Source organism: Triturus cristatus, chromosome 11 (genome assembly GCF_964204655.1).
Source record: "Triturus cristatus chromosome 11, aTriCri1.1, whole genome shotgun sequence".
Classification (NCBI taxonomy): domain Eukaryota; kingdom Metazoa; phylum Chordata; class Amphibia; order Caudata; family Salamandridae; genus Triturus; species Triturus cristatus.
Genome location: NC_140594.1, coordinates 1,118,445,950 through 1,118,734,307, shown reverse-complemented (window position 1 = coordinate 1,118,734,307; position 288,358 = coordinate 1,118,445,950). Strand labels below are relative to the sequence as shown.

Sequence of the window (288,358 nt, the reverse complement as noted above, 5' to 3'; positions counted from 1 at the left end):
GGCTATTTAAGGCCCGCTACCGCGTTGAAAGGCCCGAGCCGAAGGCGAGGGACTTTAACAAGGGAGCGGGACTTTAATAGCCGGTATAGCCCTGCTACGAAGGACTATAGGACTATTAGAACATTCTGCCACTAGAGGGCAGAATGATTTAAATCCCCTCGAGCTCCGAGAGGCCTTTGTAAAACATTGGAATTTTGCTCTGCAGGCCTTTACCAGCCCATTGAAGCAGGGAGCACTCCATTGTCTTCAATGGAGCACCCAACATTCAAATGTTCTAATATTCAATAATATTATATGATAAATAAAAAATAATGAACTAATCGATAACAGCAGAAGTACAAAATCATGCATACATAAAATTATAATTCTATCACAAGTGGCCCTGTGTTGAATGACGCTAACTATTTCCCTTTCGACCTTTGTCCTTCAAAATAGTGGCTTCTAATTCATAGCTGTGGAACTCATAGGCCGACCATTTATCCATAGTAGGGGCAGACAAGTTTATCTACCCTCTAGCTATAAACAATCTGGCAAAAACTATTGTTGTGAACACAACTGATACACTACAGAAATGTATATTCAAATGAGTACCCAGCATAATAAAACGTGTTTTCAATTCTACATTGATGTTGACCCTAGAAGACATGACATGCAAAAGGTGTCTAAAATTCACGTAGATGGAGGCAATTTGAAAACATATGCACATTGTCTGCATTCTCAGATCCATGTCAATTTAAACCAGTGGTTCTTAACTTGCGCCCAGGGGTCCACAAATTCTACTTAGTGGGTCCGTGACTACTTAAAAAATTAAATAATGTTAACAGGCTAATAAAGTGTATTTAAATAAAGAAGCAAAATCTGATAACGAAAATTTTGAAATGTTCTGTGAATGTGAAAGATTTTGAAATTGGTTAAATTAATTTAGTCTCCTAAGGGAGCAGTGCAAGTGCATCAAACAGAATATAGTGTGGAAGACGAGTGCCCTCAATGAATTTTAGAAAATCTCTAACTTTTTTTTCCCCTGCATTTTATATAGCACAAACTTGACCTGACGGTATCAGGTATCAGAGTACTTTACATGAGCACCAGTTGCGTTATATAAGGACGCATTCAGTTTTGTTAGGCACAGGGAGATTAAGTGAGTTTCCCAGAATCACAGGATGTTAAGCATCCTTGCTGAGACTCGAACCCGGTTCACCAGATTTGAGGTCAACTGCCCTAGCAGTTAGGCCACATCCTCTCTCCAAAACCCTCCTTTAAAATGAAAAGTTTTTTTTGTATTTGTTTGCATTTCATCATTTGTGTATTTATTTGATGAATGTTGTTTCTGTATTTTTAGTGTATTGTTTTGTGGTTTAAATTATCGAAAATGCTTAGGCCGGCATCCGTGGTTTCTAGTAAAGACTCATTGGGGCCCCAGATAATATTATAATTATTCAGTGGGCATCCTCGGGTTCAAGTAATAATTAAGTGGGGGTCCACAGAAGTCACAAGATCACGATCCGCGGATTTAAACACTGTATCCAGCGTATATTTGTCAGGCGCGGCGGGCTTAGGCGCCTACCACATCGAGAAGGAAGGACAAAAGACTACATATCCCATGATGCCTGGACGTTGCTCATGGGTATTTATGTCAGAGAACGCACATAGCCGGCGTGCATAATTCACTTCTGGTTCTGGATTTCCACACCCGCATCGGCTGATACGGGTGCACTGTGCTTCGCTCTGGGCTTTCCCGGAGAGTCTGACATCTTCTCCGCGTATTCGGCAGAGCGATATCTCTTGGCGTGTCAGCAGGATCCAGTTATGAGGTATTTGTTAGGCGGGTAATTTACTTTGCAGCAGGCTGCCTTCCTGTGGAGTTCTGTGTTGAACTTCTCTTGACTAACAACTTGAAATTAGGGGAAGAATTTAATTCACATCATTTTCTAAAGGTAACGTAACCTTGGGTTGGAAATTCATGTTTTGGTGTTTGTTTGGCCATTGTTACTTTCTATTTCCCTGCATCTTCCTCTGAGTCATTTGGATTAGCGTTCATTGTGAACGTGAAGAGTTCTTGGGACTACTGGTTAATGAACTGGCCTATGGTCTGGTTGTTAGGGACCTTGCAATAATTCATTATTGGACTCACCAAAGGGGATTGTTAATTCATGTTGTTTCATTTCCTGCATGTGGTAAGGGTGATTACCTTTTCTGCATTACAGTTGATATTTTCGTATGCACGTATGAGGCAGGATTATAGTGTTGATTCCTTGTGTTCTTACTTTAGCAGAAACATACAGGAAGAAACAAATGGATGGGTATAGTCCAGAAGGACAGTCACATAGGAGATGGTGATAATACATTTTAAGGTATATAGCTTTCCATGTTCTTAGCGAGAGTAGACTGTGTTATATACTCTATTCACTTCTGTGTTCTTTCCTTCACAGCTTCCAATCCCCTGCCATTCCCTTCCCTATTCCTATCCCTCGCTTGACCACTTCACTAATCTATGTATTTGTTTATGACCATAGAGTTGGAGATGTCAGGAGGTGGACCAATCTGAGCAGCATTCCGGTTCCGAGGTGTTTTCATATTTTCTGGACGCTGGCTATATTATGACATACTGACAGTATTAAATTGCCTTAGCTTCAGTTTAATGAAATCCAGATTCTCTTCTCATGTTATTAGGAGAATCGCAATTGGCGTGGTTGTCTTCTGCAGAATCAGTAAATACTTAATATAATTCTTGCGCTGAAATTTCATTCTTATCTGTGTACATCGGTTCTAGCAGGTCTGTGTTTTCCAATAAAAACTAAAATGTGACAAATACAAATTGGAAAAATTTTAATTTTGACTACATTGCAATATCACACGGCATATTAGTAAGGGATGCCAATGACACATTTGGGAGAACCACTGTCTTGAAAGAGTTTCATAGTTTAAGCTGACTATTTGTCCAACATAGCTGGACACTTTAATACCTAAAACAGCTGCAACTTCAACAATCCAATAGCCTGATTTCTCTAATTTGTAATTAAGTATAAAATTACATTTTTTCATGTTAAATTTATACCCTGAAACCTTTTCAAAGGCTCCATAGAAGCAATATGTGGGCAACATTAGTGGAAGAAACTGCTGCCTCATCTGCATGTGCACTGATGTTGACTATTGATCTCAATAGGCATTGTATGTTTATTTCTGTATTATTTAATGCAAATAAGGATGTAAATTCATCAAAAATAATATTGAAGAGATGGGCACCCTTGACGAACACAAACAATTTATCTGGACTGCATCAGAGGTATGACCTGTGACTTTGGGTCTAGCTGTAGGACTAGTATACTACATCTGTACCCGACAGAGTAATGTTTTAACAAAGCATCATCCTCATAAGTGCCCATTGAAAGCGCCATGAAGCCCTGTCAAATATCTTCTGAGCATCAAGTAAGATCACACCAGCCTGCTTGTGCATAGTGTTAGCAACATCAAATGGTGGAATGGCAGTATTAATATGTATGATTGTATCTCACCTGGCATGAGACCATGCTGATGCTGACATTCTAGTGATTTTTTAGCCAAAGATAAGTGTATTGCAAGAATCTTCAACTATATTTTGCCATCGGCTATTGCTTAGACAAATGGGCTGCTAAGACCCTCACTCATCTGCACGTTTCTCATTTTTTTAAAGTATCAATTTTTATTGAATTCGAAGTAGGTAGTATATTGAAACCTATGTAAAGTCCTCTAGTTTGTGGTGAGAATAAGTCAATAGAAGTTTTATAAAACTAAAAAGAAATAGCATTGTACGTAGTCTGCCACTTTGTCAGGGGTGAACGTCTCTGTTGCTTGTATCCGCTAATTTAATTCTAGCAAGATTTCATGGTGTAGAGAATTAATCTGCGCAACATTTAGTTTCTGGATTTTTCCCTTTTCTTAGATATGTCTCTACCAGAAGCAGTTAAAGTGTTCCTTACATAGCTGCTGATAAAAAGTCCAGCACTGCCTCAGGATGATAAACACTGTAACCTTTCGTGCTTTTATTAGTGGTTTTTTTCATTTAGTTTCGTAAGCCAGACTCCTACCAATGGACTCTACAGATTCATAAACTTCTGCTAAGGCGTTGGAGCATCTCCCCACTGCTCTCAGAGCAGGAAAAAGGAAAAATTGAATGATAATAACTTTGTTATTATTATTTTATTTTTCAGAGTTACGGGGCTGGGTTAGGGTGGGACTGCTGCCACAGGGGTAGGAGTGGGGTTGTGCACTTTAGTGCTTATGACGGTTTAGCTGGGCGTTTTGGGCCGATCAAACAGCCATGCGCACTTAGCATGTTCTCCACTGGGCTGTAATACAAACCCTAGGTGGAGAACATGCACAGGCTCCCAGTGCCCGCCTGAACTCCAAACCACTGTGCTGCAGCGTTGTGATTGGCTTAGGGGAGCCTGTGCGCTTTCTGCCTCAACTGCACTTCCTAACGAGAAGGTAAGTGTTTTTTCATTTACATTTTGTTCCTTTCCCCTGCCCCGCCACCCCCTTTCCCTGCCACTGACTTGGCGACTAAGTTTAGCTCTCCATTCAATCGTTTGTTGGAAACTTTTACTTTAGCAGGGATCCAAAGAGCAGATAAAATTAACATGCCTAATTCCCGATAAGCAACTACTTTATTCTCTTTAATTTGTTAAAACCTATTCCTATTTTCCACAAATTTCACGTTATTATCCCTAATATTTTTTTTCAACATATCACAAACTATATTAATGGATGCTGTTCCTATATTTAAAGATAGAAACTCCTGTATAAAAAATGTTCATTTAGTATTCAATATCAAGAAGAAAATATTGATCAGTCTTTATTCCCCAATTTACTGACTTATTCTTAGTCAGTAAATTGAGGTCATGACATAGGGTTATTTTTGGGCAGACTTCAATATTTATAATAGATTTTTTTTAAAGTATGATGAGTAAAGATCATATCTATAAGGGAAATATGCCTCTGTGGAAAATAGGTTTAGCCCGGTGGCCCCTGTTCAATTTTTACCACTCATCAAGAAATCTATATACTGTCATTAAATTACTTATCGCATTTCTAGCTTTCCACATACATGGAGAATCTTGAAAATGCGCAGTCAATTCCTTTTTTAAAAATTTTTAAAAAAATGTTTTCAGAGAAGATATTGATTACATATGCCAAATTCATATTCATACATTATATTTTTGATAAAGTTTAGAGCTAATGTTAAAAAAACAGATAAAAAACAAACAGACAGTAATAATTATATACGACAGATATCATTAAATTGTAAAACAGAGAGAAATAAGGTGCATATTAATGGAGTTACATGGGGTAAGATGAGTCTTACTCATATAATATCCCTTAGCCAGCTCCCTCCCCTGTTATCCATTTCGATAGGGGATTCCAGAGTTTCATACCCCATTTCCTAGCCTGATGTCCTTTGCAGTCATATAAAGATATTTCAAGTTTATATATAGCTATGAATCTGGCTAGATATTCATGGAAACATGGGGGCAATGAGTCCTTCCATCTAGTCGCGATGAGTAACCTCATTGTTGTTATCGAGATGAATAAGATGCTAGATTGAGCCTGATCCAGTCCGACATTACTATCATATCCCAACATCATAAGTGTAGGAGTCATTACTACCCTTTTATCCAGCATCTTCTCCCAGTGCTTGACTACCTCCGCTTTAAAAAGATCGAGTCGCGGGCAGCCAAAAAACATATGGATCTCCTCTGCAGGTCCCCTTCCACATCTTGGGCAGTTGTCATCCTCCCTTTTTCCCCATTTAAATAAGTTATAAGGAGTGAACTACATACTATAGATTGTTTTGTAGTGTTGAGCCTTAAGGTTAGCTGAGAGGAGCGTTTTTCTTGCCAGCAGTAATGACATATCTATATCTACATCAGTATTTTCTAATTTATCAGCCCATTTTGCCTCTACTTTTTCGACATCATCCAGTGCGGCCCCTGTAAATATACTATATAAAAACTTAAGTTTACACACTGGTTTCTTAAGAACCTCAAATAATGTAATTTTATTATTAGATATTACTTGTTGTTTTTTTTTTAAAAAAAAACCTTATTTGAAGGTATTTAAGATAGTGCCCACCCGGTATTCCATATATTTTCTGTAGCTCAGAGAAGGAACAGAGCACCACATTGACCTGAATATCCCCTACTATCTTCACACCGAGATGCTCCCATTGTTTCCAAATCACATCGTAAAGCCCGGGGGAGCATATCGAAGACCTCCAGATGGGCGTGTATCTAGTATATTTCTCAATCTTCATGAATTTCTGTATTTTGCTCCATATTTTCCAAGCATTCAGGATGATCTTGAATCGTACTTTTTTAAAGTAGCTAGGCTCTACCTGTCGAAGCAATAGAGTTCTTGCTTTGTCCCCTAGTGCCAGTTCATAAATTGTAGGGATTGAAGGGATATCAGAGATTTGCCCTCTCCCAGACCCCATATTATCAAAAAATATTATATTCATTTGTCGCAATAGGGCTGCCCAGTAATAAAAAGTGAGGTTGGGAGCTGCCAATCCACCCCGTGCCTGTGATAGAGGCAATAGTTTTAGTGATCTCCTAACCTTATCATATTGCCAAATAAATTTGCTAAATATGGAATCTAAAGCTGTAAATATAAATCCTTCAATCTTGATAGGCAATGTGCGGAATAAGTATAATATTTTAGGGAGCATCACCATTTTCAAAACATTCATTCTCCCTATGATAGTCAGATGTAGTGAGTTCATGCGTTTAAGGTCTAAATCTATTTTGTTAATCAAGGGGTTAAAATTGATTTAGATTTTCTGATCCATATCCGGGGTGATCTTTACCCCGAGATAAGTAGCCGTAGATATCCTGATTCTTCACCAAACAGAGTAGCCAAATTTTCTATTTCCCTCATGGTTTCCTCCGGATTCAGGGTTAATACAGCGATATCGTCGGCGTACGCCAGTACCCTAGTATTAAACCCCTGGGTTGACACGGATGTAATGACCTTGTTCTCCATAATCATCTGTATGAATGGATCAATATATAGGGCAAACAGGATTGTGGAGCAGGGACATCGCTGCCTTGTTCCCCTACTAACTCTTATCCTTTCTGACTCAATACCCATCATCTGTAATTTTGCATATGGTGAATTACACATAGCCTTAATTGCAATATGAATTAATGGGCCGAACCCCTTAGCTGCTAGAATCTTCCACAAAAATACCCACGCCACCCTATCAAAGGCTTATTCTGCGTCCAGTAGGATCATAGCCAGCCTAGAATTGTTTTCCCGAGCAATATCAAATAGTGCCACCGTTCTTCTAACATGATCTATGGTGTCTCTACCCGGAACAAACCCATGTTGCCAAGGTGAAACCAGACTGGCTATGACCCCCTGGATATGATTTGCCAAGATCTTAGAGTAAATCTTGGCCTCTGCATTTATTAAAGAAATCGGTCGGTATGAAGTGGGGTTCTCTGGTGGTTTATCCTTTTTGGGAAAAATAACTATATTCGTGCCTTTCCATGGCTCAGGAGGTTTTCCTGAATATTGCACCCCCAGGAACAGATCCCATAGGAGGGGAGTAAGTTCCTCCTGGAATAGTTTATAAAATTCTATAGGGATCTTATCCGGGCCCGTAGCCTTACCAGAGCTAATTTGATGTATTGCTGTGTGCACCTCCTCTAGTGTAAATTCAGATTCCAGTCTATCCCGTGCTTCCCCCTCTAACCTACTATACCGTGCACTAGCCCTGACAAATAGATCTCCCTTCGAGCCTGATTTTTCATCTTTATACAGTTCTTGAAAGAATTCATAAAATACACCCATAATCGCCCTAGAATCTGTATACGAGACTCCCCCAGATTTTATGAGAGATATCTGACTCTGCTCTGTTTTCTGTCTAATTTTTAGAGCTAGCAGTCTACCGACTGAGTCACCATATTCATAACTTGCTGCCCTATGTGCCTGATATCCTGCTGTAGCTTGCTGAGAATAATGTGAGTTAATTTCAGCTTTAGTCAGGGTAATATCTAGTTGAGTTGTAGCAGCATCCTTCCCCTGGGTTATCTGGCTTATATGTTCTTTTTCCAAGTCCTGGAGTTTAACATATAATAATTTGATCTTCTTTTGCTGCTTTTGTCTTTTAGTGGCACTGAAGCTAACCATTTCACCCCTTAAAGCTGCCTTAAACGCATCCCAAACCATATTGCGGGATGCACTAAATCTGTTTACATCAAAAAAGTTAGATATCCACTTTTTAAAGTATGTTATATATTCCTGATCTACCCAAAATTTGCGATCAAACGTCCACTGTGGGTATTGTCTAACTATTTGCTGTGCCCTGATCTCCAGCCATAAAGGGTTATGGTCCGAGATAATCTTTGGAAGTATCTCAATTGCCACATCCCCCATAATCTGTTTTGAAATAAAAAAATGATCTAATCTAACAAACTTCTGATGGGGGCATGAATAGTATGTAAACCCGGGGTCAAGAAAGCGTTCAGAATCCCAAACATCTACCAACCCGTGACTATTCACAAGTGAATCCAGGGCTCTAAATGTTTTTGGTTTCCTACCTTGGTATCTAGTATTAAATTGCCTTAGCTTCAGTTTAATGAAATCCAGATTCTCTTCTCATGTTATTAGGAGAATCGCAATTGGCGCGGTTGTCTTCTGCAGAATCAGTAAATACTTCATATAATTCTTGCACTGAAATTTCATTCATATCCGTGTACATCGGTTCTAGCAGATCTGTGTTTTCCAATAAAAACCAAATGTGACAAATACAAATTGGAAAAATATTCATTTTGACTACATTGCAATATCACACGCATATTAGTAAGGGATGCCAATGACACATTTGGGAGAACCACTGTCTTGAAAGAGTTTCATAGTTTAAGCTGACTATTTGTACAACATAGCTGGACACTTTAATACCTAAAACAGCTGCAACTTCAACAATCCAATAGCCTGATTTCTCTAATTTGTAATTAAGTATAAAATTACATTTTTTCATGTTAAATTTATACCCTGAAACCTTTTCAAAGGTTCCATAGAAGCAATATGTGGGCAACATTAATGGAAGAAACTGCTGCCTCATCTGCATGTGCACTGATGTTGACTATTGATCTCAATAGGCATTGTATGTTTATGTCTGTATTATTTAATGCAAATAAGGATGTAAATTCATTAAAAATAATATTGAAGAGATGGGCACCCTTGACGAACACCACAATTTTTCTGGAATGCATCAGAGGTCTGTCCTGTGACTTTGGGTCTAGATGTAGGACTAGTATACAACATCTGTACCCGACAGAGTAATGTTTTAACAAAGCATCATCCTCATAAGTGCCCATTGAAAGCACCATGAAGCTCTGTCAAATATCTTCTGAGCATCAAGGAAGATCACACCAGCCTGCTTGTGCATAGTGTTAGCAACATCAAATAGTGGAATGGCAGTATTAATATGTATGGTTGTATCTCACCTGACATGAGACCATGCTATGTAAAGTCCTCTAGTTTGTGGTGAGAATAAGTCAATAAAAGTTTTATAAAACTAAAAAGAAATAGCATTGTACGTAGTCTGCCGCTTTGTCAGGGGTGAACGTCTCTGTTGCTTGTATCCGCTCATTTAATTCTAGCAAGATTTCATGGTGTAGAGAATTAATCTGCGCAACATTTAGTTTCTGGATTTTTCCCTTTTCTTAGATATGTCTCTACCAGAAAGCAGTTAAAGTGTTCCTTACATAGCTGCTGATAAAAAGTCCAGCACTGCCTCAGGATGATAAACACTGTAAGCTTTCGTGCTTTTATTAGTGTTTTTTTTCATTTAGTTTCGTAAGCCAGACTCCTACCAATGGACTCTCCAGATTCATAATCTTCTGCTAAGGCGTTGGAGCATCTCTCTACCAATTTCAGCATTGTGCTTTTCAAGTTAGACCAAGCGTTCAGACAGACCACAAATATTGCAATAATTTCCAGCAAAATTAGGCCTGATTTAAATCTTGGCAGGTGGTATACTCGATACAAACATGACAATTGCATTAAATATATGTTACTTGTAATACGGTGGACAGGATATCCGTCACGTTTGGGATGGAATATTCCATTCCCAAAAGACCTAAATCAGACCCATAGATTGCTGTGTTTTTAAATTATCATCCTTTACCCTGTGTACTGAGCCTATGTCTCAGTTCTTTGTGTTTTTATCAAATAGAAAGAAGCCCCAAGTGAGGATTCAGTAGCCTCTCCATCTGCATTATGCATCCCGTGCTCAGCATCCACTGATGGATTATGCCTCTGCAAAATGGCCCTTTTCATCAATTCAGCCACCTTTTCTAACTACAGGGGATTTAGTTTGAGAGTTCTTAATTACTAAAAAATCTGCTTTATAAATTTCTGACAGTCTGGGGCTGGTATTCTTCCCCAATGCTGCTTGATTGTTATTGTCGATAGTTTCTACTGACCATATTCCACTGGTATTATATTTAGGGCAAGCTCCAAGTGTTTCTCAGCTTTCGCATTGATATGTCTTTAATCTGAAGCAAATGTCAGTGCTCCCCCATAGGATCTCATCATCAGGATCTCAGCCTGACTACAAACAAACAAAATACTAGAAGACCTTGCTCAGGTTGCTTTACATATAAAGTGACCTCTGCACAGCCAGCACCAAAGTTATTAATGACCTCATCAACATCATCACACATTCTTTCTCCATCAACAGTAGCCTCCCTTTGAGCACCAGATGAATCTAGCATATATACATCATATTGTGACCTAATCCACTCAGGCCAGAAGTTAATGTCTTAGATTGATTGCTCATCCCATTTCCTGGCCCCACAATAACAAATCTGGTACCGTCATTCATTACAGACTTCCCAAAGTCTGCCTGAATCAAGGTTACAGGTTTGGTTTCAGTTTCACTTACTGTGGCTGCACAGTGGGTCCTAGTCATTATCATGTTGCTTCTCTCACTGCTGCTGCTGTCTCCAATCCCAGTCTAGCTTCTGCATCTAGCTTAGACTGGAACAGGAAACAGAGTTAGGAGCTTCCATATTTCCCTTGCTATTTAAATCCTGAAAATTCCTGCTGTATGCGGGTCAGCCTGAACAGTGAGCATGGAATGGAGGCAACCGGTGATTCCTTCAGCTTGATTGTCACATCAGAAGAATCCCACCAGGACCCCAGAGGAGGTAATCAAATACAGAGGAACCATTTCTTACCTGCAGGCTCTTCCTTATTGAATTAACAATATTTTGTCCAGCTAAAGGATCCCTGTACCTCTCACTACGTGGAGACCTGCACCCTTGTAGACTAGGCTAGAGTGGACTAGAAAGATTAAATCGTATCAGCTAATATCAATTTATTTACATTGGAGTAGGGCTGCTGGATTACAAGCCTGTGTTATCAGAATGTATTAGGTAGCAGGGTGGAAAAGAGGGCACTGACATGGTCAGAGACGCTTAGCTGACTGCCAACTTTTTCCCCGGTCCAGAAATGCTTTTGCTAGGGAATTGAAAATACAATGTCTTGTCAATGCTTTGTCCTTCTTTGTCAAAAGTATTTAAACATTGATGTTATCGCACAAGAAAGTGATGATGAAAGATGTTTTCCATTTGTTGAATTTAAGATTGATAGTCATTTATTGATATGTATGGCCCTGCCACCACATATTCTGTCTTACCTTTACCTTTTTGGAATGCTATTGGGTTCAGATTGCTTAGTCAGCACATCTCATGAGTACTTGGATTATTAGGACCTGCTCCAACGAAGTTGTGGGTCTTTTTTTGGTAGAAATTCTCAATTTGAGAAAATTCTCTGACCAAAATGAAAAGGTAATTGGGAAGGGTAATTGTACATGGTTTTATCTGATCCTTATATATTCTGCATTCTAAATATTGAACAGTATTTATTGATTCACTTGTGCAAGCTTCCTAGTCTAAAGGTGATTACATTTGGTCAAGAGATTTTCATCCCAGCTAAAGCATGTCTTTCACAGCAGGTTAAATAAATAAATGGTTAAAGAAAGGAAAACATACCTTCCAAAAGTATGGAAGTACGTGGGTCCCAAAAGAGCCGTTTAGTGTTTTTGGGTCTGATTGCAAGTCAGGTGGAGCGGTAACCCCAGGTGGGATGCTGGCAGTGTTCATGCACCCACTTTTCTAAGGTGCAGTAAAAACAGGACCAATGTTATCAGCCAGAAAAACGTCCTGTAAAATTGTGTAGGCTTGAGTTAAACAGCATCCAGGCCTCAGCCCATGGCTGCACCCAACCTCCTTCCAAAGTAAAAGGGGGCCACCAATGCTCTCCATCATAAGACTTCTTCCCCTTCTCCCCCTACACCAAATCTCCTCCATCACCATTGATTCACCAGCCCCACCACAGATGTTTACCTCCTGCTGAGAGCCACAGGTAAATCAAATGTGTGCATTAAGCCCCTTGGAATTGAGAATACCATGTGGAATTTCACCCAGTAATTCCAGGTCCACATATTTATTCTCCATTTGGAGGTATAACTTGTAATTACATGGTACTTGCCGGGTGTTACTGCCTGATAGCGGTAATTAGGGCATGGAGTTTGTAACCTGCCAGTTTAATGCAACTCGTAATAGGGCACTTAGAGGAATTTAAGACTGCTGTAGCCCAAGCTGACAGAGTCATAGTACGCCATCATCTTTGTGTAAAGGATCATTATCACCTCAGACTTATCAAAGGGTTTAAGGGCCACATGTATCAAAGTCAGGATTTGCGAATCCTAAATAGCGAATTTTAAGAAATCGCTATTTAGGACTCGTAAATCCCTATGCATGTAGGAATTGCAAAAAAATTGCGATTCCTACATATTCCTTAATTGCAACTCCCAAATTGTGAGTCGCAATTAAGGAAAGCTACCCATACATTCCCATGGGCCTAGAGGCCAATCGGAATGAATGGGAATGGTATGCGCAATTTGCAAGTATCAAATAGGTACTCGCAAATTGCGCATGCAGTTTCAAGGGTGCAAGGGTGCCAAAAGGACACCCTGTTGCAACCCTGAAATTTAGATGGCACCACATGTTGCGCACATACATGCCCCGAGGGCATGTGTGTGTGTAATATGAAACTTTGAAAAATGCACTTCAGTGCATTTTTCAAAGTTTTTGCAAATTACCATCAAGTTAAAATTGATGGTAATTAGCGATCCCTAATAGCGAATTCGCAATTTGGAATTGCATAATGCATTGCATTTAGGGAATCGCAATTTGCGATTCACTAAATGCATTTGCAATTTTGCATTTGGGTTGATGCATCCCAAATGCAAAAATACCGGTCGCAAAGGGGCAGATTCTGCAAATCTGCACGTTTGCGATCTGTATTTTCGTTGATGCATGTGCCCCTTTGACTCTTATTATGCATGAAAGGGTGGCCCTCTAGGTTGCCACTGTGTCAAAGGTTCTCACCTCTGCCCACTCAGTTTGAAGGTCCTAAGCTGCTTGACTGGTATCGTGTACCTCTGCTCATGGGGCAACTGTTCATTTTTTCATCTAGAAACCACCATGCCATGCATGGCAAACCAAGGCAAAAAGCTCCCTCTGGGAGCCTATCCTAACCAGGTAATCTCGATAATCACTGATGTCAGCGGCATATTGATGTACAGGCTGTCTCCAATGAGCAGCAGAGGCTCCAAATGTGCACAATGAACAGTCCCCAACCTCTAAATTAGAGAGGGGAACTGCCAGTCTTGCAAAGGGAGCCATCAGACCCCATACCTTCAATCTTTTAATATTTTCAAATGGACCATGACATCAAGGAAGATTTGCAATCCATGGTCACCTCTAGGCTTGAATATGGAAATCTCTTTCCTACGCATAGCTTCTTTCTAAGCTGCTACCCATCTATCTCCCCTCTCATCTTAGGAATTGCAAGATTTGACCACTGCACCTGTACTCGCGTTTAAAGCTGACTTCAATTGAGTATTGATAAATGTACATCTGCAATTTGCAGGTTAAAATTATGCACATAGACTACAAAGCTCTACACTACACTAAAAGAGAAAAATATCTAGCGGCTGCCACTGCCTTTGCAGCATAGACACTCTTTGGCTGGAAATCATGTTTTAAAAAAAAATACACTCTCAAGTAGTCACTCTCCAGCTGTCCTTCCATGTTGAGGAACTCCATTTACACTGTATCTGCACCAAAACCTTTCTCCTTGATCAAAAGCAAGCTTAAAGTTCTTCTATTTACTCTCTTCTCCACATAGGTATATGCAATACCATTGTGCAACATCGGCTGCCAAGATCTCTATCCCCTTCTCAGGGCATCTATGCGCTATATTAACTTCTCTGGGTGTGTCTGCGCTATGTGACCTTCTTTTTGTTGTTATTATTGTTATAGAGAGATGGTAATAGAATCCAGCCATGTACTAGATGTTGCAGCTATAGCTCATGCCTGTCAGTTCTCATTCTTGCAAAGTGAAACATGAGTTGCTGTGGGTGGAGATGGAGGCTACTCTCACTGGTTGACTTCAATAGTTGTACCCTTTATTCATTGGTCAATTGCTTTTTTAGCCTGGCCTCATATGAGACAGGTCCTTCCTCCCTCTTTCTTCTCTCAGTGCCACTCATATGCACTTGACTTTGCATCTGATGTAAAATGCTGGTCTGATGCCCACAAGGGATAGCTTTTGGTTCATAGATTATTTCTATAGGGCTTGCCAGCAATGTCCTGATCTGTAGAGTTCTTGCAAGATTGACTCTCCATTTATTTCTCATTGTTCCAAAACCCCATACTATTCAGTCTTATTTCAAGGGTTGCCCAAACAGTTTAATCTTTATGATATTTTTAACCTGAAGTGATCTGGGATGGTTTGTCTGGGTGGGACTTTTCAGTGCTTCTAAATATGATTATCACTAGAGATCCCCCAAAGGTGAAAGTATGTGATAGCTTTTAGATGAATGCAGAATGCCACTACTGACAGTGAATTAAGCCAGTGGCTGAAGTGGACTGACCACTGCCCATGCTGTTTGATGTAGTGGGTGGAAGAAAAATATAAATGACACAACATGACATGAATGAAGTGGGCTGGTTGAAACACCTCTTATAAGTAAGTATAATATATATATATATATATATATACACCTCCTCAGGGCAGGCCCTGCAAATATAAAGGAGGGGGCCAGAGGGCCCCACTCCTGGAGCCATTTATGTCCTTCGGGCATAGTTGTTTGCTGTTGGTTGGCAGGAGATTTGACAGCTCCCGCTAAGCGAGAGCAACCAGTAAGTCCGCTCCCAGTGGGTGGGAGCAGGAAAAATGCTCCTGCCCACTGGGAGCAAACCTTTCATCTGTTTTCGTGTCCTCTGTCTAAACAGATTAAAAAAACTGCTCCCGCATGTAGGGAACAGCATTTTTCTATGCTCCCTGCTTGCGGGGGCAATGCTAGCTTCTGCTGGAGTTGGGGAGCCAGCAGGGCCACGGGGGAATTAAGGTTCCCCTTGTGGGCTCCAACAGTGCACACTGGGTTCCCTAGTTAGGGCCAGGGCACCAAGCAACAAGTGGCTGGGCCTTGGGGAGGAGGTCTTCGGGCCAAAATTGCCTTCTACTAACTGGGCAGACCCCAGAGGATGGGGTTCCAGTCGGCAAAATCAGCCCAAGAAGCGGAGCTGTGCTCCTTTCCTTTTAGTAATTGGTGGCTCCAGAGGATGTAGTCCCCGGGGCCTTAATTGGGAGGGGTTCTGCATGCCTACATGTGATGGGTGGGCCACAAGGGGGGTGTCAGATTAACGTATGGTTATCAAATATTACTTGATTTTAAAAAACCCTAGAAAATCACTGAAAAACTGAAGGTTACAGGGATGTTATAGTTAGGAAATGCCATTAAAAATATGTAGAAATTCACTGAAAAAAAACAAACGTTATAGGGACATTATAGTTAGGAAATAAAATTAAAAAAACTTTAGAAATTCACTAGAAAAACAAACGTTATAGGGACATTATAAATAGGAAATACAAATTTTAACTTTAGAAATTCACAAAAAAAACAAAGGTTACAAGGATGTTATAGATAGATTCACATTTTACACCTACAAAACTATAGAAATTCAGCAGTTAGAGTTATCTCAAGTAACTATAACACGTGCCCTGAGTTAACTATAGCTCGCATCCTCGCCATGCACTGCTAATTACCCCACATATTACATCATCCAACATCTTCTATGACATCATTGATAATATCACTGCAACATTTGCTGTGAAATTATTGATGAGAAACTGTGCATAATGGGCGTGCAAATTATAGTTACCTTAGTGCACGAGTTATAGTTACATGAGATAACTCTAACTAATAATAAAAAAAGAGGGGCGCTTGAAGGTCCAACACACGAGCCCCAAACAAATTGCGTTTCAGGGAAGGAGTATTCATTTCCTATGGGGGAGAAGGAGGAGGCTGGGTCGGTCAACACCCCCACTCTAAAGTAGAGGCAGGGTGTCTCCCAATTTGGGAAGTGGGGCCCTCACACACCCGGTTGGGTGTTATGCTTCATCATATGGCTTGCTCCTCATCAGGCCAGCACTGCAAAGCCTGACGGGCACCCCTAATGAGGGGCTCTTTGGCAAAGATCTTTTTCCCAAGCCGCAAAGGTGAAGTGCGGGTGTGGGGCCTTGTGGTGTAGATGTGGACAAAAATGTGTAGTAAGGTAGTGTGTGAAATGGTAAAATGAGGCGAGGTGGTGCTCCAAAACAAGTTTAATCTGTGAGTCCACTTGTCTCAATTAAAAACATAAGGAGTGTCATTGCTGATTATAATGACCAGAAGTGGCTAGATAAACATGGTCATCATGTTTCTCGCCTGTTGTGTAGAGAATCACATGGCAATTTGTGAAGACCGAAAATTCTACACTATCTACAAAGTGGTTGGTTAAGCAGAGGTGAACCAATCACTCAATCAACCTAACAATGAGGTACCTTATTATTTAAGAAAATTTGACAACCCCGATTAGGGTTCAGATCATGCTTCATCGACTAGTAGGCAGAAGAATGTACGTTACAAGAAAGTTAACGTCAGTTTGTCTGGAAAAAACACCCCCACAGGACGCCTGCGCGTTTCGGCTACTGCCTTCAACTGGGCAACCGTGTTACCTCAATCAACGTGAGATTTAAAAACAAAGAATGGATTTGACATGAACCTCTCACATTTCCTATTTGTTGCATCTAGACCCCAAACAATAATTTCGTACTTCGTCACAGTTTTCCACCAAATTGAGTTGCATGATCTCAATATCAGAGTTCTCTTTTAGTGTATAATTATACATAACCATTTCATATGCAACAAGACATCCATTATACTCCTTATATTTCTCCAACTTATTCACCCTGTAATGTATTGGATCTTGGAACACCTTCCAATTTATATACCCAGCTACTTCTTCCATTATATATATTGCATGTGCATCATTTTTCAAAATCCACTGAGTATCCATATTGATATATATATATATATATATATATATATATATATATATATATATATATATATATATATATATAGCCAAAACTCCGTTTCAAAATTCCAGGATTGTCCTCAAAGAACGGAAGCAGACCCAAAGTGCGGTGCAAATTCCAATAATTCATTTAAATATAACAAGCACCAACGCCGCCATTACGCGTTTCAGCCCGTCACAGGCCTTGGTCACATGATGCGCAACACAGCGAGTTTGTCCTATTATAACTGCCCAAGTGAGTCACATGGTCCGCAAGTGGTCAGGCATAGAAATAGACATACAGTTAACTTGTCCATTAATAGTCTGTCTTCACCAGATTGAATTACAAATAGTTACAATCACTGTTTAAATACATTGTGATAACGAACTAATGCTTGTGTCAACTGTATAATTGAACAGAGAAGGTATTTATATAAATAAGCAATGACTCATTTATAAAAAACAATGGTGTATATAAAATCAATAGATTTTTCACATGACTTGCATAATGCATCCAAATGTCACCATGATATTAGTTGAGAACCCTCCTGTTCGAAAGACAGAGAGATTTTTTCATTCTTACTTTGTTTTCAAAACATAGTTAATCTTGCATTATGCCGCCCCATTGGGGTACTTCAATTAAGACCCTTGCTGAAATAAAGTGACTGTGCGAAAGTGCAAGAAATGCATATTTGTAACTAGAGGTCACATCCGTGACAACCTTTGTTAATAAATATACAGTACATTATTTTATTAAAAAGAGAAAACCCTATGTGCAAAGAAGTGTATAAAAACTTGATTAAACTTCAATAGTATTTACATATAAAAAAGAGGAAAATAGCAGCATATGTTTGAACCTTTGTTACAGTTTATACAGTATATTATCTGATCTCTAAAGACTTAATGACTAGCTTATAGATGGGTAAAGAAGTCCTCACTTGAATTTAACCCCCGGGGGCCTTTACTGTCTAACTCCAAGATATAATCCGTTTCCAATCTCCTAAGAGCGACCTCACGGTTGCCTCCCCTTCTCATTGTGGGAATTGAGTCCACCACCCAGTAACTGAAAGCCTCCAGTTTACTAGAGTGGTGCTCTTTGAAGTGGCGTGCCACCGGATAGGCTAGATCATTGTTAGTGATCGCTCGCATGTGCTGGAGTACCCGCTTGTGAACCTGCAGCTTGGTACTACCAACATAACGCAGGCCACATGAGCACTCCAGCACATACACCGCAAAATCTGTTTAGCAATTAAGATACTTGGAGATTGGAACAGGATCTGGGAGAAAAGGTGACATATATGTCCTACAACTCACTCCATATCTGCATGCCTTGCATGTATTGCAGCGGAAAAACCCTTTCCTTGCTGTTAACCAAGATTTCGAATGGCTCAGTTCAGGACTGCTGCTCACTAACAAATTACTCATTGAGCGTGCTTTCCTGAATGCAATCTTGGGCTTTTTCGGCAGTTGACTCCCTAATACTGAGTCCGCACGTATTAGTGACCAATTATCATTGATAATTTTGCGCACCAGTTTGTGTTGTGCGCTAAATGTCAGTATAATACGTGTCTCCTCAGTGGTGTTAACTGTTGGACTGTGCTCAGGGGCTATTTTTGGTGCCAGTGCCATGGTTCTAGTTATATTATTAGTTCTCTGCACTGCTCTGGAGAGTATTGAATCAGAATACCCCCTTTCCCTGAAACAATCCCTGCAATCAGTCTGTGCTTTAAAGAAGTCTGCATCCAAGCTGCAAATGCGACGCATTCTCAGCATTTCTCCAAAGGGAATACTGTTAATTAGGTGTTGTGGATGGTGACTGAATGCATGTAACACCGTATTCCCTGCGGTGTCCTTTCTGTGGAGTCTAGTTTGAAGCTGATTATTGAGGACAAATATTTCAACGTCTAAAAAGTAAACTGATTGTCTACTAATCTCAAACGTAAATTGTAAATTCAAGTCATTGGTGTTAATAGCTTCAAGGAAACTGCGTGCACTACATTCATTACCCCGCCAAATCAAAAACAGATCATCGATGAACCTATACCAACAGATAATATTGGACTCCATGATCATGTGATATTTGGCCATGAGGACCCGCTCCTCCCAGTAACCCATGTGCAAACATGCGTAACTGGGAGACACGCAAGCCCCCATGGCCACCCCACGTGTCTGTTGGTATACCTGATGTTGGAAAAGAAAAAAGTTGTTCTCTAAACACATAGAAATCATAGTAAGTAACATCTTGTTGTGTGCAGACATTCCCATGGTTCTACGGTTCAGATAATATTCGCAGGCCCTGACCCCATCCAAATGTTGAATACTAGTGTATAGGGTCGTGACGTCCATAGAGACAAGAAGTAAATCCTGACTCCATGGAACATTGACCAACTTTCTCAAAAAGTCCTGTATGTAAGATGGGAGACTTTTCACTTGTTCTTGTAAGAAGTGGTCAACGTATTTAGACACATTTTCCAGTAGGCTCCCCCTGGCTGAAATGATTGGTCTGCCAGGGGGCCTGTCCATTCTTTTGTGTATTTTCGGAATGAAATAGATGACTGGAACAATAGGGTGGTCAACTTTAAGAAATTTGAATTCATCCATTGTGATCAAGCCTGCCGATTTCCAGGCTAACAGTTTACTGTAGCAATCCTGCCGTGCTGCATTCATCATATTGAGAGTACTCAATTTATAGCAGTTGCGATTGTTAAGATGGGCGAGAGCTTCTTCCATGTACTGGTCCCTGGGCCACAGGACCACATTGCCCCCTTTGTCTGATTGTCGCACTATGACATTGTTGTTGGTTTTTAATTTATGCATGAGTTGGAAATACTGATTGTCTAGTTTGTTGTATTTTCTAGGCGCCCTTGCTGTCATAGAGTACAGATTTTTCAATTCTGTTGCCACTTTGTCACTGAATGAATCCAGATTGTCTTTTAACATCAAGGGATAGAAGGTAGACTTCGCTTTGAAGGGAGTTTTGGCCACTGTTCTATCCAAAGGCGTACAACTCATTTCCCCCACAGTTCCTTCTTGCTCATTTTGTAGATGTTGCAAGTCCCTAAATAGTTCCATATCACCTGCAGTGAGATTATAGGGCATAGTACCAGCATCAGCCTGATCACGCGGTCGTTCCTCAACGATATTGGTTGGACCTTGGAGGGCGAAAAATTTGCGTAGTTTTAGTTTCCGCACAAACTTGTATATATCAACCCTGGTCTCAGTGTATTTGAAATCCGATTTAGGGCTATATGATAATCCTAGTGCAAGGATATCAGTTTCCTCCTCTGTCAGGGTGATATTTGTTAGATTGACCACAGTCTTATTGGTAGCTAGTTTAACATTCATAATTATCTGCGCTTCCATCCTTTGTTTGAGTTTTTGTTGTTGCCACTGCCTGCGTTTGTGGTTTTGTCGGCGCCTTGCCCTCCGCTTTTTGTTGTTCCTTCTTTTGGCGCTTGCGTAGTCGAGACCAAATGGGCTCGTGGTCTCAGGGTTTGTTTTCGGTCTTGTCGCATGCAGCTCATTTCCTGAGCAAGCGATGCTCGTTGAAACCCCAATCCCACATTGGATTTAGCTTGATCCCCATCCGATTCGCTATATATAGCAGAGCTCAGGTCAGTTGTTGATGTAGATGCCTGTGCCTCGCCTACTTGTAAGTGAATCTTGGGTTCTTTCGCCATTACGCCAGCTTTAACCACGTCATATTTTTTGGCGAAAGTAAAAACTCGCCCTTGTTCATAATCTAATTTGTCTCTTTGAAATTTGAAGGTTTTACGTTTTTTTATAACTTCCTCATCTCTACGCAAGCGTGCCAACATTTCATCTCTGTATTTACTTTTTTCTGGTGTGCCCTCCAATTCTGCAATTATCCTTTCCATATCCTCTATTTCTTTTTGTAAAGTCGTTTGGTCACTGATAGCATATTTGACCAGCACTTCTACCAGCCTTCTCGAGGAATCTAAATTGACAGTGGCCCATTCAGTTAGCATTGCAGGATCCGGTTTCTCGTAACTTGGGGCCAACATTATCCTCAGCCCCCTCGGTATCCTGCCTACCTCCAAATAGCGGGATAATGACTTGTCCTCCCACCATTTCGCCTGTTCGGCGCGCATTATTTTTTCAAGTTTCCTGAATTGGTCTCTTAAACTAGTGTTATCACCCCTCTCTGCACTCTCTTGTGCTGGCGTTGCTATCGCATTACTGGGGGCATCGTCAAACATCATGCATGCTGCGGCTTCCCTGCCTCGTAGCGCATCGGCGAACATGGTGCCTGTGTTGTCAAATACCCGCTGCCACTTTAAAGCTCCCTGGGAATTCCCGTGTGCGCTCCGTGCGGCAACTCCTCCACCATATATATATATATAGTATTTATACATAAGTACATATATTTATATACATATATGTGTGGGTATATATATATATATATAACAGAGAAACACGAACCACTCGTAATTTGTCACTGTTGTTTGTTATTCAGTCCTCAGATCTGACCCATTTCAGACAACACTTGTCCTTGATCACAGAGCCTAGTTCACCATCTTTTTTTAAATATGCAGTGAAACACACCCATGTGAGAAATAGACATAAAATCAACACTACCTTATTCAATCAGTGCACTGATAAGTTTGTTTTTCGATTCTTGCACATTTCAATCAATTTTTCAAAACTTTTTTTCAAAAAATCGATATGTACAACCCCATCTGTGTCAATGCATAGGTGAATGCTGTATAAAACTTTGATTGTAATTTAACACGCCTGATATTTAAAATCACAACATTCCTGCTTCAGTGTTGAAGACTCGACATAAAAACGCACAGATAAATAGAATATAATGGATAAAACCCAGCATTGCCATCAATTTCTATTGTTTGCTAAAATCACTCATAAAATTGCAATTACCAATACATGACATTTTACATAGTTACTGGGATTGCCATTAGGCATGCAATAAATACATTTTTAAACAAACACCTGTGCAAATATCGCAAATAACACTGCATACCATAAAGGATATGCAAAAAAAGCTACCTCTCTGCGTAGCTCGAGTTTATCTTCCTGCTTAAATGCAAGGGCATAGTTGTGCAAATAGCGCAAAAACGGTGTAAGCATCTATGCATATACAAATTCCTCTCAACCTCAAAGAATCATAATACATCTTCCTGCTTAAATGCAATATCAGAACTGTTGACCCGTTGTTTTGTGTATCACAACAACTTTATAAATAAAGCTGTTTCATAGAAAACCTTTGTGCAAAGTATTGCAGACTCCATTAAAGTGCTATGTGATAAAAGTGCTACCTTTTGGTCAAAATGACCTAATAAAGTGCAAGTGCTAAAGCCAATAAATAAATAAACACCCTCGTGAAATTATTATTAAACTTTTAAAATTTAGTTGATAAAAACAAAGCCTAGATGGAAATCAGAAGCTTACTGTCACAAGAACTTTTCCACATATCTATACATATTTGCTCTACGTATCGGGGAAATAGATGTTAAATATCCAAATTGATTGTCATTGTTGTTGGGAATTCATAGGAAATGGTGAAGATCCTCTGTATTATTAAGACCATTTGAGAATTTACTGTCCATTCCGAGTATCATTCTAGACTCCATTTGTCTCAGGACCCTTTCTCTGTCCCCACCCCTACGTAACTTTGGGATGGCCGCCACTACGTAATACTTCAAACAGTTCAGATCATTGCTATGTGCTTGCTTGAAGTGGCGAGCAACCGGATATGAAGCATTGTTGTTGACGATTGCTCGCAAGTGCTGTAAAACTCCCCTGAATAATGATTTTATCAGAACCAAAAGGGGTGTAATAGTGCGAGGTGTTTACCTCGAATTTGCAGGCTCTGCATGAGGAGCATTTGGAGAACCCTTGCCTAGGTTGTAACCACATTGTTGCCCCTGCTTGTTCTGGACTGCTCTTGACAACCTGTGTTTTCATAGAGGCATCCTTTCTGTAAGTGATGGTGGGCTGCAAAGGGAGCCTGGAAGTTAAAACACCATCCGTGAGCAGTATAAGCCAACTGCGTTTTATTATAGACCTTATCTTTCTCTCCTGCTTATTGTATGTGGTTACAAATCTTGGGACATCCAATTCACTTGCATTAGCGGTTACGTCGTCAGGGCTGACATTGAATAGGGATTCTCTGGGCCTGTATCAAACTTTTCTGACAGCCTCCTTCAGCACGGCCTCACTGTAACCCCTCTTCCTGAATCTAGAGAGAGCCTGTTCTGTGCAAGTGGATAGATCTGCCTCCGTACTGCATCACAAGAGTCACAAGAAAAAGGGTGAAACAAAGCTATAAAACATGAAAAGGGGGCAGGGTAGAAACACCCTGACCCCCTACGTCTGCTCAGAGGGCCAAAAAAAAGCCTATTTTTTTAAATCTGCAGAATTCGCACTGGGTGCGCAAATACTGCTGTAAAAATAAAAAACAAAATAAAGCGCTGGCTCCCGCGCTTCATTTAAATGAGCCCCACGGGTAGGCCAGGTCCCGGGGAAATGCCACAATGTTATCGCGGGGGCCCGCGGGGTCCCCGCAGACCTGGCGACCACCACATCCCCGGGGCTATGCAAATTATATGCGGGAGGGCACACAGCCCCCCGCAGCCCCGGGAACCGCCACCTCTCCGGGGCTTGTTTATTAATCTGTGGAGGGGCCTCCCAGGCCCCCAAGCCCCAGGGACCACCACCCCCCAGGGCTTTTCTTAAATATGCACGGGGCACACAGCCCCCCTGCTGCCCTGGGGACTGCCACCACCCCAGGGCTCACAGAAAATAATTTGAAGGTGAGGCCTCACGAACCCCCAAGCACTGGGGACCGCCACCTCCCCAGGGCTTTCTTCAATTATTTGCGGTGGGCCCCATGGGCCCCAAAGCCCCAGGGACCACCACCTCCCCGGGGCTGTGCAAATGATGGGAGGGGGCTGCACGGCCCCCCTCCAGGAGCCCTTGATGGCCGTGGGGCCTGCGACCCCGCCAGAGCCGGTTCCTGCAATGTCCCAGGGTGCCCAGCCCCGGGCATTGCCGTTTGCTATGGCAGGGGGGTGAGGCCTGGGGTGTGGCCTCGGACCACCTCTCTGCAAAGCAGCTCTGTGGCACTTACTAGAGTTTTTGCCAGGTGGCTTGTTTGCACACTTGTTATATCAGCCCCGCCCCCTCCCTGCACCACTGGGCAAACGCACCCCCTGGCACGTTGTAAATTGGGGAATTAAGTCCCCTTGAATCCTGAGGGTCCCTGGGGGCCAACTCGCCCATCAGGTACCTCCAGTAAGCACCACAGAGCTGCCTTGAAGCGAGGTGTAAAAAGGGGTGTGGGCTGAGACCACCTCTTTACAACGCAGCTCTGTGGCACTTACTGGAGGTACCTGGTGGGTTAGTTGGCCCCCAGGGACCCTAAGGATTTAAGGGGACTTAATCCCCCAATTTACAACGTGCCAGGGGGCATGTTTGCACCCTCGTTATATCAGGCCCGCCCCCTCCCTGCACCATTGTGCAAACGTGCCCCCTGGCGTGTTGTAAGTTGGGGTATTAAGTCCCCTTGAATCCCGACAGCCCCTGGGGGCCAACTAGCCCACCAGGTACCTCCAGTAAGTGCCACAGAGCTATGTTGCAGAGAGGTGTAAAAAGGGGCGTGGCCTTAGAACACCTTTCTGCAACGCAGCTCTGTGGCGCTTACTGGAGGTACCTGGTGGGCTAGTTGGCCCCCAGGGACCTTCAGGATTCAAGGGGACTTAATAGGGACGTTATAGTTAGAAATTAGCATTTAAAAAACCTTAGAAATTCACTGAAAAAAACATAGGTTTTAGGGACGTTATAGTTAGAAATCAGCATTTAAAAAAACCTTAGAAATTCACTGAAAAAAACATAGGTTTCAGGGACATTATAGTTAGTCATTAGCATTTAAAAAACCTTAGAAATTCACTGAAGAAACCACAGATTTCAGGGACGTTATAGTTAAAAATTAGCATTTAAAAAACCTTCAAAATTCACTGTAAATATTTTACTTGTACAAAACCAGAGAAATTCGGCCGTTATAGCTAGTAGAGCTAACTATTACTCTCGCCCCCGCAATGCACTGCTGATGACGCCACATTTTACATCACTCATGACATGGTCAGTGACATCACTGATGACATCACTGATGACATCTCAAATGACATCACTGATGACATCACTGATGGCATCATCCACTGAATGTGTGTTTCTTTAAAGTTTAAATATGTTTTATATATATATATATATATATATATATGCCAAGGTGTATTGAAGAATGAGTGGGTGTATAAGTGTCTGACTGGATGATTTAGTAGGTGCATGACTGATTGTATAAGTGACTGATTAAGCATATCTTACTGAATACATGGGTTTGTGAGTAAACTGATGCACCTCCTCACACCTTAATAAAACCTTTTATACACCCACTCTAAAATACAGACTACTAATATCGAAAGCATAGACAGACCAATAGCAGTTAGTACATACCCCCCTGAGTGATTCCTAGGTCTACACACACACATCCACTCATTCACCCATACAGTAACTCACACATGCAGTCACTCATCAATACAGCACTATCATATGCACTCATACACCTATACATACACTCACACACCGCCACTCATTCATAGTAAGTAAGTAAGTAAATCTTTATTCGGTTATAATGAAACAGTGATAACCATTAAAGTACATACATAAAACATATCACAAACAATGTACATATTATAAAAGGCTCCTTATATCGACTAAAATGCTTTAGCCAAGGTTCGCTCTATGTTTAAAAATACACTTTAAAAACGTGCTGACGCATTTCGTAGTAAATGTAGTATTTAAAAATTGCAAGTGCAACATGGCAGGACGACACCTTCTAAAACCAAGGGTTCTCAGCAGTGGAATTAGCCAGAGGTTACGATGGGTAGAATAGTATTTACAAAACAATACAGTATGCATAGTTGACTGTTCCGACATCTCATCACAGGGGCATACAATTAGACACTCATTCCAATTTGGGTTTTTAGGAAAGGCTACAAGCCTATGAAAAACATTCAGTCTAAATCGTGTCAACAAAAAACGTTCAAATTGTGACTCGACATAGGCCAAGTAAGGTTCCATTTCCAATGTGGTCATGACTATTAAGGAGTGTTGAACAGATGTTTTACTTATCTCCTTACTCAACCGGGATTCTTCCATATAGCTAAGGGCCTTTATTTTTAGTTCTTTCTTCGAGATCTCTGCAATCAATTCGGGGTTAACAAAATATTTGTTAAGGCCTAGATCTGTAAGAAGATTTTTCACATAAAGCAGCCACTCAATTTTCCCCATATGTTCTAGGGACATACAATCGGCCACTATATCTTTTGTAAATGAGTTATCTGTTGACGTCCAGATACGGCGCCACAACAAAAGAGGTTGAATCTTAGCCAGGTCTTCAATGTGGGGGATTCCAAGTTCTGCATGGCAAGCAAAGATCGATGCTCGCTTTGGTGCCATCAGAAGAAATCTCATAAATGTGTTCTCTGCTACCTGCAGAGCATTGGTGTTTTTGTATCCCCAAAGGCCCGCCCCGTAAAGTGCAATGGAATGGCACTTGGCTTTATAAATGCGGAGAAGCTCTACTGGTGGTCTCTTCCCTAGCTTCTGGGAGAATTTTATAAGAGCGATTATTGCTCGCAGAAGTTGGTGTTTGCGAGCTTCAATAGCCGCCTTCCAGTCGAGTTTATCATCTATCATGACCCCAAGATATGGATATTGTGTAGTCAAATCAATTCTCTCTTTATCGAGGGAAATGATAATCCTTCCCCTTTTCTTTCCCTTTCCTGCCACCATCACATATGTTTTTTTGATGTTTATTTTAAGATCCAAACTGGCCATAAAATTTGAGTATCTATCTAAGGCTTTCTGCAACTCTCGCGGGGTACGTGCCAGTATTACGGCGTCATCCGCGTATAAAAGCGCAGGCACGAGGCGATTTTTTACTCGTGGGAGGTCCTGGGCCCCTCTCAACATCTCAGCTTCAAGACTGTTGGTGTAAAGAGAAAATAGAAAGGGGGCCAGGACACAACCCTGCCTCACGCCCCGCTCTACCTTAAAAGAGTCAGATAGTTCGCCCTGTGTTCCAAAACGAACCCTAGATGAGGCGTTGGAATAAAGTGCACGAAGGAGGTAAACTAGGTCAGAGTCTATGCCCATATCAGTGATCACTGACCAAAGTTTTGAATGAGAGACACAGTCAAATGCCGCAGAAAGATCGACATAGACCATGTACAACCTTCCTTGCTTTGCAGATACATATTTTCCCATCAATAGGGCTAGGTTCAATGCCTGTTCGGTTGTTCCGAACCCCTCTCTGAAGCCAAATTGGACGTCAGATAATATGTTGTGATCATTTACCCCCTCCTGGAGACGCTGAAGAACCACTCTGCCCAAGACTTTCCCAAGCGAGTCCAGTAGTGAGGTTGGCCTATAGCAGGTCACGTCTTCCCTGTCTCCCTTCTTAAAGATGGGGACCATAATCGATTGGGTCCAAGACTTGATTAGCCCACACTTCATTACTGCATCAAACACTCGTTTTAAAATTGGAGCCCATAAATCTAATTGGAACTTAAAAAAGTCGACCGGTACGCCATCTGGGCCAGGGGCTTTTCCGCGTTTACTTTTCTCCACAGCATTTATAATTTCATTCATTTCAAAGTTTAAGAGAATCGGAAATAAACTATTTTGTGGGGTCTGTTCACTTTCTACCGGTGATTCAGTTCCTAATGTTTTGCCAAAAACTTTGGAGAAATGATTTACCCATGTTGGGCCCTCAATTGCTGCTTCTATTATGGGCTGATCACAAGGATCGTTCAGAAAGGGGGTCTTTACGACCTTCCAGAACTGCTCGCTATTTCTGTTCTGGGAGCTCTCATATAATTGATCCCAGAGCACTTTTTTCAGTTCTTGTTTTCTGGTTTTGCAGGCTAGTCGATAAGACCTCCTTAAACTACGGATCTCCTCTTGATCTCTTACAGGTTTTGTCAGTGCTTTCTTTAAGGATTTATGTGCCAAGATGCATTTATGATCGAACCACCCTTTTTTCCCGCCCCTAATCCCTTTCTTGTTACCGGTTAAAAGATCCTTTACTTTGTCCATAATTAAACCAAAATTGTGAAGAAGTTCTTCTTCGCTAGTATCAGTGTCCAGGCACTTCACAATTGCGGGATATACCGCATGGACTACCTTGTTTGTTAAAACTGCTGGGTCTATCTTTCCCCAACATAAGGCATAGCCATTTGTTTTTGTGAGGTAAATATTATTCTGGGCGAGTGCGGTCATCATCAATTGGGGTGTGAGTTGCACCTGGTCAATAACCAATTCAAAGACCAGTGCGACATGGTCGCTTAGAGTGTTATTTAATACTCTAAAGCTCTGAGCCTTGTTCTCAAATGTTGTGGAAACCAGTATGTAGTCGATCGTCGACTCCCATCCCCTACCCAGATATGTAGCCTGTAGCTGCCTAGTAGCAGTGTTAATTTCATTTAAAATCACTAAGCCAAGTTCTGACAATGTTTCATTTAGCAGGTCTCCTACCTTGGTGTGACAGAAGTGAATCATATAATTTTCTGTTTTTTCTGCCATACCACAGATATTGGTGTTTTTTTTGTCGCAGGGGTGATGATTAAAGTCACCACACCAAACGATGCTTGGGACATCTGATCCTTGCATCTTTTTTGTCAGAATTGAAAGTTTATTACGGATAGTCCCAAGTAACTTTACTCTCTCAATTTCTGGTAAGTTATCATACATATTTACTAGAATTATTGTCCCGTTCTTCGGGAATGAGAGTATCAATATCTGATAATTAGGATATAGGCCAAGAGATATTATTTTTAGCCCCACTATAGTATTTTTTATGAACACCGTCAGGCCCCCCTTAGCCCTTCCATGGGCACTAGCCACTGCCGATGAAAAGTAGGTTTTATAGCCTATCATGTGCTGTTCATTAGTAGACCATGTCTCCTGTAAGCAGATTATGTGGTAGTCCTGAACGAAGTCAAACAGACTCCCATTCAATATTTTTGTACGTAGGCCAGCAATGTTCCATGACATAATTTGTATTATTATGTCATTATTTGTACTTTTATTTATACGGACTACCTCCGCGACTAATTGGTGCTCTGCATCTCCCTTCTCCAAAAATTGATGGACGCAAGTGTTCCCCGGAGTAATAATATCAGGTCCTCTAGGCGGTGTTGAAATAGATACTGAGTGAGAATTACTATTTTCCATTGTTTGCATTTCTGCGCTAACTAATAATGAATTACTATTTTCCATTACTTGCATTTCTGCGCTATCGCTTCGGAGAACAGTATCATTAGGGGTGGTTTGATTTACCGTAATGAGTTTTTGTAATCGTGCCTGTTCTACGCTGAGTCAATCTACATTTTCCAGATCACTCAGAACTGAATAATAGTTTTGGGTAGGTAGATTAAACCTGTTATATGACTCGGAGCGATTATTCTGAGATAGATAATTTAGGCGCTGAAATGAGTGTTGATCATTAATCAAGCGCCTCCCCCTAGGGTGCGGGTTAAACAGATGATTAGGAGCATTTTGATAGGGAGTTTGCTGGTCTGCTTCTCTCCAGTCTGTGAAAAGGTTTTTTGCGGGGTAAGATTTAAAATGGGAAGCCAATTCTCGTGGATAAAAGTAGTTTACATAGTGCATCGAGATAGCGTCCCCCCCTCTAGCTTCGTACCAGTCTCCAATGCATCTAACAGCTCTATGGTCCCTAAAGTTAATAATTATCGCGTCCCCCTTCTTTTCTTTTGGTCTAGTCCCCACCCAGCTCGTGCGTCTCACCATTAGAATTTCCCCATTTATATGGGCGGGAAGTGGTCGATTTTGATTTAACCAATAAATGGTTTTATTTTTTAAAGCATAGAAGTCCTCTCTAGTACCCTCTGGAAGTTCGGGTACCCCTGTCATGATAATAGTATACGGGGCTGATTCTGGGGGTAGATCCACCCTTCTACTTGATGTGGTATTCTTAGACTGGATTAGCCATTCACCATTCCTAGCATCCATAATATCTTTTCTGCTCATATTATTTACATCCACAGGATTGCTTTTACTTTCATTTTTTGAGTCTTCAGCATTTCCTGTCATTCCAGGTGTAAGTCTACTGTCCACCCTTGTCTCCCTACCTATTTCTTTATCTTTAGGAGGGGGGATAATTCTACCCGTATCTATAGTATTTTTGGATGGTTTTTCCACTGATTTCCCCCCCCCCCGAGCGGTGTGCATTTTCCTATGAATGCCACTAGTTGATGGTTGTTCTGACAAACTAGAGGGAGAAATAGCTGAATCAATGGTACTAATTTTATTCTGGTTTTTTAGGAGTTCAGAGAGGGTCGAATTATTCCCTTGGATTTGTTTGCCCAAATCGTCCAAGTGCAAACTTATTAATCTTGTCCTCTCTAAGAGGGGAAGTAGAAGGGACTTAACCATAGTCTCAATTTTGGTAAATAATTCGCCCATCGGATCTTGATTAATGGGGATTCCTATAGTGTTAGAGCTAGAGGAAGGGTTATTTAACACTGCTGGGCCAGTGAGAGTCGAGGATTGTACAAGGAATCTAGTCTTCTTGTTTTTAGCTAGAGGTAGTTTGACAGGACGGCCTCGTCTCTTTTTTGGAGTATGTCTATTCTCAGGAATCCCTATAACCGGTGGGGGAGAGATATCCAGGTTCGGTGAGTCTGATAGCCCTGAAGTAGTTAGGCTAATTAAATGGTCTGACAAGACAGGCGTACATGGAGAATTTGTCAGGAGAGTTATTGTTTCCTCCTTTTCAGGAATAGAGCCTGGTCTCTCAATTATCGCCCCCGGAGAAAGTACGTTCCCAATTATACCCAATGAAGAACGTTTGCCAGTTAGCAAATCAAAGGATAAACGCTTTTCGGTATCCGCAATTTCCTTCTCCAGAACAGTAGTCACTCGTTTAAAAAATTGATCTATTGTACCGGACACAGGTCCATTAGAAGTATTAACAGTTGGGGTACGTGATTTCCCTGCTTCTAAAGACATGGTAATAAACTAACTGGCACAATACTGTAAGAAGACCTCAATTAAGCAGATCCAAATTGAAGGGAGTATACAATACAAAAATAAGGGGTACAGATGACAATGAATATGGGAAGGTGTAACGTTTACCACACGGCAGGGGTTAATACAGTGGCCCGTCCCGTCCTCGGTCGCCCTCGGACGACCTCAGATGGCCCGCTCTTTGCCCAGTCTTCGCCCCGGGTTACGCCCCGCACGCGTCCCGCTAACGCGTGAGGGAGTGTATAAAATAGACAAAGGGGGCGGGCCGGGAAGAGGAGCCAGGTGCGGGCGATAACTATAGCACAAGGCAGCCTGGACCTCGCAGTCCCGGTTAAACAGTTCAGCAGATAAAAGTCCCCTTATGAACAGAGCATCTTCCGCACTCAGCACAACACAAGGGCACAGCCAATGGGGTCAAATATTGTCCACAGCTCCGGATAGCAATCACAGCGGCGAAGTAAGTTCAGGCCTGGGATTCACCAGTGACCACAGCCTACGAGCGCCACTCATTCATAGACTTACTCACACACCTACTCAGTCATGCAAAGAATCAATCACACCCATTTACTCACCTATACAGTTATACAAAGACCACCTCACTTATTTCTGCAAATACTAACACTCTCTTATACAATCACTCATATAAGCACACACTCATCCCTACAGCCACTCTCACAATCCCTCACTCTCATGCATAGTCATTTATATGCTCCAACACTCACATATTCTGCCTTTCACATGTGTAGTTACTCACACATGTACCACTGTGACATCCATTCACTCACCAACACACCTATACACACACTCACCCACCCATACAGCCCTTCACAGATGCACTCTTAAACCCATAAACCCAGTGAATCACCCACTCACACATCTATGCACAGAGTCACCCACCCCCCACCCACTCACAAAGACACTCAGGCACCCATACAGATACTCAGGCAACCAATCAATAACCCATATAGACAGTCATGTAGCTACTCACCAACCCATGCAGCCGCGTATACACCAACTGACAGACTGATACAGACATTTATACAGTTTACTCACTAACCCATGAATTCAGTAAGATATGCTTAATAAGTCACTTATACAATCAGTCACACACCTACTAAATAATCAATTCAGACACTTATATACCAACTCATTCTTCAATACACCTTGGCATATATATATATATATAATTGCAAATGTGAGGACGCAGAAAAATCCGACCTTGTGCAGTGCACAGCAATGTCCCTAAGGCTTCAAATTGATTAATCATTCTTTTATGGATTCACTCAATAAATAAAACGTGTTCAACACAAAGCAGTTTCATTAACAATTTCTATTACATTGTTAATTCAAACATGAGTTGTTTCCAAATTACTATTACAATAACCATCTCAAAATGAAGTATTTTAACTTGATCAAGCTCAAGCTATGCAACAGACAAAACACCAAGTTTTTGGTATGCATTAACACATGACCCAATGCATTTCGGGTTGTAATAACCCTTCTTCAGGGGTACATATGGCAAGTTTACATCAAAATTATACAATGATGGGCAACAGATAGCCGCCTTCCTCTGGAACTACAGAAAAATAAAAGAACAAAAACATATGTCACTATTAACCTTTGTGTTAATTGCTGAATCACAAGATTAACATCCATTGAGTTTGCACTCACAGTTCCCAATTTGTGGAGATACTAATAAGAAAAAACGTTAAAAATCCCGGTATGGTGCTCTGTGATGCAGACGTGATTAGGTCCGTGCAGCCCAACGTTATCAAAGTAATCCCCGAGTTTAAAAAAACAGTAAACCCCCTTCTGAAACGTAGGTGCTTAATCATGGTAGTTGAGACCCCGTGACATAGAGTGTCTAACGTATGCGCCAATTTGTGCTTGTCTACAAAAACGCCAAGTGCATGAGGTCAATCAAGTAGAAGTCAACATTTAAATTGTAATGGTTACCACAAATGTCAACAAAGATCTGTAGAACAAGAAATAAGAGTTATCAGTGTGAGTAACACCAACACCAAATCCGTGTATTCAAACACCCGGTGCAAAATATCTGAAAAATGACTTCTCACCAATGGGTTGTTACGTCGCGCTACAACTGTTGGAGACAAATACGGAAGTATTCATTAGGTGCTGGGTTGTAAAAAAAACAAAAAAGTCCCATAACCAAACACGTACCGGTGCCGTCTTACCTATGTGAGATGGTGTTGCGTGTGCGCTCTATAAACAGAATAAACAGATGCAAGTTAAACACTAGTTTAAGAGCAATATTTAGAATGACACGCGAGTGTCGGACGGAAACCGAAACTCACCTGAGGTGCATCGAAGAAACGCTGACTGACATCTTTGCCCCATGATTACTAGACGTACGTAAGGGCGTCCTGACGTACATGTGTCTTTTAAAGAGAACTCCAGAATGCAACTTTATTGAAAGTCAGTGTTTAAACACTGATCTAGCCGTAACAAAAATACGAGGTTCAATGTAAAGAGAAAGTGTCTGACCAACCCGATATGTAATAAACAGCCTGAAGTATGAACCATATAGCGATTGCCAATATGCTGGCAAAATAAACAATCATCCCGTGTGATGTGTAGAAGTACGCAAGTAGGTGAAAACTGAAAGGAAACAGTTTAGTAGTGCAACCACAATTGGTATTACAATGAGTGAAAATTCTTTACAAACCATGGCAATAATGTTAATAGAAAGCATAGTAGTTCATAATGATCATTTAGCCCTCCCGTAATTATCGTTCCCAAATGATGAATCCAAAACGTCTCCCTGCGTGCTAAAGAAACATTAAAGTCTGTGCCCGTTATAGCGTCAATTTTAATCTGAGGAATGGTGTATGGTGTCTTGACCCAGTGTGACGCTAGGCAGGAGTTGCAATTTTGGTTGCGGATCATACTTTTGTGCTCGATTATACGAGTCTTAATTTTGTGAGATGTTCTACCTATATATACAAGTCCACATGGACATTTGATTGCATAAATCACACCCTCTGTATTGCAATCTGACGTGTGTTTTAATTGGATCTTTTTGCCAGTTTGTAGGTGAGAGAAGGTATTTCCTGGGATCACGTTGCCACATTCCCCGCAGTTCAGACACTTTCTCATACCTTTATGGATCTCAGTGTTCACCACAGTTGTTGGTTTTAGTAGTTCCCTTAAGTTTTTTTAGCGAGTATGTGCAAATATAGGTTTATCCATGAATACAGGTGTAAAGTCCACCTCCTGTTCTATAATTTCCCACTGGTTTTTTGACGATTTTTTTAATCATAGCAGCCTGCTCAGAATATTTCAAAACAAACACTTTCCTCCTATTCAATGTTTTCAGTTTTTTGTAGAAGAGCTTCACGTTTCTTCTGAGCAGTTGTTTCCTTAGCAGCTGCTAAAATTTGCTGGGGATAACCCCGCTCTTTGTATCTTTGAAGCTGTGCGTCAATTAAAGTTTCATTTTTTTCTTGGTGAGACGTTATTCTTTTAATCCTGATGAATTGTGATATAGGCAAATGTATCTTTAAGGCGATTGGGTAAGCACTCTTGAAATGTAAAGCATTGTTTACATCAGTGAGTTTTCTATATACAGATGTAAATTGTCCCGTTGTTGTTTTTTGAATTTCGATGTCCAAAAAGTGTATCTTTTGAGAATAGATTGTGGATGTAAACTGGATGCGAGGATTACATAAGTTAAGTTTGTCGATACATTCTTCAAGAGTATCCTGGTCGCCTTTCCAGACCACGAGGATATCATCGATATACCGCATGTAGGATATAAAGTTGCTCAGCCATTTTGGATTATGAAGTATGTGCGTATCTTCAAAGTGCGCCATGTAGGTATTCGCATAGGATGGAGCTCCTGGAACACCCATAGAGGTTCCTGTGCATTGTAGAAAAAACTTTCCTTGCCAGGAGAAGTAACTGTGATAGAGTGAGAACTGTAGGAGTTATAATAGAAATACCCCATTGTTGTCCTGTGTCAAATTGTGCAACAGTCTCCACTCTACTGCTTCCAATACCTCATTGTGAGGAATCGAGGTGTACAAAGTTACCACATCTATGGTACAAAGTAAAATCTCTTCTGTGAAGTGGTGACAGATGGCCTCAAGTTTATTCAAACAGTCAGTGGTGTCCTTCACATATGTGCCCCAAGATTGTACAAGAGGTTGTAAGTGGTGATCTAAGTACTGTCCGATCGGTTCGTGGATGGATCCACAACCTCCTACTATGGGTCGAAAAGGAGGATTTACCGCATGTTTGTGAATTTTAGGAAGCATATACATGTGTGGTATCGTAGGTGTGGTGACTTGCAGGAATTTTCTTGTGGACTCATTGATCCAGCCCATCTCTTCGGCTCTAGTCAGTATTTTGCCAAGAATCGTCATGAATTCCTTAGTGGGGTCTGTATCCAACTGGATATAAGTGTTCGCATTGTGAACATGCATGTTTACACTTTGTTTATAGAGCTTGTAATCCATAGAAACAAGCGCTCCCCCTTTATCCGCCGGCTGAAATGTCATGTCTTTTTCTTGTTACAATGAGTTAAGAATACGCTGTTCCTTATGGGTCAAATTGGAATGCTTCGGTGTACCATATTTGATGAAAGCCAAATCCTTTTTAACAAGTAACTCGAAGTTGTCCAAACTCTTGTGTGAGAAAGCAGCCATGAATTTGCTTTTGGGACACAATTTTTCAATAGGATTTGTTGTGTCCTGACCATCAGTTGTCAAGAAGACAAACCAAGACAGAACATATATATATATAAAACATATTTAAACTTTAAAGAAACACACACTCAGTGGATGATGCCATCAGTGATGTAATTTGAGATGTCATCAGTGATGTCATGAGTGATGTCACTGACCATGTCATGAGTGAGGTAATATGTGACGTCATCAGCAGTGCATTGTGGGGGCACGAGTTATAGTTAGCTCTACTAACTATAACGGCCCAATTTCTCTGGTTTTGTATGAGTGAAATGTCCAACTAACTATAACGTTCCTGAAACCTATGGTGTTTTCAGTGAATATATATATATATATATATATATATATATATATATATATATATATATATATATAAACGAATCCGCAGCTTCTCAGCCTTTGTCAGCTACAAACGGACACGGACCGCAGACTTGGTGCCAATTATTTCTTGTTTATTGTTTTGATGCCACCATAACGCGTTTCATCTCTTGCGAGTCTTGATCAAATATATCTAATATATATATTAGTAAAATAAAAAGGACTTGGCTAACACCAGACATGAAATCTACCATCTCATTAATATTTGCCTGATGGCAGACACCTTTCTCAGTGCTCTACTCTCCTCTTCCTGTCGTACTGCCCTGCAGTGACTAAAAAAGCGCTGGGGCATTACAATATCAAGTGTTGCATCACCTTATCAGAAACAGCAGCAAGTCTCTCTGTTGCAATATAAGAGAAGACTAACAGGAACACAGGTGTGAATTATACATGAGCAGCCCAAGATCCCGCACCCACACCAATAAACAAGGATAAACCATGGGGGGAGGGTGTATGGGACCTCCCCTAATAATTCTTAATAGGTTCTTGGCCTAGCAAGATCAGTCGGATCAGACGTCTGCAGCAAAAATTATATCAAGGCCCTGTTGCTATAGAATGGGTAAAGATGGGCGAGGCAATATATTAACAGGAAGAGATGAGCCACAACTGAGTCAATGGTCTGGCTTAGCTCTAAAAGGCTGTGCATAAGTTGAGCCCTGAAGAGACTTGCATGTAAATATTGCACAGATATCATGCGAAAACATGATAAAGTTGCATCAAACTTTTTAAAAAGCATATTTCTTTGGCATGCGGAAGAGATTTACAATACTGCTTCAGATTCAATCATTGCATTGAGAGACATTTAATAAAAGCTATACTAATATAAAAAATAAAAGTAAACATATTCATGTCTTCCCGCTCCCTGAGGAGCATGCCACTAGTGAAATCAGATGTAAGTCAGTAGCAATGTGCACCCTGGTTGTGGCGTTGGGCCAGATGTATGAAGATAAGTTGTGATTTCCAAATTGCTATTCTTATCGAATCGCAATTTGGATATCGCAATTGCTAATTTATTAAAGTTTTATTTTCCAAATAGCAATTCCTAGTGGGTTGCGAATCAACATATCTCATGAAAATAAAATTAGGTAGGTTGCATTTTGCGACCCATTAGGAATCGGAGCCATCACAGGGATGATGGCTTGCCTGGGTCAGCAGACCACCATGTCTGCGATTGCTTTATAATTAAGCAGGGTTTTTTCATAAATGCAGCCTGTTTCCCTGCATTCAAAATTAAGTTTCTTACTTTTTTTGTTTGTTTCTTTAGGAAAAGGCAGTAGCCTCGTGGGCAACTGCCTCCGCTGAAGCAAACATTTCTTTTACATCCATAAAGTCCCCAAGATTCTTTTTATAGATAGAGCAACGTTATAGTTGGTTAAATCAAAATCATAGTTTTGTACACCGCACCTCCTAAATGCATGCATTTGAAGGTACTCTCATATGTGGTAATGAAGAAAAAGGAAATTTCCTGAAATTAAATAATTACCTAATTGCCTTACGATGTTCTGACCCCAAACATTTTGCCTTCACCCATGTTATGTTTGCTGAATTTGTTTTTGTTGGCCTTAGGACTCTTTGCACTGTATCACTGCTAATCAGTGCTGAAGTGCTTGTGCTTGCTTGTAAAAACATGGCAAAATTGGCTTACACCTGATTCGCATATTTAATTAACTTATTTGTCCCTTGTAAAGTAGTATATCATATACCCTGGGCTAGCTATTAAATGCTACTAGTGGACCTGCAGCACTGAATGTGACATCCATGTAAGTAGCCACTTAACATATTTCTCAGTCCTGCCATTGCAGCCATGCCAAGCCTTAAACTCCCATTTTATTACATATAAGCTATCCCTAAGGTAGGCCCTAAACACCCCATAGGGCAGGGTGCTGTAAATTGTACATGGCCTGATAGTGAAAAACTCACACATTCATTTTTTAATAATGTGTGAGGCCTACCCCTCCTATAGGATAATATTGGGGCACCTTATTACATTTAATAAGTCCTACAGTTTGATTGGGAATAGGAAGGAAAGTCATATTTGGTGTCTGATAAATTACAATTTAAAATACTCTTTCATGGTAAAGTTGGATTTTAAGTCACAATTTTGGAAATGTCACTTTTAGGAAGTACCCTATTTGGTACCTGCAGCCTGTTCCTGAGTCACAGGACTGAATGTAGTTGTCAGTTGACGTTTGCATATCCCTTCCAGACAGCCACACAATAGAGTGATTAGGTGTGCCTGGATGGGCCATCTCAAGCAGCATGTGGGTGGCTGAGCAGGGCATAGCCCCACATGCAAGTCAATAGGGTGTGACCTGCCTTCACACAAAGAACTTCAAACTGGTCTATTGTGCTTGTAGCCAGGGTGGAGAAAGAGCAAAGATGCAGGAAATTCTACACACTTTTAAATAGTGAACTACTAGAAATGTCTGCTTCAAAGGAGGTACCAGTTAAAAGAATAAGACCCTTAGACCCACTCTTCAGTTTACTCCTGGACCTGTGGAAGGATTATTAAAGGACTGCATGCTGAAGTGGTCTGCTGTGTACTTCAGAAGGACTGTTTTGCTGTCTGAATCCTGCTCTGAGCCCCAGAGGTCTGCCCAGCTGCTTGAGCCCTGCTCTCTCCTTGAACCCAGGATTTCCAAAAGTGAGTCCAATGGCTAGTTGACTGGCTTCCTGATTAGAGCCTCAGAAAATGTTCCAACCATCTTGAACCCGACCTGGATCCAGATTGAGTCCTAACACTCCAAGTGGTGAACCTTCAGACCTGGACCCTTAGAAGTGCTTCTAAAGGTAACCAGAAAATCCAAATCTAAAGCTTGGGACATAAAACATTTTCACCCAAAAAGTCCTCTGAGAAAGGAAAGAATACCAAGACCAACTTGCTTGTCGATTGGCCCAAGGTACATCGCTAGTTGGCCTAAGTTCACTGCTGCTCCCACTACGTTATTCTCTGCATCAGGAAATTCTGTTCAGTAATATAAGGATGAACTGGTCATATAGTGTGAATATTTATATGCACTATTTATTCTTACTGATTTTTTTGTATAAGTGCTTTGACTTTGGCGTTCCCATTGCGGCACCTTTCTAAGGCTCAACGGCTGGGACTGCCAAATCATGACCTACCGTACCAGGAGAAAACTTCTAATCTGGCAGGCAGTCGGTGAACAAGTTTGGTAGTGTGGGAGCAGAACACTTGCGTAGTGGCCCACTCCCACACCACCAAACTCATAATCAGGTCCTATGTTTGAACAAAGGATTGTTCACCACAACCTCAGCCAGCGGCTCCCTAATGATGACGCCTTCTGCTCAGAAAGCGCCAGCTGCCTTGAATCACTGAACTTTACCTTCTGAGTCTTTTGTCTAAAAAATGTCTTCTAAGACCGAGGGGGAGCGGAGCCCAGGCCCAATCCACTTCTTGCATCCAACCCATGGCCATAACTTTTGACTTTGCCACATTCTCGCGGGGAACAACCTTTACAACGCAACTTTTACAACGCACTGCCATTACAACGAAACTGTTACAACGCAAATGCATTGACAACGCATGCCATTACAACGCAAGTCTTTACATCAACTTGCACTAGATGGCGTGCTAACATTAAAAATAGTGTAGTTTACTATCCAAACACCTTCCCTACTGTTACGTGGACTGGAGTTAGAATAGTAAATTACACTTTTTTAATGTTAGCACGCCATCTAGTGCAAGTCGATGTAAAGACTTGCGTTGTAAAGACTTGCGTTGTCACTGCATTTGCGTTGTAAAAATTTCGTTGTAAAGCATGCGTTGTAAAAGCATGCGTTGTAACATCATACATCCCATTCTCGCATGACTAGATTTCTGCGATTGGCACTTTGATCTTTAACGTGCTAGATTTCACTTTATTCTTTAAAAATGCATAACTCCGGTTCTACTGATTGGATTTTTGTCATATTGGTGTCAGATAATTTATTAAAATGTTCTCTATTTTTTAAGTGGTTTTACATAAAAGGTCACTGGTTTGCCAGTAATTCATGGAACTTGAGGTTAGAAAATTGAAGCAGGAAGATGCCACTACAGCTCAGCTTGTTCTGGCCATGACTGTGCAAGAGGACCGCATGATGAGGCATGCATGCGGCTCCAGCTTTTAAGAGGCTCACACATCTCTAAGACCAGGCCTGGGATAGCAGAATGATCTTTAAAGGTATGAGATGTACAGGCAGGGCTGAGGACATTTTTTTGATTGACCCTCTGCCTGTCACTCACTTCACATTAGTATGCCCCTTGCAGGCATTTAAGTAGGCTGGATCCTGCCAGGTTTCACATGCTGCAGTAATAAAAAACTGTTTTGAATTGGTTGATTCTGTATGAGCCCTGGTCAAGTAGCAACCACCATCGTGTCACCGTGAGCCACAAGCCAACCCTAAATTAACCTGTGCTCAGCCCCCTGGTAGCTTGGCACAGAGCAATGAAGCTCAACTTAGAGGCAATGTGTAAAATATTTGTGCAACACTTCAAACAGTAAAACAGTGAAAACACAACACAAAAAGATCCCACACCAGAAAAGCAGAACAAAGTTTAATAAATCCAACAAGATCAAAATAACAAAAGTCCTGTCTGTAGAACCGAATTCATCATTTTTTAAAGAATAAGGTGCAAAATAGAGGTTAAAAGCATACAGTGATAATCGTGGCTATCTGGTTGCCGTGGACCGGAAAATCTCAGGTTGACCACGATCGAGCACAGGTCGGCTACAGTCCTAGATTAGTTGTGCTGAAATTTTACCTTCTCAAGTTTTGTGCCAAGAGTCCCGTTCACATTGGAGAGGACCGCTATGAGCAAGGAGAACATCATGGGGGCTGTCGACATGGCACAAAGAGCAGGCCGGGTGTCATGATGGGTGGGCTGGAGATTTGTGTTGGTGGTCTCCCGCGAACAGTCGATGCTGCAGCTCGAAGAGATGGGCATGCAGCACTTCGCAAGGTTTTTTGGTGTGAGCGGCACGGTCTTGGTGCCAACTGGCCCATTCGGTGTAGCGAAGACCCCAAAAGCTTGATTTAACATCGCTGAGCCACACCAAGGGACCAGGACCTGAGAGGCACCACAGGCGCAGAATCAGCAGGTAAGGTAAGACAAGAGTGGGAAGGAGGAATGGGAGAAGTTTTTGTAACAGGCAGAATCAGTGACAGAAGCAAAAAGGAAAGGAGAGAATGAAAAGTGATAAGTGGAGTGAGAATAGTAGAACCAGCATAAAAGTTAAAAGGCTGGGAGGATGGTTGAGCGGTGAAGGGTAGGACAGGGAAGGGAGGCATGGATGCACAAGGGGCAGGGCCAGCAATAGAAGGTGAGAGGCTGGGTGGAAAGATGAGAGGTAAAGACAATAGAGGACAGATGGGTATAAGAGTGTCAGAATCAGAGAGAGATGGCAAGATGCCTGGGGAGAGATGAGAGGTGAAGAGTGTATAATGCAGGGGTGAACGGGACATAAGGTCCTAACCCAGAAAGACTAGGTAACAGACTAGGTAAGAGATGAGGTAAAAAGTACAGCATGAAGTGAAGAGCTGGATGTAAGTGGGCAGAATCAGCAAAAAAAGTAAGATGCTGAAAAGGGGTAAAATGTCTTTGAACCAGTGTTTGCTGCCAAGACAGTTGAACCTTGTGCTGAAGTTTGCAATTTCCTATCTCTTGATTTTGCAATTAAAACATTTGAAAATAATGACTTATTTCTGAGAAGCATGTGTCATTCTTTACAAAGTGTTCTGGTCTTGAAATATCTGCGATGTGCCTGCGGAATTTCAACCTGCTCTCTGTGTATCTATTACTCCTCTTGACCTTTCTATTAAATCTCACTCCCAGTGTGACTTCTTCCTGCCCATGTCCTGACCAGGAACGCAGAAATCATAGCTCCTGCCCTGGCCCTACCTTTGCAATTTCTACCTATGTAAAAAACTCAACAAAACAAATTATGTTTGTTCCTATGCTCAAAAAAACCTTCAGCAGGTTTACTCTCTTTGATTCCTTTTTCTCAGATTTCCCAAAGTTTTTAATGTAATAGGGAAAGGACAGAAATATGGTATGTAAACTGCACAGAGTGAACTATTTAAGTCCCTCTTCTTTTGCTGCTGTCATATATTATTTTTCTCTTTAATCACTGGCTCCTAGTAAATATTTTGGCAGTCATTTTTACTTGGCCACACATTGTTGTGCTTTTTTGGCCATCTCTTGTGTGTATCTTCAAATTAGTTCACCTTTTTGCGCTGGTTAAAAATGGAGTTTGAGAGTAATTGCTGTGTTTAAGCACTCAATGTGCAGGTGTGGGACAACCTCTGAAATCTTGTAATGTGGAAGGCCTAGAAGGGATGTTATAGTTCACACCCCGGCCTGAGACCACCCACTTAGTTTCACCATTAATAGTGTGACCGTGGGCATAAATAAACAGGCGGGCTGCATGCTGACAGTCCCGTGCCAGAACCTGACTTGAGTGTGCATGCCATTTACTATAGCGTAGATGCAGCCTGTGCAGTCTGTTCTGAGCCCCAGAGCGCACCCGGGGCCAGAACACAACAAATGGTGATTAGGATGGGACACACTGCCATCAGCACAGCACTCTGCGAAATTTGGTTTGTTGAGCTTGCACTCATCCCTGCCAGCAAGAGACAGCAGCGCAACTTCACCTACTGGCCACACCCAAGTCTAGTAAGTCATACAAATGGTGACCCCCACTGATCGCGGCCTGCTGCAGGTACTACTCTTCACTCTAATTTGCCTCACCTGCTTGGCACGCGCAATGTTTGGTGCTTTGGGACCTAAGGAGTAGCCCATACTCACACCATTGCCATATCTAAGTCCACAATTACAAGGCAGCCAGCAGCCAGCCAACTGCAAGTAACCAAAGAAGGGAAACAGCACAAGGGTCCCACCACTGCCTCAGACAACAGTAAATGGGGGCTCCACTGATGCCCCATCAAGCTTGTCAGCACACGGCCTGCCCCCCATCGCTAGGGAGTTGACAAGAGACAACACTGACCCCACCCTGGGCAGGCCACCATTGTAGTTTCAACCGCCTGTACTACTGCCAAGAGCAGTCAAGAAACGGTAGTGTTAAGATGGTAATGAACTATATCACCACCACCTTCCGCCTCTCTTACCATCTCTGACACCTGCGACAAGCACCGAACATCCACTCACATGGCACCCATGCCCACCGTTAAACCCTTCGTTGTCCCTGGTGCACCATCCTCCCAAGCCGCCGAGTGGGCCATGTGGGTGAACCGGCTGGAGACATTTTGCACCAGCTGGACTTGATGCGGACAGGTGGCAGCTCATGCTTCTTCATCTTGGTGGTGCCCCCACTATTCATAAACAACCCAAGAAGGTACTTGAAGCTGGACTGCCACGCTCAAGACAGCCCTCACCGTTCATTTCCTACCTCAAGCCAATCCTGACTACAAGCGGTTCCTGCTCAGACAAGCATGACAGATGCCAGAAAGGTCAGTTGACGAATTATATGCCACGCTCTACAAGCTAGTGACCACGTTCAGCCTACCCAGCAAACAGGATGAAATCTGCACTCAATTATTCTAGGGCTGTGCGTCGACCAAACTACATAAACACATCTTGCAGGTGTCCTGCATGCCGATGGATGACATCCTCACCATGGGAAGGCCCAAGGAGCTGTCAAACGTGCAAGCTGCCCATATGGAAGCCACACTCCAGCAAGCCATCAAGGTCGAGCCTGTCAACCAAGTAGGTGACACCACCTCACCTTAAAGCAAGAAATACCACCCCAAGATGCTGCAAGTTGCCAAGCCATGCAGGTGGTGTGGAGGCCCCACCCCACAAGTGGGGGACTGCCCAGCGAAAGGATGAAGATGACCAGAGTGTGGCAAAATGAACCATTATGCCAAAGTCTGTCGGTCAATGCCCGTAATGAAAGAGCCCAAGAAGAAAGCAGCAAACCGGTTAGACACGGAGTCTGTAATAGCAGATTACAATGACATGGATGGGGACGAGTCACATCCTTCACATATTAAAGCCGAGTCCATGTCGCATCCACTGTGCCCCCCCACCCCTGATGCCAAGTCATTGTCGACACACGGGCCTCAATCAACATCCTGCCGATGTTGCTGCACAATGGACTGGCCTCACCACCAGCACTGTGCCCTACCACAACCAGGGTATATGCCTAATACATCTCCACGTGCCTCCCACTGGCAGGAGCCTTCACCACAACCATCCGCTACTAAAAACTAGCCGCCAAATGAAAGTCTACGTTACAGAATGTGGAGCAGACATGTTGCTCAGCTGCCACACAACAAAACAGCTTCAGCTGTTCCCGTTTGCATTTAGAGTCCATGTCTGTGCCCTTGACTCTCTTCTTGATGAGTTTGAATAACCCTTCTAAGGCATTGGATGCCTCAAAGAACAGTTAGTCCACCTCCACAGTGATTAGTTGGTATGATCTATTGTACTGCGACATCAGCGAGTAGTAGCTTTTCACCTTTGACCTTAAGTGGAGGCTGTGCTGCTGAAGTTGGAAGAAATCAACATCATGGAAGAATTGGAAGGGCCAACACCCTGGGTGTTGCCCATTGTGGTGACGTGCAGCCAAACCAGCCTGGGGAGCTACGCATTTGTGTCGATATTAGGATCCTGTACAGCACTATAAAGAGAGCACCACATAACAAATACTGCGGATGACATTGTGGGGGAGTTGTCAGACTCCCGGTGGTTGTCAAAAATGGATCTTTGATCGGGGTACCGCCTGTCCTCTTAGCACCTTAATCCCAGCATGTGATCACTTTCTCCATTCACCTTGGTTTGAGGAGATATAAACTCCTCAACCTCAGCATCTCTAGTGCAGCTGAGGTGCCTCAGGATATTATCAGAGGAGTGCTGACGGGCCACACTGGCGTACTGAATGTCAGTAATGACATCCTGGTCCACACCCTCACCCTGGAAGAACATCTCCACAGACTGAGGCCAGTGTTTCATCAAATGCAAAAGTGAAACCTCACTTAACACAAGGAGATGTGCGAATTCCTGAAAGAGGAACTATGCTTCTTTGGACACTGCTTCTCTATGAAGGGAATTACCCCTGATTCGTCCAAGGTCCAGGACATCCAGAACACACCTGCACCTTCCACCATCACTGGAGTGAGACGTTTCTTAGGTATGGTCAAATACTGCAGCTGTTTCATGCAGAAAATAAACCAGCTCAGAGGGCCACTACATGACCTCACCAAGTCGTCAACCCCCTGGCAGTGTTGTCCCGAACAAGAAACGTCTTCCCAAGACACAAAACAGGCTTTGTGGTCTGACACCACGCTTGCCTACTTCGACCCCAGCAAGGACACTGAGTTTTCAGTGGATGCCAGCCTCACAGGTCTGGGAGCCGTCGTTTGCCAAAAACATCAGTGCAGAAAGTGGGCCCCCATCACCTATGCCAGCAGGGCTCTAACCCCTATGAATCAGTGATACTCTCATATTGAGAATGAGCCAATTTCGATTCACTGGGGCTGTAGACATTGTACCTGTATAGACACCCGTTTGCCATCAACGCCGACCACAAACCTCTAATACCACTTTTTAATGATTTGGCATCCAAGCCTCCACCGCTGAGTGAATAGTGGATACTCCAGTTACAAGAGCATAATTTCTCTGTGGAATACCAGCCCGGGGCCCACAACCCAGCGGATTACCTCTTCCCATCTTGCTGGCCAACATCATTGAAGCAACCCAAGCTGACCTCTGTTACAGGAAATCATAGCAGCCACGAGATCAGTAAGATGGAACACCGTCATATCAACCCTGCCCCCAAAAGATGGCAGAAACCCAGAACACACTCCAGTCACTACTTCACATGAGGGAGGAGCTATCCATCTAGGCAGAGGGATGCCTGCTCAGAGGACCCCGGCTTGTGGTGCAAGCCAGTCTGACCCAATGGGTGGTAGACATTGTGCAAGAACACACCATGGATTTGTTAAAACATTAAACAGACTAAGGCGCAAGGTGTGGTTCCCCAGCCTAGATGAGAAAGTTGAACCGACAGACCAACAGTGCAGCCTCTGCCAGGCCACAGGAGGAGGTGCCCCTCTTCCCCCCATCATCACCAAACAATCACCTGACACTCCCTGGCACCATACCAGCAAGGATTTTGGCCACCTGCCTGACACCAGACACCTCTTAGTGGTCCTTTATGACTACTCTCATTATCCAGAGGTTGAGATCTTGAAGACCACCTCTGCAGAGGAAATGATCCCTAAACTGGAGAAGGTTATGGCTACCCACAGTCTTATCCAGGAACTCCACATGGAAAACAGCTGACCATTCAAAGCCCAGGACCTGGCGAACTACCTGGTGTCCTGAGGACTCAAACACTGCCAGATAACACCCCCGATGGCCTCAAGCCAACGGCGAGGGTGAACGTTTCATGAAGACCATCACGAAGACCATTCGCTTTGCACAGGCCGTGCAGCAGTGCGTAGAGAGTGCCATCTACCCATTTTAAAAGACTACCAACTAACTCTGCACTGAACCACTGGAGTAGCACCAAGCACCCTTTGTTGTGATCAGAGGGTTGTCATCCCACACCACCCCACTTGGGAAAAAGCCTCCATGCCACCCAACCGTGATCAAGCTCACAGAGAGAGCAAAAGCCACAAAGCTCTCCATAGGAGACTGGGTGCTAAGTAAGGACCGGCACCCCGGAAGCAAATTCTAGCTTTCATTTGAGTTAAAGCTGTGGAAGATCTCCAGGATTCATGGGGCCATGGTAACAGCTTTCAGGGAAAAAGAGACTGTAACGCGAAAGTATCCCATTTCAAGCTGTTCACTGATAACAAAGAGATCTACTGGAGTCTCCAAACCAACACCTGCAGGAGTCCTTGGAGAACCAACATATGACTGATTCACCTCCCACCCCTCAGGAGAGTTTGCCCTCTCTACTGCCTTCCCAGACAGAACCTGCCCCGGCCTGACAATTCTCCACAGACAAGGAGGCTGAAACTGAAATACCCAGTGCTGATTGGAATGCTCGAAGGGGATCTACCAGCAGTTATGATCTTGAGATCAACCACCAGTACTCTTTTACCAACTGCCTTTGCTTGTTTGTCAAATACAATACTTAGCCCCTCACAGGAATGTTTGTGTGACTAAAGGCCACAGGTAGAAGCGGTTCAAGCTGCAAATTTCGAATTGCAATTCCAATCGATTAGGAAATTGCAATTTCAAATGTATGAAACTCGAGTTTCATTTGCGGTTCCCAGTGGATCGCAATTGGACCGAATGCATAAATACTCATAAATGCTCATGAGGTAGGTCACAATTTGCGACCCATTGGGAATCGCAACAAGCATTTGCAATGCAATAGGTCTCGCATTTATGCGAGTTTGAACTATTCACATTGCAAATAACAATGCCTTTTATTTTTGTTTTCGTTTTTAAAACTTAAATAAAAGGCATTCTCGTTTACAATGCTAATAGCTTAAACTCGCATAAATGCGAGACCTATTGCATTGCAAATGCTTGTTAGATAAGCTCTGTGCCAAGCTACCAGAGGGTGAGTACAGGTTATCTATCATTTAGTGTGTATCTATGTTACCCTGACAAGAGTGGAGGTTCCTGCCCGGCCTGGGTGCATACCTAAGCCAACCAGGAATCCCATTTTTAACATACACATATTATGGTAGCACTCAGACAAAGCAGCACTTAACCTTTCACAGGAGTGTTCCTAAAGGCTGCCTTCAGTAAGGCCACGTAGCACTGTAGTAGGCGTATGTATATGTCTATTGTCTTGATATTTTTATGGTGCAAACCTAGCTAGGAAACAATGAGGTGTTGTACATTACATGGGGTATTGGAAGAGGAACTACAAGACTGTACATCAGGTGGGGATTTCACAAATATATTTCTGATATTCATTAATTAATTACAGCCTTATTCATATGCGATATGTCAGAACCAATATTTAGTATACCAGTATCATATTCCTGTTAGCTATAAAATCAAGTCTGGTTTCAACATTTGAAAGTCAAAATCAGCTTAATGGTCAGTGCCATATTATAAAATACACCATGTTACTTATAAAAACCATAGTGTCAGCTTGTAACTCATTCACACTTGGTAATATACGGACACGCCTCGTTTGCTTCCTCTTCCAGTCCTTGTTTAGCCTCCGGTATTGATCGATGTTCAATGAGTGAAACTCCTTTCATTTAAGAGTTGGCTTGATCCGGCTTGCACTGAGCTAATGACCTTAAATCATTGCGTTTCACTTCCATTAACGCTGAATGTAACTCTTCCGAGTGGCGCTGTCCTTGAAGGGCTGCGGGATACGGGGCGGGATGCTCTAATTCTTACTCTGGCGACGGCACGGCACTGCCCCTCGAGTCAAGCCTTCGCCCCAAAGCCACAGGGTATATAAAGCTATACTAATCAAGAAGCAATTCATTCTTTCAAAAAATGAGTAAGGAAATTCTAATTACATTTTCATTTGACCTCTTATTAGTTAACTTCTTTATGGCTTAATATAAAAGAAGTGGATTTACTAAAAGCAAACCCATTAAATAGAAAATAATTTCTGCTAAAGATAGGGACTATTGCTTGCACTCACAAGGGGAGGAAAGGAGTAAGAGCTCTTTGGGAGAAGGAGGGGAGTAGGAAGGTAATACATCTGAAGAAGAAGGAGGGAACGAGAGGGGCAGACATGGCAGGAGGCACAGAGAGAGACAGAGCGGGGGAAAAGATAAGGTGGAGGAGCATGGGGCAGATGGGGAGTGCAGGAGAAAGAAGTGTAGATACAACGGGGGGGGGGGCAGACAAAGGGCACCGGAATAAGGGAAGTGACTCAGAAACCTCGAGAAAAGGGAGAAAAATAATTTGAAAGTAATGAGGAACCACTATTAAATCGGTGTAATTCCCAGCTGTTCCAGCGTGCTCCAGGACGTGTGACGAGTGAAAAAAGTCATTGGAAAAAAAGTGCACGAAAATACCAGTGTAATGAATGGTGAATATCACTGACTAAAATGTTAAACATGCAAAGGCTGTATGCCCAGATGAATATTGGTGGTGTTTAAAGGCCACAAATGTGGGTTACAAGCTGTGAGACGAACAAATCTAAAAAATCTATTGTGTGTGTTAGTTCTATGCGGTGCCGTCAATGTGAAAGCTATTGATGGTGTGGAGGGTTGAAACGGTAAGCTTGAGCATGTATGAAGAGTGGTTGTAAGAAACGCGGACATGCGATTTAGTAAAAGCGCGCTGGACATAACAATGGGACAAACATGCTGCTGATCATTCGCTCTGACTCTAAATGCCAGTGCGGATAAACGCTTGAGCGTAAGAGAAGCGTGTATTAGTGGTGCGCGAAAACGTAGTTTGTACCGAATGTGTTAGACATGCAATACCAACATGCTCTCAATCCTTCAGTGCGTCTCTGGATGCCTATTGCTTACCTAAAGGGTCAAAAAGCCCGGGACGAATTGCGGTGCTGGTACCAACTGCAATTCAGTTCGGTCGGTGTGAGAAACTCAACAAGCATTCGGCCGCGCGGCCGAAAACGAAAGTAATAGCGATCGCGATCAAAGCGAAAGTGATCGCGATCGCTTGGACGGGAGCGCTGTGTGGCAAGCATGCGAGTGGTGCGCGCGCAGCAGTGATTGGCGTCTGCGCGCGTGCACGTTCACGTGCACTGTAGCTTTAGGCCACAGCAGCACTTTGAAAAGCTCAGTTATAAAATGTCTCTTCGAGCCTTTGGCTCGCGAGACCTAAAAAACACAGGGATGGTAGCCTGCTGGGGAACAGCCGACCACCAACCTCTGGGTTTGCTTTTAATTAAAGCAAGTTTTTTTTCAAAAAAATGCAGCCCGTTTTCCTTAAAGGAAAACAGGATGCATTTTAAATAGAAAAATGAAGCTTTACAGTTTCATTTTTTAAGAGTAGGCAGTTGTCCGAGGGACCAGCTACTGCTCTTAAAAGATGCATACATTCAAAAAGGGGAAGTGGGCCCATTTGCGGATGGTCTACCACCAAACTGAATTTGGTGGTAAAAGCAAATGTTTTGCGACCGCTTTTCGTCATTTGTGCATTCCACTGCGAGTTGCTGTTAGGAAGGGACGCCTTTAACATGTCCCTTCCTAAGAACCAGAATTGCTAACCCATTTTGTGATTCGGTAATAGGTCGCAACATAGGGTTTTGTCCATAGGAAAATGCTGTTCTATGTACATGTGGCTCTAAGTGTCATTTGGTTGCTTGTCCAGTTTTCTAATTGATTCTGTTCTCATGTTTATTCTGTTTATAATAAAGGAGGAGATGTGGCAGGCCTAGAAGGGGTGTTGTAGTTCACACCACGGCCTGAGATCGCCTGTTTGGTTTTGCCCGAGGTCATGTGACCGAGGGCATAAATAAACAGGCGGGGCTGCGTGTAGGCAGTTCCTCACCAGATCCTGACTTAGTGTGCGTGCCATTTACTATTGCACAGTGCGCTGCCAACGCAGTATGACCTGAGCCCCAAACAGCACCCGGGAGGCCAGAACAGGACAGTGCCTCTGCCTGCCCATATATCAGCCACCCTATCTGTGTATGAGGTTGTTCCTTCTCTTACCTTTCGCAGTCTGTTGCCTCTGTTGCTTGCTGCAGGACGTGCAGGTCACTAACCTGATCTGACATTCATCCCTTTGTGTTGACTGCACCATGCCTGCTGAAAACTAAATGCCTGTTTTTGAACTTCTCTTGTGTAAAGGGAGGGCTGGGGGTCACTTCAGTGGCTGCTCTAGAGCTCTGGGGCAGTCTGCGGTGGAGTTATACTCGTGAACCAATCTGGAAACAATTAGTGAACATCGGAGTAATCACATCGGTGTTGGTGAAACCTACTCCTAGCTTTTTGCCCTGTTTGATTAATGTATTTATTTCCAAATTAATACTTATTTTATTAGGGTTAATATTTATATTTTAGCAATAACTATACTAGTTAAGCTGTTTCCACAATGCCAGAACATGAATGGTCAGTTGATGCCACTGCCTGTGATGTTACATCTCACAGGGGCCTCCCTGGCATGTTCGTATCCTGCCCGGGGCCCCACAAATCCTACAAAAGACCCTGGGACCAGCTGTGTGCAAAGAGTCAAAAATCTCGAGACATCACGCACAGTAAGAGAACACAATTGGTGCCATGTTATTTTCCACGGTCTCCTGCATGTGAGCGGCTTAATTCGCCGTCTCAGAAAGATCTCGAGCACTTTCGATTGACCTTCACTGACTGGACCGAGAGTTTTCACGAAGGGAAGAATATTAATTATCAAAGCTGCTCGGCAACAACTGAATTGTTAGCTAGACAAATGCAAATCACCTCCCAAAATGAAGAGCCGTCAATGACACGGTAATTACACCTGGGCTGCAGTTCTTGGTAAAAGCGCGTGCCAGCGTGCCGCGGGGAAGTACACAGGAGACACATTGGTCGAGAGAAACTACTGTGCACGATTCGATGTACACGGCTTTTCTGACTGATTTACATACAGCCGGTTGTCACTGGCTGCCCTGGAAGAGGATGGACTGAAAGTGGGTCAAAGAGGCCCTGGAGTGATTTGAGGAGAGGGAGGGGTGAGGTGGGGCGATCAGAACTTTCAGGAGTCACCACAGGACAGGTGAGCCGGAGGTTCAGAGAAATTTGAGACACGAAGGGGAAGGAAAAGGACGGGGAACAAATCAACACTACAAAGAAGAACCAGCGGGAAGAGGGGGAGTATTCGGGAAGAATCAGCCTGTTTTGTCCTCCAGGTGAACGCAGGTGTGCACCATGCTGTCCCTCAGCGCAGTGCTACTGGCTCTGGCGGTGGCTGTAATCACAGCACAGTATTTCAAGCTTCAGTGGTCGAGGAGAAGGTACCCTCCAGGACCGACCCCGCTCCCCATCATTGGCAACCTGTGGACACTGGGATTTGAGCTTCGCCATGAGACCCTCATGAAGGTAAGACCAGCTGGGATACTGGTGATGCCAGGGTGGACCTCTAGCCTCAGGGAGACAGCACAGCGCTGGGAGGACACAGCAGCCTCACTGTGACTGCAGGCAGGTGGTTGTATCTCAGTGTAACAGGTGAGTGTGCAAACAAATCATAGGGTGTGAAAGGCAAAATTGGCGCTACCAACAGAATTACACAATATCAAACATGTGAGAACCAAAATCACAGCGGTGCCAGCAACAGTGGGAACAACACCCAAGATCCCACAAAACTCAATACAAGATTGATATAAATGCAAAAAATAAAGTTGATGCACACGCTTTGAAATAAATGAATAATTCAATAAATCAGATGCAGCGCAAAGCTTCCGTTCTTCTCAATTTATTAACGAAATTCTTCCACTCCCCAACGCGTTTCGTCGTTTGAAGGGGATTAACCCATACGACTTCCTCAGGGCTGGAAGTAACACAAATAACATATGTATAGAAAAATGGCGGCAAAAGATACACAGAAAAAAATAACACATAGTTCTTATAACTGAAAGCAAAAGGATAAACAGTTCAAAAAACGGGCAAAATTATAAGTCAGAGTTAAAACTTAGTGTAGGAATAACCGTGTAAGGCATAAGTCCTAAACAAGATATTTTCAAAAAAGCACAAAACAGTAGTGATATCAGTGAAACAGTACTTCTAAGAAAACTACTCACCAACCCGTGTAAGTCTCATACTGCGAATAGTTACAAAAGAATTATCTGTACCTTAATTATTTGAAGAGCTGCAAACCTACAACAATATACAAATAGCTCTATATTAGTCATTGCGTCACACATGAGGCACGATCAATCATGAAACCCATGAAGTCAAAAACATAAATACCTGTTGAGACTGGATAGTATTCATACGTACTAATACCACATCTAGATACAGCCAAATCATAAGGTGGCCATCCAAGTAAACGGCCTGAGTAAGAAGCACCTAGAATAATAATGAGAAATATTCGGAACCCTAAAAATAACGTAAACGCACCTACTCATAGGCTACAAGTGAGTGTGTTTCATATTTCATGGTCTGAACTGAGACACTGATGGTGAAGTCAGAGCGCTTCGGCGAGCCTCTTCCATTAGCAGCCGACATCTCTTCAGCTCTTCACTCTTACTATATGAGTGTGAATGCCGGCAGCACTGGCTCTCTGTAAAAGAGGTAACCTTGGCAGCCCTCTAGTGAACATCTCACTTGTGAAGGAGTTGCATGAGCACCAGGCTGGGCAGGGGCAGCATCATTGGGTCTTGGGCTGGCTGCTTAGGTTCAATGAGCAGTCTATAGGGTAGCGCCAGCACCTGCGGAGGCTTTGCAGTTCTTACACATTTCGGCCGTCCCAGCAACCTTGATCACAGGTGAGCCAAATTGTACTGCCTAGCGCTGGAGGCCTTGAATCCAAATTAGCATGTGACCTATAGAGCAAACACCAGTTCCCATAATGCACTTGTAGCGTAAGTACAATGAAGGATTTCCCGTAATACTAGTACAGAGGTGAGAAATGGAGCAGGAGGGGAATTGTCTCCTCGGGCACTTTCTGGAGAAACAGTGTTTTCAAACTGATTGACACAGGCAACATTTTGAGCTAAGACTGAATATATATAATGAAGCCTTGCTTTTAAACATGACTATTTTACCATTAGTAACACGTACACTTGGACTATGCCTTGAAGTGATGTTGTTGACACTATTAAACAAGACAATTATGAACATTGCATTACACAGAGTACTTACACTACAAGTGCATTATGGGAACTGATGTTGCACTATAGGTCACGTGCTAATTTGGATTTAAGGCCTACAGCACTATGCAGTACAATTTGACTCACCTGTGATCAAGGCTATATGTACATGTTACCCAGTGGTGGTTGCCAATGGGTAGTTACAGTTAAGATTGCGCTTCCGTAGGAAAAGCCTTTTTGTGTTGCTAATATCTTTGGCACCGTTTGATGAATCTCCACTAAAGTTTCTAAAAAAGTGCTACTTTCTAATGAGTTTTTACAAGAAATGTTTCCTAATTATAACCTATAACATAAGGATGGGTGCTTGAGTGGCTGTATGAGTGAGTCAGTTGGTCTGTGAGTGTTGTGTCGGTCTATGAGTGGGTCGGTGAGTGTCTGTTTGGGTCTGTGAGTGGGTGAATGAATGTTTGTGTGGGTCTGTGAGTGTCTGTGTGGGTATGTGAGTGGGTGCGTGAGTGTGGAATTGGGTCTGTGAGTGTCTGTGTGTGTTTGTGACTGGAGGTGTGAGTGTCTGTGGATCTGTAAATGGGTAAGTGTCGATTTGGGTCTGTGAGGGGGAGTCTGAGTGTCTGTGTGAGTCTGTGAGTGAGTCTGTGAATATGTGTGTGGGTCTGTGAGTGGGTATGTGAGTATGTATGTAAGTGGGTCTGTGAGTGGCTGTGTGAGTGTCCGTGTGGGTGTGTAAGTATTTGTAAGGGTCTGTGAGTTGCTGTGTGGGTCTGTGAGTGGATGTGTGTTAGTGAATCTCTGGTTAGGTGTGTGAGTGAGTGGGTCTGAGAGTCGGCATGGGACTCTCTGAGTGGGTCTGTGAGTGTGTGTGTTTGTCTGTAAGTAGGTGTGTGAATGTCTGTGTGGGCCTGTGAACATTTGTGTGGGTCTGTGAGTAGGTGTGTGAGTGAGTCTGAGTGGGTAAATGAAAGTCTGTGCGGGTCTGCGAGTGTCTGTGTGGGTATGTGAGTGGGGGTGTGAGTATGGAAGTGTCTGTGAGTCTGTGTATGTCTGTGAGCGGAGGTGTGAGTGTCTGTGTGGGTCTGTGAATGGGTGTGTAAGTGTCCATTTGTGTCTGTGAGGGGGTGTCTGGGTATCTGTGCGAGTCTGTGAGTGGGTCTGTGAATGTGTGTCAGTCTGTGAGTGGGTGTGTGAGTATGTAAGTGGGTCTGTGAGTGGCTGTGGGAGTGTCTGTGAGTGGGTGTGTGAGTATCTGTGTGGGTTTGCAAGTGGCTGTGTGAGTATCTTTGTGGTCTGTGAGTCAGTGTGTAAGTGTTTGTATGGGTCTGTGAGTTGCTGTGTGGGTCTGTGAGTGGATGTGTGTTATTGAGTCTCTGGTTAGGTGTGTGAGTGTCTGAGTGGGTCTGTGTTCATCTGTAAGTGTGTGTGTGAGTGTCTGTATGGGATTGTGAGTGACTGTGTGAGTGTTTGAGGGGGTCTGTGAGTGGGTGTGTTAGTGGGAATGTGAGAGGGCATGTAAGTGTGTGAAGAAGTCTGTGTGTGGATGTGCGAGTGTCTGAGTGGGTGTGTGAGTTTTTGTGTGGGTCTGTGAGTGGCTATGTGGTGTGTGAGTTAAAAAAAATGCAGCAGGATTCTCAAATCCATTGCAAGGTCACATGGGTCCATGCTGAGCACCAGTATGGGTCCACGGATCCTCGCACATAGAAAAAATGTTTAAAGCAATATCTTGACCTTCATGGGTCCCTCTGTGATCCCTCTAACAGACCAATGGGGTCAGGGTACCTCTATTCTGCCCCTCTACCCTCTAATCACTATGCAGTCAAATTGCAGGCCCCTGGAACCGTGCCCCGATACATAAAATGGCACCCACAACTTTCCAGTCAGGTTGCAGTCAGCCAATCAACACTGCTATTAGCACGTGGGTTTGTGGAGTGCTGCGATGGATCCATGTCACTGGATATATTAAAAAAAATATTCTGCAACTTTTAAACTGATTTACACTAAATCACTAAAAGGGCTCTTTCTTGATCAAGAACTATCTTTCTTGCAGATTGGGTGTAAATCCGTCCAGCAGTTCAGGCTGCAGTTGTGTTTAAAAATGGCAGAATCCCCATAGACATAGAATGGAGAAAATGTGTATCTGGACCCCCCTGCATCTCATCCCACTCTTAACAAATCACTCCAAAACTTTCGAAACAGCTGCTGAAATGAGTGGCAAAATAGTTTTGAAAAACCTACACCCTGAAGAAGGCCTTTATGACCCATGGGGGTAGAGCGGAAGGCCGAAACATGTTGGTATTTGCAGTGGGGATTTAAGGGGCAGATACCCCTCCTGCATATCCCCAGGTCGCATTATTTTTAACCCTGTCAAAGGGAACCAAGAATAAAGGCATTACAAAGGTATCTCCTTAGACCGCTTTATTCTATTACTTTTCTGCACTAAAGATCCCTTCTTTAGGGAATATTCTTCCCTGTCACTAATTTCCTTTTCTATTCTTTTCTTTCTCCCACACCACTAAATAAACAGCGCTCCATCCAGTGCATTGGTCTGCGCCTGGATGTTTGCAGTGGCCCTATGGTGAAGCATGCCACTACATAGTGGGTGAGGGCAGTATTAAGAAATCTTTTGATTTTCCTTCTCACCCTGGTTCTCACTTATTAACTATTCCTATGTAGTAGAGGGGACAGGAACTTTGTAATTCAAATTGGGTTAATATCTCTCGCCCTGTTTTTATTAGTCCTTCTCTCTTTTTGTGATTTATAGATATTGATAGGGGAGTCAGAGAAGGCTCATTCCCTGGTCTCTATTTTGTGATTTTTGATATTCTGAAATTACAGAGGTGGTATTATTAGAATGGTTTAGAAAGTCCAACCTCGAAATTTCTCCTTCAAATTTAGTGCCTTTTTAAAAAGATTTGGGGAATTCTCCATCAGCAACTATCTTTAACTTAAACTTTTACACCCACAGACCACAAGGAAGCCAACTTACTGTGTGTGAGGCACTATCTGCTCTTTCCATTTTACAGACCTGGAAACTCATGGTACCCTTTCTCTTGCCTCCTCTCTAAATCCTTTGCTTTGGCTTTTACACTTCCCTCCCCCATTGTCACTTCCCTGCTCTCTGCTTTTGCTTTACATCCTCCCCTTCTCCCACACTGCCCCACTTTCATATCTCCCTCTTAGTGTAGCACAATCACATTTCTCTTCATCCTTCCAATGTTCTTTCCTTTCTTTATCCTCCATATTCTCCCTTGTTTCTGCACCCTTCTTATATCTTTCACTTCTTCCTTCCTTCCACCTTTATCTTTCTATATTACGGTAGCTCTTATCCTCCCTCCTTTTCATTTCTCTCTTCTCTCCCTCTCACCCCTGTAATCCTCTTTGTTCCCTATCTCACCACTCCCTCATGTCCTGCCTCGTTTCCTCACTGTCTTCTGCTCTCAAGCCTCTACTTACCATCTCCTCTCCTTGCTTCTGTCTACCCATTCCCCTCATTGAACTTTACCTATCTCAAGTTGTATCTTCTTTCCTCATTCCATCTCCTTGTTCTTGCTCTCTTATCACTTCAATTCTCTCTACTTTCTTCTTTCTAATTCCCTCTGCAGCTGTCTAATACAGCTCAACTCTTCTTACTCCACCCACTCTTCTCAGTCCTCTCCCAACACGTTTTTGTCTCTTTTGACAGTCTTGCTCCCTCCTCATCTCTACATCTTTCTTTTGACCCTCTTTCCTCCACTTGCACCACTTGTATCCTTCTTTTGCCTCCACTCTTTCAAGTCTTGCTGATTCCTATTCATAGTTGGCACTAATGTCTCTGAGGGTAAGTGGTGCAAAAAACTGGGCACAAAGAGCCAATTTGCAAATTAGGGAGTTTTGTGGTTTTTGTGTTGTGTGACAGGACGGGTTAGATCTGGGTGCTTCGGAGTGCTGAAGAGTTGCATAATTAGAGATGTGCAGATAGGTTATTGTGATTGCATGCGCGCGTGGACATTGGGCTTCTGTGTTCCTTCGAAGTATAAAGGGAGCCACGTTTGTTTGGCTGCTTCAGAGTGCTAAATAAAAACATAAAATGGTTCAAAAACTTGTTTTTTATGCACACCTGACATTAAGGGGATGAGTTTGAAATGTACATGATAATATACATATTTAATTTGCAGCTTCTTTGCTACTGTTATTTGCGGTCCATCTGGCCCATGGCCATGGGGTTGGCAGTTGCTATGTCTGCTATGAAATATTTACTACAGATATATTATTGCTTAGCTCTGAAGACTTGATGCACATTGCAAAGTATATTTTTACTTATGGCTGTAAAGCTTTAGGGCAATCCCATATAAAACCACCTAAAGTAAATAAAAAATCTAAGACAATGAGGAAATATGCTATTATTTCAGTGCATTACTTTGCCAAAACTCCTTAATTGTTTTGTCTTTAATGTTGCTTGTAGTGTGTTGTAAAGTACACTGCAAGGGAGAGCAAGTGCTACTGCCCAGTGCTCTTCTGATGCACCAGCGGCTCCTCCTCCTACCAGCAGCTTCAAAAATTGAAATATAAAATGATAATAAACCAGGTTTATTATCATTTTATTTTTCTTCCCTGAGCTATTCGTGGGGACGGGGACATCGCGGGAGCAGTCACAGAGGGGGAGTGGTGGGCATTGTTTCAGTGCGCATGTGGGTTTGGCCAGCCGTCTCAGAATGGCCAAACTGACATGTGCACTGAAGTTGTATTCAACCCGAGCTGCTTTGCAGGGTTGAAGACAGCAGGCACGGGATCCCAGGATTGGCCACATTGGATTCTGGGAGCCTGTGCTGATGTGGAGGAGAAGAGCTGCAATGCAGCGATGGAGCAGCTAAGTTATTTTGTATTTGTTTCTTTATTGTCGCCGTTCATCCCACCTCCCCCCACCCGCCCGCCACTCATCCAAGACACCAGCCGCTACTGCTTCTGTGTCCAATAGATGGGAACAGGTGTCGCGAGAACACAGGACAGGGATTCGAGGGGACAAATTGGGCTAAAGATCAGGGAAAGTGGTAGGGGAGCGGAAGGGGGAAAAAAGGGAGAATACAAAAGGTAGCTGGGGGAGAGAAGGTGATAGAGGGGAGGAAATTTGGGAAAGAAATTAAACCGCTCTTGTTTAATTAACTTTTGGTCTTCCTTTTCTATAAACAGGCTCAACTTGGTGAATGATAAACCCTTCATTGGCCTTGAAAAGCCAATCTGTGTCCTACTGCATGGTAATTCTAGGCCGGATAGACCATGTGGGATCCTGAGGCCGCTGGCTTTGACTTGTTTGATACAGCCCCAGCTACAGCGGAGCCTAATGTAAATAAAGGGCTTATTTACAAGCCCAGTGCGCCACCAGAACATCAGTTTTCTTGACGTTCCAGCGGCACACTGAGCTTACCCATAACTACAAGGCAAAGGAAAGCCACCCTGCATGACTTTTTATGATCTGATGTAAGGCGATGCAGCACAATTCGCTGAAATGTCTTACACTGCGTGGAGGAGGCGTGCAATGGGCGTTGCGGTGGGTGTTCCCACTCAATGGCCATGGTTTTTTACACAGTGGGAAGCTGGGAATGTGTCAAAGCTATGTGCCTGCCCAGGGCAGGCGCACCTGTTTTGGGGAAGGAAGGTGTCTCTTCCTGCACAAACACAACCCGATTTCAACGCCGGCACCCTTGAACTAGGGTGCAAGGGTGCCTGTGTGGGTGCATGGCAGCCATTCATGTACCAGAGCTGTGAAAGAGGTCAGGAATGTGCCGTAGCTCATAGATACCGCACATTCCTGCCCTTTTCTTTTGAAATGGGCAGCGCAGCAAGAAGGGCTGCGGCACTGCCTTGCGCCAAAATGCTGTAAATGAGGACCTTAGTACTTCAGTGAATGTTATATATTGTTTAATATTGGCTTGGGAATATTTTGAGTCCAGTGTATTTTGACTACAGCAGGCTCAGGCAGCATAGCGCGAACTTAGTCACCTCTCGAGGACATCACGTCTGTTGGGAACCCAATGTAAGATAGCGCGAGCTGTCACGAGCGTGGATCTTTATCTAAGCTCGTGGTTAGCTCGTGTCATGTGAAGAATGTGTAGTTTCAAAAAGGGTGGAAGGTTGGGCATGCGACTGGTGGAAGGGAGGTTGACATTCTTGACCTGTAACTTGCGGAGTATAGACGTGTCATTAAACTCCACGCTCTATCTTCATTTACCGACTCCTGTCTTCTTTGGATGGAATATGCTTTTCTAACACTGGCGACGAGCGGGATACATTTACAATCGAACCAGCCTGGTTATTTTTTGTTTGTTTTCTTGGAAAAGCGGAAGAAATTCATTTTGTAACGAGGAAAAAGAAACTTACGGCTATACTGGAGTGGTGGCATTAATCCAGGAAGCTCGAGGATTACAGCCAAAGTAAGGAATCTATTTCCGCAGTTGGAACCCTCAACGAGTTCATATCTCGCAAGGCATCATACGTATGCTAATGCGCGTCAGACGCACGCTGACGTGCTGACGTTTGACGCGAAGGAGCAGGAGACACCATTTTGTTTCACGGTATCCTAGCAACAACTCGGATCAACGTGGAATTAACAAAAAAGGTGCAAAGCGAAGCGTTTGAAGAGGAGATTTATTGCGGTAACATTTTCTTTCTCATTTTGAGTCTAATTCTACCCAAATAAATCGTTTAGGCTCATTTATTATTTTATTTTATATCTAACTATATGATATCAGTTTTCTTTTCATTGAACATTTCACCATGTCTGGCATTGTTCCTCCTCCATCATTTTTATCCTCTCCTGGTGATCCTCCTATGCCGTGGGAGATTTGGGAACCTGTTTTCATGGCATATGTAGAAGTTTTGGAGGGTGAGGAATGTGAACCAGAGAGGAAACTATCCCTTCTTAAGCATTGTTTGGACGGAATTGCTTTGATCCAGGAAATATTGATGTATATAGCTATGCCTCATCACAACTCAACCTGCGTTATGGGAAAAAGAAAAATATAGTGATGGAAAGGTATATATTTTACTCACGAAAACAACGACCTGATGAACCTGTGGATGATTTCGTATCAGCTCTCAGATCCTTAGCTGTTACATGTGATTTCGAGCACATATCTTATGAGCAAGTACTTAGAGACCAAATATTGATGAGAACAAATAATAAAAAGGTTCAAGAACGCCTGTGGACTACGTCTGACATGTCTTTGAACAATGCTATTGACATTGCAAAATCAATTGAACATTCAGAAAAATTTGTGAAAGAAATTAGAGGAAATGAAAAAAGTGATGTTTTTAACGTTACTAAGGATACTGATAAGCAAAGAAAGTATGTTCCACAGAGAAATGATAATTCTTCTAAAACCGATAATAAATTTAGAATTACAAAATATGAGAAGAAAAACCAACATCAACTACTTTGCTATAGATGCGGAAGCGATGGACACTTAGCGGATTTCAAGAACTGTCCAGCCATCGGGAGAACGTGCTCAAAGTGCAATAAAAAGGGTCATTTTGGGAAATTCTGTAAATCAATACCTAAAAAAGTGAATTGTATTGATGATGAAAGTGATAACTTAGAGGATGACAATGAATATGAGGTCAACACCGTCATTAATGTGTGTGATAGTGGAGAGTGCGCTAAATTTCCTTCATGTTTTATCTCTGTAGATGATGTTAAGCTAGAATTCTTGGTTGATTCTTGTGCCTGGTACACCATCATTTCATTAAGTGTGTTTAATGAAAGTTGGTCTACGAAAACCTTGCTTCCACCGGATGTTTCCCCTGGTGGTTACACAGGACACAAAATTGACCTTATAGGTTTTTTTTGTGCCAATCTAGAATTTTCTGGTCGTCATACTTTTGGGAAAATATATGTGGCAAGGTCAGGATTATCACTGTTAGGGTGGCCTCACCAACATGAATTAGGAATCAAAATTGACCCTAGAGCTGTTCCTCCTCTCTATGTTGTTGAGTCCTGTGATATTTCCCACGATGACAATTCTCAAATTGTCAATAAATTAAAAGGGTTGTTTCCTGATGTCTTTAGTGGGAAATTAGGAATGTACAAAGGGTTTGAACATGTAATAAAACTACATGACAATGTTGTCCCTATCCGTCATAGAGTAAGGAATGTCCCACTCACTTACAGAAACAAATTGAAGGACATACTAAAAGAATTATGTCAAAATAATATTATTGAGCCCATCGAATCATCTCCGTGGGTTTCTCCCATTGTGATTTCCATTAAACCTTCAGGCGAACTTAGGTTGTGTGTGGACCTTCGCAGTGTGAATAATGCCATTTGGGTGGATGCCCACCCTTTACCCAATTTACATGAGATGGTTTCCACATTAGCGGGTGCTCAGGTATTCTTGTGTATTGATTTGGCTAGTGCGTACCACCAAGTTGTTCTTGCTGAGGAATCAAAAAACATCACTGCATTTATTACTCCTGAAGGATTGTACAGGTATTGTCGTATGCCTTTTGGTCTTGCTAGTGCTGCTTCAGTTTTCCAAAGACTCATGAGAGACACTTTGGAGGGACTGGAGGGCGCTATTGCATTTCAAGATGATATTCTTGTTTTTGGGAAAAACAATGAAGAACATGATTCGAATTTAGAAGGTGTTATTGCTGCCTTGTCAAAGAAGGGTCTCACTTTACGTCTTGATAAATGCAAGATCAAGAAAAAAGAGGTAGAATATTTAGGGCACACTATTAGTGGATTGGGGATCAAACCCAAACAAAATCACGTGGAAAGTATTGTAAATGCTCCCATACCTACCTCCAAGGAACAACTTGTGGCCTTTTTGGGTCTTATTGAATTTTACGCAAAATTCATACCGAATTTTGCTTCTAAAGTGGACTCCTTCAGAGGTCTATTGAAGAAAAATGCTAAATTTGTGTGGACCCCAGAGATGTCCAAAGCATTTGGAGTGTTGAAAGAGTTTATGGTGAATGCCCCGTGTCTTAAGCCGTTTGTTTGTGGAAAAAAGTGCATCATTATGGTAGACGCTAGTAGCACTGGGTTAGGTGGTGTTCTTTTACAGAGAGACAATGGGAGAGAGTGGATTGTAGCCTATGCTTCAAGGGCTTTGAGAGATGCGGAAAAACACTATTCTGTCATTGAGAGAGAGTTGTTAGCCTGCGTTTGGGGATCTGAACATTTTAGAACGTTTTTGTGGGGTACAAAATTTGTCATTAAAACGGACCACAAACCTCTTGTTTTTTTAATGTCACCTGGTGGGGGGCGAACCATGTTCGCACGTCTGGCTAGACTAGCTTCCAGGTTACAGTCCTTTCAATTTCAGATTGAGTACGTTCAGGGCAAAGCCAATGTACATGCTGATTGTATGTCTAGGTTGATCTCCCCTACAGAATTTCCAGATACCAGCAGAGATGAGGAATGCGAAGTGGCTTTCACCATGGGTGATGTTAATTCAGTGTTGGGTCAGCATTCTTTCTTACAAGAGGATGTTTGGTTCACCGAAATGGGAAAGGACATAGAGTTGCTTAATGTCAAGAAGTATTTATTGCAAGGTTGGCTAGAACAAAGGAAGTTATCTGGAGAGATGATGGGTTTCTTTAAAGTGCAGGATGAACTGGCTGTTGAAAATGGTTTGATTTTAAGAGGAGACAAATTTATTCCACCGTTCTCCCTTAGAAATACTATTCTTAAAATTGCTCATGAAGGGCATTTGGGAATATCTTTTACCAGGAGACGTGTCAAGGAATCATTTTGGTGGCCGGGCACTGATAATCATGTTGATCATTTTGTTCGTTCATGTGTTCAGTGTGCGGATAGTGACAAATCTGCTGTTGCTCTACGCCCGGAACCTCACCCTGTTGAATTTCCAAATGGTCCTTGGCGTAAACTCGGTTTAGACATCATTGGTCCATTTAACATTTTACCCAAGAATGAATCGTTTGGAATTGTACTTATTGATTATTTTTCAAAATGGCCTGAGGTCAAGATGGTCAAGGAGGTTACTTCTCATAGTGTGATTGAATTCTTAGATGAGATATTTTGTAGAGAAGGAATTCCGAAAGAAATTGTAACTGATAATGGACCTCAGTTTGTTAGCAAAGAAATGAATGACTTCTTTGTTAAGTGTGGAATCATCCACAGGAGGATTTCTGTGTTCCATCCAGAGGCTAATGGCCAAGTTGAAAGATTTAACCGTGTTGTTAAAGAAGCTATTCAACTATCTGTTAAGGGTGGTTTAAATTGGCGTAATGCACTCCATTCTATGTTATTGGCATATAGAACTTCTCCAAATTCGGTTACCTTGGTTAGCCCTTTTGAACTTTTAAGGGGGCGAAAACCTAGCACTAAGTTAACTCCCTGGTGGATGAGAGAAAGTAGGAATGATTCCAATGATTTTTTTAGTGTGGATTATGAAGCTGTCCAACGGAGAGTTGAAGTGTACAAAAATAAAATGAAACATGATATGAAAAAGAAAATAGGCCCACCAACTAAACAGGTGATTAAAGTGGGAGATTTGATTCGCATAAAGAAAAAAGAAGGTGTTGGTAAAGGGTGTCCTGTATGGTCAAGTCCGAGAAAAGTGATTGAGACATTCAAGAATGCCATCAGAATTGATGGTGGTTCGGTGTGGAATCTAAACAGAGTTTCTTTGTTTAAAGGGGTTGTTAGTGGTCAAGAAGATTATAGCAGCAATGTTTTTCTTGATTTTGTGTGTGATGACAGCCGTGAGGAAGCGTTTGTTCCTACTTGTAGTTCTGGTAATTCTAGGGTGGTACGCTCACATCGTCTTCCTGAAAAGTACAAGGATTTTGTCATGGGATAATTTAGTAATTTTCTTCGGATATTATGTTTAAGTTCATGTGTTTTTTTTGGTTTTTTTTGTTTTCTTTCAAGGGGGGAAGGTGTGTTGGGAACACAATGTAAGATAGCGCGAGCTGTCACGAGCGTGGATCTTTATCTAAGCTCGTGGTTAGCTCGTGTCAATTGAAGAATGTGTAGTTTCAAAAAGGGTGGAAGGTTGGGCATGCGACTGGTGGAAGGGTGGTTGACATTCTTGACCTGTAACTTGCGGAGTATAGACGTGTCATTAAACTCCACGCTCTATCTTCATTTACCGACTCCTGTCTTCTTTGGATGGAATATGCTTTTCTAACAACGTCAGCACTATAAATGCGTGACTAATGCATTTTACTATGATGACGTGGACACCACACTGAACTGCGTTAGTTTAGACCCTGGTGCATGGTACTTGGTAGGGCTGGAGGAATGTAGAATATGCATGCATCTGTTTGAATAAGCAAGCCAAAGAGTAGAGCGCTGAGAAATGCAAAACATTGATGGGAACCGCATGAGATCTTTAAATCTTAGTGGCCATTTTGCTGCCTACAGTAAGAAGTCCACATCCTTGGAACCACATCATTGCCAGACCATAGTAATTGCTTTTACATCAAGAAGGATGACTTCAGTCTCCAAAGAACCTATTTGAATACTGAGGCTGTCCGAATCCTGAGTGGGCTGAATCTTCTAGAAATTCCGGCTTGGACATGGAAAAAAACAAGACAAGAAATAAATGATACAACAATTAAAGATTATTTGATTAATAAAACTCAAAACTAATTTTAAAGTTTGCCATTGATATAAGAAAGCAAGGTCAATCAACGGGCTGAACATTGTGAAAGAAAGACTACAGACAAAGAAGATAATTCTTAGACCAAACGCAAGTTTCCAATTAAGGATGTGAGAGTCAGTTAACTTTATCAGGTTTAGATATACACTTAAGAACAAGAAACAAAAACAGCCAGTTGATGAAATTAGGGGCATATCAGCAACAACCGGCGATAATTATCGCTAAGCGCACTTAGCGCTAGGATAATTATCGCCAGCTAACGTGGATTTTTATCGCTGAGATAGCGTGCTATTAGCAACGCTTATCTCAAAAGTGATAAAAATCCTAGCGCTAACTGCCAAACGTGAGATTATCGCTGGAAACCCAGCCATAATCTCATGAAGTTTGGCAATAGCTTGCTGATAGGGCCTCACATACTTAGCCATGATATCCACTTTCCATAGGATATCATGGCTAAGTCAGTCCTGAAGCAGGCGTAAAGAAAGTAGCAATAACACGGGTTAACGCTACTTTTCTTGCCTCTATGCTTCATAGCGTGGGGCTTGATGATAGGAGAAATGTCGCTTAGCGACATTTCTCCAGTCATGTCAGGTCAGGAATGCCCACTTTGCATCTCATTAGAGATACATAGCTGGGCGTTAAGAATATGGGCACTAATGCAAGGTTTCACGCGATAGGGTGACCTTGCTAATTAGGCGATAAAATTATCGCCGCTTTTCCCCCGAAAACAGACGCAAAAGTGGCGATAATTTTATATCGCCTCGTTGCTGATATGCCCCTTAGTTGCATACATATATCTGAAAGCCTGCTTAGACGGTAATCTAAAGGACAAGATCAACATTGTAGCTCTGAATTGAAAAGAATTGCCTCTATTTCGGGTTTGACAAGGCAAACTCAACAAAATCATGGAGGAAGTACAGAAGAAGGTGTACAAATGATGACAGTTGGGAGAATTTTAGCATTTTCAAAATCTCTATGTTAGGGTTGTGTGGGTATTTCATACATAGGGGCATATTTACAAGGTCTGGCGCATCTCTGCAAATCAGCAGGGATGCGTCAGAACACTTGCGACAGGCAAAACCTCCTGTGCGCCACCACTGATGCTCCGCATTTGCAATGCGGCGCACGATGGCGCACGGATGGGCAGATGCGTGTCGCATCCCCCGTCGTATAGGCGGAGCATTGCTGGAGCCCAGCAAGGCTCGGGGTCGCCCTATGCCTAACATGCTGCGTCACTGCTTGCGCCTGCTTCAAGCAGGTGCAGTAGCAGCGTGGCCGTAAAAGTGACTCATTGAAAGCTTGTAGATTTCACTGTGTCACGTTTACGAGGCGTACCTGCGAGGGAATGCCCACCCTGCGCCGTTACGCCCACATGAAATCTGACGCAGGTTTCATGTGGCGCAGGGCTTTACAACGTGACGCATCTCCCTAGATGCGTCACGTTGTAAATAGGGCGCAACGTGGCGCAAGGTTTACACCGCCGCTGTGTCACATAAGTGACGCAACGGCGGCGCAAATGAGGCACAAGGGGCTTGTAAATCTGCCCCATAGTTTACACAAATGAGGACCCGAGGAAATTTTAAGACCAACAGAGGCCGCTTCCCCAATCATATAACTGAAAAACACAATATGGGCTCTGGGTCTGAAAGCGTATTGTTGGGGTGCTGGAGTATCCTTTTCTTAGGACGAGTCCCCTCACCCACCCGTGGGTGGCATGCTTCATCATCGGGGATCTCCTCACACTACAAACCTAGTCATAGAGCGGGTTATAACCCCCTCTCTGAGAGGGAGGAGCTCAGGGATATTTTGATGGAGATGCTGAGGAGTACTAAACCTGTTGATGAGCTGTTTCATACATGCCATCATTTCAGAGCAGGCAAGAGGCAGATATTTTTTTAAATATTTGGGAGAATGTATTTTCACCACTTACTTATATTGAAGCAGAGGCAATCTGCCTGAATCGGGTCTATTGGTATGTATGGTGACAGTCAATCAGCGTTTCATTTTTGACAGTTTAATATTGTGTAAACAAAAACGGAGTTATAAACTCTCGGCCATATTTATGACCCCAGTTGCGTTGCGCTTGCATGACGCAATGTGACACATGCACAATGCAAGATGAGATTTATGAAGCCACGCAAAGCCACTTTGGGTGGCCCTGAGGGGCTAATGAAATCTCGAGTAAAGCAATGCAGCGCAAATCGCTGAGTTGCCTTACTCTGTGCTAGGGAGACGTCCATTGGCATTGCGTGGGTGTGCCCACGCAACTCCCATGGATTTTGATGCATTCCTAGATTTACCAGAACTAGTATACCTGGGGATGTGTGAAAAAAGATACACATTCCAAGAAGAAGCGTAACAAGGAGAAATATCTTTATTTCTTCTTGTTACATCCTCTTTCTATGTCTGCTGCAATATGCCTCTCAGGATTGGATTTGTGCAGGAAAAACACAAAACTATGCCCAAAAATCAATCCTGCATGCAACACAGGCACCCTCGCACAATGGTGCAAAGGTGTCTGCATTCGCGCTAGGCAGCCAAAACGGCACCATCGCACAGGAAAAGGCAGGAATGTGCCATGTTCGTTTAATTACGGCACATTCCTCCCCTTTCCCTGTCATGCAGTCTGCGCTGCACTGTGTGGGAGTTCCCATAAATATGCCCCTCAGTTTTTGTTTGCTCTAGGTAAAACTGCCAAAAATAAAATGTTGAGTCCATTTCCTCTTCTCCATCTTCCTACAAAAGGGGGGTAATATGGGTAGCTGTAAAAGGTAAAGAAGTGTAAAGGGGGTAATCGCCTTGTTCATCACTCCCACTGAACCTGAAACTCAGGTTAGTCACATTGTTAAATGGTAGTAGGAGCGGCTTGATTTCTGTGTACCTAAATCTACAACATGCTTTGAATGTTGTGGCAAGGTCACGCTAAGAATACCGAGTTAGGTATGTGGCGATGCCTGTGTACAGTTGGAGGTTGACTGGAACTTCATTGCCCACAGTCTGTCCAGCTGAGATCCTAATTAGGAGGAAGGACTCCTAAAACCTTGCATTTCTTAAGCACCGGACCCTCCCTGAGGTGCGGCACTCTGTGTTGTGCAGTTGGCTGCTAAGTGGGACTTCATTCCCCACAATCCAGCTTTGCCCCTAAGGAGGAGGAGGGGCTCCTACAATGTTGCGCTTCTTAAGTGCTGGACTCTGCCTGCAGTGTGAGATGCCTATGTTGTGCAGTTGGGTGCCAAGTGGGAATTCATTGACCACAATCCAGCTTTGCACACAAGGAGGAGGAGGGGCTCTTACGAACTTGCGCTTCTTAAGCGCTGGACTCTCCCTGCGGTGTGGGACGCGTGTTTTGGGCACTAAGTGGGACTTCATTGCCCACAATCCAGTTGAGCCCCTAAGGAGGAGGAGGGGCTCTAAGGATCTCATGCTTCTTAAGTGCTGGACTCTCCTCACAGCCCAGAAAAGGATGCGCTGGGCCATCCCTCTTTTGCCTCCGCAACCACGAGTGGTCCTTAAAGGTACTGATTCATTATTTTCTTTTCTCATTGCTACCCTGTAAGTATCCATTCATGGGATTTTTTTTTAGTTTTGTTGGAATAGGGAAAAGCAAGCCCACTGCTAAATTGTCCACACTACAGTTGGGTTCTTCACTGGATGAGTTCCTTCAGCATCAGAAGGGGTTATCAGCAAGGAAATTGAACTCGTTGAGCTCCTTTTTCCTCTTATTCATACTCTCCCAGAGCACCCCCACGGTCAAACAGCTTAGCTCCTGCACTTAGGGACCCATCCACTACCAATACACTCCCTTCTTCTAGTAAGGTGCATACTGAGTCATGACTGAATGTATCTCGTTCTATAGTTACTGGCTAGCCAGTAAAAGAAGAGGGTTCAATCATGTGCCACATCCGCAAAATTTTTCATCAACTGCTAGCCCAAAATGGGATTTTGTTAGCCACAGAAATGTTTTTACTGCTGTGCCAGTGGCAGTTCTGTGTAGCAATATATCTGTTATTTTGGAGGCCAAATTAAAGCCAATCTACAAATGTTTGGGGGCCACTGAGGCAGAACTTTCTAAGATAAATCTAGCCATGCCACTGCTGATCCCCAACTATTCTCCTCCCTCCCTGGGGTAGGAGCAGATCCTCCTTCCAATTGTTTGGCTAATGATGAAGAGAGCACTCGGCAGGTGCTAAACCATTCTACTAGAATGGGGACCAGTCCAAAGAACTTGGCCAATTTTGTTACCCTAAGGGGAGAGTGGGATAGCCACTGTGCCAGCAAGAGAGAAAGAGGAGGGAGGGCAGTTGTGGGAATGGAGTGTGAATTGCCTAAGGAAGTTTATCTCCCGATGTTTAATCTCCCTTCTGAGGCTTGCCCTTACGTGGCAGTATTAGCAAATGTTCCTTGCTGGGCGCCGCATAGTGTGAAATCCTTTGTCCAATTAAATTACTTCATTAGTTTTGATGGAGCCGGGTTCCACGTTCTAGACTTACGCTGGAACCCCTGGTTGATAGCTCTTTGTTTCCTGCTTTGTAAGTGTGAAGTGGAGAGAAACTCATTTGTCAATTATACATTACCAGTGCCCATGACACTGAAGGAATACAGGTTCCTAATCCAAAGTTTAGTATATTTATAAATATATTTATATTTAGTATATTTAGTTTATTTATATTTACTCTTGTGTTGTAAGACCTAGGCTATCATGGCATTGTAGCAGTGCTGGAAAGGGTCAGGGAATTCGAATATTTGGGGATTCGTTTGGCTGACTCTGGATCATGGGCACCACAGATCTGAAAAATGTCTCTTTTGCTAACCCATTGAGCGGCAGCCATTTTTAGATTAGCCAAAAAGACTCCCTAGTACCCAATTTTACAAGCAATGAAAATGTATAACACTCAACCAAGTGGAACAGCTCAGTATGATGCGGAGTTATGTGGCCATTGCCCCACAGATTATCTGCGGATCAGTGAGAACAATTTTATAAGAGCTCTTACAGGTATGGGGAGGCACCCCCTTGGTTTTACTTTGATTGGATCTCAAACTTAAACCTGTCTATGTTTTGGCTTCATTAAGGCTGCTACTCTATTGGGTTTGCATATGGACTATTGAGGAACTACAGTCTAATAGAGTGGGGCTTGCTGACACCCTTAACTTACAAAGCTCTAACAAGATTAGGTTAGTAGCCTATGTTAAAAATCCATTTTATGACCTGGGTTTAGCTAACCTCTGCAAAGAGACTTCCTCTATCACATCTACTGTGGTTACTGAAGTCAAAGCTAGATATTGGGAGAGAGTTATAGCCCAGATTGAATTGTCTAGTATGACAGGTAGCCGCACAAGGTGTTTATGCACAGTATCCTACTGATAGCTGTGTTTACATCAACATAGGGTTCTTCACATGCAACATTAACTTCATTCCAGCCATATATGCTTTCCGATGAGACTGAGGAAGATCTGTTATTTGTTTGGCCTAATTGTTCTACACCAAGAGCCAGGTGGATAGTGCCTTTTTCACGTCTTTTGGAGATGTCACATGCAATATCACTTTAGAATCTGTAAAAGTGATTCCACTAGTATGATAGTGACTGCAGTATCTACATTTCTTTTTGCTGCATAGTTTATTAGACATAAAGTAACGGCTTGACCAGCAAGGATCACTTTTATTCACAGGCTTATCCACATACTTGTTACAGTGAAATTAGTTTATTAGCTTATTTTTAAATGTATTTTAATGAAGGAGTGCAGTGCCTACTTTGATTCTTGTCAATCTATTGATTTTAATTGATTATTTACTAATCAGTACCAATTTTATGATAGTAGAATGTTTAACCTGTCAAGCTTACTTTAGTATTGATTTTTGTAAAATCTATTTTTGTGTACTTTTTTTTTTAACTGTTTGACGATGAGTTAAGGTGTTCAAACTGTCAATAAACGTGAATGGTATGAGTCTTTAAAAAATAATATATATACAGACCAAGTATCGATAAATAATTAAGACTCTAAAGCAGTCTTCTCCAATGAGTAGGAGGTGAGCTACTGATAGCTCTCCAACCACCTATAAGTATCTCTCCTGTGTACAGCCAGGGTACTAAATTAGAAGCATTTTCTTAGATATTTAATACATGCATTCAGGAGAGTGTATTTGAGAAACAAATGTGTATATTTTCAAAACTCTTATTCTGATGTTTGGAGTAAAATGACTGACTTTCTGAAATATATCTAAAGCTGATATTTGAGTCATAATATTATTTGGTGGTAAAGGAGACTCATTCCTAATATTATTACTTTGGTCCAATGGGCATTGCAACTATGGCTCTTCTATACTGCCAATGTAAAGGTATTCCAAACTGACAAAGTATTTTCTGTTACTGCTGACAAGCCCATGCTGTAACTTTTTCTGATGTGAGCACTTGATAACAATAAAAATATTAGCAGCTCGAGATGGTTTGCATTGAACAAAAGAAGCTCTTGTTATATAAAAGGTTGTCAACCCCTGCTCTAGACTCTTGGTCTGACAGTTACCCACTGCCGGACATTTTTGCCCACCGAGAGAAGAATTATCTGAGGCTTCTTACTTTCTCAGTGCCTTATATATTGGCTGTAACATCGACTCATAGACTTGCCATTCCCTACACTTTAAGAGTGGCAATTATTTGTCCCAGAAAGCCTGTCAAGATGAAGACCCCCTCAAATGTGTTCATATGGGGTTGAAACACTGATGGTACACATTTCAAACTGTTAATTTAGAGTAATATGAGAACTGAAAACACCTGTTGTCTATTTAATATTAGACATTTTGCATGAGTTAAAACTTTATCAGTTGCAAGTGTTTTTTTCATAAAATTGCACTCCTACCTTTCACATTTTTGCCATCAGCTACAACTACCATTGATGACATTTCCTGAAGATTTTGCTGCATTTGTACATTTAGTAATTACTCTAACATACTGACTTAAGCAACCTGATGGTTCAGGGATGTGTTTTGTAATATAATTTATCTGGAAACCCATAACCTCATTCTTGAGTCCTAACAATATAAATTATGCAGGTATGGTTATTCCATTTTACTCTGATCCATAATAAGGCACTGCATAATTTGATATGGATTCTAATTACTTTATATAGATCTAGTTTACATTACACGAAAGCAACCCACCCTCAGAAAACCCCGCTCCAAAAAAGCTCCTCTCGTCATCAATAACGGGATGAACTAGCATGAGATTACTGAATGCGTGACTTGGTTAAAAACGGAGTCAAATATGTTAGCACCAATTGTTGTGCGTATATATATATATATATATAGCAAAGATTTTATCAAAACAAATCACAACCAGAGGACACAATACAATGACCTTATTCAGAAAATAAAACAACGGCAAGACATTGTAGTTCGGTGGTCTCATAAGGTGAGCAACGTGGTCCTATGGCCACTGGACAAGTACAATACAGAAGCACAAAAACAACTGCAAGATAGGGAATGCTACAGTGGTATTACCCTACAAGCATCTTTGGTATCAAAGAAAGGTTCCACAAAGCTCTCTACGAATGGAGAGGCGTGGGACTTATCTCCCAAAAAGAACTTGAATTTCAAAAAAATGACTACCCTGTGACACCTTAGTTGTATCTAATACCAAAGATACACAAAAATGCCACTGATCCCCCAGGGAGACCGAACATAGCAGCAATAGGGGGACTACTCGAAAACACTTCGAGATACATCGACCATTTCCTTCAGCCATCTGTCTGTGAACTTTCCTCATACATCAGGGACACAGGAGATTTCCTGACAAATTTACAACATGGCTTGGGAAAAAGACTTTGTGTTAATGACACTTGATGTGAATACACTATACACCAGCATAAGACACAAAGATGGACTAAATGCATTGAGCTATTTTTGGGGGAAAAGACCTATACACTTGTACCAACACACACTGATGGTGTTACAAATGGCTGAATGTTGCCTAGACAACAACACCTTTGTCTTTGATAAACTCTTCTACAAACAGCTGCAAGGCACAGCCATGGGTACCTGCTTCGCCCCCAGCAATGCAAATTTGCATATGGGCTGGTGGGAGGAGCAGGTACTCATGATGACGCAGAAAAAAGCAATGACGGAAAATGTTAATCTATATGTAGACAACATTTTTATCATTTGGCAGGGCTCCCAGGAAGATTCGAGAACATTTGCAGAGGAATTGAATCGTAACAACTTGAACTTATCTTTCACATGCAACACCAGTATAGACTCCATACATTTCTTAGATCTTGAAATCTATGTAGAGAGTAACAAGATAAACTCTAGGACCTATAGAAAACCTACCTCAGGTAATTCTATCCTTCACGCAAGCAGTTTCCACCCTACTAGACTCAAGGAGAGCATCCCATATGCAGAGTGCCTCCGAATGAGGCGTAACTGCAGCACTGAAGAAGGTCTGAAAAAATCCACTGATGATTTATTTCGGAGACTAGAGTCCAGAGGATACAGCCCTGAAACTTTCGCCACTGCTAGAGCTAAAAGTCAATATACCAAAAGAGAAGATCTACTTTTTTCTACCAAAAACAAAAAGACACAGAGCTCCATAGGGACCCCGAGACTCATCACAGACTACAGCACATATCACACAAACCTCCGCAAGATACTCCACAAACATTTGTGAACAGTTCGCAGTGACCAAGTTATTGTCTCCACTTGCGCTAGAAAACCACCTATATCTTTCAGACAAGCCAAATCGATGCGGCGAGAGCTTGTATGTAACTTACCCGCTATTAGCAAGGGATGAGATTGGTTGAGACCACAGAGAGGTTTCCAAAGATACTCAAATACTCAAAATGTAAAGCATGTAAGCATGATGTCAACACAAGAACAGTGCAAATGCCCTTTAGACAGTCCCCCTATGATATCCGAGGCAGTTGCACATGTAAAAACGATTTTGCAGTCTACGTTCACCAATGCACATGTGCTAAACAATACGTGGGTAGTACCATCCACCCCGTATGTGTCCGTACATTACAACAACCCAGGGCCATTGCCAATGATGACCCCAGCTACCCAGTCGCCAGACACAGAAATTTGTGTCATGGTGGCAACGCTAAAGATCTTTCCTTCTTTATGATTGACATAGTCCCCAAGAACCTTAGAGAAGGGAACAGGCAGCTGACACTTAGGACACTAGAATAAATATATATATAATCTTACAGAATTCTAAAATCCCGCACGGGATGAATGCAGATGAAGCAATTGATGTACATCTGTAATTTTATTGCTGCTGGTCCCGCCCCAGATCCTGCTCATGTGCTTTAGGCCTAGTATTTCACTTCACTTAGTTTAGTCTTATTTATTTTTACTCTTTAGATGCGACTGTCATTCACAGTACATAGCTGTGGGCTTTGTGAGTAGATTATGTTTATCACTAGCAGTATAACACTACTGTTTGTGTGGTAGATTCGACCCACTAGCCCACTTGGGTGGCACTCTTTCATATTCCCTTTTTTATATTCCCTTTCTCATATTCCCTTTTCATATTCCCTTTTTTTCCTGAAAACAGGTTAGTCTAAGATGCAACCAGTTATATATGGAGGCATAAGTACAGATTGTGGAGTCTACTTAGTACATATGCATGCATCATTGACCACATATGTGGCACAGTTGTGCCCTAGTTACTTACACTCTTGGTAATCTCTTTTATATCACATGAAATGTACATATTATCTGTGTATGATGGAGTAATGAAGTACCCTAGTGGTCAAAAGAGAACGTGTAAAATAGCAAGTCTTTTTTCACACTTGGTCTACAGAGCCCAAGCATGCGATACTGTTTCAGTGACCAATTCGCAGTTTTTTACTCACAATTAGTTATTGTAAATTTTTCAGTTACACTATTCTTGTGCTAATATAGATCTACTCTATAACAATTATATCAGTTATTTTGATTTAATTTACTGCACTGTCATTTTAACTACTGTGTGTGTAACTTCTATGTTTTTTAGTAAGAATAGTTGCTGTGACAACCAACGAAGAGTACTCACCATATATTGTTGAATTTCAATGGCGCCTGATGTAGTGAACAAGGCGGTCTTTGTTGTTGCCAGGACTGGTATTATATATATATATATATATATATATATATATATATATATATATATATATATTCCCCTTCGATGATCCCTCTCACCGATCGCAATTGAGGCGCACTCCAGGAGATATATATTTAAAATATATTTATTGGCCACAAACACCGGACAAACAAATAAATAAATAAATAAATAAATTAAAAATATATATAAATATACGCTATGGTGTCTGCTCTGCGCGAATTCAGATTTCTGAGTTTGGGCCATTCCCGGCGTGAGAGTGTCAGCGATGCCTCAACCAATCGAAGAGGGGCTTTTCGCTATAAAAGTGGGCTGGACAACCATTTGAATTTTTGCGGCATCTGAAGAGAGTGGTTTGGATATATATATATATATATATATAATATATATATATATATATATATTACCTACTGGCGGTCGCCAGTAGGTAGTTATAGTTAGGACCACGTTTCCATAGGAAAACCTCAACATTCTATTTTGAATAACTTTGGCGCCGGTCGACGAATCCTCGCGAATTTCTCAAAATAGGTGGGGCGCTACGCTCCGCTCCTACCCTGAAAGTCTCGGGGGGATCCGTCAAGCGGGGGCTGAGATAAAAGGGGGGTCCCAAAACGCGTTTTTCCCATGCATTTTTCCATAGGACCTTTAGAACGAGCTACAGCCCGAACGGCTGAACAGAATTACTCAAAATTTGGCAGAGAGGTAGTCCCTAGGTCAAGGAAGTGCCTTTTGTAGGTTTGGTGTAAATATGTTCAGTAGATTCTGAGAAAATAGCCTTTAAATCAATATATATATCTGAGCCAGCTTACGGTACGCTTACCGCTTACGGTAAGCGTACGGTGGCGTGCGCGAGCGCGATTCTGATTGGCTCTTAGATCTTAGTAAACATTCGAATCGGCCGAAACCAGGAAGCGGCGGCCGCCATTTTGTGTATTTCACTCTGAAAAAAAAGAGTGAAAACAAAGAAAGGGGGCAATGAGGAGAGTTACAGACCCCCTAACAATTGTAAGGGGGACAAAGAAGGACAGAAAAGTACAAAAAAAACATTTATTGATTTTAAAAAAAATCACGGGGTACGCGTACGGTAAGCTCACGGTAAGCGTACGGTAAAAAAAATAAAAATAAATAAATGAAAATCAGATTTAAGAGTTTAGAAATTAGGGAGCTCTAAAAAGAGCTGTTGTGTTTATGGAGTCATTTTTTTAGTGGTACTTACAAGTAAGTACCGATGCAGAGTCTAAGGTTCAAGAGGAAGACTCTGTTCCCTTCATCATTGAAGTGCACACCATCTCCTCTATAAATGTCTTGCATGTCGTAACGCAAGTTGTTGTGGTAAATGGCACCCATACCATAGTCACGGAGGAAAGCAGAAACAGATTTGTTGACGTGCTTTCTTGCTTTGTCAATCTGTGGACAGAAATGATTGGACCAGTTCCATTTTTGCCTTTGGCATATGTTGGAAAACACAAAGGCAGTTTTAGGGAAAAGTGTAAACAGTTGTGCAAAGGTGTCCTTCATAAGCATTTCCAGACCTACCCCAGTCAAAGTGCCTAGGTCATTGCCACCACAGTGCACTATTATGAGGTCAGGGTGTTGGATTTGCATGAAGGATTTCACCAATGGCATCAATTGGTGCCACTTTAACCCTCTCTGACCAATCCATTTAATGTCTACATTTGGCAAAGCAAGGTCTCTCACCATATCTGTTTTCTCTGCAAACTTTTCACTCCAGAAGACATAGCTGTGCCCTACAATCCACACTGTGAACATCTTCAAAGGAGAACTGGATGCACTCAGGAGGTGTCTTTCAGTAGAATGGCAATATGAAAATAAAGACAGTTTGGAAATGGAGGCATACATATTTTTCACAAAACAAAAAGAACTGATTGGCTGTTTCATACCATTCTAGAATAAAAACTAGGCTGTATGTGAAAATTAATAGAAGCATGTTTTGTATTGGTACAAAAAAATGTGTAACCAAAGAACAGTACTATGGATTTGCAGTTAGGATTGAAAAGTCAAGCACTCTTGCTCTGTGGAATTGAAACATTGTGTGTCGAACTTCTGACCTAACTGCACACAGCAGTGTTCCATGAGCTGTTGCTATGGTAGCAGGCAGAAGTCAAGTTGGGGGAAGGGTACTAGGCAGAAGTCAAGTTGGGGGCAGGGTACTTTTGGAAAAGGGTTGGTTTTCAACCAATAGAAATGTGTCATTACATTTGAAAAAAAGGGGGAAGCACTGAGATTTGAAACTTACATGTATATGTGTGGAAAAATAGAGGGAAAGTTTGCCATTATCTGGTTCTGCTGAGAGGAGAGAGGTGTACAGAACAGAGATCCTGGCTCTGATAATCTGCTGTTTGAGTGACACATTTCTTTCACAACTAACTAAATTTAAAGGTGAGTTTACAGTTTGAGAGGGGATGTATGTGGTAACTTAAGAAATGAATAATAGAAATGGGAATTGTTTTTGTTGTAGTTACACATGGTGGATTCATAATGTGTCAGTCTGTAAAAGAGATTTTCACTTGGCCCGAAAAAAAAAGAGCAGTAAGTGTGCTTTCAAATTGGCAAGGAAATTTCGTTTTGGCACTAATGTGAAAACATGACTCTGTGTGCATAGAAGAATTATAGGCAGAAATGTATTGCGTCTTGCTCTGGTGATTTCACAGTTGCAGTAGATGGAAAAGAGGAGCGAATTTTTGGGGGAAGAAGCAGAGGCTTAGCACACACCCATGTGCTTGCCATGTATAGTCATGCACAGTAATTAGAAGCGAGTGGGGTTTTCAGGTTTAAGTCTGTAATGCAAATACATTCAGCATCACTAAGGCTGGTTGCCCCTGCTGGAGTGTAGGCAGTCACAGAGAATACACACGGTGGTGGTCTGAAAAAAAAACAGCTTGGACATGTGCATTTAAATAAATTTAAAAAAAAGGTTTCAGAATGTGTCAGTCTGTAAAAGTGATTTCAAAGTGTAAAAAGAGATTTTCACTTGGCCCAAAAAAAAAAGAGCAGTAAGTGTGCTTTCAAATTGGCAAAGAAATTTCGTTTTGGCACTAATGTGAAAACATGACTCTGTGTGCATAGAAGAATTATAGGCAGAAATTTATTGCGTCTTGCTCTGGTGATTTCACAGTTGCAGTAGATGGAAAAGAGGAGCGAATTTTTGGGGGAAGAAGCAGAGGCTTAGCACACACCCATGTGCTTGCCATGTATAGTCATGCACAGTAATTAGAAGCGAGTGGGGTTTTCAGGTTTAAGTCTGTAATGCAAATACATTCAGCATCACTAAGGCTGGTTGCCCCTGCTGGAGTGTAGGCAGTCACAGAGAATACACACGGTGGTGGTCTGAAAAAAAAACAGCTTGGACATGTGCATTTAAATAAATTTAAAAAAAAGGTTTCAGAATGTGTCAGTCTGTAAAAGTGATTTCAAAGTGTAAAAAGAGATTTTCACTTGGCCCAAAAAAAAAAGAGCATTAAGTGTGCTTTCAAATTGGCAAAGAAATTTCGTTTTGGTACTTATGTGAACACATGACTCTGTGTGCATAGAAGAATTATAGGCAGAAATTTATTGCGTCTTGCTCTGGTGATTTCACAGTTGCAGTAGATGGAAAAGAGGAGCGAATTTTTGGGGGAAGAAGCAGAGGCTTAGCACACACCCATGTGCTTGCCATGTATAGTCATGCACAGTAATTAGAAGCGAGTGGGGTTTTCAGGTTTAAGTCTGTAATGCAAATACATTCAGCATCACTAAGGCTGGTTGCCCCTGCTGGAGTGTAGGCAGTCACAGAGAATACACACGGTGGTGGTCTGAAAAAAAAACAGCTTGGACATGTGCATTTAAATAAATTTAAAAAAAAGGTTTCAGAATGTGTCAGTCTGTAAAAGTGATTTCAAAGTGTAAAAAGAGATTTTCACTTGGCCCGAAAAAAAAAGAGCAGTAAGTGTGCTTTCAAATTGGCAAAGAAATTTCGTTTTGGCACTAATGTGAAAACATGAGTCTGTGTGCATAGAAGAATTATAGGCAGAAATTTATTGCGTCTTGCTCTGGTGATTTCACAGTTGCAGTAGATGGAAAAGAGGAGCGAATTTTTGGGGGAAGAAGCAGAGGCTTAGCACACACCCATGTGCTTGCCATGTATAGTCATGCACAGTAATTAGAAGCGAGTGGGGTTTTCAGGTTTAAGTCTGTAATGCAAATATATTCAGCATCACTAAGGCTGGTGGCCCCTGCTGGAGTGTAGGCAGTCACAGAGAATACACACGGTGGTGATCTGAAAAAAAAAAAAAGCTTGGACATGTGCATTTAAATAAATTTTAAAAAAAGAGCAGTTTGTGTGCATTGAAAATGGCAAAGAAATTTCGTTTTGTGACTATTGTGAAAAGAAATGTAGTAATATATTTAAATACAATAAAGGATTTTTTTTTTAGTTTTTTTCAGGTATTGCTGAAGAACAGTGAACAAAATTTAAGATGCCTACAAAATCTCGAGTTCAAAAAACGCTAAAAAAAAAACTATATTTGAGGACAACTGGAGGACCAAAGTTAGTAGAAGATGCTGATGTTGGGAAAAAGAAAAAATCTTCTGGTAAGCAAAAAAGACAATTCCTAAACAAAATATTGAAAACAAACAAAAATGTACAAAATGTCTGTTCTCGGAAAAATGTAACAAAACCTACAGAACAGCAAAAAATTGAGGATTTAGTTAATGCAAATATACCTTCTGCAATTGAAAAGTTTAACATAAACAGAAAAACAGCATTTAAAGAGATACGTAGAAAAATGTTTCAGAGAAGAGTTATGTCCAATTTGATAAAGGATATAAAGAAATATAAGCAAAAGGCTAAATATTATAAGAGAAAAAAAGAAATTGAAGCCATTGCAGCAAAAGCATTAGAATTAAAAAGGAAACTATTCATATTAATTTTGAATAGGATGCGTACATTAGATAAAATGGTTAATGTACTGAAATCACAAAGCAAAAGCAAAAGAGTAGTGAACAGAACAAACTTTTGTAAAGTGTTTTTAGGAAAGTGGATGCATAGTTCAAGTAGTGAACCTTTTTTTAATGAAGAAAGCTATTTTCAAAGTAATAGTTTGCTGCATGCAGTTGACACCAGAGGTCGTTCATACGAAGTAAAAAATGGTTGCATAATGGAGAAGGAGATAATGGTTCCAAGAGATGAGGTACAAGTGATGGCAGATGAGGCAATGGGGAGACGTCCTAAAGCCCCAGTGTACACTTGGAATTGTAGTAGTATTTGCACTGTGCGTCAGGAATCTATTGACAGATTTCGAGAGTTTCTAAGAGAATATAGTAAAAAAAGTGTAAAACAAAAGATTAAGGTGCTTCAAAGTCTGGATCCATGCAGAGTGAGAGAGAATACTGGTTTGCAGGGTCATTCTCTTGCTTGTCTATCTAGAAAAGTGTGCAATAGTGTTTTCCATCATTTTAGGATGCTGGCTGTTCATCATACTGAAATGAGAAAGTTTGTGAGACGGTTGTATTTTGCCAAAAGTCCAGCAATAAAGTTAAATGAATTGAATAGGGCTCTGTTCCGAGGAACGGTATCAGATGTAGAGAAGGTTGTTGATGAAATTCAGTTTTGTTACTTTGGTCCTGAACAAAACAGTGCAGAGAAGGACACAATAAATGAGGCAGAAGTGGAAGAGAATGTAGAACCCTCTCTAAGTAACACATTTAATGATCACATAACAAAATTTGCAATAGTCTCTAATGAAAGACCAAATGTTACTTGTATTTGTTGCCGCAGAACTCATTATAGAAAACAAACTAGGAATGTTGATCTCTACAGAAAGAGTGAAAATGAAGATAATTATAAGTGGATGGATTTTGCCACATATATATTTCTTGAAAATTGTTTTGAATTGGGTGAAGATCAGCGTATTTGCAAATACTGCTACAACAAGTTAGAGGAAAATAGAATGCCGACCAGAGCTGTACATAATAATTTAGAATTGGATGCTATTCCTGCTGAACTTTCTGAATTAAATACATATGAGTCTATACTCATTCAATGTGTTCATCCGTTCCAGACCATAGTACGTATGGAGCCCAAAACTGGTAAATTACCTCCTTCAGATTTACTGAGAGGTTTAAAAGGTAGAGTGGTGTATTTGCCCTTGGATTTGAAAAAAAATATGGAAACTATTGATGCAGATACTTTGGAAACTGAACCATTAATTATTCTGGTTAATGGTGTCCCTACAAAGAATAAGAAGATTTGGCAGGAGCTGGTAGATGTGCGGAAAGTACAAAGAGCAAATTTGTATTTGAAAAAAAATAACAAATGGTATGAATCAATTTATATAGAAGAAGAAGAAGAAGAAGAAGATTTACAAGGAGACACAGAAACACCAACTGGACAAATTGAAAAAGTGGACAAGTCAAAGGAAGAAGAAATTTATGAACATTTTAGCATACATCCTCTCCATTCGAAAGAAGTTATGGGAGACAATATTGATCTCTTTCAGATGAAGAAAGCAAAAGGAAATCCTGTGAGTGTATGGGAGGAGAGCTTGGAAGCTCGATGTTTTCCCCAGCTGTTTCCTAAAGGAAAAGGAGGACGATACGATGAACGTCCGGAACAGATTCCAGCTTCTGAGTATCGGACTACAAGACTATATGCTGAAGATCCCAGATTTCGACAAAGTATCCCTTATTTGTTCCATCTTTTATTTGAAAGCGACTTGTCTGCACTGTCTTATGCAGTAAATCACATTTTAAAAAGTGGAGTACATTTACAAAATGTGTCTGCTAAGGATTTTATGGAGAAAGTGCAGCACCGAGATGATCATTTGGAAACACAACTGATCAATCTGATGGCTTGTCAGCGTGGGACAAATGAATATTGGTACCGACGCCATGGTGAACTAAAATGCATGTTACGCAACTTAGGAACACCAACATGGTTCCTTACCCTAAGCTGCGCCGAGTACGCTTGGGATGATTTACTGGATTTTCTACGAGAGGCCAATTCAAACATTGAAAACATCGAATACAAGACAGCAGGAGAACTGTGCTCATTGGATCCGGTTAATGTTTGCAGATATTTCAATCATAGATTTGAGGCTATGATGTCCTTCATCTGCAATAAAAAAAATCCACCCCTTGGAGAAGTAGTGGATTTCTTTTGGAGAAAAGAGTACCAGGCAAGAGGTGCTCCTCATATTCATATGCTGCTGTGGATCAAGGATGCCCCAATGTTTGGAACAGATACTGATGAAGCAGTGTTATCTTACATTGAAGAATATGCAACATGTGCTATACCTAAAAACACAGAAGAGAACAAGTTAAAGGAGCAAGTTCTACGTTTCCAAAGTCATCGGTGTGGAAAATACTGTCGACGGAAATACAAGAGCAAAGAAAAATACTACACTAAATGTCGATTTGGATTTCCTAGACCTGTTCTTACAAATGGAAGAGTCAACAGTTTTATGTCAGCTGTGAGACATACTATCACAAGAAAATCACCTAAGAATACCTACAACCTTAAAAGAAAAGAAGAATCAAAAAATATAAATGACTACAACCCAGTCATTTTATCCATGTGGAACGCTAACATGGATATACAGTATGTTGCTGACAATTCCATTGCTGTTGCTCGATATGTAACGTCTTACATTACGAAATCAGAAAAAACAGAATTGAAGGAAATGTGGGAAGAGATTTCTCACGAGAAGACTGTCAGTAAGAAGCTGTACAGTTTTAGTTTGAAGATGTTATCGCATCGAGAAATTGGATCCTACGAATGTTCAGATAGGTTATCTTCTGCAAGTCTCTACTCGAAGTCAAGAAGAATAATTTGGGCAAGTTTAGGCCTTGCAGCAATGAGAAATCGGGTACTGAAATCTGTTGGAGAAATTGAATATTTGGCCGAGAATGACCCAGAAAGTACAGACATATTGAAAACAAACATGTTGGACACATATTATCCCAAGAGAAGTCATCATCTGGAGAACATGTGTCTCTATGAAGTGCTGCAGAACTACATGTATTCACGGAAAGCTGCAGAAGACATCAACAGTGGAAAAAATAAAGTTGTTGGTGAAGAAGGATATTTGGTGAAGCAAACCAAAGGAAGTTTGATAAATCACCGGAAGCTGAGTTGCGACACTACCGACAAGAAAGAATTTTACTACTTGGCTCTTTTACAGTTGTTTAAACCATGGCGTACAGAGGATGAACTACTGGGAGAATTCCAGAGCTATGAAGATTCTTTTAATGCTTGCAAAGACAGCATACAATGCAGTACATTCTCAACTTATCTGCAAAAGTTAAATGAAGAAATTGAACAGGAAACTACAATTGCAGCAGAAATAGCTAGAGACAGTTCTCAGGACAGCCAAAGTTCAGGAACATACAGTCAAGATCCCCTAGGACAACCAATCATTGAAAATGAAGCATCAATAGCCATGAATGAAGTGGAAACGGCTATGAATCAAGCTCAAGAAGAATTTATAGACTTAGAAAATTTGGAAAGACAACTGAATCAAGAGCAGCAACAAATTTATGAAGAGATCAAAAACAAAATTGATCACGGATTTCTACATATCAAAAAAGAGTGCTCATGCACATCATTTCATCCAATCAGGATGTATGTAAGCGGACAAGCTGGCACTGGAAAAAGTTTCCTAATTAAAGTCATCAGAAGCTACCTAAAGCAAAAAACGGATTCTACTTTGTCTTGTGTGGTTACTGCTCCAACTGGGTTAGCAGCATATAACATAAAAGGAATCACCTTACATCGTTTGCTAATGTTACCAGTGGAGCATGAGAACAAAATACAATTCAACAAGCTAACTGGAGAAGCATCCTTAGAAGTGTCAAGAGTATTGAAGAAGATGCAAGTTCTCATTATTGATGAGGTGAGCATGGTATCAAACTTAATGCTTGCCTTTGTGCATTTAAGAATGCAGCAAATTTTGAAGACAGACTATGACGTGTTATTTGGTGGAAAACACGTCATAGTTTTTGGGGATCTTTTGCAACTTACTCCAGTTAAAGGACAACCAGTGTTTAATACTGTGACACATGAAGACACGAAGAAGTCATTGGGAAGCATTGGAAATACAAATATTTGGTCCTTCTTTGAGTACAAGGAACTTACAACTAATATGAGGCAAGCAAACGATGAAGAATATGGAAGTATTCTGAAAGATATCAGAATTGGACTACTCACAGAAGTTGGCAAAAAAGCATTACAGAGTCGGCTGCTACATAACTTATTTCCAAAGGAAGAAATAGTTGCAGAGAAAATATACAAGAATATTGCAGAAAACAAAAGTGTCATCTGCTTAATGCCAACTCTACGTGAATGCTCAATATTTAATGAGGAGCTTTTGAAATTGGAAAATGAAGACATCATGAAATTGGAAGCAGTGGACAAAATTGAGGATGGAAGAATTACTGTCACAGTAACAGGCAAACTGAAAAATAAATTGGACTCACTAGAGAAGAATATCTCCAAAACAGCAGGATTAGAAAAAAATCTATATGTTTGCATGAACTGTAGAGTGTTTTTAAGGAGAAATTTGGATGTTGAAAAAGGCTTAGTGAATGGAGCGATGGGAAGAGTTGTGGGTTTTATTAATTATCAGAAAAAAGATGGAATTGAATGTTTAAAAATAAAATTTGATCAGATAGAGGAAGTTAAAGACATTTGTCGTTGTTCAGTTCGTTTCATGCTTGTGAAAGACTTATATGTACGTAGGAAGCAGTTTCCGTTTTCACTAGCATATGCTGTAACTATCCACAAGTCTCAAGGATTGACTGTAGATTGTGCATTTGTGAACATTGGTTCAACTGTGTTCAAAGAAGGTATGGCATATGTAGCTTTGTCACGAGTCAAAACATTATCAGGTTTATTCATGATTGACTTTGATGATTCAAAAGTTAGTGCTGATACAAACTGTGTAAAGGAGTATAATAGATTAAGAAGAACCTATGCTCCTCATTTAGGTCAGTATCCTGTGTTGGAGAAACGTGTAGTTTCTCGTAAAAGGAGAAATGAGAATATCTGTAATGAAGATGTAGAGAAGAGGAAAAAAAAGAGGAGTGATGTAATTGCAAGCAAAAAGAATAAGGAAAATGAAGAACAGGTTGTAGGATGTCATTTTGAAAATAGCTCTGGTGTCAACTGCTACGCTAATGTAGTGCTGAATGTTGTATTTTATCTGGAAAGTTTGCAAGAGCAGATAATAGTAAATGAGGGAAAAAGATTCTGTTCAGAGCTCAGTCTCCTTTTTCAAAAGCTGAGTAAAGATAAAACTCAAATAGAAAGTGCTACTGACATTAGAAAACTTTTAGATGTATGTTCAGGACGAACACAGTTTTCTCAAAATGTACAGCAAGACGCACAGGAATTCTTGTTGTTTTTTCTTCAGGTAGTGGAAGAAGAAGGAGTTCCCATTGACATTTTTTTTGGTCTCTCTTATAAATGGGAACATAGTTGTGAAAATTGTTATAATATATGTGGCTCTATTGTTGATAATGAAAGGTTTATTTATTTGACATTGCCAGAGAGTAAAACAGTCACTTTTGCAAAATTAGTTAAAGATGCTAATCATAGCATGAAATGTGGTGAGTGTAATTCTGACATGTTTTCAACATTAATTTTAAGGGAATACGGACAGTATGTAATTTTAATGATGCAACGATGTAGAGCTGATGGTTCAAAATTGGATACTTTAATAAAGAAGTTTACAGGACAGCAATTATCAATTTCAGGAAAAACTTTTGTAACTGTTGCAATAATTTTCCATGATGGACCTACTGTTACTTCTGGACATTACACAGTTTATCTTAAATGTGAAAAAGGCTGGACACTGTGTAATGATTCCCAATTGATTTTCAAACAACGTTTGCCTTTTGATTTAGCAAATTCCTATCTAATCTTTCTGAAACCTAAATTTTAGAGAGACTTGGCAAGATGTGGACAAAATAATTTTACCATTTTACTGGATTACCATTGCAATTTTGTAGAAAAAATATTTTTTAAAATTATCATTTGGCCTAAAGGAAAGATAACCAATTGTAATGTGGACTTTTTAAATTTTTCATGCAATTTTGAAAAACCAATAATTTAGAGATAAACGGTAACTTCTGCACATTTTAAATTTTGGAATGCTATTGGACTGCCATTGGAAATTTTTACAAAAATGATTTAAAAAATTACTATTTGGCCATGTGGAAAAGTAAGCAATTCTATTGTGGACTAAATAAATAATTCAAAAAATTTTTGTGAACCAAAATGTTACAGAGAATCGGTGAGATCTGGACAGATTAAACTTTAGAATTTTAATGGTTTTCCCTTGGAAATTTATTCCAGGGAAAAAAAAAAATACAATTTGGCCTAAAGGAAATAAAATCAGATGTATTTTGGAGTTATTTGAGATATAATATTGTGATTATACTCCTGAAACAAAAATATCAGACGGTATTTTAAAGAAAAAAGTATTGTTTTTAGATGATATTTTTTAAGAATAATATGCATTTCTGTAATGATAAGTTTAAGTGAGAAGAGATTCTGGGCTTTTTTAATACAATCTTTGAGATTGTTATTTTTTTTTGCCCGCTGTAAAATGATGAATGCAATTGCTTTCACAATTTATAGTGAAATGCAATATATTCTGAAAACAGCAAAAATAAGGCAAAAATATTTTTTGGAAAAAAATGTAAATATGTGTACTGTATTATAAAATGTTTTAAAAATATTAATACTTTTTTCTTTTTTTTCAGATCGATATAGAAAATTTTCGTAAACTACAACCATTTTAAAAACTATTTTTTAAAAAAACAAATGAATAAATATTTTTTTCAGTGAGTATGGTAAGTCAATAGTAATAATTGTAGTCTTTCAAGGACCTTGTAATGTGAAAAATGATTTTTAGTGTTTTTTTTAAAAAATAAAAAAAAAGGTACGCTTACCGTACGCGTACGGTAAAAAAAAAAAAAAAAGTTTTTTAACAAAAATGTAAAAAAAAGATGAAAGATAAGGTTGGCTCTTAAAAGAACCGTTGTGTTCATGCAGGGACAGAGGAAAGGAACCATGGGAAAATCATTCAAAGCTACAAATGTGCTGATCTATTTTGTTATTCACTAGGGAAACACTGGTCTCCCTATAACAAATTAGAGCTTTACAAAATGTGCAATGAATATCAACCTTCCGAAATCGAGGGTTCATTTCCAGAGGGCCAGCAAAAGGAGATTCTCCCCCCACAGATGAAGGGCTCACCTGAGCTGCAGAAGAAGGAGTAAGCTCTGCAGGTGATGGTCCAGGCTGAGCTGCTGTGGATGTACTGGCTCGTCTTTCTGAAGAGTTACCTCCAAAAAGTTGAGCATGTGTCCTTTTGTGTACATCCTTGAGGTGCCTCATCATGGTGTGATTCCCAAAGGAATACTTCCTGTCAGGATTACCTCTAGAAAGTACACGCTTACACAGCTTGCAAGTAACTAAGGGTGCATTCACCTTTTGCTGGCCTTCTGGAAAAGTAAAATAATCCCAAACATAAGAAGGTTTTACTTTCCTCGCTCTCTGCCTCAAGACAGTGCTGCTGGTGCTAGCCTCACTCTCAGAAGAGCTCTGCTGTTCTGCCATCGTATCCCAAAGACAAACCAGCTCCTTCTCCCAAGGGATCACAAGCAGAAATGAGGGGAATGGGTGTGGTGTAGGAGAGTTCTAGAACTGAAAGTAGTTTCAACCAATCAAAAGTTGTGTTTCAAGATCACATGACCTACCGTACGCTTACGGTACGCTTACGGTACGCTTACGGCAAAAAGTACGCGTGCGCGTAAAAAAGACACGCGCTTGCGCGCATGCGCATAACAGTCATTTCCCGGCACTTCCGCGTAACGTGCGCGTGTTGCGTAAGCGCGCACGCGTCCCACGCGCAGTACGCGCGCTACGCAAAGTACGTAACTATACGCAAGCAGCGTAGATAGATTACGGACGGTGCGTAAACCGTACGCTTACCGTGAGCTTACGGTACGCGTACTATAAAAAAAAAAAAAAATAAAAAAAAAAATCTGGAAATAAATGTCACTTGTTTATTTTAAAAAATTTATATAAAATAAATATTTAATGATTTTAAAAAAATAAACATAGTCTTTATAAAAGGAAAAAAAAAAAAAAAAAAATATGTTTGAAAAAAATGAAGAAAAAAAACAAAAAATAGCATTTAAAAAACCTTGCAAATTCACTGAAAAAAACATGGGTTTCACACACGTTATAGTTAGGAATTAGCATTTAAAAAACCTTAGAAATTCACTGAAAAAACCATAGGTTTCACACACGTTATAGTTAGGAATTAGCATTTAAAAAACCTTAGAAATTCAGTGAAAAAACCATAGGTTTCACACACGTTATAGTTAGGAATTAGCATTTAAAAAACCTTAGAAATTCAGTGAAAAAACCATAGGTTTCACACATGTTATAGTTAGCTGGACATTTTACTCGTAAAAAACCAATGAAATTGCCCCGTTATAGTTAGTTCAGCTAACTATAACTCGCGCGCCCGCAATGCACTGCTGATGACGTCACATATTACATCACTCATGACATGGTCAGTGACATCACTCATGACATCACTGATGACATCTCAAATGACATCACTGATGACATCACTGATGACATCATCCTTGTGATAGAGTGGCAGACCTCCTCTCACCTTAATATAAGCTTTGATACACACATTCAAAAAAAGAGACTAAAAATTTCAAAACAATGGACATACCAATACCAGTTACAACAACCTCTTCAGTAATTCAAAGATCCACATACACATCCACTCATTCACCAACAGTCCTACACAGTCACTCATACATGTACTCACTCATCATATGTACTCATACATCTATACATCCTTTTACACAATGCCACTCATCCATAGAGTTACTCACACACATAGTCACTCATGCTAAAAAAGAATAAAACATACATTTACTTGCATATACAGTAATACACACACCACCATACTTACTTCTACGGAAACTTACACATACTTAGTCTTTTAAACAATCACTTATAGAAACACATACTTATTCATACAGGAACTCTTTCAATCTCTCCCTCTCATATATACTCACATATATACACCAATACTCACATATACTAGTTTAAAACATATGTAGTTACTCCTGAAGACACTATTGAGACAGTCATTCACTCACTAACACACCCATACACACACTCATCCACCCATACAGTCCTGCACACATGCTGTCTTCAACACATACAAACAGTGAGTCACTCATTCATGCATCTATGCACTACGTAATACCCCCCACCGTACCATGCAGACACTCAGACTGATACTCAAAAAACCAACTAATAACCTATATAGACACCCATGTATCTACTCACCAACCCATGCAGCCACTTATACACAAAGTGAGAGACTGATACAGATATTTACATATTTAAACATTACTCACTAAGCCATGTATTCACTAAGATACACTTAATCAGTCAGTTATACAATCAATTTTTCAAAAAGAAATCATCCATTTAGACACTTATATACCCATTTATTCATCCATCGACCTTGAGATATACATATATAAAACATATTTAATTTTCAGAAAAACACACATTCACTGGATGATGTCATCAGTGATGTCATCAGCGATGTCATTTGAGATGTCATCAGTGATGTCATGAGTGATGTCACTGACCATGTCATGAGTGATGTAATATGTGACGTCATCAGCAGTGCATTGCGGGCGCGCGAGTTATAGTTAGCTGAACTAACTATAACGGGGCAATTTCATTGGTTTTTTACGAGTAAAATGTCCAGCTAACTATAACATGTGTGAAACCTATGGTTTTTTCACTGAATTTCTAAGGTTTTTTAAATGCTAATTCCTAACTATAACGTGTGTGAAACCTATGGTTTTTTCACTGAATTTCTAAGGTTTTTTAAATGCTAATTCCTAACTATAACGTGTGTGAAACCTATGGTTTTTTCAGTGAATATATATATATATATATATATATATATATATATATATATATATATATTACCTACTGGCGGTCGCCAGTAGGTAGTTATAGTTAGGACCACGTTTCCATAGGAAATCTGCAACATTCTATTTGGAATAACTTTTGCGCCGGTCGACGAATCCTTGCGAATTTTTCAAAATAGGTGGGGCGCTACGCTCCGCTCCTACCCTGAAAGTCTCGGGGGGATTCGTCAAGCGGGGGCTGAGATAAAAGGGGGGTCCCAAAACGCGTTTTTCCCATGCATTTTTCCATAGGACCTTTAGACACAGCTACAGCCCGAACGGCTGAACAGAATTACTTGAAATTTGGCAGAGAGGTAGTCCTCAGGTCAAGGAAGTGCCTTTTGTAGGTTTGGTGTAAATCTGTTCAGTAGATTCTGAGAAAATAGCCTTTAAATCAATATATATATCTGAGCCAGCTTACGGTGCGCTTACCGTACGCGTACGGTGGCGTGCGCGAGCGCGATTCTGATTGGCCCTTAGATCTTAGTAAACATTCGAATCGGTCGAAACCAGGAAGCGGCGGCCGCCATTTTCTCACTCGCACTCTGAGGGGGGAGCTGATAAACAAATGCCAAAAACATATAAAGGGACTGTTTAGACAGCACCCATGCACATAACCATGTTAGTTGAGTCTTCAAAGATCCCCCAAGGCAAAAAACGGTAATTTTTTGAATTTTCGAAAATTTCGCCGATTACGCTTACCGTACGCTTACCGTACGCGTACGGTAAAAAAAATGTTAAAAAAAAAATCCACACTCTCTCCACCCCGTGTGCAAATGGTGGCCGAAGGCTAACATTTGTGCATGGCATATAAGAGCACAGCATTTCCCCAAAAAATTTCAACAGATTACCTATCACAAGGAAGCGCATAATATGTCCTCCATGTGCGCACGGTGCGCGAAGCGCATCGTGCGTACATGGCCCATCTAGCGTAACGTGGGCACGCGGTGCGCGTAGCGCACCGCGTGCCCTCCGTGCGTGCACGGCACTAACTGCGTAAAGTGGGCGCGCGGTGCGCGAAGCGCACCGCGTGCTCACTGTGCGCGCATGGTGCGCGAAGCGCACCGTACGCGCACGGAACGAACTGCGTGAAGTGGGCGCGCACGGCACGAACGGCGTAAAGTAACTTAGCATTTAAAAAAACGTACAAATTCACTGAAAAAACCATAGGTTTCACACACGTTATAGTTAGGAATTAGCATTTAAAAAACCTTGCAAATTCACTGAAAAAACCATAGGTTTCACACATGTTATAGTTAGCGGAAATTTTACTGATAAAAAACCAATGAAATTCCCCCGTTGTAGTTAGTGCAGGAAACTATAACTCACGCGACCGCAATCTTCTGCTGATGACATATGTGTCTTTATGAAAAAAAAATATTTGTAATATATGTATAGCTAAAAATTTATGGAAGAAGACATGGGCAAATAAGTGTCTAAATACAGTATTAGCATCAGCAGAGGATTGCGGTCGCGTGAGTTATAGTTTCCTGCACTAACTATAACGGGGGAATTTCATTGGTTTTTCATCAGTAAAATTTCCGCTAACTATAACATGTGTGAAACCTATGGTTTTTTCAGTGAATTTGCAAGGTTTTTTAAATGCTAATTCCTAACTATAACGTGTGTGAAACCTATGGTTTTTTCAGTGAATATATATATAGATAGATATAGATAGATAGATATATATATTTTCACTTAAAAAACCATAGGTTTCACACATGTTATAGTTAGGTGGATATTTCACTCGTAAAAAACCAATGAAATTTCCCTGTTATAGTTAGTTCAGATAACTATAACTCGCGCGCCCGCAATCCACTGCTCATGACGTCACATATTACATCACTAATGACATGGTCAGTGGCATCACTCATGACATCGCTGATGACATCATCCTTGTGATAGAGTGGCGGTCGCGCGAGTTATAGTTATCTGAACTAACTATAACGGGGAAATTTCATTGTGTTTTTTACAAGTGAAATATCCACCTAACTATAACATGTGTGAAACCTATGGTTTTTTAAGTGAATTTGCAAGGTTTTTTAAATGCTAATTCCTAACTATAACGTGTGTGAAACCTATGGTTTTTTCAGTGAATTTGTACGGTTTTTTAAATGCTAATTTATTTATGTATTATTCTTTTTTTTATATATTTATTTTACAATAAACTACGTACCCCCGCGATTTAAAAAAAATAAAAAAAAAATGTTCTGCCTTCGGGGTCCTTCAGGGACCCCCTGACAAAGGCTAGGGGGTCAGGAACTCTCTACCCTGCCCCCTTTTCACGTTCGCCACCTTCCTTTTTCACTCTCGCACTGAAAACACACAAAATGGCAGTCGACACTTCCTGATTTCGACCGATTCGAACGTTGACTAACATGTAACCACCAATCAGAATCACGCTCGCGCACGTTAGGGTGCGCGCACGGTGCGCGCACGGTGCGCGCCTATAAATATTTATATGCTTTTAAATGCTATTTTCTCAGGAAATACTGAACAGATTGACACCAGACCTGCAAAAGGCACTTCCCTGACCTGAGGACTACCTCTCTGCCAAATTTCAAGTAATTCGGTTCAGCCGTTCGGTCCTATGGAAAAATGCATGGGGAAAATGCGTTTTGGGACCCCCCTTTTTTCTCGGCCCCCCCTTGACGAATCACCTTGAGACTTTCAGGGTAGGAGCTGAGCGGAGCGCCCCATTAGTTTTGAAAATTTCGCGAGGATTCGTCAACTGGCGCCAAAGTTATTCAAAATAGAATTTTGAGATTTCCTATGGACACACGATCCTAACTATAACTATCTACTGGCGACCGCCAGTATATATATATATATATATATATATATATATATATATATATATATATATATATATATATATATATATATATATATATATATATATGCTACTGGCAGTTAACAGTAGGTAGTTATAGTTAGGACCTCGAATCTATTAAAAAAGCATTTTTTGTTTTCCAAATAACTTTAGCGTTGCTTGATGAATCTTCGCGTAATTTTCAAAACTAGTGGCCTGCTCTGGTCAGCTCCTGTCTTGAGAGTTTTGGGGTGATTCGTTAAGCAGGGGTCAAAAAAAAGGAGGGGCCCAAAACGCGTTTTTCCATGTTAATTTCCATAGGAAACTTTAGACAAAGCTACAGCCCGAACTGCTGAACGGAATTACACCAAATTTGGCAAAAAGGTAGCCCTTGGTTCAGAAAGAGTCCTTTTAGTTAAATGGTGTAAATCCATTCAGTAGTTGCTGAGAAATTAAAGAAAGAAAAAATGTATAGATCTAAGCACCGAGGAGGGTTCGCTAACCCTCCCGGGCACGAGCTTCACTTTGATTTGCTGCCAACACTCCAAACCAGGAAGTGTGTTGGCAGCCATCTTGTGACTCGGTACAACAGAGTCACTCCCTAGGCCTGCTCAGGGGCTCCCACAAGGACCCTCAGGGCCAAAAAAAGCATTCATTTTAATGAGGCCCCCGGTTGGGCCAGGTAGCGGAGGCATTGTCAAAAAATAATAGCGAGGGCCTGCAGGGGCCCCCGCAGCCCCGGGGACCGCCACCACACCGGGGCGATGCTGATTATGTGCAGGGGGGCACGCGGTCCCCTGCAGCCCTGGGGACTGCCACCTTCCCGGAGCTTAAAGATACTTGCCTATTAGAAATATGTATTGCATTAGCGAGTCTCCTGTGTCCTTTAATTATTATGCCCTGAATAGGCGATCATGTCACGGAAAGACAGGAGGGCGGTTTTTCTTTTAATACAGTCCCAAATTCAAAAGACCTACAGATGACAAGTCATAGCCCATGATAATATATAATGTTAAATATTGCGTTGTGAAGACTTGTCCCTCCTCAAAGTTAGAAGTTATCCATAATGTGAATAAAAGAGTATGGTCCAAAGCACATAGAGATATCAAAACAAGAGAGAGGGGTCCTACTCACCAAAGGGACAGGACACACACTGACAATGAGTCAAAAAACAACTTCCCTTTGGGATTTATTTAAAGCATACCATACTACTCACTCCCATATTCAAATTCTCAATCATTCATCACAGAAAATGGTTAAAGCCCCAATTTTTTTTTGAAGTACACAAATGTTTATTATATATATCTCTATTTCATAAGTTAAAAAGATTCCTAAACCTACAGCTTATAGTGAATCATTGCATATTTGTACATGAATTCTAAAACAGGTAATACAATCTGCAAAGGCATATGATTCTAATTGTTATAACCACTATTGGTATTAATTTCACTAATTCATAAATTTAAACTAAATAGTGGCAGGAAAACATAGGACCAAAAAGCAACGCGTTTCGGTGGTATCGAAAGCGTCCAACCACCTTCTTCAGGCTCAAAAATTTATGTCTCCCAGCAGTCTTATCTAATTTAAAAAATATATACATAAATAAATATATTAAAAACTGACCACATCAAAAGATTGTAGTTACATAGTTACAAACAATTACATATAAACATTCTAGTTAAAAAGCATTTAAAACAAATACTCAATTTATAAAAACATCAAGTTAAAAAACATATGTATCATAATAGAGTTTTTGGCTCCAACCCAATAATAAAACATGTATATTCACAACTTGTACACCAAACCTCATATATTACTAATCCAATCATGAGAGTATACGTGATTGCTCATTCAACCCAAGTCACTGTCTATATTCCGCAACAAAACAGCAATGGGGTAATACCCACCAAAAGCTAGGATTGTCGGGTATTGAAGTGAGGTGTTCGTTCCTCCACTAAACGTTTCTTATTGCTCCTCTCACAACTTCGAGAAGCAACAACTGCCATGTATTCTTGAATTCTCCCTCGACCTTCTACAAAAGGATATCCTTGATTATAAACTATTCCATTTGTTTATTTATACACAATTGCTATAACCATAGCTAAAGGCATATATGATACACACCTTCAATGTAAACCAAGGGGGCAGTTTATTTCATAGCGCTCGTGTAATCCACATCACTTCAAATTCTTCAATATAGTACTCCTGTTGTCTCTAATATATGTACTGACCGGGAGTTGCCAGATGGTAATATTCTAAAAAATGCAAAATGTATATTAGTATAAAAAGGCACTATTCACATTGTCTTACTGCAGCCAAAATATTTTCATTGTTTAATTTACCTGATTTATAAAAAAAAAAAACCTCCAAGATGTAGGATAGTTTGCCTCAGGTTCGATTTAGCCAAGGTGCACAGTTTTCACAATAAACGTCATTCAGTACTGCTTGGGCTTGCTCCAAAGTTAAATGCCTGTAAGAATAACAGACAATGAAATCTACTCTTTCATTGTTGACAACAATTACTGGTACAATCAGAAATTCGTTAATATTTTAGCGACGGAATTGCTAATTTTTCTGCGCCTTTTTCTTAACAAAGTTCTACTTAGCTTGCCTTGTATTTTGTAAATAATACACGAGTGCGAGATGTTAAACGCCCATTTCCTATCTTGTCACTACCAGATGCGTAAAAAGGAAAGCGCACTTCAAACTTGCTTCAAACTGCGCCCGTGTGCAGTAAAGAGAAGCAAGTATGTAAACTGCATTATAAATTCAAAGCTAAATAATTCCGTAATCACAATGCCAGTAGTTAATGAGAGCTACGCGTAAAGATATAGAACTACAACGTGCCTTATTTATGTTCTTGTTTACCAGGACTAATCAGACTCCCTGTAAGCTATATAATGGCCGTGATCACAAAGCCGGCAGTTCCTAAGAGCTACGCGTGAAAGTGTAAGAGCTAAAATGCATCTTATTTTCATTCTTACTTACCGGGACTAATCGGCCTCCTTGCATGCTTCGTTCTCGGTCAATTACCGGATATGTTCCTACATCCTATTTAAAGGGCTTCTCCCATTCCGGGGAGCGCGTCAAATGTGTCGAAGTAAACACAAAAATAGGACTATAAAAGCAATGGGGCTTGTATGCAAGTGTTCTATGGCCGCCACTATTTATTTTAAATTTAGGAATTAGTGAAATTGATACCAATAGTGGTTGTAACAATTAGAATCATATGCCTTTGCAGATTGTATTACCTGTTTTAGAATTCATGTACAAATGTGCAATGATTTGCTATAAACTGTAGGTTTAGGAATCTTTTTAACTTATGAAATAGATATATATAATAAACATTTGCGTACTAAAAATATTTTTGGGGGCGTTAACCATTTTCTGTGATGGATTATTGAGAATTTGAATGTGGGAGTGAGTAGTATGGTATGCTTTAAATAAATCCCAAAGGGAAGTTGTTTTTCGACCCAAAGCACATAAATAACCCCTACTATTCGAGATGCACCCACATTTTTTCATCATTGTTAAGTCCCAGTGGGGCCTATGTTTGAAGATTTTGAAGTACCTCTATTCTAGTATACGCAATTTCTTAATTCTATCGCCCCCTTTTTCATTTTTTTGATCTTGATCTATGCAGTAAAATTTGAGAAGGTCTTGATTACTTTGATGGAAAATTTTAAAGTGGCGAGCAACCGGATAAGTTACATCCTTCTTAGTGATAGTTCGCATGTGTTCAAGAATGCATTTTTTCGTTGGGTGTATTGTGCTTCCTATGTAGTGTTTAGGGCAAGGACACTCTAGGCAGTACTCTGTATATTCTGAGTTGCAGTTCAAAAGTTGTTTAATGCTTCTAGTTGGTCTAGGATCCTATAGTCTGCCTTTGTAGTTGATGACTTTATGGCTATATTTATATGCCTTGCAGCGCATACAGGGATAGAAGCCTGTCATTTTGTCAGTTTTAGGAGGGGTGGCATCATAGTGACTGTGTATCAAATGGTCACTCTTTTTGAAGATCTGGACTATATCCGCAGACTTTTCATTGAAGTGGGTAATCATCCTTACTTGACCTTCTTGTGTTGATTTTTTAAGGGTATCTTTGGATTTTGCTATCAGGAGTTCAGACCTGCTTACTTTGCCTGCCCGTTCCTCGGCCTGATGAAGATCAGCATTGGTATACCCTCTAGCTTTAAATCTTCCTAGGGCTAGAATCTTTCCAACATTATAGTCTGGCTGAATTGTACAATTGCGCTTAAGGTGCAGAAGTTCTCCTTAAGGAATGTTTATGACCAGACTTTTGGGATGGTAACTTCCTGCATGCAGGACAGAATTGCCTGCTGTCGGTTTTCTGTATAACCTGGTAAGCAGGTTATCCTCCTCTACATAGACTTCCGTGTCCAGATAACTTACTTTTGCGTCTCTAATATGCCCTGTAAATGACAGATTCAGATCAGTGGTATTGAGAGAAGTGATATATTCCTCAGCCGAGGAATGGCTACCCCGCCACACAATAAAAAGATGATCTATGTACATAGCACACAATGCCACTTTGTCAATCCAGTGTTCATGTTGTTCACCCCAGGCCACGTGCTTCTCCCACCAGCCCAGGAAAAGATTTCCTTAGCTGGGGGCGAAGTACATGCCCATCGCTGTTCCGCGTTGCTGCCTCTACAGTTGCCCTGAAAATTTAAAAATGTTATTTTCTAAAAGGAACTTGATCATATGTAGGAGCATGAGATTATGTTTTTGAAATTTGAGAGATCTCATATTGAGGAACCATTTGACTGCGATGATCCTTGCTCATGATTTATGCACGTATATAAACTAGTTATATCAAGAGTGATGAGTAATATATATTTCTCCCATACAATGCCCTCACTCAATCTCAGAAAATCCTGAGTGTTCTGTACATATGAGGCCAAATCTTTGACCAAGGGCGATAAAATTGAGTCAATATAGCAAACAATTTGTCACGTGTAGATCATAAAAAGAGAAGATAGTCTTGTAGTCACGGTTGATTACCAAATTCCATGGCGGCCATCTTATAACTTGGGTTTTCAACATAAGCAAGTGCAAAATGTAAACCAAACCCTCTTTTTATGATCTACATGTGACACATTGTTTGAGTAAAATGTCTCTGTGAAACAAAAGAAACTGACATAGAGGAAGGCATAAAGCCGAAACGCATCTGTCAGTGCAGGGGGCCTGCACATTAAAAGCAAAAGTCTTATGTAATGCAGCGCGCTCTCAGTAATACACAACTCCGTCAAAGTGAAAATCCACCGTTTATTTCACAACTCTTTTCGATTCCAAAGAATCTTGATCACGTGAAACGTGCACCAAATCAGAAAGACTCAAATAGCCTGTAGTGTGGAAAGAGAAAAAGGGCCAATGCGAAATCCATGGGAGACATGTTGTAGTGGTAACATACTAGTCAAATACACGCAAAATACACAATTATGCAAATAAGTTACATTTTAAAAACGCATATGCGTCATTCCACAAAGGTAGGAAAACATGGGCCTGTAGTCAAGGAAACCTATCGTTCTACACTGGACAGAACTTGTACGTGCCTAATCCTAGCACATGTTGTTACTGCGCATGCTCATACCGTAACAAAACTTTATCAGTGTCTAAAGTTCAGAACACAAGAAATATCAGGTTACAGTTAAAATAAACTGTGTTGCTAGAGGGAATCCAGTCCAAGTGGACTGTGACGTCCTGTGGCATGTGTTACTGCCTTTAGGTGGCTGATGTGCAAGTCCCTAAAACAACCCTGTGCATAGCTATGTGTAACAAGGGGTGCAATGATGTCAGAGCCAGTGATTCCTCTGGTAGAACGATCTCCGGTAAACACAGAGTCAGTTAAGCAAGTGCCCTAAACGGAGACCAGTACTAATCTAAATAACGGGCAAGTGGCCTAAGACTAGTGTGGAAAAAGTTTAAACATTCCATTCAATACCATGGTCCTACTCTGCTCAGTAATGGAGGCAGGGCCCTGTCCCCAATCGATCCAGCACACACATGCAGGATACAGTCTTTCTTAAGTGCTGAAGTGCCCAAATGGAAAAGGGGGGATAGAAAGGGTAGGCGGCCCGTGCGGGTGATTACAGGTGAGTGGGCCCCTTCCTTCCTCCTGTGTGAGATAAGAACAGAGAAAAACAGAATTAAGAGTGTGGATTCTAGTATCCACCTTGACAAAACAGAACATTTGTGATCATAAGAAAAGTAAAATCAATATTACTGTTCTACAGCAGTGAAGGAGGAAATTGGAGAGGACCAGAACAGCAAGTATATACAATATAGAAATTACAAGGGAGCATACGGATACATTGCCCGATGGCTACTCATATGCGAGGGTCTGGCATGGAGCACAATAGCACATTAGAAAAGAGAGAAGAGAAAAGTTCCTCCAGGGACAAAGAAGGTGGAAACTATAGTCCTGGTATCCACTGTGACGAAACACTACTCTTTCAACTGTAAAGCTAGTTCCTCGTCCTGGTTGAGTTCCCCCATGGGTCTTGGTTTGGAAGTTGATGATATGTTTAGACTCCCTATGTCTTAGTGTAAGAACCCTGTTGCCACCACGGGACCCTTTGTTCACCTGTTCTAAGATGAGAAAGCAGAGACTAGATGCGTTGGAAAAGTGTCTATCCTGAAAGTGAGGAGCTACAGGGTATTTTTGGTCACGGTGAATGATAGCTCTGTAATGCTCTAGAATGCGTTTCTTGGCCATCAGTGAGGTGGATCTGATGTACCAGAGATTACACGTGCATTCTATCACATAAACGACAAATGTGGAGCTACATGTGAGGAATTGTGTTATTTCTTTCCTCACTCCGTTATATTCAACGTGATTGTGAATTTGCTGTTTTTACAGGCCATAAATGCCCGCAAGGGAAAAAACCCTTGAGACCATGTTGGTTTCTGTCAGGATAGATGATGATATCACTGTGTACTAGCAGGTCCCTCACACTCTTGCCTCTCCTGTATGTTACTTCAGGTCTGTCCGGAAGAGTATTGCCATGATGTTGTCAGTTTTGATTATGTTCCAGTTTTGTGTCAGAATGCGCTTGATGACCCTCGAGGTTGAGCTGAAAGTCTTTGATCATTCTAGTGTTTTCCCCATCCCTGTTCGTGTCTGGATCGGATGTGTCAGAAATGGTCAGAGATCTGTCCAAAGCATCAGCCCTCTCTTTGGCTTTCTTGAGCACCCAATTCGGGTGTCCCCTCTCCCTGAAGCGTTCAACCATGGTGTCACTCTCTAGTTGGTATGCCTCATCGGTGTTGCAATTTCTCTTGGCCCTCAGCAGCTCCCCGTAGGGGATGCTCCACTTGAGAGCCTCTGGATGGCTACTGAGGGCATGGAGCACACTATTTCCAGCTGTCGATTTCCTGTTTAAAGATGTGTGGACTTGATGGTGCTTGATCTCTAGTCTGACATCTAAGTACTCTGTTTCTTTGTCGCTTATGTTGCCACTCAGCTTAATGTTCCGATCATTGACATTGAGTTTGTCAATTAACGACTGAGCCTCATGTCTGGGACCTACTCTTGATGTACATAGACATTATACCATCATAGACCATCAGCAAGAACTGGAGGCCTGCACACTATCTAGACACCAGACCATTTAGATTCCGGGAACATAGCAGGATGATCCTGGAGATGATAGAGTATTGTCTCAAAAACAATATCTTGATGTTTAACGGTACTCTATACCGTCAAACCACCGGGACCGCGATGGGATCTTGCTTTAGTCCCAGCTTTGCCAATCTGTTTATGGGAAGCTGGGAAGAGGACATTTTCTCTGATCCCAATCTCCAGAATGACCTCATGCATGACTTGAGGCTCAGTCGTTCATTGACAAACTCAATGTCAATGATCGGAACATTAAGCTGAGTGGCCACATAAGCGACAAAGAAACAGAGTACTTAGATGTCAGACTAGAGATCAAGCCCCCATCAAGCCCACACATCTTTATACAGGAAATCGACATCTGGAAATAGTGTGCTCCATGGCCTCAGTAGTCATCCAGAGGCTCTCAAGTGGAGCATCCCCTACGGGGAGCTTCTGAGGGCCAAGAGAAATTGCAACACCGATGAGACATACCAACTAGAGAGTGACACCATGGTTGAATGCTTCAGAGAGAGGGGGTACCCGAATTAGGTGCTCAAGAAAGCCAAAGAGAGGGCTGATGCTATGGACAGATCTCTGACCATTGCTGACACATCCGATCCAGACACGAACAGGGATGGGGATAACACTAGAATGATCATGACTTTCAGCTCAGACTCGAGAGGCATCAAGCGCATTCTGACACAAAACTGGAACCTACTCAAAACTGACCTCTCCAATTTCCTCCTTCACTGCTGTAGAACAGTAATATTGATTTTACTTGTCTCATGATAACAAATTTTGAAGTCGATCTTCAACTCTCAGAAGTAGCCTGCTCTGTATACTCAGTGGAAATGATGTAGCAACGCTTATTGTGCAGTGTAGTAAACAGGGCATGGTGGCTAAGGCAGCAGGGAGAAGCCTCCTCCAGATCCAGGGCTGCCCATGCACATCATAAAGCTGCCAATGCACATTACAGATCTGTCAGTACATCTCACAGGGCTTTCAGTGCACATTTCTGGGCTGGCAGTGGCAATCATAGGGCTATCAGAGCCAATGCATGTCAAAGAGCCCCGAGAGCACATTACAGGTCTTCCAGTGCATCTAAGAAATTTAAGAGCCACTTTGCCCTGCCCTCTGCATGATCCGAGTGCACCTGGTTTAGTAAAGTGCAGCCATCTGCCCCTTCATTCTACTCATTTCCATTGTGCTTTACTGCCACAAATTATGAAACACATAATAGCTGCAATCTTATACCTAGCAACCTCACCAAAGGTGCAGATGAGAATTATTTATTTCGTCCCCGCCCTTCTCCCCCTCCATTTGGTTCCCGAGAGTGAGCCCCACATCTATGATTATAAAACCTTCATCGGCTTCATACCAATTATTTTCAGGGAGAAAAATGGACGACCACTGAGGCTGGGTATACACCTCCCGTCAAACAAATGAAGCATAATGGGGAGCCGAGGCCAATGGCCTAAAGGTCAAAGGAGACACAGTATGACATTTTTTGGGAACCACTGCATTATGGGAAGGCATATATAGTCATTGATGGTCACTTATTTGCCCTATGAGTTGGCCTAAGACTGTCGGGTATAATAGTCTGACTCATAGTGCGGACCGTTCTGTGGCTGAAAGGGTTAAATGATGATCTTCTAACATGAAGCTATTCATGACAATATCTGACCAGCTGCCCTAGCTCTGTGAGCTAGGGCAGCTTTGTGATGTGAGCTATTCAAAGGTTGATAAATAATAGTTCACTGGTCTTGTTGTAGCTGCCTTTGCAAGGAAAAAGGTTTTGGTTTATCTTTCTTTTCTTGGGCCTTTTCACATATTCCAGACATCATATAAATTTTTTTAGAAGCTTAGCATTTCAAACTAAAGATTAAACCTGTATATAGGAGGGACAGTGAACTGTTCAGAGGATGAAATGAAACAAAAGAAAAAAGAACTACACATATTTACAATTGTTTTCATATTTACACTTGTACTTTTATAAGCAGATCATGAGCAAGGGTCTGTTTGGCATAGCATTCCAACTGCTTGTTGATAGTCATGGTTTAGTTGATATTTTCTAAAATCTTGGTGGTGGGTAGAGAAGCACAGCCCTGAGCTCTTGTTAAAGGCAGCTGAAAACTCTAGGAGGATATACATGGATGAAGGGGGCTGGTGAGGGATTTTCCAATTTTGGAACTGAACAATATTAAGTACCAGAGGTGTGTCAAAAGATTCATAGGTGTTGGCATGAGATGTTGGGTTGGAGGTTAACAAGGAGATGGTCATGTTGTAAACAGAGTGGACAGTATGTAGAATCGACAAATTCAGCAACATTGTTCGATATATTTGTGTTTGTGAGATGACAGTGAGATGGGGGAAGCAGTGGCTCTAAAGTGTACTTTAAAGATGTAAATACATATATATTATATACTCACTGAAAAAAACCAAAGGTTAATGTAATGTTATAGTTAGGCGAATTTGTTAGTGTCAACATTAACGTTTTGAACTAAAAAACACAGCAAGGCTAACTACAAGTTGCTCCCCCATGCAATGGTTATGACCTTACTTATTACATAACTCATGACATGTTCTATGACATCATTTATAACATCACTGATAACATCTCAAATGTACAAATACAAGCACAATACACGTACACACACATATATGCACACACAAATACTGCACATTTGCACAGAAGCTTGCATTTCCTCTTTCTCACAAGCACCCGCCAATAAACCTACACACTCTTGCAGAAAAGCACACACCCCACATATACGCACACGCCTCCACACACACATACACATGCTTTGCAAGTTCAGTGATTCTCAGATTATAATCCTTAATTCTTTTGAGCTTCGATAGTCAGACGACATCACATTATTTTTTTTAAGGTATTTTAGCATATATTTATTTTGTGTTCAAGTGTATCTGATTCCTAGCAGTCACACTGTAAAGACAGTTTGGGATGTGTGTTGGGGGTAGATGACAACAATGTGTTCTTGTAAAGGGATTGTGATAGTAAGGGTCAGTTTTTCAGCTTTAGTGAGTTTGTATTGTGATGTAGGTTCTTCTACTGAATATCATCCAACGGAAAATTGTGGTACAAGAATATCATGTACAGAAAATAGATGGATAAAATATTGAAAGGTAAGTGCATATAGATATAATAGGGATTTACTATTCCTGACTCCACATCACCGTATCTTCAAGATATATATATATAGTCAGGATACATATATGTGGAGTTGTGTTTGGACAATCTGGACATATTTAACTTTTGATATTTAGTTTTTGTTATTTTGTCTAAGATATTGTTTTCCATTAATATTCTGGGGTCCATATTCAGAATACACACCCTTGATTTATAGTGGGGACTGCAGTGCTTAATTTGTAAATAAAAAAAACAGCTGTTGCCAGAAACTCTGTGCAGAAGCACGCGGCTGGTCGATTAAACGCTGGTGCCACAAATATCAAGGTTGGCAGTTTTAAAACCACCTCATGTTTCAGTAATCTTCTATCAGACACTCTATGCCCTTTTATCTCACTTTTGCATGTTCGTACATTCTACCTTTCTGACTTTTTTCTGTATTTCTCATCCGCTGTCTTTACAGTTTATGTGTTTTTCCCTCTTGCTCTCAGGAAATGTACAATGAGGAAAAAAACTCTGTTACATATAGTGCTTTTGTTTTCCATCCCCAGCTTGCAAAGACCTATGGGAATACTTTCACTTTGTGGTTGGGACAGTCACCCGCGTTAGTACTGAATGGATGTCAGGCAATAAGAAATACACTAGTTGCACACTCAGAGGAAATGGCTGGACGTCCTGCAACACCCATTTTTGAAAGACTATCACGAGGAAAGGGTAAGTAGCTATTCTGTAAGAATGAGTAGGTTTCTCATCAAATACAGGAGACTACAAGAAAAGAAAGTTTTGAAAAAATGGCAATTGATTAGATGAGATATAATGACTGGAAGCATGACCTCAGTGCATAACTAGTAATTGTGAATGTAATATCTGCTAACACCGACTTAAAAAATGGTCCGCGAATATGAGTGAGTAGGTCATCATAGATATGGAATGCATAAATGTGAGTTTATTCACTGTTAAAGCCTTAATAATAAAAACAGATATATAAAAGATATAGCATTTAAATATCTTTTGGCTAAATACAGCCTTAGCTAGTTGTATCCCTGAGTCCTTGGGTCACAAATAGCCTTACAATTATTTATAAATCATTAGTGTATGTACCCTCTTTATACACTACCAGAAATGCCATTAATATCTATCTATCTATCTATCTATCTATCTATCTATCTATCTATCTATCTATCTATCTATCTATCTATCTATCTATCTATCTATCTATCTATCTATCTATCTATCTATCTATCTATCTATCTATCTATCTATCTATCTATCTATCTATCTATCTATCTATCTATCTATCTATCTATCTATCTATCTATCTATCTATCTATCTATCTATCTATCTATCTATCTATCTATCTATCTATCTATCTGTCTATCTGTCTATCTATCTATCTATCTGTCTATCTGTCTATCTGTCTATCTATCTATCTATCTATCTATCTATCTATCTATCTATCTATCTATCTATCTATCTATCTATCTTCGTCAAACTGCACCAAAGTTATTAGTAAAACAAAAAGCACTCATCCTTTATCAACTCTGACTTGTATAAAGCTACACAGTGGCTACTACCAGATCGATCGATCTGGTAGTAGCCACTGTGTAGCTTTATACGAGTTGATAAAGGACGAGTGCTTTTTGTTTTGCTAATAACTTTGGTGCAGCTTGACGAAGCTTCTCGAACCTTCCTGAACAAAATAGTATATCCACCTTAGTTCCCTTTCTGGAATGTTTCAGCATGATCAGCCAAGGGGGGGTGGGGCTAGAGGAAGGGGGACTCAAAGCTCATTTTTCCCATGGAATTTCCATAGATAAAATTGTGATACAGAAAATACAGCTAAATTGAATCACACCAAATCTGGAAAATTCTAAATACTCTGGAAAGCGTGCTTTTTGTGATTTGGTGTAAATACCTCCTGTAGTTTTTGAGGATGAGGTTTAAAAACTAGAGATATCTGTTGTTGCAGGACCCTCTCGGGACTCCCAGAGGATTACAGTGGGAAGAAATGTCACAATGCGCACTCTAAGTGACTTGTCCTGAGAGACACCAGCGGGCCTAAGTGAGGTGACTGGCTGACTGAAAAATTGTGCCTGCCATTACAGGATTAGCGGTCTCAGTCCAGAGTCCTGAAAAATAAAATAACAAATAATAGAAGGAGTCTAGGTAGGGATACATTGGCCCTCTAGCCCTTATGGTGTCCTCCCAGAAGGACCCTCTCTCCAGGACAACATTTTAAAAAAAAAACATTTGTGGGCTCATCTTGGGAAACCTTTACCATGCAGTTATTACTACGTATTAACATGACCACGCAATCATTCTCACGCAATGCCTTCATCACTCATTGACTTTACTATGCAAGCCTTTATCACACATATGCCGTTACCATGCACACCTTTACAACGAAAATGTGAAGATATTGCAGGTAAATGAAACTGCTAACTTGTCCTCAAAGAAGACACACTCCACTCTCTTTCCGAATTCTTTATGTGCCAAGCATAAACTGCCATTTGTTTTCAGATGTAATTCTCGCTGAATGCATTTTGGGCCTCCTGGCCCTTTTTCACATGCCTAGACTAAACAGAGCACCAGCATTTCCAGGCATTTTTCTCCACACGCTTATTTCTTTTATTTCACCTCCAGGGGGGCGTTACAGGTGAGTTAACTTTCCTGCGTGCATGATGGAACTTGCAGTGCCTCGGTGCAATTAACACCCTCTAGTGGGTATGCTTGATTTTCATCTGATTTTTATTAATTTTTCTTAGCCCTTCAGGGGAGCACCAAATCAAATTGCTCAGTTTAAAATACTATCTGCTGTTTCATGCTGCTAGGCATGGAACAGTTCTGTGCCCCTGTGGCTCCACTATACATTACTGTGACGGTGCGGCCTTCATGGCAGGTCTGTCGTCATATCTAGTGCCGAAACTTGGCCTCAAAGAAGACGCACTTCACAGCAGATAACTCTTTCCAATTTTTTTATTTACAAAGCATAAACTGGCAGTTTAGGGCCTCCTAGCCCTTGTCCACAGGCTTATACAAAATGGAGCAACAGCATTCCCAGGCATTTTTTTACACACGCTTATTGCTTGTATTTCCATCCAGTGGGGCCTCACAGCTGAGTTCACTTTTCTGCATGCATGATGGATCTCGTAGTGCCTCGGTACAATGAACATTCTCCCGTGGGTGTGCTTTGTTTTCATCTGTTTTTTTATAATTATTCTTAGCCCTTGACTTGACTATATCTTGTTGGTGACGTTTGACAAATCTTCACAAAATTTTCCAAAAGAAGGGTGCCATTGATTCTTGTTCCACACAAGAAGATTTGGGGTGCTCCGTCAAGCGATGGCCAAAAAATAGGAGTTGTCAAAAAAGTGTGTTTCCCATTAAAATTCCCGTAGGAGCATCAGACGCGACTGAAGCCTGAACTGCTGGACGGAATTCACCAAATTTGTCAGGAAGGTAGATTTTGTTTCACAGATCACGCTTTCATTTATCCGGTGTAATCCCAGCTGATTTGTGACGATTTCATGATTAATCATGAATGTGCATGCCAACAGGAATGCCGCGATTGACTGACCGCAACTTGAGCAGAGAGTTCAGGCCGCAATTTATATCATTGGTTTTATACAGGAACAACGGTCCCTATCAGAGAAGGGATTGGTAGAGGAAATCTTTCTATAGAGATGCAATGATATCTATATGTTTCTGTCCAACTGGACAAAATCCTTTCATGTAAAGAATTGAAAAAACACAACATACAATTGGGAACATGTACAACATAAAAAAAAGAGAACTCAGCCAATTGGTGAGGCATGGCCAAAGAATACGTCATTTAGGCCACCATAAATTACATTAGGGTACTTAGGCACATCATAATAATTAATATGTGTTTGTGTCTGAGTACAAGAGGTCGACGACGTTTGATCCATTTAGAACAATTCTGTGATCATCTACAGGACAAGGCAAATAGTACCTGAAAAAAGATGCCTGTTAGGGTCTAAAAAAGGGGAGAAAAGAAAAAAGAAAATGAGGGATTGACAAGGCGATATATTAATTGGAGAAAAAGGGGGGTACATGGATATAAAATGTCAAACTAGTCATGTGATAAGTATTGGAAAGTGAGTTGATAAGGGCATGCAATATTGTTGAGAAGAACAGACTCTGGTGAGGAAGCATGTAGCTAAACATGCACAAGTGGGAGCTAAATTGCAGCAAGTGCGAAGATAAATATGTTATTTACCAAGCGGTTGCGGCAAGACTCTTATGTAAAATGTAAGAGTTCCAGAATTGGGTGCCTCTGAAGGGAAATACGGGAGAAATGAGCATATGGTAAAGGAATAAGCAATCAAGGTTGCTTAGGAACTGTACAGGTACATACCCATATTTTGAAAACGTGCTGTAAGATTAGTAAGGGACCTGGGAAAGGATCCACAGTCCATGTACGGATGAAGGCAAAACTGCTGGTTACCTTACTCCAAGTGAATTTCAGTTCCTCAATGTGAAATCACCCAGAACGCCTGTTATTTACACCCTTCCCAAACTTCATAAGAACATTGAGAACCCTCCTGGACGTCCCATTATCTCTGGATGTGGCTCCCTTTTGGAACCACTTGAACGTTATGTTTTCTTCTTTATGTAAGACTACGTACCTAAAACTCGCTGTTACGTCAGGGATATCGTGGATCTCATAAATCTAGTTGAACGCTATCCTTTTGACCCGGAAACAGACATCCTGTGCACCATAGATGTCGAAGCACTCTATACTAATATTCCTAAAGCGGAAGGCTTGGCGTTAATTGAGAATATACTTAACGATAGACCACAACCACACACTGTCCCCACCTCTTTCATTCTACAGCTACTAACACTATGCCTTACTCGCAACTTTTTTTGCTTCACTGACAAATTCTACCAGCAGGTCAAGGGCACATAATGGGAGCTGTTTTTGCCCCACATTTCGCAATACTGTTGAGAACTAGTTTCTCAAAGGTATGAATCTCTGTTGGGAGACAGCCATATGGGGTAGAAAAAGTAGATGGAGGACGTAATGCACTGTTGGCGCTGCTAGGAGTCATTGGGCTGTTGTCAAAAAAGAATTGTAAACACATTCTTTGAAAAAAGCGAAATAACTCAGATCTAGAGACCAAGAAAATCCTGACCCCATAACCCATATTAAGACAACATATAGACCTGGAAACGCTATATTGATGGTATTTTCCTCATTTGGCATGGCAACCAGCTTTCTTTGATGTCGTTTTTAGAATGGCTCAAAATCAACAACAATGGACTCATAAGGGCAAACTATTCACCTCACTGTGTAGGAAATCCACTGAAAGAAACACCCTGTTACTCTATGGTAGCAACCACCCACGCGCTTTATGGGATTCACTCCCATTCTCACAGTTCTTCCAGATTAGGTGAAACTGCTCATTTAAAAAGGATTATTTTCAAGAAGCCGATGTCTTGGCTGACAAACTTATGCCTATAGGATACCTACGCAAACTAGTAAGCAAATCAATCAAAAGAGCCTGGTACTGCCCACAAGATATTCTCCTTTCACCTAAAGCAAAGAAGCACACTCACAATCAATCGTCTTTTGAACTTGATCAAGTAGTTCTTTGCAGTCTGGAGTGGAACTACTAGTCTCTTTAATTTGTTTTTCCAGGTCATAATTTTCTTCTGTTATTTTCTGGACCTGCTCCACAACTGTATCAATCCCAAGCACCATCCAGTGCCTGGAGCTGGCAGTACCAATAAAACTAAATGTATTCAAATATTTTTTTACTGTCAGTGAAGACACCGGGGATATTCCTTACCTGCAATCCAAATGGAACGATGTCTGTCTTGAGGTATTCAGTGAGCCTGTGAATCATTAATTGCAGTCTAACCAGGTTTTTTTGCATCTCTCTAGTTGTTCAGCTAGTGATGTACTAGCTGGCTGTGAAGCTTCTGTCTTGCCTGAAAACAGGGAAGGTCCCTCTAAAATATTTTTAATGTAGTCATCTGAATGTAGTGGTGCATGGTTGGTCATGATATATTGTCAAAGGGGCGGGGAGGAGAGAGAACCTGGAGGAGAGAGAGAGAAGTAGAAAACGACTAACCCACTGCCCTTGCAATCCAGCAATTGCACTAAACATGTTTTCCAATAACAAGGGAAACCAATATATGGTGAGGGACCTTGGGTACAAAGTTTTATACAGGAACAGCGGTCCCCATCAGTGAAGGGATTGGTAGAGGAAATCTTTATTTAGAAATACAATGATATTTATATGATATCATTTGGGCTTGCTTTTCATGTAGTGGTAGATTGTAGGGAATACAGGTGTGTGTGTGTTCAAGTTTGAGAACCAGTTTCTCAAAGGTATGTATCTCTGTTGGGAGACAGCCATATGGGGGAGAAAAATTAGATGGAGTATGCAATGCACAGTTGGCGTTGGTAGGAGTCATTGTGCTGTCGTCAAAAAAGAATTGTAAACACATTTTTTTTTAAAAAGCGTAATAACTCAGTTTTCAATACTTGTCACGTGACTAGTTTGAACTGTCAACTAATATTCTTGATATCGGCATGCCTTGCGCACATTTGAATGCATGCTATTAATTTCTTTTCCATTCCCCATGGCCAAAATAAACTTGTTTCCGCCCCTGAAAACATTTTGTATCCATGTATATCACCCCTTTTTTCCAATTACTATCTCATTGTCAATCCCTATTTTTCTCCCCCCTCTTTTTAGACCTTATCAGGCATCTTTTCTCAGGCACTATTTGCCTTGACCTGAAGATGATCCCAGAATTCTAAAGGGATTGAAACGTTGTTGGCCTCTTGTACTCTAACACAAACACATATTATTTCATATGCTGTGCCTAAGTACCCTAATGTAATTTATGCTGGCCTAACTGATGTATTTTTTGTTTTGGCCACGCCTCACCAATTGTCTGAGTTCTCTTTTCTTTTAATGCTGTACATGTTCCCACTTGTATGTTGTGTTTTTTCAATTCTTTACATTAACTGATTTTGTCCAGTTGAACAGCAACATATAGATCACATTGAAAAGATTCTCCTCTAACAATCCTCTCACTGATAGGAACACCATTGTTCCTGTTTAAAACTTTGTACCCAAGGTCCCTCACCATATATTGGGTTCCCTTGTTATTGTAAAACACATTTATCTCATCAGCGCAGTCCCTAGATTTTAAACCAAATTATAAAAAGTGTACATGTGTTCTAACCCCATGAGAGGAATAGCGGGGTGTTTGAGGAACACCTTATGAGTACAAGATTTATTTTTACACTTGCAATATTCATGAATCCGCCTCGACCATCAGCGTGGCTCCCCAACATCACGACAAATTTGCAAATATACGTTGTGATAAATATACAAATGTCACTGATGAAATGAAAAAAATGTTCTATATACCCACCCTCTGTTTCATTTAGGCACTCATACACCTATTTAGCCACCCACTCGGAGGCTGACGCGCCCACTGACAGACTACCCAGAGACTCATGCACCCATTCACAGCCCCACTCAGAGAATCATATACCTACTCACAGACTCAGTCACACTCATGCACCCACCCACAGATCCACTCAGATTCACACACCCACTCACTCGCAGACCCACTCAGAGACTGACACATCTACTCACAAATATACTCACTCATGCATTAACTCAGAGACCCACTCATACTCTCATGCACTCAATCAATCAATCAATCAATCATAGGCATTTGTATAGCGCACTGCTCACCCGTAGGGTCTCAAGGCGCTGGGGGGGGGGGGGAACGCTACTGCTCGAACAGCCAGGTCTTGAGTTGCTTCCTGAAGGCGAGATGGTCTTGCGTTGTCCGGAGGTGGATGGGGAGGGAGTTCCATGTCTTGGCTGCCAGGTAGGAGAAGGATCTTCCTCCGGCGGTGGCTCTGCGGATGCGGGGGACGGTGGCGAGAGCGAGGCTGGCGGAGCGGAGCTGGCGGGTGGGCTTGTGGAAGGTCAGGCGGCTGTTGAGGAACTTGGGGCCCAGGTCGTGGAGGGCCTTGTGTGCGTGGGTGAGGAGTCGGAACGTGATTCTTTTGTTGACAGGGAGCCAGTGCAGGTCTCTCAGGTGTCCGGAGATGTGGCTGTGTCGGGGGATGTCCAGGATGAGTCGTGCTGAGGCGTTCTGGATCCGTTGGAGTTTCTTCTGGAGTTTGGCGGCGGTGCCGGCGTAGAGGGCGTTCCCGTAGTCCAGCCGACTGGTGACGAGGGCCTGGGTGACCGTCTTCCTGGTCTCGGTGGGGATCCACCGGAAGATCTTTCGAAGCATGCGCAGGGTGTTGAAGCATGAAGACGAGACGGCGTTGACTTGTCTGGTCATCGAGAGGGAAGAGTCCAGGATGAAGCCTAGGTTGCATGCGTGGTCTGTTGGCTTGGGGGTGGCTCCCAGGGCGGGGGGCCACCAGGAGTCGTCCCAGGCGGAGGGTGATGATCCCAGGATGAGGACCTCCGTCTTGTCTGAGTTCAGTTTCAGGCGGCTGTTCTTCATCCATTCGGCGACGTCGTTCATCCCTTCGTGTAGGCTGGCTCTGGCGGATTCCGGGTCGCTGGTGAGGGAGAGGATCAGCTGGGTGTCGTCGGCGTAGGTGATGATCTTGAGGTTGTGTTGACGTGCGATGGTTGCGAGGGGGCTCATGTAGACGTTGAAGAGGGTGGGGCTGAGCGATGACCCTTGTGGAACGCCGCAGATGACTTCGGTGGCCGCTGACCGGAACGGGGGGAGGTGGACTCTCTGGGTTCTTCCGGCGAGGAATGAGGTGATCCACTCCAGGGCCTTCTCCTGGATGCCGGTGTTGTTCAGGCGCTGTACCAGGGTGCGGTGGCAGACAGTGTCGAACGCTGCGAAGAGGTCCAGGAGGATGAGGGCCGCAGTTTCCCCATTGTCCATTAGGGATCTGATGTCGTCTGTGGCTGCGATGAGGGTGGTCTCCGTGCTGTGGTTTGCTCGGAAGCCGGATTGCGAGTGGTCAAGGGATCCGTTGGTCTCGAGGAAGGCGGCTAGCTGTCTGTTGATGGTCTTCTCGACTTTGGCAGGAAACGGGAGGAGCGAGATGGGGCGGTAGTTCTTGAGGTCGGAGGGGTCTGCAGTTGGTTTCTTCAGCAGGGCACTGATCTCGGCGTGTTTCCAGCACTCCGGGAAGGTGGCGGTGTTGAAGGAGGCGTTGATGATGTCGCGGAGGTGGGGTGCGATGATGTGGTCGGCCGTGTTGAAGATGTGGTGTGGGCAGGGGTCCGTAGGGGATCCGGAGTGGATGGTGTTCATTGTGCGTGTTGTGTCTTCGGTGCTGACTGGGGTCCAGGTGCGGAGGGTGGCGGTGGGGGGCATCGGTTCGGTGGTGGGGTTCGTGGTTGGTGGGCCGAAGCTGTTGTGAATGTTGGCGATCTTGTCGTGGAAGAAGGCTGCGAGGGAGTCGCAGAGGTCTTGCGAGGGAGTGATGTCATTGTTTCCGGCGTCGGGGTTGGAGAGCTCTTTGACGATGCTGAAGAGTTCCTTGCTGTTGTGGGTGTTGTTGTCCAGTCATTCCTTGAAGGCTGTCTTCTTTGTGGCGCGGATCAGTTGGTGGTGTTTGCGGGTGGCGTGTTTGAGGGCCGTCATGTTGTCTGTGGTCTGGTTGGTGCGCCAGGTGTTCTCCAGGGAGCGGCAGTTCTTCTTGGAGGTGATGAGCTCGTCGGTGAACCAGGAGGCATTCTTGCTGCCGCGTCTGCTGGGGGGGTTCTTCTTCAGTGGTGCGAGGGCGTCTGCGCAGTTGGTGATCCACTGTGTGAGGTTGTTGGCGGCTTCGTTGTGGTCCGTTGAGCTGGTGGGGGGGTTCTGGCTGAGGAAGGTGGTGGGCTGGTCGCTGGTGATCTTGTTCCAGCTCCTGCTGGGGGCTTGTTGAGGGTGGTGGTGGGTCGTCGTTTTACTGAAGCTGAAGTGGACGCAGCTGTGGTCAGTCCACTGGAGATTGGTGGAGTGGCTGAAGGTGACGTATTTGCTGGATGAGAAGACTGGGTCAAGCGTGTGGCCGGCGTAGTGGGTGGGGGTGGTTACCAGTTGCTTGAGTCCGAGGTTGGCCAGGTTGTCCAGCAGAGCAGTGGTGTTGCGGTCCTTGTTGTCCTCCAGGTGGAAGTTGAGATCCCCCAGGAGGATGTAGTCGGTGGAATTGATGGCGTGCGGGCTGATGAAGTCTGTGATGTCTTCGCTGAACTGTGTGCGTGGTCCCGGTGGTCTGTAGACGAGGGTGCCTCTGAGCGTGGTCTTGGGGTCGGTGTGTATCTGGAAGTGGAGGTGTTCGGCAGAGGTGAAGGTGTCATCGGAGTAGGTCGTGATGCGGATGGTGTTCTTGTGGATGATGGCGATGCCTCCTCCTGTCTGGTTGACGCGGTCCTTCCTGGTGATTTTGTAGCCTTCTGGGACGGCGATGGCGACGTCGGGCGCTGAGGAGGCGTTCATCCAGGTTTCCGTCAGGAAGGCGATGTCTGGTGCTGTCGAGTCGAGGAGGTTCCAGAGTTCGACGGCATGCCTGTGAACGGAGCGGGTGTTGAGCAGGATGCACATCAGGTGTTTGTTGCTGGGGCTCGGTTTAGCAGGTGCGGTGTTGGGTCGGAGGCCGGTGAAGCGGCAGGTCAGGCAGGTGAAGGGTCCGTGGGTGCGTCTCGGGGTGGCTCGGTAGCAGGCGGTGTTTCGGCCAGCATTGAGTGCGTGGAGGGTTTTGGCGTCGTAGATGTGCAGGGTGTGCTGGCGAGGGCGAGGACCAGGGGGTCTGGCGCTGGGCGCAGTCCAGGCGCAGACGGGAGCAGACGGGCTTACCTTTGGCGCACCTTCGGCGCTAAATCGGCGCTCCCGCTGCGCGCGTCCGCGGCGCGGTCGCTCTGGGGGCGTCATAAGTAAGGAGCTGGGAGGGAGGAGCAGCTGGGTGGTGGGAGCGGGGCGGCGAATGGAATCACAGGGGGGCGGGGCCGCAGGGAGGCAGCGGCGGGAAATTCCAAGAAGCAGCGGGCAGCGGGAAATTCCCAGGAGCAGCGGGAAATTCCCAGGAGCAGCGGGCAGCGAGCAAAGAAATCTGCAGGCAGGAGGCGGCAAAGGCAGGCAGGAGCGGCAGCAGTGAGTGGGGCGACCAAGCCCTGTGGAGGGCTGAGCACTCACTCAGAGACCCATACAGACACTGACATAGTCAGTCACAGACCTGTTAATACTCTAATGCAGTCACTCACAGACCCACTCAGACATTCATTCACTCAGAGACCAAGAGATATACTCATGTGTCCACTCATAGACCCTGTCAGAGACTGAAACACCCACTCACAGACCCACTCAGGACTTATGCACTCACTCACATACCCACACAGGCACTAACAGACCCACTCACAGACCCACACAGGTACTCACAGAACCACTCACAAACACTCACAGGCACTCATCCACCCACAAAGATATTCACACACCTACTCATTGCCTACACAGACACTTACACATCAATTCTCTCTCCCACACACACATACACAGGCACTCACAGACCAACTCATAGATCCACACAGATACTACCACACCTATTCTCGAAGGTGACAGGTTACTGTTAGGATTAAAAATGCAAATAAATGTAGAAATTCATTGAAATATTCAAAGGTTGAAGGAATGTTATAGTTAGGAAATAGAAATGCAAAAGCTGTTGAAATTCACTGTTAAAACCAAAGGTTACATGGACGTTATAGTTAGGAAATAGAATTTTTTAAAAAGCTTAGAAATTCACTGAAAAAACAAAGGGGACAGGGACGTTATAGATAGGCTCATATTTTGCTTGTACAAAACCAGTGAAATTCAGCAGTTATTGTTACCTGAGCTAACTATAACTTGTGCCCTCATATATTACATCACTCATGACATGGCTGTGACATCACTCATGACATCTCAAATTACATAATTCATGATATCATTCAGTGAGTATAGGTCAGGGGTCTCCAACCTTTCTGTAGTGAGACCTACTTCTGATCAGTGAAAATCGTAGTGAGCTACTAAAAGCCAAGCAACTTGAGCATTTTAAGGAGACACCTCCCACGCCCTAATAACGATACCGCACCTTGGTGTTCATCAGGCAAGACAAGGAAACACTTCCCACATAGGATCACAAACCAAAGAAAACACTTTGAATCAACCACCCTACACATGCCATAGCATTCTAAACATATAGGTAAGTGCTTCAGTGCCACACATTAGTAAGTGCTATAAAAATGCTGCAACAGAAGGCCTCCCCTTTTTTTCATTATCAAATAAAGTTAAACAAAGGGAAAAAAGCTATGTTACAAATGAATCACATGATTTTCTTTCATATCCGTGCCTTTGCAGACTATTGGAACAACAATGAATGGCCAATATTTGGAAAGGGGGCAACCTTACTTTCATTTTAAAGCGCTTCACTCAGTTCTATAATACATGCTTCAACTCTGCAAAGTGCATTTTCAGAAAATGCATAATTCTCCACTGTCTGCTAAGCCTTGCACTTGTGCCATTTTGAGGGCAATTTGCAGGGAGTTCAGTATACCACTGATCTACCTTTTGGCAAATAAAGTTAAGACATTCCTTCAGCTTCACAGTGGACGTTTTCCTAGGGGCAAAATGTTATGTTGGGTACTTGTCCTTCATATCTTTGCCTTTTGCCCATTATCTCATAATTTTAGGCTTCCTGCTCTAACTACAGGCAAGTTAGACAAGTTAGACAAGTAAATAGTGATCTCTTTCTGTGCCAGAAATATACAATATTTCATGTGCCTGCAACAAGCCGTACTTCTAGCACGAATGATACAATTTCCCCCCTGCTCTCTTTTGTAGACTTTTCTCTCACGCTCAACCTGCCTGTGAAAGGGCAGAGCTCCAGCTTTTGGGATTCTCGTGTTCGTAGACCCTGTCCATCCATGCATCCTTGAGACTTGGACTGTGAAGGCTTAAGGCCATCACTGAGACTTCTTTCTGAGCTGGTGTCAAGAATTGTATCTTTCTGCCTTTAATCTGTGCAAAGGTTTGGTGTTGTCATTTCTTTAGAGTAAATTTGTCATGGGCTTATCACTGGCCACACTCCGTGTACAGCGCGTAACTCGCCATGCCTTCAGACAGCCATGCAGGGGAGTAGCATCCACGAAACCCACGGTCGAAAGGGTATTCTACTCTTTTACCTTGTTGTTCCCTGCATTTCATTGCATTTCTCTTGCTGGGGGAATTGATTATAGGCCCACCCTCTTTAAGAGATGGAGCAGGTAGGAAGGACATTTTTAGAGACTTCCAACATAATTTCAGCCTTGGGATGGTGGATACCCTCTCACTGATATAAATACCGAGGTAAGGAAGGGAGATTGAAAGTAATGAAGATTACTGGTAAGTAATTCAAACACTCACACATCTCATATGGGAGACAGCTGTTTATTGCCTTACACAGCAGATTCATTTGCAATTGGATTTATCACACATCGTCTTTACTACCTTATCACTTTTGATTTCATAATGATTGACTATTATGCCACTAGAAGTGAGTGGCAGCATATATTTTAAAATACCTTAACTTGTACTTTCAATGGCACACGATTTACATCACACTACAACGCATTAAAGTGTTACAATGTCTGTAGGTGGAAGGCATCATATGAAAAAATGCACTTTAAAGAAACATTAACCTGAGTTGTTCCTCTCAGGTGTTGTTTTTACATCTGGCAAGACGTGGAAGCAACAAAGACGTTTTAGCTTGGTGACTTTGCGGAACCTGGGTCTCGGGAAGAAAAGTCTTGAAGGACGGATACAGGAAGATGCTCAAACTCTGGTGGAGACTTTTGCGTCGAAGAAAGGTAAATCGTTTTTTTAAAGCTCTAGGTTGTCCATTTTTACAGATTTTTTTTTCACAACATATTTTATTGAGTTTCGTGCCATAAGAAAACCCAAGAGATCATAAATATCCATAAAGCGTAATAAGATACATCTTGGCGTTATACATTAAAAAAAACAGAAAATCCCTTCCTCACCTATATGACCATACTTCTTTGTCTGGTTGTTGACTCCAGCGGTTTCATGGTGATCCCCCTGAAGTCTGCCCATCTTTGCCAGATCTTCTTGTGTTTCTTGGGACAACCCAATGCTTTGAAGACTGCGATTTCCAGTCCCATACAAAAATCCATCCAATGTTCCACTTTTGCGCCAACAGATGTGTCTGAATTTCATGAATCCATGCACCATGGAGTACTATATTGTAAATACAGTGCATCCATGGTGTTGTTAGGGCATTGGTGGCAGGCACAAAAACTCTGATACACGGATGCCGATGCGTCAGTTCTTGTAAATATGCCATCTTGGCATTATACAATAAAAGCAGAACCAATAAAACTTTAAACCTGCTGCGATGTAGTATGTCTATGTGTCTCCGATAACATTCTAAGAAGCGTCCCAGATTTCCTGGTATCACAGTACTTAGGAAAATGCCTTCCTCACATATATGACCATACTTCTTTGTCTATATTTTGGGTTGTCGACTCTGGAGGCTTCAGGGTGATCCCCCTAAAGTTTGCCTATCTGCCAGATCGTCTTGTGTTTCTGGGGCAACCTCGTGTTTTGAAGACTGCCATTTCCACTCCCATGCAAAAATCTATCCAATGCGCCACCTTTGCGGCAAAAGATGTGCCAGAATTTCTGACGCATCCATGATTACTTACACCAAGGAGCACTATATTGTAAATATAATGTATCTATGGTGTCGTTAGGGCATTTGCGGCAGGCGCAAAAATTCTGACACACTGATGCTGATGCGTCAGTTCTTGTAAAAATGCCCCTAAGACTCAGATCACACAGCAGAATACACAGTGTGTAGGAATCGCTGACATGGTGTTTGGATGCAAACGAGGAGGAACGCTCAGTCAAGCCTGTTGGTAGCATGCAGCACGGCGTCCCTACCAACAGCGATCTCAAAGAGGAGACCCACATAGGTAAGGTCTAATGATGAAATTCAAAGTTAAAAAGATAACTCTATACATGTCCAAACCTACAAGTGTAAATGTACTCTTACACTTTGGGGCCAATTACAATCTCATCCGGAAAGCATTCCGACCGAATCGGTCCTGGAATGCTTTCTGGATTACTCAGATCGGGGGAGTCCAATTTGGATGATTCCGAATACGATTCATTCGGACTCCTACTGACTTCAATGGGAGCTCATGTTCCGAACGAGAACAGGCTCCCATTGAAAAAAAGGGGTGGTTGGGGAAAACCTTGCAACCTGTGGTGGGCACCCCATGGTGCCTGCCATACTGTGCATGGTTGGGAGGAGGGAACCTGCTACGGACCCGCAAAGACAGATTCCGACAGCCGTTTCGCTCCTTGAAAACCGAATCAGAACGACCATCGTAATCGCTTGCACAGAAACCGAGTCCATTGAACTGTAAGGCTCGAACTATAAGAATGCCTTTCGGAACCAATTCAGATGGCCCTTCCAGTTTCTGGGCATCATAATCGGTCGTTCAGAACTGGGTACGATTTATTCGGAAGCAAGGGTTCCGAATCAGATTCAGCAAACCTGAATCCGATTCGGAGCCATTCCGAATGGCATCATAATCGACCCCTTAGTAGTAAATGTGTTGCTTTTTGATAATTATCATTTCGGACTATAAATTTATTACAAAGTGTAGGCAAAACTTATCCCCATGCTATGAAAAAAGGGTATGGAGCCAAATTTGACGTTACTACTAGTAATTTTTCGAGTGGACGTCCCCGCCCCCAAGGCTAACATCATAGTAAAGCACAGGAAAATGTAAAACTCATTATTTATTTAATTTTAAAAAAAAGATTTCACATTCAATAACAATATAAATTACTTTTTATATAATTAAGTTACATCAAAAGCAGATCAAAATAAAAAATCTCAAGCACTATTAACTTAGTGTCGAGTTAAAAATGTAATTATTTTAAAGATATAAAATTAAAATAATTTTAACGATTTGCTATGAAAATAAAATTGCAACATAAAGTAAAATATTAATATTTATTTCTTATGTAGTAACAATTACATCACTAAGGCCCTAATTATGATGTCAAACAGATGGCCACCGACAGGCTGTCAGTGGCACTCCGCCTGACATCCGAAGCCAGTCTGACCCCCGGATTAAGAAATTGGCAGTCGAAGCGCAAAGGGTGGAGGAAAGACTGCCGCCTCCGAAAGCCCCAAGAAACCCATCAGGGTGGTGGTTGGACAGTAATCCCTACACTGAAGGTGTTGCCTTCGCAGACAGCACCGTAGGGATTACGATGTCCATTTAAGACAGCCTTTTAATGGCAATCCCACCGTCATGGAAAGGCTGTCAGAAAGGGACTTTGGGGGCACCTATGCATGGCCCTCAACCTCCGTGGGCCACAGCTATGTGGCATGTGGTACCCCCCAAACATCCATGCACCTTGTGCCAGACACCACATGGTGACTGGCCCATGGTGCATGGATGTTTGTAAATAGGCCTTTTTGTACCTCAGCTTGTGCTGAGGCCATTTTTCAGGGCTGTAGTACAAGCCACAATAGAAAAATATAAGGGCCTTATTTATGAGGACGTGTGACAGTTTTGCGCTGCCGTTGCGTCACTTTTTGTGATGCATCAGCGGCGTAAAACATGCCCTCTGTTGGGCCCTATTTACAAAGTGACGCATCTAGGCAGATGTGTCACTTTGTAAACCCCTGCACTACATTATACCTGCGTCAGGTATAATGTATGCAGGGTGGGCGTTCCCACGCAAGTAAGCCTCGTAGAAGTGAGGCAGTGAAATCTATGTGATTTCACTGCGCCACTTCTAGGATGCAAATGCATCAAAACCTTATGCCTGCCTCATGGCAGGCGTACGGGTGACGCAGTGCTATATCCATAGCCCTCCCCCTTGCATTGCTGGAGTTGCATCACGCTTCTGACATAACTCCAGCAATGCATCAGTTTTGCACCGACAGATACGTCAGTAAAACTGATGTATCTGTCATTCCTTGCGACATGATGCGTCATACAGTAAATATGACGCATACATCATGTCGCAAGGAGGGCACGATGGAAATTGATGCATCGCAGTTTCCACGCAGCGATGCGTCACTTTTCATAAATAAGGGCGTATGTTTCTAACCGCCTACCCGGCGGTCTCATCATAATATGGCGGGTGGAACCACTTGTCGGTTGATCTCCATCCCTCTGCAATGGCGGTCGATGCTCGTCCGACCGCCTTCATAATGAGGACTCAAGTTAGGTATACAATTCATTTAAACTAATTAAATTTTTTTTAAATTAAAGTTACATTTATTTTTGAAATATAAACATATTATTATATTTTAAAATAAAATGTTTATTTTTATTACTATATATGAAAACATTCAATTGCTTTTTTATATAATTTTAAGACTCAAAATAAATACATTGATTTTACATTTATTTCAAAGGGGGTATTGTTTTAAGCTCCTGCTTTCATTATTTTCTAAGGGAGGGTACCAGTGGTTGGCCATTTATTGTGTTGGACTTAAATCTGTAGAAGATTTACAACTGTTGGGACTTTTTTCGGCTGTAGTACCTATGGAAGAACAATTTGTGAATAGTAGTAGGCTAACTCCTTTGTGTGTGGGCACATCTATCTCCATAAAAACCTCCTTAACCCATCATTACCCCTCCCTAATCCCTTCCTATTTTGTGGTAATTATTTCCCATTTTCCAGCTACTCCCCCCTGTCCTCTCACATTTACTACAATGGCGTAGGCATACATAGGTGGAGATCTCCTCAATCAGGAAAAGATAATCGCACACAAAAGTAAAAAAAAAACAAAGGTGTACAATCCTATAAGAAGATCTGTCAATAGCATTTTGGAGGATCAGAGTAGTAAGACTATAGTAGTAGTAATGGACGGTGCAGTTTGTAAATAGACCGCATTGTGTACATTTACCTGTTGCATACATGTGAAAATATCTTTGTTCCAACTTCATTCCTACTCGGATTAAAAAAAGAAATATGTTGAAATACCAAGAAAAGTAAAAAATTAAAATGGTTAAAAGAACTTGATTAAGCCAGGAAATATTAAGACATTGTGAGTCCTAATTATTCAGTCTAGTCTGAGTTTTAGAAGTGAATTTGTGTTGAATCTACCAGCACAAATCATACCAATTCTGGATTGCTTGCAACAGCACAGTAGGATATTAAGAATGGTGAAAGTTTCCCTACAAGTCTTATGTTCATTTACGTTTTTGGTACAGTAGGAATTATTTTGCATATCATTCATTTTCAAATACGTTTTTCTGACATCATTCAGCTGATGTGAACTATTCACAAATATCAAAAATAGCTGAACATTTTTGGAATCTCCATTTTTCGTAATTTTCAGCTGTATAGTCATTGGATCTTTTGACATCTTTTTTAAAGTAACAGGTTCTGGGGCTGGGCAGGGGCGGCTCCTCCGTTATGGAGGAGGAGTGTCACCCCACCGCTGAGTGGCAGCAAATTGAAAAATAAGAAAAATAAAATCATAATAAAGCACATTTTATTATCATTTATTTTTAATCTGATCTGCTGGCTACCAGCAAGCAGAATCTTTGGGCTAGGCTGGGCCAGCCTTTGAAAGCAGCTGCAGCAGGAGGCGGAGTGGTGGGTACAGTAAGACCGGATGGCGGTTTGACATGGCGGTTTGAATTGGTGTCTTAGGATGCCCAAATAGACAGGAGCACTTGGCATTTCTCTAACCCGAGCTGTGATGCACAACCGAGTGGCAGTGGTGGCGGCCAATTACGGGGAGTGGTGAGGCAGTGAAATGGCAGGTGGGTGCCAGTGCACAACATTATATCAACAAAATTAGCAATATGCATTACATTATTTTAACTTTAAACTTTTAATGTAATGCATGTCTGTGATTTTGTGCACATACAGTATGCTACATTGCATACATTTAAAACATTTTAAAAAACAAAAGAGAAGAAAACTCATCTTGTGGAATGTGCGCTCCCGTCCCTTGTCCTTCACTCCTCCAGCACAGGCCCCAGGCAACTCCTCTAACCAATCCTGGCGCTGCTCTCAACCAACATGAGGGCAGCGCCAGGATTGAATGGACAAGACTCTCTCAGCACTCCAAAGAGCACTGGAGGCCTCTGCTCGGTCTCAACCCAGGTGTCCAAGACAGCTGGGTTTTAGATGTTTAAAGTGCACATGGCTGGCTGTCCGTCGCAAGATGACTGGCCAAAGCAACATGCACACCTTAAACACAAGTGCCCTGCCCATAACTACTTTCTGCTGCTGCCAGTCATCAACTGCCTGCCCCCATCCTGATGCTCAGCTTGGAATGGGGTTATTGGAACATAAAATTGTATTACCATTTTATTTTTCATCTCTGGGGCATGGGGGCATTTCAGTAGGAGAGGTGACTCTCCTCCTTAATGGAGAAGCTGCCCCTGACGGGTGGCGGACACACAGGCTCCCAGGCCTTATCTGAGTGGCAAACCAGGCTGCTCAGACCAATAATAGTGCTTCTCTAATGCTGGGTAATAGTATTCCCTGCATGAGAGCAGTGTCGGGATTGGCATCTAGGAGCCTGCGCAGTGTGCAGCAGCCTAAGGGGACTGAGCATTGCAAGAGGAGCAAGATTGCGGCTGGACTGCTTGCTTTTTATTACTCAGTTTTCAGAGAAAGTTTGTGGCATTTCCGATTCATGCCTCAGTACCTTTCTTTGCACTTTATACGCATTATCGTATTGATTTTTTCAACTTAATCTATTTGGCCATTATGATCAAATTCTAAACGTTGTAATAAACATTGCGCATTAAAAATAAAGTTATTATACAAGAGCTATGCTACATTTTACTACCAATCAGGCAGCCACAAGTGCAGTTATCTTTCAGGCATTAGGATCTTAGTGTAGCAGGTGCAGTGGTCCCAGGTCAGAACTCCTCTAAAGACCTAACATTTCTATATTTTACTACTATACAGGCAGTTAGTATTGCATTTACCTTGCAGTTAAAAGTTGCTTGATTTAAATGGTGCAGTAGGTGCAGTGGCACCGGAGTCAAAAGTTCTCATAACTCTACTGAACACCAAATATTGCAATATTTTACTCCTAAACAGGCAGGCACAAGAGCAGTTACCTTACAGGCAATAGGGTCATGATTTGGATGGTGCAGCAGGTGCAGTGGTACCTGTGCCAAATGTTGTCATAACTCATCTAAATACCAAATATTGCTATATTTTACTACTAAACAGGCAGTCACAAATGCAGTTTTCTTGGAGGCACTAGGGCCATGATTTGAATGGTGCATTTTAACCTGTTTCTTGTAGTCTGGTACTTAACTGTCCGAACTCAGAAGATATTTTTAGCTACAGCCATGTCATCATGATGCAAACCTGTTAGCTAAGTTGGTACATCGCCCCCTGCTGTTATTTGAACTCAGCGCTCACTTTCAAGGCTTGGTAATTATTTTATTCTTTGCCACAGTTACATGGGTGTGAACCACATGTTATCTAGATTCAACTTGCGCATTGCATTCTATCCCACCATTCTCCCATCTCATCCCATCCTCTCATGCCCCGTTAACCCCACTCACCTGATTCCCTTCTTATCCCACCACTTACCTCACCAGCCCCTATTGCATAGGTACTCACAAACGTTTTACCAAGGGCCCAAAAGTATGGTCTGTGGTGTGACCGAGGGCTGCAATGATGCCAGCACGGTGGGCGCTGGGATGCAGGGGGGTGGAAGGTGCTCATAGTGAAATAAGGCATGTGGCAGGCCCTGGGGCCAATATTTTTTAATTAAATCTAGAGTCCGCCACCCATGAGGCACATGGCAGGCCCAGGGGGCGGGTCATTACTTTATAAAGAATAGCAAAAATAAAGTGCTGCAAAAATGCTGCACAATTTCGAAATTTGTGCCACCAAATTTCCCTTATTTGTGCTGCAAAATTTGCTAATCTATTCTGCAATATCCTGACAGGCATCCAGTGCAAATGCCATAACATATAATACTATGAGTTTGTGCTAGTAAGTGATATTACCATCCTTAAACACCCACCAATATGATAGAATGTTCGCATGAGCAAATCTGATTATTGATAGGCTGTGTTTGTGGGCATTACCAGGGGCCTGGAGAGGTGGTGGCCATCGGAAGAGCTTGGTGACTGCCCTTGCATGTTTATGGGTATTTGCCACTTTTTTGTGCAGGTAACAGGAGTTATTATAAAACCTTTTTCAGGGTGAGAATCAGTGGAAACACCCACAATATTGGTGAGGCAGCAGGGAAGTGATTTCAAAAACAATGGAATGTCGAGGGCGAAACCAAAATAATAAAGATAGCAGATGAAAATGCACTGTAGAATGACAGATACTTTGTATTATTTTTAATATGTTGTATGTTAATAGCTACACAGGTGAGCATGGGCATCAATTTACGAAAATGCCGGGGGTAGTGGAAGTGACATCACATATCCCTTGATCATAATGGCATCACATGAAAAATTACCTCATGTGATCATTGACCTTCTTTCAGGAAGGAATGTCACATGACACTAACAGCACAACAATTGAAATTGCTAATTTCCATATTAACTTCTTTATTACTATAACATGACACAAACAAATGTTTATTTGGGCGTATCACCTATATTATGATCCTCACTTGATCTTTCAAAGTTCTGGGGCATAATGCCTGCCTTAAATTGTAGTGAGAAACTGAAACAAGTATGCAAAACCTATTCTAGGGGGTTTCTCCCCCACAAGACAATTTTGAAAAGAATGTTGTGAAATACTGTATTTTAAAGCAAAAGTTCCTCATAAGTTTGCTAAAATGCCATATGCGCTGGCAGCGCACTTACTAAATAATTAAATCTTTTCATGATATGCCAGGCCAATGAAACTTGACATTCTCCAGGAGTTGACTTCCATAGTGCCAGGGCCAGCCTTTTGTCATGGATGTTTGCACATGTCATGGGTGTGGCTTATATAAAATATGCTATATGCAAATATGCTAATGCCAGAATTTTGCAATGTATGCTGTCCATACACCATAGGTGACACTTATGTCAAAAATTACAACAGAATGTCATGGCCAGCAAATTGTTATGGTTCCCACCCTCACATATTCTCGTTTGTCAACCTTTATGATAAGAATTACCTACTAACTACTAACACCAGCATTTTGCCCCAGTATCCACATGCTTAGACGTTCCACAAATATTTCAGTATTTTTACATGGGTGCTCCATATCCTTTTAATTACCACTAGTATGCCAGTGCCAGGTTTTTACAATTGTCGCCTTTACATCAAGAATAACATCCAGTTTGCTAGAGGCATTATTTTGTCACAGGTGTCACTAATGCTAAGAATTGCCTCAAGTATGCCAGTGGCAGTATTATACCCTGGGTGTCTCTAGAAGACAATATTACCATACAGAATGCCAGGGCAACAGCAAACTCACAAGCATTATTTCACATTTGCACTCACACTCCCATCACTTACTTACACTAATTCTCGCACTCACACTTAGTCACATCTGTTCATTCTCACTCACACTTTCTCATCCACACTCTTTACACCACTTTAAGCTCATTATTATTTATTCTCAGTTATTGAAATTTAATCTCACACACTCATATTGACTGGCACTCAATCTCACACAATTTCCATCATTCCTTGTCAATGAATCTCTCTCACATTCACCTACACACATATGCTTATATATATGCAGACACATATGCTCACACATGCACACACTCTCTTTCACATAAACACTCTCTCACCTGGATGCACACATAATATAAATAGACTTAAACAATATTTACTAACCACTGCTGCCACCAAAGGTCCTGTACCAGCTAAGTGTACTCCACATTGTATGATACTAAGAGCAAATATTAACATATTTTTCACTCTTGGTGCAATTAAAACTAAGCAAAAACTAAGCAATGCAGAGCTACTCCAGTCCCAGTGTTACTGGCTCTGTGTTTGCCACCTTTGAAGCCAGGGTTCGCAAAGGTAGTTCCAGGAATCACAAGAATAAGCTTGGGGTCACAGCTGCTACTCCAAGCGACCTCTAAATGATGTCCATGCATGCAAGTACTCCATGAACATACTGTCAGTCAAAGATTCCAAGCCGTACTTATGGAATTCTTTGAGAATTTATATATTTACTGACAATGTAGGGATTAGAGCACATGAGTGAAATTCTGACCTCTAGTCCAGATGTTTTGTGAATCAAGTCCTACTTCATGTCTAGGCCTCTATCCCTAATACACATTTAATCAATCACTAGTCTTATTCTGTAAACCTTGACTTTCCATCCTGTGTTCTCAGGGATAGCCGTGGATCCTTCACCTATCCTCTTCCATTCAGCTGCCAACGTGATCTCTGCTGTTGTTTTTGGGCATCGCTTCTCTAGTGATGACAAAGCCTTTCAGGAGTTCATTGAAGGAACTAATTACACAGCAAGATTTCTAGGTTCCGTGTGGGCCAGGGTGAGTACCTTTTAACTGTAATAAATGTTTTACACCTCAATGTAGTTCCTGCACTTATATCATCTGCTGCAAACCTTGACCCAAGGGATTGAACAAGCAGATAAAATATATCACAAAAAGTGATATTTATTCTTTCTAAACTGCCTTATTTTTGTTCTGTGATTGTGGCTTAGCAAGAGAGTCACTGGCCTTAATGCTAGCAAGGTAAATCACCACCAGTGGAGTGCATTGTAATCCACATGTCCCTGGGCCCCAGTGGCACTGAATCTGTTGCACTAACAGCTGCAATGCTTCTCACCTCCTTCAGCAACTCTGTTTACTGTCTGGATGTCTGGAGCTCCTCTAGGAACTTAATCTCCAAAGGAGCACACAGCCATGTTGTATATTTGGAACGCTACAGTCATTTGGTGTCTCTGTCTCAATCATATCAACATTTGAAGTTTATTACCACAAATCAATTGTCTGGGATGCTATGCCCACACTGGCGTAGTGGTAGAGCCCAATAAAAACCACATGTGATGATGTGAAGCCAACACATGTAATGCCCAACTCTCTATGAAATCACTGCTTTGTTACTGCTTCTGTATGCCTTACTATTCTATTTGCTAAGCCAGGCAGTAGTTTTGTAGCTAGACCTTGGATTATTTTCTGCTGTGTACAATGCACATCACAAAATAACAAGTATAATCAGACACATATATACATTTTATACAAATGTAATATTCTTCAACTTTAAAACAGTTTATAAAAAATTAATTAAATCAATGAAGTATCATTGTGACCAATCCTTTTAAGAATTCCATCCGCTAATTGCAGAGATAAATCTTTACTACCATATACAAAAATATGATATGCTTCCTTATTATACCACCTATTTCAGGTTGATCTTAACCATTTCATTGAACTTGTCTACAATAATGGATGGATGGGAGTGGATGAGCAGAGTCTGCTCATGCTTCTTTCAGGAAATTGCAACATCCTAGTTTAACATTAAAAGGTACAACAGAAAGGAGGGGTATGCCCTTTCCAGGAATTAGTGGGGAGAACCCTGCCCTCTATGGGTCAGTGCCTAGGTATATGCTCATGTGCCCCCTGCACAATGAAAGGTGTTCGTAGCAGAGGATAAAAGATGTACAAACAAATTGTGTTTTGACTTCAAACGTTTTTATTGTTTTATATGTACATAATAATATAAACATACTTAGGTTGGAAAGTATCCAAACCTATCAACACTCAAGCATCAACCATTTCCTGTCTTAAACCAATACTATCAAAAGAGACACTGCAAACGTCCAATTCAATTTTGAGATGGGGAAATAACGCCAGCCATTTCCACATTAATAACTCTATTGGTGTTCTTTTTTGTTCTACTGTGTCCAAACTCGTAAGGTTAAACTTAAGCTTAACTTGGCTTTACGAATAGAAATATTCTGACATTATACATCACTAAATTCTCCCACACAGTTACCACTGTGCAGACTCCCAATATAACAAGTAAAAGAACAAACAAGGAGGACAATCATACAACACACTGTCCTCAACGGGCAAAGGTGGGTAAGTCCCAGTGATGTTTGTAGTTGTGAAGGAGGCAATAAGGTAAAAATCCCTCGTTTAATACTAGATTATAAAACTCAAGACCCCAGCAGTCCTGATGCTACCACAACTAGTTGACCAGATCCCCTCAGAGAAGTCCAGATTGTAGCCAGAGCATAACGATCTATAAAAGAAAGGAGAATACAGAAAATGAGAAAGAACACATAAGAACAATGTTCAAACTGATTTAAGACATACCCGGCATGTAGACACTGGATTAAGGTGCTGCCTGGTAATACAAGGTTAGATTATTTTTTGTAAGCCCATGCTTCTGAAAGCCAGATGCCTTCTTACACAGGTGTTGCTGATGGTGGATGACTTTCTGTGTGTCTGCAGTTATTGTAAGATAGGTGTTAGCATGGAGATCATGTCCATATTAGTCTTCCACGCAACAGTCACTGCTCGTAGTGCTGATGGAAACTGCAAAGGGTAGGTATTGTTACATGGCTTTTAAATAATAAAATACTGTGTTTGCAAATATTGGTACATGTCATACCCCAGTCTACTTGGGTTGTATGTTCCCAGTTGTCATCACCATTTTCAAATTAGGCTGGTGCCATGTACTCTGCTATTTTACTTTATTTTGCATGCTCTCCTGAGTGTTTAATTTAAAAGGTATGCTCTGCTATTTAGCTTGTATGCAATGTAAACAAGTCTGTTTAATGAAGTACATGTGCCTGGTATTTTTGTTACACAACATGCACTGCTGAGCAAAGTCCTCCATCTCCTGCTGTCCTTGTTTCTGGTGTAATATTTTTATATGTACATATGCTGAATAGTTATACTCTGCTGAGCAATTAAAGGCCTCCTGTTCCTGCTCCACCAATTTCATGCCAGAGGGTCAGTTGTTAGTGTCAGTTGTCTCTTCTGATGCTAAGGATTAACCTCGGGGAGAAGTGGTGAAAGATCTTCACTTCCGCATAAGTCCTGGGAATTCAGGTGAGTAGACTGTGGTATGGCAATTCCTAATCTAAACTGTGAAAACTCTGCCTGGTCTGTGCCAGTGTGCAGTGAGTCTATTCTGGTGGCCGACTGCACACTGACTTTGTGAAATCTTAGATTGCCAACAAGAGACCCACACCATCAGAAGAGTGTTATTAGCAATAGGCAAGCCAAACAGAAAGACATTTCATTGACAAAAAGAAGCTATAGATTAGTCTTGTAAGAGTTTGAGCAATGTTGGGTCAGGCTGCATACATGAGTACAACTGGATACAAAGGTTTTTCGCATTAAATAGACATTCTTTAATTGATGTCCCTGCAAACTCTGCATATATTCAGCACCATTCCAGTATATTGGACTTTTCAATGAAAACTTATTGAACCTTGTTAATATATAGGATGGTTGACTAGAACACTTGCAGGATCAGAGGTAGGAGAAATATTTGGACATGCCAATGCCTAGAAATCATGAAGTAAGAGTAACCCCTTCTAGAAGACATACCTTCTGTCCCATCAGTTAAACTGATTACAGAAACATACCCCATGAAAAAGGCTGCGTATGTAGGCAACATACATTTAAGGGTATTAGTCCTTTTGACTGGGCCTATTCCCAAGGTAATATATTAAGGCTTGTCAGTACTGGACTGTAGCCACAAAGCTGAGTATACATGGGTTGAACATAATCATTGATGACTAAACTGGCAAGTCAGAGAAAGTCAAGGATATAAGTGTAACAGGAAATACAAACTGGAAGGCATGGAGAGAATCCATGGCCGATTTTTGGTTTAAAGAAGCCAGAAGCTCGGAGAAACAAGCCTGTAGTGTTGCAACAATATGAACCAAAGTTCCTACTGATATATGGAGTTCCTGTTAAAGAACACACCTCCCTGGAAGAGACTTACTGATCTGAAACCTTGATTGAATAGTCTTGCTCTATTGAAAAATTTACATCTGCGTCTATGCATGGGAAAAGTCAGTAACTTCCGAGAAGAGGTCCATCCAACTCCCAGATGCCACCTTGTCAGAGATCCCAAGGACATACCTACCTTCACAAGTGAGAAGTATTTCAGAGTGGGTTGTCAGAATATACACTCAACCGGCCCAGCATGGTGGTCAATCCAGCAGAGCACCAAGGTGGGTTAGTGAGTAATAAGGCTCTCAAAGCCACCTCGAACAATCAGAGAAAATCATCCTTAGATTCTGCAATCAAAAGACAGAAATCACAAATCCAAGAGCAGCACTGTTTGCTACAAAGAAAAATATGAAAGTGACAAAATACATCACTGTGGCCATTAGTGACATACACTGAGGGCGGCAGGCCTGCGCCAAGCAAGAAGGTGGAACTGGTCTTGCCATAAAATGCACAACAAAAGATGTGACTGTATTACAAAACTTACAGGACTAGGTGTGCAATGGGGATGTTGCAGGGAAGCAAGGAGCATCAGAGGTACATTCCCAATCAGAGGACCAACTAAGCTAAAGACTCTTGCGAATGTGCTGCAGCGAAGCACCAGGTGTGGCCTGCACAGGATGATCATTCAGTCGATTGCCTTACCCAGGGGGAGCTGACACCACTACAAAGGCATTCAGGTAACGATGAAGTAGTGTAGTTGAATTGGGGAGGATGTTCTGAAACCAAAAGGAAGGCTTAAGAATGATATACTATGGTGATGCTAATCATATGGGGCAAAGAACCAGTGAAACCATAAATATTTAGACCTATATATGAAAGACAAAGACAATAAGCAATTAAGACCCACCAATAAGGTTGTGCATCCCTCCATGAGGCAGAGGCCGAAAGGGTATATATGGTGGACAAAGATACAATGTTACAAGTAGGCCTAGTATTCCTATTACACACACGCCGCTCTGAGCTGACTTGGCCAGATAGGTGACTACATGGGGACAAGCTGTTGAATCATTGTGGGTGACTGTGTTATGCACAAGAAAGGAACCAAGAACAAACAGAATGCTAATCAGGGACCCAGGGCAAATACAGTTACCCAGAGAGAGTGTATGGATGAATCTACCATATAAATACTGAAAAAGTCAATCTATCATGAGTGCAAAGCAATAGAACTATACATGCAGCATCACTGCTCACAGAGAGTAAAATGATGGAGTTCTAGACACAATGTAACACTGACAGTTTGGCTGACACCACCGCCCTGCTGGACAACCTCGCCAACCTCGGACTCAAGCAACTGGTGAACACTCCCACCCACTACGCCGGCCACACTCTTGACCCCGTCTTCTCATCCAGCAAGCACATCTCCTTCAGCCACGCCACCAGACTCCACTGGACCGACCACAGCTGCGTCCACTTCAGCTTCAGGAAAACTGCGACCCACCACCACCCGCAACAGGTTCCCCGCCGGAGCTGGAGCAAGATCACCACCGAGCAGCTCACCGCCTCCCTCAGCCAGAACACACCCACCTACACAGCGGACCCAAACGAAGCAGCCAGCAACCTCGCCAAGTGGCTGACCGCCTGCGCCAACGACCTCGCACCACTAAAGAACCCTCCCAGCAGAACCAGCAGCAAGAAAACCCCCTGGTTCACCTACGAACTCAAGGAATGCAAGAAGAACTGCCGCACCCTCGAGAAAGCCTGGCGGCTCGACCAGACCACAGACAACAGGACCGCCCTCAAGCACGCCACCCTCAAGCACGCCACCCGCAAACACCACCAGCTGATCCACGCCACCAAGAAGTCGGCACTCAAAGAACGACTGAACAACAACGCCCACGACAGCAAGGAACTCTTCAGCATCGTCAAAGAGTTCTCCAACCCCAGCGCCGGAAACAACAACATCACTCCCTCGCAAGACCTCTGCGACTCACTCGTCTCGTTCTTCCACAGCAAGATCGCAGACATACACAACAGCTTCGACGCACAGACCACGCACCCCACCGCCGAACCAACGCCCGCCACCACCACCCTCTGCAACTGGACCCCGATCAACACCGAAGACACCACCTGCACGATGAACTCCATCCACTCCGGATCACCAACCGACCCCTGCCCACACCACGTCTTCAACAAAGCCGACGCCATCATCGCACCCCATCTCCGGGACATCATCAACTCCTCCTTCCACACCGCCACCTTCCCGGAGAGCTGGAAGCACGCCGAGCTAACCGCCCTCCTGAAGAAACCAACAGCGGACCCCACCGACCTCAAGAACTACCGTCCCATCTCGCTCCTTCCCTTTCCGGCCAAAGTCATCAAGAAGACCGTCAACAGACAGCTGGCCGCCTTCCTCGAGACAAATGTATCCCTCGACCCCTTGCAGTCCGGGTTTCGGGCCAACCACAGCACCGAGACCGCCCTAATCGCAGCCACCGACGACATCAGAACCCTGATCGACAACGGGGAAACAGCGGCCCTCATCCTCTTGGACCTCTCTGCGGCGTTCGACACAGTCTGCCACCGCACCCTAGTGAAGTGCCTCAGCAACATCAGAATTCGAGAGAAAGCACTGGAGTGGATCATCTCGTTCCTCGCCGGAAGAACCCAGAGAGTCCGCCTCCCCCCGTTCAGATCCGAGGCCACCGAAGTCATCTGCGGCGTACCACAAGGATCTTCACTCAGTCCAACCCTCTTCAACGTCTACATGAGCCCCCTCGCAGCCATCGCTCGCCAACATGACCTCAACATCATCTCCTACGCCGACAACACCCAGCTGATCCTCTCCCTCACCAACGACCCCACCACCGCCAGAGCCAACCTACACCAAGGGATGAAAGACGTCACCGACTGGATGAGGAGCAGCCGCCTTAAACTGAACTCAGACAAGACGGAAGTCCTCATTCTGGGATCATCACCCTCCGCCTGGGACAACACCTGGTGGCCCCCGGCCCTGGGCACCGCCCCCATGCCAACGGACCACGCACGCAACCTGGGCTTCATCCTGGACTCCTCCCTGTCAATGACCAGACAAGTCAACGCCGTCTCATCTTCATGCTTCAACACCCTGCGCATGCTCCGCAAGATCTTCAGATGGATCCCCACCGAAACCAGGAAGACCGTCACCCAGGCACTTGTCACCAGCCGTCTGGACTACGGGAACACCCTCTACGCCGGAACCATGGCCAAACTTCAAAAAAGACTCCAGCGCATCCAGAACGCCTCCGCATGACTCATCCTGGACATTCCCCGACACAGCTACATCACCGGACACCTGAGAGACCTGCACTGGCTCCCCATCAGCAAGAGAATCACGTTCAGACTCCTGACCCAAGCACACAAGGCTCTCCACGATCTGGGCCCCAAGTACCTCAATGACCGCATGACCTTCTACACGCCCGCCCGCCAGCTACGATCAACCAGCCACACGCTCGCCACCGTACCACGCATCCGCAGAGCCACCGCCGGAGGAAGATCCTTCTCCTACCTGGCAGCCAAGACCTGGAACACCCTCCCCACCCACCTTCGGCGAACCGAGGACCATCTCTCCTTCAGGAAACAGCTCAAGACCTGGCTGTTCGAGCAGTAACATACCCCCCCCAGCGCCTTGAGACCCTCCCGGGTGAGTAGCGCGCTCTATAAATGCTGTGATTGATTGACTCAGCCCACCCACAAGGAAACATAGCAACACATAATGAACATAAATTAATAGCACATGGCTTACCACAAGGCAGCAAAATTCTGATCTGGCTTTAGGAGAGCAGGATGGGCTTTGGACAGAGACAGCAGCCCACAAGAAGATAACAAGAGAGCTATTGTCAGTAAAGCAAAGAAAAGAAACTGAAACACATACTCAAGGAAATAAGTGGTAGCCTGAGGAGCTCAGATGACAAAATAGACTCACTGAGTAGACTGGTTCTTCAAACGTCTAAATAAGAATAGGGTTGGCTTAAAGAAGAATCTTGGATGAACAAGGTACTCAACTTCGGTAATGCCTTTTGTGGTAAAAACAATCTCTTTTTTCCCACAGCATATTCTCTGCAGTTATGAATAGATCAAGCCAGGGCTCTCCCCACAGTAGGAAGATGCCCTGGGTCACGTCAGAGAGCAACTGCCATTCATGATGCTCTGGGCACCGTCAGCTGAGTTTGTCTGCCCTGGTGTTTAAAGATCCTGTATTTGGGCTATCATGGAGATGTCGGTGAGATGTTTTGACTATTCAGCCATTCCCGGAGGTATAGAGCCTCATGATACAGGACCCCCCACCTGACACCGCTTTGTTTGTAGCAGTACAAAATGGGGGTCATGTTGTCTGTGTGCACCTGTACCTGTTCCTCTTTGATAGTAGGGAGGAACTCCTTCAGCACCAAGTGAATCACTTGTAGCGCCTGCATGTTGATATAAAGGTGAGTCTTCACTGGTGACCAGAGTCCTCCAATCTCCACTTTCCCCAAATGACATCTCAAACCCAGTAATGATTCATCTGTTTAACTGTAAGCTCTGGGAGGGGTAGGGATTGGGGACTGATGCATGTCCTCTTGCGGTCTAGCAGCCACCAATACAAGTCTTACTCATTCTCCTTCAACACCTGGATGGAGTCTGACAGGTCTCCTTGGTGCTGGGCCCACTGGAACTTCATATCCCACTGCAGAGTCTGTACATCTCTTCTGGTGTGGTATACAAGCAGAATGCATGATCCAAAGAGGCCCAGAAGCCCAGAGCCAGTCTCACCAAGACCCACGTCAAGGGTTGAAACATCAGGATCATGGCCCTAAGGGTCTGTTCTCGCTAAAGTGAATGGAAGGCTCAGAAGAGCACCAAATGCAAGATGGCCTGGATAAATGGGAATGGCTGTGAAGGAGTAAGGTGTGACTTCAGCATGTTGATGTAGAAACCCAACAATGTCAACAACGTTTGAGATAAACCCATCTTCAGTAGCAAGTCGTCAAAGTATAGGAAGTTGTGTTGTCAACGTCCATAGATGGGTCCACCGTCACCTTCCTGAATACCCAAGGTGTACACTGGTAAGGCCAAAGGGGAACACAGAGAATTTCTGTGCTCCTACCCTACCTAAAACCAGAGGTAACACTTGTGGAAGTGCAGAACGGAATAGTGCAAATAGGTATCCTGCTAATCCAATACTACCATCCAGTCTCCTGGGTCCAGGGCAGATATGACTTGGGTACAGAGTAAGTATTCTGAGGACAATGATTGAGGATGGGGCAAAGGCTTCTGTCCTTTGTTCGGAACCAGGAAATAACAGGAATAACGGCCAGTTGTGATCTCTGGAGGTGTTGTTGTGCTGGGGATGACACAGAAAGGGTAGGAAGTAAATGTGTTTCTCAATTTGCAGCATCCATTGGTTGCATAAGGTAAATAGTGATATGTCCTCCCATCGGGCAATCATGAGCTGTCAAAATAAATTAAAGCACTTTAGGGTCAGCTGTGAGAGAGGGAGCCAGGGTTTGGATACATCATTGCCCCTGATATCCTGGATGATATTGGACTGATTCCTGATCTTTCCCCAAAAGGATGGAAAGGCCCATTGGTGCTGAGGCCCATACTGACGCCACCTCTACTGGTATCCCCTTTCAAAGCCTCAAAAGGGGCAAAGTGGTTAGGGATGTCTGGTGAATCGGCAGGGTTAGACCTAGAGCGCAAGTAGTGGCTTTGCGCTCACTGAAACTTTCTAAGTCTGAGTCTTACTTTGCTCCAAACAGCCTAGGGCATGTCCATTAAGGACTGTTGAACATCATTGGAGAAGCCTATGGATTGGATCCAGGCATGGCACCATAGCACCATGCTGGTTCCAGCTGCCCTTCCCTGGACAGGCGGTGTTTCCAGGGCTGAACGAATGGAATATTTCACCACATCCTGGCCATCTGTGATGAGGCACTGTAGAGTTCGACAGATGTCATGTGAGGCACCTGGAAAGATATCAAAAACTCTCTCCCGCAATGCCTGCAAGTATCTGCCCAGGAGGCAAGCTGTATTAATGCACCTAACTGCAAGACAACAGGAAAAAGCATCTTTTTGGTGAATGTCTCCATTTGCTGTGATTCCCAATTACATGGTGATGTTGGCAAGGCATTGGGGTTGAAGCAAATTGTGGATGCTTTCACCACCAAACTCTCCATTAGTGGTGCAATTAAAGGGCAGACAAGTTCCTGATTTGTTTTCTCAGGTTTAAACACCTCTATCAAGACATTTGTTTTCACCACTGCAGTAGGCAGGGTGACATGCAACACTTCTGCTGCTCTCCTTCTATCTGTTGCAAAGAGGTTGGATTCCCTTGTTGCCATAGTTATGTTCAGGGGGATAAACCAATGTCTGGTGAAGTGTCTAGCCTACTGTCATCGTGGAAGTCTGGGAAAATGTTTTTGCTATCACAGGGAGTGCCCTTATCACAGTCATCATCAGAATCAACCTGTTAATGTGAGATTTTGGGGTCAAAGTGGGAGTAAAGTTGAGAAGGCTGTCGCCTCGTGGGAGGAGGATTCCAACCTTCAGAGTCTGATAAAACTATTCACTCACTGTCCCTATTCGTGTACGTCGGACCCGGCATCAAGACCCGAGGTGTCTCAGAAGGCCGTGTCAGACGTAACGTCAGAATTGGATTTAGGGGAGCCTGGGTCAAGAGAGGGGCAAGCTTTGATACTAGGTCAAGTGGGAAAGTCAGTGTTGGAAAGGATCCACAGGTGGCAATCTGCCTGGAGGTCACTTCAGATCAATGGGGCCCAAAGACACTCCAGAGGAATCGGGTGGTGTATTAAGGATGGTTTCTAAAGCCTACTTGAGCTTATGGAGCAGTTGAGGAGACCAACTCAGTGGCCTGGAGGTATTTGAGTGGAGGGAATGGCGAGGCAAGGAGGAACCGTATTTTGCCATCCTATGTTTTTTACTTCTCTTAGACTTACGTGAACTGTGTGACTTTGCGCAAGACTGTCCTTGGGAGTGAGAATACATCTGCGCCTTATATTTGACCAAGACTGGGCCTTCTTTGACTTTGAAGTTCTGCAGCAGCTTATTTGCCTTCAAGGATAGCCTTTGTGTTAATCTTGGCTTAGCAGTCTCATAACGTCGAGTTTTGCCTGGAGCCGAAGCACCAGGGACAGACATTGTGGTTGTCTGTCACCAACGTCTGATGGCTGCAATCCCTTCAATGCTTAAAGCCTGACATTTTAGAAGACAACATGATGCACGCTGGAAAAAAATTCGTTGGAAAGAAATCTTTGTCAGTGTTCATAGGAATCAAATAGCTGGGAATTCACTTCAGAAGGTGCTGAAAGGAACCAACATCGGCTCTCCGAGGTGGAGCAGATATAGCGGCCTTGATGTCACATCCAGAGCGCGATGTATCTGATGTGGAACTGCACAATGCCACCTACTCACACGTGAGGGAATTACTATTGAAAGTCTCTGGATCAAATTTAGTGCTTGGGTAAATTCACATGTTGAGGAATCTGCAGTTAGAAGTCTTTATCTGAAATATCAGATGACTCTGTTACCCAAAGTGAGAAACTCTTGATAATGGATAAAATGCTGGATTCTATTAGAGGCAACAATAGACACCAAATAAGTTCCTGAAGAAATAACTATTAACTGTAGGAATAGTCAAAGAACACAGGGAACTTCTAGACATTAATTGATACCATGATCATTTACCTTTTTGGCCAAGAGTCCTTTTTTCAGGTCTTTATCACCCAAAAAGAACTTAAGTCATTTGCTTCAAGGCCAGTACCTGGTACCCCACTGAGCCCAATAATTGTGTCAATACACAACTATAAAGACAGAGGCACAGTATTGAGATTAGTGCAAGATCAGAGGGATTCCAAGACTCCCCAGAATAATTTTACCCAGTCTTTAAACTATCAATGGAAGGGGTATGCAACAATTTCTCAAAAATAAATAAAACACTGCAAGTAATGAGTCTCACATTAGCAATGCTGTACCCCACAACCCTAAGGATTATGTGAGATGACAAAGTAAAGACTTTGGAACTCTGTCCCTCTACAAATGAGACTAATGGAATCAGAACTGCAATTTAGAAAACTAAACTTTTTGAGTAGGTTCTGCATGATAGTTGTCCTGTTAGCACTGGAAGCCCTTCTGGGTAGCCAGGCGCTCTATAAATCTAGGAGAATAGAATAGCATAGAATGTTTTGACAGACCCTCAGGCTGCCAAATCATTCCTAACAGAAAACAGGTAAAAAACAAACTCAGGCACCAAGCCAAGCATCGAACAGAGCCATATTGGACATTGCAAACTACTTATACCAGTGAGAGTAGAGTTAGCACAAAACCAAAATAACATAGAAAACATACTGTAATACACAAATCTTATGTAAAAATGTTGTTGTATACAATATTGTTTGATTTTATATAGCTGAGTAAATTATTGTTTTTTATGAATTTATGTATCATTATGCAGTTTTAGTATTATAATAATATTTCTATTTATGTTTTTGGGTGCAGTTTATAATTTGTACGTTGTTTTTAATTTAATTATTTAGAAATTGAAAATACAGTAAGTAGCATGTTTTGGGGTTTGTGGAGGATTTGGGAAAGAAGTTCATTAAAGTGTAATTGGTTAATTTTGATTTATAACTAATTTTCATGTAGTTTAATTTATTGATTGATAATCACAATTAATTAAATTAATTACACAAGTTAATTAATTGTTATTGCCATATTTTGTTGTTTACTTAATTGTTAATTTGTACATCAGCTCAATTATTAAACAGTTTAAGTGAATGCCATTGTTATTGTTTTAATTGTATTTTATATAATATTGTAATATTATGTTTTACATTACTTTTCTGGAAATGTGGATTAATAGTTTGGGTGGATGATATTCCATCATAAGTAATAATGGCACAATTCTTGCTAGGTCCAGTAAAGGTTTAAGTAATTTAAACCTGAGCTCAACCACTGATGGCTATGACAGAGAGCAGACAGGCATAACAATAGAAAATATATAAAGCATTTAGAAGAATAAAAACAGACAAAAATCCAAACACAGAAAATAATAAAAATCACACTCCAATTTATAAAAATAGAGAATAATTTAATGAACAAATTGACATATAATAAAAATCCTTTATCTTGTAAAGTTTTAAGTAAAGATATCTTCAAAAGTTTTATGCATCGACCCTGGTCATCTGGCTGAGTTTGACTGGGAACTAGGCCCATTTCAAGGCCAATTGCAATGGAGCGCGGGTCAAATACAGCAGCCAGGTTTGTCCCCGCTGGATATTTTATCTTCTGAATTAGTCTCTGAAATGGAAGTCAAAAATCCCCAGCAGGGAGTGGCAGCAGGCTGTGGACAAGAAGGGCTCCTGGAGGCCGGATGGCTGTTTGATAAACTCCTGGTGAAGCTGTTGACTTCCAGAGGGAAAGCTCAGAATGGTCAAAAAATTTGCACTCAATGAAGGACTTCGCCAGCCGGTAGTTTGGCACCTTCACTCAGTAAAGATTTCTATCTTCAAACTTACGGCCTGATTTGTATGTTGGTGGTCAGACCATCTATCCACTGCAACAGGGATTTAAATCCATCCATCGGCCGAGCAGAATACCTTCCTTCTGATGTATATACTGAATAGGGAAACCGCTGAGGTAGATCTGCCAAATTAGCTGTTCCACCACACAGACAGCTAATAATCCTGTGCTGTCGGATACCACTCTGTTGGCCTTGGCATTTCGTTATTCTGGCCACCAAATTGATATATGTCCATCATCAGAGAGGGCTTGTAGTGGTGCTCTGTCAGAGTAAAGAGGTTACTGACCCAATATGCTGTGGTATAGGGTTTTGTCTTAAAGACGGGCGCATAAGTCATGCACCTAGTAATGTCCTAAATAATCACACCTGCAGAGCACACTACAATAACCTTGCACACGCCAGAACATGATCCTTTGCCTTTCTCAGAAGCAACCAGTTTGCCACTCTACTTTGTTTTCCCTATTTTTGTGTTTCAATTTACCCTACAGTAGGTTTGTTTCCCTTATTTTTCTCGAGTTTTACTTTTAAGCTATGTCTGGTAGAGGAAACCCCAGTTTCACAGACACAAAATTGACAGTTATGGTGGATGACATCATTTGGGCATAGCCACACTTGTTTGGAGCCCTTGTCCAAAGTACAACTATTACTCAGAAAAGACAAATGTGGAATAGAATTATCTCAAGAATGAATGCTGTATTAAACATCAGGCATTCACAGTAGGAAATCCGGAAGCACTTTGATGATCTGCAGGGGAGAGAAAGCTCCCTGGCTTCCAAAGCCCACCTAACTGCTTAGCAGACTACTGGTGGTTCTTCCAGGCATTTTAAAACGTGCCTGGGGAAGAAAGGGTGTACGTACAGGATCCTACACACTGAAGGCTTTGCAGGAATCCCCGTAGGAAGGAAAACAGGCTAGTATAAGCACAGTATATTAGACAGCAACTTTTTATTTTTAACCTTGCAGTATACTAGATGGAATTGTGTCTTGTCATTTCCGAAATTGTGATTCTAAGCTACATATTTTCCATAAAGGTACTGCAAAATGTCATGTAAGTGCTTGTGGAGCCCACCGGTCATACTAAAATATATTGTCTTCACATCTATTAACCTCATTTCCTTTTCAGAGTGTTATCAATTCAGCCATGTACTTCATGCATATATTTGTCATACTGAGTTAACAAGTAACCATTCTGTGTAATCTTATTTTCCCTGCACATACATATAAAGTAAGAAAATGCATGGTATTTTCTTTGTATGGCCCTTGTACACATCAGAAGTAACAATTACTTTGTATAAGCAAGGAGATTATTAAGTCATTACACACTGTTGGACTTGGCCCTCTCTTCAGGGTTATCCCAAAACGTTTTCCCACCATCCTACTGTTTTCTGAAACCGTTTTACTTAGATCTTAGGACTCTGTGCATAATATCATAGCTAATCAGTAATAAACTGATTGTGCTCTAGCTTTTAAACCTGGTGAAATTGGCAGACACGCAACTGCACATTTAATTGACTTGTAAGTCCCTAGTGAGGTAATACTACTACATGTAACCAAGGACTGTAACTTAAAAACTACTAGTTATTGTGACACCCTCTTAAGTAGCCCTTTAAACAAGTCTCAGGACTGCCATAACAGCCTGTAGGTGCAGTTTTAAACAGCATTTGTTTGCTGTAACACATTTTGCCCTAAGTGGGATGGGTATGCCCAGACTTAGGTCCCCTTGCTCACTGCGCCACTGGACTCAAGCTAGCCTGGCTGTAGAATGGTGACATACCCTGAAACTGGTCCCAGGATGCTTCTTTCCGGTCCAGGGAGGACCTGGCATGGCAGTTCGGTCTGGGGGCACAGGGTCAAGGCGGATTTGCATATGGCTGGGTCCAAACTGGGGTGGTGTAGTGGGCAAAAGAACAATGGATTTAACCTAGATCTTTTGACTGGGGGAGAATGTTTGCATTGTCAGCATTCCTTCCATCATTTGTTTGCTGTAGCAATTTTAAACAGCCATTTCTATCTCACAATAACCTACATAGAATAATTCTTGAATGGAGTAATCAATACCCGCTACCCCATTGGTGGTCATTATTTAGTACTGACATAATGCTTTCAAATAGATAATATAACTTCATATGATGTGTCACTCTCATTATACCATATCTTGCACTCGGGCATACATAAAATAAAATAAATAAATAAAATCCAGTACTTGTATAGCGCACGAATCACCCCCGAAGGGGTACCTCGGCGCTGGGGGCCGTTGGGAAGATTAAGCGAGCTATTGCCCAGAGTCGCATGGTGCTGGGCAGACCCCTGCCGCCGGAGCCAGGGAGCGAACCGTGATCCCCAGCGTCCAGCGTCAGTCGCCCTGGCCGTGGCGCCACACCTCTCCCTCTTTTCACGTGTCATATTCTTCAAAAATCCATGTGCACACCTTCAAAGTATACATAGTTTAAGGAGTGCTACTTCTATTTGGCATGCCACACTCCCAATGTGGAACTATTGTATTTATATGTGTACCCTGGGGCCTATTGTGTATTTAACAATCTGAAATATTTATATGTGATTGCATCCAGATACAAGACATGTCATATACATTTCAAAGGAATATGGTGTTGTTTTCAAATATAAAAATAACAAAGACTACATCTGGTGTATTAAGGTAGCTCAACATGATAAAAGACTGGATAGGTTTTACCTTAAGAACTTTTTTTTTATTTTAAATGTGTGAGGTTAAATTGTTGTTTTTTTTGAAGATTATTAGATCATGTTTTTAAATTCACTGTTTATTCTTTTTAATACTATTCTATGTACTATGCTTTTGTGGCATGTATTGCCAAATAAAGCTTACTTGAATTGAATTGAATTGATAAAGGACTGGATATCACTCTAGGTAGATCATTTTCAAGTGTGATGTGATAGAAATACTGACCATATTACTTCATTATACTTATGAAAAGTGTGTGATTCTAAGTCTGACTGAAGAAGTGTAAATTGAAGATATAGTGAAAGGTCTATGTAACTCTGCTGTCCCCGAACAGCCAAAAAAGCAGCATTGTTTATCCATGTGTTCAACTTTCAGATTTTGTAAATATTTATCATGAGTGTGAAAAGATTGAGACTTATCATCACACTTATACTCATGCCATATCATAATGTGGGACCAGCTCCCAGAGCATAAGGTCCTAAAACTACACCTCCAACTCCAACCACTGTTCAACAGCTGCAGAAGCCCTCATTAAGGACCTAACTCCTACTGGTCCTGATCCAAGTGAGGGGCAGCCTGATTCATCAGGTGTGTCTCGTCAAGCTGCCTACCTCCACTTGTACCACCCCTCTTATGTCTCCCCCTCTGCTACAGCCAGTACTCATCACTGCTCCCTGTGGCCCAACATCACAATCTACATCAGCAGTGCGCACCACAGTCCTGGCTCCTGTTTTGGCAGCTACAACTTCAACACCAACAACTTCACTTCAGGAGATCCAGGACCAGTGTGATGGTGCAACACCTGCCAAGGCCACAGGGCAGTGTGGGCAGAGGAAGGTCAACATTTTGACAGCAGAGTGAGACCAATGATACCCATAAATGTAGGGAAGCTATTGGCCGAAACATCATCGGAGCAGCCTTCCGGTATCGACAACAGATGGGCCAGGTCATAGATCTCTGCAGAGATTAAAAAAAAGAGCTCATGGGTGACATTAAGCAGAGGGAGCACAATGACTTCATTGAGAGGCAAATATCTGTCATGTGCTCATTGGCTGAGGTGGTACAGGATGGGTTTGGGGGCACATGCAGGACTATTTGTGAGTCATCTACCCCTTTCTGTGGACCCACCACATCAATTGAACATACACCAACCTTTTCCACAGAGAGGGAGACACTGTAACCCCAAGAGCCACCTGCCATCACCTCTAACCCTGCACCTGTTCAGCCAACAGTCACCCATTGGAGGGACTGGTCATCAGGACCAGTGGTAGACAATCCCAGCACAACCACGACCAAGAGGTGCAAGTCATTTCTTCCTGTGAAACTGCAACAGGGACACTTGGGGCAATTCTTTCAACGCATTTGCCTTTTAAAGATAATTGTTATTTTAGACATGTTCTCTAAATAATTTTAGCTGAACCCTTAAAGATCTCGTGCATAATGTTAGTCAATTCTGTGTTTGAAAGTTAATTTGTTTACATTTTGTCACAAATCAACATTTTTCTTCCTTTTTTATCCCACCTTAATCATGTTGTGCCCATTTTAATATTTTGTTTCTTTTTCACTACATTTAAATTGTTTGCTGCTCTGCTCTTTGTTAGTTTTCTTAAATAACAATCACAACTTGTCTCCAAAAATGACATGCACTTTGTTGTTTTTTAGAATGAAAAAGATTTTATTACATTTCACAAAATCATCCAGGTCTGTGTTTCATGTATTGCAATTATATATAGATTTCGCATTTTTGGTACATGTGTACATGCTAACACAGGAATATTAGCCATTCCTAGGAACACACACTGCAGTGATGCCAGCAGCGACAACATATTTTAATGTTAGAAAAATAGAACGTTTTACAACAGGAACCGTTGGATCTGCAGGGGTGAGCTGGGGTGAAGGTCAGACCTAAGAGGCATGGTAGTAACCCACATAAAAATCCTCCTACATTGTCCTGCTCTACTTTCTCATGGAAGCTGAAAAATGTCTCTCTGGCTTCTTTTCTCCAGGAAGGTGATATTGTGTCTTAGGCGAGTTCAGGTTCCAAGAAATCTGACTGTTGTTTGGGATTCAAATGCAGTAAGGTGGGTATCAATTGCATTCAGACATCCCTGGGGTGCCCCACTCTCTGTTTTGATGGACTTTGTGTCAGTGATGAAGTGGATGATGTAGCCTGTGGCTTACAGCAGTAATGTTGAGTAGAATGCATTCCATCAGGTCATCTGGGCACTTTGGCGGTGATGGAGCAGGTGTTTTGTGTTGGGACACGATCTCAGTAAAGAGCAGCTGGCAGATCACCTTCCAGGATGCCATGGGCGGTGGTCACAGTCAATAGTAGGGGGTCCATGGGATCGTGCGTGGGAACAGGGCCTAAACCTGGGCCCCTCTCTACCCCCCTTGTTGGGTCAAACCTCTCAAGTTCTTAGGACCAGTACTGGGGGTCCCAGTACTGCCAGTCTGGGGGTGTCCCGCAAGGCAGATATAAGGTCTTTCACTGCAGAGTAGAGAGAAGTTAGGCCAGATTCACAAGGACTGGCAGGATTGAGGCAGACAACTGGCAGGTAGGAGTGCTTGAGGAGGGTCCCAGGCCTGTGATGGTTAATCAGGGCAAATTCTCAATGAGACGGGGGGGTCCTATTCAAGTTTATCCCTGCCCCCAGTAGTATGTGCCACAGAGCAGGGAAAAAATGGTTGACTGCCCGAGCAGGACCAAAGGGTATTGCTAATGGATGCTTGGGCGGCAAACATGACCCCCAGGAAGGAGCATGCTCAGCATAGGCTGGTGAGTGCTAGGCAAGGGCCAAAAGGGTTTCTTTTGTGGGAAGAAGGTAGAGTCAAAAGATAACCAGAAGATGTAGGTTCTCCCCGCGGGCAGCAGCAGGATGCCAATGGGTTTGATTCTTCACCCAGGATCAGAATGCCTCACAGTTGCAGTTCCCCCTTAAAAGGATGTTGAGTCCCTGTGGCATTGATGGAAGGGAGCCGACAGGCTGGGGGAGGGGAGAAGTCACACCGGACCTTGTGCTCCTCAGTCCCACTGCACAGGATGCCACTGGATGTATCACGGAGCTTCCCAGGGGATCCACACTCCATTCCGAGTATTTTGATATGTGAATGCCACCCGGGCAGGCCAAGATCCTGTCCCGCAGTCTGCAGCGACCAGGAGACTTGGCATCAGGCAGCCATCTTTGTTGGTGGCCAAGCTCTGCCCCTATAGTCAAGAACCTTAATCAGTAGGGGTGACCTTTTTGGACAAAAATGGACTGGTCTCTTGGATGGCTTATGTACTAAAACAAATTGGAACTTTTCTAAACTGAAATATTTAAAAGTTACTACTTAGTACATGGTTCAAAGATTGTGAAGATATAAACTTGGCAACAGCACTACACACTTCAAATTAATCAAGATAAGGAAATTGCCATATAGTACAATTACTTGCATGGGTGGAAGACAAAAAAAGATCAGCCTCATACCAAATCTGGAAGGGATACTTGTTGAGTGACGATATGAGAGAACACTGCAAGTATCTATTAACACTCTTAGCTCTGCTAACCTTAAGAGGAATCATCTTTTTACTTTATACAGGATGTACTGTTGAGCACTCAGTAGGCTGGTAAAACTAGCCGAACCGTATGACAAGCCTTGCAAGAATTGCAGTGCTTTAAAAGTGGACAATGAACTTATGTTTGCTTTAAATGTTTGTCCTGCCCTCAGATTGTGCTAGGGTAAGTAAGTAAGAAAATAACAACAGCCATTAAACAGTAGTTTGGGGTAAACCCTCCTTCAATATTATTTGGTGTAAACCTAACAGACATGGCAAGATTGGACCAGAATGAAATCAAGTTGATGGTCTACTTACCATTGATAGCTAGACAACAAATCTGCTAACAATGGATCAGTGCTAGCCCTCCAGTAGTGGAAGATGGGATTTGTAAAAGCTAAATAATGAGCAAATATGAGCAACTAAGCCACTGCAAGAAGAAAACTGCCTGCTGGCAATAAGTTCCAGAGCAGTTAGAAAACAACACGTAATTCTTGGTTGTGTGATTACATCACAAGGCCATTCAAATGTCTCCAGGGCCGACGCAGAAAAATACTGACTCTTAAAGTTAAGTCCTGGCTTCTTCAGCCTAGAGGATACATGAATGCAGATGTTACATTAAGGATGGGTAAACCATCGGTCTGCATGCCAAAATTGTGTTAAGGATCTGGTAATTCATGTTTAGTATAAACAGGGGTCTGTAAAATGTTCTGCTTTTTGTTTTGTGTTACCAGGATTGGGAAGTGATATTATTAGGGCTTCTAGGACTTTTGAAGAAAATCTTTTTCTGGGGCTGTTTGGTACATCTGTAAGAGATGTGGGGCAAGCAGGGTAGACTGCATTTGGATTCACCAATCAGGACATCAGATCCCAGAGTTATTCCTGGTGCTGTTTTCTAGATTAATTCCTTTATATACTGCACATTAATTGTGAGGTTTATTGCCTGTGCCTGCTCAGGGGTAATAGTGTTAATTGTTAACTTATCCAGTTAGGCAGCAATCTCAGCTGGAAAGGCTGTGTCTGATTTACTATGTAACATGATGTAGTAGTCTGCAAACACTTTATTAATTTGATTAGGGTATAGATGGAGGCCACCAGATGATATTTCAACTCAGCTATGGTTAACCAGGCCAGGATGCCACCTGACTAATCGCCTTTCGTGTGAATGTGTATGGTTGCATTTTTCTCCCTTTCATCACTGAGACTATGTCAATTACCTCAATGCTATGGCGTGCCCACTCCAAATTCTTTAATGTTTATTCAAGTATATTTAGCTCCTTCACTAAGATTTTGCAATCCCCAACCACTTCTTTAATACAACCATCACTAATGGCCACTTTAATGGTCTCCCGTTCCACTAACGAGTCTGAAGTGTACTCTTGGTTTCCTAAAAATATCATCTGCAGGCTCTTATAATTGTTTTGATGAAGGCTCCTTCTTCTAAAGTGGTGCTTTGTAACCTCCAATTTGGAATTTCTGTGCATTATGCAACCCATGTATTGCATAGGATCAGTAGATTGTGGTCAGGAATTGTTCTGTTCTCGTATTCCATGTAGGTTGTATCATATTGCATCCTGGTAGTTCACAGAATCTGGTCTAAGCTAACTTATGTTAGGTTATGTACTGGACTGTAGAAAGAGTAGTCATGTTGCCCAAGGTGCAATCTGTGCCATGCATTCATTAATGCCCATTGTGCCATCCACCATTGCATATGCTATCCTGATCTACTTGCTTGTGTGTTGGGAATGGGAAGTGTGAACGGTCCAAAACAGTATCCAAGAAGCAATTCTAATCTTCGCCTAGCAGCACTGAAACTTGTGGCTATTTAGATAGCAGAAGGGATAGCGCAGCCAAGAACTTAGCAGGTTATATTTTTGGAACAACTATACCACATGACATCACGTCCCTGCTGTCTGAGTGCCCTGTAACCAAGATGAATCTACTCTTCTTATCTATGTGTGTTTCTACACTAACAAAATAGATTCCATGTCTTGGGGCTCCTATAGTGTATGAAGAAAAACCTGTTGTAAAAAGTTGTCTTCGCCATTTACAATGTGATTCATATATTTCTTGGTGGGATAAATGTGTCTCTTGAATAAGAGCTATATTAGCACCTCTGCACTGTTTAAAGGACCTGAGCCTTGAGCTTTAGGTACATGCCCACGCTCATGCACCTGCCATGTCATATAACTAATCAAAATTTAGCTTGGTGACCCTAACTTGCATATACACTTTGTGAGCAGCTGATGCTTAAGTATACACCCCACCTTGAAATGCTTTTCCAGTCCAGCAGGAAACCAGCCATCCAGTACCCACTGGCGGCCCCCAGCTGCATGGTTGCAAAGCAGCTCTGAAAAATCCAAAACAAAAAACCCTGAACTCCAATACCCCATTAAAACTGTCCACTATCCAACAGTCAAACCTGTATGTTCAATCAGATATTGGTCAAACAGAGCCAAGAGTACAAGGGGGAGGGCTGCGCGCAGTCAAGGCCTTGCCCTTCAGTGGCCGTGTACTATTAAAAGTCACCTGCAGCCTTCATGTTCATGAGTGCGCAGTTCCTCTGTTTGGTGTTAAGGTAATTGGTGGGGTAGCGTCAGCCTCAATGTGCATGAGATCTGAGTGGATTCCTTGCACTCTCAATTCAGAGTCAGAATGTGGCTATTCAGTCCCAAGTCAGGTGCTCACTGCTGCTATTGACACTCATTTCTGTTTCCGTGTGGCATTTAGAAGGGCGACTTGGTGCAGTCAATTCTGTCAGAGTTTTGTTTCTTTTGTGCCTTATGCACTCAGGATGCAGGAAGGGGGTCTGGGTCAGCAGTTGTCTCCTTTCTATAATTCTTCTGCACAGAGCCAGGACACCTGTGGGCTCTCAAAGGAGAGAACCTTGTCTTGCACTATAATTGTGAGTCTGGCCTGAAAGAGCTGCATATATTGCAGGCTGGCATCTATCAGTCACTTGTTAACTGCTGTGAATGATGCCATTTTGTGTTGGACAACTGATATGTGGTCTGGAGTGATCTGAAGCCCTGCATTTTCCACTTTGATTGTGCTGTTTTTGTGGTACTTTTTCAGGATAATATCCTTGTCACTCTGACAGATTGCCAGGTATCTGGTTGCAGTGGTCACAAGTTTAGGCTGACTGCAATGGAGCATGGTGCGGATACAGGACCAAGTTCAGTACCTTGTGTCCTGGGTGTCTTGTGCAAAGTTCTTTCGTCCAGCTGCACAGACTGGTACCGAGGCACCGTAGATGAGGAGCAACTGTGATGACCATTAAGAAAGCTTGAATGTGAGCTTAGAGTCATCATATAGTAAGCAGCTGGAGCTGCAAAGAACAGCGCCGCAATGCGCCAGTGTCAAGGACAAGGTGGGCTGCGCAGGGCCGGTGTTAGCGTTGAGTGGCTTCAAAGGAACCGCTGGTGCTTGCGAGGACTTGTGCTGTGATGCGTCGGTACTGAAGACAAGATGCTTCGAGCTGGGCTGGTGTTGGTTTCAAATTGCACTGTGCTGCGTGGAGATGCATGGAGTTTCGGCAACATTTATGGAGCCTGCTATGTCCCTGTGGCTTGAACAGGGAGCAAACCGAATGACCCCAGGCGATTTCCAGTAGTACTGGGTCCACAGAGGCAATCAGGATTTAGCTGGAGAGCTTACAGCAGCATAGGTCCTTGGTGCAGCAACTGCAGGCCATGGCTAGCAAAGCAGCCTTCGTCAGCTGAGCAGAGCTGGGGCAGTAACGCAGACTTCACAGCTGGGTAGTCCTTTTTCCTGTCAAAGTCCACAGGTTCTGGAGTGATTTGAAAAGTTGGGTCTGATGGTCTATTATTTATACCTAGTGCCAATTTGAAGTGGGAGCAGCTTCTTGAGTCCTCCCCCTTTAGAGGTGTCTGGAATTTTGTGCCTCCCTGCCCTTCCTTTTTGAAAGTTATATAAACAAGGGATAGGCCCTTAACTCGGCTATACTGGACCGATAATTGCTAAACATACAAAAGTTTCTAGCGAGATATTTAAAACGCTACCACTGATTTAAGCAGACTATGACAAGCTATCTAATAAGATGGTCAACTTGAATGTCGGACGAGATGCGGAACCACCGGAGAGATCTGCTGCACGAATAACTTAAATAAAAGTTCTTCCGGCGCACTGGCAAGAAATAACAGATTAATTGAGGACTCGCTACACCAAAAAACTCCGGAAGAGGCGGCCACCTTCCATCAGAAAATAATAAATACTTAATCGTGGCCACTCAAGCAGTTTTTTTATTTATTTTTTATTTATTTATTTTTATTTAGAAAATAATTTTTTTACAAGAAACAGTCACAGATCACAAAATTAAAAACATTGTCTAGGTGGCGACCCTACCGGGCACAACAAAATCAACAATCAAATATAGTGAGTTGACAGGCCGACGTTCTAAACCAGCAGACACATACAAAAAGGGGGAAACAGAACCCGCACGGCCCGAGAACCCCAGATAGGGATAAAAATAGAGCAGACCCCAGTAATGCTTATTAGTCAACAAAAATAATATCTCACAATATCCCACAATATACCCTATCTTACAGGCTCTTCAATCCATTCTGTGATTGGCCTCCAAATTGTTAAGCCCCTTATGCTCTTTCTAAGTCCCTTTGTTTTGTAAATTGCAGATTCCATATTAAAAGTTGCCAAAAGTCTGGCCCTCCACACAAAAAATGACGGAGGGTCAGAGGAGATCCAATCTTTCGTAATACAAGCGCGGAGAATCGCCATGCAGATAAACAGAAAGCAAGTTATGGACTTCGATCTTCTTTGCGCTTCAGCATCTGTTTTAATTCCTAATAATACCATCTCCCCAGTAATGTACACTGGTGATCCCACTACCATACCCAGAAAAGATTGAATTGAAGATAGAAGATCCCGCAGTTTTGAACATGAGTAGAACATGTGGAGAGCATCTGCAGCTAAAGTACCACACCTATTGCACTTAGTTCCTGGTCCTGTACCCAATTTCGCAATCTTGCCCGGTGGTTAGTATAAATCATAAATAGCCATATAATGTTGTGCACGCATCCTACTTGTCATTAAAATTTCGTCCGCCAAGGCAATAGAGGTATTTATCGCAGTTGTCTCTATATTTAACTTCCTTTTCCATCTTTCCTGGCAGTACTGTAAGTCATCGGGCATTAACTTTATCAAAATAGAATAAAAAAAACCTATAGGCATATTTTTCCCCAACTGTTCTATTAAGGATAATTTTCTAAATTGGTGCATACCACCTGGAGCTAATGTATTACAGAAGCTGCGAATTTGCAAATATTTAAAGAAATCGTGTTTTGATAAGCCATGTTGTAATTTAAGCTCTGTAAAGGATAAAAATTGGCCATCTGGACAGAGATCTCCTAGACGGGGGAAATCCCTTTATGCATCCATCTACTAGTAATATAGTCTCGAAAAATTGGTGGAAGTACCCCTAAAGCCTTAAAAGGGGTATAGGCATTTATTCTCGGAAGAGCTAGAAGACGTTTAACTCTCCTCCAGATAGCGAAAGCTGCCTCATAGATATTAAAGTTTGTTTTTTTATAGTAGCTGGGTTCCGCAAATTTTACCAAGCAGGAATTTGCTTTTTCCCCTAATCCAAATTCATAAATTGATGGGCTGTGGCAGGGCAACAGCTTAGCCCATCTCCCACTAGCAGTGGAGACATAAATTTCAGTGCTGCCGCCCAATAGTAAAACAAAAAATACAGAACCCCCCAGCCTCCCACGGTTCTAGGGAGCACCATCTTTTTATATGCCCTTCTATGCCTTTTATGATCCCATAAAAATCTAGAACTAATGTTCTCAAGCCTTTTAAAATAAATCGCTGGAAATTCCATTGGTATAGTTCTAAACAGGTATAACAGTTTGTGGAGCACCAGCATCTTTAAAACATTTGACCTTCCGTGCAGTGACAGATGACAATTGTTTATTCTGTCTAAGGTAGCATTAATTCTATATAATACTGGGTTCAAGTTAATTTCAGGGATTTTAATAACAGTAGAGCATAGCTTGATTCCCAAATAAGTAGCTTCCGAGAGGGTAGAGATACCGTCCGGAGGGTCACCCCCCACACATAAAATCTGAGTTTTGCTCGGGTTTAGTTTATAGCCGGACATTAACCCATACTGCAAGGCAAGATGTTCAATCGTTGAAAGAGCAGAGGGAATATCAGTAGTAAGAATAACAATATCATCTGCGTATGCAAGTGCAGTATACTTAATGTCACCCACTTCAACAGGTTTAATGTCTTTAGATTTATTTCATTTAGATTAAAAAAAATCAATATATAAGGCAAATAATAAAGGTGAGCTGGGGCAGCCTTGCCGCGTGCCCTGGCTTATAGTGAAAGATTCTGACTCTCTACCCGAGAGGCGTATACACGCATTAGGTGAATGATACAGTGACTTAATAGCTTGAAGTATACCTGAACCAAAACCATTCAGCTGCTATAATTCCCAAAGGAAAGGCCAGGACACCCTGTCGAATGCCTTCTCGGCATCCAACAGGATGATTCCAATAAGGGTCTTTGTAGCTTCTTCACAGTCCATCAATGCTATCACACGACGAACGTGATCAGTCGTATCACGGCCAGCGATAAACCCATGCTGAAGTGGTGAGACAAGGGTGGCAATAATACTCAATAGACGAGCAGCTAGCACTTTAGAGTAAATTTTACTATCAGTATTAATCAATGAGATAGGTCTGTATGAGGCAGGAGGTTTGTCTTTTTTAAGAAATACTGTAATTATTGATTTCTGCCAGGACAGAGGGGGTGAGCCCTTCTGAGCATCTAGAAACGTAGCCAGGAGTTCATTTTTTAGAAATGAAAAAAAGGCTCTAAAGAATTCCAAAGGAATCCCATCTTGACCAACCGCCTTGCCTACCGCAAGGGATAACATTGCTGCCTCTATTTTCTCAATAGAGATATCGGCCTCTAGCCCTTCTTTTTGTTCCGGAGTTAATTTTAGAATCTCGTTATCTCCCCAAAACCTTACAAAATTGCCGTCTATATCAGTAAAATCTTCATTTGAGTACAACTGAGTATAACAATTATTAAAGATCTCCAAGATTTTTACGGGATCTGAATATATTTGCCCAGTTTCATCCTGAATTGATTCCACCCTCCTAGCGACCTCTTTCTGCTTTAATCTTTTAGCAAGTAAACGACCCGAGTTTTCACCCACCTCATACAGATCTGACCGATGAACTGCAACTTGGGCCACTACAGCAGTGGCAAAGTTTTGATAGACCTTCATTTTCTGAATGGCAAGATCTTTTGCTACCTGCTCGTAATTCTGAGTAGTAGTAAGGGCCGTCGTAAACTTAACTTCTAGAGCTCTGTTTGTTCAGCTGCTCCTCTTGTTCTGTCTTTATTCTACGTTGTTTATTAATCGAATAGCTAAGGTTCTCCCTCCGCACCCCAGCCTTAAAAGCATCCCAAATCATACCACTTGAAGCAGATCCGCGATTAAATTCGAAAAACTCCACTATCCACTTAGAAATGTGTTCCTGGTAGAGAGGATCAAGCAATAATCATCACTTAAATGTCCAGGTTTTTTTTAAAGGGTCTATACATTGTCTCTACATTTAATTCCAAAATAATAGGGTTGTGTTCAGATACTATTTTTGGTTGGATGTTGATCTTAGCATTAGTCAATATTTCCAAGGCAGTAAAAAAGTAATCCAGTCGGACATGTTTCCGATGAGGGGCGGAAAAAAAAGTATAACCGGGGTCGTTAGATCTTTTCAACCATCAGACATCAGCTAGACCAAAATCATTAAGGAGACCCTTAGTGGCCTTGAAAACCTTTGTCTTTTTCCCTTTATATTTCATGTTACTACTAATATTCTCATCTCCTTGCAGATGTAAGTTAAAATCTCCACATAGGATTACAGGAGAGGGCCATAAAGCCAGTTCAATACTGATATCATTCAGCATGTCGGGGTCGTCGGAGTTAGGCCCATACAATGAGCACAGGGTGAAAAGAAGACCATCTATCATCATCTCGATAATAGCCCACCGGCCGGATTGATCAGTCTTGACATGGTTACACTCCCCCATCCATATTTTTTAAAAATTGCAACACCCCTTGTGTTCGAACCTTGCCGAGTACAACACACTAGCTCTAAGTCAAGATCTTTAAGACAAACCCTATTATTCCATGCAATATGTGTTTCTTGAATACATAGCACTTCTACCCTCATTGTTTTCAAAATCTGAGCTATCATCTCTCTTTTATTCTTGTTATTCATCCCACATACATTCCATGAGCAAATAGTAAATTTACCCATCTTTAATCACATCTAGCTTTATCAGGGCTGTCAGACCCATTAGATATCGCCCCCAAGTATTAGAATGCTTGAAACTTTCTTTCACCAGAGACTCTCCCAGAAAAGCTATTCCAGAGAGAAGCTTACTAAACCAAAACATGCCTTGTGCCTTTACTGGTCCCACCATCGTGCTGCTGTGTCGCCCATGTTCCATGTTCCTTGTCCCACAGCCTCCACCCCACCCCCCCTTCCCCACTACTACCCCTACCCCCCCACCTCCCTGTGAACCCACCCAAAAGAGACCAAAGGACTGAATAGTCCCGCTTGAAGATGGAAAGAGAGGAGTGAGCGCTCTCCCACTCCCCTATCTCCCTGCGAAAATATCGAGCTACTCTAGCTGAACTCACTATCTCAAGTTGACCATTACAGTGTCCCCAAAAATTCCTTCGCAGCTAGCTCAGAGGTAAAAAATGAGGTTTTATCCTTAACTATAACTTTAAGCGTAGCCGGGTTTAGTAGATAAGCTTGTGCCCCTTTTGCTTGCAGAGGTGGAATTAATTGGCGCAAGTGCCATCTGAGCTGTACTGTTGCCTGACAATAGTCAGGAGTCATGAAAAACTCACAACCTTTAGCTCTCCGCTTACGGTTAGGGCGTGCTAAGTCGTATAGACGCTCGCGAAGTAGAAAATTGTTAAGACAAATCAAAATTACCCTGGGCTTAGTCGCTACCCCTCTCGAGCCTGCCCTTGTCTGAAATGGGAATCTATGGACCCTCTGTAGCTCAAGCTCCCATTTCCAATTAATTATCTCAGAAAAAGCCTCAGTGAGTAGTTCAATCACAAATTGCCGAATGTCATTCCCTTCCAACCCCTCAGGGACGCCAAGTACACGCAGGTTATTTCTTCTTGGCCTGTTTTCAATGTCAGTTAACTTCCAGTTTATGTCATTATATGTCGATTGGAGGGCAGACACATCAACCTTCTGGACTACCATCACATCCTCTAATGAAGAGATTCTACATTCAGCTTCTCCTATTCTGGCTGGTAGCTCCGAGCAGGATTTAGCCACGCGTCGCACCGTATTTTGTAGTTTGCGTACTGCCCCCTGGACCCGGAGGCTCTCCGCCTTTGTCTCCTCTCGATGTGACATAATGACGTGATATATTGTTGAAAGCGTCACAGCATTATCAGGTTCTTCAAAGATAAGGTTCGGATTTATCGTGGTGTTACTTGGCATCGTGGCTTGAAGTGCTATATGGGAGTCTGAATAAGGTTCTAAATTTGTTGATCCATCGTTAGTTGTAACTTGCCCTAGCAAGAGATTAGTAGGGCGAGACAAGTCTTGCGCCTTTCGCATCGTGCTTCCCCCTTCTTGTAATGATGTATTCAACTCCTCCTCGACAGGGGCAGAGCTTGTGCCACTTCTGTCATCCGCCCAATCAAGATCCAAACTTTCCCCTTCTGACACGACTGAAACATCCGACATAGAATAAAATTTAGCCCCCGAGCCACAGGAGTTCACCTCTATGGCAGTTTCTGCTATAATGGGGTGATTATCAACAACCAAGTCATCAGCTTCTGAGGTAGTTAGGCCATAGAAGTCGTGGGACTTATTGAGCGGTGGCTCGACATTATTTTCCACCATAGGATTATTAGGATCGCTAAGCAAAGAGGCAGAAGGAAGAGTCCCTACGCCACTCGCTACTGTTTTTGATGTGTTTAGCATACTAACCGGTGTTCCCTTGCCCTGGCTCTTGCAGGGTCTGACATTGATTCAAATTTGTATTAGAGCTGGAAACCTGCTTCTTTTTTTTAAAAATCTCCACAACTGCAATTCTTGAGCCAGATCCAGTCACCACCACCGCCCCCTGATTGAATAAGGAGTCGGGTAGCTCTTTGAGGCCGGATTCACTAGTGGAGCAGGAGCTTTCCTGTAACAATGAAAGTGCGCCAGCTAAGTCCTGATTGGGAGTTGTTTGTTCTGTATTTGAAGTAGCAGTCAAGGTTGCTGTAGCGGCGGCGGCTGCGTGCGTCTTTGGTCCTTTAGGAGGAGCACTGGAGTTAGCGTTTTTGGGCCTCATTCTCAAGGATTCGTTACTCCGGTCCCGGACTTCCCAAGCCCAGAGATCCCTCACCGTGCGCCTACTCTCTTCTCCAAGGCACCGGAGATCAGTCTCGAGACCAAAGCTACGCCCGCCAGCGCCGAGATGGAGGGAGCCGACACCAGCACAAAGCAACCCGACTCGGCGTTTAAGGAAAGAAGTATCAAGTAGCTGTACCAGCCACAACATAACCAACTCCCAACTCCCAGCTGCCGGACACGGAGGTCAATTGGCGCCGCAGGATTGACAGCGGACCCACAGCTCCCCCGTCTACCTCCGCTCACGGTTTCACTCACGTTTTCGCTTCAATCCGCTCCGCTCCACTCCATCTTCACCGCTGTAGTCAGGAAAGGCAGCAGGTAAACTGGAGCTCCACTCCGTCAGTAGCGGATTTTTAAAAAAATGTTATTGCCGTCTTCGCCGCTTTCGCCGAGCCACCTTCTTCCTGACCAAATCACGACCACAACCGGAAAGGCAGTAGGAAAACAGGATTGAGCCGCAGCTCTGAGTCGCTTCACCTCCGTGTACGGATTCACTAGCTGTTTCGCTTCGATCCGCTTCGCTCCGTCAGTAGCATTTTCTTTGCAGTCTTCACCGCCCTCACCGAGCCACATTGTTCACGACCACAACACAACCACCTCGGGAAAGGCAGCAGGTAAACCGGAGCCATCCGCGATTCACAGGGAGGGGAGTCCTGGAGAGCGCTGTAGTCCATGTCACACGGACACAGCAGCGTCCGCCATCTTGGCCTCCTTACACGTTTATTCCCACTCAAGCAGTTTTGAAAACAAAAATAACACAGTTTGGTTGAAAGAGCCAAATGTAGCCAGCATGAAAGATGGTCAAAGATAGCTCTCCCCTAAGGGAACACTCTCACAATCGACTATAAAAATTGTGAAACCCAGCAATCAGACACCCAGTCCCAGCCCTGATGAGAACTCCGTGTAATCAATTGGTGTTCGAAATGTGTTGGCTCACAGCACCATAAGGGGGCAAATTCTAGCTTTGTAAAAAGTGCTTACAGCAGGAAAATAATGTACTAAAAATGTATATTCTATGTTGTTTTGAATGTTCATTCCCCTGTATGCAGTTATCCGCAGTAGCTATTCAGAAATTGTTGGTTCGGATTACCTTTTCTATTCTTGTCTGTTGCTATTGACTAGTACAACCTGCATAATTGATTACAAAGTGATGGCTGCTTTATAATTTGTTTTTGATGTAATATCATTTTTGAAGTGTGTTGCTTTCTGTTATTTAAATATTTATAAAAAAATGAAGAAAAAGTGAATAATCATGAATAAACGATGTTGACCATCTTATTAGATAGCTTGGTCATAGTCTGCTTAAATTAGTGGCAGCATTTGAAATATCCGGCTAGAAACTTTTGTATGTACAGCAACTTTCTAAAAGTGGCATTTTCAGAATTGTGACTTAAAATCCAACTTTACCAATAAAGAAGGGTTTAAATAAAAATAATTCAAAACCAAACTGGACTCTCTTACTTGTTCCCAATTGAAAGTTATAACTTTTTACATTTGATGAGGTAACCCAATGTTATCCTATGGGAGAGAAAGGCCTTGCAGAAGTGAAAAACAAATTTAGGAGTGTTTCAATATCAGGACATACAAAAGTTAAAAGTACATGTTTAACTTTTTAAATGAACAGCACTTTGCCCTAAGTGCCGTGTAAAACCAATCCTATGGGTGACTTCCATGTATTAAAAAGGAAGGATTAGTCCTTCAGAAGCTTTTTTTTTACCAGGTCGAAATGGCAGTTTACAACTTCACACACACGCAAGTGGGAGGCACAATACATGCTCCAGGCCCACTAGTAGCATTTAATTTATGGCCCTGGGTACATGCAGTATCACTTTACTAGGGACCTACAAATAAATTAAATGTGCAATTGGGTGTAAGCCAATTTCACCATGTTTAAAGGAGAGAGCGCACGTATTTTAGCACTGGTTATCAGTGGTAAAGTGTGCAGAGTCCTAAGGCCAACAAAAACGAATTCAGCAAAAACAGGAGGAGTAAGGCAAAAGGGTTGGGGAAAGACCTCCGTAAGGCTCACAGGTCTAACAGTTCTCAAACTCTTGTGCAAAATAATGTGCAAGCTCTACATGCATACAACTGTGTCTGACTCGACATCTTAATTGAGAGATAGAACTGAGCATGTTTTTTATTATTTCTTTTTCCAGCTCTTTGATGCTTTCCCACAGCTTATGCAGCACCTTCCAGGACCTCATACGACCGTGTTTAGGCTTAACAACTTTCAAAGCAGATTTGTGGAGGAAGAGATTGAAAGTCACAGGAAGAATAGACTTTCTGAGGAGCCACAAGACTTCATTGATTTCTACCTGACTCAGTTACTTGAAGTAAGTATTGGTGCCTTCACTGGAGTGAGATCCTCTTCTGGTCCATACAGGAGGTTTTATCATGGAGATGGAAGAGTAAACTTGAACTTTCCATATGTGGCCAAAAATACAAATAATACTGAGTGCGCACCAATACAAGGCATTCGCTTCCTAGATGCTATTGGGTCTGCACATTTTATGTTACATAACTTTGGACTACAGCTTGCTGATAGTATTGCATCTCTGAAGCCTACTGAGACTCAGTCTCTTTGTATTGTTTTTGGAACTCATCTTTAGATGTGTTTGCAAAGTCTTGGCTGGTCTTTCGATTTAACTTCACTGCATGAGAGCCTGTTGGTGAACATGGAAGTCACCAATCTCGTTCTTTATGGTCACCTATGCTTATGTCTAGATCTAAGAGCTCCAGAGTGTTTTAATTAGGATTGCTGCTTTGCTGGTCTTTCACTTTGATCTTTTAAATGCAGATACATTCCTGGTAATTCTAATTTGTGACTTTCACCCCATGCATTTCATCTCCATGCACCCCTGTGTGTTGCAGGGATTCTGCACATACACAGAACTATGTGCAGGAAACCAGGACCTCAGTGTGTAGAGGTGTACCAAAATACCCATTTCGGTGCCCAGAACCCCAATCCGACTAGCTATAGTGTTTCATTCGTTCTCCGTGCTACAGTGAAGCTACCAATGATTAGACATCCTAGAACATGCTACTCCTTCCCTCTCAGGATACGTGGGAACAAAAATATTCTTTCGTTCTAACTCTCTTACTTAACCACAACATGAGTAAATAGAGTCAAGGAATAGGTTACTAGCAGCAATATGCATAAGATCAAAGAAATCAGCATTGTTACAATTCCATATACAACAAAAGGGGAAATCTTATTATAATGATGGTGGAAACAGGACTATAGCGCCTTGCCACCCTCCTCGTGCTAGAAGCTAGTTTATTATAATTATAGAAGACCTCCAGGCTTTGTCAGGGGACCCCATACCTCCGAGTTCAGATGCAGGAATTTACATCACCGGACGAGCAAAGCTCTTCTATCCTGGAAAGCGTTTCTCCAAGTGTGTTAACATGCATGCAAGGCAATATTAAAAGCACCAGATATCCAGGTTTGCAGCTGTGTTCTATGTTATGGCTAGGGACACGAGACTGACCAAAGCAAATCAACAGAGCTCATTGTTTTTCTACCTTGAACACGCTGTACAGACGAGGAGCAGAGTGTTCAAGTAAATATGTGAAATGCAGACAGTTCTCATGTGAAAGCGAGCAAGTAAAGTGTTTACGAGAAATGTGGCATGTAGTAACGTGAGCAAAAGCAGCAAAATGACGGCCAAGCATATACTAACTTATGCTAACTTAGCAATGTCCGCAGGTGTGTCCATAGCCTCACTACACCCTCCCCTTGGTCAGTCCATCGGACAGTGGTCTTAAAGAGAACACAGCTTTCAAACAAGTTTGAGCAAGAATCAAGAGCATTTGTATTAATGATACCTCTGATTTGCAAAGAATGTGAGAAGAGAAAGAGTAAAAAAAAATATATAGTTTGTGTCCAAAAAGGCACACAAAATTTAAAATAAATCCAGCAAGGATAAGGTGGCTGAGTCAATCCAGAAAGGTGTATGAACAGTAGGTTGCGATGGCCTCCAAGAGAAAGTCATTGTCATCATCAGAAAAAAGTGATGCCACCCAATCAAGCAGAGTCAATGTGTAGTGTAGTTCCTATTTCCCTTATAGGCTGTGCGCATTGGAATGATATACACTATAGTTTTTGCATAGGACTAAGGTCAGTATGCTCCTATCGAGTACATTGAACGTAATTACTTGTGTTTGCCAGCTAACTCAGAGGTCACTAGAAACCTCTTGAATGAACAAGAAGGGATTAGTTTCTGACAACCGCCTAAACATGACAACTTTGTTTCCCTTGCAATTGGAAAACTTCTCAGAATCGTGGAAACAATAGATGACAGTTTCACTCAGTCAATCGTGCATGCTTAGTTTCTCCAGAGTTACACAGAAATAGAAAGATGGACGTTTCAATAAAAGGGTTTATTGTACAGTCTTGTTTCTCATGTAAGAGATATGAGCTGTTATGATCATTAGACAGAAGGCAAAATGTAATACTGCAATAGCATTGTCTTTTAGCTATGACATATATTCATATATACATACATAAATAACACAGGCTAAAATGTGAATACTCGTCCGATGCTTCTAAATAGTCCTACCCCGGTGTACCTAACCTAAGTGCGGTGCGAGGTAAAAGTAGGTGTTGTTTTCAAAAGTATGGTATATACTAAGATTAGTATGAGTTTAGTATTGCCAAGAGTCCCTCTAGGTTCTAGTCGGCTCCGTACCTTTAGAATGAGCGAGGTGGGAATCTCTATCCGGGTCTCAAACTCTAACACCCCGCGAAGGGAGTCAGAACACTGGAAGCTGGATTCTCTGTGAGCAGGGATGACAGCGTCTGGTCAGTGCATCAGGCCGGGATAGGGTCTCTTCCGAACTTGCCATGGCGAACCGTGCAGTCAAGTCGTGCTGTGTAACCGCCATGCCGTGGTTTGCCATGGTAAGGGAAGGTATATTTATACCTGGAAGGAATTTAGGAATGCTAGCATTGACGTAAAGTTGGGCAGAGGAAGATGTCATGGATGAAACCCTAAGGAATAGTAGTTCATGCATAATAGATGAGTTCTTGGAGAAATCAATAACCCTAGCTAGGGAAAGTCCCGTCCGGCTTAAGAGTCTGGTTTCTAAGAACTCGTTGTGACGTGGGATGGACGGATGTAGGTGACCATTCCTGTATTTGGATAGCATGGCTCATGCCTAAATAAGGGCTGGGATTCTATGCCTAAATAAGGGCAAAGCGAGTTGTGCCTATATAAGGACATGATTCAGGAAAATATACGGGTATCTAAATCGAAACACAACACCCACTCCAATGACTACTGTCCGATATTACTAAATGCTAAACATGCTAAAACACATACAATTGAGTATCACATGCTCACTAAAAACATTTGTAAAAGCATACTAAAAGTCTTTGTTAAAAGTTTGCTACACATGAAATGTAGTGCTGTACGTATTAAAGCAATGTTGCATTCTAAGCATATGTTTACAGTGAATGCTAAGAGAATGAACACAAATATATACACATATGTAATGAATTGGTCCAGGAAAAAAGTAGTTCGGAGCCATTTCATGTCATGATTACATAAATTTGAAAACGATGACAACATGTCCCTGGAAGAGTTTCAAAGAAGTCTGTTCTCTATGAATAGTTCTACTGTAAGCAGAGCTTTTAGCCATAAAAGAAAAAGTCAATATTCACAAAAGTGCGATCTTAGGAAAGTTCCAAATTTAGTCTTTTGTTTTGAAAAAATGAAGGCCAAATTCATAGATTACATGGTACGCTGTAAGCCAAATCAAAAGTTATTTGAAGATGCTGGGGAAAACATGAAATCCTTTAATCCTATAGGCAAAAAATCATCTACTATTGTCGGTGACAGGTCGATTACCTCGTTTAGAAGACTAACTGCACAGAGATGTGATGCATCGTCAGTAGCAGTGCTCGATGATGCCTGTGTGCCGGTTGACCCATCTCGTACCTCAGCAGTAGCATGGTGCGTCTGTGAGATCTAAATGAATGCCGTCATCAGGATTGGTACCGCTCGTATCAGACATGTTTAAGATACGTTCCAACATTTCTGTGAAATGTGTAGGGCAATTTGTCCTTAACAGAGTCTGTATCTCAGCCAAAGTCCTTGTAACTTGTAGATCATAGGTTTCTTTGGCCGAGGTCAAAGGCACGTTTTGTTGCAAAAGAATGGCTTTTATTCTGCTTAAAGTATCAATTCGTATAGAAGAGATGTTCAGTGAAGGCCATAAAGGCAACTCCCTGACTGTGTCTATTTGGGGGAACAAGAGTTGCATACAGCAAGTGACCCTGGTAGAAACCGTTACTAGATATGGGATACATGGCAACATGCCACAACAGCTCTGATCATTCAACATGAGGTAACTCCCATTTGAAAGTTCTCCAATCGTTGGATTAATCACAGCGGCTGGTGAACCTTGCAGATGGCGGGATAAATATGCAGTGGAACCGCTACAAGCCCCATGTAAACTAATATCCCAACATATGAGTGAACCGCTCAGTGCATTTTCACATTGTGTGCCACTAATAAACACTTGACGCCCCCCATTCCAACATCTATGTGTGTAGGGTCGATCCCAGGATGTCCTGATGTATTCTTTACCCAACCTTTCATATTTGCCTACTGGCATGTGTTTAAGGCAATACTGAAAATGGAAAGTTGTAACAGGCAGAGTTATTTTGCCATGTATGATCCATTCTGTAGCTGGTTTTTCTGCTACCGTAAATGGCAATTTTTCCAGTCTTTCAATGCTCAGCACTGTATACTTTGCTCCCCTTTGTGCCAGTTTGATCTGTTTAACCATGAGATTGTAATCAGAAAACAGAGAAAACGTGTTGATGAAGCGCCAAGGCACATAGCCTGCACGCAAGTTTTGTAGCGTCCAGCCTAATGACAGAATAGAACATAATTGAGACTGACCATGACGCAGCAGGACCAAATCTTGTTCCACAATGTCTATAGCAGAGGATACAATGTTGCCCAATGAATATATCCTGGTTGACAGAGTCGTTAACCCATTGTCGACCACAGCGAGAGATTTTTCTAAATTAATACGATCAATTTCTTGTATTCTTTCTGCAGCGTCTGCTTGGGTAACCTTCCATATTTCATTATAAGCAGCATAGACGCCGGCATATATGAAACTTTTTTGACGCGGTTTTCTTGGACCTAGCAAGAATTCCATAAGGTCTGCGTCTTCTTTAAGTAAAGATAAGCATTGTTTCACATCCTCTAGTGTAGGTGTCTGTAGCCAGTCAAGGCATAATTTTCCTACACTGTATGTTGTTACTACCCCTGGATGCTGTCTTTGAACATAGCGTGGGTCTGGGCTATTGATTGTTAAACCTTGTGTTTTGTTCAGGAATCTTTCTTGACAGATGTTTGTGTTTGTGGGCCAGAGCAAACATATTTTCTATTCGGAATATGATCTGTTGGTTTGTAAGATAGTATGTACGTCGACCACCCCCTGTGTAGTGCTATTATTTGCAGGTTTCGGTATGGACGGTGTGTTCATGTCTTTGATCTTGGCTAACCCAAGGCAAGACGTTTATTGGACAGTGTCATTCAAAAACATTATCTGCTGTGGTATTATACAGTCTCTAAACAAAGCTTCTATCCCCTGGACTTGCCAATCTTTTGTACCCCAGACAGATTTTGTGTCAATTGTGTCTTTCCAAAAGTTGAAACCCTGTCTAGACAGTTGGGCAATAAAGGCTGCAGAATAAATTTGTTTCGTATTTGTTAACATATTCTTCATTCCAGTTTTGTTCACATTTTTAAAGTAAAACGTTTCTGAATTGGTTATATTGTACCCTGAAAAATATGGAAACTTGATTTCAAACGTTTTTGAGATATCCCTTGGTGGTGTAGGACAATGTTCCATTGGTTATACATAAATACATTTCTAGGTGTTGCAGATTTATGCAAGAAATGATGACTATAGTGGTTGTAACAAAAAACCTGTTCAGTCTGTTGAACCCTCTAAGTATTCATGGTTAGAGAATGCAGCAGCTCTTTCTAGATCAGACATCATGTTATTAACAGTCTCAAAGTCCCAATCATCAGAATAGGTACTGGAGGTAATAAAGTCACTTAATGATATCTTGAATAAGTGTGGAATCTTCAAAAGTTCAGACGGACTGAATATATCAGAATCCGTTTTGTCCCAAACTATACCATCTTGTATAGGAACAGCTGTGATGTTCACTGCTGACAAGTCTCCTGCATCACGATGGGATGATTTGTGTGGTTTCAAAAGTAAGTTCGCATTTTTACTTCCTGTGTCCAAATTAATATATCTTCCATTTATCAGCATGCTCAGTGTCATTACTAAAGCTAACCAAAGCAGAAAGAAAAATATTCCAGAAATAATCCATAGTTCAATCCATGGGGAAACCAGATAAGTCATTCTCACGATTTGAAAAAAGTCTTGTGCTTCTTTGAAAGTTCTTTTAGCTTGCGTCGTTTCAGGCTCGCTGGGATCCTCAGAAAACATATCAAAGTTAATGAAATAACCAGAAGCAGTTCTTTCAATGGTTGAAATTGCATTAGAATTCGTTGAAATCACAGGAACCAGTTGATCACTTGCTACGTTGGTGTAGACCGGTGTATCAGGACGAACTGTTATTTGGGTTTCAAGAGGAATGAGTTCCATAGCATTGTTGCTTAGTCCTTCATTTCTTACTGTTGGATTCTCAATGGTGATGAGTCTTTCAGTTTGAACCTCTTGGATAGTATCTAGAGGAGTGAATCTGCTACTTGGTCGGAGTCCACTTGGCCTACTGTTCAGTAATGGCCACATAGTGTGGTTTGATGAGGTCGATGGACACAAATCTTTGCTCCTTTTTACCAGCAAGTGGCGACAGAAGTACTGTTCTTGATCCGTGGATTGCTAGGACAGGTACTGGTTGTCAATGAGAAGGACCAAATTCCTCCTTGTCCGCGATCTTTTCTCTGGCTAGTTCCCCAAGCTTTGGGATCCAGACAGGCCTTGCTGGGACGGCTGGATTATCCCCAGTGGTGGTTGGCTTCAGGAAAACGTTGCTTTGTTTCAATCTTAGTTCATTTTAAGTCCTGTAAAACAGCCAAACGATCTTTGATATCAAATGGTTTATTTTCCACCACTGTGCCTTTACATTCGAGATCGGGAACCCACATTCTTGTCCCAAATAGAACCTCACATGGAGTGACCCCCTAGAGAACTTCTTGGTAAATTGTTTAATGAGTGTTGGACTCCATAAAGATGTTTGACCCACCCATCACTCCAACCTAATACCCTAGCTGTTATAGACCGCTTTATGTCCCGTTTTCTTCATTCCACAACCGAATTTCCCTCATGATGGAATGGAGAAGAGTACCGCAATGCAACGCCCAAACTGGCCATGGCTTCTTTGTAAGCCCGAGAGCTAAACTCAGTGCCCTGGTCAGAGTGTAGTGTGCCTACTTCATATGTGCCGATAAAGACTTGCAAATCTTTTATAACAGTTTGAGCGTCAGCCGAGCACTGAGGCCACATCCATAGGAACCTTGAGCACAAATCTACTGCGACCATGATATATTTATAGTTACCATCCCTTTGCAAGGGACCGCAGTGATCCAGGTAAACTCAAGCTAATGGTTTATTTGAAATTAAACGGCATCTGCACAGGACGTTTCACTGTAGAGACTTTCATTTTTTGGCATATTTCAAATTCCAAAACATAGTTTTTGGTCTGTTTCCTAATGCCGGGCAACCAATATCTCTGTTTTAATAATGATACTGTGGTGGAAACACCTGCATGGGCAGAGGCTATCCCCTCATGTGCTGCTAGGATCAGTCCTAATCTATGTTCCATGTTTGGAATTACCCTATCCCCCACTCCAGGGATTTGAGCAAACGGAACATTGTTCGCATCAATTATATACGAGTATTTGAGTGGAAACCTTTTAGGTAATGTTGCACCACTGCCTTTGCTTGAAGCATTGACAGCCAACAATATCTCACTGTTTATTTTTGTTTTTGAATGAGTGATCGCAGTTACGGAAGCCGTTTGCACAGCCCCCTTCGTGGCTTCATCAGCCAATGAAATCCTTGCAACGTGAATGCCATCACGTTGATGACTCAGCATGTGTATCACGTGAGTGTTTTGTAGTCAGTTTTGCAACTGAACTACTTGTTCCCAAAGCGTTTTATGCTTGATTGTGCCACCCTTTGCATCTTTGAAACCATTTTGAAGCCAATTCATTATATGATTGAACACAGTAAAAAATCACACACTATAAGTGTGGGGAATTCGCGATCTGTATTTTCAAATGCCAATTTGAATGCTTGTAGTTCAGCTCGCTGAGCTGTACAATATCCTAGAGATTGTGTTTTAGTGACCATCGGTCGGAATTTACCATTGCGCATACAACCTTTAACGATCGAGCAGGCTGCACTGTAAGCTTGCTTACTTTCCTTAGTTGGTTGTGCTCATCCGTCAGTATACATTATAAATTCATACTGGTCAAGAGGGAGAATGTCATTAGGCAGAGGACATTTGTGTTCGTATTGCAGGAATGCTTGTGTTTTCAAGTAAGGATCATAAACATATTCAACATCTGTTGCAGCAAGAGAATTAACCCATTGTATCCATCTTGGATGTAAAGCTTTTGCATTCGGAATGCTGGCTTTTGTTACCACCTTTAAGGCTGGTACTGGAGTCACGATAATAATGCGTTTCCCTTGAGCTAGAGCTCTTTCTTTTGCTACAGCGGTTTGAACTGCTGTCAAACTTTTTTCTTTTGAAGTGAAGCGTATTTCCGCTTGTGTATGCAAATGTGATTTGTATGCAATTGGTACTTTTTCACCTTTATTAAAAGTTAAGTAAGTGAACCCGCATTGACCTGAAATTATTCGGATCACTAGATTGCTTGTATTTACGCGTGTTTGTAAGTGATTTGTTGCTAACAAGTCAGCTTGTAGTGAACGCAGGTTGTTTGTGTGTTCCTGTGTCCAATCTTTGATTTTGAAATCAGGTTTGATTAGTTCGTAGAGAGGTTTAACCCTTTCTGCGTAATTTAGAATGTAAGTTCTTCCGAAATTCAGGAAACCTAGAATCGACTGTGAATTCTTCAGTGTTGTTGGAGGTTGGAGCAGCGCACACTTTTCTAAAAAGTTTGCTGCCAGGCTTTTGCCTTCACTTGAAAGCTCATATCCTAGGGAAAGGACATTGAGATGGGCAATTCTTGATTTTTTAAAATTGAATTTGTAGCCCTCAGAGGCAAAGCCCAGTATAATGGTGTTCACCCTGTTCGAGTGCCTATCCAGGTCATCGTCTGTCAGATAGATATCATCGACATATGACAATGCCTCGTCATCATAAATTTGTAGTAACTCTGTTACTCTTGCTGAGAATAACCCCGGGCTGTTCTTGAACCCTTGTGAGAGTCGGCAGAATTGACGCTGGGTTCCCATTATTGAGAAAGCTGTCAAGTACCTACTTTCAGGTACTATGTTTTGACAAAAGAAACCATTTGAAATATCCAATGTGGTTTTATATTTTTTACGCACAATATTATTCATTTATGCTGTGCTGTGTGCATTTTTCACTGCAGATGTTTTAGAACAAGTGTTCAGGTGTCTGTAATCCAAAACTAGACGATATGTGTTCTCTGGTTTGGAGACAGGAAACAAAGGATTGTTCATTGATGAGGTGCATGTTTCAATCCCCCCCAGGGTTTTCAAGTTGATCTAAGATCTCCCTGACCTGTTTTTTAGCTTCTTGCTTTATTGGGTACTGCCTTTGTGCAGTAGGTTGACATTTTATGGTGAGGTGAGTCCTCATGCCATCCTACATGATTTTTGTATAATGCTGGGGCCTGGGCTACTGCCCATTTCCTGGCATAAGTATATTTTAAATGTATAGGGATATGGTTGGAGAAGGCTGGCATAATGATGTCTTCGCCATGTGGGCACTCCCTGACAAATTCTGGTGGCCAGTCTTTTTGTGCTAGAAGTATATCATAACCCCTTGAAAGCTTCTCCCCAAAGAGTGCTTTCACTTTTCTTGGTATGTCTCCCTCCATCCGGAGTGTTATCTCATATAACCTTTGTGGAGAACTAACCCTGGTGTCTACAGTTTCAACTGTTATATACTCATTCAAGTCCACTGTCTCCAGAAGTACCTTCAGGTTCTGGTGAGCTATTGTTACTTCTGCTGCACTGTCCAGCATTGTCTGAGCCCATTCTTCGTTCTTGAGTTGTGTCCTCAGTATTTTCGGCATGTCTGATCTTCAGACCTGCTACCTTTTTCTTGGTGAATTGAGGTTTTGGTTTGTTTTTCTGAACGTGTTGATTGTCTCTGGACTTCACGCGTTCTTCTTTGTGATCTGACCGTCCTCTTCTTTCGGATGTCTGTGAAGATGTCTGAAAGGTACGAGAGGAACGTGTATCAGTATCTTGATACCTGTCAGGTTTTTTCAAATTATCCCTATTCCTGAGGTTATACCTCCTATCAGAGGGCTCCTTTTGGGGAGACCTACCTCGGGATTGAGAACGTTTCTCTTTTGAATGTTGTTTTTTGTTTTCCCACTTCTTTTTAGATGATGCAGGATTGTTTTTAATTGAATCCTTTTCAGGACCCTCAGACAGTTGTGGTTTAACTGTGGTATTCCATCAATTCTTGTATTTTTTTAAGTAATTCCTTATCTGACATTGCTTCAATGTCAGGATGAGGTATATAGCCAGCTCAAATCGGCCATGTTGCTCCTGGTCTACCTGGTGGACCGAGCATGGTAATGTGATTGTAATGTTTTAGGGCGCCTTTAAACCAGGGCTGATGCTCCTGGTATGTGAGTGGAATTTCAACATCCTCGAAGGGAGTGTATTCCTCAGGTGGATCATCTTCTTTGAAGAAGTGAAACACATGTGTTACTGGATCTGAGTCTTCAAATGTAATCCACAAATAGAATACCTCTGTCTGAAAAGATTCATGTGCCTCTATCACAAAAACTGCTCTACCACCTCTTGGTGTCAGGCCATGTTTTTTAAGTTTTAGAGTGATGGCTCTCCTTAAATTTGGATGGATGTGCATAACACCCTCATCGCTTTCATTTAAACCTGTAGTATTAAAAGCTGTTACGACTGGATCAGCCATAGCCTCTGTATTATCTCCGTTTTGGGACATTGTTTTTTGAAAAAAGCAGAACAAGTTTCAAGGAAACAAAGATAAGGTGCACAATATATTGGAATACTGTATCCTTCAACGTTGAATAAACCAAACAGCTAATACATAGGATTCTCGTCCTACTCAGCTGTGGTGGATATTATCCCTACCCACTTCAGGCGTCTTATGGAGTATTATGAGTAGGGGTCTCTGAGAAAAGCACGACTTGGTTACATCAGTATCTAGCGTTAAATTAGTGCCTTACCAAACGTTGGGCGCCATGTAGTGTAGTTCCTATTTCTCTTATAGGCTCTGCACATTGGAATAATATACACTATAGTTTTTGCATAGGACTGAGGTCAGTATGCTCCTATCGAGTACATTAAACTTAATTTCTTGTGTGTGCCAGCTAACTCAGATGTCACTAGAAACTTCTCGCATGAACAAGAAGGGATTAGTTTCTGACAACCGCATAAACATGACAACTTTGTTTCCCTTAGAATCAGAACACATCTCAGAATCATGGAAACAATAGATAAGACTTTCACTCAGTCAATCATGCATGCTTAGTTTCTCCACAGTTACACAGAAATAGAAAGACGGGCATTTCAATAAAAGGGTTTATTGAACAGTCTTGTTGCTCGTGTAAGAGATATGAGCTGTTACGATCATTAGACAGAAGGCAAAATATAATACGCACAGCGTAAGCAGTAACAAGAAATAATACTGCAATAGCATTGTCTTTTAGCTATGACATATATTCATACATACATACATAAATAACACAGGCTAAAATGTGAATACTCATCTGATGCTTCTAAATATTCCTACCCCGGTGTCCCTAACCTAAGTGCGGTGCGAGGTAAAAGTAAGTGCTGTTTTCTATAGTATGGTATATACTAAGTTTAGTATGAGTTTAGTATGCCAAGAGTCCCTCTAGGTTCTAGTCGGCTCCATATCTTTAGAATGAGCGAGGTGGGAATCTCTATCCGGGCCTCAAACTCTAACACCCCGCGAAGGGAGTCAGAACACTGGAAACTGGATTCTCTGTGAGCAGGGATGACAGGGTCTGGTCAGTGCATCAGGCCGGGATAGGGTCTCTTCCGAACTTGCCGTGGCGAAATGTGCAGTCAAGTCGTGTTGTGTAACCGCCCTGCCATGCCGTGGTTTGCCATGGTAAGGGAAGGTATATTTATACCTGCAAGGTATTTAGGAATGCTAGCATTGACGTAAAGTCGGGCAGAGGGAGGCGTCATGGATGAACCCCTAAGGAATAGTAGTTCATGCATTATAGATGAGTTCTTGGAGAAATAAATAATGCTAGCTAGGGAAAGTCCCGTTCGGCTTAAGGGTCTGGTTTCTAAGAATTTGTTGTGACGTGAGATGGACGGATGTAGGTGACCATGCCTGTATTTGGTCAGCATGGCTCATGCCTAAATAAGGGCTGGGATTCTATGCCTAAATAAGGGCAAAGCGAGTTGTGCCTATATAAGGACATGATTCAGGGAAACCTATATACGGGTATTTAAATCGAAACACAACAAATGAACATATATGTTCCTCAACAATGGGTGCTTCCAGCACCATCAAAGGACAACTTGTGTGATACTCGACGTAACTCCATTGTAGGAAATCTTGTGCCGCTGCACAGATATCGCATTCAGCCAGAACTCCCAGCACAGCTGCGCAGGCCATAATTCCAACAGCGGAACATTCTTGCTCATGCGCCACTAAGGGACTCATTAGCAGTTGAAAATCAGGTGGAGGAAATGCCGTATTGTAGAGGCAAAGATCAAATGCCCATTGAAAGGAACAATCCAAGCAGTTGAAGACAGGTTGCACGCAAGTGTAATAGGCAAAGCAAAAAGATAATTCATAAGCCATGCTGAGTGTGGCCAGGGGCAGAGTACCTTAGCATTCAAGCATACGGCTACGGAGCATCTGCAGCCGGTCTTGGCTGTGCAGGGCCGCAGGAAGAGCATCCATTTTGTAGCAGGCAAATTAACAGCAACATCCCAGCGGCTAAGGCAAGTATTAATGGCAAGCCACCGAAGACGCTGGAAAAAATAGAATGGATAAAGGCTGGTATCACACCAAATATAGTTTGGAAAGAGGTCACAAGTCCAGAGTCCACAGTTTAAAAAAACAATGGGCAATGCCTGTAGTGTTAGAAGCATTGAAGATAGTGTGAATCAACGCACCGAAATGTAGTGGGAGGTCAGTATTAAGAAGGGCTTGGACTTCTGTACGGGTGTTAGCCACGTGAAGGACGAATGTCTCACGGGCAGATGTGAGTGAAACTTCTTTTTGGGATAACAATGATCTTATTCTGCTCAACTTGTTGAAGTCTGTCTTCAAGGTCGGAATGAAAGGCCAAATCGAGTTATCGAGCCTCCCGTATGGGGGTGAGAAAAGCACATTTTTACAGCAAACCACACGCTGTGAAACAGTTACAATGTAAGGGATGCCGGCTTGCATGTCGCAGCAGTCTTCATTATTTAAAAGCAAATAACTACAGTTTGCAAAGTTAAAGTGGGTGTAATAGCTGACACAGGTATACCTTTTAAAACACACACAAGTTTCAGACCATAAGGTTACAGGTGCCATGCAACTGGATGTTCTTACAAACATGAAAATGACCTATCGTGGTATTACATGATTCCCCAGTTAGGTATACTTCTTTGTCATCCCGTAGGCATCTGTATGTGAATGGTAATGACCAAACCTCGTGTAGAAATGCACTGCCTAAGGGCTCGAAGTGGCCTAGCGGAAAGTGTTTCATGCATGAGGTAAATTTAAACAAGGAAAATGGGAGGGTTATCACCCCATGGAAGAGCCAGACAGCTGAGTCTGTTTCTGCCACAGAGAATGGTAACAGATCTAACTTTTCAATATGCAAAAGAGAATACGTAGCATTTTTCATGGCCATAAACTGCTGTTTTGTTGTCAAGTTAAAGGGCACAAATAACGATGAGGAGTTCAAGTAATCCCATGGAACTTTCCCCATCTTTAGAGCCTGTAAAGTCCATGCAAATTGCATACTGAACGCAATTGATTTTGACCATGATACAAAACAAAAACATCCTTTTGCACAATGTCAACAACAGATGAAACAATATTGTCCAATGTGTAAATGCGGGAAGAAAGTGTGTTAATACTATTATCAACAACAGCAAGCACTTTTTCAAAATTAGCCTGATCAATTGCCATTGAACGTGAAGCTGCTTCAATTTGGGATAGCTTCCAGATTTCATTGTAATCTGCATAAATAAATCTTTTTGACCTTGGATCAGCAGGTCCTTTTATAAAATCTGTCAAATCAATGTCACCTGATAACGACAAATGTTGTTTCACTGAAGTTAGAGTCGAATGTTTACAACCAATTTTGACATAACTTTCCAACGGAATATGTAGTAACTGAATGGGAGTTAGCAAAACGAGGCTCAGGCCTATCCTGTGTGTAACCAGGAGCCTTATCATGGAAACGAAGTTGGCAAGCATCCAAACTAGTTTGCCAAACTAACCAACCTAGGGGGTCCAAACTAGAAAAATTAACGGTGTCATTGTTAAAAAGTGATTGTAATTCAGCCATGGAATAATTAGTACAATTGCTACAGTTCTAATATGCAGCTAGAGCAAGAATAGCAGGGGCATTTATTTACTTAGAAGTTGCCAATCCAAAACAAGTTGTTTGATAAATCGATTCATTTGAAAATATAATCTGCGTTGGGATAAGACAAGCGCGGTGTAACGCGTCTGTGTTTCGCACTTGCCAGGATTTTGAACCCCAAACTGATTTAAGATCAATTGTGGATTTCCACAGATCATAGCCACCCACTGACAATTAATCAATAAAGGATTTAGAATATAATAATTTAGTGTGGGTGATCATTACTTTAGAATTAGATGAAGCATTTAATTTAAAATAGAATGACACGGGATTTGATTTATCAAAATCGGTAAAATATGTGAATTTTTCCAAAAACGTTTTAGAGACGCCTTCCAAAGGAGCCGGGCAATGTTCCCATTGTGTATAATTAAAAACATTTCTAAATGTGTTAGCCTTATGCAGATAATGATGACCATATTGCTGGTAGCAAAACAAATCTGCATAATTTGCAGTATTCAAATACAAATCTTCAGCTTCAAAAGCGGCAAAGTATTTTAAATCTGAAAACAGGGATTGTACGGCTTGTACGTCCCAATCATCAGACCTTATGTTATGTTTCACTACATCACCCATTGAAACATGAAGCACATTTGGCACATTAATTATCTCTGTAGGGCCATGGATTTGAAAATCTACAGCATCCCAAACTATGCTGTCTATAACTGGCTAGGCAGTGATGTTGACAAAAGTCTGGTTTCTTTTCATTCTGTGAGAAGAAGAGTGCGGAGCCAAAGTTCCATCTACCGGTTTAACAGCAAAGCGTTCAGGAAGGTAGTGACTATTGATTGGAAGGAAAAAAAATATCACAAAGCCAATGGACATGAACAAGAAAATTGTAATGAGCACCAACCAGATGTATGTCTAAGGTGGAACCAAATAAGTTTGTTTAAACCAGGGGACAAAAATAGAAAATTTGGAAGGGGACTTTGATGATGTGGAATGTGAGTCAAAGGAAAAATTTGATTCATTAATGGCCTCAGGACGCAAACCAGGTAATGACATGGTAGTGGGACAAGCAAATTCGATTTCTTCATTATGAGTGGAAGCAGGCAGGAGCAGCAAAGGATTGTTAACAGAGTCCAACTCAATGGCGGTGTCATCCTGCATGTTAGTAGCGGGTAAGCCTATATCTCTCAATACAGTTGTTGTAGAGACCGCTAGCGTGATGCCATTCAGGATCGGCCAGATGTTGTAGCTTGACATTATCCACTGAGATGTATCTGTTGTCTTTTCTACCAGGAAGCGGTGGTAAAATGACTGTACGAGTACCTTTCACCCCAAGCACTGGGACCGGTGCACGATAAGAGGGGCCAAACTCTTTTTTGACCTCCACCTTCTCTCGGACCCGGTCTCCGACTTTGGGTAGCCAGCCGACTACCAGAATCTGCAGCGCAGCATCAGTGGGTGAGGGTAAATGTTCATTTGCAAGACTGTCACTGGTCTCTTGAAGTTTCTGTAATACAGCAGAATGATTATCTATGTCAAAGGGTGCGGCTGACGCCGCCATGTCAAGACCATCAAGGTCTGGCACAAACATTTTCATGCCGAAGAGCATTTCGTATGGGAACCGCCCACCCAGAGATCTTCTAGGGAGATTATTTAGTGCACGCTGTACGCTATACAAATGGGCAAACCAGTCCCTATGACCCTAGCTGTCAAGTATTGCTTTAAGTCACGGTTCATTCGCTCCAAAACCGAATTGCCCTCAGGCCTGTATGGAGACGAAAATTTTACCTGCACCCCCAAAGACCTCATGGTATCCTTGTACGGCTGAGAGGCGAACGCTGGACCCTGGTCCGAATGGAAGGTGCCACATGCAAAAACTCCCACAAAGACACGCACTGCCCTGAAGACAGTTTGGGCGTCGGCACTGTGTTGTGGCCAAACCCATAGAAAGCGTGTGTACGAATCAACTGCAACTTATTGGCAGTAGCTGAAGAAAAAGGACCGCAGTGATCTAAATAAACACAGCCAAAAGGTTTATTAGAAATGCAAAGCTGTGTTTGTGGTAGGCGCGCTGCTGTAGACGGCTTAATCTGCTGACAAATGTCAGATGAACGTACGTAATTACGGGTTTGTTTATATAAGCTGTGCCACCAGTAATGCTCCTGCAAGATAGAAACAGTCGCAGACACCCCAGCATGCTCTGCAGCCATGCCTTCGTGTGCGGCTGTTATCAGTGAAGGTCTGTGGTCTGCGTTGGGAATCAACCTGTCACCAAAGTCGTTAATTCTCACGTATGGAACATTATCGGGATTTAAATGATTAGAGTATTTGGAAGGGAAACCCTGTGGGTAATTATCACCCGTCTCTGTAGCAGCTATTGCTGCCAAAATGTCATCATCAATCGTATTTATGGATATTGTAACTACTGCAACTGAACACGTGGCTACTTCTGATTTGGCAGCTTCATCTGCTAAACTGTTGCCAACTGCGTGCACTCCTACATGCTGATGACCAAGAGTATGAATTACCTGTATGAGAGGCAGACGGTCTTTAAGATCTGCGACTCGAACCCAAAGCATTTTATGTTTAATTGCTCTGCCTTTAGAATCACGATAGTCATTTTGAGACCAAAAGAATAAATTGCCATTGAAAGACTGAACACCGTAGTATGAATCGCTTACAATTAAAGTAGTCACATTTGGATCTGCAAACTCCAGAGCTAGTACCAAAGCGTGCAGCTCTGCTAATTGGGCGGTACAGTCTCCTAGTGCCTGTGTATGGACAACATTGGACTTTAACTCCCCATTCACTATGTTACCTGCCCCTATAGCACAGGCTGCCGAGTAAGAATGCTCCAACCCGGTTGCCGGCTGTGCTGAACCGTCGGTGTAAATGATACATTAGTACTGCTCAAGGGGGCGCATTGACAGAGGAGGAGGATGAACAAATTCATACTGCAAGAACTCCTGTGTACGCAATGACGAGTCAAAAGTAAACGTGACATCTGGAGAGGTCAACAATGTGACCCATTGTATCCAACGGGGATGCAAGGCCTTAGAGTTTGGTACACTTGCCTTTGTCACTGCTTCAAGAGCGGGACATGGTGTTACAACCAAAATCCATTTCCCTTGTGCTAGTGCGCATTCCTTTAGGATCGCCATCTGGACAGCTGTCAAAACTTTTTCAATAGAGGAAAACCGCAATTCTGCTGAAGTGTACAAATGTGATTTGTATGCAATAGGTACTGTGTCACCTTCATTAAACATCAAGTAAGTGAAACCCACATGGCCATGGACGATTCGTATCACCAGGTTTGAATAATTATCACGAGTCAACAACATTTTTGATTCAATAAGATCCGACTGCAAAGATTGCAGTATGGTAGCCAGCAGGCTTTTAAAAAAGTAGGTTGTATCAAAGCATATAAAGGCTTGATACGCTGGGCATAATCGGGAATGTAAGTTCGACCGAAATTCAAAAAACCCTGCAAAGACTGTAATTTTTTCAGTGTAGTCGGAGGGCACAAACGTGCGCATTTTTCCAAGAAATGAGGCGCCAAGACTCTTCCTTCATTGTTGAGCTCATAACCCAAAAACAACACTGTGCACTCTGCAATCTGAGATTTTGCAAAGTTAAATTTGTAACCGTGGTCAGCAAACAACACTATGATGCGATCCACACCACAAAGATGCAGCCATAACTTGTCGTCTGTAGATAGATATCATCAACGTACGAGTATGCGGCTTCGTCAATGCTGTCCAACAAAGAGACAATACGGGCAGCGAAAACACCAGGGCTATTTTTGCAGCCCATTGCCAATCGCGTAAATTATTTTGTTTTCCGCCCACTGTGAAGGCGATCCATTGACTGCTATCAGGGTATAGATTGTGCGTGAAAAAGCTGTTGGAAATGTCAAGTGTAGTTTTATATTTTTAATGAACAAGACTGTCGACTAACGCAGAACTATGGGTATTCTGCACCGCACAAGTCCGACAATGTGAGTTCAAATGTCGGTAATCCAACACTAAGCGGTACGACCCATCGGTTTTGCTACTGTAAATAGATGATTATTCATCGGTGACACAGATGACTCAATTACTCCTTGATACTCTAGTTGATCCAGAATATTCGCAATGGGAGCTTTTGCCTCCCGCCGGAGGGGATATTGGGGTTGTGGCTGTGGCATAGACCGCAATGGTATCTCATGTGGGGGAGAATCTTTATCCCAGCCCACCTGATTTCGGTACAAAGCCAGTGCAAGCACCAAAGCCCACACTTCTGCAAAATCCCTTGCTTTCTCCTTGGACACGTTCTGTAAAAAACTGGGGAGTATAACCTCCTCACCCCGGGGAGCGGCTAGAACAAAAGGCGTCGGCCAAACTTTCTCTGCCAAAAGTATGTTTTAAGAAGTCAGATTTTCCCCAAAAATCCCTTTTATTACACGTTGTATGTCACCTTCAATTAGAAGAGCTATATAATATAGTCTGTCAGGGGGAGCCACTCGGGTTTCAGCCGTTTCAACTGTGAGGAATGTTTCAGTTGCTGTCGCCTCCAGAAATGGACGCCGTGCTTGCCGCACTATTGTAACCTCCGCTGCGCTGTCTAGCAGCGTTACTGCCCATGTTAGGTTCCGGAGCCGGGTTCTCACCGTCTGTGGCATATCTCGCTGTTAAAGCAGCAACTTTCTTTTTCTGAAAAGGCGGTCACGGCTGAGGAAAATCGTCTTGTTTCCCTTTTCCTTCGATCTGACGAGGCTGCTCACATCATTGCGGGGCACCTCGACTTCTACTGCGATCCTGGCATTCCCCTCCACCGGCTTGTGAGCCTGATGTTGCCTGTGAAGAACGAGGTGACTGCTGATCAGGAACCTGAAACCTGTCAGGAGACCTAATTCTCGTGCAGTCGCGCACATCATAAGTGCACTCAGAAGGTTCGGGAACCGGTGACACGGCACTTGACCCTTGTGCTTGTTGTTGCTTCCTCTGTTTCTTATTTTTCCAATTCCTTTTAGGAAAGTTTGGACGGTCGTCTTTAGCAGACTGTGCCATCTGTGTTTGCCATTGTGCTGGTATTCTAGCGAAAGGCTTAACACCCAAACTATTGCGCCCAATTGTCCTATTAGCTTCTGCAATAATTTTTGGTAATTTGCGGGTTTCTCTTTATCCCGGACAAGGCGCAAAGCATTAGACACTTGAAAGTTATCCGCATCTCCCTTGACATTAGCAGGGATCAAATCAGCAACTACGTCAAATACTCCAACCAACCTCATCCCTAACTCCACAACCACCTCCGGTCAGTGTTCTTCCTGAACACGCTTAATCACGGAGGGGAGCACAGTCATAGATGGTGTGCCAAAACATTTTGCATACACCGCCGCAAACACTTTACCCTAATTTTCACAATCAGCTACTTCAGTTATTAAGTCTTTCTGCAAACTAATAGTAAGAATCCTGTGTTCCTCCACAGGAGTTGTATTAGGAAATACTGCTTCCAGCTGGTCAAATTTCTCTGCAAGCCAGTAAGGTAAATCTTCCTTATTCTGGGGACGCTTGCACATAACCGAATTAACCATAACCGGATTAATAATTAGTCCCACAGGTCGAGCTGGTTGCGCAGCAACCCCAGGTGCTCCCACCTGTAGATTGCGTGAGATGTATTGTACTAGAGCCCTGTGCCCCTCAATCAAAGAGGTGTGTAAGACACGTAACTCGTCCACAGTGACTACTAGATAACATGGATGTGGTGAGTACACGGGCAAAACTGGGCAAGAGGCCCCTGGAATCAATAAAGGGCCTAACCGGACCAGGGTCACGGTGTGGGGTAGGGCACCATTAAACCATATACGGTGTTGCCATGCTGAAATTGGAACCTCAAGCGTCATATATGGCCTGTACGCTAAAGGTGTTGCAGTGGGAGTGTATATATGAAACAAGTTATCATCTCCATCCGCTGCCGGAAATGTTACCCAAGAATAAAACACCTCAAAGTGGTGAGCTGCATTAGCCCCTACCACAAAAATGAGTGAGACACCCACGTCGGGCACTCTATAAGTAGTCAAATGACGACGGAGCCCCCGCGGCTATGTGCCGCAATATCTACCTCAGCCATATCGAGTAGAAAAGAAGAACAACTTAATGCGTGGCAGCGCAATAGGGTAGTAATTCAAAAGAACTATAAAACCATTTAATGTGTCAAGCTTGAACAAAAACCTATAAAAACAACAATATAGGTTGGTTATACTGTCACAGGTGTTTACTGGAAAACAGAAGCAAGGGTATCATGGACAAGCAGAAGAACTACTAAAGTGCCATGTTAATAAGAACCAGACCAAACGTTAGGTACGCTATGTTGCAGGGATTCTGCACATACACAGAACTACGCGCAGGAAACCAGGACTTCAGTGTGTAGTGGTGTACCAAAATATCCACCTCGGTGCCCAGAACCCCAATCCGACTAGCTATAGAGTCTCATTCATTCTCCGTGCTACAGCGAAGCTACCAATGATTAGACATCCTAGAACATGCTACTCCGTCCCTCTCAGGATACGTTGGAACAAGAACACTCTTACGTTCTAACTCTCGTACTTGTCCACAACATGAGTAAATAGAGTCAAGGAATACTTTGGAATGTTTATTTTAACTAACTTGCTCTAAAATGCAGTACATGAGCCAATACTAGCAGCAATATGCATAAGATCAAACAAATCAGCATTGTTACAATTCCATATAGAACAAAAGGGGAATTCATATTATAATGATGGTGGAAACAGGACTATAGCGCCTGGCCACCTTCCCGTGCTAGAAGCTAGTTTATTATAATTATAGAAGACCTCCAGGCTTTGTCAGCGGGACCCCATTCCTCCGAGTTCAGATGCAGGAATTTACATTACCGGACGAGCACAGCTCTTCTATCCTGGAAAGCGTTTCTCCAAGTGTGTTAACATGCATGTAAGGCAATATTAAAAGCACCAGATTTCCAGGTTTTCAGCTGTGTTCTATGTTATGGCTAGGGACACGAGACTGACCAAAGCAAATCATGAGAGCTCATTGTTTTTCGTCCTTCAACACGCTGTACAGACGAGGAGCAAAGTGTTCATGTAAATATGTGCAATGCAGACAGTGCTCATGTGAAAGCGAGCAAGCAGTGTTTACAAGAAATGTGGCATGTAATAACGTGAGCAAAAGCGGCAAAATGGTGGACAGTCATATACTAACTTATGCTAACTTAGCAATGTCCACCGGTGTGTCCAAATCCTCACTACAAGTTGCTAATGTCTAAAACATGTTCTTAACACTGTCTTTGGATATATGATCTAAACCAATGCTGGGTCATAGCGGTTTATGCTCAAAAGTCAGGCCTTTATGCTTTTGGTTGGCTTTCCCATTGCCAAATTTCTGTCTTCTCTCAGTCCTTGGGAATGAAGGAACACTTCTCATATCAAGATACTTCAATAGTTACAATCAGGCCAAGGAACTTGGATCCCACTGCACAACTTGTCTAAGCGTAAGGTGTTATCAGTTATTTTCACAGGAATCTAAATATAGTCAAATTCTCAATATGCTTGTGGTCATCAGCATGTGATGGACTGATGCTGAATGCATAAAGTCACCAGGTACCCAGGGAATGCTTTTCATTAGGATTTTTGCCATAAAACATTTTGATTTTGTTGGGCATCTAGTTATTGGCATGCATCTTTTCTATTTCGGAGAGGAGTTCCTCTGTTGATATTCACTTCACAATGTCCATGGGACAATAATAGATGGTTATTTGTGATGTTGAGGAAATTAGCATTGATTTTTTTAATGGACCGACCTCTGTGTTTTTCGATGGTTATTTATGTGGTTTGTCTGTTTGTGCTGCTGCCGTCTGGTTAATCATGTCTTCCAGAATGCAGTCTGCCTCCAGGTACCATTTCACATTGCTTGTTTTAAAAATTCCCTGGTGTAATATGTGTTGCAGTTGCTTCGATTTCCAATTCTCCAAAAAGAAAACATAGTGCAAAAAGAGTATTTGCTTTCTTATTTGCAGCAGTGCAACTGTATGTAGTTTGGATTGATATCTTTTCACTTACACTGCAAACTGTATTTACTTTCGTATATTTTTAAACTATAGATGGCCCGATTTATATCTTGGTGGTATGGATACTCAATCTCAATGGCAACAGAGAATCCATACCGCCAAGCCTGTGGTCCGCTCACCCCATTTCAATATGGAGGTGCCTGTGGTTTAATTACGGCAGAGAGTACTCTGCCTTAGCCTTGATTAAACCCCTCAGACGGCCCAGCGAATTAAGGGCCATTGGAGGTTGACTGCTAATTCTACTCACCTAATTTAGATGGAGGTAAAACAGATTTAATTGCCCGACAATGCCAGGGGAACTTTTGAGGTAAGGGGCAGTTTGAGAGAGTTTACACTTACTTTCGCTATACTGAACTTGTCTCTTACCACCCGATCCAGGGCTCTGATGATGCCACCAACACGTTTGACCAGGACAACTTGATACACATTGTAATAGAGCTGTTTGGGGCCAGTATTGAACCCACCACAGCCACCATAAACTGGCTGCTCCTGTACATGATGACTAAACCAGATATCCAAGGTGAGTGAATAAGAAGGTAAAAAATAGTCTTAGACCCTTATGGTGTTCGATGTAAAACGAATCATAAATTTCAATATATCTATACAATGCTGGGTACTCGGCTTTAGATCGTGGAGTGACAGAAGGCTTACAACAGCTCATTACAATATTTTCCCACAGCCCCTTCCTGTGTTCATTTAATCACTCAAATCTCGATATCCAAATCCACCACATGGTGCTATTTAAAGAAACCAAAATCCAAGATGACCCCCGTTGTGGCACCCATATCCACAGTGACTGTTTTGGCATGGGATTTGTCCAAATGTAACTAAATGCATTCAAAGATGCAGGCGCAGCTGGCACAGGTAACAGTGGTGGGTCAGGGCGGTGAGAAATGGACATATAACTGGATAGCGAAAGTAAAATAAAAATAAAAATAAAACCACTTACCTTACTTACGGATGTCATTACAAACATGATTATGCAGATGAATGAAGGCTCAGTGACATTGCAGGAATCGGGATGCTTGCAAAAGCAGAGGTTTACAGTCTGCAATTATGAAAAATATCAATTATGATATAACAGTGTAATGACTTGAGAATTGAAGATAAAGTTTTGATTATGCATTCAGGACAAATAATTACTCCCCCCAAATAAGCTGTCTTGCGATTTGCAGAATACATTTAGGGCCTCATTACGATATTGGTCAGAAAGCATTCCAACCGACTGATTACGATGGTTCCAAACACTGTTCGCTCGAACTCCAATTGATTTCTATTGGAGCCTGTATTCTGACCAATAACACAGGCTCCCATTGAAAAAAGGGGTGGTTGCGGAAAACCTTGCCCCTGTGGTGGGCACCCCATGGTGCGTGCAACACAGTGTATGGTTGGAAAGAGGTGTCCCATATGTACCCCTACGGGCCTCAACCGTAGCCCCCCAGATGAAGGGGAGCCTGCTTCAGCCCCAAAGGCAGTTTCTGACAGCCACTCCATGTCTGACAGACCAATTGGGAAAGGCTGTCTGAATCTGACATCGTAATACGTTGGTCAGAAACAGGTTCCCCAGAGCTGTACGATTGGGCTTTGACCAACTCAGAGTCTTCGAATGCCGGTCACAACTGAGTCGGACAGACCGAACGGTTAACTACCATCGTAATCGGTTGGTTGGAAATATTTCCGAGTCAGTCGGAAACATGGGTTCCGACTTGAAATAGGAAAATCCAAATGCTGTTCAGAGCCTTTCCGACCAACATTGTAATGACCATTAAAGATAATGGGGTAACCCAGTAACCCTCAGAACCTGGGTAAGTACGTGAAACTAAAACAGTGGTTCTGTTGGGAATACACTTAGTTTAGACTGCACTAAATGCATATGATCAATGTTCCAATACTCATTAAATACAGTTATATAAACACACACATATGCAACAATTTGAGAGACACAAAAAACGATTTTCTGTCTGCTGTATTTGAATCCAAACAGATATTCCTCATAAAATTATTACATACAGGACTAACCAACATTAAACCAAACCAACATAAAACAATTAGTGACTGATCGTGCTTAGTGACATAATGTTTGAACACAAATTGACATAAATAACATACATTTACAATGACAAAAACGATTTAAACAAAAGTAGTCCAAAATCAAAAGCATATACCACAATGACATATATCAGGTACTCGCGCTTTGCATCGCGCTATGCACCTTAATACCGCGCTATCATTTTTCAAGCTACCCGTATAACTATTTGTGTTCTTCTTAGTTGTATTTTGCCCTGATTTTAATAGGATTTATTGTAACCCCCTCACCTGCACTCTAATCGGTTCCTTCACCGCTGTTTTGGCGGGTCCGGTCTCTGGGGTGGGATTGGCTTTGGGCACCATCTTGGAGTGGTGGTCACTCTGGGTGGGTGTTGCTGACGAGCGGTCTAGCGCTCCGGCTGAGTGGAGGGACGCCTATTTAAGGCGACCTGCCCTGTGGACTGCCTTGAGAAGGTACTCGCACTTTGCATCGCGCTATGCGCCTTAATACCGCGCTATCATTTTTAAAGCTACCCGTATAACTATTTGTGTTCTTCTTAGTTGTATTTTGCCCTGATTTTAATAGGATTTATTGTAACCCCCTCACCTGCACTCTAATCGGTTCCTTCACCGCTGTTTTGGCGGGTCCGGTCTCTGCGGTGGGATTGGCTTTGGGCGCCATCTTGGAGTGGTGGTCACTCTGGGTGGGTGTTGCTGACGAGCGGTCTAGCGCTCCGGCTGAGTGGAGGGACGCCTATTTAAAGCTCCCTCCAACGCGCAGCGGTTACGTGCAGTGGGCGTGCCTTCGCTGTGCCTGAGTCGTGCCAGAGTCCTGCCCGTCTGTGCCCGTCCGCGCTAAGGAAGTGCGGCTCGCGGCAGAACTCTGGACCTGGCCATCATGACTATACCTTTGAGAACTTATAGTAGGGCCGATCTACTGGCCCTGCGGGACCGATGTACACGCTGCGAGTTTTCGCCTGTAGTCCCGCTGTGTGGCCCATATCATTGTAGGTGCGGTGCTTGGTCATTGGAATCCCCCTCTTTTATACGCCCCTTGGGGCCTGTTATAAAGAGGGTAGGACAACGGGACCTGAGTATCTGGAGCTTAAACGTCAGATCTGTGGTAAAGCACCATCAGGAGGTTTACGACCTTCTTATTGATGGTTCGCCGGATGTGCTCTTTCTGACGGAAACGTGGCTCCAGGACTCTGACTCCTCGATAATTAACCTAGCCTTTCCCCCAGAGTATGCTATTTTCACTTTAAATCGGACGACTAGAGGTGGAGGTATTGCGATGGCCACCAAACGGTGTTATCCCTGCGAGTGGAAAGCCGCTGAACTTTTGGGGTGTGAGGGTGCCCTATTTAAAATAGCGTTTAGTCACCAGTTTACCTTCTCTGGGCTATTAATTTACCGGCCTCCGGGCTGTGACTCTATTTTTAGGGCTGCTCTTCCTGAGTATATTAGCATAGAGGCACTAGGATGTGCAAATTTTAATGTTGTGGGAGATCTTTAATCTCCATTTGGACTGCCCTTCTTTACCTTCTATTAGGAGCTTTCTGGCGGATCTTGAGGCTCTACAGCTCTCGCAGATGATTACTTTCCCCACACATAAAGGTGGTCATATTCTTGACCCGTTCTTCACAAATCTAGAAGGATTCAGAGTTCTTGGTTCCTTCCAGTTGGTTTGGACAGACCACATGCTGGTGAAAACGGCATGCTCTTTGTCTGACTCTCCTTTTCTATCTCAGGATAGACTTGTTCTTAAACGAATCTGGAACAAATTAAGACTGGAGGATTTTTACCATCAGCTCGAGAAGGTTCTTTAGGTCCGCTCACCGAGGTTGACTGTGGATACGACTCCTTCTGTGAGTGGATATCTGGTGCCCTCGACTCTCTGATTCCTATGTGTTGGTCCAAGTGTCACCGGAAGGAGCCGAGCCCTTGGTATGACACTTCCTTGGCATCTCTTAAGAGGGCTTGTAGACAGGCCGAAAGATTATGGAGGAAGTCGTACGACCCAGATCTGAAAATATGTTATCTGGCCAAGGTCAAGATTTATCACAGGACAGTGTGTCAAACTTGCGCTTCCTTTTATGCTCAACAGTTTCAGAACTCTGCCAATCCATCGAAACTTATTTTTAAAGTATTAAAGGACTTGATGGCGAAGAGAGCAACTGTAGTGGAAATATGCTCGGACTCACATTGTGAGGGTTTGGCCTCTTTCTTCCATGAAAAAGTGCAAGCCATCTATCGCACTTTCCCAACGGGTTCCCTGATGCTAGAGCAGGTTGGTCGCACCTTAGGTGAGGGGGAATGTCTTTCCATCTTACCCCCCTTATCTCTGGAGGTGTTTGACTTTCTCAGCGCCAAAATCAAGTCTGGATCTCCGGCAGACCCGCTGAAACCGGCCCAACACAAGACCCTGGCGCCGGTTTGCCATACCCCGGTGCTGTCCTTGATCAACCTGTCTCTCTCTTCTGCAGTGGTTCCAGTTAGATGGAAGCAGGCAGTAGTCACGCCAATTCTGAAGAAGGCGACCCTTAACCCCCTTAAACCTGAAAGCTACCGCCCTATCTCCCTTCTCCCTTGGGCCACGAAAATAGCAGAGGCCCATGTGAATGCCACTCTTACAGACCATCTTGGTAGGCTTAACATTCTCGACCCCACCCAGAACGGGTTCCATGCGGGTCACAGGACGGAGACGGCCCTTCTCTCGATGGTCGAGCATCTGCGTTCCGTGCTGGATTCCGGTCGGACGGCGACACTACTGTTATTAGATCTTAGTGCCGCCTTCGACACGGTCTCGCACGGGATTCTGATTCGGCGTCTTGAGGAGGTGGGCGTTTCTGGCTCCGCCTTGCACTGGTTTTGTTCCTTCCTTACGGATAGGTCATTCCAGGTGGCGATCCCGCCCGGTAAGTCGTCATCCTACCCGCTAGACCAGGGAGTCCCACAGGGGTCTTCGCTGAGTCCCACCCTTTTCAATCTGTATGTGAGACCGTTGGCTGCGGTCGTCAAGCGGTGGGGCCTGACCATGGTCTCTTACGCAGATGACACGCAGCTGGCGGTCACACTGAGTGGGGACCCAGACCTAGAGGCTCCCAGGTTCTGTGATGGTCTGCAGGAAGTGGCTAACTGGATGAATTCCAACTGTCTCCAGTTGAACACCAAGAAGACGGAGATTATGGTGGTTGGTAAACAGGTGGCTTTGTGGGATGACAAATGGTGGCTTTCGGAGTTGGGTGTGACTCCCCTCCCAGCGGCAGAGATAAAAAACTTGGGGGTGTGGTTGGATCCTTCTCTGAGTTTCATCTGTCATACCAAGAAGGTGGCGGCTTCTTGTTATGGCATCATCAGAGGACTTCGACCCATCCTCAAGTTCTTTGATGCACCCACAAGACAGCTGGTGGTCCAAGCATCAGTGCTGTCCAGGCTGGACTATGCCAGCTCCCTACTGGCGGGGATAAACCAGTCAGAATTTCTGCGGCTCCAGCGGGTTCAAAACGCTGCGGCCCGATTGGTGACAGGTCTGCCTAGGCGATGCTCGGTGTCCAATACTCTGCGCTCTCTCCACTGGCTCCCTGTGCAGCAGAGGATTAGATTTAAGGTTCTCTGCTTTGCATTTAAAATCCTAAAGGGTACTCCCCCACAAATCTTGGAGAAATTGCTGATCCCCTATGTCCCCTCTCGCACTCTTAGATCGCTAGGCCAGAACTTAGCAGTGGTCCCGCGTTTTAAGCTTAGCCGAATTGGTGGCCGCTCCTTTCGAGTCCTGGCAGCGAGTTGGTGGAATTCTCTTCCTCCACAAATCCGGGCCATCGATGAGCTCCTTCAGTTTAGACGGGCTATCAAGACCTTTTTATTTGTTTAGCTCATCTGTTGTGTCTCATCTCCTTTTGTCCGCTTTTAGTGCTGTGTTGTGTTTACCTTCTCAAAGCGCCAGGACGCCCCTTTGCTGGGGCAGCTGTGCGCGGTATAAATAAAAAAATAACATTCAGTATTCTAACGGTGGAATTGCGTGGACCAATTGAACAGGTAACGTCGACGTTTCGACCCTATGAAGAAGTGCAGCTTTGTACGCATCTAAAGCGGGTCTTCATCAGGACTAAGAAAAAAGTATGGCAGCCTGTAAGTGCAAAAATTAGATCAGAACTATGTGTGTGTAATTTTCTTTAAAAGAGACTAAAATGTATTGTCCGTGGCTTAATGCTCACCTGGGAACTAGGAAATCCACGAATTATCCTAGGGTCACATATAAGGGGATGTCAGCCGACACCTCACTCAATCAGATCAATCTGTTCTGCAACAAATAAGGGAGATTATAATGATATGCAATCTTCCCTAAATAGCTACCCAGTATGTTATGAAGCCAAGGAAACACATACCTTGAAAGTTATTTATTCCTGGCAGATAAAGTAGTGCCGTCATAACGATCACCCCAATCTGTGAATGGAAAAACATTTTGATCCTATTATATAATTGAATACGCTTAGTAAAAATACTATGTCTAGTGAAGACAGTAATTGACTCATTAAATACACCCAAAGCGGTATGTACGAATTATCAGGACATAGGGAAACCTCTTTAGTCCCATGCAGTACAACACCCATGAAAAAGATGTTTTTTTTTTATATTCATTCATATGTACATGCTCCCACCCGCGAATCAATCAAACATCCGCAAGAGAAGCGATTATTTATATGTGCAGCACAAAACAGGTCTATATCCTGAGAAGGCTGTAGCGAATACTAAAGTTATCTAGTGATATAGTAATGCGATACATCTCTCGAAGGAGTTATTATATGACGCGACAAACACAAGGACGCTTTAGGTCCAAACAAAGCGACCAATCGTAACAGTTCCCAATTCAAGTTAAACGAATCATTCAGCAACCCATGTGAAAAAAAGAGTTTGACGGTACATGGAACAATTCTCAGTTCGTCTACTTGAAAAATCATCGATGTAAGTGTACCGTTCACATTTTACCGAGTAAGTGCAATATCAGATAAGGCTGGGATTGGTAAAACGACTTACTTAGTGTACTCTCAATGGACGTCCGATTTCTTCAAACACTCGGCAAACAATGGCAACGCGCGGGTTGTACGGCCCGCTATTTCACGTAATCGGGCGAGGCCTGTGAGTGCGTTAGCCAGTAACATGGTGCAAAACCTGGTATGGATTCTCAAATCCACATTCTCCGTAACCAGGGAAACCTAACAGGAAGGTCTCATGGAGAGAAATCATTATTAACACAGTATATGGCAGAGATGTATCTCGACGTTACTTGCTCACGTCAAAACACGGTGTGGATTCTCAAATCCACATTCTCCGTAACCAGGGAAACCTAACGAGAAGGTCTAACAGAGAGAAATCAATGTAAACACAGTATATGGAAGAGATGTCTATCGACGTTACTTGTTCACGTCAGTCAATGCATCGAATCGTGCATGGACAGTATGCGATTGATGTACTGTAGTGGCGTAACCTACTCCCATATTGTTATGGCATGTCTTAAACCCTTAATTTTTCATGCGAAAATATAATGGAATCATCCAAGAATTACGCAAACAAACCCCAATATATCACTTATGAACAACATTTGGTTCATCCTTATCATTGGTATGGTACAATGTGATGGTATGGCCAAACGTAGCAATACAAGCGGCCACATGGGCATATTTGTATCAAGTTAGTACATGGTTGGCAAAGCACTAGTAAAAAACATTCAGGATGGAAAATATACATATTGAAAGCACATGAGGTTAATCAATGCGACAACGGCATGTAGATCTCATGAAAGTACAGTCATAGTTGGAAATTCACATAAATTACAACATTATTGCAATTTTCACTGATCAAAGAACATAGACTTAACAGTAATATAATTACAATTTGCTCATTTGAATGTAGGTCTCTTCAGGCTCATTGAGGCCATGACTAACCGCCTCAAGAGTATGAATCCAACGGCATTCCTTGTAGTTGAGGGAGGTAGCAACATTCCCTCCCCTCTGATGCAATATGATTTTTTCTACAACCCACCATTCAAGATGTTCATGGGTGTGGCCTGCCCTTCTGTAGTGTTCTACTCGGTGTGCTCCCTGCGTCTTACATTTTAATCTACTTTGATGCTGTAGGATCCTGTTCTTGACTTTCTGGGTCGTTTGGCCTACATAAATCAGTTGACATGGACATCTAATAGCATAAACAACATTCTGGCTATTACAATTAGTAAACTGATTGAGGCCATATTTTTTTCCCGGTGTATAAACATACTTCCAGATATGGTTTACTGACATGCTTTACAGTGACTACACCTATGATGACCAGTTATAGGTGGCAAACTGAGTTGTGATCTAATATCAGGCCGGGGAGATGGTTCTAGGTACGAAGACACTACAGAGTCTTTGATATTTTTAGCACGTCTAAATGAAAACATAGGTGGCTCAGTCATGCAAATTTCAGGACCAACCAAGTTCCAATATTTTTTAATAACCTTTTTGATCTCATTACTTCGAGTATTGAAAGTTGTTACACATACCAATTTTTTCCATTTCATGGTTTCTCGGTTGTACTTCAAGTAAGGTTTCACGTGGTCTATACCAGGCTCTTTTTCTGGCTCTATTGAGGAGTCCCTTAGGGTATCCCCTATCCCTTAGTTTAGTGATGAGAATATCAGTTTCCTTGAAATAATCCTTTCTCCTAGTACAGTTGCGACGCAATCGCAAAAATTGCCCATACGGTAAATTATCCCTAAGGTTCCTAGGGTGATGGGAATTGTACTGTAACAGGGTATTTCTGTCTGTAGTTTTTTATATAGATTCATCACTATTCTGCCATCTTCTTCTTCCAGTGTCAAATCCAAGAATGGAATTGAATCATTACTGTGAGTTATGGTAAATTGAATGTCAACACTGCAGGAATTCAGCCAGGTTAAAAACGGCATCAATTGATCAACAGTACCTGACCACAGCATAAGGATATCATCAATATGTCGCTTCCAAGCAGATATATTATTGATATAAGGATTTTGATCTGAATAGATGTTCTTATCCTCAAAGTGATCCATGAATAGATTCGCTAGGCTCGGCGCGAACCCAGCTCCCATGGCTACTCCTCTACATTGGTAGTAAAAAACATTTTGAAAAATGAAGTCGTTTTTTGTCATTGCAATCTGTAACAATTGTACAAGGAATTCAGTAGGAATCCAGTGGGGTTTAGGACGAGTGTCTAATATGTTCCTAATAACTTCAATTGCCTCCTTTTGCGGTATACTTGTATATAGTGAACACACGTCTAGTGTGACAAATAACTGTGTGGATCTATCAAAGGGTTGATCTTCAAACAATTGAATAGTATGCATTGTATCCCGGATGAAAGATCTAGTCTCTAGGACAAATGGCTGTAAAAAACTATCCAAATATTGATTTAAGGGTTCCAAAACTGATCCGCATCCGGACACAATTGGTCTTCCCGGAGGTTTTTGTAGATTCTTGTGTATTTTTGGAATAGTACAGATCGTGGGGATCCTGGGATTTATTTTATTGAGGAACCTACATTCGGGTTCTGAAAGGAATCCGTCTTCAATGCCACGGCTAGTGAGATCTCTAATTAGTTTGGCAATTTCCTTTGTTGGATCACATGGGATCTGAGCATAGCTGATAGTGCAACTAAGTTGTTGGTTGATCTCCTCAATATAATCTTCTGTATTTTGCACCACAACTGCTCCCCCCTTGTCTGCAGTCTTAATCACGATAGACTTGTTTTCATTCAATGAATGGAGAGCTAGTCTTTCCTCCTTCGTGATGTTATGTCTGATGTATTTGGTATTGTTCAGTAACTTCATGACTTCGATAACCACAATTTTCTCATAAGCTATGACTTTTTCATTCATAAGATACGCAGCGGGTGTAAATGTGGATGCTGGGCGAAATTCGGTTGCCGCCATTTTCTTAACATAGCCATCATTCTTCATGAAGTAGTGTTTCAGACGAATCTTTCTAAAAAATTGCTGCAATTCTAGTTTGATGTTAAACGAATTAGGAGTGGAGGTGGGTACAAAGGACAGTCCTCTTGGCAAGACATCATGTTCAGCCTTATTTAAAGTGTATTTAGAAATGTTGAGTATAGGATCTTTCATATTCGTAGTGCAAGCTGGCATTCCTTGTGTTATGGTTGGTAGCCCTATTTCTGGCATAGACTCATTAATGGGCTCATTGATGGGCATAGAGGTTACCAACGGTACGTCTGACGTCTGGTCCGAATTTCGCCGTGGTTCTGTTGTGGCTGTGTCTGGAAACGAACCCTCGTGTTTCCTCATTGATTGCCCTTCCCTTGGTTCCATCTGGGTGGTCTCCTCCAATTCTGATCCCGGTTGGTCCAAGTGGGTTCCCCTAAAAAAGTCGACGAGGTAGAAGGACCAAAATTATCTTGATATGTAGTATGCGGTTTGTATGATGGTCCTTGTTGAAAGATGGATTCCTGTGGTTGAAAGAGTGGTCCTGATGGGTAAGATCGCAAATCAAGGCTTGTACTTGGCCGTTCAGATTCGTTATCGGACCCACTACCAAAGGAAGAGTTCGAAAAAGTGGCAAATCTTCTTCAATTCTGCCTATTACGATTAGTGAAGTATCCTTGGGAGTCTTGAATATAATAGTCGTCACAAATGTAAGGATATGGGATCTTTTTATCGTATGACCTGATGTCTTTTGCCAATTTCTCCAACTTTCTGTTCAATGTCGTGGTGTTGAATTCGGCTGTAGCTTTATCAGCTCTTTCCAGTGCCTCTTTCGTGTTTTTTAGACCTCTATCTTCTAAGATCTCTCTTTTCAGGTCCGCTATCTCTTGTATCAGTTTTTTTACATATTCCAGGGCTGTTTCAACCCCAAACACCATCCAGTGCCGGGAGCAGTTATTAGCCACAAAGCTAACCCTTCACGGAATTTGGGCAAATCAATAAAAATTGCAGGTTCGTTACGAACCTGTAATCCCTTCGGGATAATATTCGCTTGTAAATATTTAGCTAATAGGTGGCCATGCAAGCGTGTACGTATGAGTTTCTTCTCAAGTCTCTCTAAGCGTGATAATTTATCATTCAAGGTAGTGTCTATTGGAGTTAGACCAGTACCTAAATAATCAAATTCAGCCTGTTCTTGAATTAATTTGTTAATGTAGTCCTCACTGTAGGACAATGTTTTCTTCTCTGACATAGTATATTATTTTGAAAAATCAGTAAATGTTCCAAAAACCCTCGCAAGTGAAAACCTGCACTAGATAGCCATTAAAGATAATGGGGTAACCCAGTAACCCTCAGAACCTGGGTAAGTACGTGAAACTAAAACAGTGGTTCTGTTGGGAATACACTTAGTTTAGACTGCACTAAATGCATATGATCAATGTTCCAATACTCATTAAATACAGTTATATAAACACACACATATGCAACAATTTGAGAGACACAAAAAACGATTTTCTTTTTGCTGTATTTGAATCCAAACAGATATTCCTCATAAAATGATTACATACAGGACTAACCAACATTAAACCAAACCAACATAAAACAATTAGTGACAGATCGTGCTTAGTGACATAATGTTTGAACACAAATTGACATAAATAACATACATTTACAATGACAAAAACGATTTAAACAAAAGTAGTCCAAAATCAAAAGCATATACCACAACGACATATATCATTCAGTATTCTAATGGTGGAATTGCGTGGACCAATTTAACAGGTAACGTCGACGTTTCGACCCTATAAAGAAGTGCAGCCTTGTACGCATATAAAGCGGGTCTTCATCAGGACAAAGAAAAAAGTATGGCAGCCTGTAAGTGCAAAAATTAGATCAGAACTATGTGTGTGTAATTTTCTTTAAAAGAGACTAAAATTTATTGTCCGTGGCTTAATGCTCACCTGGGAACTAGGAAATGTACGAATTATCCTAGGGTCACATATAAGGGGATGTCAGCCGACACCTCACTCAATCAGATCAATCTGTTCTGCAACAAATAAGGGAGATTATAATGATATGCAATCTTCCCTAAATAGCTACCCAGTATGTTATGAAGCCAAGGAAACACATACCTTGAAAGTTATTTATTCCCGGCAGATAAAGTGGTGCCGTCGTAACGATCACCCCGATCTGTGAACGGAAAAACATTTTAATCCTATTATATAATTGAATACGCTTAGTAAAAATACTATGTTTAGTGAAGACAGTAATTGACTCATTAAATACACCCAAAGCGGTATGTACAAATTATCAGGACATAGGGAAACCTCCTTAGTCCCATGCAGTACAACACCCATGAAAAAGATGTTTTTTTTTATATTCATTCATATGTACATGCTCCCACCCGCAAATCAATCAAACATCCGCAAGAGAAGCGATTATTTATATGTGCAGCACAAAACAGGTCTATATCCTGAGAAGGCTGTAGCGAATACTAAAGTTATCTAGTGATATAGTAATGCGATACAACTCTCGAAGGGGTAATTATATGACGGGACAAACACAAGGACGCTTTAGGTCCAAACAAAGCGACCAATCGTAACAGTTCTCAATTCAAGTTAAACGAATCATTCAGCAACCCATGTGAAAAAAAGAGTTTGACGGTACATGGAACAATTCTCAGTTCGTCTACTTGAAAAATCATCGATGTAAGTGTACCGTTCACATTTTACCGAGTAAGTGCAATATCAGATAAGGCTGGGATTGGTAAAACGACTTACTTAGTGTACTCTCAATGGACGTCCGATTTCTTCAAACACTCGGCAAACAATGGCAACGCGCGGGTTGTACGGCCCGCTATTTCATGTAATCGCGCGAGGCCTGTGAGTGCATTAGCCAGTAACATGGTGCAAAACCTGGTATGGATTCTCAAATCCACATTCTCTGTAACCAGGGAAACCTAACAGGAAGGTCTCACAGAGAGAAATCATTATTAACACAGTATATGGCAGAGATGTATCTCGACGTTACTTGCTCACGTCAAAACACGGTATGGATTCTCAAATCCACATTCTCCGTAACCAGGGCAACCTAACGAGAAGGTCTCACAGAGAGAAATCAATGTAAACACAGTATATGGAAGAGATGTCTATCGACGTTACTTGTTCACGTCAGTCAACTCATCGAATCGTGCATGGACAGTATGCGATTGATGTACTGTAGTGGCGTAACCTACTCACATATTGTGATGGCATGTCTTAAAGCCTTAATTTTTCATGCGAAAATATAATGGAATCATCCAAGAATTACGCAAACAAACCTCAATATATCACTTATGAACAACATTTGGTTCATCCTTATCATTGGTATGGTACAATGTGATGGTATGGCCAAACGTAGCAATACAAGCGGCCACATGGGCATATTTGTATCAAGTTAGTACATGGTTGGCAAAGCACTAGTAAAAAACATTCAGGATGGAAAATATACATATTGAAAGCACATGAGGTTAATCAATGCGACAACGGCATGTAGATCTCATGAAAGTACAGTCATAGTTGGAAATTCACATAAATTACAACATTATTGCAATTTTCACTGATCAAAGAACATAGACTTAACAGTAATATAATTACAATTTGCTCATTTGAATGTAGGTCTTTTCATGCTCATTGAGGCCATGACTAACCGCCTCAAGAGTATGAATCCAACGACATTCCTTGTAGTTGAGGGGGGTAGCAACATTCCCTCCCCTCTGATGCAATATGATTTTTTTCTACAACCCACCATTCAAGATGTTCATGGGTGTGGCCTGCCCTTCTGTAGTGTTCTACTAGGTGTGCTCCCTGCGTCTTACATTTTAATCTACTTTGATGCTGTAGGATCCAGTTCTTGACTTTGGCCTACATAAATCAGTTGACATGAACATCTAATAGCATAAACAACATTCTGGCTATTACAATTAGTTAACTGATTGAGGCCATATTTTTATCCCGGTGTATAAACATACTTCCAGATATGGTATACTGACATGCTTTACAGTGACTACACCTATGATGACCAGTTATAGGTGGCAAACTGAGTTGTGATCTAATATCAGGCTGGGGAGATGGTTTTAGGTACGAAGACACTACATAGTCTTTGATATTTTTAGCACGTCTAAATGAAAACATAGGTGGCTCAGTCATGCAAATTTCAGGACCAACCCAGTTCCAATATTTTTTAATAACCTTTTTGATCTCATTACTTCGAGTATTGAAAGTTGTTACACATACCAATTTTTCCATTTCATGGTTTCTCGGTTGTACTTCAAGTAAGGTTTCACGTGGTCTATACCAGGCTCTTTTTCTGGCTCTATTGAGGAGTCCTTTAGGGTATCCCCATCCCTTAGTTTAGTGATGAGAATATCAGTTTCCTTGAAATAATCCTTTCTCCTAGTACAGTTGCGATGCAATCGCAAAAATTGCCCATACGGTAAATTATCCCTAAGGTTCCTAGGGTGATGAGAATTGTACTGTAACAGGGTATTTCTGTCTGTAGGTTTTTTATATAGATTCATCACTATTCTGCCATCTTCTTCTTCCAGTGTCAAGTCCAAGAATGGAATTGAATCATTACTGTGAGTTATGGTAAATTGAATGTCAACACTGCAGGAATTCAGCCAGGTTAAAAACGACATCAATTGATCAACAGTACCTGACCACAGCCTAAGGATATCATCAACATATCGCTTCCAAGCAGATATATTATTGATATAAGGATTTTGATCTGAATAGATGTTCTTATCCTCAAAGTGATCCATGAATAGATTCGCTAGGCTCGGCGCGAACCCAGCTCCCATGGCTACTCCTCTACATTGGTAGTAAAAAACATTTTGAAAAATGAAGTAGTTTTTTGTCATTGCAATCTGTAACAATTGTACAAGGAATTCAGTAGGAATCCAGTGGGGTTTAGGACGAGTGTCTAATACGTTCCTAATAACTTCAATTGCCTCCTTTTGCGGTATACTTGTATATAGTGAACACACGTCTAGTGTGACAAATAACTGTGTGGATCTATCAAAGGGTTGATCTTCAAACAATTGAATAGTATGCATTGTATCCCGGATGAAAGATCTAGTCTCCAGGACAAATGGCTGTAAAAAACTATCCAAATATTGATTTAAGGGTTCCAAAACTGATCCGCATCCGGACACAATTGGTCTTCCCGGAGGTTTTTGTAGATTCTTGTGTATTTTTGGAATAGTACAGATCGTGGGCATCCTGGGATTTATTTTATTGAGGAACCTACATTCGGGTTCTGAAAGGAATCCGTCTTCAATGCCACGGCTAGTGAGATCTCTAATTAGTTTGGCAATTTCCTTTGTTGGATCACATGGGATCTGAGCATAGCTGATAGTGCAACTAAGTTGTTGGTTGATCTCCTCAATATAATCTTCTGTATTTTGCACCACAACTGCTCCCCCCTTGTCTGCAGTCTTAATCACGATAGACTTGTTTTCATTCAATGCATGGAGAGCTAGTCTTTCCTCCTTCGTGATGTTATGTCTGATGTATTTGGTATTGTTCAGTAACTTCATGACTTCGCTCACCAGGGTCCCCAGAGCTGTACGATTGGGCTTTGACCAACTCAGAGTCTTCGAATGCCGGTCACAACGGAGTCGGACAGACTGAACAGTTACCTACCATCGTAATCGGTTGGTTGGAAATATTTCCGAGTCAGTCGGAAACATGGGTTCCGACTTGAAATAGGAAAATCCGAATGCCGTTCAGAGCCTTTCTGACCAACATTGTAATGAGGCCGTTATTTGAGAACATGGACCATAACTCAGGAATGCGAGGACTATGCTAGTCTCAGAGGGGCAGCATGAGCTAAACCTTGTGGCATGGCTTTGTAGTCAAGAAATGTTTGAATTCGCTTAAGCTCTGTCATTCATGTCAAGAATTTCGATCTTCCACTGTCGCTCCCCACCGATACAGTGCCATATTTAACACTTCATTGGCAACAGGAAAACTATCCTCTCAGTTAATCAGAGCTTACCAAGGCAGATTATTGAAAAATGTATTGATGTCTTACATTAACTTCAACAATTTGTGCAAATAAAAATGATGAAGCACAGGTATGTTTACTGTATCAGCTACTGCCATCCTGGATGGTCATAGATGGGATGCAGATCCTAATAATCATGTAACAATTATTTTGCTCGACATGTCAGCGAATGTCAATCATGCCATAATCACAACATATTTTGTTATCCTTCGATTTATAAATAGGTCAATAAGGAGGACAAAAAATTCTCGAAGATAGAGAATGAGTAGTTGACGAGAATAACACTGGGCCCCTTTGTATTGGTTACTACAGCCCTGCTCAGCAGTTATCATATTTAGATATCTAAATGACAAATGAAAGTTACATGAAGCTCAGTCCATCAAAATATAGTTGATTTGAAAAACCTGGCCTTCTAGTCTTGTCCAGAGTGTGTGTGCATGTTTGTGTGTGTGTGTGTGTGTTTGTGTGTGTGTGTAAAATCGATCCTGTACTGAAGGCTGTCCATTTTTTTAATTCAACCTGCCCACTTAGGGAACCCACTCACAATATCCACTAAAATACTACAACGGTACTAATCATTTCAACACACCTTTAAAACATTTCTCTTCACTCAAAATAATCCTGCTGATCTTTGCTGTGTTTTGAGTGTAAGCTATATGTTCTATCTTGACTTTTGGCTCAGTTAAGGTTGATCATAAGTTTCTAGTACAGTCTGTGGATGTTATTTTGTTCTAGATGTCCTGAGACTACAGTTCAGTATATACTGGGAGTAGTGTTTCTGTGTTTACCAATCCTGGTGTCAATTTTCTCTCTGTCCTAGAATTCTTGATTCACATGTGTCAGTAAAGGTCCCTGTTTTCAGGATCAGCTATTATTTACTAGTTCAAATTGCTATCTTAAAGCATTCATTGACTGTTCCAATAACTCGTATGCCCTACCTTTAAAGAAAAGGCTCATCACCGACTCTCATTTGTCTACACTATGGCATCTGTTTGCGGTTAAATAGTGCCCCTTTCTACCTCCTTTACTCCCATTCTGCGCTGAGTAGTTCTCTGGTGGCTGGTGTGTGCTCCTCTACAACTCACAGCTTACCCCTGTGCTAATAAGTGATCTATGGGCCTGATTACGACTTTGCCAAAGCCGAGCATGGCCCGCCCACCAGATTACTAGTTTAACTTGTGTCTGGCAGGCAATTCTTTTGCCAGTCCCATGGTGGTGCCCTGAAAATGGGCACCACAATGGGAACACAAAAGCAGTTCCAGCACGAAAAGGACTGTTAAGTACATGCCGTGCTGGAACTTGAGGTGCATGCAAACAGGGGGGCACATGTTGTGCGCCCTGAATGATTCACTTTGAAAAGGAACACAGGCGGAGCGGCTGCCCGTCTCTTACTGTGGCTACCAACAGACGCGGTGTGCTGAACAAAGTTTACCATGGCAACACCGACTACGCTGTGACTGCCTTCACCTCAGGGATCTATTCCACTGGTGCGGCCAGTTCAAACTGTGCATGCCGGCACACTCATTATAGATTAAGGACATTTACTATCAATTAATGCCCCTGTCAATTAGCCCTAATTAATACAGGGTACACCCTCGCTCTGGCTTCCCACTGATTGCCTAATTCTTCATGCTCACAACTTTATGTCCTGATGAAGGTCTCAAATCAGTGAGATCGAAACGTCGTCGACTTATACAAAAAGAAACTCCTTTTATTGTTTAAATTACACTCAGAATTTTCTGTCCTTGTTGTCAATGTGATGTATATAGTTTAAAAGTCACCCTTACTTGCCACATCACGCTTGCTGTCCCTTTTTTGTGACCACTTGCACTATAATCTAGGTAAATACATTGCAATATTGTTGATAAATAAATACTGCATGTTAAAAAAGTCCTTTTGCATCCCTGCCTACATTTCAATAGCTGCCCACCATTGCTCCTCCCGGCATTAACTGCTTCTCTACACCTTTTATGGTACAAGCATATTTGATTAACACTGTTTTAAACTCAACTGCTCTTGCTTGGTTGGGACCGATCCACCCCGTATGAACCACTGTTTTCTTAGAATGCCCCTGAATAAAGCCTCATGGTGTCAGTGGCAGGGTCATGGGGGCCCTGTAGGGCCCTAGTTTTTTTCCCCACTGCCAACCTTTTCATGGCGAACTCACCTCCATGAAAAGGCTGGTGGTGGGGAAACTCGTAATATGCTTGGTTGTCTGCGGTGGCCCTGCATTGCATCTTGTAAACCCCATCCACTGCACCAACGCAGGGAAGAGCAGTTCCCTGGTGCAGCCGGCGCATTGGTGGTGGTCTGTATGGCCACCTCAGAGTACAGCAGCCAAAGAACTGCCACCTCTGCACCACTGGGAGTCTGGCGCCAGACTCGTAATTTAGCCCAAGGTGTTTCGCCTCTGCCAGCCATAGCCACAAATTGTCCCCTCTCCTAGCACTGGGTGAATTCCATGGTATGCTTTATGCAGGGACTACAGTTCAAATCTAAAAAATAGCTTCTTTCTGGATGTGTGTCTTTCCACTGGTGCTATGATGCAGATTATCTCTGGCAGATTCTTGTATGTCAGAATATTGAATACCAGAATATCATGATACATTTTTATGCTAGGCAAAATCATCAACTACGCTATTTTTTCAGGCATATTCTGCATTTTCCAAATTAAAATCTGCATTTATACCGTATACTGTTTTTGGTGGATAAATACTGTCAAAGTCCAAAATAAATAAATACCCGATAAAATGAGAGATAATAATGTCCTCCATCTGATGCTGCATGTATATACGTGGTATTTCTCCTGTCTAAACTTAACTGAAAGGCAGTGGAGCACTGTAGAGGTCAAAGACAAGTCAACGAGTGATAGGAATGTTAGCTGGTTTAAGGACTGTAAATGCATTGTGATTTAGTGTTCTTTAAAGATGTGCATCTTCAATTCCTTCTTAAATTGGTGAGGTGTTTGTGTGGTCCTGGAGGATATGAGATGTTGTTTCATATCCTGGGCGCACAGATGGAAAGGGCCTTCTGTTTTTCCTTCCCATTTTACACTTCTTAGTCTGCAATCTGATCTGTTCTTGCTGTGGGTGTGCGAGAACCACCAGAGATGGTGAATTCATTTGCAAGATAAGCGAATGTGCTGGTTGTGGTCTCTTTGTAAATAATGCAGCTGGTTTTGAAGATGGTACTGGCAGGCAAGAGGAGCCAATGGAGTATGATCAGAATAATGATGATGTGTTAATATTACTTCAGGCCCTGAACGATACAGGCTGCGCTGTGGCATGCCCTAAAGACGTGCTATATTGTAGATTCTGGAAGGTCACGGAGCACAGCATTACCACCATCCAGATGATAGAGTTTGAGGGCTTGAACAGTAGTTCTGAAGGCGCTTTGTGGAAAAAATTGGGAAAACTGGTACCAGACGATCTTTGTTTTTGGCAATATGTTCTTTGAGGATGAGGGTGGTGTTGAGGGGTGAATCCAAGGGACTTGACATTCAGTGAAAGTTGGGGTTTGATGCAGAGAAGGTCTATGTCACCGAGCCACATTTGGTTGGGCGGACCACAGAAGACTTTTATTAGAGTTGTGTATAATCAGCATATTGGTGAATATTGAAGCTGTTATCTGTGAGCAGAAAACTAAGCAGATTTATGTAGAGGTTTAAGATGACAGGGTGCATTCTGGAACCCTGAGGGACTTCACATGTGCTCATTTGAATAAACTGGTGTTGGTTGGAAAGTTAGGAGGAGGACCAGGGAAGGACACTGCCGGTAAATCCCGTTCAAGACTCTAGGGTGTTTGACTGTGTCAAAGGCAGTTGAGCTGTCCAGAAATATCGGGAGACAATAGTCATCCTAATCTATGGTCAGGAGGGCATCATCTATGGTGTCTACGGTAGTGGTCATAATTCTGCAGAGTGATCTAAGGCAATCAATCAATCAATCAATCAATTAATCAATCAATCATAGCATTTGTAAGGCGCACTACTTACCCGTGAGGGTCTCAAGGTGCTGTGGGTAGGAGGTGCTGCTACTGCTCGAAAAGGCCAGGTTTTGAGGAGTCTTCTGAAGGACAGCAGGTCTTGGGTCTGCCGTATGTGGATGGGGAGGGTGTTCAGGTCTTGGCGGCGAGGTGGGAGAACGATCTTCTGCCAGAGGTCGCTCTTCGGATGCGGGGGACTGTGGCGAGGGCGAGGTCCGTGGAGCAGAGCTGGTGGGTGGGGGTGTAGAAGCGGAGTCATCTGTTGAGGTACACTGGTCCGGTGTTGTGGAGTACCTTGTGTGCGTGGGTGAGGAGCTTGAAGGTGATTCTCTTGTTGACAGGGAGCCAGTGCAGGTCTCTCAGGTGGGGTGTGATGTTGCTGCAGCGAGGGATGTAGAGGATCAGGCGCGCAGAAGTGTTCTGGATGCTTTGAAGCCATTTCAAGAGTTTGGCCGAGGCTCCTGCGTAGCAGGCGTTTCCGTAGTCCAACCTGCTGCTGACGAGGGCCTTGGTGACCGTTCTTCTTGTTTCGGTGGGGATCCACTTGTAGAGCTTGCGGCACATGCGGAGGGTGTTGAAGCAGGAGGAAGAGACGGCGTGACCTGCTCAGACATGGAGAGGGTGGAGTCAAGGATGACCCCTAGGTTGTTTGCATGGTCAGTGGGTGTTGGAGCTGTTCCTAGTGCGGTCAGCCATAAGGAGTCATCCCAGGCCGAGGGGGTGGGTCAGAGGATGAGGACCTCCGTCTTGTCCGAGTTCAGTTTCTGTCGGCTGTTCCTCATCCATTCGGCAACGGCCTTCATTCCTTCATGGAGGTTGATTTTGGCGGTGTGGGGGTCCTTGGTGAGGGAGAGGATCAGCTGGGTGTCATTGGCGAAAGAGATGATGTTGAGGTCATGCAGTCGGGCGACATGGGCGAGCGGTGGCATGTAGATGTTGAACAGCGTTGGGCTGAGGGATGAGCCCTGGGGTATGCTGCAGATGATCTCGGTGGCTTTGGAGCGGAAGGGGGAAAGGCGGACGCTCTGTGTTCTGCCAGAGAGGAGGTAGGTGGTCCAGTCCAGGGCCTTCTCTTGGATACCGGCATCGTGGAGGTGTTGTGAGTAGTGTGTGGTGGCAGACCGTGTCGAAGGCGGCTGATAGGTCCAGGAGGATGGGGGCCGCGGTTTCTCCGTTGTCCTGATGTCATCGGTGGCAGCGATGAGGGCAGTTTCGTTGCTGTGGTTGCTGTGGAACCCGGACTGGGACGGGTCCAGGATGCTGTTCTCCTTGAGGTAGCGGGTCAGTTGTTTGTTGACAGTCTTCTCGATGACCTTCACTGGGAACGGGAGCAGGGAGATGGGCCGGAAGTTCTTGAGGTCCTTGGGGTCCGCCTTGGGTTTCTTGAGTAAGGTGTTGATCTCGGCATGCTTCCTGCTCTCCGGGAAGGTAGCTGTCTCGAAGGAAATGTTGATGACTCTCTGGAGATGGGGTGCGATGGTGGTGCTGGCATTGTTGAAGACATGGTGAGGGCATGGGTCTGACGGAGATCCAGAGTGGATGGTGTCCATGATCTTTATGGTGTCGTCGTCGTTAATGTTGGTCCAGGATAGCAGGCGGTTGGTGCAGATGGTGGTCGTGGGGGCGGAGGTCTCATTGGTTGTTGGGGTGGTCGTGGCGTTGAAGCTGTTGAGGATGTCTGCAATCTTGCGATGGAAGAAGGTGGCCAGTGAGTCGCACAGGTCCTGCGAAGGTGGGATGTCGTTGTTGTTGGAGCTGGGGTTGGAGAGTTCCTTTACGATGTTGAACAGCTCTTTGGTGTTGTATGCGTTGTTGTCTAGGCGGTCTTTAAAGGAGGCTCTTTTGGTGGCTCTGATGAGGTGATGGTGTCTGCGGGTGGCATTCTTGTGGGCTGCGTAGCCACGTAAAGCCAAAGAAATCCACTGTATCTGGCATTAGCCGAGACTTGAGAATCCTTGGTATATGTAACTTTTATCTTCGTTGAGATACCATTACGAAACCACCCGCCCTGAGGAAGCCCCTAGGCCGGATGGCCTTGTAGGGGGCGAAACACGTGTTGGCTGTGCCATCTCTTCCTTTATTCACACTTACGAATAAAGTACGAATACATGAATAAACATCATCGGATCAACCTGCTCTGATTTGGAAGTTTCTTCCTCTGAAATTTAAGATTTAAACTCTCGCCCAGACACACCTTCAGAATGCGTAGCTGCCCGGTGTTCGTTCTCAGAGCCAGTTTTTCTCTAGCTTCCGGCAGGTTTGCTTTGAGGCCTGAAGGTCTTCAGTGAACCAGCTGGCTTTCTTGCTGGTGTGGATGTTGGAGGGTTTCTTGACTGGGGCGAGGGTGTTGGCGCAGTCATCGATCCACTGTCTGAGGTTGCGGGTGGCGGTGTCGGGTCGGTGGGGTAGGCGGGTGGGCTCTGGGTGAGGGTGGTGGTTAGCTGTTCTTTGGTGACTTTGCTCCAGCAGCGGTGAGGCATCTGTTGGGTGCGGTGGTGCATGGTGGTTTTACGGAAGATAGTGGATGCAGTGATGGTCGGTCCAGTGGAGTTCAGTGGTGTGGTTGAAGGAGACGTGGGGACTTGCGGAGAAGATGGGGTCAAGCGTGTGGCCGGCGGAGTGAGTGGGTGTTGTGACGAGTTGTCTGAGTCCGAGGATGGCTAGGTTGTCGATCAGGATGGTAGAGTTGGTGTTGTTGAAGTTCAGGTCCCCGAGTAGGATGTTGTCTGTGGAGGCGAGGGCGTGTGTGCTGATGAAGTCGGTGATGGTGTCGCTGAACTGTGGTCGGGGTCCGGGACGTTTATAGATGAAGGTTCCTCTGAGGGTGGTGTTGGGGTCGGCAAGGATCTGGAAGTGCAGGTGTTCGGCAGTGCTGAGGGTGTTGTCGGTGTTGGTCGAGACTCTGAGGGTGTTCCTGTGGACGATGGCGATTCCTCCTCCTACTCCGTTGGTGCAGTCCCTGCGGATGATCTTGTTGCCTTCCGAGATGGCTATGGCGATGTCGGGTGCCGAGGAGGGGTTCAGCCAGGTCTCCATCAGGAAGGCGACGTCTGGGGTGGCTGAGTCGAGTAGGTTCCAGAGTTCAACTGCGTGTATGCGGGAGGAGCGGGTGTTGAGAAGAATGCATCTGAGGTAGTTGGGTTCTTTCCTGCTAGGTGGGTTGGCAGGCCAGATGCTGGTGAAGCTGCAGTTCCAGCAGGAGAAGGGTCTTTGGGTGCTCTTCGGGGTGGCCAGGAAACAGGTGTGTGATCGTCCTGTGTTGAGTGCGTGGAGGGTGCTACATTGTAGCGGGGTCGGATGTCGTGGCGTTCGTGGGGGCCAGGGGGTCTGGCACTGGGTGCGGTCCAGGCACGGACAGGTGCAGACAGGCTTTCCTTAGTCGTGTCTTCGGCATGCCAGCGGCGCGCCTGCTGCGCGCATCCACTGCGCGGCCTCCATATGAGGGGAGGTTGGAGGAAGGAGCAGCTGGGAGGCAGGAGCAGGGTGGCGAATGGGAGAGCAGGGGGGTGGGGCAGCAGGGACACAGTGGCGGGGAAAAACGGGTGAGGGATGGCAGGGGAGCAAAGGGAGAGCCGGGCACAGAAGAGATGCAGACGGAAAACAAAATTAGGCAAGCAAGCAAAGTCTGGCAAAAACAATGTAGCAGCGTGGGGAGCGACCTGCCTGCAGGGTCAGAGGCAAGACTAGTCATGCAGGCGATGGTTAGCATTACTGTGCTTTTAGACATGAACATAGGCGTTTTTTCACTGATCTTGCTAATGGATGGTAGGTGAGTAATGGGACGGTAGTTCAATCAATCAATCAGGACTTGTAAATCATGGCTAATCACCTGTGAGTGTATCCAGGTGCTGAAAACCCTGCTGCTAAGGAGGGATCAGTTGAAGAGCCAGGTTGAGTCAGGTTCTAAAATTCAACAGATTGGATGAGGTCTAGAGGAGATGGGGGAGGTCATTCAAGGTCCTCACAGTGAAGTAGGAGGAGGAGCATCCTCCACTGTTGACTCGGTGGATGCTGGAATGTAGACGAGGGCGATAGAGGCAGAGCGCAGGTGTCTGGAGGGTTGGTTGAAGTTCAGGCGGTGGTTGATGTAATCTGGCCCTTGGTGCATAGGGATTTGTAGGTGTGTATCAGCATTTTGAAATGACATCTGTTCTGAATTGTGAGCCAGTGGAGCTTCCTGAGGTGGGGGGTGATGTGGGTTTGCTTTGGGAGGTCAAGGATGTGTCTGGCTACTGAATTCTGTATTGTCTGCAGTCTTTTCAGGAGGTGCGAGGTGATTCCTAAGTAGAGTGTGTTGCAATAGTCCAGACGGCTTGTGACTAGGGCTTGAGTGTCGGTTCGTCTGGTGATGACGGGGGGCCACTTGAAGATCTTACAGAGCATGCGAAGAGTGAGGAAGTGAGCGGAGGCGACTGAGTTGATCTGGCTTTTCATGGAGAGTTGCTGTCTAAGATGATGCAATGGTTGCAGGCATGGTCTGTTGGAGTGGGCGCGGGTCCAAGATCGAAAGGCAAGGTTATCCGGATAAAGTGTAGGTTTTTTTAGGAGTGGGAAAATCTGGCCTGTCTTAAGAGCACACGGAAAGATACAATGAGTCAGAGAGCCATTGACAAATGTTGAGTTGTGGGGAGAGAGAGTCCCTAGTAAGTGGTTTGATAAAGGTTGAGAGTAATACATCATCTTCATAGGAAGTGGCTTTGAGAGAGTTGAGCATTTCGGTGAGATCTGCAGATAGGGCCTAAAAAAGGCTGACCATTGCTAAACTCTATAGGAAAGATTGGGCACAAGATATAAACAGGCTTGGTGTTGATGTACTGTTGGATCTTCTCTATTTTCTCACTCACTGGAGAAGAGATTGATGGCTTTCCACTTTTCTGTGGAGTGAGAAATAGGTGAGTCTGGCTGGGGGTTTATACAGTGGCTAAGGGTCTTGAAAAGCATTCTACTTGTGGTGGTGGCTATATTAATGGTATTGGTATAATACTTTGCTATGGCTGCGGTGATGAGCTGTCTATGTGATGTGCAGAGTGACATCGGTATCATGAAGTCATCAGGGGTTTTGTCATTGATCCCTTTTTCATGTTTGTGTTTGAATAGTTTATTGTCAGCAAAGTTTTTAGAGTGCAAGAGCACATTCTTCTTTTAATTGGGGCATGGATGTTCACAAAGTTTTCCAAACAAATGTTGAAGTTGTTTAGTTGGGTGTTTGTGTCTTTTAGTCTTTGAAGGATCTGCAGGCTGGGTCTTCACTTTTGGGTTTACCTTGTTTTGTGTGTATGACACTAAGCAAAGCACTAGGGGTGGTCTGCCCAGTACAAGGGGGCCAGTGATTTGCAATGGATTTACATATGTGGGTACTAGAGCCTATCAAAGAGATGGGGATGACAAATCTTGTCCAGTCCAGGGGTATGGGTGCTTTATATTGGAATGTTGTCAAAGACAAGGTTGAGGATACGGCCTCTGGAGTGTGCTGGTTGTGTGACATGCTGTACCAAGTTGAGAATATTGATGAGGTTGAGAAGGGCTTGAAGTCACCTTAGAGGGTGGTGTGGGCATGTTAGAAGGATGAGGGTGTGAGGAGATATGAGAATTCATCATAGAAGTTTATATTCTCCCTGGGAGACCTTTAGATGAGATAGAAGGCAGCATACTTAGTTGCAGAGAGTGGGAAATTGCATATCAACACCTTCAAGGAGTTAAGTGTTAGTTGCTTGCCCTAGTGTGCAGGACCACGTGCACTTATGAATGATAGTGAGGGCTGCTATCTTCTTATGTGTGTGGTCTACAATATGGATACAGTAGCCTGTGAGAAGAAGGACCTCGAGGAAGTGGGAGAATATATGGGCTAACCATTTTTCTGTGATGAAGATGGTGTCAAGTTAGTGATAGGAGATGAGGTTTGTGATGACTAGTGTGTGTAATACTGCAGAATGAACATTAGCGAGCATGAGTTGGAATGTGTGTTCAATAGTGTGAGGGCTTGTGGCAATTAGTGGTTTGTGTAGGGGATTGGGTATGATTTATGTGAATCAGCCAAGGCCCAAAGTTTCTCAAAGCCCACAGCACTGTTGCGGAATGTCTAGGTTGCCAAAAATCTCTAGGCTGTGTAGTTTTCATTTAATCTCTTTCAACAAGTGACACATTTTCCCTGCCCCTTTCCCTCACTCTTCCTGTTTCTTTAGTATCCCTTTGTCACTTTTTGTCTGTCTTTCTCTTCCTCTGTATTTTCCCATTTGATTCCTTTCTCTCTCTTGTACTGGGTCAATGTCTGATCAATCAATCAATCAATTACATAATTTGTAAAGCGCGCTACATACCCGTGAGGGTTTCAAGGTGCTGGGGAGGGGGGCGAGAAGGGGGGGTTGCAGCTGCTATTGGTCGAAGAGCCAGGTCTTGAGTTGTCGCCTGAAGGTCAGCAGGTCTTCGGTCTGTCGCAGGTAGAGGGGAAGGGTGTTTCATGTCTTGGCGGCGCGATGGGAGAAGGACCTGCCTCCAGCAGTGGTTCTCCGGATGCGTGAGACCGTGGCCAGGGCGTGGTCAGCGGAGTGGAGATTCCTGTTGGGTACGTAGAAGGAGAGTCGACTGTTGAGATAGGCTGGGCCAGTTTTGTGGAGTGCTTTGTGTGCGTGGATCAGGAGTTTGAAGGGGTTTCTTTTGTCGACGGGGAGCCAGTGCAGGTTCCTCAGGTGGGGGGTGATGTGGTTGCGGCGTGGGACGTCGAGGATCAGGCATGCAGAGGCATTCTGGATTCTCTGTAGTCTGCTGATGAGCTTGGACGAGGCTCCGGCATAGAGGGTGTTTCCGTAGTCGAGTCTGCTGCTGACAAGGGCCTGGGTGACTGTTTTCCTCGTGTTGGTCGGGATCCATTTGTAGATCTTGCGGAGCATGCGGAGGGTGTTGAAACAGGTGGAGGAGACTGCGTTGACTTGTTTGGTCATGGAGAGTTTTGAGTCGAGGATGACTCCCAGATTGCGTGTGTGGTCGGTGGGGGCTGGGGGGGACCCCAGTGATGTGGGCCACCAGGAGTCGTCCCATGCGGAGAGGTTGGATCCGAGGATGAGGATTTCCGTTTTGTCTGTTTTCAGTTTGAGGCGGCTGTCCTCCATCAAGTCGGCGACGGCCTTCATTCCCTGGTGGAGGTTGGATTTGGCAGTGAGGGGGTCCTTAGTGAGGGAGAGGATCAGCTGAGTGTCGTCGGCGTAGGAGATTATGTTGAGGTCGTGCTGTCGGGCGATGCGTGCTAATGGTGCCATGTAGATGTTGAACAGTGTCGGGCTGAGGGAGGTTCCTTGAGGGATGCCACAGATGATCTCGGAGGCCTTGGATCGAAATGGGGGGAGGCGGACTCTCTGCGTTCTGCCGGAGAGGAAGGAGGTGGTCCAGTCCAGGGCCTTGTTACTGATCCCTGCATCGTGAAGGCGTGTGCGTAGTGTGAGGTGGCAGACGGTGTCGAAGGCGGCGGAGAGGTCCAAGAGGATAAGGGCCACCGTCTTGCCGTTGTCCATCAGGATCCTGATGTCGTCTGTGGAGGCGATGAGGGCGGTCTCGGTGCTTTGGTTGCTGCGGAATCCTGATTGGGACGGGTCAAGGATGTTGTTGTCTTCGAGGTGCCAGGTGAGCTGGGTGTTTACTATCTTCTCGATGACCTTAGCTGGGAACGGAAGCAGGGGGATGGGCCGGAAGCTCTTGAGGTCGCTCCGGTCCGCCTTGGGTTTCTTCAGTAGGGTGTTGATCACTGCGTGCTTCCAGATCTCAGGGAATGTGGCGGTCTCGAAGGAGAGGTTGATGATTTTGTGCAGGTGGGGAGCGATGGACTTGCTGGCTTTGTTGAAGATGTGGTGCAGGAGAGGGTCGGATGGGGATCCGGAGTGGACTGTTCCCATGGTCTTGATTGTGTCCTCCATGCTCACGTTGGCCCAGGTTGTCAGGGTGTTGTGGGTGGTGGGGTGCGGTGGGTTCGGTGCGGTGTGGTCAGTAGGGGTCGTCCGGGGTCTGAAGCTGTCATGGATGTTGGTGATTTTCCGCTGAAAGAAGATGGTGAGGGAGTCGCACAGGGCTTGCGATGGTGGGATGTCATTCGCGTTGGAGCTGGGGTTGGAGAGGTCCTTCACGATGGTGAAGAGCTCCTTGCTGTTGTGTGCGTTGTTATCAAGGCGGTCTGTGAAGGAGGTTCTTTTAGTGAACCTGATGAGGTAGTGGTGGTTGCGGATGGCGTCTTTGTGGGAGGTGCGACTGTCTGGGGTCTTTTCGTTGTGCCATATGTTTTCCAGTTTTCTGCAGGTGCGTTTGGAGTTGAGGAGTTCCGGGGTGAACCAGCTGACTCTTCTGCTGGTGTCTGCGTTGGTGGGGCTTTTCAGAGGAGCGATGATGTTGGCGCAGTCGTTCATCCAGCATTCTAGGGCGAGTGCCCCTTCATCCAGGTTGGTTGGGGTCGTCGGGGTGTTGAGTGCAAGGTTTGTCTGTAGATATTCTTCAGTGATTTTGCCCCAGCGGCGGCAGGGGGTCTGTAGGGTGCGGTGGTGTGTGGGTGGTCTTCGGAAGAAGTAGATGCAGTGGTGGTCTGTCCAGGTGAGTTCAGAGGCGTGGCTGAAGGTGATGTAGGGGCTTGAGGAGAAGATGACATCTAGCGTGTGGCCGGCGTTGTGGGTCGGCGTTGTGATGAGCTTTTTCAGTCCGAGGTTGGTGAGATTGTCGATCAGGGTGGAGGAGTTGTTGTCGTTGTTGTTCTCCAGGTGAAAGTTCAGGTCTCCGAGGAGGATGTAGTCGGTGGAGGTCAGCACATGTGTGCTGATGAGGTCGGCGATGGAGTCGCAGAATTGAGGCCAGGGTCCTGGAGGTCTGTAGACGAGGGTGCCTCTTAAGGTGGTCTTTGGGTTCGTGTGGATCTGGAAGTGCATGTGTTCGGCGATGCTGAGGGTGTCGGTGGTGATTGTTGAGATCTTGATGGTGTTTTTGTGGACGATGGCGATTCCTCATCCGGCCCTGTTGGTGCGGTCTCTGCGGGTGATCTTGTAGCCGTCTGGGATGGCTATGGCAATGTCTGGTGAGGAGGCTTCGTTCATCCAGGTCTCGGTTAGGAAGGCGACGTCCGGTGATGTGGTGTCGAGTAGGTCCCAGAGTTCGACGGCGTGTTTGTGAGCGGAGCGGGTGTTGATCAGGATGCATCTGAGCTGGTTGGTTTCCATTGTGGTGGGTGTCTTGGCGCTTTTGTGGCAGGAGAAGTTGCAGTTCCAGCAGGTGAAGGGACCGTTGGTACACCTCGGGCGGCCTTGTAGCAGGTGTGAGTTCTTCCTGGGTTCAGAGCGATGAGGGTCTTGGCGTCGTAGCGGAGGTGGTCATCCTGGCAGGTACGGGGGCTAGGTGTTCTGGCACTGGGCGCGGTCCAGGCGCAGACGGGCGCAGACGGGCTTGCCTTAGGCGCACCTTCGGCACCCCAGCTGCGCGCGGCCGCACATCGGCCGCCATATATGGGGAGGTGGGGAGGGAGGAGCAGCTGGGAGGCGGGAGGCGAGGGACGGGTGTGGCGAATGGGCGCAGAGGGGGCGGGGCTACAGGGGAGGCGGGGGCGGAGGACGGGAGACCGGCGCGGGGCACAGAGGAGCAAAGGTGTACAAAAGCAAAGGGGCACAGAGCAAGCGGCGATCAGAAAACAATATGCAAAATACAGGGGGCACAAGCAGCGCGTCGATCAGGATACAGAATATAAAATAGGGGCAGGGGGCACAAGCAGAGCGGCGATTGGGATGACAAAAATAGTGCCAATGAGTCCCTCCTGAAACCACCAGCTCAAATTAAACACTGGTGTGAATGTTGTGTGAATGCTTGGACTGTCTTGGTATGGGTGTGATTGTGGGCATTGGCATTATAGGGATTTGGCTGAGGCAAATATAGTTTTGGAAGAAATGAGTGATGTCATTTCATATGTAGATTATTGAAGGGAAAAAAAGTCCTCTTACCTGGCTTCTTCTTTTGAATATGGTTTTGGTGGGGAACCAGTGATGTCACTTCCTATGTAGGTGGATGACAGGAAATGCAGTGATGACACATCATGTGCAGATAGATGATGGGAAATGCAGTGATGTCACTTACTTTAACCCCTTCGGTGCTCATGACGGAATGGTTCCGTCATGAACCACGGTTGAGCTGTGCTCATGACGGAACCATTCCGTCATGACCACGCCCGCGCAAGATTCCGTCAGCACAGCGGCGGAATCTGCGCAGCATCGAAGGGGTTAAAGATGGATGATGGGAAATGATGTTCTCTTGCTTGGCTCTATCTTTTATAGCTGGTTTTGAGAGAAACCAGTGATGTCAATTCACATGCAGATGGATGATTGGAAATGATGTCCTCTTGCCTGACTTCTTCTTTTAAATATGGCTTTGGCAGAAAACCAGGAATGTCACTTCCTATGCGGATGAATGAAGGGAAATTAAGTGCTCTTCTCTAAATACCTTTATTAAGGAGGGCTTTGGCAGGAAACCAGTTATGACACTTCCTGTTTATATAAAGGATGTGAAATGCAGTGATGTCACTTCTTCTGAAAATGGATGATGGGAAATTAAGCCCTTTTGCTTGGTTTCTGCTTTTAAAGATGGTTTTGGAAGAAACCAGTGCTCTCATTTCCTGTGTAGATGGACGATGGAAATTCAGTTACCTCTCTGGCTTAGGGCCTGATTAGGAGTTTGGAGGTCTTACCACCTGACCACCATAGCGGCAGGCCCAAGTAGACTGTTGTGTTGACGGTCTTCCGCCCACAATATCACAATGTTATCGTTGTGCTGGCGGTCTTGCGGTGGCAGTCTTCCAACAGAGGGGGAGCTCCCTGCTAGGATTCTCAACTATTTTTAGATTTTTTTGCCTCAGTGCAAATACATATGTATGTATTTTCACGAAAACCGTCTGTAAATACACACATTTGTATTACACCTATAGAAAACTATCCTTCTCCTACAGCACGGGTCCACAGCCATTGCAACAGTGGACAAATGGACAATGAACTTACGTGTGATTCAGGTGACAATTTTGTGGATTTCCCTCGTGTCTGCAGCAAAGGGGGACCTGGATGCGGGGCATCGTTACAGAAAGAAGAGTGGAAACGGGACAAGGTATGTTTTTTCTTGAAAAGTTGCAGTTCCACCAGGTCAACGAGTGGAGATCTTCCCGACAGTCGGCTTGGCAGTATGGCACATTATAATTTTGTGGGCGGGAACAGGTTCTGTACTCATTCCATCAGCCACTGTCGCCTGTGACCACGTTCATGGCGGGAAGAGAAATCCTGGAGGAGGCAGCAGTCTTTTGCCAACATTGTAATTCAGCTGTCGGACTGCCTAGTCGGCAGGTGGTGAATCTGACGCCGCCGTGACTGCGGTCCCAAGACCACCAAAGTCCTAATCAGAACTTAATTTTCAAAGTAAAGTAAAAATGAAATTTGAAGCACCAACAAATATTTGTGATTATAATTTCTACACAAGTACTAAGGAAATCATAGATATAGATATAAAGTGTTCTGGGGATTGACCACCATTTCTGAGGCATGCTGAAGGAAAGGCCACACCTACGAAAGGGGGCCTGGTAAAGAGTGGCTGTAGCACGGAGGTGGGCCTCCCCTTTCCAGTATATGGACTTGGGACTGGAGAAACTGTTATCCCTTCACTTCCCCAAAGTAACAGCTTAGCTCAAGGATTAACAGAGTTAGGTCCTCCAGAACCAACAGCATCTCCCTGTCCTGCTGCTTGTGATCTCCCAGAGGTCTGTCCTACTCAAGTAGTTATACGCAGACCCCTAGTTGGGTCCTGGAATGTGGCTGGACTGGGGTCTAAACTCCCCAATCCAGAGTGGGGCGAGTTTATGGATAGCTACGATATATGCCTATTTCAAGAAACGTGGCTACGGTTTATTCCTGTGAGGGTAGGTTATGCGTCCTTCCATGTACCTGCGGTTCAAGGACCCAGGTGAAGACCCTCGGGGGGGCTAGCAATCTGGGTAGCTTCTCATCTTGGTTGTTCAGTTCAGACCATAGATACCCAGTCCCCAGATATTCTATGTATAGTGCTTACCTTCTCCGTTGGATACTCGCTGGCAGTATTTAATGTCTACTTACGCCCCATCCCATTCAGTTGGGCTTATCAACTCTGGGTACCCTAGATGCTCTCCTACACTCTCTTCCCAACTCGTCCCACAAAATTATAGGAGCTGATTTTAATTGTCATTTTGAACCTCTTATTGGGATTCCCTCAGTGACCTCGGATGAGGATGAAATCTACAAAATCCCAGATTGTACTATGTACTCGGAAAAACGTTTACTGCCTTTGGCCCTTGAGATCAATAAGTTAACTATATTACATTCCTTGAGGGCCTGCAATGGCAGACTTCTCCCTGATGTTCCGGGTTCATACACTTTCAATAGACCCGGGAATTGTTCAACTATTGATTATATCTTGGTGAATGTTGAATTTTGGGGTTATCTGGGAGCTTTCTCCGTCATACCTAGGGTCGACAGTGATCACAATCTACTGTCACTAGAATTGGTAAACAGTATTGGGGGTTGTAGTGCTCCCAGGGGTCTTCCAACAACAAGTAGTGTGAATCTGGTTTTAGCGGAAGGCGGTAGACGTATCAGATGGGTAAAGTTTGTGATGGAGGAGGCTAAGTTGGCGGAATTATACGGCCATGTTGCCTGCTCCTTGGAGGAAATTTCCCACCTTCTGAGTCTCAGTGGCGACACTTTCCAGTATCATCTCCTGGACCTGCAGTCTATTCATAATAAGCTCCTTGGTTCTCTGGCAGGTTACTTTTATAGTACTAGCTCACAGAGGCCAAGGACAACCAAGCAAGATCATTGGTATAACAAAAGCTGCAGGTCGGCCAAGTCTGCTTTGATTAGGGAAGTTAAATCGGCTACCCAGTCAAGCATTGGAGCTGCGAGGGATATTTATAAAAAACTGATAAAAGAGGCAAAATCTGAGTGGGAGGACTCCAGGTGGTCAAGTATGAATTCAGCCTTAAAAGTCAGGGATTTCAGGGCATTCTGGAACCTCGTTCGAGCTGGTTCGGCAGAAAGTCCCTCAGCTATCATCCCTTATCTTAGCGAGGAGGTCTGGCTTGAGCATTTCAAGCCCCTCTATTCGCTTAGCAATCCCGATAGTGGACTAGACTTAGTAACCCAGTCAAACGGTATTGCTAAGGTGCTCCCGGAACATGTGGATTCGGTGAGCCGATCCTGTACCCTCGCGGAAATTGAGATGGCTCTTAGTTCCCTATCACAGGGGAAAGCCCCGGGCCTCGATAGGATCCCAGGCGATCTTTATCTAAGTGAACAAAAAATCTGGGCTCCATATATTTGGGCTTACTTTAATGCTATCCTACAGGGTCTTGAGATCCCCCACACCCGGCTTGGAGCTGAAATCATACCCATCCACAAAAAATCTTCCCCCTTGGACCCGGCTAATTACCGCCCCATAAGCCTGATTGAGGTTTTACAGAAACTGTTCGCCCGCTTGCGCTTAAGAAGATTACAGACTTGGATGGAGGAACATCAAATCTTAACGTCTCTTCAAGCGGGCTTTCGAGCAAAAGTCTCCACTATTGACCAACTGTTCAGGCTACAGCTGGTCTACTGGAAGACGGTCTCTTTGGGTGCTGGTAATTTGTATTTGATCTTCGTGGACCTTCGGTCCGCGTTTGACATGGTCCAAAGGGAGAAGCTTTGGGCTATATTATTGGGGATGGGTGCCCCCCCTACCTGTGCCATTTATTTAAGCGATTGCATGATGGAACCTATGCAAGGGTGAGATATGGGAGATGTGGGGAAATCTCGGGCCCATTCCCGGTCGAAAAGGGTGTGTGGCAGGGGTGTGTTCTGGCTCCAACATTATTTTCCCTCTTTATCAATGGGCTGATTGAGCACCTATTGTGTGCTTCTAATCTGGATTCCCCAAGGTTAGCGGGGCGAAAGATACCCACCCTAATGTTCGCGGATGATACGCTTTTATTGTCAAAATCATTTATGGGCATCCAGCGCACACTAGAGGCGTTCTGCTCCTTTTGCAAAATAAGGGATCTGGAATTAAATTTATCTAAAACTAAATTTATAGTCTTTAGCCCTAGTTTAACCAACTGCCCCCATCCCCAGATGGAAGGAATCGAGCTGGACCGTGTATCCACATTTGACTACCTGGGGGTAACCCTCAACAATAAAATGAAATGGGGGTCTCATCTGGTGAAGGGCAATTTGAAGTTAACACAATCTGTGGGGGGTATTCTGAAGGTTTTCAACAACTCCTCTTCTAAGCCCTTGGGCACCCCGATGGAAATCTATAAATCCCAAGCAAGAGGGGGTGCGCTTTACGGTGCCGAGCTCTGGGGACACTGTAGTATTGCCCCTTTAACCTTAACTGAGAATAGCTTCATCAGGCGGCTTTTGAAACTACCAATGAGTACCCCCTTAATCCCCCTGAGATGGGATCTAGGTTTAGTTCCCATTGAAGAGATTGCCCTGAATCACCCTTTCTTGTACTGGAGACACCTCTGGTCAACACCCGAGCTTGCGAGCTACAGGCAGGACCGTGGTGATCTCTTGTCAAGAGGGAATCTGGGGAAAATCCCTTGGCTAATGCATGTTAAGAACCTTTGCTACGCCTTAGGCAAGAGGGACCTGTGGCTGTCACCTGAAGAGTCTTGTCCTATATTGACTAAGAGATTACTGAATGTGGCTCTTCTGCACTATCGAAAGGAAACTTTATTACACTCTTCCTTGGGTAGGCTTACCAACACCTTCTTGGACATTAAGACCAGTCCTCATTATGAATTTTTTTTGGATGTTATCCAGCCCCCACTGGCTAAGAAACTATTCATTCAATTTAGGCATGGCTCCTTACCACTGAGGGCTTTAACCCAGAGTTAGACTAGCACGCTCTGTCCTACGAGTTCTTGTCCTTAATGTCTTGACACGTGTGAGAAAGAGCTGCATGCTGTGCTCTTTTGCCCTCTCTACATCCAGGCAAGAGCAAAATGGATTATTCAACTCTGTAAGTCCAGGGGTCTTAGGGACTACCAGGAGGTGTTCAGAATTCTTAAATACGATACTACCCCTATGATAGTGTTTGCGACGGCTAGATTCCTCCTTTCCATGTGGCATTTAAGGTGCAAAAAACTACAAAATGATAGGATATAAACTGTTCCTACATAGATGAGTTTAGTGCTGTAGGGAAAGCATGTTTAGATCTGTGCTTGCCAGGGATGGGATGTTGTTTTATGTGTTTACACTGTTATTGATGTTATTTTGTCCCTTTTAATATGGCTTTTAATTGTTTTTAAATGTTCACCTAACTTTTAAAACAGGTTCTTATTCCTGTTGGATTATTCCATTTGCAACTGCTTTCTTTCTTTTTTTTTTTTTCTTCTCTTCTCAATTTTATTGTAAATAGGTATTTTTGTCTTTCTATGGTATTATACCGAAATAAAAGTTTTTGACTGACTGTTATTTAGGCAGCAAACATAATTTGTTATCTATTGTTACACTTCATTCAGCAGGCATACATAATGTTATACAATCATATTTTTTCTACGTAATTTATTTGAAAAAAGTTGAGTACAACAATATAACGAGTTTCATGGGAAATTCATTATACTAATGGAGTCTGGACTTTTTTGCTCTCTCTTGTTCTGAGTCAAAATCAGATGACTAAAAATAAATTACGATCTTTAATAAAGAGTGCAGATGAACCCCTACCTGCAACCAATATCTCAAACAAAGCACTGGTGAAAATCCTATCTGAGTGTTTGGGTCCTTTATGTCTGGGTGTGATTGTGTGACATGGCAGTATGGGGTTCAGGGAGAGGTGAAGTTGATTTGGGGGGAAACCAGTGATATCACGTTATGTGTAGATAGATGATGGGAAATGAAGTCCTCTTGCCTGGCTTCTGTTTTTTGAAGATGGTTTTGTCAGAAACTGATAATGTTACTTCCTTTCTAGATGGACGATGGGAAGAAAGTGATCTCTGTGACTTAATGTTTAAAGCAAAGTAAATATGAAAGCTGAAGCACCAACAAAGATTTACAATTACTTCTACACATCATGCCAAACCTAAAGGACCTCCACTGGCTCCCCATTCAGAAACAAGCATATTTCAAACTCCTCACTCACTTTGTCAAGGCACTAAATAACACTGACCTAGTATATCACAACAATCCCATCTGCTTCACAAACCTACCAGACACCTCTGCTCTTCTGACCCCTCCTTGCAGAAATCCAACACACACACTGAAAACTAGACCTGAATGTTGAGCCTTCTCCTAAATCATTCCTAAAGCATGGAACTATTTCCCACTGCACATAAGAGCCTCCTCCTCACTTCTTGAATTCCATAAGAAGCTAAAGACCTGACTTTTTGACTAGTCCAACAAGTTCTAGTGTTGTGTAGTTCCTATAAAATCTATACAGGATCTGCACATTTAGACAACATACGCTGCAGGCTTGGTGTCCAGACTGATTCCAGACACCCCCATCTGGTATGTTGGCCTTTATACCAGCTAGGTCACAGTGCCACTAGAAACGACTCTTTCCAAGGAGAGACTAGTTCTTGGCAACTATCTAACATGACAGCCCTGATCACTCAGGACCGTGGAGACAGTGTACTACCTTTCGCTCAGTCACTCATGCTCACTAGATCTCAGAGAAAGACACAGAATGAACGGTAGGGACGTTTTCAATAAGTATTTATTGACCAGTCGTCATTCTTGTGTAAAATAGATGTGCCCTAACGATCATTAGACAGTAGAAGAAATATATATGACTAAAAGCACTAAGAACGTAAAAGGATGGTCGATTTCTACCATTCTGATATGATCATGAATACAGGCAAGTATATAGACTATATGACAATAAAATGCGTACTCCTACGATGCTACCCTAATTAGATGTACCTAAGTGTACCTAGCATGTATGTAAGTGTTAAGTCAAGAATCCCTCTAGGATAAAGTCAACCTCCATTACCTGAAGTGAGAAACTGTGGGACCCCGTCCTGGTCTCAGGTTGGACACCGCATAAGGAATGTCAGACCACTGTGAGCTAGAGTATCTGAATGCAGGGTGCTTCAGCGTCTCACGTTAGTGTGTCAGTATGGACGTCCTGATCTCCTCTGTTTGTTTCAGCAAGATGTGATGTTTTTATACCCAAAGGTCTGCCTGGGGGTTTTATCTTGCTGTGTCAGTGTCTGACCTAGGATGACATCGGGAATGAACTTTATACATAGTTTTTATGCAGGGGATGAGCCCTGCTGAGTTTCCAAGAATCCTCATTCAAAATGTATGAGGCTGCTACTAGGGGAATCCTGCGTTCTGTTTGCAGTGTCGTAGCTAGGTAAAAGGTCAGTCCCCAAGAACCGTTATGTGTGTAATGTAGGGGAGAATATCTGTTATGTTACCTGAGCCTATGTTGGGGTACCTATATGGAATATAACACTAGGTGTGGCTAGACTCAAACCTGATCAGCGCTGGGATACCCTTCCGGGTGATAATGTGCTCTATAATCCACATAACATAAAATGCATTTTATTTCAGTTGTATCCTTTATTAGTTATCTACTTTAATCTTCATCCAAAAGTCATACATACTGTTTGTGTACAACTATATATTTTTTTTGAAATTTATTTGAAAATAGTTCAGATTCCCATAGTACAACTAATTGCACCAGAAATTACTTGTACTATTGGAGTCTAAACTTTTTTTTCCTGTTGAATGTAGTTTAAGGTCATACTGACATTCAGACTGGCCATTGGTGCCAGGTTAGTTACCTGTTAGAATTATAAGTGTGAAGGTGGTCTTGACAGAATACCCGTATGCTCTCGCATTGGATTGCGTTCAACTGCACTGAATTGGATTTTGGATTTCAAAACCTCATAATCTTGTCTAGTCAAAGTTAGTCTATAATTGTTATTTACTATTTACCACAGCAGTGCACTACTCTGTGGAAGAATGACTGCTGGCCAACTACAATTTTTCCTTATAACTGAGGGTTATTCGTGAAATGTTATTTGTTTATTGTCACTCAGTCTGATTTGTCATTGAATATCATAAAGGGCTATGTTTCAGCTTTTATTGACAACCAAGACAAATTGAATATTTTGTGGAAATATTTCTCCCCAGAAAAAGTGCAAAAGGAGTTGGACGCTGTCCTTGATGATTCTCAGGTCATCCAATATGAAGACCGGAAGAGGCTTCCATATACCAATGCTGTGATCCATGAGATTCAGCGCTACTGCAACATTCAGGGAATTGGCCTTTTTAGACAGGTTGTAAAGGAGGTCTCACTGCTGGGATATACCATTGGAAAGGTAGGATGTTGGTGATTGAGGCTGTGAAGTAAGCATTGCAGGGTATTCATCTGACTATGGACATTAACTCACCAAAATGTCAGGGCAAGCGGATGTGACATCAAGCACCTTAATCTCAGGTAACATTACAGCATTTCCATTGGTCCCCCCATTAACAGCCCCCTATTTGCTGTTGAGTGGTTAGGTGAAGAGCACGGGGTGGACACTGCAGCTGTTAGTAATCCATGTTTGCATTCTTTTCCTGCTGCTGGCTTCCTGTCTTTTGAGAGATGGAGTAGAAAGGGTAGTGCCTATAAGTACCAAAGATTAAAATAGGTGTTATCCGATATGGCACCTTGCTACCCCATGCATCTGACAAGGTATAGATACACTAACTTCATGAGACACAATGGTATTGATTGTATGTGTTAGGTAGTCAAGACAATGAATCCATACAAGCAGCAGAAGATATTCGCTTTAATGATACATAAATAAAAGAGCAGCACACATCTTCCCTTTGGCAACTGCTCCAATCTGCACCAGCCAACTGAAATTGAGCTTGGAAAACTCATCAAGTGATGTACTTAAAACATTCCATTCTTAAAGGGACTCTAAGGAAATCTACCAAGACACAGCCAATAGCACACCTCCCATCCCTACAATTGCAGAAAAACCCTTAGAGTAAACATTTAAAATAAAGGTACTAATAATAGTTAAATAAATAACTTGAACTGAGGAACCAAGGATTTAGAAATGACAACAGGATACTCAAGAAAGATCATAATCCCTCAAACACCTGAGATATGCCTCTTATCACTTCCAATTGTGATAGCAGGGAAGAAAAAGTGTATTGACGGACCTGTTTATTTCCTTAGAATCTGCTTCCCAAGCCATTTGCACTGCCCCATCCAAAGATCAGTCATCCAAACCCCCCCCTGGAGTTGGAAGATGAAGAGAAACCCAACCATTTCCTAGAGTTGGATGGACAAGCACCCTCCTCCTCACTTTCAGCTTTTACTCTTGCAGCACCGCTCTTACTCGGCCATTTGTAATTTTCCACCAAAATGGCTTGCCTAGAGATCTTAACAATCTGTGTGCTGCGGTAAAACTTTGAGGAACTTCTCCTGAGGCTTGGAGGCGAAAATATACCTCTTAGAGCTTTTCAGGTCATCATATCCGTGGTTTCTTCGGTCTTGAGTTTCATTTACTCTTTGGTACACACCGCTCACGCAAGGAATCCCATCACACACACTTGTCTTCTCTAGAATCCAATTCTTGGTAATATGTTAGAAGAGTACCTATTCCTCATTAACACAAAAGGGAATACATCTGTGGTGGAATGATTGATGAGTGTTGTGGTGGCTCCATAACCTGTCACAAGTCCATTTGTGATACACTCAAACAAGGCGACAACGCCAATGAAATGGTTTTTTCAATACACAATTCACCCTCTCCACCATTCCATTACCTCGAGGGTTATACAAGGCTACGGAATGATGCTTGAAGTCAAAAGAAGACAAAAAGGTATCCATGGAGTGAGTTTTAATTTGTATTCCACTGTCTGTCACCAAATATTTAGGAGACCTTCCCTCTGGAATAAATCTTTCAAGAATCTAATGGCAATACCAGTGTTGTGTTTGCTCATGAAATTATATTCTATCAGCTTGGAATGATAATTAACTATATTACTAGAGCATACTTCATATCTTCTTCCAATTTATACATTTGAGGAGAGGAGTTGGCCTAACGGCTAGGGCGAAAGACCTCTAATCTGGGGAACCGGGTTCCCGTCTCAGCAATGACGCTGAACATCCTATTATTCTGGGCAAATCACTTAATCTCCCTGTGCCTAACAAAAATAAATGTGCCCTCATGTAACGCAACTGGTGCTATGTAAACCGCTCTGATACCCGATACCTTCTGGTCAAGTTCGGGCTATATAAATCTCCATAAAGAAATAATAATAATAATTCCCAACTTCTCCCAAGGCAATTTTAGGCAATCAGCCACTGGAGACAATGGGGTATTATAGATGTGTAATGAATTATCAGCCACTATCTGCACACCCAGCCATAAACACCATCATTTTCCTATCTATCATAAGCCACCAATAGTCAGTACGAAGCTTTTTATTTGTTCCTGTCAAACCAACATGCCCAATATGTGCAAACTTTATTAGTCATATTCTTTACTCAGCTGGACGAATCAGTGCATTCATTCTCAGAACCAACCCTCCTTCATCTTTGGAATATGGTTTTAGATCACTCTCCACATACATCTCCCTGGGCAAAACTGAGCAATGAACTTCTTCAATAATTTTTGACAGTTGTCCTTATCAGGGCAACTGTTCCTTTCTTCTTGAGAGATAATATCCTCGAGTAGCAAAAGTCTATGAATGAACTCCCCGCCACCCCGCTCCCGCCTCCCATTTGCTCCTCCCTCCCACTCCCACCCATATGGAGGCCATGCAGCGCTGAAGGGAGCGACCTTTGACCCTGCCAGCAGGTAGGTCGCCCCCCCAGCCGCCACACTGTCCTCCTGTGCTCGGCTGCCTCCTGCCAGTTCCCGCCGCTGCCAAGTAAGCCCCCTGTGCCTGCTGGCCTTTGCAATCGTTGTGCCCCCTGTGACCCATTTCCTCTTCTTCTTCTGTACCCCGTTTTCACCTGCATTGTGCCCCCGTGACCCGTATTTTGCTCTTCTGTACCCCGTTTTTGCCTGCATTGTGCCCCCTGTGACCCGTAGCTTTCTCTTCTGTACCCCGTTTTCACCTGCATTGTGCCCCCTGTGACCCGTATCTTTCTCTTCTGTACCCCTTTTTCACCTGCATTGTGCCCCCTGTGACCGTATATTGCCCTTCTGTACCCCGTTTTCACCTGCGTTGTGCCCCCTGTGACCCGTATCTTTCTCTTCTGTACCCAGTTTTCACCTGCATTATGCCCCCTGTGACCCGTAACTTTCTCTTCTGTACCCCGTTTTCACCTGCATTGTGCCCCCTGTGACCCGTATTTTGCTCTTCTGTACCCCGCTTTCGCCTGCGTTGTGCCCCCTGTGACCCGTATTTTTCCTCTTCTGTACCCCGCTCCCAGGTCCCACGCTCCTGCCCGTGCCCCCCTCCCCCGCTCCCCCCGGTCCACCTTCCCACAGCTTCACCCTGCGGCCACGCCCCCGCTGCCTCATTCACCACCCCGCTCCCGCCTCCCAGTTGCTCCTCCCTCCCACCCATATGGAGGCCGCGCAGTGCTGAAGGGAGCGACCTTTGACACTGCCAGCAGGTAGGTCGCCCCCCCAGCTGCCACACGGTCCTCCTGTGCTCGGCTGCCTCCTGCCAGTTCCCGCCGCTGCCAAGTAAGCCCCCTGCGCCTGCTGGCCCTCGCTATTGTTGTGCCCCCTGTGACCTGTTTCCTCTTCTTCTTCTGTACCCTGTTTTCACCTGCATTGTGCCCTCTGTGACCTGTATTTTGCTCTTCTGTACCCCGTTTTCACCTGCGTTGTGCCCCCTGTGACCCGTATCTTTCTCTTTTGTACCCCGTTTTCACCTGCATTGTGCCCCCTGTGACCCGTATCTTTCTCTTCTGTACCCCGCTCCCAGGTCCCACGCTCCTGCCTGTGCCCCCCTCCCCCGCTCCCCCCGGTCCACCTTCCCGCCGCTGCACCCTGCGGCCACGCCTCACGCTGCCCCATTCGCCACCCCGCTCCCGCCTCTCAGTTGCTCCTCCCTCCCACTCCCACCCATATGGAGGCCGCGTAGCGGCCGCGCTATTGGCCGGGCGCAGCGGGCATGCTGCTGGCGCGCCGCAGGCGTGCCTAAGGCAAGCCCGTCTGCGCCTGACCGCGCCTGGACCGTGCCCAGTGCCAGGAACCCTGGTTCCAGCTGGAGCCAACCCACCCGACGGAGATACAGTGCCACCGCCCTCCACGCACTCAACACCGGCCAACAGCCAACCTGCTTCAGAGCCACCCCAAAACGCACCCATGGAGCCTTCACCTGCCACGCCTGCAAGTTCACCTGCCTCCGGACCTGCACTGCGCCCGCCAGGACAGACGCTAACCACAACCACCTCAAGTGCATCCTGCTCAACACTCGCTCCGTCCACAAGCACACCGTCGAACTCTAGGACCTCCTCGAGACCACAGCGCCGGACATCGCCTTCCTCACGGAAACCTGGATGAACGCCTCCTCAGCCCCCCGACATCGCCATAGCCATCCCGGATGGCTATAAGATCACCCAGAGGGACCGCATCAACCAAACCGGAGGCGGCATCGCCATCGTCTACAGAAACACCATCCGCATAACAACGAACACTGACAACACACTCACTGCCGCAGAACTCCTCCACTTCCAGATACACACCGACCCCAAGACCACCTTCAGAGGTACCCTCATCTACAGACACCCGGGACCACGAACTCAGTTCAGTGAAACCATCGCAGACTTCATCAGCCCTCTCGCCCTCGCCTCCTCCGACTACATCCTCCTAGGGGACCTCAACTTCCACCTAGAGAACAACAAGGACAACAACACCACCACCCTGCTAGACAACCTCACCAACCTCGGACTCAAGCAACTGGCCAACACCCCCACCCACTACGCCGGCCACACGCTGGACCCCATCTTCTCCGCCAGCAACCAGATCTCCTTCAGCCACTCCACCGGACTTCACTGGACTGACCACAGCTGCGTCCACTTCAACTTCAGGAAGACTACAACACGCCACCGCCCGCAACAAGCTCCCCGTAGATGCTGGAGCAAGATCACCACCGACCAGCTCACCACCTCCCTGAGCCAAAACCAACCCTCCTACACCACGGACCACAACGAAGCAGCCCTCAACCTCACACAGTGGATCACCAACTGCGCCGACACCCTTGCACCACTGAAGAACCCTCCCAGCAATTCCGACAGCAAGAAAGCCTCATGGTTCACCAACGATCTCTAAGTCTCCAAAAAGTCCTGCCGTTCCCTCGAGCAAACTTGGCGCAACAACCAGTCATCAGGAAACATGACAGCCCTCAAGACCGCCATCCGCAAACACCACCAGTTGATCCGCACCACCAAAAGGATAGCATTCAGAGACCGACTGGACAACAACTCCCACAACAGCAAGGAACTCTTCAGCATCGTCAAAGAGCTCTCCAACCCCAGCGCCAGCAACAACGACATCACGCCATCACAAGTCCTCTGCGACTCACTCGCCACGTTCTTCCACCGCAAGATCACCGATATCCACGACAGCTTCAGCACTCACACCACGGACCCTTCCACCGAGTCTACGCCCCCCACCACCACCCTCTGCACCTGGAACCCCATCAGCACGGAAGACACCACCCACACGATGAACACCATCCACTCTGGCTCCCCAGCGGACCCCTGCCCACACCACATCTTCAACAAAGCCAACTCCATCATCGCAGCCCAACTCCAGGACATCATTAACAACTCCTTCACATCCGCCACCTTCCCGGAGAGCTGGAAGCATGCGGAGATCAGCGCCCTCCTGAAGAAACCCACCGCGGATCCCACAGACCTCAAGAACTTCCGCCCCATCTCGCTCCTCCCCTTCCCAGCTAAAGTCATCGAGAAAACCGTCAACAAACAGCTGTCAACCTTCCTCGAGACGAACAACTCCCTCGACCCATCACAGTCCAGATTTCGAGCAAACCACAGCACCGAGACCGCCCTCATCGCTGCCACTGACAACATCAGGACCCTGCTGGACAATGGGGAAACATCCGCCCTCATCCTCCTCGACCTGTTGGCCGCATTCGACACCGTCTGCCACCGCACCCTGACAACCCGTCTCCACCACGCCGGGGTCCAAGGAAAGGCCCTGGAATGGCTCACCTCCTTCCTCTCCGACAGAACTTAGAGAGTCCGTCTCCCGCCCTTCCGCGCAGCACCCACCAAGATCATCCCAAGGATCCTCGCACAGCCCTACCCTCTTCAATGTCTACATGAGCCCCCTCGCAGCCATCGCACGCAAACACAACTTCAACATCATCTCCTATGCCGACGACACCCAACTGATCCTCTCCCTCACCAACGACCCTGCCACCGCCAGAGCCAGCTTCCAGGAAGGAATGAACGACATCGCAAAATGGATGAAACTCAGCCGTCTGAGGCGGAACTCAGACAAGACGGAAGTCTTCATCCTCGGTCCATCTCCCTCCGCCTGGGATGACTCCTGGTGGCCCCCTGCCCTGGTAACCGCCCCCAAGCCCACGGACCACGCACACAACCTGGGGTTCATCCTCGACTCCTCCCTCACTATGACCAAACAAGTCAACGCCGTTACATCTTCCTGCTTCAACACCCTCCGCATGCTCCGAAAGATCTTCCGATGGATCCCCACTGGAACCAGGAAGACGGTCACCCAGGCCCTCGTCACCAGCCGACTGGACTACGGGAACGCCCTACACGCCGGGACCTCTGCCAAACAACAGAAAAAACTCCAGCACATACAGAACGCATCTGATCGACTCATCCTGGACATTCCCCGACACAGCCACATCTCGGCCCACCTGAGAGACCTGCACTGGCTCCCCATCAGCAAGAGGATCACCTTCAGACTCCTCACCCACGCACACAAGGCTCTCCACGACATGGGCACCGAATACCTCAGAACCCACCTCAAGTTCCACATACCTACCCGCCAGCTCCGCTCCGCCAGCCTCGCCCTCGCCATGGTCCCACGGATTCGCAGAACCACCACCGGAGGAAGATCCTTCTCCTACCTGGCGGCCAAGGCGTGGAACTCCCTCCCCACCCACCTACGACTGACCCAGGACCATCTCTCCTTCAGGAGGCACCTCAAGACCTGGCTTTTCGAACAGTAGCGGCACCCCCCCCTCCAGCACCTTGAGACCCTTGCAGGTAAGTAGCGCGCTCAATAAATGCTCCTGATTGATTGATTGATACTATACTACACATTCCATATCTTCAATCACATTATCATCTGAGACTGTTTCTAATAGACACCTTGACAAGAAATACACTCTAAAATTCTTTCCTAAGGGAATGTGCCTACCAGAGAAATAGATTTATACATTTTAGAAAGAATCCTGAATGGTCTCATATCGGCTTGGCAAACATTCTAAAGAGTGTGATCCATGGCTAAAGTGAGCTCTCCTCCACACAAATATGTTGAAAAAGTATTTGGGATCTAAACACAAGCCAGGACCTCTCTCTCCTCTAATGGTACGGTAGTTTAGTTCAGCCTTTGACAAATATCTGAAGGTGAAAGTTATAGTATTTTTTTAGCTATTCGCCATCTGACTCAGAACCTCCTCCACACCAATTGCACTGGCATCTATATCAAAGATATGTCAACCTTATAAGCATGAAATGCAGGACTATTCGCAATTAATAGTTGCAGGTTTTTAAAAGTATCATTTTCGTCCTTCCCCAAGAATTTCTATCACTACTTCGCAATAATATCATCGAAGATTCTCTTTGCAATGTGAAATTCTCCAGAAAACGTGAATAATATTTGCAGAGGCCTAGTAAAGATCTTAGCTGGTTTTTGTCTTTAGTACCTGAGCTATCTATTAAGGTCTCTACCAAATCTGTATTTGGTCTGATAACTTCAGCTGAAATGCGATGCCCTGAATATTCCTCATCCTGTAACAAAAATTGACATTTTTCTTCTTAAAGTGTAATACCATGATCTTGTAAAGTATCTAATACTGTGCAATACTTGCAAAAAACTCGGCTCACTATCAGTACAAATGAGGATGTCATTGTTGTAGGCCAACACGTTGAATCCTCCTAAGATTTAATATATATTTTTGGGGAAAACTGAGGCTGCTGAGGGCAGGCCAAACGACATACAAAGGAATTTACATGATTCAAATAGGGTACTGAGTGCTGTTAGTCAGAAAGATTCCTCACTGAGTTGAGCCTGGTGGTAGGCAGCTCTCAGATCTCAGGGGCAAACACTTTTGATTCACCTAGTTGAGCTAACATTTCCTGGATCTTAGAAAAGGGGTAACAGTCTACCAGGATGTTACTATTTAGGGACCTCAGATCCACACACAAAGACTTACATCACTGTTTTCTTCTTTGCCACAACAATAGGAGAGATCCACTGAGAGGATTGAACTGGCGCTATCACCTTTTCACTGCACGGGCTATGCAGATGTTCTTGTATTTGACTCTGAATACTCAGCAAAATGTTCTGCAACCTATGACTCACAGGAATAGCTCTTGGTTTGAGAACAATCTTATGTTCATAACCATTCACTTTTCCAAGTTTACCCTGAAATATTGATTTATAGGTGTCAAAAAGGAGCTTCAAAGATCAAGTGTGAGGGGGCATTATGTCAACATGTGAGCTTGAGCAAGCCATACCAGGTCTCAAAACCATACCAACTATCTCTTGGTCCCTCCATAGTGGTATGTAGTGACCTCTCCTTGCTACACACTTCATGGTGTGTGTAGCTCTATCCTTGTAACTAACACATTCTTTAAAATAACCAACCAAATCAATTTCAAACCCTCCAAATGCTACAGTACGAATGCCAGGGGCAACAAGCATATGTGTTTCCATTCCTTCCTATTCAACTTGTCAGTCACTTAAGTGACAGGATACCCTGAATCTACAGAGACATCAATTTCCGCATCATCAATTGTTATATTAAAATCTTGATCCAGCTCCTTTTCAAACTGTCCCACAAAGTTGGCCTTCCTGATAGACAACACTATTTTGCCACTTTCTGTACATATATAATAAGACCTTTCTGCGGTGTCCCATTACTCATTACCAAATACAATCTTCTGCATGTTTTTACATGCTCGAAAAAAATGTTAATCTTCTTGCATTTCATGCAAGTCTTGCCTACTATATGGCAATGATTTGTGACCACAACATGTAGCAAGTTACCTGTACGCTTGCACTAGTCATTAAAATTTCTTGCTTTCTTTATTTGAATTTCAAAATGCCTAGGTTTGAACATAACAACATTCACAGTTCTGCTTCTTGCACTTTTGAACTTCCTTGGATGCTATTATGGAACAGTTCCTCTTGCAATTTCCAATATCTGTTCCAAACTTAGATTCCTGTAGCACAGTAGTCTTTCTTGTATTCTTCAATTAAAACAGCTAACTACTGTCCAATCCCTTAAGTAATTATCCAGTATTCTGTTGTTTTAAAGAGAGGAAACAAGGATTCTCAGCTCTGCTAAGAATCAATCAATAGAATCATGTTGAACTTACTAGTGAGTTTAAAATTTGTCTCTCAACTATTATACTAGTATTATCCTTGAAAGTGTTATTTAAATCTGTCCACTGCTTCCTCAAACTCACCCCAGAACATTTGGGCTGGGGGAACTAGCACAGGTACATGATCACAAATGATTTGACCCTCTTTTCTAAAGCAGTTATAAAGCATATCTTTTTTCCCCCTAAAGGATCAAATTTAGTACCATTAATGGCAACCATATTCCTGTCAAAAGTCTTGTACTATTGTTTCTACATTAATCTCTGCATGTCTAGTTCTGCTAGTGGTTGAAATATTTTAATTTCTCTTTATGGAATCCTTAGTATGAGATGTAGTTTATTTAATAGTGGTGACTCTCTACAATACTTTAAACAAGTTTAGATGGATGGTAATGCGTTATCACAAATTAATGCTTTATACCACCTTTGTAAACATCAAGTCTGTGTGTAAGATCCGGTTACTGAAGGAAGGCTGTTGGAAAAAGAAATTAAAGAGAGGTCCATCTATCAGGCCCCCACTAGCTTTGTCTACAACAAAGTTGCTTTAGGAGAATCAGCAAATACGATGCTTACTCTTAGCTTTGAAAAGAGTCAGGAGATTGAGCCGATCCCTAAGAAGAACCCAACCAAACCAGCCAATGATGTGTCCACTTTGTTTCTTTCACCAGCCGCGGTCCATGTAAGCAACAGCGGTGGGGCAGTGAGGCCATGTAAGGGGGGATTTTGAAGGACGATGCAGATGGAAAATTAAATAAATAAGAAATTTTCCCTCAGCATCATCCCTCGGAATCCCCCCTTACATGGCCCCATCGCCCCACCGCTGTTACCTACTCGGACTGCGGCTGTCTTTCACTTACTTTAGCAACAGCTAGTAGTAGAGCTGGTGAAGTGCGTGCTAGCACCGCCACACTCCATGGCCCATGGGCCTGTCAGGGCTGGACACAGAAGGCAAAGCAGCATGGGGAAAGACACTATTATGCTTCCATACATGCTCAATGCTTCATTGGGGAGGTGAATATTGCTAAAAACAGCAGCACAGGAAAAGGCACCATAATACCGCAACAAAACACTGCACTCTCAGTGGGGAATGTGATTTAAATCCATCTCTCGCTGTCAAAAGCATGTGAGGGGAGAGCACACACAATATTTGAAATCCCAGGCAATCCTTCAAGCACTACATATACATGGATTTGGTTGGACCTCAGCATAATCACAGTAGGGAAAGGCTGATAAACAAAAGGCAGCTCACATTTACCCACGAATGAAGGAATGTTAAACTGTTTTTATACTGCGTAAGATGTCAAGTAGGTGCTGCTCTTTAGGTTCATCCAAACCTTGTATCCAAAATTGGTTTAGGTTGGGAGAAAACGAATCCAGGTAGGCCGCTGAAGATAGTATTATTGATAAATAAATAGAATACCAGCACACAAAGTCCCTTTGGTTACTGCTCCTAGCTCCACCAGGCAACTGAAATCGAGCTTAGAATATTCACCAAGAGATGCACATAAAATATTCTACTCTAGAGAGGACTCTAAGGAAATCTACCATGAGATAGCCCATATCAGTAGGGTTTTGAGTCTCATGGCCATGCACACTAGCATTGAGGGGAGGCCAGTGAACCCAAACCTACATGGTTTATCTGTGTTGCAGGGCAGGAAGCAGATCCATAGCACAGATGAGAAGAGATGCTTCCACACTTGAAGTATATCTAGAGCCGCGATTCTGCAGCTGTGGCATTTTCTGTTTAATTTTGTATGTACTACACTTACCACATAATTCACTATTTGCTGCATAATTAGCAGCTTTTTACAAAAAATGTTTTCTAGTTTATATGTTCAAAAGTTACAAAAAAGAATGCCATGAATGGTGTCCAGTAGTGACAACCCCATTGTTGCAGAATTTCCATCTACTTCATTAGTTGCAGCTTTTTAAAGAAAACCTTTCTAACCTAATCTCATCAAAGCATATGAAAAAGAGTGCAGTTCATGGTGCTCAATAGTGGAAGACCATTTTCAAAGTTTAACTGTTCCCCTTTCAGGTGACTGCTTCTATTTGGGTATAAAAAATGGTACTAATGAGTTGTGACATTTTCAGTGTTAGTGAGTGTCAAATTGAAAAATTGCGAAATAATACTTTCAAAAATGTGCATATTATGATGCATAATTTAGAATTTCATGCTCGACTCTACTGCATAATAATGCTCTTCCATTGCCTCATAATTCTAGTTGCCCTGTGACATACTAGTTTTGTCACATCTTAATACTCTCAAAGTTTCATTATGATGAAAGCTTCAAGGTATCATTTAGAGAGGTAGTTCCATGTACATCAAATTGTTTCAGTGCCTAGAGTTGCGCATTCAATGCACTGACTTTTACTCTTTTTACATTTTCTCAGATGTACACTAATGACTACTGACGGGTCTGGGTTTTAGAAAAGGAAGTTATTACTCAACAATGTTGCTCATATTGCCAAATACGTCTATGGAAGGCAATGGACTACCACTACCCTGCTTCCACCTTAGGTCATGTAGGTGGACCAGATAGTTAATGGAACCTTATTGATAAGTTGATAATCCAGTTGTGGCCTGTCAGGAAGTGGCAGAGTAGTTATGAAAGAAAAGAGATCATGGTGGCTTCACATGGTTACATGAAGAACAAATCTGTCTGCTAGCCATCTTGTATGGAAAAAACTATGGACAATATTTGAATGATCATCGTTATGATACATGGTTTAATTTTATTTCTTGCAGGGTACCATCATTATACCCAATCTACCTTCTGCTATGTGTGATCCTGAATACTGGAAGACACCCCATCAGTTCAATCCAGAAAATTTCCTGGATAAAGAGGGAGACTTTGTGACCACTGAAGCCTTCTTACCCTTTTCTGCAGGTATGTCCTTCAAAAACAAAAGAACCTTTTTCAAAATTCCGACTATAGACAGCCCCTAATGATTCCTGTTATCTTCTGTTCCATAAATCAGTGATCTATAATTATTTTTAGAGTAAGTAATAGTGGCTGGGTAGTTATTGTTAAGGTGTATTTTTCATAGAAGAATGCTTTTGTTGATTTAGCTAACAACCTGTGGCACAATGTGACAGATTAGTGCAAAATTTGGAACTTGCTTGGTATGTCTAACTCAGTTTCTGACCTCATATTTTGAGCAGATTGGCCTACAGGGTGATGTAAAAGTAGCTTTTTCTATCATAAATTACATAGAAATGTTTGCTCTACTTCACTGAATTACACAAAACTTAATAGAATATTTTTGTGCTATTGTGTAACTCCATTTAGTAGTTCTTGAGATATTTTTGCTACTAAAAGGTGCCTGATGGGAATTCAAGTGTTCTTTTACGTATATCTTGACCGTTCATCTGCAGATTATGGACATATCGTATTCAAGGAGAAACAGAGGTTATAAAGGTAAACAAATGTGACTGGTCCTAAAACCTTTCCTGTTGACCTCTTCAAAATGTGCTAACCCAGAGAGGATTCACACAGGGATTCACATATTCTGGAGATCTGATTGCCTCCCATGACTGAAAGTTCTATTGAGGCATTATTACACGATGTAAGGGAACAAGGGGCATACACAAATCCTGCAGTGTGGGTAAAAAATCTGTAGGAGAAACTTGCCATTCTTATCATTACAAAATGCATTTGAAAATCAGAAGTGCTTAAAGTGAAATGTAAACCAACAGGGATAAGGAAATTCAGACATCACTAACGTACTGTGGTGAGTGAGACATCAGAGTCACAGGTGTGAGAGAGAAAGAAATGCAAAGTGAGAGAAAGCAAGATATATAAGACAGGGTAACATGGCCTTAAAACTGTAAAAGGGAAAGACAGATCCTTCCAAAAGTTGAAAGTTAATGTGTATATATTTAACGTTAAATCAGCAATGCCTTCCTGCACAAACACAATCCCTAAAGGCATTTTTCTCTTTCTATGAGTGCTGTCAGTAGAGTCAACAGAATATATAACATCCTTAAGGTACTTAGACAAATGAAAATGGATATTTGACACCTGTGGGCCGCAGGTTGTGTGAAATAAACCATATGATTGTGCTTCAAACGGCAAAGAGAGGGTGAGTATGTACAATTACAGCCAGAGCTGCTGACTTTGGAACTGGGAATACAGCTTCCAGTGTGATGGGCAGGTAAAATGGTCCAATACTTTCTGGTCCTGTTTGCTACATAAAATTGCAACAAAAAAAACCTTTCAGGACGTTCTCAGTTCTGTTTAAAAACTAACTTTTAATAAGTCCTTCAGCACACAGTCTAATGTACTAAGGTCAGGGCAAGTAGAATTATGCGCATGGGTGCACAAAATTATATTGTAAGGTTGACTAAATTATGTGGCAACAAAAGACAAATTACGGTGCATAATGTAGTACATTTTCTGTTTGTATTACTTCATTGTTTTGTTATTTTTACACATGATAAAACTGTCTATACATAGGTTTTGCCTAATTACTACTAGTTTAACAACCAAATGCAGAAATATTCAACTGAAAAATGACCAGCTAACATTTGCTAAGGGCCTTCCACTGCTTGCAAACACATTGCCACATTTTAGTAACCTTTGATCCATTTGACCTAAAACTACTTTTTAATCAAAATCTGCAGATTATGCAGCAGATGATGGATTATGTGGTGAATATGGCAAATCCATAATTATGAGAAAAAAGCCACTGCCGCAGAATCAAATCATTCTACTGGCCATGACTTAGTTGGAACAATTGCACATTTTAATTTTTGAATTTTGAAAACAATGTATCATATTCTTACATGATCTGTGCTGCATGATTGACATGCCACATAATTACAAGGCTCAGCTTGGGCATGGAGTATTTTTCATAGAAGAATGCTTTCGTTGATTTTCTAAAGCTGACCCTTGACTCAGCTGTCCCTGTTAATTTGTTGAGTCACAAACCTGTAACTTACACCATAGTCTGAGCCACAGGAATTCTGTGTCAGGGTTGAATTATGAGACAAGAAAATTCAACTTATGCGGTGTAATTTCGTATATTTTGTGATAGTATTACTATATTATTTTGTAATTTTCACACATGCTAACATTGTCTGGGCAAATGTTGCACCTCATTAGTACCAATTCTTTTTTTTTAAGTTCAAATAATTATTATTGAAAGGAAAACAGGGTGACTATACAAAGTATACACTGTGAATCTTACATCATCACATTCCAAACTTACTACATAGAAAGTAAAAGAATTGGACTAATAATACAAAATTGAGACAAACAAATGTACAATAAATGAGACATATATGCCTTCAAGGTACATAAAAGAAACTTATGGAACTGTTAGGGAAGTCAAGGTGGTTTGGGAACCTCCTGTTGAGAAGGTATTGGTAAAGAACAAACACCCTTATGCATCAACCCAAAATCCAGTCGGTAAAATACCGATTCGGTAATTGCTCCCGGTATTAAGGAAAAAATACCCAATCCCAATGCATCAACCCAAAAGCAGAAATCGCTATTTAAGGAATCCTTAAATAGCAATTCTTTAAATAGGGATTCCTTAAATACCGATTCCTTAAATAGCGATTGCATTTAAGGAATCCCAAAGTGAGATTCCTTAAATGCAATGCATCAAAGTTAAAAAATTAGCGATTTCGCTAATAGGGGGAGCAAATTACCATGAAGATGAACTGCATGGTAATTTGCAAAAACTTTGAAAAATGCACTTTTGTGCATTTTTCAAAGTTTCATGTTGCGCACACACATGCCCTTAGAGCATGTGTGTGTGCAACATATGTGCACATATCATTTTCAGGGGTGCAACAGGGTGTCCTTTTGACACCCTGGCACCCTTGAAAGTGCTCCTGCTATTAGCGATTCGGTAATACCGAATCGCTAATACAGACTGGCTTTACATTCATTCCTATGGGCCTCCAAGCCCATAGGAATGAATGGGTAGGTATTCCTTATTACCGATTCGGTATTACCGATTCGGTAATAAGGAATATTAAGGAATCGCTATTTGAATAGCGATTCCTACATGCATAGCCTTTTGCTATTCCTTATTAGCGATTCCTTATTTTTCGCTAATAAGGAATCGCAAATGGCATTGTTGATGCATAGGCCCCATAGTTTAGCACTAGCATCAATATATAATGTGACAGGCTACCACAAGTCAGCGCGTTTTGTAGCCATGTGAGGAGGGTACACAAAGGCAGTATCTAACCTGTGATTATGGCAAACAGTGTACCACCTAGCCCTTTATGTAATTTTCAAAAAATCTTTCCAATTGACAGTAATTTGTTGAAAGGCAATCGCTAATAATAAATCAATAAGCTTGACATTAAGTGAAACCTCGTCCCAAATAGAAGAAAGACTGCCTAAGAAGATGTGAATGAAAGAAAAAGGAAATGTAGTGTTATAAATTAAGTGAACTTGAGACCAAACTTGCTTCCAAAAGTTGTGTACTTGTGGACAAGTAAATAACATATGAAATAGGTCAGCGTTGGGAGAAGAGCAAGTCCAACATGTATCTGGAGTGGTTGAAAAACGTTTACATAAAGTGGATGGCGTAAATAAAAGTCTGTTATAAACAAAAAATAATGTTTGCGTGGTATTTGCTGCTCTAGAGGCTTTACGTATTTTGGACCATATGTCTTTCCAAAGTGAGAGTGGCCAGCAAACAGTGAAATCTCGTTCCCATGCCTCTTCAGTCTTTGTTTTCTGTCTATCGGTGTCAATGCCTTGCAAGTGGCTGTAAATAATAGAGGCTCTGGGTGTGGTCATTAACAGGGCATGAAGTCGTGAAGAGGTTCTGGGTTATTGGAGGTGTTGCGTATTGTGGGGAGGTGGGAGTAAGGTTCCAGCACAGCTTTTTTTAGTATGTTGTATTTATGAATAAAGGAGGTCGGTAAATTGAAAAAACAAAAATTAAGATTCTGAGAATAATTGATAAATCCATTTCAAATCCCTTTCTCTCCAAGTCCTCCAATAAAAAGGTTTGTTATGGATCAACAGATTTTTATTATGCCAAATTGTTGAGTTTAAAAGGAATCCCTAGAACCGTGAGTATAGTGAGAAGGTAGATCGAGTAATTTGGAAGTATGCTTTAATATAGGAGTTAAAATGGATTGTGGTTTGAGTGAAAAAGAAAGATATTCACAAAATGAGTAAGGAGACAAAAACAGGTGCTCTGTTGAAGTCCAGAGAGGAAAATCGTCTGCAGAGTCAAGCAACCAAAGAGAGGCCTGACGTACTAAGAAAGCTTTCTGATAAGCCTGGAAGCCTGGAAAGTTAACTCCGCCCTCTGTTTTAGGACAAATTAATTTTAGTAAGGACATTAGAGGTTTCTTATTGTTCCACAAGAAAGAGGATAAAATGGAATTGACTTTTTAAAATAATTTGGAAGTGATTGGGACCGGGATGTTCGAAATAGTGTATAAAACTATAGGCGATAGCATCATCTTTATGGTATCTAAGCGGCCCCACCAAGACAAGTAAAGGGGATGCCATTTAGAGGTCAGTTCTGAAATCTTTTGAAGACATTTATTCATACATAATGTTACCGTTTCTGAGATTGAAGGTGTAAAGTGTAGACCTAGATATTTAATATGATTTGGACTCCACTTGAATTGTGAAGCTTGGAATTGTGAGCTAAAAGTATGCTTTGTTAGAGGTAATATTTCATATTTATCATTATTTAATTGGTATCCGGAAATGAGGGAGTAATATTTCACCTCGCAAAAAAAGCCGGAATTGATTCTCCTGGTTTGGACAAAAAGAGCAAAATATCATCAGCTGTCAGGATTACCAAAAATCCGGCGAAAACGAGATTTTCAGTGAGCATAATTGCTCTTAAACAAAAGTCTAGGCAAAGGAAATTAACGCAGCCCCCGTAATTTCCAAGATGGTGGTTTAAGAGGACCTGCAGGAGAAAAGACTCTGTGGCGCGCTCTCTAGCTTATTTGGCAATTGTTATCGTTCAGGTGTTGAGCCCGCTCTGTGGCGCACTGCACCTGAACTGTGAGGAGGAAAGCACGCATCCGAATTTTCCCCGCGTGTTTGGGCCTGCGACGAGCTTGGAGCGTCACAGCAATACTTACTTGAGGGTCGTGTCTAGAAGTGTAATTCACAGGACGCTGCAGTAAGACTGTTTCGTAGTAATTATAATTATATAAATGTGCATGAGGACAGGACAAGTGTTTTAGTCGTAGAGCATGCGCAAATCATTTCAAGGGGCGCCAGAGTCACAAGGAGTGTCAGCACAAGCAAATTAATGTGGAAAAGACACCAAATACAGAAAACCTAGTGTAATTAGTTAGTTTAGTTGTTTCGTTTTTATTGAGCAGGAAGTGACTAACTTCAAGATAATAAGGAGAGTATTCAGTTTAGTTCATGGTGAGAGGAAGAATAATTAGAAAGCAAAAAGAATTATATTCAGAGGAAGAACACTAAAAATTCTTACACAGACTACAGCTTGACCAGTTTGAGAATACAAGGTCAAGGTCTACATCTAAAAAGAAGAGGAGCTAAGTTCACACCACTGCAGGCAACACCTTAGCCGGAAAAGGACGAGCAGCAGGCGTCTGACGCAGAAGGAAGTATCAGACGGGTGTGAGCAGTCTCTTCTCTGTCCCATCCCCTTTCCCCCCTGGGGTATTCTACGGCAAGTGTAAATAACAATTGCGCACTGCCGGGAAGCCTTAGAGGGGCATTGGGAACTAGAAAAATTCTGCTCCCGTGCTTGTGGTACCACAGCCTCTGACATCAGCATAGGCTGCGCGTTCGATGTGAACATTTGATACTTGAAATCCATAAATGCTTGGGTTTTGACGTTTGGATAGAAATGGTTCTAGGGCTAAGTTAAAAAGGAAAGGAGAAAGAGGACAACCCTGACACACTCCTCTGCCCAAAATAAAAAATGGGGAAATTAAGCCATTGGCACAGACTGCTGCACGAGGATTAGAGTAGAGGAGAGATAATAAATTCATAAAATTGGGGCCAAATCCAAACCGTTTAAGAGTATAAAATAAATATTTCCACTCAACTCTATCAAAAGCCTTTTCGGCATCCAGCGCAATTGCCGCTAAAGGATGGTTAAGATGTGATGATTTGGATAAGACATCGAAAAAGAGCCGTGCATTGTCTGTAATGACTCGCCCTTTGACAAAGCCAGATTGTTCTTTTCCTAGTAAATTTGGTAAATAAGAATCAAGACGTATGGCTAAAGCTTTAGAAAAAATGTTGTAATCAATATTAACCAGTGAAATAGGGCTATAGTTTTTACAATACTTAGAGTCTTTACCTTCTTTGGGGATAAGACAAATATGGGCTTCAGAAAATGAGCCAGAAGAACTTTTTGAGGCATACATTTTTTTTATAAGTGAATGTAATTTGGGTATTAAAAGCTTAGAAAAATGGATATAGAATTCGACGGTAAAACCATCCGGGCCAGGAGCTTTGTCTTTTTTGAGGTTTTGAAGGACTTTTAGGAGTTCATGCTGGGAGAGGTCCGATTCTAAGGGGGATAAATCCAGAGGAACCTGTTGAGGCTTTTGGATGTTAGAGAAGAATTGTGCTAATGAGTGATCTGTAGGTTGGGTTTCTGATTAATATAAAGATTTGTAAAAGAGAGAGGATTCATTTAGAATCTCAGCATCTTTAAATTTTAAGACTGAATGCTCATCAAAGACAGAATCAATGTTTAATTTGTTTTGGCGAATCTTTAACTAATTGGCTAAAATTTTCCCTGCTTTATTTTGACCTCCATAGAATTTTGCGCTGGAGTTTAATAAGTAAAGTGAGGCATCTTCTGTTGACTTCTTATTAAATTTCAATTTAGAATTAATGAGGGCCTTTAAATATTCCTCTGAGTGAGATGTATAATATGAGTGTTCTAATGCCTTAATATCTGGAAGGAGGTCCATAGTAATCTTACGTGCAGATTTTCATTTCTTTGCAACAAAGCCTAAAATAAAATCTCTGTATGGTTTCTCTCAAAGAAATCCATGAAGAAGGAGGTAAAAGCTGCAGTGAACTTGGGATCTAAGAAGAGTGCGTTGTTAAAACGCCATCTTCTGGGAGTGTTATTTCTGGGCAGTATATCAAAGCCAATTGAAAAGGGTGCATGATCCGATAGGAAAATAGGACCAATTTCTGCATGTGTGAGGGACTGCGAAATGTTATGGGAGACAAAAACATAGTCAATTCTAGATTGGGTGTGATGGGTTGAGGAGTAAAAGGAATATTCTCTGGTGGTCGGGTTACAAAGGCGCCAAGCGTCAAGCAGTTTATGTTGAGTTATAGTGTGAGTGAAAGAGTTATGTGACTTATTGGGGACAAAGGGCACTTTAGAATTCCTATCTAAAAAGGGGTCAAACACTTGGTTACAATCTCTAGCCATAATAAAATTATCTTCAATGCAGTGAGAAATATGCTTAGCTAAAGCAGGCCAGAAGGAGGCATCTCCGCCCGTAGGTGCATAAACATTAAGAAGAGGAACTAGAACACCTTTTAGTGATAATTTAACAATGAGCCACCTCCATTCAACATCTGATTCTTGCGATAATACCGTAACTGGTAGAGATTTACGGCACAATATCACAACTCCATTTTGTTTACCATCTCCTGGAGAAAAATAAGCCTCACCCACCCAACCCCTTTTCAATTTCAAAGATTCAATATCCATAAGGTGTGTTTCTTGTAAGAAAACAATATCAGCATTTAACTTGGCTAAGTGTGACAAAACCCTCTCTCTTAATAGGAGAGTTCAGTCCCCTAATATTCCATGAGACTAATTTAAGCGACATGAGATATTAAAATAGAGCAGAAAGAAACAGTATAAAGTAACAATCCAATTCAATAAGGTGGAAAAATCAAAAACAAAATACTTGTAATAAAAAACTTGAAATACCAAAGTCCAATTTGTTGCAAAAACATTGTATAGCATTAAAAGAGATAAAAGAAAAAGAAGGGATGAAATGAGTTCAGAACATTGAGAGATAGAAAATAGATAAGCAAAAGCAAGAATGGAAGGAGAAAATAGCCACATAAGAAAAAATAAATGTAGAAGTTAGACGAAAAGAAAATACAGGATGAAAGAGAAAACAGACATCCAAAGAGAGAAGAATATAGACGTTAAGTATAGAGCAAAAAGCAACAAGCAAAACAAATAACATACCTACAAAAAGGGAACACGAATATGGGGGTGGATAGAACCACATGGGGTAGACAAACCGTCCGGAATAGACTGGACAGAGCCAGGGAAGCAGGGGAAGCATCACGACAAACCGTAGACATGACTATGGGAAGAAAAAAGAGTACCATAATTAATGCTGTAGTAAATAGAGAACGAAGAACAAGTAATAGAAGAAACAAAACAACAAGAGGTCATAAAGACACAGACCACCATAAACTCTAACACTCTTTAAAGGTGAACTATCAAAGCATAAATGTAAGTAAAATATCCAAATAACACCTGCAGTGTAAGGATTGATAAGCAGATCAGGAGGTCATTTCAGAAAAATCAAGTGAAACTTGAGGAGGGAGAACCAGAAGAGTCCATAAGAGCCAACTTATGTGAATTGATTAAGCTTTGTAAACAAACTGGATCCTCGCAAGAAGTAGTTTTATTGTTATAGGTAACTTTGAATGAACATTGGTGGAAAAGACCATATCTGGCATCCATAGAACGGAGGTCGGGTCTCATATTCAGGAAAGCCTTGTATCTGGCAGCTGTAGCCTTGGAATAGTCTTGCACGAAATACAATGTAGAGTCAGACCATGAGATACGTTGAATAGCTTTAGCGGCAGACAATACTTTCAACAAATCTGTGTACTCGAGAAAATACAGGATGACTCCTCTTGGTCGTTGAGAGGAGGAATTGTTGATGGAAGCTAGACCCAGTCTATGGGCTCGTTGTATATTTAACACTACATCCTCTGGGGGGTGAAGAATCTTGGGGAGGAAAGACCTAAAGAAACCGATAGGATCTGCCCCTTCTGCTCCTTCCACCAGACCATAAATACGTATATTATTTCTCCTGTTACGATTTTCAAGATCCTCGACCTGCTTTTGTAGTGACGATACTTGTGTCTGCATGAAGGACACACTTTTGGAAGTTTCCGTGAAAGAAGAGACATTTTGTTCCACTGTTGTGAGCCTGGTGTAGAGAAGGGACCAATTGACGGAAAGAATTTGTAATTTGGAGTTAGTTTCTTCTACAAAAGGTCTGAGTGCTCTTATTTCCTGTAGCAATAATTCCATGGAGACTGGAGAGGGTGGTTTTGCTGGTGAGGGAGGGTCCTTTTTTAAGCGTTTTACATTTGCTTTTCTTGAGAGAACTGCTATGGAGTCCATTGTTATGGAATAATCCTCCGTTTGAAGCACACCTGAATCCTCAAGTCTAGAAAGTTCTGAAAATAGTTTGGAATTCTTAATAAAAGAACATTTAGGCTTAGAGGTACTGCAAAAATTTCCTTTTATCCTTCCCATCAATTTATGGAATGGGTGAGAGGTTAGCACAAGTTAGCCCTCACAGAGCATGTAACAATGACAAAAATGGCGAATGAAGAAGATTCACACTGCAAGGGTGTATAATTTCCATTGACAAGTGCCCTCAAAAAGTGTAAAAGTGCAGTATATTCAGCTGGGAAGCAGATATGTGATATACTTTCTGTATTTATCATCTGCGCCCTTATCCACAAATATATTATTAATCCATCCTCTTGAAGATTATGTGCTCCTCACATAGATTTATAGCACTATCAGTTAGCCTCTACACAAATAATGTCATTAAGTTCAGTAATTATCTCATTCTGTATGTGAGGGAATCAGCAATCCAGTATTGAAAAAAAAAAGTCTCACAAAATGGCGGCTGCTCAATATTACCTCAGAGGCTACAAATAGTGAGGTAAAATGAAGGTATTGCGCTGCAATCCATTCTGCTGATGAGGGTTGCCATAGGGCACAAAGAGAACCATTGATCAATCAATCACGACATTTGTAAAGCGCGCTACTCACCCGGAAGGGTCTCAAGGCGCTGGGGGGGAGGGGTACGTTACTGCTCGAACAGCCAGGTCTTGAGCTGCTTCCTGAAGGAGAGATGGTCTTGGGTTAGCCGAAGGTGGATGGGGAGGGAATTCCAAGTCTTGGCTGCAGGTAGGAGAAGGATCGTCCTCCGGCGGTGGCTCTGCGGATGCGTGGTACGGTGGAGAGGGCATGGCTGGTCGATCGTAGCTGGCGGGTGGGTGTGTAGAAGGTCATGCGGTCGTTGAGGTACTTGGGGCCCAGGTCGTGGAGGGCCTTGTGTGCGTGGGTGAGGAGTCTGAACGTGATTCTCTTGCTGACGGGGAGCCAGTGCAGGTCTCTCAGGTGTCCGGTGATGTGGCTGTGTCGGGGGATGTCCAGGATGAGTCGTGCGGAGGCGTTCTGGATGCGTTGGAGTCTTTTTTGAAGTTTGGCAGTGGTTCCGGCGTAGAGGGTGTTCCCGTAGTCCAGATGGCTGGTGACGAGTGCCTGGGTAACGGTCTTCCTGGTTTCTGTGGGGATCCATCTGAAGATCTTACAGAGCATGCGCAGGGTGTTGAAGCATGATGAGGAGACGGCGTTGACTTGTCTGGTCATCGAGAGGGAGGAGTCCAGGATGAAGCCCAGGTTGCGCGCGTGGTCCGTTGGTTTGGGAGTGGTGCCCAGGGCAGGGGGCCACCAGGAATCGTCCCAGGCGGAGGGGGATGAGTCCAGGATGAGGACTTCCGTCTTGTCTGAGTTCAGTTTCAGGCGGCTGTTCTTCATCCACTCGGCGACGTCTTTCATCCCTTTGTGTAGGCTGGCTCTGGCGGTGGCGGGGTCCTTGTTGAGGGAGAGGATCAGTTGGGTGTCGTCAGCGTAGGAGATGATGTTGAGGTTGTGTTGGCGTACGATGGCTGCGAGGGGGCTCATGTAGATGTTGAAGAGGGTTGGGCTGAGTGATGATCCTTGTGGTACGCCGCAGATGACTTCGGTGGCCTCGGATCTGAACGGGGGGAGGCGGACTCTCTGGGTTCTTCCGGCGAGGAACGAGATGATCCACTCCAGTGCCTTCTCTCGGATTCCGATGTTGCTGAGGCGCTGCACTAGGGTGCGGTGGCAGACCGTGTCGAATGCAGCAGAGAGGTCCAGGAGGATGAGGGCCGCTGTTTCCCCGTTGTCGATCACGGATCTGATGTCGTCGGTTGCTGCGATCAGGGCGGTCTCGGTGCTGTGGTTGGCCCGGAACCCGGACTGCGAGGGGTCGAGGGATCCGTTCGTCTCGAGGAAGGCGGCGAGCTGTCTGTTGACGGTCTTCTCGATGACTTTGGCAGGAAATGGAAGGAGCGAGATGGGACGGTAGTTCTTGAGGTCAGTGGGGTCCGCCGTTGGTTTCTTCAGGAGGGCGCTAAGCTCGGCGTGCTTCCAGCTCTCCGGGAAGGTGGCGGTGTGGAAGGAGGTGTTGATGATGTCCCGGAGGTGGGGTGCGATGATGGCGTCGGCCTTGTTGAAGACGTGGTGGGGGCAGGGGTCGGTGGGGGATCCGGAGGGGATGGTGTTCATCATGTGGGTGGTGTCTTCGGTGCTGATCGGGGTCCAGTTGTCGAGGGTGGTGGTGGCGGGTGTTGGTTTGGTGGTAGGGTGCGTGGTGTGTGCGTTGAAGCTGTTGTGTATGTCGGCGATCTTGCGGTGGAAGAACGAGGCGAGTGAGTTGCAGAGGTCTTGCGAGGGAGTGATGTCGTTGTTTCCGGCGCTGGGGTTGGAGAACTCTTTGACGATGCTGAAGAGTTCCTTGCTGTCATGGGCGTTGTTGTCCAGTCGTTCTTTGAGTGCTGTTTTCTTGGTGGCGCGGATCAGCTGATGGTGTTTGCGGGTGGCGTGCTTGAGGGCGGTCCTGTTGTCTGTGGTCTGGTCTAGCCGCCAGGCTTTCTCGAGGGTGCGGCGGTTCTTCTTGGAGTCCTTGAGTTCGTCAGTGAACCAGGGGGTTTTCTTGCTGCCGGGTCTGCTGGGAGGGATCTTTAGTGGTGCGAGGTCATCGGTGCAGGCGGTCAGCCACTTGGTGAGGTTGCTGGCGGCTTCGTTGGGGTCCGATGTGCTGGTGGGAGGGTTCTGGCTGAGGGAGGCGGTGAGCTGCTCGGTGGTGATCTTGCTCCAGCTCCGGTGAGGAACCTGTTGCGGGTGGTGGTGGTTCGTGGTTCTTCTGAAGCTGAAGTGGACGCAGCTGTGGTCAGTCCAGTGGAGTCCGGTGGAGTGGCTGAAGGATATGTGTTCGCTGGATGAGAAGACGGGGTCAAGCGTGTGGCCGGCGTAGTGGGTGGGGGTGTTCACCAGTTGCTTTAGTCCAAGGTTGGGGAGGCTGTCCAGAAGGGTGGTGGTGTTTCTGTCATTGTTGTTTTCCAGGTGGAAGTTGAGGTCCCCTAGGAGGATGTAGTCAACGGAGGGAAGGGTGTGCGGGCTGATGAAGTCTGTAAAGTCTTCGCTGAATTGTGTGCGTGGTCCAGGGGGTCTGTAGATGAGGGTGCCTCTGAGGGTGGTTTTGGGGTCGGTGTGTATCTGGAAGTGGAGGTGTTCGGCGGCGGTGAAGGTTTCATCGGAGTTGGTCGAGATGCGGATGGTGTTCTTGTGTACGATGGCGACGTCCGGTGCTGTTGCGTCGAGCAGGTCCCAGAGTTCGATGGCGTGCTTGTGGACGGAGCGGGTGTTGAGCAGGATGCACTTGAGGTGGTTGTTGCTGGTGCTCGGCTTGGCGGGTGCGGTGCAGGTCTGGAGGCAGGTGAATTTGCAGGCTTGGCAGGTGAAGGGTCCGTGGGTGCGTCTCGGGGTGGCTCGGTAGCAGGTGGGGTTCCGGCCAGTGTTGAGTGCAATGAGGGTGGCGGCGTCGTATGTCTGTCGTGTTGGCTGGCTTTTTCGGGGGCCAGGGGGTCTGGCGCTGGGCGCGGTCCAGGCGTGGACGAGCGCAGACGTGCTTGCCTTAGGCGCGCCTTTACGCCAGCGGCGCGCCCGCTGCGCGGCCTCCATATGAGGGGGAGAGGGAGCGAGGAGCAGCTGGGAGGTGGGAGCGGGGCGGCCAATGGGAAACGAGGGGGTGGGGCCGCAGGGACGCAGCGGCGGGAAAGGAGCAGCGGTGGACACGGAGGAAGCGGGACAGAGGAGAGGGGGTCCTAAGGAAAAAAGATGGGCACAGTGGTCACAGAAGGCAAAAGGTGGCAGGGGCACAACAAAATCAAGGGTACAGCATGGAACACAGGGCACAGAAGGCAAAAGGTGGCAGGGGCACAAGCAAAATCAAGGGTAAAGCGCGGAACAACGGGCACAGTGGTCACAGAAGGCAAAAGGTGGCAGGGGCACAAGCAAAATCAAGGGGAAAGCACGTAACAACGGGCACAGTGGTCACAGAGGGCAAGGGGGCCAAGGCAGAGAAGCAGCAGTCAGGACACAGTGCTTACGAGCGGCAGCGAGCAGGAGCACACAGGGGGCTGCGTGGCGGTGAGGGGAGCGACCTACCTGGTGGCAAGGTCAAAGGTCGCTCTCTCTACCGCTGCGCGGCCTCCATATAAGGGGGAGAGGGAGGGAGGAGCAGCTGGGAGGTGGGAGCGGGGCGGCCAATGGGAAACGAGGGGGCGGGGCCGCAGGGACGCAGCAGCGGGAAAGGAGCAGCGGGGGACACGGAGGCAGCGGGACAGAGGAGAGGAGGTCCTAAGGAAAAAAGATGGGCACAGTGGTCACAGAAGGCAAAAGGTGGCAGGGGCACAACAAAATCAAGGGTACAGCACGGAAAAAAGGGCACAGAAGGCAAAAGGTGGCAGGGGCACAAGCAAAATCAAGGGTAAAGCACGGAACAACGGGCACAGTGGTCACAGAAGGCAAAAGGTGGCAGGGGCACAAGCAAAATCAAGGGGAAAGCACGGAACAACGGGCACAGTGGTCACGGAGGGCAAGGGGGCCCAGGCAGAGAAGCAGCAGTCAGGACACAGTGCTTACGAGCGGCAGCGAGCAGGAGCACACAGGGGGCTGCGTGGCGGTGAGGGGAGCGGCCTACCTGGTGGCAGGGTCAAAGGTCGCTCAGGCGACCATGTCAAAAAAGTACCGTTTATATATTGAATACCTCTGTAAGTTGAGGAGGAATGACTGTAGTGCGAAGAGCATTCCAAAATGCGGTCGCGGTAAAATCAACCTCGCCGCCGGGCGATTAACACTGAAAACGCTTTTCAGCTGCTTTGAGGAGTGGCGGACGAGGATGCACGAAGGTGAGCCGCACTTCAGATAAGCATTTCTTCGTTCAGTTTGGCGCTGTCAGCACTCGGAGCTCGTCTCCTCTCCCCTGGACTCCGGAGCCCTACACGGACACCGCCATACTCTTTGGGTGTAAGCCACACCCCCCCCATTAGTACCAATTTAACACCCAAATACAACAATTAGCAACAGAAAGGTGACTGGTTAACCTTTGCGAAAGGTCTTCCACTTTGCAGCAATAAAGATAGTCACAGTTTTAGTACCTTTTGATACATTCAAGCTAGAAACAATTTTTGGGATTTAAAATCTGAAGATTATGCAGTAGATGATGAATTATTTGGCACACGTGGCAAATCCATAGTTACGTGGAAAGGGCCACAACTGTGCGTAATTCCAGTGGCCCTGACCTTAGTACAAGGGTGTGAGGGTTCAATCAAGCATAGGATTTGTACTTGAAGGGGACCCTTCTAGTGCCAAAAATATTCTTTTCAACTTGTCCCACTGTGTTTGTGCAGCACAGTGCAACACACATACAAAGTTTGAAAAATATGGAGACTTTTAAAATTTGCTCCACTGTTATGCCTGACTCAGAGAGCGGTGTTTTCTGGGCTGTCTAACCACTGGAAATCACACGCGGTAGCATTCCAAACCATTGTTGTTTTGGCCACCAGACCAACTCAGTTTGGACCCAGCCATATGTAAATCAGTCTTGACTCTGCTCCAATAGGAACAGTCAAGCACAAACTGCCAGGCCCTTTTCTTCCTGAACCAGAACACAAGCAACCAAAGACTGCCCTGATTTTGCAAAAAAATTTGTGAAGTGTCTCCCTGGGTTTACCTCTGTGTGGTCTTTTGCTCTGGGAGGGTTAGGGAAGAGTCATTCAAACAGAGAATAAAACCGGTCCCAGGCATGCACAGGTAAAACTCAAAACAGAGGATACAGCGGAGCAGAGGCCAAACATTCATTCAGTGGGTTGTGCAGGACCTTGTCATAGAGTGTAAAAGAGGACAAGGAGACAGGGTGAAAGCTGATGGACGAGGTGAAAAGGCAGCAGAAATTAAGAAAAACAGAAGGATGAAATTAAAAAGAGGTGGATAGAAAGAGGTTGAAGGGAAGAGGTCAACTGTGGAGACAAGATATTAAGGAAAGAAAGAGTTGAGGGGTGAGGTTGCGATGTGAAGTACAGAGAATAAAGGAAGAGGAGAGGTAACTGTGGTGTTTCGGGCCTCAGGCCTACGGCCGGATGAATGAGGGACACGGACACATGGTATGGTGGTACAGTAACTGGCCCAGGGCTCGAGCGCCCGGCCCCTTTTATTGGCAGGATCACCTGACTGGTGACGCCTGTAGTGGGTGTGTGTAAAGTGTGTCTTACATCACAGGTGGAACGCTAGAGCGTGCCTAGCTAGACACTACATCCCCCCCCACCTTTAATGAAAAGAAAACATAACAGTCCAACCTGGAACAAAATAAACAAACAACGGATAGTACTGAATCAGTTTATTCAGGCCATCAGCCAGGCGGTGCTGGGGCCTTGGACGGCATGGTCATGATGTTTTTGTTGTCCGTGGCAAGGTGTTTAGGCCGTTCGGGTCTCGCAGCATCGAAGTCCCTGTATGAAGGTCCAGCATCGGTGCATTGAGAGCTGTGGTGAGGTCGACTCTGGAAGATCTCTGTATGTGAAGCCTTTATCTGGAGGCGGCGTGGTTGATGGTCTTCTTTGCTTCTGATCGCCAAGCTACTTCCAGTTTGCCTCTCTCACTCACACTCTTCTCCCATTGGAGTCTCCTGGAGAGTCTTCCCGCTGGGCTGCCCTGGAGCCGTGTGGACCATGAGTGTGCTCTACTTCGGGTTGCTGCAGGTTAACAGTGGCACACAGACTGGTCCTGGGTGGCTCGCCTCGTGGAACTCCGGTGATTGTTCTTCAGTTGGGCCGCAGGCGGCGGTCTGATCTTGTGAAGCGAGGACTGGAAGGGCTTCGCATTTTGCCTTTATCTTGCTGAGACTGTCCGTCACCCGTGGCATCTGCGGTGAGATGCAGGGATGTCATGTGACTCGGGCCGCCGATGTTTGGGACTGACTACTTGCTGAGACTGTCCGTCACCCGTGGCATCTGCGGTGAGATGCAGGGATGTCATGTGACTCGGGCCGCCGATGTTTGGGACTGACTAGTCGGGCGGGGAGGCCTTGGAGAGATACTCGCTTCACGCTAGTTGCGGCTTGCGTTTGGTACTTCTCCGTGGGCTGTCTCCCGGGACGTCGGTCTGGCGAGTGGCTGTCTGGTGTCTCGGGGGCGCTCATATTGTGGTGATATGAGCCCTCTGCCCTGTCGCTCTGTTCCTTTTCTCCTGCTCGCCCGTGATGGTTATCTGCCCTGTGGCACTTAGTTGCTGTTCCTTCTCCTTTCGTGGAGTGGCTGGCGTTATGCCACTCTCTTCTCCTCCCTTCGATCAGGATCCCACGTGGAGGTGATATCCTGCCAGACGTCTCATGTTGACGTCACATGGACACCTCGCTGGCCGCGTCGTCGTCCAGACAGTTTCACCTTCCCTGTGGGCCTGTCTCAGGTCTGTCCTGTCAGTAGGACTTGTACTTCCTCTCTTCCTCAATTCTGCCCTCTTCGGGGTCTTCTTCAATTCTGCCCTCCTCTGGGTCTTCTTCAATTCTGCCCTCTTCGGGGTCTTCTTCAATTCTGACCTCTTCGGGGTCTTCTTCAATTCTGCCCTCTTCGGGGTCTTCTTCAATTCTGCCCTCTTCGGGGTCCTCTTCAATTCTGCCCTCCTCGGGGTCTTCTTCAATTCTGCCCTCCTCGGGTCTTCTTCAATTCTGCCCTCTTCGGGGTCTTCTTCAATTCTGCCCTCTTCGGGGTCTTCTTCAATTCTGCCCTCTTCGGGGTCTTCTTCAATTCTGCCCTCCTCGGGGTCTTCTTCAATTCTGTCCTTCTTATCTCTGCAGTCGCATCGCTTTGGCACGCTTCTGATTGTGGCCTTCCGTCCCTTCAGTGGCTTGCTGCTTTGGGCTATTGTCTTGTGCACAAGCGTTGTTGCAAACAGGGGGAGCACTTGCAGACGGCTCGTGGTAGGTGCTGCCTGCCCCTCAATCTGTGGCTCTGAGTGCAGGATACCCCAGTCAGTCCTCCCTCTCTGATTTCATCAACCTTTGTAACATCCGAGTTGCTGGCACTTCCTCCGTTGCAAAGCTGATCCTTCTGCACAATGCCCATCTTTCATGTGTGCAATACTATGAATGGCCACACGATGGCAGTGTCTTCTTTATTTCACGACGCACACGCTTCAGCAGGTTCTCAGCAATGCAGGCTCGTGGATTCTTCTGGATCTATCCCCGACTCACACGGGCCTGCCTCGGGACTCCTAATGGTGTTACACACGCTGCCTCCTAAGCGGGCACCCCCAGATGGCCCCTCTCCCGGGACACCCGAGAGGCTACCGAAAGTTCACAGGAGGTTTCCTTAGTTTCCCCAGTAAGTCAAATTTTTTTTTTTTTTTTTTAAATGTATTTAATTAACTATAATCAGGGCCCTCGTTGCCTGCTGCACAGCTGCCCTCATAACGCCTCTAACGCTGCACGTGCGGTATTCCCTACGAGACTCTCTTCACTGCCGCTTTCACCTTGCGGCTTCTTCTCCCCTTTGGCTGGCCTCCCGGTGCTGCTCACACTCGCGGAGAAGGCAGTCACTTTGCCTGCTCGGCCGCACTGCGGGTGAGCTCCGCTTTCGTTATTGGCACCCTCACGCTTGCCGGGCTGTGTGGGGGACTTGTGTTGCTGCGGGTGGGCTCCGCTTTCGTTATTGGCCGACACTCACTCGGCATCAGTCTGCCAGGCCTCGGCAGCTCTACACATGCTGCAAGGCCGGCCTGCTCAGTCTTTTCTCTGCGGGCCATCATCACTCCCGGGTGCTCTCATGCTGCTGACCCGGCGCTATCTCCTCTTTCTCCAACGCGCCGCCGCAGCTTCACTCACTTCATACGCTACTCGGGGGCGGGAACTGGAGTTGGTGTTGTCGTCTCTTTCCATAGGGTGCGCGCTGGAGTCACCGCCAGTGTCTCTCCAGGGCCTCTCTCACTGCACCCGCGCGGGCTCACCTCATGCCCCACGGGCTTTCACATTGTTCAGATGCGGGGGCTCTTCACATGCCCCGCAGGCCTTTAGGCGGGCGGCGCGCCTTCTCACAGGGGTTGCCTTTCACACGGCAGCTCTCTCCCCTTTTCTCCCATCTGCTGGGCTGCTGCACGCACAGGCACATCCCACCTTCGTCGCCAGTGTGGTGTTTCGGGCCTCAGGCCTACGGCCGGATGAATGAGGGACACGGACACATGGTATGGTGGTACAGTAACTGGCCCAGGGCTCGAGCGCCCGGCCCCTTTTATTGGCAGGATCACCTGACTGGTGACGCCTGTAGTGGGTGTGTGTAAAGTGTGTCTTACATCACAGGTGGAACGCTAGAGCGTGCCTAGCTAGACACTACAGTAACGTTGGAAAATGAACAAGGAGATAGTAAAGTCAGAATGGAAAGAAAGATGGGAGAGTAGAGAAAAGGAGAAAAGATAAGTTTGGGGATTGGAAAGAAAGAACAGATAATAGAAAGGTATGGAGAAAAAGAATAGAAAGATGGAGAGGAAAGAAGATATGGGAGTGCAAATGAAAGTGATGATGTGAGTGAAGAGAGAAAAGGAGGCACATATGGAGAGAGAATGAGCTATGGAAGTGAGACAGAGAAAGGAACACGTGAATAAGCAAGATATGGAGGGAAAAGAAGGAAAGGGGCATTAAATGTAGAAAGGAAAGAAAAAGGAGGGAAAGGAATAAGGAAGAAAAGGACAATAAAACAACCAAAAGAAGATAGGTAGACCAAGACGTGACAAAAAAGGTCGGAGACAAGAAGAGAAATGAGTAAGCCTGGGCGGTGAACTTCGCCCCGCTTGTGGAATTTGCGGAGTTCCGAACGCGGAGCTGAGCTTTTTTCCTCGCTCACATTCTTCAAGGTCAAGTTGGCGAGCCTGAACGAGGAAAATCTAACTCCCGTTCTCATTGCGAGTGGTCGCATATGCTCGCGACTGCTCACATTGAGAAACTGCCCGTTCGCGTTGAGAAAGGTGACGCTCGAGTAAATTTACTTAAGCGGAAGAAAGGAAAGCAGCATCCGCTTGCGCTGTGTATGGTGCCGTTTGTGATCATTGCTCGGTGCGGACAAGCATCCAGCACTGATAATCACAGCAAACTGTATTTTTCTATCGCACTCCACTGCTTGCGTAGCACCGCGTAGCGCGGCGGAGTTGTTTTTCCACTTCACAGAGTTTCGCGTAGTGCAACTTCACGAACTCTGCCCAGGGTTAGAAATCAGGTGGGTGAGAGAGAAGCATATTCAAGATATAGATTTTATAGAGTAGGTTTGGAAAGAGAGTGAACAGGGAGATTAGAAGGAGCCTGTGAGAGACAGAATTATAGGGCGTAGATTGAAGAGAGGAGACAGGATGAGGGAGAAGAGGAGCAGAGTAGAAATAAAAAAAAAGAAAAGTGGGGAGGGTAAGGAGGAGCAAGGAGAGAGGAATAAAACTAAAACAAGGGAGGAAGAAGATAGGGACAAATATGGGAGATTGAATGGTAGTGGATAGGGATAAGAAAAGGTGCAAGGAGGAGATAAGTGTGACATGGAGATATTAAATAAAGGGGAACTGTATTAGGGTACAAGATGCTATGGCACCCATGGCCAGGGGTGTGAGGCGCCCACTGCGCCCCTGTAATGGGTGTTTTATAATACCAACCCAGAGATAAGGGGAGCATTTTCTCATTTGCATTAGGGTCCATGGCACCCTTACTAAGCGGCTAATTTTGGTAGCTTGCATACTGCACATGCTCACATATTAATTAGGTTGTTGCTTTTCTTCAGTGCACACAGCTTAACTGCAGTGCATTGAGTACCTTTATTGTCACACATGGAGGAAATAATTTGAGGGAATATTGTTTTTGAGAATAAGCAATTTTGTCAAAATAGAATAGTGCTCGTGCTGTTTCTACAGAGTCTATGACTTCACGTTGACTAGCAAACCTTGAAGTAATATTTTAAACCACACAGTCTGCTGTCATATACCTTTTCCAGTCTAGATAGGGCTTGCATCGTAGGAGTATGCATAATTACTTCCATGTATCTATATGCCTGCATATATTCACTGTTTTAGGACCATGGTAGAATGCTATCTTTTATTTACTTTGCTGGTGCTCGCAATCTTATTCATCTGTTTCTGTCTAATGATTGTTGCTGGTTCAATAAATGCTTATTGGAAACGTTCCATCGTTTATTCTGTGTATCTCTCTGAGACTAAGTGAGCACGAGTGATTGAGGGAAAAGTGATGTACTATTTCCACGATCCCTGAGGGGTCAGGGTTGTCATGTTTGATAGTTGCCAGAAACTATTCACTCCTTGATAAGGTTGAGGGGCTTATAGTGGCACTGTGAGATAGCTGGTCTACAGGCGAACATGTCCTTTGGGGGTGTCTGGAATCAGTCTGGACACCAATTCCATAGCCTATGTTGTCTAAACGCGCAGATCCAATAGAGATTTATAGGAACTGCATGATATGGCACCCAACGTTGGTTTGGTTCTTATTTAATGGTCAAATCTGAGTAGTTCAGTTGTGCTTTCTCAGAGACCTACTCACATTTACCCAGAGACGTCTAGAGTGGGAAGGGAATAATCTGCCACAGCTGAGTATGCATATCCTACGTATTGGCTGAAGGTTTGTTCAAGCTTGAAGGATTTCCCCAAATTGTGCAAAATGTTATCTCTTGTCCTTAAAAACTTCCTCCTGTGATGCCTAACCATGGATACGCTGGCACGAGTGGCACTGGCACGGAGGAGGCAGAGAAGGAAGGTGCTCTTAACATGTCAGAAAATTGCAGACATGCACTTACTATGAAATGATTACATTATGGAGTTCCACCATTAGGTGGGACTGTTACCTTCATGATTAAGGCTCACAAGGCATTCAGGACAGAGGTATTCTATTCTTGGATTAAATTCACGCATGTAGATGCACACACACATTTGTTTCACACTTACATTCCAGATGAGACACCTAACAAATACAATCGAGGAAAAAGATGTACCGTTAACTTACCAAGAACATATAAATTGGTTTAAAGGCATCCTCCCTAATACCACAGAAAAAGTGAGACTCAGTCCGCTAAGCAGAGACCGAGCAAGTTGGCCGGTCCTAGCTGCTTACACACCGCATTCAGGAATTGATACATTAACGGCAGCAGACTTATGTCCACTTTACAAAGATATAATAAAACTATACAGAAATTCTGTGAAGGATAACTCAAAGCAAGCACTCGATTCTTCAAAAAAGGAATAGGATAACAAACAATCAAAAAATAATAAGCAGAATGCATCAACATCAAGGGGTGTCTCCCCAACAGGAGTCCTCTGGTAGAAATACAACTTTAGGAACCATGATAACATAAAAAGCCTGACAGGTATCAGGATACTGATACACATTCCTCTCATTCCTTTCAGGGCTCATCAAAAAACTAGGAGCAGAAAGACGGTCAGAACACAGATCAGAAGAGCGAGTAAAACCAAGGTAGACACATTGCACTTCAGACTACATTATCAAACAAGAAGATAAACCCAAATCTAAACCTCAGTTTAAAAAGAAGAAAGTAGCTGGCCTTAAAATAAGAAATGCCCAGGATACTGAGGACTCAATTATTGAATGGGGAATGGGCTCTGACTATGCTAGACAGTGCAGTAGAAGTAACAATAGCTAGTGAAAACCTGATGGAATTTCTGGTGACAGCAGTGTTGAATGAACATTTCACAGTGGAAACACCTGATACAAGGGTAAGTGTCCCACATTGTTCACACGAAATAATGCTCCAAATGGAGGGGACATAACCAGGAAAGTGAAAGGTGTCTTTTGGGAGAACCTAACATTTGGATACAATATCCTGTTAGCTAAAAAAAGATTGGCCACCGATGTTTGTTATGGACTGACCTAAAGGGGAAGACGTAATATTACCAGCCTTCTCCGACCTCATTCCAGAGTCACAAATACCTACATACGTGCAGAAGTGGGCAAAGAAACAAGTCAGGGAGATCACAGATCAACTTGAAAACCAAGGTGTGATTGAAAATTGCATCTTTTCCATGAATGATCCTTTGTTTCACGTAATAAAACACAATAATTCATATTCTCTAGTTTTAGACTACAGGCATTTGAACACATGCAACTTGAATACTAAGGTGTGATTGAAAATTGCACCTCTTCCATGAATGATCCTTTGTTTCATGTAATGAAACACAATAATTCATACTCTCTAGTTTTAGACTACAGGCATTTGAACACATGCACAAAAACATTTGCTGTACAGAGTACACACAGTGCTGCATTAATGTATAACATTGCGAGGAAGAAATACAAAACAACACTAGATAGCTCAAATGGATTCTTTTGCCAAAATATACCGCCTGCAAGCAGATATTTGACAGCATTTTCCACCCTAGGCTTTCAATGACAATTTTGTAGACTGCCCCAAAGGTATAAGAAAAGCCCCGGGTTGATCTCAGCAAGAGTATCAGAGTTACTTCAAAATTACTTCAAAATTGTGATGAGGAGGCATTGTCCTCTGTAGATGATATTTATCTGATGGACAATTAATTTTTGGATCAGTTGCGCAGGGTGAACAACATAATTCTGTGGTTCGTCGCTGAGGGCTACAAATGAAACTTTAAAAAATCAAAAATTGCCCACCTCAATGTCCTATTTTTGGGATATGAGTTATCAAGTGACTGGGAAATGCCCGGCAGGTAATTTGGTGACCAATCCTAAAAATAAGATCTACTTTTTATAAATTGAAGTTGGATTTCTTTCATTTTGGGGCCGATTCCGATCCTGTCTTTTTTTTTCCCGTCCGACTCGTATCGGTAAATTTTTCCATACAAATCGTACAAGTCCCACCCGACCCGTGAAGTACGATTCGTACGGGAAAAATACAACTTTTCTCGATCCGATTTGTACGGATCGGCCCGATCCTTACAAATCGGATCGGGAAAAGTTGTACAAGACGGACCCGGACACTTTTCCGTACAAATTGTAAAAATGCAGTCCAACCGTACTAGTACGATCCGGACCGGCTTTCCGATTTACGATTTGTACGGAAAACGTCCTGTACACGGGGAATGCCATTACCCGCTACGAAGCGAACTTTGTATGACTCGTATCCCGGGAAAAGTTGTTCCCGGGGTGCGAGTCGTACAGGGGTAAGAGTCGTACAGGCATACACCCCCAACATTGCGTATGTACTGTGCGTACCCCAACATCGCGTACCCCAACATTGCGTACCCCAACATCGCGTATGTACGGTGCGTACATACGCGATGTTGGGGTATGCGATGTTGGGGTACGTGATGTTGGGGTACGCGATGTTGGGGGTACGCACAGTACATATGCGATGTTGGGGTATGCGATGTTGGGATACGCACCGTACATACACAACACACGGGGGTGTATGCCTGTACGACTCGTACCCCTGGGGACTCTGCTTTTACAGCTGTTTTTGGCTCCCATAAGAAAAGAGCTGTACGGAGTGCCGTAGGGACGAATTGTACTTGCTGGGCTGGAAACCGCTGCTTAAATACATACAGACGTCGCGTGCAAGCTGTTCCGGATCAGAATCGTTGGTTTATTTTAGCTGTATGGTCTTTTGTACGATTTGTATGGAAAGAGGCTATCTGTACGAATCGTACTTCCTAGGTTGTAAGAAGAGTTTACCGGGGAAGAGTTGTTCGGGAAAAACGCTCCATACAACGATTTGTACAGCCTTTTTCCAGGATTGGAATCGGCCCCTTTGTGTTTCTTTCTTGATCAGCTGAATTCGGTATTCTAAATGATTTACACTTGTTCCTTTGGTTAAGCCTGACTGCTCGAAGCCACAGCTACCCAGGGTTGAGCTAAGGTTCTACAAGCAAGCCTGACTAGACCCAAGACAGGTTTGTGATCTTAATACAAGGCAAGGGCACACCACAACATATTCATAATAAACACCTTTCCTTGCAGTCGGGCGGTACCACGGTGGAGATTGTCAACGGCATCCCTGCAAACTGTAATACCTTCACTGTACATGAAAATAGAAATGTATTTTGAACACAATACAAATGCAGCCAGTATGAGGGTCATGGAGTTGGATGGAATGAATGAAGTAATACACTACATGAATAAATGGCAAGCACATCATGAGGAAAAGATAAATAGAAATTTCTGCGGCAAAAAAAGAATGGGATGTGAAAAAGAAACACCTGCACAGGGATGTAGTGACATAAGAACAGTACATGACACGAAAAAAAACATACTGGAAAATATGAGAGACAGAGGCAGCTGCTACAAGGTATAACATTACAACAGTTACTACACACAGAGGGAGACAGAGTGGGTAAACTGTTAGTTTGGCTGTTGAGAAGGGGACAGGGCGACAACATTTACAGCAATAAGAAATAAGCTTGGCACAGTAGTGAACACACACAGCAGTATAAATGAGGCCTTCCTTGCATTTTATAAACAACTATACAAACACACACCCTTGTCAGGACACAGATGTAACATAACCGATATTGCACACATGAGGATTGCCATGATTGATGCAAGAGCAGAAAGCCAACTTGACTACAGGAAATACAAATTGACATAAAAGAACTACACACTGACAAGACTCCGGGGGGTAGATATTCTCCCAGAAGACTGATACACTGGACACATGTAGGTATCTTGGTGGAAAGACTGTTAATGGTATACCAGGAGGTTCTAGGAAAGGGAGAGCTGCCTAAGTCAATGCATTAGGCTGTATTAGTAGTACCTTTGAAACTTAGGAAGGATCAGTATGACTGTATGTCTTAAAGGCCACTGTCTATGCTTAGCAAGGACAAGATACTGGGTAAGGTCCATGTGTTGTGGCTAAATGGAATGATCGGGAGCCTTGTTCACATGGACCAGAATGGCTTCCTACCAGGAGGAGAACAGCACTGAACAGCACATGCTTGGCTAGTGTAATATAAGATCCAGAAAGCTGTGAGCAAGACATATCAATAGTGTTGTTGGACACTTTACTTTACCTTAGCTTTATTTCAATTTAAGATGATAATCCATGAAAGCATGAATTCCTCCTACTGATAACAGGAAATACCATCAAATAAAAGCACTATGGCAATCAGGACGAATGCTGGCACTATAACGCTCCAATAATACAGCAAAATACATAAAAATTAAGCAAACATAAATGTAAAGTGCATACTGGAAATTAAAAACACATTACCATTAATAAGATAAAAACAGAACAGAAAACCTGGGGCACACAGTGCAAAACATAAATCAGTTAAAACATTAAAGATTGCCTAAGCTGTAAACTATGTTTAAGGAAGGTGACCACACCAAGGCAAACCTTGGGGTTTGGGAGGGTCTGTAACTACAGAAGGGCCAGGATGTGTCAGGAAATTGAGGTAGTTCTCAACAGGGGGGCCAAAACATCGTAGCATAACTGTATACAACCTGCAAAAGAAGGTGAAATGGGAGTTTGCAGAGAATGTTCATCGAAGGAACGGATCAGAATTTCCTCTGGGTTGAGATGGCCCACAGGAAAAGAAAGTTGGCACCTGATCAGTCCCAACCTGAACCTGGCAAGAAGAGCCCTGTCCCTTCCTCTTGGTACCATGGCCAAGAAAGGTTTCATGCTGAGGGTGGTTTGTACCAACACATACTTTCTGTTTGCAGGTTTCTGCAATTCACAGGCTTCTCTTTCCTTGAGAAGGTGTTCCCTAATAGCTTCTTTGAGCCTATTTTTGTCTTTCACCATACATTGACCAGTCGAAGTAATTTTGTCAAGTGTTGCATGTATCTTTGACATATCTGAGCCATGGGATTTGAAATCCCATAGCACAGCCAAAGCAATCCAAAATGATGTCCCTATTCTGCGCGGTCTCCTGATTGCACCAGATGGAACACTATAGCATAAGTGGCGCCATTTTAATGGCATCCATCAAATATGGCAGACCCAGTTCCTCATGGATGGTTCAGTGACAGAATATTGAGCACACAAATATTGCACAGAAATATTGTGTCAAAAATATCGTTCAAATAAATATCATGTTTCTATACTTATAAAGGTAAGTACAAAAATATTCAATAAAAAATATAACATAAATAGCTTTTTAAAATAAATACACAGTTTGAAATAAGATAGTAAAACTTAAATATTTTATTACATAACTATAATATAAAGTATATTACATAAAACTAAGTAACATTTAACGAGAAAAATAAATGTATACTTATGTAGACATAGACACTTAAAAACACATATGTGTGTATGTTTATATATACATATTGTCATATAGTTCCTAGGAATCCCCAGGACCTGAGAGTTTTGGATGACTAAACTGAGGGCTTGGTGTCCAAACCTCTTCCTGACACCCCCACAGGATATGTCAGCCATTAGACCAGCTAGCCTTACAGTGCCACTACCACCCCCTGTATCCTACAGTGGTGTAGGAAATTTCTGGCAACCACTGAACATGACAACCCCGATTCCTCAGGGGTCGTGGAAAACAGTACAGTACTTTTCGGTAAATCAATCGTGCTTACTTATTCTCAGAAAATGCACAGGATGGCGATTAGGACTTTTCAATAAGGATTTATTGGTCTAGCGTCAGTCTTGTGTAAAACATATTTGCTGCGACAATCAGGAGACAGAAACATCCGAAAGAAATCGAAAGTACTAATATGGTAAATAGTATATACATTTCTACCATACTGCTAAAAGGATGAACGTAAACAGTTCAGATAAAAGTTTAGCATTTGCATAATCCTATAATGTGCCCTAAGTAACTTGCCTAAGTGTACCTAACCTAGATATGTAGGTGTAGCATGTATATGTGTGTAGATATATATGTGTGTATCTATGGACAAGAATCCCCTAGGGAAGACCCAACCCCCTCACCTGATGGTGAGAATGAAGGACCCCATCTCTGCTTCAAGGATGACACCCCGCAAGGGATGTCAGATCGCTGCGTGTCGAAGATTCAGCATGCAGGACCCCGTGTCAGCTTGGAAGGAATTCTCCTCTAATTTGCAGGGAAGATTAAGAGTCTTATATAATAGAGTAGTCACTCCGGGTTTCTTCTAGAATCGATATGTTTTGAAAACAGTCATAACTATTTTGAAAACAATCATAAATGTTTTTCCAAACAAATGCGATCATGCACAGCTGGCTGTTGGCCAAGGATGAAAAAAAGTGGTGACCCTTATACAGGATTATGCAGTGCGTGAGGACATGTTTATGTACATCAGGTACAGGAATTGGGATCGAATACTAAGAGCTGATGTAGAAGAGACAGGAGCAAGCTACTAGGTAAAAGGTCACCTATTTCAGAACCGTTATTGTCGTGTGGATGGGACAATGTATGTGAAAAGGGGTATACATGACAGAACTAGCCTAAAGGACATGACAATATCTATAACAGATAACTATTGTTAAATATATATATTTTGCATTATATTAAGTTTTGTTTGCGTTTTTTTAATTAACTAATATAAAAAGCATGTACATAGTTATATATGTGAACAAGGCTCGACGAGCTGAAACGCGTCATGGCGATGAGAGGAGTAAAATATATCATCTAAGCACTTACGCTGGGTCTGTGTCCAAGTTTGTTCGGTGAAATCGTTTACCGGATCTGGAAAGCAAGTAATTTAAATATATATAAATACACAAAACATTAAAAAATGTAGAAATTAAAATGAATAGGAACATTAAAAAACACATGTACTAAAGATATTAATTAAAAATAAAATACACACACACATATATATATATAGTCCCAGAATGCAATGTACTCACGAGAGGAAATAAGTTGGTGCCCAGAAACATCATCTGTTGGCCTCCAGAACTAGGCACCCCACCGGTCCCCAAAAACTCCATTAAAAACCTGGGAATGGGGTTAGAAAACAGTCTTTCTACATAGACACAAGCCACAAAACTGGCAGCCACCTGTTTTGGAATACTAAGCATGACCCGAAAGATTTTACCCCTGAACAGGCATGGAGACCCATGGTTTAGGCCTTGGTGATATCACGGCTGGACTACGGAAACTCCCTCTTTCTGGTCAGTGAACAGACTTCAGGTGGTTCAGAATGCCGCAGCCAGGATACTCCTAGGCACCCCAAGACAAGACTCAGCGAAAGCCGCTTTGAAAACACTGCATTAGCTTCCAATTCAAGCCAGGATCAAATTTAAAATTGCTATGTATTGCCCACAAAGTCATGAATGACAAGGGTCCTGCCCTACTAAGAAATCTTGTCGCTCCTTATGTTCTGGGTAGATCTCTGAGATCTTCATCAGATCTACTCATGAAGAGAACAAGAATAAAGGAATCGAGATGGGGAGGAAGATCTTTCTCACACCTGACTCCTAGTCTTTGGAATTCCCTACTTAAAGAAACATGATTGCTAAGAGATGAACTGATATTTAGGAAAAAAATAAAAGCAAGGATCTTCCCCCGATAACTTCTTTTCCCTGACTTCGTCTTCTCTTCAACGCTGGGAAGCCTTTGGGCAGCCATGCACTTTATAAGTCCATAAACATAAACCCAATGTTATCCTGTGGGAGAGGTAGGCCTCTTAGTGGTGAAAAACAAATTTGTGAGTTTTTCACTAACAGGACATGTAAAACGTAAAAGTGCATGTTCAGCCTTTAAATTACAATGCACCCTGCCATTGGGTTACCTAGGTCTTACCTCAGGGGTGACTTATATGTAATAAAAGGCGACTTTAAGGCATGGCAAGGGTTTTATTTGGCAAGTGGATTTGGCCGTTTAAATATGCATCAAGGCTACAATGGCAGATCTGGGACATGTTTATAGGGGCTACTAAAGGGAGTGGCACAATAAGTGCTGCAATCCCAGTAGTAGCATCTATTTTACAGGCCCTAGGTATATGGTATATTACTTTACTAGGGACTTATAAGTAAATTAAACATGCCGAACAGGTATAAGCTAATTTGACCATGATTTAGGGAATGAGCACAAGCACTTTAGCACTGGTTAGCAGGCCTAATGCCAGCAAAAACAAATTCTGAAAAATAGGATGGTGAAGGCAATATGTTTGGGGGAAAACCACCTTAAGGTTGACAGATCTAACAGCATGTAATCTACATGAGGCTATAGACAATTTGGCAATCCAACATATGAGTGCAAACATGCAGAATTGTTATATGCGGAGGACCTACTGGTCTACTTGACAAACCCAGAATGAATACTTAGCAGTACTACTGAATGAATTATATGCATCCATAAAGCAGTCTGGACAGAGGGGCAAAACCAGAAATCAATATTATTTCAAATAGGAGCATGTGAGGAAATGTGGATTATTATATGTTGTGGTTTTGCGACCTCACTGTATAATAATTCAATTCAATATTTATTAAGGATTTGGAAAGCCAATGAGGTCCACATAAAATAGATACACAATTATCACATAATAAATATAGTAAAATAGAAGCTCAGTTCCTTTCTTAGTCCATCGTAAAGGTATCAAAACCCTTCATAACCAGTTCCAAATTCTCCTTCACATGGCAAGATAAGAATGTCCACAAGCAAAGGAATGTAATCAAATGCACGATATGTAAATTAAGGTGGCTGAGACCTTCAAGTACTAAATGCAACACACAGCTGGATAAGAAGACTAGGCTTTCCTTTCGCACTTATTAAGTAAAAGAAATAGGCAAGAACTTATGGTTTGTAAACCTAGTTGTAAAGTTACGTACTGGATACTCAACCGTTCATCAGAGGCAGTGGACTCATTGTTCAGAAAACACTGAGGTTACGGCAGAGGTGCAGTAAACACAGATGAGGGGTTCTTTGAAGGAGCAGGTCTGAAACTCCTTCCAGAATGTCAGGAGAGGAGCAGCTTGATTGGTGTGCCTTATGATAATAGAGGGGGAGAACGGAGAAAGCGAGGTTGGACTTCATCCTTATATATAGTATTTACATAAAGAGTATTCCTTGCTAACAGTAACAGAACTCTGCACATTGTAGACAGCCCATAAGTTCTTTAGCGTTCAGGACGGACCCCCGAATATATGTTGTTACTTCGCAAACCAATAATTAGCATGCTTTTAGTACGAAGGGGCAAATTATCAAGGACGGCGTTAAAAATTATCGCCGGTTTAGCTGCAGAAAACTGCCACTAAAGTGGCGATAATGGGCTTGATAATATGCCCTTGAGAATTCCAATAGAAGCCCATGTTCTGGTGTGTTATTTGGACATTGACAGCCAGCATTATTTTGCAGTCTATTTTTGTTTTTGAACGAGTGATTGCAGCTACAGAAGCCATTTGAACAGCCCCCGTTGCGGCTTTGTCAGCCAATGAATTCCCTTCAACGTGAACGCCATCACGTTGGTGACTCAGCGTGTGTATCACGTGAGTGTTCTGTAGTCCGTTTCGCAACTGAACTACTTGTTCCCAAAGCAATTTGTGCTTGATTGTGCCACCTTTTGCATTTTTGAAACCATTTTGAATCCAATTCTGTAAATATTCATTGTAAGATTGGACACAGTAAAAAGAATCGCACACTATGAGTGTGGGGAATTTGTGATCCGTATTTTCAAGTGCCATCTTAAATGCTTGTAGTTCAGCTCGCTGAGCTGTACAATCTCCTAGAGATTGCGTTTTTGTGACCATTGGTCTGAATTTTCCATCTCGCATGCGACCTTTAACGAAAGTACACGCTGCACTGTAAGCTTGTTTACTCCCCATGGTGGGCTGTGCAGATCCGTCAGTATAAATTATAAATTTGTACGGGTCAAGAGGGAGAATTTCAGTAGGCAGAGGACATTCGTGTTCATATTGCAGGAATGCTTGTATTTTCAAATATGGATCAAAAACGTATTCAACATCAGTTGCAGCAAGAGAATCAACCCATTGTATCCATCTCGGATGTAAAGCTTTTGCATTTGGAATGCTAGCCTTTGTAACTGCCTCTAGGGCTGGTACAGGAGTCAGAACCATAATGCGTTTCCCCTGTCCTAGGGCTCTTTCTTTTGCTACAGCGGTTTGAACTGCTGTCAGAATTTTTTCTGTAGAAGTGAATTTCATTTCTGCTTGTGTATACAAGTGGGATTTGTATGCAATTGGTACTTTTTCACCTTTGTTAAAAGTTAAGTAGGTGAATCTGCATTGACCCGGAATTATTCGGATCACTAAGTTGCGTACGTTTACGCGTGTTTGCAAGTGTTTCGTTGCTAACATGTCTGTTTGGAGTGAACGCTAAATTTCTGTGTGTTTTTGTGTCCGATTTGTGATTTTATAATCAGGTTTGATTAATTTGTAGAGAGGTTTAACCCATACTGCGTAATTTAAAATGTATGTTCTTCCAAATTTCAGTGAGTTTCATAACATGAATGCAAACAGAACCTCATTTAGCCGCACACTGCTAACCTACTATGGCACGGAATAAGTATATAATAAGAATGGGAATTTTCAAACCTAACACTTTGAGGGGTCCCTTGCTGTAGTAGTAGCATAGGAAAAGATTGAAGTTATGTGAAGAATAGATGCACTGTAGCAAATTCAAATCACAAACTTGGTCATGGTAGGGTTGCTGCTGGTTCTGGGTTAGACATCAGAGCTGGTCCCGGATTCTCCTCCGGTGTCAGCGGTATCAGCACTGGCATTGATAAAGGATGTATTGAAGTGGGACTTGGAACAGGGATGGAAGTCTGTACCGGAGTCTTTGCTGAAACCATGATGGGTTCAAAGGTGTTCAGATGGCAAAGAGAAGAAATATTCTGACTGGCAACCTGTTCCTTGAGTCACACTAGAGGGAGGTGTAAGAGTGTCACAAAATATGCAGTACGGCCTCCTTAAAGGCTTTACCCTGCTGAGTATTGCCGATGGACCAGGGAACCTGGGGTACATCGGGATCAACTTCAGAATCGTCTCCTCCATGGAGATAAAGATCAACATTAGTTGGCACATTTACACCCTCACTACTTTTTTTCAAGAGTAATGCGGGATGGGGTTGAGTCTCACTTCATTTTCTTCCACTTAGACTCCAACTTATTTTTTATTTTTTTTATTTGACAGAGTTGTATATAGCACAAACTTGACCGAATCGGGTATCAGAGCGCTTTACATAGCGCCAGTTGCATTACATGAGGACACATTCATTTTTGTTAGGCACGGGGCGATTAAGTGATTTGCCCAGAATAACAGGATGTTCAGCATCATTGCCGAGACTCAATCCCAGTTCCCCAGATTTGAGGTCGACCGCCCTAGCCGTTAGGCCAACTCCTTTCCCCACTTACCTGAGTACTTCAACCATGAAGACGATTTCTCGCGGGAATGACCTCTAGAGCTGGCCCGAACCATCTACTTAGAGCGAGGGTGGAATTGTGTAATTTCATCCTGGGGATTTACAGCTTTGCAGTCCTACATCACAGTCAGGTGCATAAGAGGGCACTCATCGCACTACGTGCACCCAAGCTAAATTACCAAAACACACATTGTGCAGGTCTGTGATCAACATCAATTTTCGAAAGTCACAGCATGGTTTGAAGCCTGTCATTTTAGGATGTGGCATCATTCCTAGGCACACTTTACTTAGTTTTTGGGGGTCATCGAAAGCAGTAGAGCTCCAGATCTGTGTTCGAAGGCGAGGAAAGAAAGCAACTGAGGCAGCATGGAGGGGTGGCACTAATGTGCTGCATTGCTCCGTCGCTTCGGACGCAAACGCGAAGCATACGTAGAGCCACACAGGGCTACCTTTGGAATGTTTACAATCCAGTCTGGCGCCTGCAGAATATTCTAAAGGTGAGGACTCTGCTTTTAGAAGTATCTATCACAAATGTTAGTCACGGAATGAGAATTTTGTGGCAGGGTTAACCCACAGTGGTTCGAGAATGTGTCTCAGCACCTGTTGCTTCACTCAGCTCTAGATAGGTGGGAATGAATAGGTCCTCTCCAGGGGCCATTCACTTTAAAAATGTTGAGTCACAGATATGTTTCTTTTGTTGCCCTGGAGTACTGGGTCTTCACAGGCACTTATCTCCAAATAGGCCATTTCAACTCAAAGTATTTTGGTTCTTCTGGGATATGTGGCTTCCTGTGGGCTGATGGCTGATAACTGGGACTAACGGACGATTTCCAAAAATCTCTTGAACCAATGGAAACAGTCAGAAATGCCTTTCAATGTTGAGTTCCTCTTGGCTATGTGAGACCACAGGTAGGTTCTAAAGCACAGCCTGCTGCACAATTCAAAATCCTGGTTTTCCCCACAACTGCATTTAGGTGGGAAGGTGTAGGCCGCTAATTTGCAGTATTTGGGTCCAAGATTGGACATTTAAAATTAAGCTGCTTTTAGATCTTTAGAATGTGAAAATTGTACATAATCATTTCTTGCACTTCTTTCATGTTGTCCTTCAGCCCATAATGTTAGGTAGATTGCTTCTTCCATATTACACTGAAGAATAATTACTTAATTCACTGGTTGTGTTTTAACAGGACATCGAATGTGCCTGGGGGAGCAGCTGGCCAGGACTGAGCTCTTCATCTTCTTCACCAGCCTGCTAAAGGCCTTCACCTTCAGGATCCCAGAGGGGGTGAAGGATATCAACATGGACTACATGTCAGGGTCTATACTGCAGCCACACACATATAAGATCTGTGCCATTCCCCGCTAAGAAGTGGGGGATTCTGAAGAGTTCAGGAATTCCCATAATGCAGGAACAGTTTATGAAAACTGGAATGTCTCAACTAGGTCGAAGTCTTCCTGCAACAATTTATTGCTGAACAGGTTACGTGCCCGTAGCAACTTGTTTTCTGATTTTTACTCCTTTTTCTCACAGATTAGATATGCAAAGGTTCCCTGTTGAGAGAAATGTACACAGGTGACTAGATCTGGAAAATGTTAAATGCCCTAAGACAGGCACCAGCTCATGTAATACCTGAATTAATTCACAGAGCTGTGAAGCAGTGAATGTGCATCCATCGCAGGTCAAAGATGTAACTATCCAAAAAGTGCCTCCTACAACTCGGATGTTGGTTCTACATTAAATATTTACACAACACATGGAAGAAGCAGCTGAAGCAAAAGCATAAAGAAACTGTATCAAAAATATTAGCATCAAGCATAGTCCTCAGAGGGGAAATCACCACAATGATAAAGTATTGATCAACCAAAAGCCTCATTTCCAAGGCCAAGTACCTTGCCCTATTGTAGTCTGTTTCCTGCTTCCTCATCTACAGACAGATCCCTCAAGTAATAATGTAGACTATGGAGGAGTGTCTGAAACAAAAATGAATCTAGTCATTCTGCTAAACCACTAATTACAGATGAATTCCTTGCTGAAACATATGCCTCATACCTTGCCTCAGAGTCCAGGCAGCAGTTACTCTAAACTTGTGGAGTGACTGACGCCCACATATCTGTCTACGAGATATCCAGCACTGAAGGGTCCTTCAAGTAGGCTTTACCTCTGCCTTAATTAGGGGATACTCTGCTTCTGACAGGTAGATATTTTCTTAGCATAACAGAGACTGGTACACACTCAGAAATTAGCTGCTTATCAAACAGCTATTTCATCACCCTGAACTACCTGGTTTACAGAATGAAAAAAACTTAGAGTATACTTAGATTTAAATCTGTGTCATGTATCTTCCATTATGGAGGGCTGCAATGCAGCAAAAGGCAATGGCCGATTAACTGTTTGTACAGCTTTAATTTTAACATTGCTCTAGGTAAGACAAAGGCCTTTGTTGGGAAGGGTTGGGCCTAAGGGATGGTAATGCGGTGATCCCTGGATCAGGACCACTTTTCCATCAATGCCAGGCTTGTATTTTACCGGATTAGCACAGAGCCTACATCTCAGCTGACCTTGTCCCCAGTGGCTCAGACTTGCCATCCACAGACTATTGCTAAACTGCCTGAGAGAAAGGTGATCCAATCGTAAGTGGAGTGAATAGATCCTGTGATTGACAATAAAGATGACTTTAACATCTTCACACTGGAGACATCGGTATTAAGCGGGAGGCAAGATGGCGGCTGTGGTGTGGGCTGTGTGAACAGCTCTGTCCTCCGGCTCCGCGTATTTCGGAGAGAAAGTATGCTGACTGAGGATTGAATCTTCGCGCGACATCGTGCCTCTTTCTTCTGAACAGAGTTGTTATTAAATGCCGTTTTTGAGGAACCTACCGTATTTCAGTGGTTTTTGGCGGTCTGAATTTGGAACCAGCTTGGACGATTCAAGGCTGCGGGTCCCGCCGGTGCGCGCACTCCGTCTCGGAGATTACTGTCTGCTCGGCTTAGCTTCCGTGACGTTGCTTCCAGTTTGCTAACGGATGCTGCTCGATGTGCTCCGATCCCGTGAGCGCTTCTTTCTGTGGCGTTTCCGTGGATTTTCAGCGGGATTCCAGTGTTTGGTTGTCCGCGGGAGCGGTGGGTCTCGAGGAGGCAAGAGGATGCCGCAGAGAGCACAGAAAGCCCAAATGAAGATTCAGACTCGCAGTGTGAAGGTAAAGCTGCCAGTGGAGGGGAAACTGCTCCAGGTAAAAAATACTGTAACCGAATCCATGGTTTCACCAGAACATGAACTTACTGATGGAGCGGGTAATGGCTTGGGTGTTGAGACATGTAAAAAACTACCTGTACCTCAAAGTACTCTAAAACAGGGTGTTCTCCCGCTCCATAGTTTTTTCGATAAAAAGACGCCAAAACACACTGATATTGTATCTTCAACCTTTACTCTCACGGCGGCTGATTCGGCTGAAGCTCCAGATGGTAACATTGTTGCTGTAACTGATGGGATACTTGTGGCTACAGATACAACAGTAACAACTGCTGACTCCCAGGCTCGGGACCCGCAAAGGATTATGGTAGACGGAGTCCAAAATGATTCGCTACAGGATATAGTGGCTGGTGAACCTTCTGTTGCTACAGATGCTAATCACTCGAAAGAAAGCTTAAAGGTTCAAGAGGGTACAGAAAATTTCTATTCCATGTCAGATCACTCGTCTGATGATAGTTTAAATGACAGTAGGGACTGGGCGGAGAACACTGCAGAAAACAGTCTTTCGGGTGAAGACGAAGATGGTGGTCATTCACATTTAATTTCACCCAACGACAGTGCTGCCACAGTAAAGAAACGTAAAAAGAGGGGCTCTCATAGTCGTGCTTCGAATAAATCTATTTCTAAAACCGCCGAGAATACTTTGCCAGGTATTCCTGTTGAAAATAATCTAGAAGCACAGGCTGGGGCTATAAGTGCAGAGATTTCTGCTAATATCTCAGACGGAAATAACCTGGTGGAAACCCCCACTGAAATTACGCTTACCACTATTTATGACACTATGATGGCTCATCGGGCGGAAAGTAAAATGGAAAATCTTCGTACTCAGGCCATCTGTACTAAACTTAAAAATACCGTCCGCCGTGCAATTAAACTTTCCTCTGAAACAGCGGATAGAGTGACTGAAGCTGAGGCACGCATTTTGGCTTTGGAAGAAGAATCTAAATCTCAGAAGCAAGAACTTGAGACTGTTAAAGGCCTTAGGGATGATCTTTCCTTTAAATTATCGGATCTTGAAAATCAGGCTCGTAGAAATAACCTACGATTTCTTGGAATTCCGGAAAAGAAAGAAGGAACCGATGTTAGACAATTTGTGATCGGACTTTTAAACGAGGCTTTTCCTGATGTAAAAGCTTGGGACTGGTCAAAAGAAGTCCAAAGGGCTCATTGTTTTCCTTTGTCCATTAGAAAACCACGTCAGGGTGAGATAGAATATCCTCGTGCAATTCTGGTTAGTTTTAATAATTTTTTGGCGAGGGAGGAAATTTCAACCCTAGCTAGACCGGAAAAAAAAGCAATTGCTAAAGGATGTACATTTTTTGTTAGGCCGGATTTCTGTCAGGCAACGGTGACCCAGCGGTGGCATCTTAGACAGTTAATTCCAGATTTTCAGAAAAAAGGAGCCACCGTTTACCTTCAGAATCCGGCTAAATTAAAAATTTTGTGGAAAGGGCAAACTAAATTCTTTTTTTCTGAGATTAAGGCCAAGGAATTTTTGCATACACTTTAAACTTAGGCTGCTGTTAGGTGTAACTTCATACTATTTTGCCATCATTTAAGATTCAATCTCTTAAGAAAGTGGTACTATATACCCTTTTTTGTATTCTCTGTTTTTTTTTTTTTTCTATTTTATAGTAGCATGCGGAGTTCGGTGAACGCAGCGCTCCATCTCACAGGAACTGAGAGTTCCTGAGTCTCATATGTTGGGGAGGGGGGTGGGCCGAAGGTCTGGGACCTGGGGGTGGGGGGGGGGGGGTGCTGGTGGTGGGGTTTGGGGTGTAAAGCAGCAAGAATTGTTGACCTAGGCACTATAAATTTGAAAAGACTGATTTTTATAATATATTTGAGCTATAGGAGTATTATAATGCTGAGAAATTTATTGTCTATTGTGTTTATTAGGATTGTAAGATGGGGAGAAAAATAAAAAAATATGCTCGTTAAGTATTAATGGTCTGAATGATCTTAGGAAGGTATGGATCCTGCGACATTTGATTCAGTTGTTGAAAATCGATATTTTATGTCTTCAAGAGACACACATTTCTTGGTCCAAGAGGGGCTTATTGAAAAAGTTGGGTCTTGAGCTTTTAGTTTGTTCTAAACAAATGGGAGTTACAAGAGGAGTAGCTGTTCTTATAAAACAGGGGATTGGGAAATGTGGTAAAACGCTAGGCGATAAATGGGGTAGATGGGGAATTGTGCAAATCATTATCGATGGGGCTGAATTTACAGTTTGTTCTTTATATGGTCCAAACTTAGACGACAAAGAAATGTTTAACCTCATTAATTCTGAATTAGCTAATTGGAATCAGTCTCTAATTATATGTGGAGATTTTAATATTAATATTGCAGCGAACTGTAATATAAGGGATACCTGGAACTATCAAAGTCGGAAGACTCAAGCCTATAGAGCTCTTAGGAATTTAATTTTGGGGAATGGACTGATCGATGTCTGGAATAAGCTTAGACCTACAGACCCAGGTTTCACTTATTTCTCTGCGCCACATCAAAAATTTGTTCGTTTAGACTATTTTTTTATTTCACCTAAATCTATTGAAGGTTTAAGTATAGATGTGGTACCACAAATTATTTCTGACCATAACCCTATCGTATTGGAATTCTCACTTCCCTCTACCGAGTATTATAACAAAAGGCAATGGTCGTTTCAAAGGAACTTATTGTTAGACCAGGACTATTTATCTTATATGGATGGGATTATTAAATAATTTTTTTCTAACAATAATGAGTCTGCATCGATACAAATAGTCTGGGATGCTTTTAAACGATTATTAGAGGTGAGACCTTGAGTTTTTCGCAACATCGTTTTAAAAAAAAACAGGCTGCTTTGGACAAAATAACTCAGGCAGAAACAAAATTAGCTTCTTGTATTGGAAATGGTTTTGGTGTACAGGAAGCTCAAAAAGCTGTATCTTTGGAGCGCTCGGTTGTTTACTCCTTTTTGGCAGAACATGTAGCGGCGAAGTATAAACTGTTTAAAAAAGAATGTTTGAATTAAGCGAACAGACGGGCAGAATTCTAGCTCAAAGGCTGAAACAGAAAGCAGTTATTACTGAAATTTTCAAAATAATTGATCAAAGCGGTGTTGCTCAAGAGTCTACGTCTGGTATATTAAGGGCATTTCCGGATTTTTATCAATCCCTATATAATAAATCGAATGATGGTACTAGTGTAAGGAGCGATGTGTCTAACTATCTTTCAAATTTAGATAGCTCTTCTTCCCTCACTGAAGTACAAAGTACAATACTATCTGCTCCAATTACTTGGGAGGAGATAGAAGAAGCTATACTTGGCTTAGCTTCCAGTAAAGCGATGGGTCCGGACAACATTCCTTTAGAATTTTACCGCACGTTTCGTAATGTATTGAAATCAGAGCTATTAAAAATCTTTCAAGAAGCTTTTTTTGGTCGATCCCCCCCTTCATGGTCATTATCAACTATAGTTGTATTTAAAAAAAAAGGTAAAGATGCTGTGGATTTAGGGTCTTATAGACCAATTTCTTTATTAACCGCTGACAGTAAGATTTTTTCCAAAATTTTAGCAAATCGATTAAAAGACTGTATGCCTAATTTAGTAGCAAAATGTCAACATGGTTTTATAAGAAAAAGAGATACGACGGACCATATAAGAAGAATTATTACTCTTCTTGACTGGGCGCAGGCTTCGGTATCCCCAGTCGGTGTGGCCCTACTGGACGCAGAAAAGGCGTTCGATAGGGTTGACTGGGGATTCCTTTGGTCTGTCCTGGCCTGGAAGAGATTCCCAGTTGAATTTATAACAGCTTTGAAAGCTTTATATATTGACCCTAAAGCAATTATACGAATAGCTTCTGACACCTCTACTATATTATCAATAACGAGGGGGACTAGGCAGGGGTGTCCCTGTTCCCCTCTGTTATTCGCGTTATATATAGAACCATATCTTCAAAAAATTATGCAAGATGACAACATCCCGCCTGTTATGATTCATCAAATAGGCTATAAAATTCTGGCCTATGCCGATGATGTGGCGATTGTGACTTCCGATATTAATCAGGCAGTCCCTAAGATTATAGAAACAGCTGCTGAATTTGGTTCATACTCTGGTTACAAACTAAATATCTTAAAAACACAGATAATTCATTCTGCCGCTGGCTCACCAACTGGCTTGACATTATCTAAGACGGCCTTGTATTTAGGCGTGATATTGTCAGCGAAAGTAGAAAACATTGTGGGGCTTAATCTTGACCCATTGCTCGTCTCTACGAATAGGTCCCTCGAGAGGTTAGATAATTTACATCTCTCTCTTTATGGCCGTACTAATGTTGTTAAGATGCTTTTTTTCCCCAAATTTCTTCATTTTTTTCGGACTATACCCTTATTTTTTCCTTCTAGTTTTTTAATTAAATTAGATAGGATAATTTCAAGATTTCTATGGGGAAATAAAAGAGCGAGGAGGTCTCTTACTTGGTGTACTCTGCCTCCGCTCAGAGGTGGCTGGGGAATCCCGAATTTCTGTTTGTATTATCTGGCGGTATCACTTAGATTGATGAGTTTCTTAATTTTTCAAGGGATAGTCCTGGATGATTTTTTATATCCATCAATATATACAATGATTCTTGGTAGCCAAGCACAAAGATGCTTAGTACGCTTTTCAGAACCAAGCTACTATAAGAAGACAAGATTTAAAGTTATGGAAACGGCCTATCAGATATGGAAAATGTGTAAACGAAGATTTCGTTTGGATAGCAACTTTAATTTTTATACGCCTTTATTTGACAATCCTATGTTGCCATCAATATTTTCAGATCATACTATGCAGCGCTGGCAAAGTCTTGATATTTGTCAGCTAGGGGATCTTTTTCCAAATGAGCAATTCGCAACATTTGCTTACCTTCAACAACAATATAATCTACCTAAGGCAGATTTTTTCAAATATCTTCAAGTACGCAGCTTTCTAAATTCTAAAAATTTAGTGAATCTTAATAAAATTAAGAAACATGAGGTATTAGAATGTTGTTGGAAACAAAATAGAATTGGGGTGATTGTGGTAGGGCAGCTGCCAGGGTGGCTTTAATTCAACAGCAGCCCTGGCATGTGGGGCAAGTACTGAGCTCCGATTTGTGCTCTTTTCCATGGACATGTTACTTTTTATTTATTAAGTGTTGTATTGCACCCCAATTATGTCACCTCACAGGAGCGTGAGAGCACATTTGCATAGAGGAAGTGGATACCACTTGCAAAATCTTGGTAAAGAATAGGGGGAAGATTTATAAGCCCCCTGCACCACTCGTACGTCACTTTTTGTGACATACTGGAGGAGCATTTCACTTCTCCATATTTATAAGGAGAGGAAAAGCCACCATATACACGCAGCAGTTTGCGTGGAAGGGGTGTTATATGGGTGTTGCTGTGGGTGTTCCCACACAACACCCATGGAACGGGACACATTTCCAGATTGATAAGGAATCGTAAATCTGGAAATGCAAGTCAATGCTATGCCTGGAAGTGCCTCAGCGTGGCGCAACCAAAGGGCTTGCGCTGACACGCTGTGGCACTTCCTTTTAGATCTGCCCCAGCGTGTCTCACAGGGTTTTAGTGTTCTTAGCATTTCCACTTGAGGACAATCCCAGATTCTATCAATATATTCCTCTACTCACTTATCCATGATTGCAGTCATTCATTCATAACACACTCTTTCGTTCCTGTACCCGTTCATTTACTCCTGTGCATTCATATATTCATCCCTGTACATACACTCACTCCATGATGCACACAAGCTCTCTTGAACAATAAAGCATTCGTTCCTGAATCCAGTGCTGCGTTCATGAACTCATTTTTTCTTGCACTCATTCACTCACTGCTGCATTCAGTCACTGTTGTTGAGTCATGTCAGCTCACTTCTTCCTTTACGTACTGCCTTATTCCCTGCAGTGTTCATTCACTCCTCTGCACTTATTTATGCATGTGCTTACTCATTCTTTCACGCACACACACACATGTATTCATGTACTCTGGGCTGCACTTCAATGACTGCACAAATGGATGAAAATCATAAATAGCTTTGCACACTCCCCATACAGGCACTGAGTTATCCTTCCGAACATTAACTCATTTTCACATCCACCCAAACACCAACTAAAAATACCAATCAATGCAGAAGAACAAATTAAATGAGAGGACAAACCACTGAGTACTCCTGTATTTCTTTAGTGGTCACATACACCTAGAATTGAACCAATCTATTGGTTAACACACTCTTTCTGGGCTGCCTGTCTCTCTACAAAGATGTTCAGCATACTAGTATTTAAAAAAATTAAAAGAATCATAAACTTAGAACATAATGATGACAATAATTTATTCATTCACAGCATGTGTGCCAATAATTCTTCGGTATACTTACCTGGTGATTAGGATACAAATTATCTCAGTCCATAACATTTCTTTCATGCCAACAATAATTGCAGAACAGTTACTTCACACTTTACTGTAGGGCCAGATGTATGACTGTAAAGTCCAGAAAAGAGACAGGCAGGAATATCTTGAAAGATAGTTTATTTTCCTTGCAGCACAGTACCATGGTACAACACCAACTGCCTGGGTAGAGAGTGAATCCAACCATTCCCAGATTCCATGAGAGAACTATATGTGACATATAGGGCATGACAGTACTAAGCTGTGGATGTAACACACCTTTTCCCTATATAAAATAAACAAACAAAAGATAAAGCAAAACTATGTATAAAGAGCATACAATACCCAGAAAAGAAATGAAAACGAAAGATAAAAGAGCATACAGAATTATACAAAATCAGCATACCTGGTAGGACAATGCTTAACACGCGTCCCCAACTTAAATCTAGATGCTACAGACTCTTCAGCAAGGCATTCTCTAGAGTTCTCAACATCAGGTGCATTTGAACCCAAAAAAGAGTTCTTTTGTGTCAGATCAGTAACATGCAAACCAGAGTGAACTTGTTCTCCCAAATTCATTCTCAGAAAAGATCCATCATTAAAGTTTTCATTGACATCTGGATTACACTTAGCCACACGTCTTACATTCCAGACCTTCCCATCCTGATTCAGAATACTCTTGCCAAAAACCTTAATGATCTTCATATCTCTGCCAAATCTTTGCATACTCTTCGTGAACACAGCAGGTTTCTTCACTTTCACCCAATCACCCACAACAAACGAATGACACCTGTTTTTCCATTTTTCGTCACACAATTTCTTAGCCTTATCTTGCTTCATCTGGACTCTCTCCTTGATCTCTTGAACATTCACCCCACCTTGAAATTTGGTCTGTTCCTTCCTGAACCACCTTGGACACAACTTGGATATGGGTTGTCTACCTCTCAACAATCTAAAAGGATAGACCTCAGTAGTGGTTTGGGGTGTAATATGATACCACCACAGTTTTTCCCTCAAGTTGTTCTTCCACAAACAACCAAAACCCTGTGCCCAAACAATACACTCCTTAAGGACTCTATTAAACCTTTCAACTTGTCCATTACCCTGTTTTTGGTACAGAGCAGCGGTTGCATGTTTAATATTACTAAAGGAGAAACAACTTTGCATTTCTTGGAGACAAGTTGAGTACCATTATCAGATATAACCATTTCAGGATAACCCTCTTTGGAAAAACGTCTTTGAAAAACTCAATAATGGCAGAAGAAGTGGCATAAGACACCAATTTCACCTCCGGCCATTATGAATGGTAATCCACTAGTACCAAAGCAAAACAACAATCAGACGGAAGTGCCTGAAAAGGTCCAGAAAAATCAAATCCCACCTTCTGCCAAGGAGTGGTAGGCCAAGGTATAGGTTGAAGGGGAGCTGGAACAGGTTTCAATATTTTTTCACTATTGACACACACAGGACATTTCCTCACCACTTTTTCTGCTATTCTGTCCAAACCAGGCCACCAAAACATGGTGCGTATTAGCCTCTTCTTTGAGGACATACCTGGATGTCCTTCATGAGCCAATATCAAAATATCATTCAGCATACCTTTTGAAGGAATACATTTTCCACTTTTAAAAACGAGTCCATTTTCTACAACCAATTCTTCTGCTATTTTAAGGAACAGAACAAGTTCCTCCTTTCAGGCCATCTTTCTTCAACAAACTTTTCACCTCACACAGAAGTTGATCATCCATACCAGCTGTCATCCAATTGTCTTTCTGTAACCCCTTAAATTCATCAGAAACATAATCAGACACAGCAAGTACAAGGTCCTCCTCGACACCAGTTAAATAATTTGCTATGTCAGATAAGGGCAGACGTGACAAACAGTCAGCCATTACATTGCGAAGTCCTGGTTCATACTCCACATCAAAACAATACTCTTGAAGTTTTAAGTCTGGCATTCCGAGCAGTGGCATTCCACCCCCCCCCCCCCCCCCCGGTGGTAGAATCCCTACAAGGGGCTTGTGATCAGTTTTGAAAATAAATTGTGACCCCCAGATGAAATTACGGAAATGTTCAATTGCCCAAACACATGCCAACAACTCCTTCTCTATAACAGCATATCTTCTCTCCGCATCCAGCAGGGTGCGTGAGCAAAGGTAATAGTTTATTGTTCCCACAGTTACATAACATTGAACACCCATCCTAAAAGGTTGAAGTGTAGGAACATGGGCGATCTCTTTCTTAATCTCCTCAAAAGCAGATTTTTGTCTGTCAGTCCATAAATAGTCCACATTTTTCCTCGTGAGTTCATGGAGAGGTTCCATTTTGGAAGCAAAATTAACAATGAAATTGCTATAATACTCACAAAGTCCTGCAAAAGACAATAACATCTACCTGTTGAATGGCACTAGACATTTCTTGGAGACAACACCATCCTTGGATACTGTGTGACCCAGGTACTCAACAGATTTACAAAAGAAATGACATTTGTTACCTTTTGTGTAAAACCATTTTTCTTCAAAATGCCACACACTTCCCTAAGATTCTTCTCATGTTCCCTTTCATCTTTTGAGAAAATCAAGATATCATCTTGGAAATATTTGACACATTTTTCCATATCCTTGAAAAGATGAAACATAAACATTTGGAAAACACGCCGCAGAGGCTAATCCAAAAGGCATACGTTTAAATTTAAATAGGCCCTGTGGCGTAATGAACGCAGTCAAATCAGAGAATCCTCTGTCAGCTCAATCTGATGGTATGATGACCTCAAGTCTAGAGTAGAAAATACTTTAACCCCATCAAGCATGCAGATCAGTTCATTAATGTTGGGCAGAGGGTGACAGTTTACAATAATGTTGGCATTGACAGCTCTCAAGTCCACACAGAGTCTCAGAGAATTGTCTGGTTTACGTGCCAAAACTATCGTAGACACCCATTCTGAAACCTCTATCTCTTCGATTACTCCCTCATCATTCACCATACCCAACAACATGTTTCTTTGTTCATCCCTCACATTAATAGGAACATTGTGTAACTTTTGTATGATTGGCTTAGCATTAGATCTGAGTTTGATTTTGTGGGAATATCCTTCCAATTATCCCAAACCTTCAGGAAAATCACTCACAATACCTCTATCCATCTCCTTCTCTTCAATTACCACAACAGACTTGTGACTTCTGGAGTTGAGAAAGATGCCAAGCTTCCATTGATTTTTCCAACCAAGAACATTCACAGCATTAGGTGCCAGATCCAATTTAATTACTGCTTCTCTACCTTTAAAATGAATTTCAGTGTTAACATATCCCACTATGTCAATTACACTACAATTAAAGCTCTCAGCAATAATGTCAGATGGAATCAAACATTCCATATTCCATAGATCTCCAAAATTTTGAAGATAGTCTGTGGTAACAATCATCCATGGCAATTCAGAATCAGCCATGAGTTCTAAATCAACTCCATTAATGTTCACAACACATTTAGGAGAACTTTTGACACCCTCTTTTCTGGTCTTATCCTCTAAAGCCTCTGAGATGGAAACAACAAAATCTTTAATTTTTCAGTATGTTCCGAATCACAAATATGCACCGTGTTTCCCTCATCACTACTAGCTCCAGTAACCAGATACGACACTTTATTCTTGTTATTCAAATACAATTTCTCCTGAGATCATGACAAACCTTGGCAAAATACCACATTTCGCACACGTTTTCCCAATGGCAGGACAACGAGGTGAGGAAGCAATGTGATACGCACTCCCACAGCGATAACATACAAACTTGTCCTCCCTAGCAAATCTGTTCTCTCCAAACTTGTTGAATCTTCCAGAAAAAATCTTATGATAATCATCAAATCTCTTCTTAAAGACACCCGACCCTTAGAATTACTATCTCCACCAACAGCGCCAACCACATCAGGATCATCTTTGTTGTTTTTTCAGACGCATGTGCAGATTTCATCCGTCTCTCAGATTGCTCTAAAGTTTTAGCTGTCGAAATCACATCTTGCATATTAGGATCCCCCATGACCCACAATTGTTCTTGAACTTTTCTACTTTTTATATGTACAATGATTTGATCCCTTATCATCTCATTAGTAATCCCTCCAAAATTACAATGTAAAGACAGAACCTTTAAAGCAGTGAGAAAATCTTCAAAGTTTTCTTCAGTTCCTTGCACTCTGGTGTAAAATTTAAATTGGTTTAAAGCTACACTAGCAGTCAGTTTGAATTTTTTCTCTAATCTTAAAAGCGCTTCTTGAAACACATCAGTTCCATCACCCTCAACAGGAATAGGTGGCATAGTACGAAAAGTCAACTGTCCCTCAGAACCTAAGCAATGCAGAAGAATATACTTCTTACGTTCCATTGACATGTCATCATCATCAATAGCTTTTAAATAAGTTAAGAACTCCTCTTTCCAACGCATCAATGGGATAGATGGATCACCTTTAGCTTGAAGAAATTTGATGGGAGGCTTAAAATGCATTGGAAATTGGAAATAAAGCAAAAACTGAATAAAAAAATATGAGTGTGCAGATCACTGTAAGAGGCTGTAAGAGACTGCACCCAGAAAAAGTGTGCAAAAGCTGCGCAAATAAGGGTAATAGTTGATGCTCCAACTCTCCGCCACTTGTAAAGTCCAGAAAAGGGACCGGCAGGAATATTGAAAGATAGTTTATTTTCCTTGCAGCACAGTACTCTGGTATGACACCAACTGCCTGGGGAGAGAATGAATCCTAGCATTCCCAGATTCCATGAGAGAACTATATTACATCACACAATATGTGACATATAGGGCATGACAGTACTAAGCTGTGGATGTAACAACGACCCTTTCATTTAGCGCCTCGCAATTTGCGCCACATTGAGAGGCGCTAAATGAAATATACAGCAGTGTGTTTACACTGTTTTGCAATTCCCAATGGGGTCGCAAAATGCGAGGCTCATTAATATTAATGAGCCTCTCGCAATTTGCGAGCCCATTGTGAAAGCCAGCCCTCCCAGGGATGGTGGCCTGCTGGGCTCAGCAGACCACCATGTCTGGGACTGCTTTTTAATTAAGCAGCTTTTTTTTTTTAAATGCAGCCCGTTTATCCTAAAGGAAAACCGGATGCATTTAAATAAAAAAAGATGAAACGTTTTTGTTTCATTTTTTTAAGGGCAGGCAGTGGTACCTTGGACCACTGCCTGCCCTTATAAAATTATTTTGCATGCATTTGCAGAGGTGAAGGGGTCGCAAAACATTAGTACATTGTTTTGAGACTCTTTATTTAGAAGGGAAGACCCCTTCCAAATAGCGAGTCGCAAAACCTATTTAGCGAGTCACAAAAACATTGTGACTTGCTAAAAAAGGGTGTCATTTTTTCCATGTTAAAAATGACGCAAAAGTGGCGCAAGGGGCTTGTAAATCTGCCCCCTAGACTCTCTTTGTGTCGGAAACTATTATGAGTTCCAGATATGATAACGATATCGGCTTCAGTAAAGCTGCAACAATCCTTAAAGTAATTATCAGAGAAGCAAAGTCTGCTTTTTAAAAAAGGAGCAGTCAAGAGTCTCTGACACACTATATCAGGAAGGTATTGTTGTTGGTTTCCAACCGTCATTAGATTGTATGGGTAGGAAGGAATCATGAATTATTGATGATTGTTATGTTTTTTGATTATTGTACATTTTGTTTGTATTTTTCTTCTTTTGTATTTTCAAGAAACTATAAAGTTTCGTTGTGAAAGTTAATTTGGGGGCAGATTTGTGTGTGCTTAAATTATTTAAAAAATTAGCCTGGGGACTAGGTTCCCATATGTAGGGACTAATAATTTTTTTCCTACAAAAAACTAGTTTGATCGTTTTCCACACATCATTTTTTTAATGTTTTGACTGGAGGGCAGATTGGCATAAAAATGGTCAATCTGCCACAAAAAGGAGAATAAGCAAAGGCAAAAAAATGGAACACCAGCAGGAAGCAACCCTTACCCGAGGAGCAGCTAACCCCACATATAGAAACCTAATCTCTGGTGTCTAGTGGTTATCCGCCCGGGGGGGATTTGATTGGCTTAAAAACAGGGTGAGTCTTCCCCAGGCAGGTCATCTCGGGTGCAGAAGTAATACTTTTGTGGGTCTTTTATAGGAGCGACTGTTGCCCATATAAAAAAAATCCCTGGTGTCTAGTGGGTTTCCACACCCCCAGGAGGCAGATTAGCCTACATACCGTCGATCTGCCCCAGGAGGCGCAGGTAACAAAAGAATACATTCTCCTTCAGGGCAGCAACATTTGCCTGAGGAGTTGCTCTCCCACATACATATAATAAAAATCCCTGACTTCTAGTCAGTTTCCACTCCCACAAGGGCAAATCGGCCAACAAAATAGTTGAAAAACAAAAGAACAAATGCCCCCTTCACAGTAGCGACCCTTGTCTAAGGGGTGGATGTCCAGTGGTTTTTGGTGCCCCAACCTGGGGGCACAGCGGCCTAAAAAGTGGCCGATCTGCACCCTGTAGTGATGGAAAACAAAGGACATATATTTCACATTTGTGGGAGAGACACTTGCCGAAGGGGTCACTTCCCCCAAACCACAAAATATCCCTGCTGGTCTAGTGGTTGCATTCCTGCTGCCCAGTTGGGGTCCCACCACTGATCCTATGCAGGAATGCATGCAAGACAGACAATGGGGGAAAAGAAAAAGGTTTTTCTTTTCACTGGTGTGTCACTTGGCACTTGATGTTACTACTTCAGCAAGAGAACTTACCAGTGCTTAATTTGTGCTGGTGCTTTCCGGTGCTTAGCACCGGCACTTACTTATCGGGGCCAGGTTTACTCTCTACACCCATTGCATTGATGTATTTAATTATTTACCTCAGCGCAGCCACAGAGTGTTGTTCTCGGGACAATCTCCTGTCCCGAGGGAGTCCCTGTCAGTAGTGGTGTTGAGGGCCTTGAAGCTGTAAGACTGAGCCGTGGGTGAGCCAAGAGCAGCCAGTAGGAGATTCATGAAATGTTTATTGATGGCGGACCCGGCACTTAGTTCAGTGTTGCCGATGCCTGGTGGGCGGGCCGCAGGACACTGATTCATTGTGCTGGAATTTGGTTCTGCAGGGGTAGGGGCTGTGCAGCAGCAGGCAGCGTGCGCAGATTTTTTTCAGATTGCCACGCCCCAGCATACCCGCATGCGTGCACCCCACCCCACCACGAGTCATCCGCTCAACAGTTACTAGAAGCACCAGGAGGAACCAGTCAGTGCAGTGTGTGTCCTGGCCGGCGCCCTGCCCAACACGAGCACAGGTAAATTAAGTACTAAGTTAAGTAGTAGCCATGATGCCAATAATATGCCATCATCACCATGCCAAACCAACGCTTTTTTTGGACGACGTTTTTGGCGTGACGGTCATCTGCATTTCAACAAATAATACTGTTCAGTACCACGTTGGCACTTGAAAGGCTGATTAGGTGTAAAGGTATTTTCGTGAACCATATTTATTGGGTATTTTTTCCAGTTCACGCTTTGGTATTTAGTTATTGCGCTGTGTCAGTTTTGAAGGTAGGCAAGGACATAACATGGCCAAATGACCACAGTGCGACGGTAGCTCTTGCTCCACATGAATATGATGATCACGCAGATGATGATCATGAATATGATGATCATGAATATGATGATCACGCAGATGATGATCATGAATATGATGATCATAAATATGATGATCATGAATACGATGATCACGTAGATGATGATCAGGAATATGATGATCATGAATATGATGATCATGCAGAGGATGGTCATGAATATGATGATCATGTAGATGATGATCATGAATATGATGATCATGAATATGATGATCATGCAGATGCACTCATTGCACTGGCTGGTCTGGCCTAGGAGCTGCCCCCGGCCGCACCCTTAGTTATAACACAACAGGGGGGGACTTGGTCGGGGTTAATAATCCTACTGATTAATAACTTGCCATTTAACAGTATTCGGGGCACTATGAATGAGAATTTGTTCATATTTTTGTGACTGATTGAAAACAATCAAAATAATGTGCTCATTCATATGTTTTCTTGAAAGTGAGCAAGATGGCTGCCATATTCAACAATAAATATACATAAGATTCAGACACCAATCGAATGATCAGTTGTTATTAAGTTCATTATCGAACGACTAAAATCATATGAATATGCACGCTGTTTTGGGCTGTGATAGAATGGTAATTAGCATTGATTACCAATAATTAGTGGTTCTATGAGAAGAACAGATGCTACTGGATTCAAATAGGATGGTTTACAAATACCGCCCTGAAGAATACTTTTGATTTGAATGGGAATGGCAGCAGTTATTTAATTCACGATTCAGAGCTAATGGTGAGTGCGCATTACATATAATTGGGATGTTTTAGAAGAGAGCACACCCTAGACAGGAGACAACAATTCTGTACAATACTAAGAAGCCCAACATGATACATGATACAGCCGGAGACCGTTCCATAAAACTACCACAATTGCACAGATCCAGTAACATTGTACTTTAAGCATGTACTGACACTTTTGATGCCCTGGTACAAACAACCTTAACTGTCTGACAGGACTCCTGTCATCAGAAAGAAGGAATTCATAAAAATCACGCAAGAAGGGGGGCTTTAGATCTGTCCTATTGATGAGCTTCCTTATGGGCATTTGGTTGGACCAGTGCTTAATTTAAGTCAGTGGTTTCTGGTGTTGAGCACCAGCACTTAATCATCAACACCAGCGTTTTTCATGAGTACCAGTTAAGGACACATTCATGGCATGGGGAGATTAAGTGATTTGCCTAGAATCACAGCATTTTGAGTCAACATTTATGCTTGAAATTGGTTCCCCACCTCCGAAATTGGCAGGTCTCGCCAATATGCCACATCCTCTCACTATTCTCATAGTTAGTAGTTGGTTTTGTTTTAGGCGTTGCTAACAGGAGAAATTGGCTGGTGCAAGCTACCTCCTGATGAGAGCCCCGGCACTTATTATTTTTACAAATTAACCACTGGTACTTACCCAAAACAATCTTCCTTGCCTGATGCGCTGGAAGTCATTTGTGCCTTGTGTGTGCTCTGACATCATTATCTCACCAGGGGAGAAGTTGCAGCGACAATGCTTACCCTGTGGAAGGGTGCTAGGACGTGCTACGCACATCCCTAGTACCTGAAATGCAGTGCAACGGACGTCTCCAATCTGTCGCTAGCGCTAAATCAGGTAACCGTTTTATTTCTTATCAGTTTTTCAATTTGTCAATTTTTCCCCTTTTTATTTTAGGGCAAAGCTTTTGATTTTCTTGGTGGAAAATCCTGCTTGAGGTTTTGGCATTAATAGATCTGCACTTTGCATAGCTGCATGTGTTTGAAATGGGAGCTTTTTTTAAATACTTACTTCAAAAGAGTATCATTGTCCTGCTGGAATTCTTTAGGCGTTACAATAATTGTATCATATTTAGCTTATGTTTTATTGAGTTTCAAATGTATGTTGGTATTTGTGCAAAGTCTACAATGTGTTGCCTTGTGTGTTTTTTTGTGTTTTTCCTTACTAGTGGGATATCTTGGGTGCTTACGGTGTCTGTGCAGAGTAGGTTCATTTGTTTGCCAGTCTAGCTGTCGGTGGCAAATGAGAGGTGTCTTTGTATCTTTTTGTAGTAGAAAGTTTTTTGTGTGGTTTGTATTGATAGTTTCCATCCAGATCTTCATATTTCAATAGTCATATTTACTGTTTGATCTAGCCATGGTTTGTTGAGTTCTAATTTGATACAGGGTTGTCTATTGTCGATAGTAGGCATCATGGATGTCCACATTCTGACTGCCTGAAAGGTTGTTGGTTTGCTTTTTGAATCAGTCTCCAAGTCTCTAAATGTGGCTCCTAGACTGTCTCTGCATCTGAGGCAGGAGAACAAGTGCAAGATTCTCTCAGGGACTTTTCTGTCCGATAGAAATCATCTGATGATGAATCCACCATTATGGCTGGGAAGTACCACATTTAGAAAGGGACATTGAAATGTCTGTTGTGCAGCATGAGCAAGCTGGATTCTCGCCACAGACTGGAAGCATCTGTTAGAAATAAAGACCGGCAGAACAACAACAGTATTTTCTTTTATTCAGCAACACCATTCCAGTCAGCTATCATCTCACAACTTCCCCTGCTTATGAATGTTGAGAGCTCTCACGAACATTCCAAGGTGAGTTCCAGGAAGGGTTGAGGCAGAATGCACCACCATGATGAAAAGATATGGAATACAGTAAATATGGATGTGAGAATATAACACATCATCACTCTTCACAAATGACGACAGAATATAAAGTTAAAGAAGGGCAAACACATCTATACATGCTAGAAGAACATAATATGGTAAGCAATATATTCTGCAAAGAATAACTAGATGGCAAATAGGGTAGGATAAAGGTAAAAGAAAAGAGAGAGGTTTCAGACAACGGCTAAGGGATTAGAGAAAACATGGAGAAAATCAACAAAAGATGCAATACTTTTGCCATGCACAAATGGGTCTATTGCTCCTCAGGTGTCTTTTAATATCAGCACTCTGTGGGTTGATAGTATAGATGTAATTGACTGACCATTTTTGAGTTGTTGGGACATATGTGCATACTCTGTCCATACTCCAAGTCTGCCTGTTGTCTAATGTGACAACATTGGATCCAAGTTCAGTAATTTTATGAGATCAGGAAAACTTACTATTCCCTCCTTTGTAGACGCCTGGCAATTTTATCTTTACCCAATCTCTTACTGTCAATGTGAAGCTCTTAAAACAGTTTAGGTGGTTGTAACACACTTTCTACTTATCTTGATGAGAATTAATAATTTTTGAAACATATTTTTTGTCACTCTCAATAAGGCCTTCCTTTCTTATCCAGGAAGGTGTAATGGTTGTACTGGGATGTCTGCCTTCCAGGGACACAAAAGGAGAAATACCAGTAATACTGTTAGTTGTAGTGTGGTAAGACCAAATAGTCTCTTTTAGAGACACTTTCACAGACGTTCTCATTACTTGAGACCTTTGCAAGAATTCTTTGACTAGTTAATTTATTCTTTCTACAGCCTATTGGCACGTGGGCAGTATAAAGCTATGTTGAGGTGGCATAGCTCTCAAAAAGTCCTGCATGGGGCCGGAGGTAAATTGCAATCTTTTGTCTCTAATGAGAGTTCAGGTGTGCCTTCCGGGTGCACACCTGGTCACCACCATTTGAGTATGGTAATCGGTTAACACAATGATATATTTTTCACTGAGAGTTCTTTTTTGAACTGGTCCAATGATGTCCAAAGCTAACTGGACCTCATGTCTGTCTGGGATTTGAATTGGGGATAAAGGAGCTTTGCAAAGCAAGCGTTATAAGTCGCTCTCTGTACAGCCTAAGCAGTTTCTTACAATGTTGTCTATGAATCTACCTATGCCAGGCCACCGTTGCACAAATCTTTCTCTCATATCTGTTGATGGTATGACCGCTACCCCTACAGACAAAATTACCCATGACACACAGTTCATGCCTTACTTCCCAAAACATAGATATAGATTCAGGTAGGCTGTGGTTGGAATTGGGCCAACTCCCAAAAATTTAGAATTTCAATGTTTCCATCTGTTTGTCCTTCCCCATGCATTCTTCCCATTGCTTTCTGTTCACCCCTTTAATGTTTAATGACAGGACAAATTATTCTACCTTTTTGTCACCAGTTTGTCATCTTTGTTAACAGGTATTCTGGGTAGGCAATCGGTAACAACATTTGCTGTGTATGAATTCCATCTTACAATCAAATTCTTCCAACCCCAGGAGCCAACGTGAGATTCTGGGGTGGTTCTCTCCCAACCTTTGGTGGTAAGGGAAAACATTAGGGGCTGATTGTCAATGCAGAATAAGAATGGTATGCCCCATAAAAAATGTGAAGTCTTTACTGCCCAAGAACATCCTAAGGCCTCTCGTTCTACAACGGAGTAATAGAGGTCTGAACATTTAAGGAAAGTGATGCAAATGCTACAATCTGCTCACCATTTCCATTGGTTTAAGAAAGAGTGAGTCCAAGACCAACATTTCTGGCATCGGTAGTGAGATACGTAGGTTTATTAGGATCAAATTTTATTTGCCAAGGTATGTATGGCATTGTACTTACCAAGTGAAATGTGAGTTTTTCTTCAAGAGGGCATGTAAGGGTTCTAAAATACCGGAAGCGTTTTCTACAAATTTTGAAAACAATTCAGCAAGTCCTAAAAAGGACCAGTTTATCTTTCTTTCAAGATGCAGGGGATCTGATGAGAGCTTCAACAATGTCTTACTTAGGATTGATGCCTTCACGTGTAATGGTATGCCCTAAGCATTCTACGGAGCCCACTCCAATATGAAAGAGTCTCCCTTTTGATGGTGAACCCCACCTGACTTAGGGGCATATGTTCAAGGAATTGGCGAAGTGAGGTGTTAGCCATCATGGATTAACGCCTCACTCCACCACTTCGGAAAAGCAGGGCTGCACCATATTTACAATGATATGGTGCAGCCTTGCGTTTCCCCCAGCGCTGGAGCTACAGTTAGCAGTGTAGCGCCAACACAGGCACCCTTGCACCATAGTGCAAGGGTGTCTGTGTGCAGGGGAAAGATTGTTCATGTACAGGAAGGTTCCCCTTCCTGCACATAAACAATCTTTAAATGCCATTTTGTCTTTTTTTATGTGTGCTGCTTAATGCAGCACACATGGAAGTCGCTAAATGGCATTTTTTTTAAAGATTGTACAGGAACGGGGTCCTTCCTGTACATAAACAATCCAAGGCATTTAGCTTTTTCCATGTGTGCTGCATAAGGTAACACACATGAAAAAAACCAAAATGAGGTGAAATAATGCATGTCTCCTCGTTTTGCCAACTTTAGACCAGGTTTTTCCTGGTCTTAATTTTGGCACTGCCTCCTATTTACGCTGCCCTTGTAAATAGGGGGCAGCACCAAAACCATTGTGTGTTGCGGTGGAACGCCCACCGCAACACCCACTGCCCACCCCTTTAGCGCTAAGCATAGTGTAAACGGGGCCCTTATTTACAAG

The 288,358-nt window shown here is 43.0% G+C and overlaps 1 protein-coding gene across 1 annotated transcript; it reads left to right on the top strand.

The window, feature by feature from the left end:
• The first annotated feature begins 52,039 nt into the window (after positions 1-52,039).
• LOC146786144 (cytochrome P450 2J4-like) lies at positions 52,040-267,452 on the top strand. Its single transcript, XM_085635648.1, has 9 exons — positions 52,040-52,573; positions 105,148-105,310; positions 118,289-118,438; positions 127,917-128,077; positions 159,852-160,028; positions 182,886-183,027; positions 220,671-220,858; positions 232,802-232,943; positions 266,844-267,452. The coding sequence occupies exons 1-9, from the start codon at positions 52,403-52,405 to the stop codon at positions 267,020-267,022; spliced, it is 1,473 nt and encodes a 490-aa protein (XP_085491774.1). The 5' UTR covers positions 52,040-52,402; the 3' UTR covers positions 267,023-267,452.
• The last annotated feature ends 20,906 nt before the right edge of the window (positions 267,453-288,358 follow it).

Coding starts and splice junctions, on each gene's coding strand:
- LOC146786144 (XM_085635648.1), top strand. CDS start 52,403: ATGCTGTCCCTCAGCGCAGTGCTACTGGCTCTGGCGGTGGCTGTAATC. Junction 160,029..182,885: donor ACCTGACTCAGTTACTTGAA/GTAAGTATTGGT, acceptor CACCCGATCCAG/GGCTCTGATGATGCCACCAA. Junction 183,028..220,670: donor GACTAAACCAGATATCCAAG/GTGAGTGAATAA, acceptor ATTTCTCCCCAG/AAAAAGTGCAAAAGGAGTTG.